We start from the raw sequence: 288,358 nt of genomic DNA on the forward strand, positions 1-288,358 counted from the left end.
TAAGTTGGAGATGGGACATGCATTCATTACTATGACCATGACAGGATGCACACAAGGATTAGGTTTCAGTGACAAATTATGCTCACTGTGTTTGATGTTGTGGTGTTTATCATATTTTTTAATACACCTATGGTCCAAATTACTTCATCCCTATCAAGCCCAGATTCAACAGATGGGGAAATAGACTCTACTCCTTGACAAGGGCAACGGTATTGTCACACTGAGTAAAAGACAGCCTATGAGGAAAAGAATACTTTCCTTCCTTTCTTCCTTCCTTCCTTCCTTCCTTCCTTCCCTCCTTTCTCCCTCCCTCCCTCCCTCTCTGCCTTTCCCTTCCTCCCTCCTTCCTCCTTGATCTTTCATTCTTGTTTGTTTTTTTGAGATAGGGTCTTTGTATGCAACCCTGGTTGTTCTGGAACTCACTATGTAGGCACCAGGCTTGCTTCAAACTTTTAGAGATTCCCCCATTGCTCGGATTATAGATTTGTGCTCACCTGGATGCTTTGCCATTTTACAAATGACTGTAATCACACTTACAGATATGAATAAAGGTAAGGAATATTCTGTTACAAACTGACAATATTATCCACTCAGGTAGAGGATCAATAAAAGAGATGATGCTTTATTCATTTGTATTTGGATTATGCACACCAATCATAAATTATTACCAGCAGAAAATTTTGATAAATAAAAAGCTATGATTGTTATACTTTTATCATCAAAAGGTTATATCAATATTCTAATAATTTAGCATGGAGAAGAACAGATAGTGGAAGGAAAATGTCTACATCTATGTACCAACATCATAGTTATGTTGAGGAAGAAAATCCAATGGAGAAATAACTTCACTGACTTCACAAAATTGCTTTGCATTGTTATGGCTCATAAGATTGTTTCCCCCAGAAACACATAGGGTTCTAATGCTGAGTTTCACTTCCAAATGTCAAAGTCACCTTTGGGAAACAAGTGTGGTTTGGTCTGCTACCTCTAGTTATAAAAAATAATCACCACTTCAGTTAGCAATGATGGATGCAAAGACATTCTTTGATCTTTGAAGAACCAGCCAGAGCAACTGTCCCAAGAACTCTAGTTTAGTAATCTGAGACGTACAGTACAAATCACACTTCTTTATGACTCAGTATGTGTAAAGAATTTGATCAGGTGTCCATTCCTACTTTAGGTAGGAGCTGATGTCATAGTATAAAAATGAATACTATTGTTGGCTCAGCTTGTTAGGTCTCAATCTCTTTCTCTTTGCAAATGTTAATACCCTTCATCTCCAACTCCACCGAAAGAACTTGGCACACACCAAATTAGCATATGCTGATCTGCAGTGTATTGTGGACTACTTTTTCACTGGACTTTATTACTGTGACTTACTTTTCTACTCTCCTTCAGTATACAGCACAGACTCCACTACCCAAGTGTTTGTCCCCCTGTGCTGTGCATCCAGGCTTCATAGGAATTTCTTCAGGAACCATCTTAAAGACCTTGCCTTTGACAATCATCTTCCCATCATACTTTTGCCCAGCTCTGCCTTCTCTGCTCAACATTTTCACAATCACATGTTGGTATTGCCCTGGTTAATGTATGTCAACCTGACACAAGCTAGTGTCACTGGAAAGGAGGGAATATCAGTTGAGAAAATCCCCCCTTAAGATCTGGCTTAGGGCATTTTCTTAATTAGTGATCCTTGGGGAAGGACACAGCCTAGTATAAGTGGGACCATCCCTGGGCTGGTGATCCTTGGGTCTACAAGAAAGCAAGCTGAGCAACTGAAAGAGAGAGAGAGAGAGAGAGAGAGAGAGAGAGAGAGAGAGAGAGAGAGAGAGCTAGTAAGCAGCACACTCCATGGCCTCTGCATCAGCTCCTGCATCCAGGGTTCCTGCCCTGTTTGCATTCCTGTCCTAGTTTCCTACAATGATAAACAGTGCTATAGAAGTATAAGCCAAATAAACCTTTTCTTCCTCAAGTTGCTTTGGTTATGGTATTTAATCACAGCATTAGAAATCCCCACTAAGACAGATATTAGAATGTCCCAAGACACAGGGACAGCTAAAGACAATGTCCTCAAATAAGAGGGCAAAAGCATCCATCTATCAAACAACTCCCACTTTTATATTTCTAGACCCTTCTAAGTAATCTTGGAAATCATGTGCATGAAGGTCATTTGATTTTATATCATCAACATAGAAAACAATTGACTGATCCACCATATTTTATTACCCAACCTTCTCAGTACAAGTTAATCACTTAAAGAAAATTAGCTACAATCTCAAGATGATGAAGACAAAAATCTCAGTACTTTACCTCTTTTAATATATATGATTTCAGGGCATTGCTTCATAGCTTTAGTGTTAGAATTAATTTATGATCTTTTCTTTAAGGTATTTATTTGGCTTTGGATTATTTTTACTACATTTCTTGTACATAATAGATTTTTAAAGTATTTTTATTTGTTTCAAATCATAGTTATTTTATTTAACTAAATAATTTTTTAGTTGAAAGCAGATTTTTCTTATAGACTATATTCTGACTGTAGGTTCTCTTTCCCCAAATCTTCCCTGATCCTTCCCACTTCTCCAACCACCCAAATCCACTGGGTATACAGACTACTCATAAGTCATTTTCAATTCATTGATGATGCTTTCAGAAATTACAAACTTTTTCTCTGTCTCAATTATCTTTGAAAAAATTATCATAATTTAGGGTGTTATTTGACAATGAGCTAAAAAGAGGTTTTATGTTCACCCCAAATCTCTTTCAGTATTTTGATTTTTTAACAATTACAAACACTGGATCATTCATCATGATTTCAGTAACTGTTTTCAATGAATTTACTTCCAGAAAATTCCCTGCCTTCAATTTTAACTCATATGCAGCAATCCCTACTTGGGGTGTTTAAAAGGATTTATCTTGTGTCCATGGTCTTATTACTTATGACCTGGAACTAAGGCTAATGTCAGACTCATCAGATAGTCTCCCTGTAACCATCATGGCGACTGGAATGTCTCTTTCTCTGTGGAATGCTAAGAGTTCCTTTAGATCAAGGCCTTTCTGCTTGTGACTCCCTTTGTCCCAAAATTCTTTCATGATATCAAGCATATAAAATAGGCATACCAAGTAAACATTGACGGACAATAACTCATAAATCTATTTTAGAATAATTCTTTGATATTTATGTAATCTTACTATTCATTAAAGGCTAAAGCGAATGTGATCCACTTAAAGTAGAAATCCTTGTTTCTTTCCACATAAGGCATTAAGTCTTGAAACCGCAGGAGGCAGAAAATCTTCAGTGTTTCAATGTTTTTCAGAGTTAATTGATATTTTGATTTTACAGTCCTGAGTGCTGAAAATACCGTGTCATATGAATATGGAGTGCAAAACAACAGAAGCTTACCATTTCGGAACTGATTGGGAATCTGTACTAATGTCAAGCCAATATTCATTTAACAATTTTTAAAACAGTTAACTTTTAAGATTAAACATTCTAAAGCAATGTAGTCTAAAGTCGAAGCTTAATATTAACACCCTGAGGAATGTCAGTAAAAAACACAAAGGTCTTTGCTTTCCATAACTGAATGACTATGTTTATCTAAGAGAAAATGATGTATGTACCGTCAGTCACTGCCATGCCTAGCACACAACAGTCTCGAGTCTGAGCTACAGGCAGCATTTATTGGCATTGGGTAGCACAAGGGTATACACTGGGCAGAGGGCACATACTGTGTGTTTAGAGCCAAGGGTAACTCTGATTTTTTTAAACCTTATTTTTAATGTTGGTTTTTAAACACTTTAACCTCCTTTTTAGCCCACCACCCACCAGAGGAAGTGGGAAAGAAAGAATACAGGGGAAGTGGACCTGTTTAGAAAGATTGCCAGAACATCTTCCATCTGTGTTGTCCGGAAATCGGCAGCATCACTTCTCGACCTTTAGGCTAAGATCAAGTGTGGAAATCGGCTGTTCAGTTCACAGGTCAGCAGGCAGCAGCAACTCACTCCACTTGCAAACACTTCACGGATACACACCAGCAGTCTAATTCAGTAGAGTGGGGAGAGCAAACAAGAATCAGCAGTGGTAGCATGACCTAGCAGAGACAGCTAAGCCTTAGCCTCCTCTTGAGTCAGCAGGAGGGATCAGCAGTTCTTGGCTGTGTCTTTCTCAGTGAAGCCAAGATCAGCGAAGATGCGAGACACAAGTGCTGTATCAGCAAGCCAAGCTAGAAATGTCTCCGTCACTCCATTGAGTCCAATTTATACCCTTCAAACATCACGTATTCTTCACGTGTCTTGCCTCAGCAGGTGCGTCCAATCAGCACTCACTATGCAAGTCTACAGAGTCTCAAAAACATTACTAGCAAAAAACACTTTCATCGCATGTCCTTTCATGTGTTTGCTTTAGCAGAACATCCTCTCTCCTGGGTCTGCTTCAGTGAAACATTCCTTCATGAGTGTGCCTTCGTCTTTAACCTATGTCTTCTTCAGGAAAACACTCTTTTACATGTCTGCCCCCACAAAACACCATCCACCACAACTGACTTTCCAAAGAACCTGCAGGGAAGTTATCTGATGCAACGCAGGCAAGTGATTCTTTGTACATTTATTTTTAAATTAATATCTAACAAACCTTTCATCCTCTCCATATTCAGCTATGACCTATATAGCACCCAAAGCCTACAATGTATGAAGCCATACTTTAAGACATAGTCAGGTTTGTTCTCTCAGTTCTTCAGACTTAAAAAAAAATTTCCCTGGGAGTCTATTAGAGATTTCTTTAGCTACTACGCACAGTGTGACCGTCTTTTTTATGCATTTCTGCCTTTGTGATTAGAAGATGCACATATGAAACAAGAGAAACAGCTAAATGCTGTCCCACAAGGACAATTCTGAACTATAGGGGCTTATAGCTATAGCTTGTGCTGTCACAGAAGGAAAAATATTCTTGGCCCAGGCCCACCTCCATGTTCCCAGAACCCTTTCCCCTCTATATAGGAGTTATTATGTCCTGTGCTTATTACCCACAGCACTATAGTAATTCTGAAAATGACAGTTATTAGTGTCTTCTTGTGTTTTGGGAATACCCTTGTTCCTGGAATCATGGCAGATACTAGCACTAGTGCCCTTCCTTTTTATCAACCTACTATCAAGAAGCCCAGTAGGCTATCAGTCTTGGGAAGGAAGAAAGGTCAGCCTTACAACTTTGCCTTACAAAGTCTTCCCAATGGCCTGGGGCTTTGAGATTATGTTGATCAAGAATGGAAAGCTAAAAACCAATAGCCAAGTAGAATAAAATTGGTACCAAAGCTAGGTCTTCAGTCAGTAAGCTTCCGGTTCCAAATGTATAACATGTCCTTTTCTGCCTCATAGATTAGTTCCTTTATCAACAATTTTCTTTTCCTTTCCAGTTATCTGGGTCCTGGTTCTATTATGCATGACCTCATTTCTTCTTATCATGGGATTCTCCAACAGCAGAGCCTGAGGCATGGATTCAAGTACCAAAGAATTACTGGGAAAGTCAATAAGGGAGTAGAGAAGTGAGTGATGATAAGGAAAGCAGCCAAGGAAGAACGTGCTATTAAAGAGGAGAGAAAGGTAACTGAGGAGAAAGCCTGGGAGATAGAGCAGGAGACATTTCTGAGAGAACATGTGTTGGGGAAGCAGATGAAAAGAAGTTCATATAGCAATTTCTTTCAGCTCTGGGTTGAGTTTAGTTCTGGGGCCCATGAATGGTCTGGCATTTGTTTGACACAAGCCTGGGCATAGCACCCTTTGGTGCTCATTTAAGATAGAATAACGTCATATCTGTTGGTGTTCATTGGTGTTTCAGTGTTCATTGGACAATGTGTTTCTTTGAATAGAAACTTGAAAAGGCATGATTGACCAGACAGCCTAGAGTGCATCTTCAAAACTTCAACTGTTGATGCTACCAATTACTATGAATTATATTCTTTACAGATAAGATAAATATAACTTTTCTAGGTATTTGGTCACACGTTCCCATTATGGAGGATGTTACTTCGAATTTCCCTACATTGTTTCTAGCTTTTATTTGATTAGATCAGCAGTGGTGGCTAAACAGAATTTCTAGGTCTGAATGAAAAATGAGGTGTCTTTGTACAACGTACAAGATTGGCGCCTCCTCTCTCTCTCTCTCTCTCTCTCTCTCTCTCTCTCTCTCTCTCTTTCTCTATCTTTCTCCTCTAAGCTCATGTTTTTAAGATTAAAAAAAGAAAAAGAAAAGCTAAAATGTTGTTCATTGGTAAAGACCTGGGTTTGATACCCAAATATAGAAAAAATAAAAGTAAATTAACAAATATATAACTGTTCAAAAACTAAAAAAAAAATTTTTTTGTCTTTCCACAATCTTCTAATTTATTAAACAACCATAAACACAAAACTGTTTTGGGGGAGATTTCAGCATGTTTTATTTAAATTTTCTTTATTGAATAAAATTTGTTTCTAAACAATATATATATATATTCTTTTAAAAATTATTTTATTTATTTACATTCCAAATATTGTCCCCTTTCTGGTCCCCCCTTCCAGAGTTCTTTACCCTATCCTCCTACCTCTTATCCTCTGAGAAGGTGCTCCCCGACCCATCCACCAACCCATCCACATCTCACCCTCCTTTCTCCTTCCCTGGAACATCAAGTCTCTGCAAGATTAGGTGCATCCGCTCCCACTGAAGCTAGGCAAGGCATTCCTCTGCTATATATGTGTGCTGGGGGCCATGGAGCCTCTCAGAGGACAGCCATGCTAGGCTCCTGTCTGCAAACACACAACAGGCATCAGTAATAGTGTCAGGGTTTGATGCCTATCCGTGGGATGGATCCCAAGTTTTGCCATTCACTGGATAGCCTTTCTTTCAATCTCTGCTTCATTTTTGCCCCTGCATTTCTTTTAGACAGGGACAATTCTGGTTCAAAATTTTTGAAGGTGAGTTGGTGACCCCATCCCTCCACTGGGAGCCATATCTATGCAGTAGGAGGTGGTCTCTTTAGGTTTCATCTCCCCACTGTTGGGCATTTCAGCTAAGGTCATCCCTATTGAGTCCTGGGAGCCTCTCACATCTCAGGTCTCTAGGATTTTCTAGAGGTCCTGCTTCCTCCCACCTCCAATAGCTGCATAAGAAAAGGCCAGAGAGCTAGGAGAAAAAAATTATTTCTAAATAATGAGAGGAAGGACACTAAAGAGATGACTCAGCAGCAAAACTCTCACTACTCTCTCAGAACTCACTTTTAATTCCCAGCACCCACTTCCAGTAGTACACAACTACCTGTAACTCCAGCTCTTGGGAATCTGATGCCCTCTTCTGGCCTATGTGAAGACCTGCATTCATGTGCCCATATACACACATACACATATACACATAACTTCTTAACTAATGGTTTGAGGTTACAATATAATCTTAATAATATAATATAACATATTAATATAATAATACAATATAAAACTTCCTCTTTCCTCTATCCAAATTCTTTATGTGCTCCCTCCTTCCTTTTCTCAAATTCATGCCTCCTTTTCTTTGTTTGCATAATGAATACAACTAGGTCGAAGGTCAAGAAAAGTCTTAATGAGATGATAAAGCAAGTTTATCTAAGAAACATCTATGAAACATTCCACCTAGATTTTATAGGTCATAAAATTAGCTCAAGAAATTTGAAAATTGAAGGTATGCACTGCAACCTCAGAGATAAATAAAATTAAATTCTAAATTAACAACAAAGGAAAATTTGGAAATCTACAAATAAGAAAAACAAAATTAATCTCTCAAATAAACAAATCAAAGAAAAATAACGCAGCAATGACACTAGGGGGAAAAGCATGACCGACTGAATATTATAAGTGAAAACAAAAATTCGGTATGCTTTCCCACGAGTTTTTCAGGAAAAAAAAAGAAGGGGAAATGTTAAGGCAAAAATAATGCCATAAAAATAGAAAACAGTAGATGATAGCAATGAAGTCAAAAGTTGGTTCCTTGAAAATATTATAAAATTGGCACACCTTTAGCCTGGGTGACAGGTAAAATCAGAAGACTTAAATTGACTAATTGACTATTACATTGACTAATAATTATTAAGGAGAGGACTTTATTTGTTAATTTTCCAAAAATAAGAATAATGGTAAAGAAAGAACAAGTTGGATAACTTAAACAATGTGAGAAAATCCCTAAAAGACACATGTAACTAAAACTGACTAGTCAAGAAATTTCAAAATCCCAACAGATTCATTACAAGTAAAGAAATATTAGTATTTAGAAACTTTTCATAATAAAAAGTTCAAAGATATACAACTCCACTAGTAAAGCTATGTTCAGAGGGATAGCTTAAATGATTATATAATTTGTGAGTAATGTGGGCTTAATTCTTCTGACACTAACTCCATCGCTCTTTCAAATATCTTCTAGAACAAAATCTGCTCTCATGTAAGAATTGGGGCTTCAAGAAAACCAGGAGGAATAATACATCTGCAAATGTTTTGTAGACTCCTTGGCCAAGGGAAGGGGAGCCCAAGTTGAGTATGATATATGATCTTTCTTCCCAATTGGAAGGAGCTTAACACAGATATAATTCTGAAAGCAGAACATGGTGTGCTCTGGTTCTTAGCTGTCACTTTCTTCCTGCTTAGAAGGGCTTATGCAACTATGAGACTCTTTCCTTCCTCCTTCTCTCTCCAGGCTTACTCTCTAGTCAGTTCACTGACATCAGTCACATTAACATTCCTCTTCTAGCAATGCTGATATTTGTACACTAAGATTCACTTTCAATTATGAGCTACAATGTCTCTACCTACTCTACTTCTCATGTCAAGAACTACAAATAGTGATCAAGAAGTGATCCGAGGTGGCATGTTAAGAGTTTGAAAGGCTTTCAGTGAAGACTCTCCCATATTCTTAGTGGTCTATGTAATATCTCAAGGATGCCTCCAGAGATATTCTATCCCAAAAAAGGCCACCATGTCACTTACAAAATCTGGCTTGGGTTGTTAACTACTCTCTAAGTTAGGCTTTCTATTGCTGCGGTGAAACACCATAGTCAAAAATCAAGTTTGGAAGGAAAGGGTTCATTCAGCTTACATTTCCAAATTGCTGTTCATCACCAAAGGGAATTAAGACAGGAATTCAAACAGGGCAGGAACCTGGAGACAGGAGCTGATGCAGAGGCCACGGAGGAGTGCTGCTTACTTGCTTGCTCCCCATAGATTGCTTGGCCTGCTTTCTTATAAAACCCAAGACCACCACCTCAGGGATGGCACCACCCACAATGGGCTGGACCTTCTCCCATTGATCTTTAATTGAGAAAACACCATATAGCTGGATCTCATGGAGGCATTTCATCACCTGAGGGTTCCTTCTCTGATGACTCTAACTTATGTCACATTAATACAGAACCATCCAGAACAACTACTATTTTATAATGATATTAAGGTGACAATTTGGCATCTAGTTTAAGACCAGGAGGCAACTTGACTTTGTAAGAGAGGCAGAAAATGCTGTGTGATGAATGTAATTCAAATGAATTTACAACTGGAGATGGAACTATCTTGTTTTTTCGAATCTGCCATGAGGCCTGTATGATTGTTCCAGAGAACGATTATATAATTATAAAGATTTTAAAGATTTAAAAAAAAACAACCACACAGAGTCTCTGTCTCCATGACCAGCTCATTCAGGACAAACCCAGGAATGTCCTCTATTCTCTCCTTTAAACCTGATTTTCTTAGAAAGAAGTTGTTTTATAATGCTAATCAATTTAATGCCATAAAACTGGTCAGTAGTATGACATCATCACCCTGGAGAGACTCTCTTTTTTTAGCTGAATCTTCCTATTCAGAAAGATACTTTGGGGTCAGCAATGTATTCCTCTGACAGCATCTGTCTCCCAGCAAGATTCTCTCTTCACTGCCCCCCTCCAAGGAACAGGAGAACTATCTGAAAAGACTCACAAGCATATTGATATCAATATCTTCATGCTACAAATAAAACCTGGTGAAGAAGGGAGGTGGCTAAAACAGGGAGTCCGGGAGACTTCATATTGCTGAGACTATCATAGAACAGCAATGCATAGGTGCTGGCTGGGCAGGTCAGAAACTCATGCAGAAAGAAAGGGTGGGAGGGAGGCTGGCTCAACACACAGTACAATATTGTGTTTTGTGTCTTCCTCATCGGAATGCAGTTTCCTGAAAACCCAAGAACTGTGTCTTCCAGTTCACTGATAAGTCCCCAGAACTTGGATATATGCCTGGTATACAAGAGGCTCAAAAAACTTGTGGGATGAATGAATTAATGAATAATGTTGGCGTAAGTAGGGTTATAAACTACATTCAGAACCAGAGTCCATGACGCCCTGGTTAACTCTTTTAAGTGCCCTGCCCTAGACATTGATAAATAGAGTAAGTAGAACATATATGAAATTAGACGTGTCATGTGTAGGTTAGGATAACCAAGTTAAGTAACTGTTTTCTCTATATCACATATCTGCATTCATTTCTCCTAAATTCTAGCTCATCCAAACGGTAAGACCCAGACCCAGGAGCTGAGGAATGCTGTCAAGTTATACTATAGGCTTGGTACTATGACCTCAGGCTCTTTGCTTGGGAATTAAAACAATTATATTGCCTCTTTAGGTTGGGGTAAGAATTAAATGAACAAGTTATATAAGTAACAGTGTCGAACATGCCATAACTCTACTTAGTTGTTTTCAATTATTGCTCTCATTTAATGAGAATAATTTTCATTTCTCAGATTCTGTCATTATTCTTAGGAAATTCAATATTTTTGTGCTACAAATTTTGACATTCTAGTTATGCCTATTGGCCATTTCTCATCATAATACTATAAAAGCATAAGTTGCATAAGCTAACCATGAAAACAAATTTATACATAGACTTTTTTTGATCTGTGGTATGGTAATATCTATTCTCCACCAACATTTTTTAGAAAGAGATACTGGCTAGATTTCACAGTTACCACAGATTTGAAGCAATGACAGGCAAAAACTCTTCTCAAGTTACTGGCAGCACAATGGAAATATTCGTGAGCTCCATTGGTGACACGGCCTCAGCCACTTCAAACATCATTGTGGTTTGATGTCAATAATTAAAGGGAAATTTAATTTTTAGTTAGAATTGGGGGGAAATGAAAGTTTTTTCCCCTGTTTAGGTTCATAAACAATTGTATGTTCAGTCCCTAAACCCAAGTTAATAACTTATGCTACAGAGCTTTAACAGTTATCAAAAATATTTTCCAAAATATATATCATATATATGTATATATATGTTTATATGTGTACAATTTGACTACAGGACAGAAATTCAGGTGCGTGCATGCACACACACACACCACAATTATATACAAAATATTCATTAGCACGCTGCCTAAAACTGCAAAAGATCCAAACAGCTCAAATATCTATCAGTAGGAATTAAAAAAAAATAATTAACTCGCACGTTATAAAACACCGGTTGATTTTTGCTCATTAACAAAGAGTGAAGATTCCAGATCATCTCTTTGTGCTGACATCAAAGACACAAAGTTACAAAGCATGTATAGTATGTTTCATCTTTGTTAAAAACACAATTATACAGAGTTACTGGTTAACAGTGGCTGTGAAGGTGACTAATTACGGCAACCTTCTACTTTCTACCCATTTTGATAAACATTTTATCTCCCACTAAGGCTGTATCTCCTATTATAAAAATATGAGAATGTTTATGGGATGAAGAGTTGAGCCTAGGCTTTCCTGGAACCTAGAAGCCAATATTTTATAGAATGTGTAGGAACCAAACATCTCTAGTGTTACTTGAATGTCTTCAGATAGTCTGAGAGAGAAAACCTCTGGGGATTTTCCCATAGCTCCTAGATAAGGATGATACCTACGGTCCCCAAGCAATAGCCCGATGGCTTTCTATTACTCAAGATTTGAGCTACCATTTAGTCTCAACATTCTGTACACACTTTTGCTCTAAGTCTGCAAACATTCCCTGTTGGTGGGCCCCACTGTCTCCACATTCTTCAGACCTGCTGATCCTTGATGCAAACCAAGGATTCAAACCAGTTCCACTCATCCATATCATGTTCCTTCTTCTCCCTGAAGTTTTCCCTCCCAGGCTTAACCCATGCAATAATTTGGTCTCTTCAAGATCAAACCCCCTTTGGGTCATCACCACCTGCATTGTTACCACGAGGAAAGGTCAAATCTCAGTACATGAGGGCCTTTGTGGGCAACAGCGGGAAAGTTCTAAGAACACTTATGTGCTTTTATAATAGAGATGTCGTTACTTCCACATCTAGTAACTTTCTGGTTTCCAGCTATGTGGTTTCCGTGCCTAGTCTGCTTCTCTTCAGCATCTGCCAAGCTGCATGTACACTTGAGTCCTTCTTTGTCCTCATTATGTCTGAATCCATTGCTCACTCACAACCAGGAGTGTGTGTCCTATCCCCTGTGGTCCCCAAGCAACCCTGATGGTTTTGTTTTACTCATATGAGCTACATACACTTTAATCTCATCGGGACCACTCCTACAACACCATCCGTGATCTTTGACTTCCTGCCTCTTAGAGATCCCTCCACTCATCTCTTAAATGACAGGGTTCCTCAGAATTCTATTTATTCTCAAAAGGCAACAGCCAATAACAGATCCAAGTCCACCATCCTAAACTCATAATTTTTGTCTTCCCAGACACTCTCTTTTCTCTAACTTCCGTTTCTTATCCCGATTCATGACACTGAGATTTTATGTTTATCTTGGCCCAAATGATGGCCCAATGATGATTAATCATCATTCTAGAAGACTCCTCACACATTATCCTTTACCCAACCTATCTTATTGAATCCATGTAAGTCACCTCCATGATTCTCTTGGATCCAGCTTACCCATTGTTTTGTAATTTGGGGTCTCATTATCTCTCAGTGGGGCTACTGCACATTTTTTACTATTGACTCCGATTAAGCTAGCTTTTATTTACAAGCATCTAAACTATCTTCCTAAAGCCCAAATTTGATTAGGAAACAACCTTTGTTAAATTTCGATTGATGATGCCAATAGCTTCAAGTATACAAGTAAAAACTCTTTGTTGATCGACTAAAGGTCCTTCATGATTTGGTTTCTGTTTTACTTTTCTGGACTTAATTATTTTGCTATTCCTGCTCTGTATTTTTCAACCTACCTTTGTGAAATAATTTACATGTCTATATACTCATGTGTGAATGAGTCTCTGTACTTGAAACACCTGGTTATCACACATATCACTACCAACATACATGTCCACAAACACGTACCTGGTATATTTAGCTGATGTGTACCCATCCTTCAAAACTGAAATACAGCAACACTTATATAGCATATAGCATTGCTTCATACTGTCCCTCCTTACCTGACTTAAACTTCCTTTGCACTACCACTCTCAATGGCAACCTGGTTAGAAGGTTCTCAGAGTCAGATGTCATATCTTATTAGACTAAATATACTAACTACTGGATACTTAAGATACATTTGTGGAATAAATAAATGAATAGACTCTAATGAAATTTACCTTATGACGGCAATACTACACCCTGCACTACACAGCCCCCAAACTAATAATCAGCTCATTTCACCCTCTTTCTTATGTATTTCCTTCATGCTACCACTAAAATATAGTCAATGTTAGATTTTCATCGCTATGACAAAATATCAGAGAAGATCAACTTAATAAGAAAAAGTTTGATGTAAAGTTTCAGCACACTGTCTTGGCCTTCTTGATTGTACCTTTGTTAGCACAGAACATCATAATGCAAGGCCCTGGCTGCTAAGTGTGCTCACCTCATGGTAATAAAGAAGCATCAGGAGTTGGGGTAGAGAAGGAGCTGGTCTTCCTATATTTCATTCTAGAACATATCTGTAATGAGAACTGAGCCTTTCAAAGCCACTTGAGATGCAAACTATGGTGAAATCTGAACTCCTCCATCATGAGTACCAGGGGATCATGATCCATTATGAAGTATTTCTGAAAGGTTAGGGTTAGGGTTAGGGTTAGGGTTAGGGTTAGGGTTAGGGTTAGGGTTATATCCTTTGTTGAAGTATTTCTGACCATGGTCCTTAGGACCTTGTGTAGTAGCCTCATCCTAGCAGATATCCTCCTCTCAAGTCTTATACTTCCCAACTGTAGCTTACAAAAAGAGAACTAATGAAATCAGTCCTATCTGGGAAACTTGGTTCTCTCCAAAAAGAAACCATTCCTTTTCCCATTTGTTCGCAACACAATGACGCCTCTGTGTGGTGCTAATTATATTTTACTCTTTTTGTATTTAATTCCCTCTTTCCTCCATTGCTCCTTAGAGCTTAGGTTAGCATTGCTAACCCTTCTCTATTTCTAGCATGATGATAGTCATTTTATTATAGTATTAAATAAAAGCCTGTTGAATTAAATTACTCAGCTGCTAAATTCCACCTCATTTAAAATGTGGAGCTTATTAAAGCACAACTGTGCTCAAATTCAATGTAATGGTCTACCAGTGGATTCTAAGTACTGAAACATCTAGGAAAAAATAAAGGAAACTGTTACAAAACGTGTATAAGACAAAGAGTCGATATCTAAACTATGGAATGTTCACCAACGAGTAAATATCCCCAAACAAATCTGGCTAAAAACTTAGCAGATGGTTCTAAATAGACGCTGAAGAAGATATGCAAATGGACAGTGGCTCTACTATCACAGAAATTAAAACTGCACATGAAAATCATGATGAGAAATCACTTCCTAACAGAATAGCTATTACTCTATACCAGAAGATGTGGGGAAAAGGCATCTCCATGGACCACTAAGAGGCACGTAAAGTAGTGCGGTTACTTTGGTAGGTGGACAATGATAGAAATGTATCTCAAAAACTAGAAGAAAAAAATTACCATCTGCTCCAGGAATCCTACTTGGTATGTATCTAAAGGAATTGCAATCAGAGTGGTAGGCAGCTACTATATGTCTCTACCTTTCCTCACAACAGTGTAGACATTGGAGCAACCCGCGTGACTGCTGATGAGAGAAAATGCGATATGCACAAGTAAGTGCAAAGTACTCAGCCTTGAAGAGGAAGGAAATGGTCATCTGGGAGGTTTGTTTGTACTGCTTGCAACTCCATCGAAATCTGGAAGAAGATTTGATGGGCAGAAGAAGATTATTTAAGACTGGCCCTGAAGAGAACGATAGAGCCTTTTCTGTCTCATATCTCCATCTTCAGGAAGGTCCAGGGATACAGATGGCCTCTATAGGACACATGCACATGCGTGACATGAGACAATGCATGGGAAATCCTTGTTTGAAAGTCTTCATCATACACAAGCACATTTCCTTCCTCTTCTCTGGCAAAAGCCACACAATAGATTTTGCTTTCCTGCAATTAGTTAACCAGAACCTGAGGAAGGACCTTTCTTTGCCAGACAAAAAAAAGAACAATAATGGGAAGCAAAGGGCAGTCTCAAGTGAGTCACTGTTGTGGTTCCTGGAACTAGAGCCAGTGTAGTGGTTCTGAACCTTTCTAATGCTGTGACCCTTTAATACAGTTCCTTATGTCATGGTAACCCTCAATCATATAATTATTCTCATTGCTACTTTAGAGCCATAATTTTGCTATTGTAATCAATAATAATACAAATATCCATGTTTTCTGATGGTCTTAGGTGACCCCTGTGATAGAGTCCTTCTGCCCACAAGTTGAGAACTGGCTTCTCCCTTTGGGCTTTTAGGGAAGGTTGTACAACAGGGTGGAAGTGTAGAATAGAGCGAATCTCATATTTCAGGAACAGGGAATATTAGATGTCAGGATCCCAAATTTTCCTTCAAGGGCACACCACCTATGACTGAAGGATCTCTCAAAGCCTTCCCCAATACAGCACCACCCTGGAGACTAACCTATTCATTACCACAAAAATTCCTCTACTAATGCTTCAGGTTTGTCAATGAGACCATGGCAGGCTAGTGGTATAGAAAATGACAAATCTCCTCTTCGTGAACTCAGAGTCAATGGAATAATGTAGTACTCAGAAGAGAAGATGAAGCAGATAGTCCTGGTTATCTTAGAGCAGCCTTGAGTGTTCCTGTGAAAGGGTGCTTCTCCCAGTCTACCCTGTATCTTTCCATCCCTATGGGGAAATCCCAAGGCTCTCTTACACCACTGACCAGAGAAACACAGTGAATGTGATAGGACTGGGTGGTTCCCTCTGATTGTGTCAGAAACCCAAGTATCTCTTCAAGAATTACTCAGCATGTGATCTCCAGAGTAAATAAATGGATTTGGTCAAAGATGAGAATGATGCCCATGAATGCAAGTGAAGATGAAAGATGAGGAGGAATGAAGTCCACTGGTCCAGGGAGGGAAGCGAGATGGGGTGCAGGGAAATCCCATCCCTGATCCTGGGTAAGGCTCTTTCTTTTCTGTTCTGTTCTTTTTCACTGCAGTATCAGCTTGGATCAACTGAGCATAGTGAGCACTATTTGTAAGTTTGGGTTTCTATTAGACCTTGGGAAGAGTTATGAACAAAATGTCACAAACTCCTGGAGTGGCCCATTATTACACAGGAAAGCCATGAGGAAACAACAGGAAATTTAGTTACCAAAGATCAGTTATAATCAAGTGATTCAGAATTCACGCTTTGAGTAACCAGGAGGAAGAGATCCAGTAGTCAAAATACTCAAGAAGGCTCTTCTAGAGAATCTTCAGACTAAACTCGCTTTAGAAAAATAAATTATTTCAACAGGAAAATTATGGGACTCAACATACCAGGAGCTTGGAGAACTAAACTAAAATGTCATTTCACCTGAGTAAGGTAGGCTTCTACATGTAGAGAGCTCAGTGAACTATCTTAATGCAAATGGATCCAATTAATGATGAAGATAGAGGCTACAACACAGCATAAGAAAGTTTTGAGAATATGCATGCAGGCATTGGCTTGATATGGGTGCTGGAGTCAGAATAGCATTAGGTAAGGATTGTGAACTGAGGGTGGCCCAGCAGAGAGAGTGCCGTTGAAAGTACATGGACCAGACATCTTCACAGGGAACCAGATGGAGCTAAGTCATGATGTTCAGAGCCCAGGTCTACATGGAATGAAGACCCAGATGTGCAGCAGAATCTACATGGGTTTATGAGGGCTCCCACACAAATGGAAGCTCTATACAGGATGATCTCAGTGTGATACATCAGGGCAAATTGGGGCTACACTTGAGAAATAGAACTAGGGAACACTGGAGTCTTTGAGCAAATGAGGGTTTATGTAGTGACAGTTTTGGAGTTTTGTTTTTAAAAAACAACACAGAACTATTATGGGAATATGTTTTCATTTTAATCCCATGCGTGGGATATGGGACTGCTTGAGATTGTCCACAGCAGCTGACTATGATTTGCCTCGTGCTCTAACAGGGACATGATTTCCGTCAGTGGCAGATAATTTCTGTGACTGTGTGACATTTGGAATTCTGGGGACTTTTCAGAGGGTATATAATTTCAAGGGCCCAGAGAAGTGGGGTGGGTGGGTGGTTTTTGGTTGGTTGATGTTGGTTGATGTTTGTCACAGAGTGTTAAATAGTGATGTGCAAAGAAGAAAGAAGATAGAGAAGATCAAACTTTACCCCAAGGAACTCAATGGCCCTAATCAGCAGGAAGTAGTCTAATAACATTACCCCCTCTCTAACCCTTAACTTTATTCAAGGATCTCTTTCCTTTACCCTCTCTCCTTTTATCCCTCCTATCTAGTGTTAGAGAGTTGAAAAAATAGAAGAAAGGGTGTGAAGAAGGGCAAAAGAAAGAAGAACCCACAAAGTAGCCAAAGTCCGACTACAGGTTTGAGATCCAGGATGTAGCCAAGCACAGGACAGTAGTCTACAGGGATGCTGCAGTGGTTCTCTTAGGAACTAAGGGGAGGCAACATGATATTGGTTATGAGCAGGAAGGTAATCAAAAGTGTGTTCAGAACATTTGGTGAGGACAAAAATTAGAATGAAACAATGATGTTAGGTTGCAGTTGGGTGTACTGACATGAAAACGTGGGCTATAATATGGAAAGACAAAGAAATTTCTATGATAGAAGCATGTGCAAGTGTGTGTGCATTCATAATGAGCACATAGACATGTGTCTCTCCCTCATTCCCTCCATTGAGAGGTCCTGGGACAAATGACATTACAAGAATAATAATCATATCCAGTTCTTACACTGCTTTGAAACATTATCCTCTAGAGAGGCCCAAGACCCCTTAGAAACAGCTGACTCTAGTGCTGGAATATACAAATCACAAAATATTCTTGGCACATCTTATACCACAAAACAAGAAAGTGCTCAAAACTGATAACATTGAAAAGTATACAGTCAGACAGAGGGATTTCAAATACCTACATTTCAGACAATTATAAATCCTAAGAGAATAGAGTTCCCACAGGATGGCTTAGCAGATAAAAACACTTGCCCCTCCTGAGCAGGAGATAACAAGTACCATGTGGTAGAGAGAACTGATACCTGAAGGTTGTCCTCTGGCTGTCACATGCACACTGTGACACATGCACACTGTGTACTTGTACATGTATGAACATGCATGCACACACACACACACAAATAAATAAAAAGTCCAGTAAAGATTAAAAATAAAAACAAAAGAATAATGACAATGGTGCATTTTGATTTATTGAATTAAACAGAAATTAACAAATTAGGTTGATATAAGTAAATAGATAAATATAAAATATAAATAGAGAGATAAATATAAAATATAAATTTCATCCCAGAATGGCTTAGTTACACAGTTTCAAAGAATTTTCCTATAGAGTAAATGTGAATTACAAAGTGGGAAAATAGTAAATAGTAAGGTTATAGTGGACAAGCCTGGATGATACACAGGCTCACTTCAGTTCATTAGAAGAAGCAAATCCGGTTTGGGGATTTAGCTCAGTGGTAGAGCGCTTGCCTAGCATGCGCAAGGTCCTGGGTTCGGTCCCCAGCTCCGAAAAAAAAAAAAAAAAGAAAAAGAGAAAAAAAAAAGAAGAAGCAAATCCTCTAAACTACCAAGATCAGGAAAGTCAAAGAAAGGCTAAAAATGGAGGGAGCTAATTGATAAAATTCAACATGCATTATAAAACATGTATCCTTCCTGTAATGGTGTCTGTTTTACAGCCAGTTCCTCCTCTGAGGTATATGTGTACTTTCATCTTGCAGAGAAGCAGAGGTGATATGTTCTGTACTTCAGAGGACCCCCTTAAGTCCAGGAATCAAACAACTCAAAGGCTTCAGGAAGTCCCTAAAACTGACCAGAATCACTAGCCACCTGTCTTCTCAAGCACATATAAATAGTAAATACTGCTGAGAGATGCTCTCAGACATACTAAGCTACCTAGAAAACTGTCAAAGCAACTAAGCTGTCTAGAAGAGACAGGTTTCAACCAGTCCAGCTGCCTGCAGCTGCAAGTACAGTCCAGGTTTTCAGGTTTTATCAGCTGTCCACTCGTGCTGGAGTAGGCTTTAGTGATGCAGCTGTCGTTGAGTCATTTCTGCTCCTGTAAGTGACCCCTCACCCATATTCCTGTAGATGATCCTACTAAAACTCATTGGTTCACCAAGAAGAGTTTAGGTCTGCCAATAGTTCCTTATTATAAATAGATGTTTGTTCATAGCTCCGCAGAAATTGGTTGGGTAAACACACACACACACACACACACACACACACACACACACACACACACACGGCCCTGGCTGTCCTAGAACTCGTAAGGTAGACCACCCTGGCCTTGCATAAAAAGAGAACCACTTCTGCCTCTGGAAGGTGGGGATTAAAGGCATGGGCTTTCATGCCCATTCGTCATATTTTCTTGATTGCTAATTGATCTTGGGAGGACGAGTCCACTGCCTACTATGGGTGGGATTATACCTAGGCTGTATACTAAGCTGTATAAGCAATGAAGATGAATATGAGCCTGGAAGTGAGCAGCTAAGCAGCATTCTTCTAAGATCTGCACTTTAGATTCCGTCCATGGACTTATCCTGGCTTCCCCCTCAGAACGGAGTGTAGTATGAAATGCAAGCCTCAAACGAAACCAACAGAAACCAAAGTGGGATGCAGCTGTTTCAATTGTAGGGAACCCTTACAAAGGCTGGTAAAAGTATTTAAAATAATTTTGCCTCAGGTTAATTTTTTAGAGCAGTAAAATTTCTGTTTTTAAAAAAATAAAATAGTTTTAACTATAATAGTAGCCTTCTTTAGCTTGGGTATTTCAAATTTAAAATTAGAAATCCACACACTAGCTTGGCACCAGGACTCAGTCCTTAGTCCTCTTCTGGTTTCCTACACTAAATTTTTCAAAATGTGGCTTGCAGACATTAGCGTGCTCTGATGTCAGCTTAGAAAGTTGCAACCAGTAAATCAACTTGAAAGTGTCAGTGCATTACATTTGTGCACTCAGATTTTTGTTTCTTGAACATTTTTAATCAGAAGGTAGAGGCATCACCTTGTCCGGTGACAGAAATGTCTTTCTGTTGTCCAAAAGCTTTGAAAACATTGCGCTAAGGGACTTCGCTCCATGTTACACAGTAGCTTGGCACTGCTTTGTGGGGCACTTGACTGCCTGCCAGACTCCAGATCCAGCTCTATCCAGCTTCTGAGTTGATACACAAATTTGGATTCTCATCGTGTTCCTCAAACGAATCAGAGCAAGTCTGAACACCTGGCGCTCCCACACACCTGCCCCACCTGCTCCTCTCTCCGCCTTAGACACCGCGACTATGTGCCTCTCCTTCCCTGGGACAAAAATTCTATAGTCACCGTTCACATCTTTGTCACTGTCGTGCCCCACATTCATTGAGCCACCAGTTTCATCTGTTCAAACTGATATACGGGGCAAGGGTCAGACAATTTCTACTGTAGCTTGATACATCTATTGCTGTAACAGCCTCCTCCTGCCTCTGCATTACATAATTTGCCTTGAGCAAATTATCAGAGACTGTCTCCCCTCTATTTTAAACCCTTTAATGGTTTCCTAATGTCATGTAAGTAAACCCAAACACACTCTGTTCTTATCCCAAGCACTCAAATGATTAGTCCATCATTACACCCAGAGCCCTATTTAAAGGCCACCTTATAGTAAGCCCTCTCATTCAGAGTCTCTCATGACTACCCAGTACTTTCCCTGCCACCCCTTCCCTTGGAGATTACACAGCAGCAGGCAGAACTAACTGCTTTGCAGACCTGGGGTGACCACAATATCAAGGAGTCATTGTCTTTTCAGGAGTGCTGCTCATTCTGACAGACTCCTCGAGCCCATTGAATACAGTCAGTAGTCTTTTCGGGAGCCCTTCCTCAGGGAGGCTCTTCTCAGCATTTCGTTTTCACTATGCCACCCTTCCAGAGATGCCAGTTCTCCATCCACACAGCTATTCTACCTACCACACACGCCAGACATAGGCTGGAGCTCACGGACGGCTCAGGCATTATTTTTTTTAAATCCTAAGAGGAATCACAGCACCTGGCACAGAGGAGCACATTCTCAGAGAGCTGTTCCTGATGAGGCATGAAAAAATGGAGAAAGGAAGGCTTGCTTATCTGACTCTCCCATCAGACCATCCATTTTTTAACCTCATTTAATGAATTTCATTTCTGACTTCCCAATATCACCTCAGGGCCCGCCATACAATGTGAACTCAAATGTTTACTCAATAAAGGAACAAGGATAAGAAAAGCAAGTCAGGGGCTGGAGAGATGGCTCAGTGGTTAAGAGCACTGACTGCTCTTCCAGAGGTCATGAGTTCAAATCCCAGCAACCACATGGTGGCTCACAACCATCTGTAAAGAGACCCGATGCCCCCTTCTGGTGTATCAGAAGACAGCTACAATGTACTTATATATAATAAATAAATAAATAAATCTTTAGAAAGCAAGTCAGAAATAGAAGCAGAAGGGTGATCTTTATGATACCTTATTTGCTCCCAAAAGCTGTGAAATTGTGATGTTTCTGTAAGAGAACAGGGAGCTGAAATGGTTAAAGTAATTTACCAAAGGTCATTCCAGTGGTCTCGGTCTCTATGAAAAAGGGTTGGAGAGGGAAGACAGACAGGAACATGGGCTAAAGGATTCTGCACTCTCACTAATAGAGAAAGCAGTGCTCAACAAAATCAGGTGACATGGGTGATTTGTGTCAGCTGGGCTGACTCTAGAGCATGTATTCAGATTAGAAACGAAGTCAAAAAAATTACAAAAAAAGTTACACTAGATGAAGTTTTGTTCCCTAAGAAGCTATTTAACGAAATAGATGATGAAGTCACCATGGGAGAGGGTGGGAGAAAGAAGTGTACATGGGCTAAGAGAAACAAAGAGGTAGGAAGCTGGAAGAGGCTGGACTCCAGGAGGGACAAATCAAGGATCTGAGCTGAAAGAGCTTCTTCAACAAGACCAGGAAATGTTCAACAGCTTTGAAACAGTCTGAACGTTATCAAAAGCAAACCCATAGGGCCTTTCTGCAAAGTCAGGATCTTTGGTTGCTAAGCTATTTAATGTAAAATCCAGAAGTAGTGCAGAAGATCAGTGTGTGGGTGTTCCAAACCACAGAGTCCAGGGGATTACCAGAGGTGAGGACAGGAACCTGTCCAGGATTTGAAAGTTTTATCAGAGGTGGCCAGGAGCAACATTGAGGGGTAGGAGGGGTAGAAAGCTAGAATACACTTCACACTAGGTGTCTAGAGTGACTCACTGTGATGTCGAAGGAGCTTGTTAGAAAATCAGTAGGAAACCGAGAGACTGTACAGGGAGCAGCTTCATGATCCCATGGCTTTGCCTTGAAGGAAGGAAAAGGTGCAGAAGACAGGAAAGAGGTTGGGAGAGACACCCTGAGCAAACACTCCAAAGCAGGAATTACCATGCAAGTGAACGCGTGTGAGCATGCGTGCATGCACACGAGGGCTAAAGAGGATCACCAGGAGTCTTTAGGCTTGCCTTGGCTTACGCTCTGTTTTTCACTTCCATGCCTATGTATGCTCACATGTTGTATGTGCATATGCGTGCAGATATGCATTTGTGTGGAGGTCGGAGGAAGAATGTGGGATATCCTGCTCCATTGCTCTCGGCCTTATTCCCTTGAGGCAGTCTCAAGCTGAACCTAGAGCTTGCCTTTTATGCTCAACTAGCAAACCAGGTATCAGTAATGAGTCTCCTGTCACCATCCACTAGAACTAGAACACTGAAATTAATTTCAAAGGTTATGCCTGGCTTTACAAACAAAACACAAACAAGAAACTCAAACAACCACCACCACCCCCAATAACAAAAACAAGACTGATGGGTGCTGGAGATCCAGAATCAGTTACTTACAATTGTAGAGGTTTTCTTAGCCACTGAGAAACCCCCACAGCCCCGTTATTCAGAGTTGTATAAGGAAATTAAATGAGACAGGATTGGAGACATACCTCTCACAGATCACAGCATCACTGTAAGACTAGATAGATGGAGGGGATCAAGGAGATGGTTCAGTCAGTAAAGGACTTTCCATGGTGCATGAGGATTCATTTGTACCCTCAGCACCCACATAAAAATCTGTGTGAGACAGTCCATACCTAGAGGTAGAGACAGGAGGATCCCTTCAGCTTCAGTGAGAGAGACCCTGTCTTAAAATGTAAGATGGAAATTAGTTGAAGAAGTCACCTGATAGCAAACACTGGCTTCTTCATGCATGCATATGTATAGTGCATTCAGATGTGTAAAATTATATATGCCCCCCAACACACATAAGGAAAAAGCCTTACTAGATGAAATCCTACAGAACTTCCAGTTGCCCATGAGACCAGTGAATTTATATGAATTGATAAAAAGTAGTGTGTATGGAACCACAAACCACAACACATCATTTTCTGTTATGAAACTATGATCAGGGTAAAGATGTTGATTATTAAAACCTTTCTGTAAAAATGCAAAGCCTCCCTCCACCTCCTCTCCGTTTTTCTTTCCTCTTCCCCAATCCATTTTTCTTCCTTCCTCCCTCTCTTCCTCCCTCCCTTCCTCTCTCCTTTCCTATTTCCTCTCTCCTTCCCTCCTCTCCCTCCCTCCCTTCCTCCCTCCCTCCTTCTCTTCCTTCCTTCCTCCCTCCTTACGAAACATGAGCTGTATGCTGAGCGCATTCTAAATGAATGTAAATGACATGATTTGTATTTTCAGGGATCTTCAGGGTAAAAAGCAAGAGAGAATTAGGGTATGGGGGTATGGGATGGGGTGGGGCAGGCTGCTGTGATCACCTTCAGTGAACTTGGTTTGGTCCTAGCCTTTTTTCAAGCAAGAATTAGTCCTGCTCTTTGTTTTAATCTTTCAGCTCCACCTCTTGAGTGTCCTAGACAACTTCCCACTTCACAAGCAAACAAATGGAGAAGGACCAAATAGCATGGTCTGTAAAAGCCAAGAGAATCAGCGATGCCTACAGCGAGTGGCCATAACTCACTGGTCAGCTTCCTCAGCACCGCCTGGGTCCATCTCCTCGGCACTGCCTCTGTCTCCTGGGCACTGCCTCGGTCTCCTACTGACACTCCGTCTCCACTTCCAGCTACTCTTACCCATCTTTCAATTAGAGCCCAGATTTCCCTGTCAGGGAAATCCAAGGTACTAAATTGGGGAATTGTTTTTATAACATCAGTAAGACTGGGGCAGCCAGACTGTTTCTCTTTTACAAATTAACTCATCCATCAAAGATTGATTTGTTTAAATGAAAAGCTCTTTTCACATGCCCCGAGTTTATTTATTTATTTGTTTGTTTATTCTTTCATTCACATTACAACTCAACCATAGCCACCCACTCCCACTCCCTTTCCTTGCCTGGCCCCTCCCCAAATCTCACCTCTCCTTCTCTTCTGAGAAGGGGGAGACTCCCCACTGGGTACCAACTTAGCCTGGCAAAAGCCCTGGATTTTATATAATTTTCTTAACTATTTTTTATTATTTGAGATTATAATTTAATTACATCATTTACCTCTTCCCTCTCCTTCCTCCTGACCCTCACATATACATGTATAAGCACATACATGTATACACACAGAAACATACATATGTATTCCTAAGCACATAACTACAGTTTGCTTAATCTCTATAACATTACTTACATGTACATTTTCAGGGCCCATCATTTGGTATTTAATAATGAGTTGGTGGTTTCTTCCCTGAGGAAGACCATTTCTTCTGCTCTATTTTATAAGAATTCTAGAAAATATCAGAGAAAAGAGCCTATAGAATGATCTTTAAAAATGTTATCAGCGAGAGAGGCAGACAAGCCTGGGAAACCAGAAGAGACTGCTCTCTGCACACACATCTCGGACGCCAGAGGAAAAAGCCAAAGACCATCTGGAACCCTGGTGCACTGAAGCTCCCGGAAACGGCGGCACAGGTCTTCCTGGTTGCTGCCGCTGCAGAGAGCCCGTGGGCAGCACCCCACGAGCGAACTTGAGCCTCGGGACCACAGGTAAGACCAACTTTTCTGCTGCAAGAAAGCTGCCTGGTGAACTCAAGACACAGGCCCACAGGAACAGCTGAAGACCTGTAGAGAGGAAAAACTACACGCCCGAAAGCAGAACACTCTGTCCCCATAACTGACTGAAAGAGAAGAAAACAGGTCTACAGCACTCCTGACACACAGGCTTATAGGACAGTCTAGCCACTCTCAGAAATAGCAGAACAAAGTAACACTAGAGATAATCTGATGGCGGGAGGCAAGCGCAGGAACCCAAGCAACAGAAACCAAGACTACATGGCATCATCGGAGCCCAATTCTCCCACCAGAACAAACATGGAATATCCAAACACACCAGAAAAGCAAGATCTAGTTTCAAAATCATTTTTGATCATGATGCTGGAGGACTTCAAGAAAGACGTGAAGAACTCCCTTAGAGAACAAGTAGAAGCCTACAGAGAGGAATCGCAAAAATGCCTGAAAGAATTCCAGGAAAACATAAATAAACAAGTAGAAGCCCATAGAGAGGAGACACAAAATCCCTGAAAGAATTCCAGGAAAACATAAATAAACAAGTAGAAGCCCATAGAGAGGAGACACAAAAATCCCTGAAAGAATTCCAGGAAAACACAATCAAACAGTTGAAGGAATTAAAAATGGAAATAGAAGCAATCAAGAAAGAACACATGGAAACAACCCTGGATATAGAAAACCAAAAGAAGAGACAAAGAGCTGTAGATACAAGCTTCACCAACAGAATACAAGAGATGGAAGAGAGAATCTCAGGAGCAGAAGATTCCATAGAAATCATTGACTCAACTGTCAAAGATAATGTAAAGCAGAAAAAGGTACTGGTCCAAAACATACAGGAAATCCAGGACTCAATGAGAAGATCAAACCTAAGGATAATAGGTATAGAAGAGAGGGAAGACTCCCAGCTCAAAGGACCAGTAAATATCTTCAACAAAATCATAGAAGAAAACTTCCCTAACCTAAAAAAAGAGATACCCATAGACATACAAGAAGCCTACAGAACTCCAAATAGATTGGACCAGAAAAGAAACACCTCCCGTCACATAATTGTCAAAACACCAAATGCACAAAATAAAGAAAGAATATTAAAAGCAGTAAGGGAAAAAGGTCAAGTAACATATAAAGGCAGACATATCAGAATCACACCAGACTTCTCGCCAGAAACTATGAAGGCCAGAAGATCCTGGACTGATGTCATACAGACCCTAAGAGAACACAAATGCCAGCCCATGTTACTGTATCCAGCAAAACTCTCAATTAACATTGATGGAGAAACCAAGATATTCCATGACAAAACCAAATTTACACAATATCTTTCTACAAATCCAGCACTACAAAGGATAATAAATGGTAAAGCCCAACATAAGGAGGCAAGCTATACCCTAGAAAAAGCAAGAAACTAATCGTCCTGGCAACAAAACAAAGAGAATGAAAGCACACAAACATAACCTCACATCCAAATATGAATATAACGGGAAGCAATAATCACTATTCCTTAATATCTCTCAATATCAATGGCCTCAACTCCCCAATAAAAAGACATAGATTAACAAACTGGATACGCAACGAGGACCCTGCATTCTGCTGCCTACAGGAAACACGCCTCAGAGACAAAGACAGACACTACCTCAGAGTGAAAGGCTGGAAAACAACTTTCCAAGCAAATGGTCAGAAGAAGCAAGCTGGAGTAGCCATTCTAATATCAAATAAAATCAATTTCCAACTAAAAGTCATCAAAAAAGACAAGGAAGGACACTTCATATTCATCAAAGGAAAAATCCACCAAGATGAACTCTCAATCCTAAATATCTATGCCCCAAATACAAGGGCACCTACATACGTAAAAGAAACCTTACTAAAGCTCAAAACACACATTGCACCTCACACAATAATAGTGGCAGATTTCAACACCCCACTCTCATCAATGGACAGATCATGGAAACAGAAATTAAACAGTGATGTCGACAGACTAAGAGAAGTCATGAGCCAAATGGACTTAACGGATATTTATAGAACATTCTATCCTAAAGCAAAAGGATATACCTTCTTCTCAGCTCCTCATGGTACTTTCTCCAAAATTGACCATATAATTGGTCAAAAAACGGGCCTCAACAGGTACAGAAAGATAGAAATAATCCCATGCGTGCTATCGGACCACCACGGCCTAAAACTGGTCTTCAATAACAATAAGGGAAGAATGCCCACATATACGTGGAAATTGAACAATGCTCTACTCAATGATAACCTGGTCAAGGGAGAAATAAAGAAAGAAATTAAAAACTTTTTAGAATTTAATGAAAATGAAGGTACAACATACCCAAACTTATGGGACACAATGAAAGCTGTGCTAAGAGGAAAACTCATAGCGCTGAGTGCCTGCAGAAAGAAACAGGAAAGAGCATATGTCAGCAGCTTGACAGCACACCTAAAAGCTCTAGAACAAAAAGAAGCAAATACACCCAGGAGGAGTAGAAGACAGGAAATAATCAAACTCAGAGCTGAAATCAACCAAGTAGAAACAAAAAGGACCATAGAAAGAATCAACAGAACCAAAAGTTGGTTCTTTGAGAAAATCAAAAAGATAGATAAACCCTTAGCCAGACTAATGAGAGGACACAGAGAGTGCGTCCAAATTAACAAAATCAGAAATGAAAAGGGAGAGATAACTACAGATTCAGAGGAAATTCAAAAAATCATCAGATCTTACTATAAAAACCTATATTCAACAAAACTTGAAAATCTTCAGGAAATGGATAATTTCCTAGACAGATACCAGGTATCGAAGTTAAATCAGAAACAGATAAACCAGTTAAACAACCCCATAACTCCTAAGGAAATAGAAGCAGTCATTAAAGGTCTCCCAACCAAAAAGAGCCCAGGTCCAGACGGGTTTAGTGCAGAATTCTATCAAACCTTCATAGAAGACCTCATACCAATATTGTCCAAACTATTCCACAAAATTGAAACAGATGGATCACTACCGAATTCCTTCTACAAAGCCACAATTACTCTTATACCTAAACCACACAAAGACCCAACAAAGAAAGAGAACTTCAGACCAATTTCCCTTATAAATATTGACGCAAAAATACTCAATAAAATTCTGGCAAACCGAATTCAAGAGTACATCAAAACAATCATCCACCATGATCAAGTAGGCTTCATCCCAGGCATGCAGGGGTGGTTTAATATACGGAAAACCATCAATGTGATCCATTATATAAACAAACTGAAAGAACAGAACCACATGATCATTTCATTAGATGCTGAGAAAGCATTTGACAAAATTCAACACCCCTTCATGATAAAAGTCCTGGAAAGAATAGGAATTCAAGGCCCATACCTAAACATAGTAAAAGCCATATACAGCAAACCAGTTGCTAACATTAAACTAAATGGAGAGAAACTTGAAGCAATCCCACTAAAATCAGGGACTAGACAAGGCTGCCCACTCTCTCCCTACTTATTCAATATAGTTCTTGAAGTTCTAGCCAGAGCAATCAGACAACAAAAGGAGATCAAAGGGATACAGATCGGAAAAGAAGAGGTCAAAATATCACTATTTGCAGATGATATGATAGTATATTTAAGTGATCCCAAAAGTTCCACCAGAGAACTACTAAAGCTGATAAACAACTTCAGCAAAGTGGCTGGGTATAAAATTAACTCAAATAAATCAGTTGCCTTCCTCTATACAAAAGAGAAACAAGCCGAGAAAGAAATTAGGGAAACGACACCCTTCATAATAGACCCAAATAATATAAAGTACCTCGGTGTGACTTTAACCAAGCAAGTAAAAGATCTGTACAATAAGAACTTCAAGACACTGAGGAAAGAAATTGAAGAAGACCTCAGAAGATGGAAAGATCTCCCATGCTCATGGATTGGCAGGATTAATATAGTAAAAATGGCCATTTTACCAAAAGCAATCTACAGATTCAATGCAATCCCCATCAAAATACCAATCCAATTCTTCAAAGAGTTAGACAGAACAATTTGCAAATTCATCTGGAATAACAAAAAACCCAGGATAGCTAAAGCTATCCTCAACAATAAAAGGACTTCAGGGGGAATCACTATCCCTGAACTCAAGCAGTATTACACAGCAATAGTTTTTATCACTATTACACAGCAATAGTATTTATCACTGCATGGTATTGGTACAGAGACAGACAGATAGACCAATGGAATAGAATTGAAGACCCAGAAATGAACCCACACACCTATGGTCACTTGATTTTTGACAAAGGAGCCAAAACCATCCAATGGAAAAAAGATAGCATTTTCAGTAAATGGTGCTGGTTCAACTGGAGGTCAACATGTAGAAGAATACAGATCGATCCATGCTTATCACCCTGTACAAAGCTTAAGTCCAAGTGGATCAAGGACCTCCACATCAAACCAGACACACTCAAACTAATAGAAGAAAAACTAGGGAAGCATCTGGAACACATGGGCACTGGAAAAAATTTCCTGAACAAAACACCAATGGCTTACGCTCTAAGATCAAGAATCGACAAACGGGACCTCATAAAACTGCAAAGCTTCTGTAAGGTAAAGGACACTGTGGTTAGGACAAAACGGCAACCAACAGATTGGGAAAAGATCTTTACCAATCCTACAACAGATAGAGGCCTTATATCCAAAATATACAAAGAACTCAAGAAGTTAGACCGCAGGGAAACAAATAACCCTATTTAAAAATGGGGTTCAGAGCTAAACAAAGAATTCACAGCTGAGGAATGCCGAATGGCTGAGAAACACCTAAAGAAATGTTCAACATCTTTAGTCATAAGGGAAATGCAAATCAAAACAACCCTGAGATTTCACCTCACACCAGTGCGATTGGCTAAGATCAAAAACTCAGGTGACAGCAGATGCTGGCGAGGATGTGGAGAAAGAGGAACACTCCTCCATTGTTGGTGGGATTGCAGACTGGTAAAACCATTCTGGAAATCAGTCTGGAGGTTCCTCAGAAAATTGGACATTGAACTGCCTGAGGATCCAGCTATACCTCTCTTGGGCATATACCCAAAAGATGCCTCAACATATAAAAGAGACACGTGCTCCACTATGTTCATCGCAGCCTTATTTATAATAGCCAGAAAATGGAAAGAACCCAGATGCCCTTCAACAGAGGAATGGATACAGAAAATGTGGTACATCTACACAATGGAATATTACTCAGCTATCAAAAACAACGAGTTTATGAAATTCGTAGGCAAATGGTTGGAACTGGAAAATATCATCCTGAGTGAGCTAACCCAATCACAGAAAGACATACATGGTATGCACTCATTGATAAGTGGCTATTAGCCCAAATGCTTGAATTACCCTAGATCCCTAGAACAAACGAAACTCAAGACGGATGATCAAAATGTGAATGCTTCACTCCTTCTTTAAATGAGGAAAAAGAATACCCTTGGCAGGGAAGGGAGAGGCAAAGATTAAAACAGAGACTGAAGGAACACCCATTCAGAGCCTGCCCCACATGTGGCCCATACATATACAGCCACCCAATTAGACAAGATGGATGAAGCAAAGAAGTGCAGACCGACAGGAGCCGGATGTAGATCGCTCCTGAGAGACACAGCCAGAATACAGCAAATACAGAGGCGAATGCCAGCAGCAAACCACTGAACTGAGAATAGGTCCCCCGTTGAAGGAATCAGAGAAAGAACTGGAAGAGCTTGAAGGGGCTCGAGACCCCAAAAGTACAACAATGTCAAGCAACCAGAGCTTCCAGGGACTAAGCCACTACCTAAAGACTATACATGGACTGACCCTGGGCTCTGACCCCATAGGTAGCAATGAATATCCTAGTAAGAGCACCAGTGGAAGGGGAAGCCCTGGGTCCTGCTAAGACTGAACCCCCAGTGAACTAGACTATGGGGGGGAGGGCGGCAATGGGGGAGGGTTGGGAGGGGAACACCCATAAGGAAGGGGATGGGGGAGGGGGATGTTTGCCCGGAAACCGGGAAAGGGAATAACACTTGAAATGTATATAAGAAATACTCAAGTTAATAAAAAAAAAGATATACAATACTTAGAAATATTTTAAAAAAATGTTATCGGCTACAAAAATTAAAGTCCATTCAAATGATTAAAGAAATAAAAATGAAATAGGATTTGCTATCAAGCACAGCCAGGGCTTCCTTCCCCAGGTGCAGCATGAGCACCTCATGGAGAGCATCACCCGGTCTTGCACATTGGGGTACACAGGGCGTGTTCAAGACCTGCTTTCCTAGGGCTATTTAACAGATAGGACTTTGTGGGAAGGACATAGATATTCTGTGTTTACAAATGGGTTCAGAATCCAATTAATCATTAGGAAAACAGAGAAAAAGAGAGAGACAAATGCTTTCCATGGGATTCTGAGTCCTGGGTATTTCCCAGATGGGCTTGAAGCAACTCCAAAGACTGACAAACAAGTTCTGTTTTCTAGGCCCATCTAGAGTGTCAACATTGTACAGATGTCACTTAAGATGTCACTTTTTACATTCTTTAAAAAAAAAACTATACGTTTTAACGTGTGTGTGTGTGTGTGTGTGTGTGTGTGTGTGTGTGTGTGTAAAATGTTTCTGACTCTTGGCATTTAATAGACAATTTCATATCATTGTATTTAATTTGAGTTGTACCTACTTTGTACCTTTTACTTGATATTGCTGTCTATCATTATTTTCAATTATTTAATGTTACTATCACTTAAAATGTCTATATACCTATAATTATGAAGTATCATGCCAATACAATTGTTCTTAGTCAGATTTGACAAATGTTAATTATTACTGCATAGAACCAAGATTCTCAACTCTTTCAAAACATTCTCAGGAATAAAGTGCACTTCCACTTGTTACCACCATGGCAACTGTCTCAGCATCCTCCAGGCCAGTGGCTGAAGGGAAGAGGGAATTCTCACACTGCACATACAGCTTGTATTAGTTCTCCTCACCACTGTCCACTTGCACACCTATGTCCTAAACCTTGTGAGTCAGACACAGTTCAAATCCCCCAAAAAGTTTTAAAAATCATACACTGAAACACACACGAGTAAACTGTAAGGCTAAACAAGAGGTCAAATGATGTCATGGGTAAGCATTTTCTTTTCAAGAAGAGCATAGGGCACCTGCCTTTAATTCCAGCACATGGGGGTGGTGATGGGAACAGGCACATCTCTGAGTCCAAGGCCAGCCTGGACTAGTGAGTTCCAGGACAGCCAGGGCTACATCGTGAGACCTGGTTTTGAACAAACAATGACTTTTTTTTGTTGTTGGTTCTAATATTCCCCACAAGAAAAGTAACCTCTGCTTGGAGAGTTTGGAGTAAGTTTGGAGAAGACACAGACTTTGCTTTTTCCTTTCCCCTGAGGACCCCAGCATATCTTGCAGGAGACACCTTCAAAGTCTAAAGCAGAGAACAGAGCCCTGCCCCCATGCATGGGCTCTCCGCTACTGCGAGAGTGCCAGCTTGCCCTCTCCTCATAGTGTCCCAAAGTAGGCATCCTCATCTGACTGTAGATTTGCTCCTCCATCTATCTCTACACTCCAAGCTGTCAGACTCACCCGGACACCTTCCCCGCCTAGCGGAACACTCTCCAGATTTATCTCATGGTGTTTCCACTGTGTCTGTTAGTGTCTTAATGTAGGTGTCATGTCTTATGTAGGCCTTACCTGACCTTGGTATCTAAAACAGATCCCTCTGCTCTCTACCCTCCCGGCATAACTCCTGCCTCTGTGACACTTCCTAGAAATGTTTGATTTGTCCTTTCTCTACCTCATTATCCCTACTACACTTAATTTCCCTGACAACAGAACTGATGGAATCTACTCCTGCTCTTTAAGAATATAACAGGTTCTGGGGTTGGGGATTTGGCTCAGTGGTAGAGCGCTTGCCTAGCAAGCGCAAGGCCCTGGGTTCGGTCCCCAGCTCCGAAAAAAAAAAAAAAAAAGAATATAACAGGTTCTAGATTAGGGTTAGTGCTGGGATATATTAATAAAGGGGGAAATTTTTCATAAGTAATATATCGAACTGAAGTCTTATGTGTCAGAGTGGTTTATCAGCTGCCTTGGGTTTAGTATGACTAGAAAAAAGCAAAAAAATATCTATGAAATAAACCAGGAAACAAGGCTTTTAGGCTTCCCTGTTGCTGTCACAGGGCAAAGACAATGAATATTGACTGCTGGGAGCTTTGGGATTTACCGAGTCATTTACATATTTCAAAAAGTATGAGAAAGAATAAGAGAAGAGGGAGGGAGAAGAGAAGGAAAGAAGAAGAAATGGAGGGAGAACGCAGAAGGGAAGCTATCGGTTAACCATGCTCTGCTTAAATGCATTTTGTGCATATACCTCTTACTATTATAGTTCACCCTGGTGAACTGTAGCATGATCAACTATCCTCAAAACCCAAAGCAATTTGTGCCTCACAGTTACATATTTTGGGGAGTCTAAGAGCCTGGCCTGGTACATCTGCCACACACTAATGAAATATGGAGCATATTTCATTTCCAACTGGAAGTTTAACAGGTTGGAGAGGCCAAGATGGACTCTAGCAGATGTCATGGCTACGAAGTCACTTCTAAGCCTTTCTTCCTCTCCTCTTCCAGAAGGTAGCTGGCCTTCTCATATGAAAGAAAGCTCAGAGTTCCATCCCAAGGGAGAATCTTCTTCGTCACCTGAGAGCTAGGTGTAAAGCTGGCACACCATTGCTCCCCAAGTCATGTTATTGGCCAACAGAGCTGTGGCTCAGAACCAGTTTCAAAATGAGGAGAAATAGACAGTGTCTCTTGATTGGAAAACTGGCAAAGAATATACAGTTATTTTCAATCTGCCACAATAAAAAACCCTACGACAAAAGATACTGGCATCTTTGGTTTTCAATTTTTCAATACCCATTAGTGTGTATGCATGTGTATACATGTGCATGTATGTGGTAGGGCACACACATCATAGCAGTTAGAAGACAATGTGCTGGGCTCAGTTCTCTCGTTTCAACACCTGGTCTGAGTTGTCAATCTTGGTGTTTTTAATTGACACCTTCGGCCACTGGGGTATCTCACTGACCTCACCTCCAGTTTTCAGATATAGCCTTTGAAGACTAGGCTAGTACAGTTGTATGAGTCTCTGCCTATATTATTCTACACTGGTCAAGGGGATTGTAACTGTGCTTTAGACTAAGACGGCAGATAAACGTTGAGTAACAGTTATGTACTACACCACACACACACACACACACACACACACACACACACACACACACACACTTTTATTGTAAGTAATTCCCTATGGATAAAATGAAATTTAGTTTCACGAGATCCAATTATTGGTTGTGGGGCCTGGGAGAAATCATATTACCTTACTGAATCTCTTTAACTATGAAATAAAAATAATATTAGGTAAAAAATTATTCCTTCCATATCTATGTATCTGTAATTCAGACTCTTATTAATGCTTTTGTGTTGCCATTCATATTTTCTATGAGATGAGTTTTCCTGGTTCTGATTCCACAGAGTAGTCTTGTCATCTGCTCCAGGTTGGAGCACAACCATCATCACAGAAGGAAGAGTCTTCTGGTTCCTTTCTATAGCACACACACACATATACCACACACACACACACACACACACACACACAAACATGCAAACACACACTCACATACAAACACAATACACTCATACACAAACACACATTCCTACACATACATACAAACACACACTCACATACAAACACAATACACTCATACACAAACACACATTCATACACATACATACAAACACACACTCACATACAAACATACATATAATTGACATACACTCACATATGAACACACATTCATACACACACACGCTTATATACAAACACACACGCTTATATACAAACACACACACAATGCACACAATGCATGCACACACATACCTCTACACACACAATTCATACAATACACACACACACACACACACACACACACACACACTGCTGTAATACAATGGCACTAAAGGTAAATTTCTTGAGAATGCATGGGATGCACAGCCTTCTCGTCATCTCGGAGAATGATTCTGTACAAACTACTCTGCATTTCTTGCTTTGCCTCTTAGGAGACAGCGTTGGAGAAACAAACTAGACCATCAGAGATAAATGGGGTCAAACTTTCATTTTCCAAGCTAGTCACCACAACAAATGCATACTCTTGCCCTGGGCTTTGAAGAGCTCCCTTCACTTCCTCTGTTACTGGCTAAGAGCAGGTTTGGGTATGACACACCTTCTCTCTCGCTCACAGCTGTGGACGTATAGGGTACAAAGAGAGAAAGTAAGACTCACGAAGCCATGACTCATTTTTGCATCCTTCAGGTTTTGATCAAATGCCAAGAGATGGCAAGAGATAAATGAGTCTTGGGGCATATGGAAACCAGTAACATTATGGGTGATAATTCAAGTTTCATTATTAATTTGCTTCTTCTCAAAACTATAAATAAATTTTAGTATAGCAAGTAAAGGATGCAGTCCTGAGAATTCCTGGGAATAAGTAGACATTTCTTTCCCATCAGTGTTTGTTGCAGACACTAGTGATTTACTGACACACGTGTCATGTTGGCAGAAAGGAAACAACTATTCACCACAAAACCTTGAGTCTCAGGTCACCATGGCAAAGGGATACTATTTACCTAAGAAAATATAAAAGGAGGGTTCTCTTTTAAGATATGCTTAATTTTCTTCCCTTCAACAACAGAAAGAAGAAAACATTGCATAAATAAAATGTACTAAATTTCCCTGGGACATAGCTAGAATACCAACCCAAGCATGACCTTCTCCTGCTTCAACCTCTCAAGCACCCACCAGGGTTAGAGGTGCACCCGACTCTGGCCCCATTTCGTGATACCAGAGATCAATCAAACCCAAGGCTTTGTGCATGCTGGGCAGGAACTTTACCCACTGAACTACATCAGCTTCCCCCTTTTTAAACAGATCAAACCATTGTTCAAAGATAAAAGAGTGGCCCAAGGTAACACATCCAATAACAGCCATTCACAAGTCAACCAATCTCCTTCGTCTCACCAAGGAACCATTTCTAGCACCCATCATGCCCCTGACAGTGATGCTCTTATAACCTTATAATTTCTATTCCTCTGGACCATGATGGACAAAATTGAAGATAAAAAAGCAGTAGTCCTTTATTTACATAGCGTTCGAGATATATTATCTACTTAATGAGGTCTATGAAATCAATACGTAAAAATGAATTACCTTGAACAAAAAATATGACTTAACAACATGTGAACGAAACCCAAACAAAATTTGCAAGAATAGCACCAAATGGTAAAGTAATCTCTTTGTGGTTCTTGGGTAAATTTTGCCTCCACAAAAAAACGAACTATGGGTACTAAGACTATTTAATTATATCCTCCTCTCTGACACCAGAGTGACAGGTATGCTCTTACAAAGCCTGTATTTGTTTCTGAAATCAGAAGATATAATGTGGAAATTCCTTTTGTATTGCCTCCTGGGTAGTCAGTCAGCTGTGGCAGATGGAGATCTTTTTGTTATTGAAATATAATTGAAGTTATAGTTCAACCCCATTGAAACATAACTCATAAAACATAACTCACATACAATATAACTGAGTCACTCGAAGTGTATAATTTAGTGGCTTGCCATTTTGTCAACACATTTTAGAATATCTCCCAACTCTAAGAAACCTCAGATCCTCTTATCCCAGGTACCAAATCCGTCTGGCCTGTTCGCCAACCTCTGGCCACCACTCATCTGCCTTGTCTCTGTAGACCAGGATTTTTCACACAATATTTAGTTCTTTGTGTCTAACATTGCTGTAGTAACAGCACTGAGAGCTGTGATTTTAGGATTCATCCAGGCTGGCTGCTGAGATGAGTCAGTGGGCAAAGCATCTGCCACAAGTCTGACCCCCTGAGCCCCAGGACACACACCTGACCCCCTGAGCCCCAGGACACACACGGTAGAAGGAGAGAACTGCCTCCTATGAGTTGTCCTCTGACCTCCCCTTGAATGCTTGGTACACATGTATACACACACATACACACACTTACACTCCACCTAAATAAAATGCAGTGTTTAAAAGGATTCATCTATGCTATTACATATATCAGTACCTAATTCTCTTGTATAGAAAATTATAACAGAATATATATTTATATTATTATATTCATACATTTATTAGTTTATGCATATTTGAGTTGATTTGGGCTCTTATCAGTCATGCTAATATAAATATTCATGAATATGGTTTTGTATCTATAAATGTAGCTGCTGGCTCATTAACAAATAGAATTCATGTGTAAATAAGGGAGTTTGTACAAAATTTGTTACAAAGTAAGAGGGCTGGGGTACAGTAATTGAAAGAGTATCAGTCTATTAGATACCACTGCCAGGCCTAAGGGAGGGACATGACCATCTTTCTTGAACCAGCAAGCCCAGAGACAATGCTTATCATTTTCCTGTAATAGACAACCTTGCTGGAGAGAGCAGTCTCTATTCTAGAAAGGTATATTTGACCCCCTTGTACATGAGCATACCACTTCCTTTTCATACATGTCTTCTTGCATACATTGAATCTATGTTTAATGTTTAGAGGAACTATAAAACACAACACACAACACACACACACACACACACACACACACACTGCACACATTCCTGTTAGACTTCCTCACACAGTTCTCCAAGAGATTTGAATGATCTGGGTAATATTAGAATCTTACTATCTAAAGTTAATCACTACAACAAATAGATTGTGTCTGAAGTCACAGTTATGAAGCAGTAGAGATATGATTTATGAGCTAAACTTCATACTATACTAAACTGCCATTCGGATTCCAAGTAGACTCAGTGCTTTCATTTCCTATAGAAAATCTAGAAATTGGCCATATTTTTATCCTGAAATTGTAATGAGATATATAGTGTATATATCTTTGCTTTCAAATGTAATCTGGCCATATGTTTGACTTCGTTGCATTTGATAGTTGCGTATCATATACTTGGCGTAGAGTTACTGCTTGTCTGTCACTATGAGAGGTATCACACAATGGACTGATGTATGACACAGTTTCCAGGAACTCACTGTGGTGCTCAGTGGGGACTTTCTACGCCACAGTGTTGAGCTACACCTCCCCTGTTCTCATCGCCTGTCGTCTTGAAGATGAATCTGCAAATGTGTTACTGAGGTAGCTAGTTCTGGCAAGATTGTGGTATAGTGGACCTGAGGATGCCAGACCAGATTCTCACTGAACTGTCCCACCAAAAAGTACCTGTTGGTGACAAGCATTCTCTTTATATCTCTATTTTCAGAGAAAAAGCTCAAAAACCTTGTGAGATTATTTTCCAGGTCGTATGAGTCCATCAAGGCTGCTGCTGCTTAAAGCTTGACAACAGAACTGCAAAGTCAGGGACTTTCCCTCATGTCGCACCAGTGTCTTAACTGTCAAACGCCAGAGCACACCTTACACCTAAGCTCTTGAGCTGAACCATCTCACTTTTTAAAATAAAATCTTTATGGATAAATAATATTAATAGAATACAATGTATGCATTTATGCAAGTTGATGGTTTTTAGTATACCATAGTCGTAAGAGTATGAAGTTAGCACCTGGCACCATCATGAGAGCCAGGAATCTGAAGCCACACAGGTTGTGAGCCTCGGGGAAGAACTGCTGCTTCTTTCTTGCTAAGTGGACATGGTATCAAACGGGCCTCTGAATTCGTCTCTTTATGCCCATAGGCCAGTGTGTCCCTCAGCTCTTATCACAGAAGTCGCTTCTTGCAATAGATAAAAGTCAACACAGGAACCACAAGTTGTCATTAGAGAATGTTCACCCTTAAATCTTACAACACATTTTTAAAATTTCATACATGTATAAAATGTGATCCTGTCTCCTATGCCATTATCCTCTTATCTCTTTCCCGTTCCCAATGAGCCTCTTCTTATGCTACTCAGTCCACATTCTATTTTTGGTTTTGTTTTGCTTTGGTTTCGGTAAGTTCTGTGTGGTAGCCAAGCCACTGTGTGTTCATAATTGTGGTGGCCATGACATATCCAGAAGACAGTGCTTTCCCAAACACTCCTCCTCTCCTCTCAGTCATACAGTCTTTGCACACTCTCTTTGACAATGTTTCATTCCTTAAGCCTTGGACAGGATGGCAGACATGTCACATTTAGACTTGAGCACTTAACAGTCACTCCTTCTCACCCCTTGGCTGCTTAAGAGCCTCTGTATTTACCTCAGCCCACTGTAAAAAGAAGCTTCTCTGGCAGTGGCTGAGTGCAGTATTAGTTTATGGCCATAAACATTAATATGTGGGAGGCACTTTGATGGCATCTCTACTTAATTAACATCAGAAGGAGATTCCCTTAAGTGTTCTGACCACCCTATCCTTGAGACCTTGGTTACAGACAGACAGATTTGACAATTGTAAACTCTTCACAGGGAGTTCAGCTCTCTCTCCTTCGGTTCAGCCATGCTAAACTCAGAGGCCTGGTGTTGGAATGTTCTGTTTTCTTAGAGTCTGTATTTGTCCATGGAGCAGCCATTAATCACAACACCAAATTAATAACCAAAGCTGTTTATATGTCTTCGGCAAATTAGCTTTGAAAAACACACCATAGAAATCATATTCCAAAGCAACAATCCTGAGTCCACATTCCCAGCTATATCCTATGTCTAACTCTCTCATACAGAACCAATATCCTGTCTTTAAACTACCAGGACCAGGAAACGAACAACTAGAGACCACCAGTCCTAAGACCAACCCTTCCAAAGGTAGTCAGGACTGATCTATCGACCCTGATCTACTACTATACAGATTCCTCAGAAAATGCCATGAAGATCCCTGGTCTATGTTTTCTTGTTGTATCTAATTCTACCTGATGACTGGCTTAGGTGTCATATGGTCCTTGTGGTGAATTATGTCTCCCATTACAGGAAAACTGAGTGCCAATAACTTTTTATTTTTGATGGCATCGGTCCCTTTATGTTGACACTAACCAGCCATCTTTATAGACTGAGACTTAGATGCAACTGAGATTTGACTTTATAAGATGAAGAATATTTGATGACCCACATAGGACTTTTGGTAGATGATAAGTATTTGCTTTGCCAAACAACTGAAACTTTGGGGGGTGGGTATACATTGTTATTGTAACTTAGTTGAACCTCACTTTTGGGCATTTTTGTTTGTTGTTGTTTTGTCTGTTTGTTTAGTGGTTAGAGGAGGGAAGGCATGGAAATCATGCAGTGTCCACGATACAGAATAGTACTCAAAAGTTAGTAATTACTGGGCAGTTGCCTTGTGAGGATGAGCTTTGTCCCTTGAACCTATGTAAGAATGCCAATTGCAGGGACACACACTTGTAGGTTGTGCTAGCAGTGGGGTAGAGACTCCTTGTTACTCCCTGCTTAGAAAGACTAGCCTACTTGGTGACCTGCAGGCCCATAAGACTCTGTCTCAAAGAAAGAGGACAGTGATCCTAAGGATGACACCTGAGGCTGTCTCCCAGCATTTACACCCTCACACATATACATACACATGTCCATATAAAATAGGAATTATTATGATGATTGAGATCTAACAGCATCTAAAAACAACCTTTGTAAATAAAGCAAATGCAAGCTTCCCATTTACTATCCCATCAAGTAAAAAGAGTAAACAAATCTTTTTCCCCCACTGAGAATGAAGAATATGATCAAGATAATCTGGCTTAAAACAAAGTTTGTGACATACAGAAATGAACTTTGGCAGTGTGCTCAGAGCCACAGGGAGTTGTTGAACTCTGGAAAAGCTAGAGGAGAGGCTGAAAAGAGCCTCTTGTCAGGAAGGGCACTCTGCAGCAGTCAGACAGAAAATGTCCGTGAGTTAACAAGGGAGACCATAGCAAGAGACAAGCACAAATGCTTTAAATTACAGTTAGTGATTTGGTATGTATTTTCCCCCATAGGACAATCTATGCAGCCAGGAGTTAGCAGAATGTATTCAGTAAGAAGTTAATAATGCACAACAGGCCACTTAGTTTGTGTAACTCTTCACAACTTAAACCCCCAGCATTCACAAACATCCCAACAAGAGCTGTGTGAAACACTCAAGGAAGCCTTGGGCCAGTGACGGAGAAAAGTAGCAACCTGAACGCATAACCACAGTTCTGTTTTGCACAAGTGTCTGTAACTGTGTCTGAGATCTGTGGCCCTCCATGTTGAATCCGACCAACAGCAAGCGGGGGAACGAGATTCAAGAAAGAATCATGAAGTGTGCAACCCCCTGGGGCTGATTCTTTCTCAGGGTGGTGCCTATGAGGAGAAAGGGAAACACTTCTTCAAGCCAGAGAAGCCCAAGGCTCTCTTTTCCTTATGCTTCCTTGAGGAGTAAACATGGTCTTGCCAATCATATGTTTATTCTTAGAGGTGAGCCCCAGTTCGCAGACCCTCCTCATTATCAAATATTATATTTACCATTAGTTTTCTGATTATAATTGGACTTCCTTCCCCATTTGCTTTTCCTATGTGAATGGGAAGAACTAAGCAAAACAATCTTTCAAAACTCTAGGCCATAAGACCTTGCATTATTAACTTAATATGTTGACTCTTCACAAAATTAGCTGATTATGAACATGATTTTTAAGAGAAAACATCACGAATCTATGTCAAAACTATGAGGATGTCGATAACCCCCGGGGGGTGCTTTGCACAGGGATGACCACATCTCAGAAACACCACTGTGTTTTTCTGCTCAAACCACATGACAAGGCTGGATGATGACAACAGTGTTAAGCGTTCAGTGCATTCCAAAACGCAGTTATTCACCATTAAGTAACTCTTATGAATCACATAATCCACACATCGTACATAAGAAAAGAGAGAAACACAATCATTAAGTGACTTTACTGATGCCTGATGTGACAGAAACATGATTTAAACCCACACAACGAGGCATCAGTAACAGCTTTCATGACTGCTGTGCTAACCTGTTTCCACCTTGTCTCTCAAGGAAGGTAAAAATTCCAGAATTTTCCACAAACTCTGTGTGTGTGTGTGTGTGTGTGTGTGTGTGTGTGTGTGTGTGTGTGTAGTTCAGAAGCATTAACAGATCTCAAATGCCAAGTACCAGAGTATTTTATATAACCAGTAAATAAATAAACAAACAAATAAAAGATGCCTATGTTTCAGTTTGTGACATCTCTCTCCTGTGTGGCTGAATATGCTGCCTGGGGCTTATGGACTAAACTATGGCTATGCTGGGCCCTCACAGACATTCTGCAGCTTGTACATCCTCAGATTTGCTTCTTCTGGTTCTAAGAATAGACTGACACAGAAGCCAAAACTGAATGGGCCTAGGAAAGAGTCAGACACAAAGTTTACTCTTGGCTGGTGTTGAAGCAAGGAGAAAATGGATGAACTCCACATGGCTTAGGAGAGAGGCTATAGCTAAAACCATAGAAAGTCACAGAATACAGATGTGCTTTGCGTTGTCTGGATTTCTCTGGGTCTAGCAAGAATGTGAGAATGTTCTGTATTGCTAACTAATGCATTACAATTACTCACAAACACAGCAAGAACAGCATCATTTCACAAAAAGGAGAACTGGCCAGCCATGGAATGTATGTCTATATATCTATGCCTATGAAAAAGGTAGGGTGGCCCTGGGGACAGTACTGGACAGTACTTCAAGGTATTTTCTGTGCCCTTTGTATACTTCTATGTATATGACTAGGAGTGTCCAGTGTATCATTATAGTGTCATTAAACTGGTGGTTTTCCATTCTTTCTGTGTACATTTATGATATACAAAACATTTCCATAAAGTATAAGGCAGCCGTATTCCCAGTATCAGCACAAAACAAAGAAGACATCTTGCTAGTGCATTAAAGACATATTAGCAAGATACTCAATGCACATGACTGCTTCAGGGAGAGAAAACAGCTTATTTAAAAAAAGAAAGGAAGGAAGGAAGAAAGAAAGACAGACAGACAGGAAGAAAGAGAAAGAAAGAAAGAAAGAAAGAAAGGAAGAAAGAAAGAAAGAAAGAAAGAAAGAAAGAAAGAAAGAAAGAAAGACAGACAGACAGGAAGAAAGAGAAAGAAAGAAAGAAAGAAAGAAAGAAAGAAAGAAAGAAAGAAAAAGAGAGAGAGAGAGAAAGAAAGGAAGGAAGGAAGAAGGGAAGATCCCCTGAAACCTTCTATAATCTGAACTGAGCCTGAGTGTTGAATAACCTCAACCATGACTACCATCTCAGAACTACATTTCTGGCATGTCAGCCCTGGTTCTTAGCAGTACTCAAGAAGGCATGCTCAAACAAGCAATGACCAGTAATGGCGATGACCCACTTCTTTCTATGTGTGCTGAGAAGTAAAATAATCAACTTTACTATTAAACCAGCTCCACATTATTTTTAATTGTTTGCCACCTGTGTATTTTTTTTCTCTTCCCTATCCTACCCATTTATCTGCTGTCTAACTAGAAGACATGTAAGACCACTTCCCAGGAATCAGACAGGCATGGCTTGCAAATGATTACCCAACTAGATACTTAAGCCAGATGTGGTAGCTCACACCTGTACTCCCAGCACTCAGGGGCTCACACCTGTAATCCCAGCACTCAGAGACTCACACCTGTACTCCCAGCACTCAGGAGCTCACACCTGTAATCCCAGCACTCAGAGATTCACACCTGTACTCCCAGCACTCAGGAGCTCACACCTGTACTCCCAGCACTCAGGGGCTCACACCTGTAATCCCAGCACTCAGAGACTCACACGTGTAATCCCAGCACCAATGGGCTCACACCTGTAATCCTAGCACTCAGGGGCTCACACCTGTACTCCCAGGACCCAGGGGCTCACACCTGTACTCCCAGCACTCATGGGCTCACACCTGTACTCCCAGGACCCAGGGGCTCACACCTGTACTCCCAGCACTCATGGGCTCACACCTGTACTCCCAGCACTCATGGGCTCACACCTGTACTCCCAGCACTCAGGGGCTCACACCTGTACTCCCAGCACTCATGGGCTCACACCTGTAATCCCAGCACTCAGGGGCTCACACCTGTACTCCCAGCACTCATGGGCTCACACCTGTACTCCCAGCACTCAGGGGCACAGACTAAGAGGGTCTAGAGTTTGAGACCAGCCTAGCTGACATAGTGAGACTCTGTAAAAATAAAATCTAGAGTTTACTAATTTATCTATAACTGATGATATATACAATAATATAGATAGGATAATATACAATCTCAAACAGCTCCTGCATGTTTGCGAAACAATCCACTAAGAGTCTACTAAACAGAAGATCCATACCTAGCTGAGCTTAAATGTTGATTGACTTACTGACATTTCTGTTTTCCTCCAAAATAAAAGTCTCAATCTCCCTCCCCAAGGCTTGCACCTCTGAATCCTCACCATTCACTCCCTGCATCTCTTCCTTGAGATGTCCATGTCCTCCTAATTTTCAAAATGTTGAGCTAATAATTCCTAAGTCGTCATGACTTGTTCTACCCTGTAAGCTAGTACTGTGGTTTTCTTGGCAGATAGACCCAGATTTCTTTCAGTCATCCATCTAAAATGTATAGGGCCCATAAGAACCTCTAAAATATGAAATATTGTATCTCAGCACCTCAGATTCAAAGATGTCAAGTCAAAGTTGTCTCCCTTATCCATTCCTCCCTTTGTACCCCCCTCCCGCATACACACTTCAAAATCACACCCTTACTTCCTACTGTGCTTTCTTGAAAATTGTCTACCTTTCTATGGGTATTCTCACACCTAATCATGGTACCTGCTAATGTTCCCTCAGGAGGGTCTACTAGATAAAATCAGCTTTTCCTGTTTTCCTCACTCATCCGATACTCTGGTCTGACATCTTTCCACCTGTGAGTGATTTACTCCTGCCAGCCTCAATGATTCCATTTGCTTCCTATGTCAGCTCCCCTTCCCCGTGCTGTGTCACACCCCTTCTGCTACTACGGAAATGCCATCTCTCTATCTAACCTCTCTCTGACTAGGAATGGCCTCATGTCCACCAGCCCCTCACAGAAGTTTCTAATGAGCTGGGCTCCAGTCTGAGCCTCCACTACTCTGCTCAGAAGCCTAAATTATCCTCATCTCCGTTTCTTCACTCCCCTCCATATTCACCCAATTTTCCTAATTAGACTCCATTTCTTCCTACTAGTCCAAACCCAGTGAACCCCTCTTCTCTCTCTCTCTCTCTCTCTCTTTCTCTCTCTCTCCCTCTCCCTCTCCCTCTCCCTCTCCCTCTCCCTCTCCCTCCCCCTCTCCCTCTCCCTCTCCCTCTCCCTCTCCCTTTCTCTCTTTTGGAAGCCAGTTTGAGCTAAATTCTTAGCACTTCACATAGCACGAGGATTCTGAGCCTCCAATGTGTCAAATTCTATATAACAAAATCTTATTAAACATCTGTTATGCCTTAAGTCAGGAACGAGCTGTGTAATAGAAAATAGATAGGAACCTTCCTCTGAAGGAAGACTTGTCTATTAGATAAGAGATACACGGGTTGGGGATTTAGTTCAGTGGTAGAACTCATGCCTAGCAAGCACAAGGCCCTGGGTTCGGTCCTCAGCTCCGGGAGAGAGAGAGAGAGAGAGAGAGAGAGAGAGAGAGAGAGAGAGAGAGAGAGAGAGAGAGAGATAGGCATCTCACTCTACTAATAGGAGGCCCCACGAGGCAGATATAAGCATAGTTCTATGAATGTGGTAAAAGAAAACAGTCATTTCAATTAGAAACTCAAAGAAACCTTACAAAAGATATCATTTGATGAAAACATTTAGAGGTAGGTTAAAAAAACTCCAGGAGGAAGGACATTTGGAAGAGAATTTGAGACAAAGGGCATTTATCGAGATAAGTAAAGCCAGAGACAAAACCAAGAGGATTGGTGAGTGTCTGAGAATCATTAGGCAATGCTGTAAATCAAGAAGAGTTGATAAGAGATGAGGCAAGGAGTGAGAAGAGGACATCAGCCAAGCAAGGAGGATTTGGGAAATCATGCTATAAACTTCACACTCTAAACTAGAGTGACTAAAGTGTTTTAGTGAAAAATGTTAAATGATTCACTTTTGCTCTAAATAAAATATTTTCTCTATTGTGTAGAAAACATGCTTCAGAGACTCAAGTCAGGAGAAAGAAGGCAATGGTAAACAATGTTCCAAGCCAGAAAGAGAAGGGCAGACCTCTGGTCGGGGGAAGAACTCCAAAAACATTTAAAAAAATCACTAAAGCCCAAACCAGTGAGCCTTCCTGAGGGTCAGACAAACAATTCTGCATGGTCCTTCTATCTCTGGTCTGGGCAGCTAGATAGGGGTGCTAGCAGTGGTGATCTATACCACGGTGGAACCTTGACTGCATATGTAATCTTGACTTCCACATATCCCACAGAGACCTCAAATTGGACAAAAATGAAAACTTTCTTCTTGCTATGCTCTGCTCATAGCCTCCTGTGTTCACCAACAGTCTGTTAACAATATTAGTGATGCAGAGATAAAGACTTTGAGGGACAAGGATAGAAGACTCTTGGGATATACCAGTAGCTAACAGACAGAGAAAATGGGAAGATTCATAAAAGCTGGAAATGAATGGCTGAAGAAGTATGAGAGTGCCAGCATGGTGCTCAGTGGGTAGCGGTGTTTGCATCCAAGCTGAGTTCGATCCCTGGAACCCACATGGTGGAAGATGGCAGGAGAGTGGTACCTCCTCAGGGAAGAGTACTCGAATTGATTGCCTGGTGCCAGATGGCCAACTCTAAAAACGCATATAGATAATATTATACAAGCTGGACAGATTATTTTTAGGAGTGTGTGTGTGTGTGAGTGTGTGTGTGTACATATATACATACATACATGCACTTAATGAAAAAGAGGCCATGAATTTGAAGAAGATCAGAGAGGGTTACATAGGAGGGAGAGGAAAGGGAAGGAAGAAATAAAAATTAAAGTTTAATCTCAAAAGCCGAACAAACAAAAGAAACGGACTCCTGAGAATTGCTCTCTGACTTCCACATGAACGCTGTGGCACATGCCCTTCCCCCTCCCACCAAACACACGTGCGTATTAAAGAATAATAAGGGGTTGGGGATTTAGCTCAGTGGTAGAGCACTTGCCTAGCAAGTGCAAGGCCCTGGGTTCGGTCCCCAGCTCCGAAAAAAAGAAAAGAAAAAAAAAGAATAATAAATGTCACAACATTTGTTAAGTAAGAAGGGTGCCAGGAGAGATTACAGTCAGCAATGTAAAGACGGAGAAAGACTGAGAAAGCCGCCCACCCACCACTCAGTGGTGTGAAATTCACCAATGACCTTTAGAAAGTGAGGCTGAACCCCGCGCTGTGATGGGCTGAATACCAAGTGAATCGCAATCATGACACATAACTTAGCCTAAGAGAGGATTTTGATTGGGTTGAGGCAAGGTCGACCCACGGGAAACCCAATTCAAACCGAAGGCCTAAAGAGTGTGGACGCACACAGTAAATCCACACAGTGGACTCTTAATGAAATCCAATTCCTAATCAAATAAAAACCAAGTCGCTACAAAGATACCAAGACCAGGGTGTCTCTCTTACAGAAAGACCAGAAGAAAAAGTCTCATGCATGCCTCTGGGAGAAGACCGACGGCATTTTCAACAGAAATATTAAAACGAGTATATGAATCTGTTCCTGGAAGCCAGAAGCACAAGGGACCATTTCCCCTCTTTCCGGGGTCCCCTGGAATCTGTGAAGACCTTCCCTTAGGGATCTCATATTTTTGCTTCTGATTTAGCTGAGAGCCACTTTTGCGAGGTGTCATTGCGCCACCACGTGGCCACTCTCAGAAGTAGCAATTTCCCCTAGTACAGTGGTTCTCATTTCTAACTCTCCGCGACCCCTCAATACAGTTCCTCTTGTTGTGGTGACCCCAACCATAAAATTATTTTCGTTGCTATTTCACAACTTTAATTTTGCTACTGTTATGAATTGTAATGTAAGTATCTGTGTTTTCCGATGGTCTTAGATGACCCCTGTGAATGGGTCATTCGATGCCCGAGACACACTTGTGCACCCACGAGTTAGAAGCTGGCTACTGTGTTTATTTACAGAATTCTGAGGCTGAGATTTTAGATACCTACCTGCAGTGAGAACAGAGAAGCCTTGCTTAGCTTTTCAAATTTTTATTTTACCCCTATGGATAATGTACGCACCCCTAAGTGACCGCCTATAACATAAAAACACATACAAAACCTAACAGTTTTATGTTTTTATTAGGTTTGTTCTTTGATGATTTCATGCACGTGTTTGATGCATTCCGAAATCTTTACTTCTGTAATGTCCCTCATCTCCCTTCAAATACTGTGAATCCTTGCCCCTTATAACAATTCCCCCACTTTTTGTGATTCGTTCATTTTCACCAGGGCCAACTATGCCACCTATGAAACACCCGGTGTTCTCACTGAAACCCATTGTAGCATCTACCTCTGTCTGAAGTTCAGTATGTTAACTGAATGCAGAAAGAGACAAAGCTTTGGTCTCAACTTAAAATCTTTAGCTAAAATCATTCTGTTGTGAGAGGGACATGATGTTTTGTTTTAATATGATTATGACAAAATAAGAAGTTTACACGTATGCAAGCTCAAATGCAATGGCAAAACAGCCAAACACCATAGAGTGTGCTGAGTGGTTGATGTGAGACCCCAGGCAGCACCACCAATCAAACCCCTCACATCCGAGCCCTCCATAGCACGGATAACCTCGGCTGTTTGACACACTGAGTGAAAATTAAAACTTTTTTATTTTTAGAAAATCAACATTTTAATTCCTTTACCATTTGCTTTTCTCCTTTGATTGTTTTGTTGTTTTCTTTTCTTTCTGAAAAATAAGAGATGTAATTAAAAGAAAATGTATGGATTTCTTGCGGTGGGAGAGAGATGAAATCACTGAAAATTACCACAAGACGCAACCTTGGTGTGTCTTAATGCTTTGATACTTTCAATTCTTTTAAATATTTTACTAAAATATCAAACAGGTATACGAAGGTATGTACACATGTACACATGTACCTATGTATGTACATATGTATGTTTGTATGTATGTATGCATGCATGCATGCTTGTGTGTATATCATTAGTTAAATGTTCTGGATGTCTTCAGAGCATGACAAAGCCACAGCACCTCTGACTCATTGCAGAGATGTGCATCTCGGCAGTTAATAGTTGCTGGAGGAGGGAATATCATTGACACATTGCCCATGCTCCAGTAAACAACCTCCCATTCATGCAGGGGCACGAACCCCTAATTTCAGTAGACAACATACAAAACTCACATGTTTGATGTGAAGGTCTCATCGGGAGGGGAGATAGGAGAGTGGGATGAGGGATGAAAATATCTAAAGTTCATATAATAGAGAGTGTTAAATAATGATCCTCCTTCACAGGCAATACTCAGGTAGTTAACTTCCACTCTGAAGCCTATGGCTGTCTCAGATTGTGTAGTTAGAATCCCTACTCCAATGCATTGTCCAAGTGTTTCATGGGATACAGCTTCTTCTTCTTCTTCTTTTTTTTTTTTTTTTTTTCCGGAGCTGGGGACCGAACCCAGGGCCTTGCGTTTGCTAGGCAAGCGCTCTACCACTGAGCTAAATCCCCAACCCCTGGGATACAGCTTAATTCTTTTAAAACTACATCCATGTTATCCCACCAGGGCTGAGTCAAATAGCACTTGGAAATCTTTTTACTTACCCCTCTCTTTTGAATACACCAGACATATGTGTCCATGTTTTTATAGGGGTCGGGGGAGCTGAAGATATTTTATGAAAAAGAGTACAAAGAGAAAATTATCTAATATCCAACCTCTGAAATACGAACAGATACGCTGAAAAATATTATTGTATTGTTTGGAAAGACAGTCTTGCAAACTCTATTATATCCATATCAAGGTTCTCATTGTCAGAGATAGAAACACAGAGGCCAGGGCCATAAGGGCAAACAGCCAGTTAGGCTTTCTGCTCCGAGATCACCAGTAGATATGATCCTGGAGGTTAAAGGAATATCCATTCTCCTGATGTTTACAAAGGGGAAAATGTTGGGGCAGCAGGAGAGCAATACTGTTACTGTGTGGGTTCCGGTTACCAGTACTCCAGGCTTCCATCCACAGTAGAGGAGATACGTAGAGAGGAACACACGATACAGCACAGCCTGCCTGTTGCCTACGCCCTACTGAGCTCTCTGCAAAATACTCAGATCCAAACTGTGTGTGGCCCACACAATTAGGACACTGAGTACGGAGAGAATATCTCCAATTCTGCTTCTAAAGCAACCGCCCCTTCCCCTGGAATATCAGGGAGGAGTCTAAATCTGACAGACCACCCACTGATTTCACATTAGCAATAACATCACTTCAGAGGCTGGGGTAGACTTGTAGACAAATGGATTAACTGGAGAAAATGGTGGAGACCCCAGAGATTATGGCCAGTGAAAGCCGTATGAACAGATTCTGAGCAAGTCAGAGCAGGGTACCAGTTACCCTTCAACTTGCTTTGCAGCCAGGCGAACAGCAGCCAGAAAAACACAAACATGCTTCCAGACAGTATGGAACCCAAAGTCCCTCACTCAAACTTGCTTATCAAGAAGTATCAATGTTATATAAAGTAGAAACATAGAAGCAGAAAGAAGTCCTCAGAGAACATTAATCTAGCTTTATTTCCTAGAGAGACATGGCGTTGTTTAAAGTGACAGATTAAACGATCAGGTATAACTCACTTACACCAGGTTGAAAATGTCATTCTCCCCACCTGCCCCCAATCAACAGATGAGTCTCCTGGAAAAATATCAAGAAGGTCCTAGAGAAAAAAGATCTGACTTCTTCAGAGGGTCCAGGATGAGGTGGCAAATTTCAGACGTTCATATCTTTCACGCCTTAAAACTGTGCCTTCAATAACAAATCCTCAGAATGGTGGAACAGAAGACAAAAAAATAAATAAATAAAAGAGTCAAGGTAGCTTAATGCAGGAGCCTGAGCAAGATAGATAACCCCTAAGTAACTGGACAGCTGAGAGAACCGAATCTCGCTTGGACAGTGGACACATCTGAGAATTAACTCAACACCACAGAATCTTTAACACGCTCAGGATCATTGCCTGGAGCCCCTGGAGGTGCCAGGGTCTCTGAATTAAGGGTGAGGGGACTATCTAAAATAAGGGCTGAGTGAACAGCTTCAGGGGAAGTTTGGAATCCCTGAACTCTGTCTTCCTCACAATTCACTCCCCTCCCTGACATGTAATGTGTTCTCTGAAGAGGATAGCACAAATCTCTCTGGATCCCAAAGCACGACTACCGGCGCTGCGAGCTGATGGAGCAATGAGGAAGGATGGTACTTCATGAATGCTGAAGATGTCAGAATCTTGCTGTCACTCCCAGGCAGGAAGCGGGAGTCTAACTAAGCAGGCTGACCTGAAGCACTGAGATGTCAGAAATAGGTTTAGAGATGGTTTATCTAAGACTGTTGACTCAACTGAGCCAGCCTCTTTTGTTATACTGTGTTTGTTTGTTTGTTCGTTTTTGAGATAGGATATTGCTTTGAGCCTAGGCTGACCTGGAGTTCATTATGCAGTCCAAACCGCCCTCAAACTTCTTGTGAGCCTCCTGCTTCAGCTAGGATTACAGTCATGAGTCACTGTGCACAGCTCCGAGCCAGCCTTTTAACTTGAGTGCAGACTACATTGTTGAGCCAGTTATAGCCCTTACTGTCATCGGCTCATTCTAATTTTGTGCTGAGTGATGTTTCTAGGGTCTCCTCCATCCCTTCAGCTTAGACTAGCTGAGGAAGTTCCTTCAGACCAAAAGCTCTCTCTTTGCCTAACTCCTAAAAGCTACAGAGAGATGATACTAAGAGGAAATTGAGGACACAGAGCAGGTACTCATTCAGTCTCATTGGCCAGCTACTCAGAGCCTGGCCCGAAAGGGAGTCTCGCCAGGTACCCCAACTATGGGAACTCCTGTTTCTCAGCTTCTGTCTCTCTTGCCCACTGAATTCTCTCAGGGAATTCGTAAACTCTTAGGAAAATGAGTTCTTGACTGTAGCCTAGAGACAAGTTAGGCTTGACATCTGTGAAGATCTTGTGACTGGGACAATGACACGCTTTGCACATACTACAGTATCCATGCGCATCACTCGGATTCCAAAAGCAAAGACACAAACTGCTTTAGAAATTTACACACACAGCATGAGTGATAAAAACAAAGATGTTAAAAACAACCAGGATATCCCCATCACTGTGGTACATGGAGCTGTAAACAGCACTGAGGACAGGGACACACTAGGCAAGAGAAAGGTAGAGAGGTCACCTTCCTGGGCCTGTCTGAATCTGCATATCATCAGAAAAACAGAGGTCTCCGTGCTGAATGAACCTAGCTCTGCCCTCTAAGGGCTCACCAGGTACCCATCCCGCTTCCTGAAGAGAATGGGAATTTTTTTGTAAGTACACAGGAAACATCCCTTGAAAACCCCCAGCAGAATTAGGTGATGACAGTGGCAAAGGCATCAAGATCTGGGCTCAGTCTGAAAACCCTATAGCTGTCACCATAAGGTATTTCAGAATGCTCGAGTGTGCTGCCCTTAATCATAAAATCAGTATTGTGATGGACATACATTTATTCAACCAGTGATCTTCATGGAGCAAGCATCTATTCCGTGCCAGATCATTGACTGGCATTTGGGAAGCAATGATTAAATCTTTTTAAAGTTCTTGCCTCTGTGGACTTTATAATCCAAAAGGGATGAGAGAAAGAAACAAAACATATAGACACATACGCAGTAAATCTATACAAAAGATAAACTCTATGAAGAAAAAGGGCCTGGGCTGTTGGGAGTATGGTGACTGCTGCTTTCAATTTTAGACCATGCCATTGTCATAAGCTTCACTGAGAAGAAATGGTTGAGCAAGGCTTGATGGGCTGGAGAAGGACAGGACACCAGGTGACACGACACTCCTCTCACTAGGCACCAGCTGTGACTGAGTTTAACGGCAACTCTGACTTTAAGCTCTGTTCTCAGACACGAGGACGGTGAATGCCGTGGGTCACAGTGTAGACACAGGCATCGACTCGGTGGGCGTATGTTGGCTTTTGACCATGCCTTGCTGAGCAAGCCTGTCCCAGAGAGCATTTAAATGAGACACAATGCCCATGTGAGCAGAATACAAAAAGACAGAGCAGCACCTCTCCCTAGATTTTTTTTTTTTTCAAATCAAGTCTTTATCCTGGACAACCTGTCCTAGAATGTGTTCTTTAGCATGGTAGGCCTAAAGCATGTCACAAAACGAAAGGGAAGCTGGTGTTCGCCATTGCATGTTAGAGGACTTAGCCTGCAGTATCCCACACACGGTGCTAGCATGTGCAACACTCAACAGTACATAGGTGTTTTAAGTGACTAGCAGAGGAAAAATAATGTAAAAAAGTAAATAAATAAAACTGTAGGCATCCTTGTTCCAGTTAACTGTAACCTCATGGTTACAGGTCACAAGACCATTTGCTACCTGACATCATGGGGTGTAGGGAGCCTGAATCAGTGAGGAGACAGGCCACCACTCTATTAAAGATCCCTCCCGATTCTAACCAAAACACGAGCTAACATCTAAGATCAAAGAAAATGCAAATGGGAAATGGCCTCACGCAAAGAAGTGTTGGAAGAAAGACAGGGAGACCCTGGGACCCATAAAAACAAAACTGAGGTGTTTTACCCTGTGCCTTAGTGTCACAGGGTAGCAGGCAGAAACTGAAACCAACAAGTCTTTATGCTAATGCATTCTTCTGGGGCCCAAAGGTCCTGTAAGAATCTCAATCATTTCAAATAAGAGGTCTCTCACCATGAATCTGGGACAAAACGAGTCTGCCTGGCTGTTTGAAGCATCAGGCAGGTCGAGGGTCTCACATCGCAAAATAAATACCGAAAAGACAGGGAAGAAGAAACCCAACAGCCTGGCACCTCCACACACCAATCCTGGAGTCTGTGAAGCCTCTACTTTCTGCTTGACTGACAGCAAAGACGCAGCCAGCTCCAATACATCGAAAAATGGGGGAAGTGACACCAGGTGACATTCTCCACTCAAGAAATGAGTAATAGTGTCAAAGGGGGGCGCAGTCTGCTACCCCTGCAGACTTTAGCATGACACTTCCCCCATAGAGACAGTGAGCCAGCAACAAGTAACAAATGCCACCCGAAACCAAATCTGTTACAGTCTGGTCCCCACTCAACCGAAACTTGGGAGGGAGGAGGCCAGTCAAGAACGCAAAAGTCACACGGCATCTGAGCCCTCTAGTACTCCACACCAGCACCACATCAAGTAACCCCAGGTGCCAACCTCTAAGATAACCTTTGCAAAATGCTTAACCTCGTTTAAATGAACGCCCGTGGTAGCCACAACCACTTTAATTAACAGGAAAGCACTAGAAACCAAAGGGAATGGGGTAGAGGAGATGAACACTACGGACATAGGAACGCAGACGGACTCTGCTCTCTCCTAATGAACTCGTGAATAGTGGGAACTATGGAGCAGATATGTCACTCAAGGAAGCGTGTCTTACCTGAGAAGAGCCCAACAAGGAACAGTCATGGCCGCCGTTACTGCAGTATTTCCATTGCTGCTCTTGATTGATCTGGTCACATGTGTTTTCAGTATGGACACCTCACCCAAACAGAGGGCCCTGTGGGCTGTAGAGTAGGAGTCACTATTTACAATTCTTGCCAGATCAGAGATGTTTTAGCCCAGACTGTATCATAATATGGGGTAATGGGGCATCCTCATTGGATGCCTTCCTTCCTTTACCACCATAGCCTCTTCCCAGCTCCCAAATCCCTTTATTGTACAAAGAAAGAGACATGAATGTCAGCAGGAGAGACAGAGATTCTATTTTCATATTTTATTACCAGGAGTACTTATGTATTAATCAACATATTAAGTAACCTTCTGGAGTAGGTAAGATGGGTAACAAGTCATTTAAAAACTTTTTTTCATAATATTTGTGGAGCATGTGAGAAGAAACAGAATCCAAGAATGGACTTTAAGAAGTCTTTTCTTAAAAGTGGTGGTGATGGTGCCTTTAACCCCAGCACTCAGGAAGCAGAGACAGGCAGATCTCTTTGAATTTGAGGCCAGCGTGGTCTACAGAGTGAGTTCCATGACTGTAGGACTGTTAGGGTTACACAGAGAAACCTGTCTGGAAAAACAAACAAATGAAAAACCTAGACAAAGAAGGAGAAAGAGAAGGATGAAGATGATGAGGATGAGGGGGCAGAGGAGAAGGAGGAGTAGGAGGAGAGGAAGAGGAAAAGGAAAAGGAAGAGGAAGAAGATGACCCTCCCCCAGTATACATTATCCCCAGGTGTTATATGTCAATCTATAGATTATGTACCATTTTCTCACAGGATACTTTCTCCCACAAGTACCCAGCTGCACAGGACAGGTAGAAGAAAGGTAACAGGTCCATGCTACAGAACACAGAAAGAAAACACTCACATCCTTAGGTGAGACAGAGATCACAGAGGAACTGTAACAGGGGTCAAGACCGGGTATCCTCAGACTCCTCCCTTGGTTAGTTCTGTCATACTCTGACAACTAAGCAAAGAAACTTTTAATGTCTCTTCAGCTGTCCAAGAGTCAAAGGACCACATTCTCTATCAGCCACTGCAGCTCCTTGTCTAACAGTTTTCCTTCAATTACAGAATTTAACCTCTACCCTAAACCATCGCCTCAAAGCCCAGCACTCTCGCCCCCTTGACTCTTCTGTTGCTCCTGATTGACGAATTTCCTGTCCTGACTCCGTTTTCTACACTCATTTGTTTTCACTCACTCAACCTCAGCCTTCGTGTTGTCCCCTTCATGGAATTACCTGTATTTTTCTGAAGTTCTTCCTGACATCTTTTCTCCCACCCCTTATCCCTTCCTAACCTTTCTTCTCTTCCAGAGTGTCACTTTTTTATTCTTCTAAGTTGTGTTGTCTTTCTGTCTTTGAATCAAATAAGGTTTAACTTCTAAATTCTTACACGGAATAGCCATAGTGCACAGTCTCAGATTTTGTTCCACATTCTTCTGAAGCATGCTTATTTTTACAGACAGCATTTCCTCTTTTTTGTAAGCCTCTTTCCTCCACCTGCAAACTTTTTTCATTCCAGGAAAGGATATACTGTGTAGCCTCTTGGAGGGACGGCGCTCACAAAATGTTCAACGTGTCCTTCCCTTATGGTCTCCTGGCTCAGAGGGCATCTCTTTGGAAAACATGGTTCACTTTCATTTTATACCACTCTTATTCTGACATTATTTAGTAGCTATATAATGGTTTATTATTTCTAAATAATGTCTACATTTTAATATGCATAAAATCTTACAGATAGTTTTGTATGTATTGGCCTCAGTGCCTTAAAATTTAAGGGGACAAATAAAAGATAGAGATCAATAATAGTCTTCTGTCTAATAATTGCTCTTTAAATGACAATAAAAGTTAACAGAACATTGACACTTTTACATTGATCCTGGAGGAAGCTATGGAGTCTATATTGGATCCAGGAAAGACACAGCACTTTGAAAAAATTCATGCTACAACTTGGATACTGTCTGAATCAGTATTCATGAGCTGGAAACTCGATTCCCAGTCTAACAGTGATAGAACGTCGCCCTTTAAGAGATAGAGCCTATTGAAAGTGATTAGAGCGTTATAAAGACTCAAGAGAGAAGGCAAGGCCACTCTGTGCTTGACACTCTTCCACGTGATGCTGTTTCCTTCCTCTCCTCTGACACGCATTGTAGCCAAGGGAACCCTCATCAAAGCCGTAATAGGTGTGTCTACCTTATATTGAACTTTCAACCTCCAAAACCATGAGCTAAATAGACTCTTTCCATTGACAAGTACCCTTCTCCGGGCATTGTGTTATAGTCACAACAAACAGAATAGTACAATACAGAATGAAATCATCCCCATGTTTATTTCAAAGCAAATAGAACATAATGGTTGTCTCTTGAGAACAGATGTCTAATTTATAAAAATTGAACACAGATTCGTGAGTTTTGACATATAGTATTAATTAAGATACACTATATATTGTATATATGACTGACACATGAGTAATGTCTTTTCATAAGAAATAAAAATACAGCACACAAAGGCTAAGCTGTGTTTTTCTTTTCCATTTTGGACAGCTCTGTACTTAACCATGCATGGTCTCTACTTACTGAAGCCCTTGTCCTCTTACCCTTCCTTTGACTGACTATTCCTTGAACAAAGAGTCTGTATCACTTAGGAGAAAACAGAAGAACTGAAATGTATTAGGTATTCACTGTGCTGTAGGCATTCTCCTATCTGCTCAACCATTTTACACTCTGCTGTCTTTAATTTTAGGAATGAGGAACTTGAGCTACCCGTCTCAAATTTAAATATTGTACTTTCGATCATATCTCCAGAACAGAAAATGGGAGAACTGAAAATCTCAGGAGACTGACTTTGGTGACCTGGTTTTCCCTTCTGCACAGGACCAACTCCAATACTAAATATTTAATGGTTATTTGTAGAGTACGTCCTAGTTAACTCAGCTACTGTGATAGGCATGGTGGTCACTGTAATCCTAGCACACAGGGCTACTATGATGGGGTGTCTGTTGGAAGCTTGAGGTCCACTCGGAATACAGAGAGTAGCACAGTTGTGCTGTGTTCTCTGTACCTTCTGCCTCATCCTGACCTTGATGAGCATGAGGGCCAGCCACACCAGTATACTCAGCTTTTGAAAACTCACCAATCTTGTGATTTGAATGCTTTAAAATATCTAACAAACCGTTCTACAAGTTTTCTTCCTATAATGAAAATAGAGAAACTATATTTAGATACTTCAGTTTCCAACTTCGTACTTATCGCTGTATAAAGTGCAGGCATTTATCACAAGCCTTAAAACTTAAAACTGTAGAAGACTCTCAGCAAGTAATCTCAGTTAACTGATCAGAGATGCAAAGTCTTTACAGGGATATTTGAGGTAATATTATTTTTAGTATTAAGTTGGAAATAACATAGCTGCCCTAGATTAAAATATATCCTTTTTTACAAAGTTTATAAAAATAAAAATTATATATAAATATAATTATATATAAATATATTTATGGAATATTGTACATCTAAATATTATAAACATGAAAAATTAGTCTTTATACATTACAAAGAATATGATCAACATATGACAGATCTTTTATTAAAAATATACTCATATATATGTATAAAATGTACCTATATATGTAACTGAAAATATGGCATGTAATATACAGGAGAAAGTGAAATTATAAGTTGCCTTAACTTTTGTTTTTACATTATTGTACATTTTCTACCTCAGACTTGGTTTTTTTGGCAGAAATCTTGGTCTTAGACATTGAGCACAATACTCCTCTTCTCAATAAACTTACTTTATAGTCCTCACACTATGTGGCTACTACAGTCAGAAAGGCATCATCAAAGGCTATGAAAAGGCAGAAAACAAACCTTAGCACAGTGGTATTCCAGGTGGTGGTAACCTTTTACACAATAGGTCTTATTTCACTTCCGGGAACGCTTATGATCTAAGTTTTCTTCTACGAATGGGGGCGGGGTGGAGCTTTGAAGTATTTGGGGAAAAGGAACCTTCCAGAACAATAGTATTGGAAGCAACAATTTTTTTTCTCCCCACAAAAGCAATATGTAGTAGAGAGAGATGCTGAAATCAACCTTCCCAGATCTGTGGAAGCTAACTGAAGTCTTTCAGGGACTTTAGGGTTTTGTTGTTCCCAAGAGTCAGGCCATCTAGTTTTGTGGCATTTGAATGTTCCATGTTCTCACTCCCCTCTTCTAATCCCTGTAATAACTCAAAATCCCACAATTTCGAAACCAGCAATGCTGTGAGATCAGCAATCTAACTTTCATAGAAGGGAACAGAGTAACTTTGGAACATCCCCAAAATCTTCATCCCTGGGGAGTGGGAGTGGGACTACTTCTAACGCCTCATGTTTGCAGGCTTTAGGCTTCCAGGAGTTGAGTGTTGCTTAAGGCTGGCAGTAAATGAACATAGCTCACATCTGTCACCTCAGCTTTAAGGTGTAAAGAATAACTAAGCTGGCTTCACATCGGAAATAGAAGCAGTCTTGTAATCTGCTGCCCCAGGATGGGCAGCTGGACCATCTTCACAGGCATGTAAATCTTTGCCAGTCACATGGCATGGGCTTGAACCGCACTATACTCTGCTGCCACTGTCCTAAACTGGGTGTCCTTAACTTTCATTTTGCCCTGCATCCAACAACTGAAATAATCAGTGGGCATCCAGAACAAGATGGGGTGTGCCCATAGGCACTGTAGAGGTAACCACATTAAAAAGCCAGGCGTGGTTGGTCATGTGAACTTGTGATCCCAGCAGTGGAGATGGGGCAGATCCCTGATGCTCACTGGAGGACCAATCTAGTCAATGTCAGGCAGGGAGCTCCGGATTCCATGAGAGACTCTGCCTCAAAAATAAGATTTCTGATGTCAACCTCTGTTCTTTGTGTATACCACAACACACAGACATACTGACACACACACACCCACACACACACCCACACCCACACCCACACACACACACACACACAGAGAGAGAGAGAGAGAGAGAGAGAGAGAGAGAGAGAGAGAGAGAGAGGAGGATGTACATATGTCAGCTTTCTTCTTCTGCCTTCCAAGCTCCTGGATTTTGCAGCACATTTCTATGGTTTGGGGCTTCTTGCTCTTGTTATTGCTCTGGATAGAGGCTAACCAGATAGAAACTGAGGAAAGCTAAGGAGGGTGTATACCCCCAAATACATAAGTAACTAACTAGTTTGTGGTCATGAATTTGAAAGATACAAGGTTTTAAGCTTCTCTTTTTGTACACCACAATTTTCTTTACCCATCCATATACTGAAGAACACTGTGACTTGGTTATGAATAGTCCCATGATAAGCATGTGTGTGCAGGTAACTCTGTACTATACAGTCTTATTGATTACTTCAGGTAATCACAATCAAGGTAAAAATATCTGAATCACGTGGTAGTTCTACTTGATCTTTTAAAGAACTTCCATACAGATCTCAGTGTGACTACACCAATTCCTAGCATCAGTGCATACAGATCTCACCATTCCACATCCTTAACAGCATTTGTATTGATGATGGCCATTCTGACTGGGATGAGACAGAAACTCAATGTAGTTGCCACTTGCATTTCTTTGATAGCTAAAAATGTTGAAATTCTTTCATTCATTTATTGGCCATTTGTACTTTTTTTGAGCATATTTTTTTAAAGGGTGGAAAGGGTCAATTGTGTAAGGTATGAGGACAGAAAAAAGAATTTATTCCATGCCAGACACTGCATGAAGCATTATTTGCTTTTTATTCCTCAGAATGAATTATGAAGTAAATGTCACTGTGATCCCAATTTGCAAATGTCACAGTTAAATAGCTTGTCCCTGAGAGCACATTAAGCAACACAGCTAGATAGATTTAATGTCCAACTTAACAGCAAGGTCCACGTGTTTACTTTGCTGGGTTCTCATTCTGAGTGCACAGCCTTTTTATGGGGAACAATTACTGAGTACAGACTTTTTGTCATTTCATCTTTTAACTCATTTAATGCATCTGATACTCTAAGATAAATGTGTTTAACATTTCTAACATAGACAAGCAAACACTTCCCAGTCCCCCGCTAGTTAATGGTCAAAACCAGGTTTAGGAACATCCTTCCTTGATCCAGATCTCAATATAACTATCACTGTGTACTCTCACAAGGTAGAGAAAATTACCTAGTAGATTATAACCTAAGATCCCTTCTGAACATAAATAGATATGGAAAAATCACCAGGTTCTTTTTTAAAATAGTCCTTGCACAAAATTAACTAAGGAATATCATGTTCTGGCATCAAACTGTCCCTATGTCATTTCCCAAGATGCACCACTTAGAAACTGATAACCAGCAAATCTCCCCAACCTAGTCATCACAGCCTATCTCCCCCTTGACCCTCAAAATTCCCCTGCCATCCCATGAAAACATACTGTAAAGATCTTTCCTTATCTATCCATCGATATGGGTCTCTTGGCAACCATCCTTCAGTGTCGAGTAATATGATACACTGAACAGACAGCATCCATTCCACACAGGATGACAAAGGTTTTTATACCACCATGATTCACTGTCCTTCTTCAGAACTCACCAGTTCATCTAGAACAAGAGCCATTCATTCAATAAGAGCCATAATTAGGAGAGCCAGAGGCTAGTAGGAGGACATCTAGAAGAACAGGATGCCTTCGAGCTTCCTATACTTTCTCTGTCTATCATCCCCACCCAATCCATTCCTCAGGGGGTACTTTCCTCAGGAGAAACCAGTTATTCATTCTCTCTCTCTCTTTCTCTCCCCATCCCCAAGAGCAGCCTTGCTATAGGAAACCACACACTCGTCTAGATGTAGAAATGACTTTGATATGTGGTCTAGAAACATACCAGTGAAACACAAGGTTGGGTCACAATCTCAGACATGCTACTGGATTATTTCACGGGCATTTTTGTGAAATTTAGACAGGGGAGTTTCCTTGCTGTGGTATAGAAGAAAAGGAAGAATGCAAAGGGGGCAGTATTTGTGGCATCATTCCACTCTATCTGATGAATGGAACAATATTTTTTAAAATATGTCACTCAATTATAGTAACAGCTCTGGTCCCCACCATTGCTTGAGTTACTAGTATGTAGTACTCAGGGTTACCATTGTTATACTTTTCCAACAAAACACCTAAACCATGCCCATAGAGTATCAACAGGAATCTAAATTAGTACAAGCTCACATTGTGTCTGTTAATTTCTTTTTTTTTTTTTTTGGTTCTTTTTTTTTTTTTTTTTTCGGAGCTGGGGACCGAACCCAGGGCCTTGCGCTTCCTAGGTAAGTGCTCTACCACTGAGCTAAATCCCCAGCCCCAGTGTCTGTTAATTTCTTAAGTGAACTTATAGCTTCTCTCACCTAAACTATTATCCCTTTTAGGAAAGCAACTCCTTCAAAATTCTGCTGCAATAAATCTAATGATTTCATAATTCTGAACATATTATATGAATCTAGCATCAAAGATTACCTAGAAAAATCAAGGTAAAAACAATATGCCTTGAAAGGAAACGAGTTTTTCTTTACAATTTTGAGAATATAAGTATTTGTTTTATTCTGCCATCCTGAAACAAAACAGTGTATGTATGTGGAGAGGGCTGTATGAAGAGATTTGAACATCAGGTTCATCAAATAAGACAAGAATTTGCACAAGAGTAGTAAGTGTAAGTATAAACTAAGCTATTGATACACCTGGAAGGGAGATACTGGTTCCTCAGGGGTGCACCTTGCATTTTGAGCACCTGAGGTAGCTCAGAGTAGATCATATCTATTACACCTACCCCCTCTAAATAAATAAAATACATTATTATAGCTACACACAATTTTACACTTCCAGGTCTTTTTATACCCTTTATTAAATTAGAATGAATTTCAATAAGAGTCTCAAAATTAATATTATCAAAGTAATAAACATGACACTCAAAAATTAATTCATTTTTCAATTATCAAAAAAACCTCAGATTGTTTCTAATATGTTCCTCTATGACCATCCACTTCAGTGATGGCCATTCCTTTAGTCAGTCCAAAGACAACAATACCCTGAGTGTGAATTTCCATTTACAGTCTTCCAGACACAAGCGTTGTGTCATTCACATATCAGACTCTAATAATGTTAGCTTACTTCACTGAATCTCCACAGGTTTGAATCAATACATCTTGGTTTTTTTCATTAATCATATTCATGATTTCACTTTATATCCAAGGCTGGACTCAAACTCCCAGTAATCTTCCTGCCTCAGCTCCCCAAATGCCAGAATTACAGATGTAAGCCACACTGCTCAAATTTCAGTCAAATGATCAACTGTCATTCACAATAACTTCTAACTTATCATTTCCATCCTAGAATATGGAAATTTTATTTTCTCACTTTATGTTTCAGTAAGTGTTTTACTTATTGTTTTCTACTTGATTAAACCAATCTGAATCAGAGCAGTGTTGTATTATTCAACCACAATTTAGGATTTATCTGATTTTTGTGTTATTTATGATTTTTATCCTCTTACCCCACCAAAAAAGAAGTGTATTGATTTTGTTTTGAAGTGGTATTATCACATCGTTGTGTTGATTTCCATCTCTTGAGGATCTTTGATGGTATTTTTCTTTAGTTGTTGCTACACACAAATTACATACATGTGCATTTGTAAACACATACATACTACCTACTCTGTTCTTATACTGTTATATTTCAAAAAATTTTAAAAATTAAAAGAGACAATGTATGTCCTTACTTGCAGTACCTGGGAGCAGCTATGGTCAGGATGTCAGACACTCAGGTCCTTCCTAAAGGTGAGACCCCAAAGTGTCTACAAAGGAGTCGAACTACATTCACTGGGAAACAAGTGGAGACACTGAAGCTTTTCTTTGACCAGAACCCATACCCAAGCAGTGATCTCAGAAAGAAATTAGCATCACAAATGAAGATAGACCCCATAGCAATACAGATTTGGTTCAAGAACTAACGAGCAAAATGCAAGAAAGTCAAACATGACAGTCAAAAGGAACAAGGGCAGCAGCAGTCACCTCAAGTCCAAGAGCAACACCAAAAGCCGCCTCAAGTCCAAGAGCAACAACAGAAGTCACCTCAAGTCCAAGAGCAACAACAGAAGCCACCTCAAGACCAAGAGCAACAACAGAAGCCACCTCAAGACCAAGAGCAACAACAGAAGTCACCTCAAGACCAACTTCAGCAGTTATTTCAACTCCAACACCAGCAATCACCTCAAGTCCAGCAGCAACACCAGCGGTTACTTCAAGTCCCACTTAAGCAGGCATTTCAAGTCCAACTTCAGCAGCTATGTCAATCCCAATACTGGCACTCACCTGAACTCCAACACCAGCAGTTACCTCAAGTCCAATACCATCAGTCACCTCACCTACAACACCAGCAGACACCTCATCTACAACACCAACAGTCACCTCAACTACAACACCAGCAGTCACCCCGACTACAACACCAGCAGTCACCTCAACTACAACACCAGCAGTCACCTCAACTACACCAGCAGTCACCTCAGCTACAACACCAGCAGTCACCCCAACTACAACAACGCCAGCAGTCACCTCAACTACAACGCCAGCAGTCACCCCAACTACAACGCCAGCAGTCACCCCAACTACAACGCCAGCAGTCACCCCAACTACAACGCCAGCAGTCACCCCAACTACAACGCCAGCAGTCACCCCAACTACAACACCAGCAGTCACCCCAACTACAACGCCAACAGTCACCTCAACTACAACGCCAGCAGTCACCTCAACTACAATGCCAGCAGTCACCCCAACTACAACGCCAGCAGTCACCCAACTACAACGCCAGCAGTCACCCCAACTACAATGCCAGCAGTCACCTCAACTACAATGCCAGCAGTCACCCCAACTACAACGCCAGCAGTCACCCCAACTACAATGCCAGCAGTCACCTCAACTACAATGCCAGCAGTCACCTCAACTACAACGCCAGCAGTCACCTCAACTACAACGCCAGCAGTCACCTCAACTACAACGCCAGCAGTCACCCCACCTACAACACCAGCAGTCACCCCAACTACAACACCAGCAGTCACCCCAACTACAACACCAGCAGTCACCCCAACTACAACGCCAGCAGTCACCCCAACTACAACACCAGCAGGCACCTCAACTACAACACCAGCAGTCACCTCAACTTCAATACCATAAATCACCTCAACTCCAAAACCAGCAGTCATTTCATGCCAAAGTCAATCCCAGTCCATCCCAGAGTGAGACGAATATACCATCAGGGTCTCTTACCAGCAGCTTTCCTGTGGTCCAAATTTATACCAACCAGGAGATACCCTCATTCCAACTCAGCTTGTGCCCTGATCTTAAGGACTCCAAATATCCCCCTGGTGGCCATAAAATCGTCCATTTTGGTTGTTGCCAGGACCCTGCCATATACTGGCTCCAACCTATCTTCAAGTCTCCAAACCAACTCTCTGGCTTCCCATTCACTCGTATTGCCTCACCTACACAAAGGAAAAACAAGCTAAAAACGTTAATGACAAATCATCGAGTATATTCTTAAATTTATTCTTTTTTATTATTTATTTCATGTATATGAGTATACTGTAACTGTCTTCAGACACACTAGAGGAGGGCATCGGATCCCATTACAGATGGTTGTGACCACCATGTGGTTGCTGGGAATTGAACACAGGACCTCTGGAAGAGCAGTCGGGGCTCTTAACCACTGAGCCATCGCTCCAGTCCCAAATTCAATTCCTCTTGCCAACACCTCCAGAATGTTCAGATTATTGTGTTGTTCCAAAACACACATATTCCTTTGTTGTTTTCAATAGTGCTGGATGTTGGACCTAGAATGTCTTGAATGCTATGGGTGATTGACAGTTAATCAACAAAGCAGGACTCACAGAAACACAAGCGAGCAACCTGAACACCCAAGGCTGAGGCAGGAGTCACAGTGTGGTCTTTTAGAAAAAAGAAGGCCAGGATATATGTTTTGGTAGAAGCATGATATGGTGAGGTGGGGGGGGTGCCTCTTCAGGTAGATAAAGTTAAGTACATTACCTATTCCAAAGAGTGAAATTCCTCTCCTGTTCCCTGGGATTGGGACTCCCCTCACCTCACTCCAACCACCAAGACCTAAGGGTTTCAAATGTACACCTAAGAAAAAAATTTTCCTCTCAAACATACTTTACTTTATCTCTACTGTGTGTGTGTGTGTGTGTGTGTGTGTGTGTGTGTGTGTGTGTGTGTGTGTTTCAGCATCTTGCCAAGTCCAAGCGTTTGCTCAAAATCTATATCCAGGGCTCCTGTTGACTCTCACAGACACAGATGCTCGTACTGGACCTGCTCCTACCTACAGATGGCTCCATAGACTCTGGACAGCAAGGAAATAGCCAACTCTCCTAAGACTGGCCCAACATCCTCATTCCCATTCTCTTAGGTTTCCCAGACATATCACCCCAAAGTCAGCAGGAAGTAGCTAAAGATCATGACAACCCTATTCCTGCTCCACCATCACCTCTTTCTAGTTTGTACTATTTTTAATTAAACCAAAACGGACGAATGTTAGCATTCCTTCTAGGCTCCAACCCACAGTTACCTGACAATAACCAGGAATGCCTGGCTTACTATAAAAGGGGTTGTTTGCCTCCTCCTCTCTCTCTTACATTCTCTGCCCCTTTTCCCCTGACCCTTTCTCCCTCTCTATCCTTCCTCTGCACCCACCCATTCCTGTGTTCCTGGTTGGCCTCTCTCTTTTCTCTCTCTCTCTCTCTCTCTCTCTCTCTCTCTCTCTCTCTCTCTCTCTCTCTGCCTGCCTGCCTGCCTGCCTGCCTTTCTCTGTCTCTACTCCTTCCCAACTCCCCTTTCAATGCCCTAAGTAAACTATATTCTATACTAAATCCATCGTTATATGGCTGGTACCCCAGGGGGAAGGGATGCCTCAGGATGGATACTCAGAGGTATCTCACCTACCATACCTAGCTCTATCAAACCTACCCTTAGCTCCTTTTTTTTTTTTTTAATAAAACAACACGCAGGCTAGCCTGGGCTACGTAGTGAGGACTGTGTCAAAAAACAAAATGAGGTGCTGGAGAGATGACTCAGCAGTTAAAAGCATTTGCTACCTATTTAAGAACTTGGTTGGGATATAACAAAGACACATGCTCCACTATGTTCATAGCAGCCTTGTTTATAATAGCCAGAAGCTGGAAAGAACCCAGATGCCCTTCAACAGAGGAATGGATACAGAAAATGTGGTACATCTACACAATGGAATATTACTCAGCTATCAAAAACAATGACTTCATAGGCAAAATGGATGGAACTGGAAAATATCATCCTGAGTGAGGTAACCCAATCACAGAAAAACAAACATGGTATGCACTCATTGATAAGTGGATATTAACCCAAATGCTTGAATTGCCCTAGATACACGGAACACATGAAACTCAAGAGGGATGACCAAAATGTGAATGCTTCACTCCTTCTTTAAAAGGGGAACAAAAATACTTTTGGCAGGGATTAGGGAGGCAAAGATTAAAACAGACACAGAAGGAACACCCATTCAGAGCCTACCCCATATGTGGCCCATACATATACAGCCACCCAATTAGACAAGATGGATGAAGCAAAGAAGTGCAGGCTGACAGGAACTGGATATAGATCTCTCCTGAGAGACACAGTCAGAATACAGAAAATACAGAGGCGAATGCCACCAGCAAACCACTGAACTGAGAATGGGACCCCGTTGAAGGAATCAGAGAAAGGACTGGAAGATTTTGAAGGGGCTTGAGACCCCATATGAACAACAATGCCAACCAACCAGAGCTTCCAGGGACTAAGCCACTACCCAAAGACTATACATGGACTGACCCTGGGCTCCAACCTCATAGGTAGCAATGAATAGCCTAGTAAGAGCACCAGTGGAAGGGGAAGCCCTTGGTCCTGCCAAGACTGAACCCCAGTGAACGTGGTTGTTGGGGGAAGGGTGGTAATGGGGGGAGGATGGGGAGGAGAACACCCATATAGAAGGAGAGGGAGAGGGGTTAGGGGGCTGTTTGCCTGGAAACTGAGAAAGGGAATAACAATCGAAATGTAAATAAGAAATACTCAAGTTAATAAAGATTAAAAAAAAAGAGAGAGACAATGTAAAGATTATATATTTTTTAAAGTTACTCACAATCAAACACCAAATCAAGTTCTCAGGTAAAGGTAATCTATTTGGGAAGCTGTCTCGGTCCATGAGAAATTTAAAGAACAGATAAGAAGTCAGGGAAGCTAAATCAACACACATGTGATTAAGTGTGTTCAACTGAACCAAACTCTTCCCAGACCTTCTGGGAACCTATGTTGGACATAAATGAAGACTTTTCCTCTTGGCTCTTCATAAATACTTTTCTGATAGCTCCTGCCAGCTTTGATGAAAAATAAGACCAGTGTCACTGAGACACTGTAGGAAGACTATCTGTGTCCCCAGGATACAAAATAAATTTCAGCACTCACAGGAAAAGGTAGCCAGCAAAATATGTCAAAAGAAAAGCAAAGACTATACATGGACTGACCCTGGGCTCCAACTGCATAGGTAGCAATGAATAGCCTAGTAAGGGCACCAGTGGAAGGGGAAGTCCCTGGTACTGCCAAGACTGAACCCCCAGTGAATGGGATTGTTGGGGGAAGGGTGGTAGTGGTTGGAGGATGGGGAGGGGAACACCCGTACAGAAGGGGATGGGGAGGGGTTAGAGGGATGTTGACCTTGAAACCGGGAAAGGGAATAACAATTGAAAGGTAAATAAGAAATATCCAACTTAATAAAGATGGAGAAAAAAAGAGAAGAAAAAAAAAGAAAAGTAAAGGTTTATCAAGAAGACAAGTAGTTCCCAACTTCTGGGTTACAAACCCTTTAGGGTTTCAAATCAGATATTTACATTACAATTCATAACAGTGGCAAAATTACAGTTACAAAGTAGCTGTAAAAAGTAGTGATTTTATGGTTGGGAGTCACTACAACATTGTATTAAAGGGCCACAGCATTAGGAAAGTTGAGAACCAATAAAGTAGGCAAACAATATTGCTTTCCCATAATTAATTAGAAAATGGTAGCAAAGAAAGTAATCAAATGCCTTCTGGTTTCTGCCTGCACTAAGAACTGAAAGCCAGTCACTAGGAGTACTGATAGACCTGAGAGCAGAGGTAAGAACAACTCTTCTGCTCCAAGAGACCCTCCTGGAGAGCACAACAGAACACACAAACCCAGGAACAGCTCTCTGGTCCCAGAACCATCTGAAAGAAAACCCATCTACAGGAGTGCTGACACACAGGTTTATAGGAGGGTCAAGACACAGAGACAGCAAGACAAGCTAACACCAGAGACAACCTGATGGTGAGAGGCAAGTGCAGGAACCTAAGCAACAGAAACCAAGACTACTTGGCATCATCGGAGCCCAGTTCTCCCACCAAAAACATACTGGATATCCAAACATACCAGAAAAGTAAAATTTGGATTTAAAATCACATCTCATAATGATGATAGAGGACTTTAAGAAAGACATAAATAACTCCCTTAAAAAAATACAGGACAGCACAGGTGAACAAGTAGAAGCCCTTAAAGAAGAAACATAAAAATCCCTTAAAGAATTACAAGAAAACAAAACCAAACAAGTGAACAAAACCATCCAGGATTTACACATGGAAATAGAAACAATAAAGAAAGCACGAAGGGACTCTGGAGTTAGAAAACCTAGGAAAGAGATCAAGAGTCATAGACTCAAACATCACCAACAGAATACAAGAGCTAGAAGAGAAAATCTCAGGGACAGAGATATCATAGAAAACATTGACACAACCATCAAAGATAATGTAAAATACAAAAAGCTCCTAACCCAAAACATACAGGAAATCCAGGACACAATGAGAAGATCAAACCTAAGGATAATAGGTACAGAAGAGAACAAAGACTCCCAACCTAAAGGGCCAGTAAATATCTTCAACAAAATTATAGAAGAAAACTTCCCTAACCTAAAGAAAGAGATGCCCATAAACACACAAGAAGCCTACAGATTGAACTAGAAAAGAAATTCCTCCCATCATATAATAGTTAAAACACCAAATGCAGAAAAGAAAGAAAGAATATTAAAAGCAGTAAGGGGAAAATGTCAAGTAACATAATGGCAGAGCTATCAAAATTACACGAAACTTTTCACCAGACTGTGAAAGACAGAGGATCCTTGGTAGATGTCATACAGACTCAAGAAGAACACAAATACCACCCCAGGGTACTATATCCAGCAAAGCTCTCAATTAACATGGAGGAGAAACCAAGATATTCCATGAGAAAACCAAATTAACACAATATCTTTCTACAAATCCAGCCCTACAAAGGATAAGAGATGGAAAACTCCAAAACAAGGAGGGAAATTACACCCAAGAAAGTAATCTACTTGCAACAAAACCAAAAGAAGAGAGCCACACAAACAAAATTCCACCTCTAACAACAAAAGTAACAGGAAACAACAATCACTATTCCTTAGTATCTCTTAACATGAATGGGCTCAATTCCCTAATAAAAAGACATAAACTAACAGATTGGATATGTAAAGAGGACCCAGCATTTTGCTGCACACAGGAAACACACCTCAGTGATAAAGACAGACACTACCTCAGAGTAAAAGGCTGAAAAACAATTTTCCAAGCAAACGGTCCCAAGAAACAAGCTGGAGTAGCCATTCTAATATCGAATAAAATTGACTTTCAACCAAAAGTTATCAAAAAAGATAAGGAAGGAAACTTCATATTCATCAAAGGAAAATTCACTAAAATAAGCTCTAAATCCTGAATATCTATACTCCAAATGCTAGGGCACCTACATTGATAAAAGAAACCTTACTAATGATCAAAGCACACATTGCACCTCACACAATAATAATAGGAGATTTGAACACCCCACTCTCATTAATGGACAGATCATGGGAACAGAAACTAAACAGAGACATAGAGAAAATAACAGAAGTTATGAATCAAAGGGATTTAACAGATATTTATACATCATTTAATCCTAAAACAAAAGAATATACCTTCTTCTCAGCACCTCATGTTACCTTCTCCAAAATTTAACATATAATCTGTCATAAAACAGGCCTCAACAAATACAAGAAGATTGAAATAATCCCATGGATCTTATCAGATCACCACAGACTAAGAATGGTCTTCCAAAACAACAAAAACAACAGAAAGCCCACATATACATGGAAGTTGAACAACCCTCTACTCAATGATAACTTGGTCAAGGAAGAAATAAATAAACTTCTTTGTTGTATATTGCTTTTACTATGTTGAGATATGGGCCTTGAATTCCTGATCTTTCCAAGACTTTTAACATGAAGGTGTGAAATTAAAGACATGTTAGAATTTAATGAAAATGAAGGCAGGCACAACATACCCAAACTTATGGGACACAGTGAAGACAGTGCTAAGAGGAAAACTCATAGCTCTGAGTGCCTCCAAAAAGAAACTGGAGAGAACATGAATCAGCAGCTTCACAGCACACCTAAAAGCTCTTGAACAAAAAGAAGCAAATACATCCGAGAGGAATAGAAGGCAGGAAATAATCAAATTCAAGGCTGAAATCAACCAAGTGGAAACAAAAAGAACTATACAAAGAATAAACAAAACTGGGAGCTGGTTCTTGGAGAAAATCAACAAGATAGATAAATCCTTAGCCAGACTAATCAGAGGACACAGAGAATATATCCAAATTAACAAAATCAGAAATGAAAAGGGAGAGATTACAACAGAAAATGTCAGGAAATTCAAAAGATCACAAGATCCTACTATAAAAGCCTATATTCAAAAAAAACTGGAAAATCTGGATGAAATGGACAATTTTCTAGACAAATATCAGATATCAAAGTAAAATCAGGACCAGATAAGCCATCTAAACAGTCCCATAACTCCTAAAGAAATAGAAGCAGTCATTAAAAGTCTCCCAACCAAAAAAGCCCAGGACCAGATGGGTTTAGTGCAGAATTCTATCAGACCTTCACAGAAGACGTAATACCAATACTGTCCAAACTATTCCCCAAAATGGAAACAGAAGGAGCACTACCGAATTCCTCCACAATTACACTTACATCTAAACCACACAAAGACCCAACAAAGAAAGAAAACTTCAGGGGTTGGGGATTTAGCTCAGTGGTAGAGCGCTTACCTAGGAAGCGCAAGGCCCTGGGTTCGGTCCCCAGCTCCGGAAAAAAAAGAACCAAAAATAATCAAACTCAGAGCTGAAATCAACCAAGTAGAAACAAAAAGGACCATAGAAAGAATCAACAGAACCAAAAGTTGGTTCTTTGAGAAAATCAACAAGATAGATAAACCCTTAGCCAGACTAACGAGAGGACACAGAGAGTGTGTCCAAATTAACAAAATCAGAAATGAAAAGGGAGACATAACTACAGATTCGGAGGAAATTCAAAAAATCATCAGATCTTACTATAAAAACCTATATTCAAGAAAATTTGAAAATCTTCAGGAAATGGGCAATTTCCTAGACAGATACCAGGTATCGAAGTTAAATCAGGAACAGATAAACCAGTTAAACAACCCCATAACTCCTAAGGAAATAGAAGCAGTCATTAAAGGTCTCCCAACCAAAAAGAGCCCAGGTCCAGACGGGTTTAGTGCAGAATTCTATCAAACCTTCATAGAAGACCTCATACCAATATTATCCAAACTATTCCACAAAATTGAAACAGATGGAGCCCTACCGAATTCCTTCTATGAAGCCACAATTACTCTTATACCTAAACCACACAAAGACACAACAAAGAAAGAGAACTTCAGACCAATTTCCCTTATGAATATCGACGCAAAAATACTCAATAAAATTCTGGCAAACCGAATTCAAGAGCACATCAAAACAATCATCCACCATGATCAAGTAGGCTTCATCCCAGGCATGCAGGGATGGTTTAATATACGGAAAACCATCAACGTGATCCATTATATAAACAAACTGAAAGAACAGAACCACATGATCATTTCATTAGATGCTGAGAAAGCATTTGACAAAATTCAACACCCCTTCATGATAAAAGTCCTGGAAAGAATAGGAATTCAAGGCCCATACCTAAACATAGTAAAAGCCATATACAGCAAACCAGTTGCTAACATTAAACTAAATGGAGAGAAACTTGAAGCAATCCCACTAAAATCAGGGACTAGACAAGGCTGCCCACTCTCTCCCTACTTATTCAATATAGTTCTTGAAGTTCTAGCCAGAGCAATCAGACAACAAAAGGAGCTCAAGGGGATACAGATCGGAAAAGAAGAGGTCAAAATATCACTATTTGCAGATGACATGATAGTATATTTAAGTGATCCCAAAAGTTCCACCAGAGAACTACTAAAGCTGATAAACAACTTCAGCAAAGTGGCTGGGTATAAAATTAACTCAAATAAATCAGTTGCCTTCCTCTATACAAAAGAGAAACAAGCCGAGAAAGAAATTAGGGAAACGACACCCTTCATAATAGACCCAAATAATATAAAGTACCTCGGTGTGACTTTAACCAAGCAAGTAAAAGATCTGTACAATAAGAACTTCAAGACACTGAGGAAAGAAATTGAAGACCTCAGAAGATGGAAAGATCTCCCATGCTCATGGATTGGCAGGATTAATATAGTAAAAATGGCCATTTTACCAAAAGCAATCTACAGATTCAATGCAATCCCCATCAAAATACCAATCCAATTCTTCAAAGAGTTAGACAGAACAATTTGCAAATTCATCTGGAATAACAAAAAACCCAGGATAGCTAAAGCTATCCTCAACAATAAAAGGACTTCAGGGGGAATCACTATCCCTGAACTCAAGCAGTATTACAGAGCAATAGTGATAAAAACTGCATGGTATTGGTACAGAGACAGACAGATAGACTAATGGAATAGAATTGAAGACCCAGAAATGAACCCACACACCTATGGTCACTTGATTTTTGACAAAGGAGCCAAAACCATCCAATGGAAAAAAGATAGCATTTTCAGCAAATGGTGCTGGTTCAACTGGAGGGCAACATGTAGAAGAATGCAGATCGATCCATCCTTATCACCCTGTACAAAGCTTAAGTCCAAGTGGATCAAGGACCTCCACATCAAACCAGACACACTCAAACTAATAGAAGAAAAACTAGGGAAGCATCTGGAACACATGGGCACTGGAAAAAATTTCCTGAACAAAACACCAATGGCTTATGCTCTAAGATCAAGAATCGACAAATGGGATCTCATAAAACTGCAAAGCTTCTGTAAGGCAAAGGACACTGTGGTTAGGACAAAACGGCAACCAACAGATTGGGAAAAGATCTTTACCAATCCTACAACAGATAGAGGCCTTATATCCAAAATATACAAAGAACTCAAGAAGTTAGACCGCAGGGAAACAAATAACCCTATTAAAAAATGGGGTTCAGAGCTAAACAAAGAATTCACAGCTGAGGAATGCCGAATGGCTGAGAAACACCTAAAGAAATGTTCAACATCTTTAGTCATAAGGGAAATGCAAATCAAAACAACCCTGAGATTTCACCTCACACCAGTGCGATTGGCTAAGATCAAAAACTCAGGTGACAGCAGATGCGGGCGAGGATGTGGAGAAAGAGGAACACTCCTCCATTGTTGGTGGGATTGCAGACTGGTAAAACCATTCTGGAAATCAGTCTGGAGGTTCCTCAGAAAATTGGACATTGAACTGCCTGAGGATCCAGCTATACCTCTCTTGGGCATATACCCAAAAGATGCCTCAACATATAAAAGAGACACGTGCTCCACTATGTTCATCGCAGCCTTATTTATAATAGCCAGAAAATGGAAAGAACCCAGATGCCCTTCAACAGAGGAATGGATACAGAAAATGTGGTACATCTACACAATGGAATATTACTCAGCTATCAAAAACAACGAGTTTATGAAATTCGTAGGCAAATGGTTGGAACTGGAAAATATCATCCTGAGTGAGCTAACCCAATCACAGAAAGACATACATGGTATGCACTCATTGATAAGTGGCTATTAGCCCAAATGCTTGAATTACCCTAGATCCCTAGAACAAACGAAACTCAAGACGGATGATCAAAATGTGAATGCTTCACTCCTTCTTTAAATGAGGAAAAAGAATACCCTTGGCAGGGAAGGGAGAGGCAAAGATTAAAACAGAGACTGAAGGAACACCCATTCAGAGCCTGCCCCACATGTGGCCCATACATATACAGCCACCCAATTAGACAAGATGGATGAAGCAAAGAAGTGCAGACCGACAGGAGCCGGATGTAGATCGCTCCTGAGAGACACAGCCAGAATACAGCAAATATAGAGGCGAATGCCAGCAGCAAACCACTGAACTGAGAATAGGTCCCCTATTGAAGGAATCAGAGAAAGAACTGGAAGAGCTTGAAGGGGCTCGAGACCCCAAAAGTACAACAATGCCAAGCAACCAGAGCTTCCAGGGACTAAGCCACTACCTAAAGACTATACATGGACTGACCCTGGACTCTGACCCCATAGGTAGCAATGAATATCCTAGTAAGAGCACCAGTGGAAGGGGAAGCCCTGGGTCCTGCTAAGACTGAACCCCCAGTGAACTAGTCTATGGGGCGAGGGCGGCAATGGGGGGAGGGTTGGGAGGGGAACACCCATAAGGAAGGGGAGGGGGGAGGGGGATGTTTGCCCGGAAACCGGGAAAGGGAATAACACTCGAAATGTATATAAGAAATACTCAAGTTAATAAAAAAAAGAAAAAGAAAAAAAAATAATATACTATATATTATATATGGTAAAAAAAAAAGAACCAAAAAAAAAAGAAAGAAAGAAAGAAAGAAAGAAAACTTCAGACCAACTCCCCTTATGAATAACGACACAAAAATACTCAATAAAATTCTCGCATACTGAATCCAAGAACACATCAAAATGACCATGCATCATGATCAAGTAGGTTTCATCCCAGATATGCAGGAATTGTTTAATATGCAGAAATCTATCAACATAATCTACTATGTGTACAAACTCAAATTAAAAAACCACATGATCATGTCATTAGATGTGGAGAAATCATTTGACAAAATTCGACATCCCTTCGTGTTAAAAGTCTTGTAAAGATAAAGAATTCAAGGCCCATACCTAAACATAGTAAAAGCAATATACAGCAAACCATTAGCATTAAACTAAATGGAGAGAAACTTGAAGCAATCCCAGTAAAACCAGGGACTAGAGAAGGCTGCCCATTCTCTCCCTACTTATTCAATATAGTACTCAAAGTCCTGGCCAGAGCAATCAGACAGCAAAAGGAGGTCAATGGGATACAAATTGGAAAGGAAGAAGTCAACATATCACTATTTGCAGATGATATGATAATATACTTAAGTGACCCTAAAAGTTCCACCAGAGAACTACTAAACCTGATAAACAACTTCAGCAAAGAAGCTGGGTATAAAATTAACTCAAACAAATAAGTAGCCTTCCTCTACTCAAAGGATAAACAGGCTGAGAAAGAAATTATGGAAATGACACCCTTCATAATAGTCACAAATAACATAAAATACCTCAGTGTGACTCTAACCAAGCAAGTGAAAGATCTGCATGACAAGAACTTCAAGTCTCTGAAGAAAGAAATTGAAGAAGATCTTAGAAGATGGAAAGACCTCCCATGCTCATGGATTGGCAGGATTAATGTAGGAAAAATGACCATTTTGCCAAAAGCAATCTACAGATTCAATGCAATCCCCATCAAAATTACAACACAATTCTTCATAGAGTTAGAAAGAGCAATTTGCAAATTCATCTGGAATAACAAAAAGTCCAGGATAATGAAAACTATCCTCAACAATAAAAGAACGTCTTGGGGAATCACCATCCTTGACCTCAAGCAGTATTACAGAGCAATAGTGATAAAAAAAAAAAACAAAACTATATGGTATTGGTGCAGAGACAGGCAGGTAGATAAATGGAATAGAATTGAAGACCCAGGAATGAACCCACACACCTATGGTCACTTGATCTTTGACAAAGGAGCCAAAACCATCTAATGGAAAAAAATATAGCATTTTCAGCAAATGGTGCTGGTTCAACTGGAGGTCAGTATGTAGAAGAATGCAAATCGACCCATGCATATCACCCTGTACAAAGCTTAAATTTAAGTGGATCAAGGACCTCCACATCAAACCAAATACACTCACACTAATAGGAAAAAAGTGGGGAAGAGCCTCGAACACATGGGCACTGGGGAAATTTTCCTGAAAAACATACCAATGGCTTATGCTCTAAGATCAAGAATCAGCAAATGGAACCTCATAGATCTGCAAAGCTTCTGTCAGGCAAAGGGCTCTGTCATTAGGACAAAACGGCAACCAACAGATTGGGAAAAGATCTTTACCAATCCTACATCAGATAGAGGGCTAATATCCAAAATATACAAAGAACTCAAGAAGTTAGACTCCAAAGAGCCAATAACTCTATTAAAAATGGGATACAGAGCTAAACAAAGAATTCTCAGTTGAGGAATATTGAATGGCTGATAAGTACCTAAAAAATGTTCAACATCCTTAGTCATCAGGGAAATGCAAATCAAAACAATCCTGAGATTCCACCTCACACCAGTCAATGGCTAAGATTAAAAACTCAGGTAACAACAGAGGCTGGCAAAGATGTGGAGAAAGAGGAACACTCCTCCATTGTTGGTGGGATTTCAAGCTGGTACAACCACTCTGTTAATCCATCTGGAGGTTCCTCAGAAAATTGGACATTCTATTACCTGAGGACCCAGCTATACCTCTCCTGGGAATATACCCAAAAGATGCCCCAACATATAACAAAGACACTTGCTCCATTATGTTCATAGCAGCTTTATTTATAGTAGCCAGAAGCTGGAAAAGAACCCAAATGCCCTTCAACAGAGGAATGAATACCAAAAATGTGGTATATTTATACAATGGAATATTACTCAGCTATCAAAAACAATGAGTTCATGAAATTCATAGGCAAATGGATGGAACTAGAAAATATCATCCTGAGTTAGGTAACCCAATCACATCGAAAAATCACATGGTATGCACTCACTGATAAGTGGATATTAGGCCAAAAGCTCGAATTACCCAAGATACAATCCACAGACCACATGAAACTCAAGAAGGACGACCAAAGTATGGATACTTCAGTCCTTCTTAAAAAGGGGAACAAAAATATTCATAGGAAAGGATATGGAGACAAAGTTTGGAACAGAGACTGAAGGAATGGCCATTCAGAGCCTGCCTCACCTGGGGATACAGCATATATATATATATATATATATATATATATATATATATACACACACAGCCACCAAAACAAGACAATATTAATGAAGCCAAGAAGCACATGCTGACAGGGGCCTGGTATAGCTGTCTCCTGAGAGGCTCAGCCAGAGCATGACAAATACAGAGGTGAATGCTAGCAGCAAACCACTGGACTGAGAACAGGGTCCCCATTGGAGGAATTAGAGAAAGGATTGAAAGAGCTGAAAGGGTTTGCAACTCCATAAGAACAACAGTACGAACCAACCAGAGCTCCCAGGGACTAAACCACTACCCAAAGAGTACACATGGACAGACCCATGGCTCCAGCTGCATATGTAGCAGAAGATGGCCTTGTTGGCCACCAATGGGAGGAGAAGCCCTTGGTCCTGCCAAGGCTAGAAACCCCAGGGTAGGGGAATGTCAGGGCGAGGAGGCAGGAAGGGAGCAGATGTTTGGGGAGGGGAAACCCCCTTATAGAAGAAGAGGAGGGGGCTTGTGGATGGAAAACCAGAAAAGGGAATAACATTTGAAATGTAAATAAAAAATATCCAATTTTTTTTAAAAAAGGAAAGTAATCAGACATTAGGAGGTCATCAATAGCCTTGGGTTTCACATATATTTAAAGTATTTTGACACTCCTGACTTCTGCTTAAGCAGCACAAGAGAAGTGACCATGAATCTGCTCTGTGTTTCAGATTTTGTAACTGCTTACCTGAGTTGCAGCCTGCCGGCTATGCTATTTTTTACCAGTATTATGTATTGTCTTCATAACAAATCCATGGGACAAGAATTATAGTCCCAATTTTCAGTAAAATGGAAGCTCAGAAAACTTAAATGATTCATGGAGAATCACTCAACCAAAGGACCAAGCTAGAACCATAGGGAGGTCAGCTGTCAGAAGGCTCACTGGTGTCACAGTGACCTGTCAATCAAGTCAAACCTCCTGCTGGGACATATAAGGCGGAAGCTGAAAGTGGGCAAAGTGATATTCCCTGCTCTTTTTGTGCTCATGGAGAGACACACCTCAGAGGGACAGATAGGTCACCATAGGCATGGGCTTCATTTCATTTCTGATGAAAAGGGGCCCACAAGCTGGGAATAAACACATTCTGGGTTCCAAGTTGGAGGGGAAATCTACCTTTAAGGTTCCTCCCAGACCCTGTAAACAGATTACAGTGTAAAGGTGAGAACTAACCCAAAGTCCCCAGCCTGAGCCTCATGGCAGCAAAGTTCCCAGATAAGTGTGAGAAAGCGTGATGTGAAGCAATGGGGTTTGGGAAGGAGCTGAGATGCACTCACTGATGCACTCACTGATAAGTGGCTATTAGCCCAAATGCTCGAACTACCCTAGATGCACAGAACACATGAAACTCAAGACGGATGATCAAAATGTGAATGCTTCACTCCTTCTTTAAAAGGGGAACAAGAACACCCTTGGGAGGGGATAGGGAGGCAAAGTTTGGAACAGAGACTGAAGGAACACCCATTCAGAGCCACATGTGGCCCATATATATACAGCCACCAAACTAGATAAGATGGATGAAGCAAAGAAGTGCAGACGGACAGGAACCGGATGTAGATCTCTCCTGAGAGACACAGTCAGAATACAGCAAATACATAGGCGAACGCCAGCAGCAAACCACTGAACTGAGAATGGGATCCCCATTGAAGGAATCAGAGAAAGGACTGAAAGAGCTTGAAGGGGCTTGAGACCCCATAGGAACAACAATGCCAACCAACCAGAGCTTCCAGGGACTAAGCCAACTACCTAAAGACTATACATGGACTGACCCTGGACTCCAACTGCATATGTAGCAATAAATAGCCTAGTAAGGGCACCAGTGGAAGGGGAAGCCCTTGGTCCTGCCAAGACTGAACCCCCAGTGAATGGGATTGTTGGGAGGAGGGCAGTAATGGAAGGAGGGTGGGGAGGGGAACACCCATATAGAAGGGGAGGAGGAGGAGTTAGGGGGATGTTGACAAGGAAACCGGGAAAGGGAATAACAATTGAAATGTAAATAAGAAATACCCAATTTAATAAAGACAGAGGGGAAAAAAAAGAAACTATGATGTATTATAAATGTGCCCCAAGTGGGGTTGGGGAAGGCAGTTTTCCCCTGGAGGCCTTCTAGTTAAAAAAAATCACTCTAACTGCCTATGGTCGTGCCTGAAAAAATCATACAAAGCCCTCTGATCAGGACTTGGACTCCACTGAGACTTCTTTCATTTGGAGTTTTGAAGTGCGAACATAATTTTGTTCCCTCATCTTTGGGCCTGGGAATTTCATTTCTACATGCAGGAGGAAAGGTCTCTTTAGGTGGGAAATTTAAGCAGATTACTGCTCAAGTTGTCATGGAACCTTTAAAATAGGAGAGGAAGGAAAAATAACAGAAATGATTTTTTTTTAGTTTAGATAAATAGTAACAGTATTTACTAGATTAAAATATATGTAACAGGCAACCACTCTTGAAATTTTAGTGATAGCGCCTGGTATTTATATAGCAATCATTGAGGTACCTGTACCAATTCTTAAGTAAAAAAGTTGTTCTTAATCAACAAGAATCTTATGAGCCTGAAATAGAATTGAATTCATCTGGAATCCATCATTCCATTCTCATGGGTACACATGGCCTTAGACGTGACCATCAAAGAGCCAGCTCTAAGAATCATTCCCCAAATATTCCAATTTTTAAGAATTAATTACAGATGAAAAACATTTTCCTGACCATTGTTAATGATAGGCAACATCATTGGATCTTAATGATTTGTTGGGGTAGTAATAGATAGATAGAAACATCACAAAATTACACGGAAGTGTACGAGATATTGATAATCCCAACCTGAAGTAAAGTTTTATGTTCTTCTTATCAGATTATTTCTATCCTTTAAAGTCTACGGTGGTGTCTCATCTTCTCTGATTTCTCTCCTCACAGATTATAGTCAGTCCTTCGTCCCTTCTACCAAACAATCACAGCCTCAGGACTTCCCAACAGGAGGGGGCCTCTAGGAAGACCATATTTCAGTGAGGCCTACTGATATGCATACATAAACTGAAGGGTTTGATTGCATGTTGGAAGCTAGTGTGTACACATGTTCCTCGGAAATGGCCAGTTAAGGCATCCTTCTGATTTCCCAGAGACATTTTTTTCATCTTATTAAAAGGAAATGAAGGAGGCAAGGGGGAAAATATAACAAATCTGTCAGATCCGTCTATATTATGAAGTCTGTCTCTATCTCTGTCTCTCTGTCCCTCTCACTTTTCCTCCTCCCTCTCTCCCTCATGCACATTTTGTGTGTGGGGGGGGTGTACTGCAGAGAAATGAGGAATAACCATTATAAGATGGCCACTAAGAGACATCACGGCATCAATAATGCTGAAGTTTCTATCTGGATTTGTTCTCTGTCCGTACAAACAGTGAAGAAGAATCTTGTGACAGAAATTAAACATGTGATAATGAAGAAACAGGACGAAAATAGTTTACACAGTCCAAGTCAACTCTCAAGGGGAAAACAAAAAAAATGTACCTTTCAAAACCTTGTCTAAATCTCAGCTTAGCTTGCAGATAAAAGTACATAGCCATCAGGTGTGTGAGACACCCTCCTACGGACTACTAGATCTTACATTAAGGCAGTTTCTGCCAAGAAATGTTTCTGATGCCTATCTGCTGGGTGTACAATCCAGATCATAGAAACATATATTTGTGAAGCTTACCATTTGGCAGTAGTCAGGAGCTGTGTAGTCTGTTGTTGCTGGGTTTGGACACAATCATCTGGATGCTACTACTGTCTTCTACTCTTCATAGGCAAAGAGCAGGCTCCCTGATTCTCCTCTGCACCACCAAGGCCGTCTCTGCTCCCTTTCCACCGCTGCCATCTTGCTTCTCTGTCTTTACTGTTCATTTCCTTATAGCCTCCTCCGCTCCCCAGAGCAGTGTTTACACTCTTCCCTCTGCAGATGCACTAAAGGTACAAAAGACATCTGACACAGCATCCTAGGAGTCTTCCCCTCCATTGCCTGGTAACAAACAAAATATAAACAATGTGGTCACGTTTCATTCTAGAGAAACTAGGTCACTTGTGATTTCCAGAAAGATACATGCACACTATTCCTCCCCCTGAAGAGCCGAAGAGACTTCAACTCAGAATGTTAGAAAGGAAGCAGACATATAAAGATAACCTAACCTAAATATAAGAGCTAGTATGTTTAATCTGGGCCTCTAAACAGAAGTCTGAACTTTAGTAGAGAATATCTGGGATTTGAATTAGGAAATAGCAAAGGCTTTGAGTCGTTAGAACTGTTACATACTAGAGATCATTTGACCTTGCTGCTTCATGTTTTCAACAAAAGAAATGGAGTTCCATAGACTAAGGTTACTCAGGGTCATCTCACTAGTTTGGGGTGGTTTGATTGTGTTCTTCTGTTCTTTGTTGCTCTCGTTTTTGTGAATTGCATAGCTTCTGCACAGAAGAAAACAAAACTGTAGCTACCAAGCAACTAGAAGCTGTGTTAAGAGACTCTCCCCTAATTTATCCCGAACAACCAGACTTCATTTCTGACTTAGTGTGAGTCTGGACAGTCTTTATTCCCCACACCAGAAAGCCCTCCTTTCTAGTGCTCTTTGGCTCCCTGCTCAATCCTTTAGCTCAACACATGGTGTCCATTATCTCCTGTTCTCTGTTTTCAATTTCTTATCTCCATTCACTCCACAAGACATCTAGAAACGAGCTGAGTGTAATCCTCACCTCCATCCAAGTTTATAGAAATCCTCAAGGAGGACACAGAGGTAGCTGATGATGTGGGGTATTTGTTTGTTTTTGTTTTGTGTTTGTTTCTGTTTTATAATTGCTCTGTTTGTGATGCAAGGAGTTGAGACCCTTTATAACAAGGACCCTAACTAACTTCTAGTCCAAGATTGATTGTCAGTAACTTTGACGGCAGAGCCAGTGCAATGCAGTCATACAGAGGTTTGAGTTCTGCACCCTTGACATTACCCTGAAATGAAACCATCCAGGCTGAGATAGTCCTAGAAGAATCCAAGAATCTCCACACATAGCCATCTCTTCAAGGGCAGTTGAGGCCAGGCCAGCTGTCTCCTCGATTCAGGAGTCACCATACCTCATGTTTTTGGAAGCCCTACTTGCTTCCTGCTATGGAAAGATCTTGATGATTTCTCTTCAGTCCACCTCACTGCCATGGCTCTGTATCCCCCATCCCCCGAGTCTGCACCTCAGGACCTCTTCTTATCTCAGTCACCTCCTAAGCATGTGTCCCTTTGAATATCCCCAAATTTACATTCCATCCAGCCATTCTTCACACACAGACTTTCATTTCTCTGTATCTCTCATGCAGTTATTTCCCATTCTGCCTTCTCTTAATCCTAACCTGCCATGGCCAATCCAGTGGATCTGTCTACTTCCTCCCAGTTAATCCTCCTTGCTGTCACTCCCTTCTTTATGTGACATTCTAAGTATTAAAAGCATGGCATACCTTTCCTAGGCAACCTTCTTTATCCCCAGTGGATTAGACCATATCAGATATTTTGCTTGTAGTCCAGGATCCCCCATTAAACTTTGGTCTGTGAGGCCCTTTGATTATTGAAGATTCTATAACCACAAGTGCTTCAGCAACTCCACAAGTGAACTGTTTCTTGGTAGACTTTTCTCCTGAAAGGCAGTGTGACTTTGGTGTCACTTTGAGAGTAGGCCACTTTCTCCCGAGTCAAGAGCTTCCCTGTTTTAAAAACCTAAGCAGAAGAACCAAAAATAAAGTGTTTTGTGGCTATCTTCCACTACTGGGGATATTCTAAGAAAATATAGACTCCATGGCAGAAATATCACAAGCTTGAGGCCAATGTAGTCTCCATAGTAAATTCTAAACTAGCCAGTGCTATATAGTGAGACTATTTAAAAATGTGTGCCTGTTAATTATCTGATGTCTAGCTTATGATAATTTCTATTATCCAGGTTACTTTTCAGGGAACCAAAGATACATTATATTGACAACACTGACTCTTGATTTAGCATGCAGATGTTCAATGGGTAACTGAAGTGAGATTAAATTGTTCAGCATTTCTGCTTTCATACTTTGTGTCTCCTTGACTTTCAGAACCTTTAGAGACCAGATTATTACATAGGCTTTTTTTTTCATTTAAACATGTTGATAATTTAAAAATTTGAATTTTTTCCCAGAGCTGTAGCATGGTCAAACTGGCTGGGTCTCATCTTCTCATCTGCTTTCTCTTCTTCCCCAAGAAAGAAAAAAAACACTCAACTGGGCAGGAAACACCAAACCATAAAAGGGTTGGTGACACTTGAGTTTCAGGAAGATCTCAACGTACTCCAAGAAAAGGTCAGCCAAGTTCTCCCCCTGTTCACGCTGGCCTCTCCCTTGCTCTTCTCTCACTATTCCTGAGAGTCTTTAACAACTTGGAGCCAACACCCTGATTTGCCAACAATTTTCCTCTTCTCCATCCTTTGGCATTTGAGTGAGTGTACACTCTTGACACTCATTGTTCAGTTTTAGTTTCATTAGCTTCATGACACCAAAAGGAAAAAGAGTCCAATTTAGGGGCTTCTCCTACCAAAGGAAACTATCAAACCATCCATAAAACTCTTTGGCCTCCAAATCCTACAGACATTGTTACTAAGCAATTGGACTGATTTATTGGGTATGTATTATTAGCTAAATGCCTGGTATCAATCTAAGTGCTTTGGATACAGCATTGAATTAGACAAATCCTCATTTTTACAAAGACAAGATAATGCTTGAAGGGTGGACCCTAATCCAGTACTGCTGGTGTCTTTATAAGAAGAGAAAATGTAGACTCAATTACAGAGTGTAGACAGTAGAGGGAAGACAGTAAGAAGATTGGGAAAAGTTATTGGTGCCCACTTCAAGGAGAAACATCAGAGACAATCTAAGCTGGCCAACACATTAATATCCAACTTTTAACTCCAAAACTACGAAAAAATTAATTTCTGTTAATAATCCTGTCTGTAGTACTTTGTTGTGTCACCCCTGGAAAACAAATAAAAACTCTTTTTCTTTTATGTTTTAAAGAAAAGAAAATTATATAGAAAGTAAAAGTGAAAAGAAAAAAAGATGAGGCATGAACAAGTGATAACCAGGAAAGGGAGCAGCCCACCATGTTCTAGACATGTTCTCCACGTGTAGGAAGAATGAAGGGAGGTAAAGGAGACAGAAGATGAAGTTGTAAAAGGGGTATTCCAAAGACTTCCTAGTTAAAGACAGAGAGTTGGACTTTCTGTCAGTGTCTCCACCTCAGTACTATTAACACTTTTTATCAAATAATTCTTTGATGTAAAGGGCTGCCCTGTGTATTGCAGGGCTTTAGTAGCCTCCACGAACTCTACCTAGGAGACACCAACAGAGGCCTGGATCTTCCTCACTGTAGCAACATTTCTGATACCTGAACACAGATCAGCTTCTGCTTTGGAATTAATGCCATGGATGAAACAGAGAACCACTGAATCAGTAATCAGGCAATCACATGGTTCCAGTCATGTTCTCTGAATAAATGTTATATTTATTGAAGTGAATTTGGTTAGAGGAGAACAGAGGGAGAAGTGGCAAAATCTAGGCAAGTTTCCCAAAAGAAAAAAGAAGATAGGTTCAAGAAATACAGGTACAAGTCTTAGTAGGACATATGATACGTAAGGTCAGGGAGGGGAGAGTCAGGGGTATCCTTTAGTTAGTGTTTTAAATACCCAATGAATGGTACTGGGAAGAAGAATCAGGTCTGGAGGATGTCACAGCATCATTTGTTCTTTTCTAAACATAGAATTGTCTTTTTAAAAAACTACTTGCCCTTATAGAAGAGATGTCAGTAAGAGATGCATATGCAAATTCATGGCCCTAAAGAAACATTAGAACCAGGGACAAAAACTTGAGTATCATCTGTAGATATCACTTAAAGCCACAGAATCAGATCATATCATCTAAAGATAGCAATAAAAGAGTAACAGTAATTTTCTTCATCTGTTTCTTTGAGGAATTAGCAGTGCATAGTCTTTGGCCAATTTTTCTTATTTGGATTTTTTTCCAATTTTTGTCATGCAGAGGATAACTTTAATACTATGAATACTAGGAGTCTAGCTAATAGAAAAAACAAACCATTTTTCCTGTCTGAATTCTGCACTTTATAGCATGCCTTTAAAAAAAATCTTGTACTCTCAAACTATAGGACTACACATAATCCCACAAGAATGGGCCCAATCACCATCTCCAATCCTCAAGATTGAAACTCTCAGTAAATCTAGAGTAACCCATATTACTGAGGAATCACTAGACTAATGGAGGCTCAACCACATCATGGAATTACTGAGGTACTTATTTAAATATTTGGCATGGACCTGAAGCCAGACTGGTTTCCCTAAGTCAAGAGCAGGGACATTAAGTCTGCCAAGATCATGAGAATTCCTGCCTAGCTGGCTGCCCTATATGTTCACCAAAAGGAGAACAAGAAGAACTGGGACCTCTATACATCAGTCCCTTTAACTTTCAGCAAACTTTGTACAAAAAAAGAGGAGAGTATACACCCCGTGTCTATTTAACAGTCAGCACAGGAGGAAAACCCCTGAGGTTTGGTCATATTACTTTGATTCTTTGCAGTGTTGTGGATCAAACCACTGCCCTCTTACACACTAGACAAGCACCCTTTCACTGAATTCCAACCCCTCGTTTCTGCTTTTAATGTCTACCTTGCCTTCTAGGAAGAGGACCCATCCCAGAGAATAACAAACTCTTAAGCATAGATTAACTAGTCCTCCCTTAGTAGGAAATATGTATGAAGTGGGAAGAAACAAGAGAATGTCCCTTGGGTGCTTCCCAGAAAGGATGGAAGGAAAGATGGGGCTTCCCTTTCATGTGAATGAGGGAGAAATGAGATTTCCCATCAGAATCCACATGAATTTTCCATTATTAATTTCAGAAACCATCACACTTTCATGCGTGTTACTAATAAGCAACACGAATCTTCACTTCATTTTTCAGCAGGACTGGTGCTCCATGATAGGCTGAGGGCGATGGATTTTGGAAAGGTTTAAAGCATCTTGAGATGGACATTTCTCTGAACTAAGTGAAGCGGGCTATTTAAAAGGCACTTCCACCTATGACGCATGTCCTTAGAATTTAATCGAGTTAGACTGATTGGACCTGTTTTGTTCATTGACAACTGTATTCAGAGTAACAACAAACCATCAAAAGCCATCTGGTCTACCACTTTGCACTGTGAGAAGGAGCTGAGTATTCAGAGATAAGGTTCTGTCTCCATCTTTAAGAAGTAGCCAGGGAAGTGTCTTCAGAGGATTGTGACAGATGGCATGAGTATTCTTTAAAATATTCTGGCCCCTCTCCTTTCTTGGATATCCCTCCATTCAGGGGTTCATATGTCATGCAACGCATCAGCTCTAGCCAGTGGCTTGCTTTAGACTACTTCATTGGAAACATAACTGACATCAGTCACTTACACATAGAAGCTTTAAGAGACAACATGCAGTCAACTAGGCTCAGTTTTCCTTACTCGTGCTCCAAGTAGAAGCTACATCGTCGCCCTAGATTCCTCAATGTAGACCTGGAGCACAACATCATCTGAGCCACAATGGGCATATGTACCTTGAATAAAAACTCTTACTAGAGTTGAATTCACTTTTAGTGTGGGTGTCATTTGTTATCAAAGCATAACTTAGCTAAAGGGATTGATACAGGTGTTATTCCACATGCCAGCCTCTTTAACAATGAGGATGTAGTAAACATGAACTTTGATACATATAAAAGATCTACTTGGAACTTACAAGGCCTTATGAAGGGATGGAAAATTGCCTTGAGTAATAAGTGTATCTGTTTAGGAAATTTAGACTATGTCTAATAGTAGCTGAATCCCATCTATCTATCTATCTATCTATCTATCTATCTATCTATCTATCTATCTATCTATCTATAGATATCTTCACTATCACCCCCAGATGCAAGGAAGGCTAGAGAATGAAACCTTCCTTAACGAGAAGGAAAGGAAAATGGTCTTACCAGCAATACTTTATCTTCCACAGATATACTTTTATAGGAAAAAGGGTATAAAAGACAAGGCTTGAAAAGCATAGTACAGCCACTAAGGCGGTAATGGGCACAGGTATAAACAGGAGTAGGAAGTCCAGTCTTTGAGGGAGATAAGTTAGAATGCAACCAGATCACAACCTTGTTAAGCTATTGCCACAGGATGTGCTGTGCGTGGGAACCCAGAAACCTAAAGAGCTTTCTGTTAGAGATAGTGGGACCAAACACAAGCCAAAAAAAAAAAAAAAATCCTGCAGAAAACAGGAGCTCATGATAACGGAGGGCACTACTGCTGTAAGCAACAAATGAACCCTGCTGGGAAGATGTTCAGGCCGGATCTCCAGGCATGCATGCATGTGGTGGTGTGAGGAAGTGAACTCCAGTGGTTTCTATATTTAACACTGGAGAAAGGTTGTGTCCTTCTCTGTGACACATAAACTCTGGAATTCTTGGGGAATTTAAGTGAAAAGCTTCAAAAGAAACCACGCAGCTGCTCCAGCAAAGGAATTAAGGAGAAAAAAAAACATGCCCCAATTTTGAACAACAAATGGGGTTGAACATTTCATTCTGGTTTTGTAAAAGGGAATATAGAAAAGATGAGAGAGAGAGAGAGAGAGAGAGAGAGAGAGAGAGAGAGAGAGAGAGAGAGAATGCAAAAACTCTGATGTAGAAAAGTCAGTAGTATACTTTTACTAATTTTATTTTTTGATTAAAATTTATTTTTAATCACTAAAACCAAATCTTGCAGCAATACAAGATGGTTTAACTGGCCCCAGGGCACGGCAAACTGAATAAATGAGTAGTTTAGCGTGAGCTGAATCCATTTTAAAACTTCAGAGTCTTGAAAACAGAGCAAGAATTTTGTTCAAAATGTTAAGAAACAAGAGGGTCTAGAGGATACCCTTCCAGAACACATTTTAAAGTTCTTGTGTGACTGTGGGTGTCTTATCAAAGCTCTTATGTAAACAGGATCTATATGTGAGAACACTTTCAGAGGTTGAATGTGGAACTTCGTTACAAATGGAGGAAAAGGGGGGCACCCAGCCAAGCAGTCACACGTGACTGAAACTCATGTTCTAAAGCCCGTTGGGCTCACAACCTTCCCCACTTGCTCAGCCCACTCAAACACAAAACCAAATGAGGTGCTTCTCACCTGTGAGTTGCCCCTACGCAAACCCCAAGTCATATCTGATCTAATCTGAGAAGGCCTTTTACACAGAGAATACACTGGCTCAAACACACCTCCTTCATGAGAAAGATGGCATCTCTGACCCAAAGCATGATTTTCCCTTGGGAACACTAAGATTATTCTCTTTTAGTAAAAAGAGAAGCATCAAGGACTTGTTAAGAAACCCAACTGCTACTTTATCTGTCTATCAAATTAAGTGACCCAAGGGCTGTCATTATTACAGGGGTCTACCTGTAACTCTAGCACTCTGGCTCAAGAGGAATGGTAACCATGGTATCTTTGATCAACTCGACAGCTGAACTGGACTAACATGAGCTACAGAGGCCATAAGACTAACTCTCCCTGCCCCCCTTTTTTATTGGATATTTTTTATTTACATTTCAAATGTTATTCCCTTTCCCATTTCCCAGCCATAAGCCCCCTATCCTATCCCTCCTCCCCCTTCTTCTATAAGGGTATTCCCCTCCCCGGACACCCCCCTCCCCACCCTGACATTCCCCTACACTGGGGGGTCCAGCCTTGCCAGGACCAAGGGCTTCCCCTTCCATTGGTGCCCAACAAGGCCATCCTCTGCTACATATGCAGCTGGAACCATAGGTCTGTCCCTGTGTAGTCTTTGGGTAGTGGTTTAGTCCCTGAGAGCTCTGGTTGGTTGGTGTTGTTGTTCTTATGGGGTTGCAAACCCCTTCAGCTCCTTCAAACCTTTCTCTGATTCCTCCAGGCCCGCTCTCAATTCAGTGGTTTGCTGCTAGCATTCGCCTCTCTTTTTCTAGCATTCCAGGGCCTCCTGCTCTGCTGAATGGATGAGGACCTGTTTAACTAGGATCTCTAGCCTCAGAGTTGTTGCTTATCCCACACAGACATTAAGAGAACCACCTAAGTGTAAGGCCCTGATTCCACCACACAAGTAGCTCCCATGGCAGCTGCAAGGCCCTCAACTGTAATGACTGTTGCTCTTCCATCCCTGGTGTTACAAATTTTTTGTTCTAGGTTTATCCTAAAGAAAGATTAGTATTTTAATATACAGTGGGGGTTTTTTGTTTTTTTGGTTTTTTTTTTGTTTTGTTTTAGGAGAAAACTCTTAATTAAGTTCATTGGGAATTTCTCTTATTCAACTGTTAGACCAAGAAGATAATCCAATTACATTTTTACTATTTATATGCAATTTAAGCCTGGGAAAATGAAATTATCTTAAATACCTTTCATGCGTCTTCCTTTATCCATCCAACTTCTAAAGATATAGGAAATCTTAAGGTATATATTTCCCCCAAACTTTGTTATGACTCATTAGAGTGATGCTGTAATTTGATCAGTCTAAAAGTGACCCACCTGATGATTGAGTGGGCATCTAAGTCACCATAATTCTACCTCAGTGATGCTCCTTGCTAATACCCGACAATATGGCCCCTCCTATTTTCTTTTATTATATTCCTGTGTTTGAACTCTGTTCAGGAATATTAATCCTACATCTGTCTCCAATTAGTCCCAGCCACCCTAATGCAAACAGCACTCCTGGCCCCTCCTAGTATAGCAGATTTTCTAAAATTCTATGCAAATTAAACTCCCAGGCATTGTCTTCCTACACTCCGTGCCAGCCCTGGGAATGAAGACTTGAAGACACTGCTACAGTCTTGGCCCTGTATTTATCAAGTCCACAAACCACTGAGCGTCATGGTGTTGGAATGCTGTAAATTACTGCACCGGGTGCTGACAGTTCTTAGAAAAGCATATTAGCTGGGAAAAACAAAGAATTCCCCAGCTTGCATCAGGGGCAGCACTTGGCAAAGACTTCAGTGGACTCAGTGAGGCAGAGAGACAACCTGAGCTTGAAGGAAAGGGAAAATGGTGTTTCCCTTGGTTATTTGGTTTTCCCTTCTGACAAGTTGCCAGAATCATTGCTTTTAAGGATAAACCGCCAAAGCAACCTGTGTAGCTCCTTAGTCAGCAACAAATTAACTGCAAAGTAAAATTTTGCAGGAAAAAGAAAAAGTTGAAATATCCAGCATGCAACTAAAGAACCTAGATTAATAAACTATAATGGAATATCAACAGGGCAATGATAGATTAGGGTAATTATATAGTAAAGTTTTAAAGTAATTTAGTTCCCCTGATGCCAAAGGATTCTTCATTACAGATAAAAATACTCCTAAGTACTTCAGAAATTTCCCAAGGTTGGAACCTAGGAGAGATCCACACTTTTTGTTATCTATGCAAAATTTAAGCTTGATAAATAACACTGACTGTGGGATGTGACCTTAAAACCTTTCATATATCTTCCTGTGTCCTTCAGTACAGGAGGTCTTGTGAAACAGGTATATTTAGGAGGCTGCAGCTATGCACAGACTTAAAGAATTAATCACACTTGGTTTTTATATTATTGTTGTTTTGATTTTATTGCAAATATCCAAAGATGCCATCATTTCCTGAGCTGGTGGCACAGGGCACAAGAGGAGTTGTTGAGAGGAGAAAAGGCTGCACTCTCGGAAGCTGACCAGACACATTGGATTTCTCAAGCTTATGGAACACCCCAGGAATGACGGTCTCTGCAATCACCCAGTCATTCTCCCACCCTACTCAAGAGTCTTCAGATGTAGGCTTATGGATTGTCATTGTAGGGTCTCATTTCCTTCACAGCTGAGCTTCCCCAAGCTACAATTCTTCTACTTCTTCACCACAAATTTCTTCCACTTAATACAGAACATCCTACCTCCTATGTAAGATAAAGGTCATAGTTAAAACCAAAGAGTTTCACAAAAACAATAACCTCCTTGCTCCCCACTTCTCTCTACCGTACAACCTCGTCACAGGGGAAACAACTGCAAGAGGGAATCTTGGTTTGAATAGAAATTGATTAAAGTGCTTTTTTTTCCAGTTTCAACACTACATTTTCTAAACTCTTAGTTTCCAGTGACCTTTTGAAAAAAAAATCAAATGCAGAAATTGCAACCATTGAAAAGAAAAAAAAAATCTAACATTGAACAATTTGCTAATCCTTATTTTCTGTTTTTGTTTTTTGATAAGTTGAGACTGAAATTCCAAGGAGTGAAAGCCTCCACATTTGCCATCATAACTCACCAGGGATAATGCCACCTTTAAAATGCCAAAGCAACTGTGACCCAGAAACTTCTCCCAAGAATGCTATTCCATACTTAGAAACCTACTAAAGAAAGTTCAGGAAATGTTTGCAGTTATAGACATAATTATCTACACTGGAAATACACAAGAAGACTTTCCAATGATTGAACATGCATTTATATATATATATATGTACAAATATATACACAAATATGTGTATAATCATGTATCTGTCTCTGACACACACGCACGCACACACGCACCCATGCACACATCACATGTTGCTACCTGGATACATACCCCTAAACACTTCAGACTTGTGAAATGAAATAAAAAGAGACAAATCACAACTCCAATTGAGTTAGCTCTTTCCCACAGGTCGGGACAATGGTGCTCCCCTCTCCTCCATGAGTAGTCCCAATCTCTGTGACTCCTTCACTGTCAGATTTGGGGCCTGTGCTCCTCTTCCAACACTGCCTTTTCCACACTGAATGCCAACCCTTCTGTTGTTCCCCAAAACACCACTAGCTTTATGCTGTTGCACCTACTGAAGTGCCAATGGAAGTTTATAAGGGAGCTAGAGAGACAGTCCAGGGAAGAGTGTTTGCTGCTCTTTCAGAAGACCCAAGTTCAGATCCCAGCAGCTCTGAACAGCATCTCACAACCTCCTAGAACACTAGCTGCAAGGAACCTGACGCCCTCTTCTGCCCTTCGTGGTGGTCACCCATACACATATGGAACACACACACAGACACACACACACACACACACACACACACACACACACACACACACACACTTAAATAAAAAATAAAGTGAGTCTTATTTGGAAAGGAAAGTTCAAGAGGGATTTTGGCAAAGCCAATAGACTCCTGGAAGTATTAGTCGCTGTTGTCCTCAAGTTCACTCCCCATCTTCACCACACAGAACACCCCCATGTGCTCCAGGTCTCCCCTGCTGCCTCCTGAGCACCCTGCACTGGTACCCCCTTTCACTTTCCAGTGCTCTCCTTTGGGCTCTCCATGTGCATGGAGTTTTATCACTTTACCACACAGAAGCAGTCACTTCTCTCCACGTGTTCCACTTTCTGAGCAAAAGAACTCATTACGGTGATTTTTTTTCTAAATAAAACGAGCTTGTTTCACGTGAATTTATACCATGCTTAGGGAGGAGAAAATAGAAATGACTGTAGTAGGTTTTTGCTTAATGTTCTTTTTTAACTGCAGAGACAGAGACACAGAGAGAGACACAGAGAGACAGAGAGGATAAACACATTGAGTGTTCTGGAAGAACACTGCCTACTGACATGCTTTCACACTCTTGATCTCAATCAACATTCTCCTCTCAGCAGCGTGATTCAAAATCACAAGCCAATACTTCCCTGCTTGAAAATTTTCAGAGGCTTCAGTAAAGCCAAACACCTTCCCCAGACACTGCACACTCTGGCCCTGACCTTTCTCAGTGACCTCACTCCTACCCCTCTAAAATACAGATCTGTACCCTTTATGGAGATAACTTCCTCTTATGGATTAACCCGTTGTCCCAACCTTACTTATTGCTGTCTGTCAAAACGGGTTGCCCTTCTACTACATCCGTTTGCTTTCTGACATTCTAGAAACGTTATTTTAAAAGAATGTGTGCTTCTCTTTTCAGTGCGTAAACAGACCTAATCTAACACCCATGACCTTTGTAGCATGGATCTTGTGTTCTGCCTCCATTATGGACCTCAATTCCCTTGAACTGATCCTTAATTTTCACTTTTGTGTTGTTTCTAGTGAATTACTTCTTGCCTCAAGCTTTGTCATAGCTTGCTTACATCCTCTTTGAGAGAACGTTGAATATTTTCAAATATTGAAGTACAAAGTAAATAGTTAAATTCTATGTCAAACACAGTTTTCACTGGGCCATGTATGTATGACTGTAAAGCAGGAAGTAAGCTGACAGGAAGAAAGAAGGAAGGGAAAGAAGTTTTCTGTTCTGGGAGCCTGTGTCTCATGGTCAGGCTCTCCTATTAATAAAGCTCCCACAGTCACCAGCCTTCTTCCCCATCCCCAGCCCACTCCCACCACACTGAACCATTGTCTTCACTGTCTCACAGCAACCCTGTGGCCATTACCCTGAACTTGTTTAGCTGGGATCTTTCTCTCTTTGTCAGAGCTTGGGGCCCAGGTCTGAGCAGTGACCATGGGGGTACCACACGAAAATGAATCCCATAGACCAGTGGCTTGCATTCTGACTGCCTAACTTGACCACGTATGGTCTGTAGTGTTGAATTCATGTTAGGTATATAGACCTATCCTAAGTAGACAGCCAGTCTTATGAGAGGATTTCTGTTATTGACTTCCTTTGACTCTTACACATGTCACAATAAAGGGAACATTGTAATTCATCGCTGGGTGCACCCTAATATTACGAATTCCTGATTTTAGTGCCTCTGTAGCTATTCAACAGAAGTATAAAAAATAGCAAACATTAAAGGGAAAAGGGAAGCTTCTGGTCTAATACACTCTCACTTACGTCTGTAGGAAAGGGTCACTAGGAGACGTGAAAAGACACATGGTACTGAGCACAGGACACTTAAGAGAGAAGAAAACAGGGGTGTAGGGGGAGAAGGTTATTGCTCCCAGAGGGAGATAGTTAACCTCAAAGAAGGAAAATTAGAAATCCAAGAAGAGCAAAGGCCTTTGGCTGTAAATGGAGAGAGGGTGGAAAGAAAAGAAGAAAATAGCATTTGCTGTTCACCAGAGCCAGACAATGTGATGAATGCTTTACGTATCCCAAGATGCTAACAGATCCCCCAACTGTCCATGAACTATAGAACTGAGAACTGAGTCCCAGTCTACCCAGCCAGGAAGCCTCAAGTCATAAATAAATAAGAAAACTCAGATAGTGATATGAATGGAAGGAAAATGTCTCGTGATGAAAGGACATTTAAAGAAAGGAGGGAGAGACAAGACAAGAAAGATTATCAGGCTGAATGATTAGAAGCAGCGAACCTGTGTGGGGCTACAAGGACGGAGAGAGCTTAAGACACTAAACAATCCTGCAGCAGACATGCTAACCACATTTTTAAGGCCTGATCATTCTTTCCTAGTCTAAGAAACAATTAACTTTGCATTCACGTAATTAAGAGAAAATGTTTGTGTATTTTGCTATAGGGTCTCATTGAGTCTCTCTGGCTAGCCTGCAAGAGTAGGCCAGCCTCAAACTCAGAGGTTTGCCTGCTTCTGCCTCTTCAGTGCTGAGACTAGCAAGGTATGCTCACAGGCCTGAGAACTTAATTTTAAGTTCCCTTGATTTGTTCGTATACTGGTTCATAACGGGATATTCTCAGGAAGGAAGAAACCACATGTAAAACACATTTCGTTTTAAAAGAATGATCCATCCGAGGGATGAAGAAGCAAGCCCTAGACAGGAAGGAAATATGTACGAAAGCAAAAATATAATAAAAGAATCACATTCAAAAATACATTACCACCCCGCACCAAAAGCTTCAACAATAAAAAAAAAGTCAGATTTTCAAGGGGGCAAAATATCTGAACAGATACTCTCCCAAAGGAAATAAACAGATGAAAACTACATGAAAAGATGTCGATTATGACATCACTGGAGAATTACAAGTTACAATGAGCTAACACTGCATACTAATTGCATAGGAAACACCCAGTACATAGAAACATCAAAAGCTGACAGACACACGAAACAATTGTAAACTTTATTCTTAGCTTGTGAAAATGAAGAGAAAAAAAAACCACTACAGACATTTTGGAAGACAGTTTGATATCTTTGAATAAACTCCAAATAGTCATATACTATAACCCAGCAATGGCACTCGTGGGCCATTATCCAAATACACTGAAAACTTATGGGAAAGAGGGAAAAGAGAGGAAGGGAGGAAAGGAGGGAAGGAGGGAGGGAGGGAAGGTAAAAGGCTAAAAGGCAAAAGCAAACAGCCTCATCTTCAGAACGTTGCTATGTTCCTAAGACCCAGAACAGACTGTGGACAACTAAACTTGTCTTGCCACAGCTCCTATGCCACTCAGGGCCCAGTCTCTCCCTCTCCGCTAGGGAAATCCCTTTCGCATAGCTTTACTAGTCTAGAATTTACTGGCTGCCGAGGTCTTGTTAGGCATCCATCACCTCTGAATTCTTGATGTCTGTTTTGAAATAAGCAAGTGTGAAGAAATGTAATAATGGAAGGAGGTCAATCACCTAGGTCTGACCTCCTCGAGGCGCGCACACAGGTGCACGTGTGCGCACACACACACACACACACACACACACACACACACACACACACATTAAAAAAAAACAAGCAAGAAAATAAATTTAAATTAAAACTTAATTCATATCTATTTTCACCAAATAAATTTTCTCTAGGGACACGTAACAGGGTGTTTATAACTTCCAGTTTGGGGAATTAATTTTCAAATTTTAGTCTAGCAAGATGGTTCAGTGGGTAAAGGCATTGTTGTCACATCTGACCACCTGACTTTGATGCCTGGGACCCACAGAGTAAAGGGGAGAAATAATTCTATTAAACTATCCTCCACTCCATACCTGATAGGCATACACATAAGCACACACACACGCACACACACACACTCAAACATGTTCACACACATGCACACACATACACATAAACATGCGCACACACACACACACACACACGTAATAAAAATTAAAAGTTCCACTTTAATTAACTAAGTAAAATCTATGGGAACACATGAAGTTCAATAAGAAATCAATTAACACAAATACACTTTATGGTTAATCGTTAGTTATGCATGTTCCCCTTTAATTTCTATTCCTTTGATATCTTTAGCAGTTGACACTATAAAGCAAATCAATGCTCCCTCTTTTTTCAGATTATCCATCAGAGCCCCCATAATCACACACATGAACACAAATAGGAATAGGTAGCCAGGGAGAATGGATTTAATCAGCATTGGTTCCCTAAAGGTTTTATTGTGTCAGTTGACTCTTTTTTGTCTTTCCAAAAGTGAGATTTCTCCAAAACTTAATCATTGGCTCTGTTCAGTTATATGCTAATGAGTAAGCATTTACAACAAGTGAATTTGAGAAGAAGAAACTACCATGTGGGTATATGAGAAGCTGGGGTGGTATAGGTCCTTCTGGTATAGCATGACACATAGCATCAGTGGGGGCCACCCCACCATACCTTTTTAATACTCCATTAAGCATTCTGAAAATCTCACAGGACTCTGAGCCCAATTCCGCCTGGTCCTGTGAGAGAAGTGACTTTACTGGCATCACACAGCCCGAAAAGGGCAGCTTCCGTGTGGGAGTACAGGGAGCTAACAAGAGTGATTAGAGTCTTGGGGAGCTGAGTAGCCGAAGCTGTGGTTTAACTACCAATTCAGATCTGAGTTGTTGCCCCCACTGAGAAAGAGAAACGTCATGGTTGTTTGGTGGAGACTGGGTCTCAAGAACTCCCACCAGCACCTCAGACCACCAAAGAGGAAACAGCATGGTCATTTTCATAGTGGCCATGTTCCAGAGACAGAGCCGGTTTCTCTATTACTGTCTGGTTCTCTGTGCTTACATCCCCCCCTGCGACCCCCGCCGCCGCACGCCAAAATCTCGTTAACCATCAACAGGCTCGACTCCATGACATCTGTCATCATTTCTTGGCTGAGGGGGGTGGGGGGAGTGTGGACATGGAAACTTTGATTTACAGGTCTAAGTGAGCAAGCCCCCTGTCAAACTCTTAAAAAAAAAATTCTCCAAGTCCAGGTCTGATTTTAGTCACTTAGGAAGCCTCCCTTAGCCACTACGGTACCCTCCTGCTTTGCACTGCGGCTGAATCTTGTGGTGCTCCTTATCGCTATGAAATTATGTCCTTCACACAAACACTGTTTAAGTTACGTCCTTCATGCAACATACATGCTGTATTCACGTCAGATTCAAGGAACATGTCGGTTCCTTGATTAGGACCGAGCTCAGTGTTCTTAGGAATACGAAAGAAATATCAGAAGGAGAGACTTGATGGGGAGGGGCTGTGAAAAGAGGGACGCAAAAGGCAATTTTTCCTTATGTTCCATTAATTCCGAAAGACAAGCCATTCGATGCACGTGTGCTCGCAGTCACTGGAAAGAACCAAAACCACACTGAAAAGGTGCAGTGGGTCAACTTACACCTCTACCGAAGATCAGCGCTATGACTCCCATCAAGGGACCCGAGAGGGGCTCAACAAGCCCCGCCCCTCCCCGAGGAGCTCTGAGGAGTCAAGGGTTACTGGGAAAGGAAGAGTCCTAGTCCTCAGTGGCGTAGCCCTGCTAAGTTGCCCTTGGTTGAATAAATAACTGCCCACCTATGCTCAGGCCAGCATCCCTAATTGAACGTAGTGGGACACCAAAAAGACAATTAAGAGGAAAAAAAGTAGGAAATGAAGGGAGAAGGGAACTTACTGGTTAGAGGAAGATTACATGGTAAGGGGGATGGGGGACAAAGAAGATAATGGAAAGGAAATTAATAAATAGGATCAAAGTAATATATGTGTGTGCATACATATATTTATCTGAAATTGTAAAAGAATAAACAACTTTTTTTTAAAAACCACACCATTATGTAATATTCTCCTCAAGAGAAAAGGTCAGGCTGACCAACTTAAAGCCCTAAATGGCCAAAGTTCTACATATCTGTCCTGAGAATAGACAAGAGCTTAAACCCTGTGAGTCTTACCTACTCAATAAATACTTAGCAAAACTACGTGGGAATGCCTTAAGGTGACAATATAATTCGCAGAAGTCCGTGCCCATTCTTGTAGGATGACTAAGGGACCAGTCTTAGAGCCAGCTGGCCCAGGATGGCTAGGGGACCAGTCTTAGAGCCAGGTGGCCCAGGATGGCTAGGGGACCAGTCTTAGAGCCAGCTGGCCCAGGATGGCTAGGGGACCAGTCTTAGAGCCAGGTGGCCCAGGATGGCTAGGGGACCAGTCTTAGAGCCAGCTGGCCCAGGATGGCTAAGGGACCAGTCTTAGAGCCAGCTGGCCCAGGATGGCTAGGGGACCAGTCTTAGAGCCAGCTGGCCCAGGATGGCTAGGGGACCAGTCTTAGAACCAGCTGGCCCAGGATGGCTAAGGGACCAGTCTTAGAGCCAGCTGGCCCAGGCATGATTGGCTGCTCACGCTCATTCACAGAAAAATAAATCAAATCAATAGCAGATAAACTTCTGGCTTTAGAAATACTGATAAGGAGACTGTAGAAGATGGATCTAAAAGTTAGATGGATCTAAAAGTTACCTTACTGTACAAAGAGACTCACACCGGCTCTTGACACAAACTCTTGAACATAAAATTCAGAAGTCCAGACCCCTAGTTTTGTGTCAGCCTCAAATACACGACTTCAACCAAGTCAGCTTTGGGGACTTTCCTTTTCTGCTTAGGAGGGCCCTGGCTCCTGATGTGCCTCAACAGATAACATGATCAACTTTTCAGTAGTTTCAACTCCACAGGTCTCTTTAGCATTGGTTCTCTGTGCCTGACCAAAGAGAAAAGTTGTGTATATGAATAAATGAAGTTGTGGTACAGTAAGTTCAGGGCTTAATTTTCTGAGTTAGTAACAGCTTATTCACCCTGTGTACATGTGTGTATGTGTGCGTGTGCACATATACATGCATGTGAAAGACAGAAGACGACCTCAGATCTCAGGATTTGGTCACATTTTTGAGGCTCTCCCTGGCCCGGAGCTTGCCATGCAAGCTAAGCTAGCTATGGAGCAAGTCGTAGATGTCTGCCCCTATCTACCTCCCCAGGGCTGGGATCGCGAGCATAAGCTACCGCAGCCAAGATTTTACATGGTTTTATAGGACTCAAACTCAGGCATTCTTAACCTCTGAACTATCTCTCCATCTCCAGCCCTCATCCATATTTTGCGGTCCTTGCAAATGATGCAATGTAAACATTGTAATGTAGATAATGTAATGTAGATATTGTGATGTAGATAATGTAATGTAGGTAATGTAATGTAGGTAATGTAATGTAGATAATGTAAATAATCTTCAAGATCCACTTCACCATCACTGAAGTCACAAATATTCAACAGTTATTATGCACTAATGACACACACACATATCCATGAATATTTTGAATATATTTCAATATAACAGGTTCCTTTGTAATCCCACACTTTGCTCTATATAGGACACTGTTCTGAGAAAAGGTTTGTGAGCTTCATCCCATTGCTGACAGCTCCTGGTCAGTTTGACATAGTTTTTGTTTGTTTGTTTGATATTTTTCTTTTTCCTCTTTTTTTAAATTGGATAGTTCTTATTTACATTTCAAATGTTATTCCCTTTCCCAGTTTCCTGTCCATAAGCCCCCTATCTCCTCCCCTCCCTTTCTATAAGGGTGTTCCCCTCCCCATCCACCTCCTCCTTACTCCCCCCAACATTCTCCTACACTGGGGGTCCAACCTTGGCAGGACCAAGGGCTTCCCCTTCCACTGGTGCTCTTACTAGGCTATTCATTGCTACCTATGCAGTTGGAGCCCAGGGTCAGTCCACGTATAGTCTTTGGGTAGTGGCTTAGTCCCTGGAAGCTCTGGCTGGTTGGCATTGTTTCCACATAGTTTTAGTGACTAGATTTTTCTCGAAATTTTTCTAGCCATCTGGCCACTTCTCACAGCTACTCCAGACTCTCCCCAGCAAGTCCCTTGTCCATACCCTTGTAATCTAGAGTTTGTGCCAATCCTGGCAACCAAAGCTCCCACCTAAAAGAACAGATAGATACCAGGTGCTTATACAATGTGAGTTTAACGCTTTGTAGAAAGAGGCTTACCGAACTAGCACCGGCTGGATCTCATACGTCTCAGCTGTTTCCCATGTCTCTCTGCTGAATCTAGTGTGCTCTAACATAAGCTACTGTGTAGTTCCTAGGAACTTCCAATGACGGCCCAGGTACCTGAGAGTAGTGGGGACTTCTCCTTTGTGAGGTAGGAGCAAGTTTTATACCCTTATAAAATGCAGAAGCCTTGAATAACGGCGTGATTATTTACTGTATCTCCCTCCCCCACTGGGCGGCTCTGTCATTCTCTTCCCTGACGCCATGACTTCGCAAGGCGTAGGCGGCAAAGATGGGGAGTCAGAGTCAGGTGGGTTTAACTATTAAAAAGAGAAGAACGACAGTCTGCCCAATGTGGTCCTGCCATGACTCAGACGCCAGGGAGCAAAGTTACACTGAAATTCTAGAACAGACATGCAAATGGGCTTCCTCTCGAGTGCCCAGCATCCTGGGCACTGCGGTGGGAGTCGCTGGCCAAGATGTAGAACGAGATCTCAACATGAAGTGCCACAGTGAACTGACAGTGCTCATCAAGGCTACAGAAGTGACAACGCAGGTCACGATGTGTCACTTAGATGCTTGAGAAAGGGAGGAAAACATCGCAGCTGCCAAAGGAGGTGACGCCTACGTCTTTCCATGGGGAAAAAAATGGAAGGGGACCAGGAAAGAGAGCTAGAGCCCGAGAAACGCCTTCTATTTACTGGCTGGCTCTTCCCAAGCTCCATTTTTACACTCAGTGGGTCTCCAAGATTTCTCCGGTTCTGGCCAAATGGCTTGGTACCATGAGCTTTCTAATAGGCGTGAGACTTAAAAACATAATCCAGCACCCATATAGTGACTCACAACTGCCTTTCATTTCAGTTCCAAGGTCTCTGGTAGCCTTTTCTAGCCTCTGCGGACATGAGACCATAAACGGTAAACAGACTTACATGTAGGCAAAATACTCATACACATAAAATACAAACTAATATGTGGGAATGCATCTGAATAGGAAATAATGACCTCAACAACTGGAATTGTGTTTAAAACACAGTGTAACCTATCAGATAGGACTACACATTTTCCATTGTGAGACTATTGACTAGCTATCTTAAAAGATAAAAAGTAAATAATTTTTTTCTCTCAAAACATGTCTAGAAAGGTTAAAATTGAGAGGTTTTTTTTTCCCCAAGTGCATTCTTTTCTGAAGACTTTTGTACTTTTCTTACTGGTTTGGAAAGAAATTATGCCACATAAGAACAATTTTGTTTTTATTCGGGGTTTCTTTTGAGTGTATTAAGAACTGTGTGTAAAATGTTTTGTGGTTTCTGATTAATGAACCAGCCTCATAACTTTTCTGTAAAAAAAAACAAAAACAAAAAAACCCATAATGACAACAAACGACCCACTTGGAAACGTCCTTGTCATGCCTAGCTGATCAAATGAAACCCTGAGTCCATTTCCACCCTGCATCAACACATCACTCACAACGATGGGCAAAAAGATCCCAACAGTTCGCCTTAAAAAAAAAATTACACGAGACCCAGACACTAGCGACTGCTATAATAGCAAGCACTCTGGCACCGGTGGCCTCTGCCACTTTGTCTTTCTAGTCATTGCGCCCTTTTGAGCAAGGGTCACTCTTACTCCTAAGAGGAAAGTTGATCTGACTCACTTTCAGAAACTGAAGGCGTACTGTGTCCACAAGAGCCGGGACGCTCACTGTAAAACCACAAAAACCACATCAGAATTCTTCAGCTGCTCAGGAAGGAAAAGAGTCAGTGGGCCGAAAAAACTCATCCAGATTTCTCCACACTTCGCCCTCAGGAGGACTCACGGGCTTCTTTGCTAAGAGAACGGGAGCAAAGAACCCATTTCGCCAGCCAGTGTAGGCAGGGCCTCTGGTTTCTTCCTCCCAAGGCTCCTTCAGGAAGCACACAGCTTCGGTTTTATTGTCTCTTCTTCCCCAAATATCCATCCCACAGCTAAATGCATGTTGCTCGCTTAGTCTGTGCTAACTGGTATGTGGGGATTGAGAGTGGAACTTTGCTCTGGATCGGGTCCTTTCAGGATTCCAATAGGATGTTTTAATAATTTTATTCTATAATTGTGTGGAGAACAATCCCAGGCTGATGCTTTCATTGGTGAAGTAGTAGTAGTCATTTATATTAACAGAAAGAATGATGGATGCCCCTTGACTGTCCACCCACTTCCCGCACCCTTCCCTTCCAAGACTCAGGGTGTGAAGTGTGAATCTTGTGATTTCACAGTTTTCTGCTGCCACCTGGTGATAATTTACAACCAAACACCACTAAGCAGCGGCGCTCAACCTTCCTAATGCTGTGACCCCTCAAAGGGGTCATGACCCACAGGTTGAGAGCTAGAGTTTCATGGACTGAATTTTTGCCATCCTCAGGCTGATACATAGGGAATCACTCAAGATGGCAGATCCATGATTACTCTATAAGTATCCAGAACCACAAGAGGAAGCCTGGTGCCAAGATGACAGGATAATCCTCACTTCTCTTCTCTCTCCTGTCTGCTTAGCCCAGCTTTTCCATAGCTGGCTCCACAGAGACAGTAGAAGGATCAAACAGAAAGTGTCTGGATGTCTAGAAGAACGATGGCAAACTCACTGAGGTCGGAGCAGCTGGAAGTCACATTCTGTCCCTGTTATTCTGTCTACAGTTAGTCTTAAGAAGTGAACCCAAGAGGGGCTGGGGATTTAGCTCAGTGGTAGAGCGCTTGCCTAGGAAGCGCAAGGCCCTGGGTTCGGTCCCCAGCTCTGGAAAAAAAAGAACCAAAAAAAAAAAAGAAGTGAACCCAAGGTAGGTGTGGTAGTGGACAACTATAATCCCAACCCTCTGGAGGCTGACCAAAGGATTGTGAGCAAGCCTACACTACATCTCAAGACTCTATGTAGGAAGAAAACAAAAGAGTACAATGTCAAAGAAATGTGAGGCCAGTGACATAGCAACATGGGTAGAAGCCACCAAGTCTAATTAAACTATTTGATCCCTCAAATCCTTACAGTGTAAAGACAGAACTGACTTCTCCAAGTTTCAAATACACACCAGGGTACAACACACATGCTCACACATGCGTGCGCATGCACGCGCGCGCACCCACCCACCCACACACACACACACCCCAATAAATAGATAAATAAATTTAATTTTAAAAACCTTTAAAGATGTAGCGGGTTACTTTCTACTTATATTAGGAAATATATTTAATATATAATCTTCCAAATGGCTCTGTGAATGTGTGCATATTATAATTAGGTAAGTATTTAATTATGCATATTATTTATGGGATGAAAGGTAATGTTTTGATCCATGTAAGTATTGTAGAAAGACTCGGTTAAGCGGATGGCCGTATCTATCACCTTGCAGGATGGCTCTCACCTACTCTCCAATCTTCTGCTTCTCTCAACCCTGCTGCTTGCTACAGAGTCTAGATATGTAAAACTGGTCCTCCAGCACATTTGAAACTCACAGTACATCCCTACTGTGTTCACTGAGCAGCATGACAGGCTACGAAAACTAGAGCTTTACAGTCTTTGACTAACCTTTTCCCTCCCCAAGATAACGTATGTGTCTTTCCTCATTTCACAAATGAGAGGAAAAACAGAGGGGAAGAAAAGCTAAACCCTGTGTCCATGTCCAGAGGCACCACTGATAGAGAGGAGGGATGAACCTCAGGAGACACCGTCCCTGTGGGACTTTGTTCTACTGACTCTCCTTGCTACCTAAGCAATGAACCAGAGAAAGAAAGGAGCGAATCCTCCCACTGACTACAAGCCTGAATGCTGGGCCTCTATGCAGTGCCACCCTTCCACATACCCTAGCTCCACCAGAGCAAGTGCCCAACTTCTGTGACCTCACAGAACACCCTCTTCTTTAATCTGGATAGATATAAGAAGGCATCAGGAAGCAAAATGCAAATCTGAACCCCTTCTGGTCGAACAGATTAAACAATTAATGAGTATTAGAATCAGAGTGGAGGTACATAAGGAAAATAGTCATCAGTCATCGTCAGAAATAAAAGTCACAGATTGCTTTCTGGAATGTAGACTGAGTGGCAGACAAAGAGCCCACTACAACCTCAGACGCTTTGACTGGTTCATTCGCTGCTTGTTTGCCTCTATCTATCTATCTATCTATCTATCTATCTATCTATCTATCTATCTACCATCTACCTATCTTATATCTATCTACCATCTATCATATAACTACCATCTATCATCTACATATCTACTATCTATCATCTATCTATCATCTATTTATTTGGTGTATGTATGTGTGTATGTGACACACACAGAGAGAGAGGAGAGAGAGAGAGAGAGAGAGAGAGAGAGAGAGAGAGAGAGAGAGAGAGAGAGAGAGAGAATGTGCCTGAGTCCAGATCCCTTGGTACTAGAGTTATAAGCAGTTGTAAACCCCTTGTCATAGTGGCTGGGAACCAAACCAGGACCTCTGGGAAAGCAACAAAGAACATGGAATCATCTCTCCAACCTTCATTCATCACTTTGTAATACCTATGCTTAAAACGTCAGGGAGACTGGAAAGTGCAGCACAGGGCTCCGGGCTTCCGACTCGTCGTACCGGAAGTTACCTGAGATGTACAGACCCTTGGTCTGGGAAGAGCTTGTTTGAGAGGCCATGATAATCTAACTTTCTCATTTTTGCCTTTTGCTTGCTTGCTCTTCACAGTAGGCTGGCGTATAAAGAAAATTTTGTATACTTTACTAACTAAAGTCTGTATCTTTGGCTTCTCTTAAAAAATGGGGAAAAGGTCCTGTTGGGCCTGTGTCCTCCTCACCCGATAACACACTGAGCTCATACAGGCCCTCCAAAAAGGCAGTCCCTTGGAAGATGCTCACCCATGGCAATCTCTTAGTCCTCCTTTCCGAAGTCCAGAACGCTTTGAGACTGTCTTTAGTGGACAGACTACAACAGCATTGCTACACTCTGATTTAAGTATGGTGGCCTTTCTATTCTTGTTATACTTGTCTTGGGAGCTGTTGAAACTCATAGGCTTCCTCTCATTTATCTTTAGATTCAGTCACCCTCCTCATTCCCAGGTCAATAGACCCTTAATAAAGCGTCTTGCCTGGAGTAGGTTATCCAAAACCGCCGCCTTTATTTTAGAAGGGTTCTGAATGGCCACTGGCTTCTACTGCCATCTATTGGCCGAACTTAGAATTACGCCTAGAGCTCATTCTAAACCTACTCATTCTTGCCTTTTTTTTTTTTTAATACCTTCCTGTATTTTAAGTTCTCGTTTATTATTATTTTATTCAATTGTTCACTTACTCACTAACAAAGCTCAGTGTATTTTAGGAGCAGACACCCAAGAACAGCATGACAGTGTTGGATAGGATGGAAGAAGTTGGCAGTAAATGAACAAAACAAGGACTCGGGTGGTAATGGGACAATTCTATAACTTGACTGTGGCGGTAATTCTATAACTATGCATCTTTCCAACATTCATAACAGCATATGCATGGAGGAAATTTTAATGTATGCAAAGATAAATGTGAGTGGAGATCAAGCATAACTACATTTACTGAGGTTTCCAATTATTAGAAACTACTTGGAGGGACTTGGACATTATCAAATAAAATAACCTTGGTTGAATACATGGCCTCTACAGTCCATCTCAGCTCTGAAATTATCTTGTGATATATTTGTTATAAAGGCCCCATGTGGAAAGACATATCAAACTCATCGATGGTTTATTTCATCTTTACCAATGACAACGAGACACGTCACCACTTTGGATAGAGTAAATACAGTAGTGTTGTTAGCAGAGATGTGTATTCATTGTACAGAGAAGAACCTGTATAATTACACGCCAATGGAATCAGAGACATGCTCCCACATGCTTAGTTACTGCTGTAGAATTTTTCCAAAGCTTATTTGAGGAATCCCTTCTTGTAGCTGAACAAAGTTTACAAAGGATATCAACATGTCCTTCTAACAAAGCATCAAAGTGATCCCAAAACTACTACATATTTGGAGGATCTTAAAATAGAATAAATCACAATGCATGTGTAGCTTTCACATAATCTTAACAAGCTTCTATCAGAATCCAGTATGAAAAAGTAAGTGTGCACTGGATACTTTTAGTCATAAATCATTTATCATTACTGTGTTTATTCAAGGGCAAGAGGTGCCCCCATGTGTAAAGCACTTGCTACACAGGTCTGAGTAGCAGAGTTGACATGTCCAGAAATCATATACGTTTGGAGGTCACCTATAATCCCAACACATGGGAGATAGAGACAGGGGTTTCCTTAGGGCAAGGGACCAGTTAAATCTGCAAGATTTGGCCACCTCTGGGTTCTGCAAGAGACTTTACCTCAGTAAATAAAAAAGAGACAGAATAAAGAAGACACAGACATCAACTTTGTGTCTTCAAAGATACATGCTTGAATGAACATGCAAGCACACGTACATACCACATGTCTTACTTATGGTTTCTGCTGCTGTGAAGAGACACCATGACCAAGGTAACTCTTATAAAAGACAACATTTAATTGGAGCTGGCTTTCGGGTTCAGAGGTTCAGTTCATTATCATCAAGGAGGGAGTGTGGCAGCATCCAGGCAGGAGTGGCTCAGGAGGAGCTGAGAGTTCTACATTTTGATCCGAAGGCTGCCAGGAAAAGACTGTCTCCCAAGCACAGAGAGAGAGGGTCTCCAAGCCCACCCCGACAGTGACAGGTTTCCTCTAACACAGGAGGAATAACCTTAAGGCCATACATCCTAAAAGTGTCATTCCCTGGGCCAAGCATATTCAAACCACCACACTAATACACATAGTTGAATCACTAAATACCCCAAGACCCCAAAGGACAATGTTCCCACTAAGGATGTGGTGTATGGCTAACAAAGAATATTCATCTCAGCTAAAGGATGTCTGGGTCTAGCAGGGCTGGTGGAAAGGTTACTTCTGCTGGCCTTTCTTTTGACCCAGAAATGAAGGTGACAAACTAAAGGTGAAGAGGTATAAACCTTTGCCAGACCAGAACTGATATAGAAAAAATTTATTAAAAGAAAACATAAGGAGAGACAGAGATTTGGAGAGAGGAACAAAGACAGAGAGAGACAGATAGAAATAGAAACAGAGACGGGGAGAGAGAAATAGAGATAGAGAAACAGAGACATCCTCTGAGACGGAATCAGTCCTTCTGTAATGGTTAAGAGCTTCTTGTGCCATTTCTGCAATAAATAAGCAGGAATCTCGCTACCTCGTTACAGAGTAAACGTTACTACATCAGCCACCTTTCTTCAGTCAGGCCTTTGAAGGTAAGGGCTGTGGATCGTTAGTAATGAAGCTCTATGTTTGTATATGGCATCACAAGTCACTTAGGTCAGTGTCCATGTCAGGGGCTAATTCTTAAAGATTGGGGATTCCTGCTTTTATTTGGGGCCTTTTTGTCTTTACAGTTCCATAACCCATTAGGAACACATGTCTTCGATGTGTCATTCGGAACTCCACAGAGTGGATTTGTAAGGCTTGTTTTGTTTCACTCTCAGTTCATATGTGGTCACTTTCAGACAAGTCTGGGAAGAAAATGCAGGTGCAGGCCACAGACTTGGAAGTCCCAATCCTGATTACAAAAGAGGAGAGGGGGGCCAAGGAGACCACACTGGGACATGGAGCACAGACAGCCTGGGAATCTTCTGCCTGTGGCTTCTTTTCACCTATCCCATAGATCCCCTCTGTGTACCTGAATTCCCCAAGATGGAGAATTGAAACAAAAATGTCTCCTCTGCTTCTCAGGGCCTCTGACGTTCTCCCTGACATGAAATCACACCAGTCAGCAAACCTCGCTGTTATCATGTATGAAAAACAGATTAAAACTGCTCCAAATCTCTAGTTTCAATACTTTTGAATTATCAGTTGGCTTCACACCTCTACCAGGTGAATGACATCAGAACAGCAATTAATGCTAGACCAAAGGGCCTGTGGAACACCCATCTTCCCTGGAATCACCCACTTAGAAAGCAAAGAAGTGTTGTCTCCAAAGTCAGAGCTGCCTTACTCCTGACATTCACATGGCGGAAGTGCTCAGATTTGTCTGTTTTCCTTGACGGACAGAGATGCTACGAGTAAATATCATTTCCAAGTCAGTGGAGGTTTTAATACATTGGTGATGGTTTCTGTCAACATAGTAGGATCTGCTTCCTAAACAGGAGGTTTCCTTTTGAGGATCTTTATGATGGTCCCTACTCCAGGACTGGGGATGTTGTGGATTAGTTCTAATGCTACTTGTGTTAACTCAGCTCCCAAAATTTCATGGGAACCTGTACGTCTGCATGTAAGATGTTGAGGGTCCCTGCCACCTCCCCCCCCCAGTTGGCTTTGATTGGTAAATAAAGTTACCAGCGATCAATAGCTGGGCAGGGAGACAGAGGTGGGACGTTTAGGTTCCTGGGCAAGGAACACAGGAGAGAGAGGAGAATCACCATTGCTGGGGAAGGAATAAGATGCAGGCTTGAGAGCTACAGAAGACAGAATACCAGTCATGTAAGGGCTGGGGAAGAGCATGCCCTCCAATTAGGTCTTGGGTAGCAAGGATGGAATACAGATTTTAGAAAGTAATATCTCAGGAATATCAGAGGGGAGGCTTTAGCAATGTGGAAGTTTGGGAGTGGCACAGCCATTGCACTGCTTAAGGCATATTAAAATAGAAGTGTGTGTGTGTGTGTGTGTGTGTGTGTGTGTGTGTGTGTGTGTGTCTTTCATTTGAGAATCCAGATCATTGGGGTGACTAGCGAGGAACTCTTGCAGCTGCTGCCAGGGAGGTAGAAAAAGGATTATTCAACTACAGCACCATGGGGAGCTTGGCTACTTGCCAATCACATCTCCCAGCTCAATAATCTGTGCCCTCCACCTCTTCTCCCCTCAGATTATCAGACCCACAACACGGTGTGTCACGGTATGACTGACTTTTACGAAATTTCCAACCCCAGGAATCAAATCTGGTTTTCTCAACCAGCTTCCCAAGTGTCCTGAAATTCAACCATTGTCTGTTAGTACAGGTTTCTCTCCAATTCCTCCAACTCTGAGTCTCCATTCCTGATGCAGGATCTCAACATGTGAAACTGTTACAGCATCCTTTAAAGACTGATGCCAAGGCTGAACCCAAGTAATGCCTACAGTTGCCACTAGGTAGCATTAGTGAACCAGAGGTGCACAGAAAAGGGATGGGTGGGTGAGTAGACAGTTGACAGGGGAGACAATGGATCGATGGATGGATGGATGTGTATGGTGGATGGATGGATAGATGGATGGATGGATGGATGGATGGATGGATGGATGGATGGATGGATGGATGAAGGATGGATAGACAGACAGATAGAAGGATAGGATAGATGGATAGATGAATAGACATTGATTGCATATCTAGCACCACCAACTTGGTGGGGCAGGCAGAGGATTGCTCCCTGGGATTCTGAATCATAAGGCATCCATACATATCCTCCTTATTAAACTAAGAAAAATAAGAAAGACATCAAATTATAAGGCATCGAACATGGGAGATGAAATCACCCACACAAGTCCCTAGTCTATGCTTTTCTGCCACATTTACCTCAGCTTATGCCTCACTCCAGCTCTGCTGTGTTCATGTAAGTCACCCCGGACATCTACATATTGTGCACCACTTATTTCTTTGCGATGCAAAAGAACCCAGGCTCAGCTCAACTTCCCCACAAATAGATCTACCATTGAAATCCAAATCTGCCTGACTTCAAAACCCTGGCAATTAAATGACCTATTTTATGTAAAGCTTCCTGGGCAGCTGGAAAAGCAAAGAGCCACTTTATCTCAAAAAGGACACTTCAGCTTCCGTTTCATCCAAAGTTCTTTTCTGGTGAGCAGGAAGAAAAGACTTGATTTGATCACCCAGCAATCCAGCACAGGGCTCCAGCTAGGATCTGGTTCTGTAGGTGTGGCTGAGGCATTGCAGGTGAAAGGTTAAGAGAAGGTAGGTGCTGAGTCCTGTGTCTTCAGGACACAGAGATACTGTTTATCTAATCAGGCTCGCTGCTAAGCCCCTTATGCTGACCCCTCAGGCATGGGTGATGGTCACTGACGACATCATCCCCCACCCCACCCCTGGCCCTTTTCCTGGAATCCTACATTTGCTTTTGAGGAAGTGCCTTTCCTAAACCCTTAACAAGGTGGTCTTTGGGACTTTACCTCCACCCTCAGATCTAGGAGCTGGACGAGCCCTGGGAGTTGGATTCACAGCAAAATCAGCACCTGAGACACAAAGATGAGCTTGCTGAGGGCTTCTTCGAGGGAACGCACGTACTGTTTTATGCTTTGCTGTGTCAAAACACCTGACAAGGACAGCCTAAGGAAGGGAGGTTTGCTTAGCTCATAGTTTGAGCATCCATGGAAGAGAAGCCAGGCAGTGGTAATAGGAGGCAGCTGGCAATATCATATTTACAGGAAGCAGACAAAAGTGAATGTTTGTGCTTAGTTCCTGTTCCATTTAATATTCAGTCCCAGACCCCAGTCCAGGGGAATGGGGGCGGGGAGTCAAACATTTAGAGATCTTACCATCTCAGCTAACCCAAACGAGATACTTCCTCATAGACATGCCCAGAGGTTTGCCGCCTGAGTCATTCTAGATCCTACTGAAGTGACAATATTAGTCATCACAAGGTACTTCTCCTTCCTACCGAAAGGAAAAGTCCCCTACTTGAAAAGATATATAGCTCAGGACCACTGTCACTGCTCTGGGGCCAGGCAACCCCATGACAGAGTCAAAACAAGGATGGCATAGCCAGAGAAAATCAAACAAAACAAAACTGGAGGCCTTGGAGATTCTGGATCAGACACAGCCTGAAACTCACTCAGTGTAGTTCGAAATTCCACCAACTTCTCCTTTAAGATGAATGGAGTTCAAGTTTCCATGCCTGAGAGCCAAAGGTATCAGCATGAAAAACTTCAGTGCTTAGAAAACATTTTAAGTCAGACCAATTGCAAAAATGTCCCAGAGAAATCTGGCCCCAAAGTGGTTTTTTCTGTTGTTGCTGCTGTTGTTTTTGTTTGTTTTCCAGTAGGGCCACCTCCCAAGTTCTGGGATGTACAGGCATGCACCAGCATGGCCAGGTTCAAACCTAAACTCTAAACCACAAACGATTGCTTTCATATCTTTCAAAAAAGGGAAGCTTCTTGTTTCCTCCGGCTTTTGCTAGTTGATGTTTGGCCTCTTTCCCCTGGGACTTCTCCTGCTTTCTATGGATACTCCCTTAAGCACCCTTCTCCACAGATCCACGGAGCTGCCAAATGGTACTCTAATGGTTTGGGCTCATGAGAATAAACTGTTCTATTGGTCTTCAGATATGAACTATTAGGAGAATTCAAAACCCAGCATCCAGTCAGGTGGCCTCAGTGTTTGCCTGCTGTACTTAGCAGCAGTCTTTCCTGGAACCCTGCTGACATCACAGAAAATACTGTCTAGTCACTGACTTTGCCCAGCATGGCAGTCAAAGCAAACAGTGTGGCAATGTCCTTGTAATGACACCGTTTACAGCATGCTTGCCAAGAGAGTGAGGAAGTGATCACCCAGGGACCACAGCATTATCAAAGCGCCTGCTCAAAGCACCGGCTCGGTGCCATCGGTGCCAATTCAGAACCACTCCCTCTCCTCTCAAAGTCCACATGGAAAAGGCCCAAACAGATCCACCACCCTCCACCATCCCCAAGTTGCTCTCTGCTCCCGTTACTCAGCCAAATCCATAGAACATGTATGTCTTCAGGTGGAACTGCAGATGCGATCTAATAAGAGAGAAAGGGAGGGATGATGGGAAAGAAGAAGAATGGAGCAGAAATAGAGTTGGGAAGAGTCATCAAAATATCCACCAATTAAAACCACAAAAAAAAAAGTGTCTTCTCACGAAGTAAGATGAGCATAGGGAAGAAATCACTTCTTGGACACTGAAGTGCAGCATCTCGGGTTCAAGCTTGTTATTCAAGCTCTTTTTTTTTTTTTTTATCACCCTGACCTTTTGTCTTTCTTCCAAACCGCCTCCACTCTGTGGGCCCCTAATGTGGCAGCCCCTTATGTGGCCTCCGCAGCTAGTGGAATTTGAAAGGTATACCCCAATAGCTGGGCTAGTGGAATTTGAAAGGTATACCCCAACAGCTGGGCTTTTGATGTGGGCTGCTCGCTCGGCTTTCTTACCTGCTTTTCAAGCCAGTCTCAGCTATGTTTTTTTTTTTTTTTTTCTTCATCAGACCGATTTTCTGTTTGTTCTTTAGGTCTCCCAGGAGAAGGGCAAAACATGATAAGTCTCTGCTGCCTTCTTCCATCACGTGACAGAAAAATCTCAGACGGAGAGGAGGCGGGAGGATAAGATAGAGGCGTCAGTGGAGGAAGACCGGAGATAATGCTCCAAGTGCCACGCCACAGATCGTGCCCACAGAGGAAGAAAAAAACCCTCTGGACTTCAGCTATGGCTCTGAGGGTAAAGTCCAGAGGTCTTTTCAGGAATTTAATCCGCAGATTAATGACATTCTTTGCAAAGTGGCTTTTGCATGAAGTCCCACCCCTAGCTGAGGAGCTACTGGCTGCTGGGGAAGATGTGGCCCTGCAGTGCAATCCAGTAGATAGTCCGCGAACATGCGGGCAGAGTGCACGGATTGTTGCTGCTGTTTCTAATAAAGTCTATGAAGTTGGGAGGAGGAAACGATGAGGCAGATGGAGGAGGTGGAGAGAAGTGGTAGGCCTGATCGGAATTCATTTTATGCATATATAAAATTCTCAAACGTTAAGAACTTTATTATTTGGACTATGGGCAGGTCAGAACATCTGAACAATAGTTTTCATGACAACCATCAGAACGGCCCCACTTGTATCTGCCAGGAGACCTTCTCTACTGTCCTTGTCTCACATCTGTCCGGAGCCCCCCTCCTCTGAGGTGTCACTGGTTATATTTGATGCTCAGGTATCAGGGAACCAAGGAACAAAACTTAGGCCAACCATTTGTCTACCACAGCTCGCTCCTTTTAGCCAACGTGGGAAGATTTCCACAAATACAAGATTAAACATCCTCAGGCAGAATCTCAAGGTTTGGAATAGGAATCTAAAGGTGAACTAATCAAACGTCTCTTGACAGAATTGCTTCTGCAGCATAAATTTTCAGTGCTGTCAACAGAATCCATTGCCTTCCTTCCAAGGCAAAATGTTCTGTATATAAAGAATTGGTCAAAAATATTTCTTGGGCTAGAAAGATGCCCAGCAGTTAAAGGCCCTTCTGCTCTTCCAGGGGACCCAGTTTTGATTGCCCACACCCACGTGGCAGATCAGAGCTGTCTGTCACTCCAGTCCCAGGTGATCTGGTGGCCTCTTTTGGCAGGCACCAGGCATACACACGATACACAGTCATGCACTGCAGGCAAAACACACATATACATAAAATAATTTTTCTAAACTAAAACATATTTCCCTCTTATACTTAAGATAAATCTGAGGGTCTGTAACTTATATCTCAGGGCCTTCGATTGACTCCTGGGACCATGTGGATGCAAAACCAGATCCTCATTTGGAAGCGATGCTGTGCTGTGAAGCCCACCATGGACCAGAAGGCTGGCAGACAGGGAGACAACCTCGTCCTTAGCACTGCAGTCTGATCTGAAAAAGCACGGAAGGTCATTGGGGTAATAGATGAAAAGACGTTGTCAATCTGAAGTAGGCGATTCTAATCATAATCTTTTCTTTAAATCACAATGGTCCCAAGAGAACCAGGAAAGCCGTGAGGGCCTGTGTTTCATGCTCTCCAGCCATCTTTGAACTTCTGTCAGTGAACGTACTTTCATCTAGAGAATCCATAGAAGACGGTTGCAGATGGAAAAATCTAGCCCTGGGTCATTTCAATCGCTCACTTTGTAGGTAAAAAGACCAAAGAGAAATGCTACAACTGTCACTCTTTTTTTCTTTTTCTTTTTCTTTTTTCTTTTTTTTTTTTTTTTTGGCTTCAAACAAACAGCAAAACCGGAGTTATCTTTTTAAACCCCCCCCCTTTTTTTTTATTAGAAGGAGATTGATCTTTAACATTTTCTCTTTGAATTTTGTACATTTATCTGGTGCCATTCCTACCCTAGTTTCATTTTCTGTTAATGCAATAAAATGACCAAGAATAACTCAGAATAGGAAAGCATTTATTTCAGCTTATGCTTCATAGTCCAATGCTGAGGGAAGACAGGGCGGCAGTAACTTTAGGCAAGAATCTGGAGGCAGAACTGAAGCAGACAGTGTGAAGGAAGGAATATTTGCTCCCCATGGCTTGCTCAGCCTGTTTTCCTATACCAGCCAAGACCCACAACAACGGGCTGAGCCCTCCCACACCCAACGGCAATCAGGAAAATACTTACATAGATTTGCATACCGGCCAATCTGAAGGAGACACATCCTCAATTCAAGATCTATTTTTGGGGATAACTCCATCTTGTGTCAATTTGACCAGTACAATCTCCATCTCACTTTGCTTAATTTATGTCGGGAAGATTTGGTTGTGGTCTGGCTAGAGAGAGAACTGGGTAGAGAGAGATCCTTTCAATGTTGTATGGTAATTTCTGAGGTGTAAAGAAATATGGGGACTAAAATCTACAAGGACACGTGCCCTGGATAATTTCTACAGGAGACAAGGCTGCCTTCGGCCAAGTGGCATAGAGTAGCCTCACTGCTGAGAGCAAAACAAAAGAAATACAGCAGAGGCCATTCTTTTGAAATCCAGTATGCTATTGGAGGGAACCTGTCATTATAGTCCGGTTTTGCCTAGAGAATAACATTCATATGTTTCATTATATAGATTTCTACATCTGAAACCCTTTGTCTGACAATGACTGGCAAAAATAATAACACAAAGGTTTGATGCCTTCTTTCACATTCATTCATTCATTCAATTTGATTTCACTCTGTAGTCCAGAATTGCCTGGATGTAGTCCAGGATGACCTCTAACTCGTGATTCTCCTGCCTCAGTTTTCAAAGTGTTGGGATTACAGATCTGTGTTTCTATGCCTATCCCTTATTTTTATAGAAGCTGAGGAGGAGAACACAAAGGCCTGGGAGTTAACTGTTCTGCTCACTGTGTCTGCTAACATAGGCTAACATAAACATTATCTGACATTTAGCATGCTCTTAAAACTCCCAATTCTCATACAGTTGGGTATGTGTGGGTCTGGGGGTTTGTTTTCTTTCTTGCACATGGAAAGGACATTAGGTACACTTTGTCTTAGCTGGAGTTTTTCTTCTCATAAGGTGCAGTAGTTAATTCAACTTCCCAAGTTAATTCAAATGCACAACATCAAGTCCCACGGGAGTGATAGATATTTAGAGAGAGAAGCCAGAAATCTTCATTTAGAACAATTACCTTAGGTAGTTCTCAGTCCATGCTTTCACATATATGGTTCTAGAAGTCCACACAGCTCCCTACAATCAATGTGAATAGAAAATCCTGTAGAATGAAGAGTAACAGTGTCTCATCATCACAAAGGAACGGCTCCTTGCACCCTTCCTTCCTTCCTTCCACTCTTTGTCTCTCAAGTATGTTTCTCTCACCTCAGCACCCTTTCTGCCTTCCTCTTCCCCTCCTTTTGTTTTCACCTATGATCATGAAAAGGGTAAACGAGGGTAGAAGAGAAGGACTGAGTTTGTCTCATCTTACTTAGCACCAGGTAATTCTTTGATGATTTTCTTTTTACAGATGATGCAAAAACCCAATTATACAGATCCTTGACCTTTTTTCCTTTAGCGTTGCTTAAAGTATTGAAATCTCCATCATGAGTTAGATTGGAGGTGTAAAAAAAGAAAGAAAAGAAAAGTCAAGCTGGTGAGTTTCCCTTATTCTTTGTCAGCAGCTCAGAGAAAGCTTTACTGGCGAAGTAAAGCTAGAAATCATGAACCCCAAGGACAAATCCATTCCCTTCTTTTCGCTTATTCAAGTATCAACACCTGTACTTTGGGTGAAGATATGGAAAAAAATGGGTGTTGTTGCTATTAAGGAATTGTTCCAGGGACTAGAGGGATGGCTCAGCAGGTAAGATCACTTGCTGTCCAAGCATGCGAGTCAGAGTTCAAAATCCCAGCATCCACACAAAAGCTAGATGTGGCCATGCATATACCTGTAACCCCAACAGTGTGGAAGGCAGAGGCAGGAGGATGGCTGGGGCCGGTGCAGCTGGCAGCCTGCTCCAGGTTCAGTGACTCTGTCTCAAGGGAGTAAGACAGAAGGTGACAGAGAAGTACACGTGATCTCCCCTGGCCTTGGCATTCATGCTTAAGGATAAATGCCCACACACACATGAGCTCTTATACAAACACAGAGAACTTCGTGAGAAACAATTAAAAAGCAAGAAAAGAGAAAAAGCAGTTGATAACTAACATGAATTCCCATGTCAAAGGACCCTCGTTTCCTGTCATCTAAGGCCAATCAATCTCTATTCCTAACAAAGTCTTTTTATCAATGGCCCACGTCAGCACCTGGCCAAGGTCTAAAACAGGTTCAGCTGAATGTTTTTCTACTCAAAGATGGTGCAGAAGCAACAGTTGGCAGGTATTATTCTTCGAGCTTTGAGGTGGTTCTTTTAGGCTTTGGTCATAGCATTATAATCAAATACCTTCTCAAAATGCAGTGTGAGCATCACTTTAATGAACCTCAGCTCCCAAAGAACCACATGACCATGACATACCATTCTGCACACTGTTCGCTACACTACAATGGAGCACTTTAGTGCTGCTAAACTGGATTGACTCCTACAAGCTTTTAACAGAAATAAAGATGGACTGCCTTGCACACTTTCTCACATATATATATATATATATATGTGTGTGTGTGTGTGTGTGTGTGTGTGTGTGTGTGTGTATCCCTCCTTTCGTCCTTCCATTTTTATAGACCCCCCCTCTACCAACTAACAAGAACCTTTTGTATCTTTTTAATTAATTAATTAATTAATTAATTAATTAATTAATTAATTAAGTGTTCCTTGGGTTGTTTGGTTAAAGCTGCCCAGTAAAATCTGTGCTGTGGTCCTGGTGGTATTAACAGCATCATCTCAATTTGACTGTAAAATTCTCCCTTCCCCACAGTCTCTGTTATATTTTTACCTCCTGAAAGTCATGGCTTTTAAATACTTTTAAAAATAGGAAAGGTGAGAATTTTGAGAAAAAAATATCATTTTATGCAGTATCAAAGCTTTCTGTCTGGAAAGGAAATCAAAGGATCTCCCCTTCCACACACAGCTGCTACAAGTTTCTGAGTTGATAGCGTTCAAAAACACTCTAGTCCTAATCAACCTCAAGCAAGTAGCTTTTGCACCAGATCTTACAAGCCATGCCCACCCCAAGGTTCCACCAAGCTTGACAGACATAACTAGCCCCCATGACACCCAGATGATTCAGTCCTCCCGAGCATTAATTAACAGTTATGCAAATATTTCTGAGAGACAGAAGGACTTTGCCTTTTAAGGAGTTACTAATGACGCCAACAACTGGTGTTTAAAAATAAGTGTGATTGCTAACCACCCTCTGCCTTCTTCCTCCCACAGCCAATCTCAATTTCCATTTCTCCATTATCCTTGCTCGCTCACCTAATGGAACCTCCAGAGACTTCCAGATTTTCAAAGAAAATTGAAGAGTCAGAAGAGCACAGGAAGGAACTGGAAATTCTGAGGGATAGTACCAAACCAGGAAGGAGGCTGCTGGGGTCTTCACCCTCAGAAAGTGCCCACTGTCTCCTCCCAGCAAGCCTTGATTTAGGCTGGAATTGCAAGGAAGTAAAGAGTTTTTGTAGTTCCCAATGAGAACGAGGAGATCTCAATGCTGTAACTTCAACTCTGCCCTTGACCTTCTGGAAGAGCTGTGGGATGTTTTACTTAGCAGTTTCCTAAGTGCTAGATAAGTTCCTGCAAGGAACTCTGACCTTTGGGAGTTAAAGCTACACCCACAGTCAACATGAAGCAAAGCTTACAGAACCAAAGGAACGAGAGTAGAAAAGGTTTTCTGGTGGGGCTGGAGAGATGTTTACTGCTCTTGCAGAGGACCCGAATTTGGTTCCCAGCACCCATGAGAAGGCTTACAATTGTCTATAACTCTAGTTCCAGGGAATCTGACACCCTCTTCTGGCCTCTTTGAGTACCTGCACTCACATGTACATGTACACACACAGACACAGACAGATACACATGCACACATGCAGGGAAGGAAGGAGAGTGGGGGAGATAGAGGGAGAGAGAGAGGGAAGGAGAGAGGGAAGGAGGAGAGAGAGAGAGAGAGAGAGAGAGAGAGAGAGAGAGAGAGAGATTTTTTAAAAGAAAGGCTCTATGAATGAAAGCTGGGGACATAACTCAGTTGGTAGTGTTTGCCATGCAAGCACGAGTTTGATCCCCAGGATTGTATAGGAAAGAGTCAAGTGCTTGCACTTGTAATCCAAGTAATGGAGAGGCAAGAAGAAATAGATCTCTGGGCTCTCTAGACAGCTAGCCTAACCTAATTGGTGAGCTTGTGGCCAGTGGAGATCCCCTTACTCTAAAAAACCAAGACAGACAGCTCCAGAGGAATGGTACCTGAGATCATTCTCTGGCCTCCCCACATGTGTGCATACACCCAAACACATATGAGCACACACTCAGACACACATACACACACATGCATATATACTCAGATACACATGTACACAGACACACATGCACACACTCACATACACATTCACATATGCTCAGACACACTCAGACACACTCAGAAACACATGCACACACTCAAACACACATGCACACACATGCATACACAGCCAGAAATGCATACAAACTTGCACACTCAAACAGACACATGTTCACATACATGCACACACAAAAAATGAAAAGCTTTCTACATACAAAATAGCAAAAGGATGAGGGAAAGAGAAGAGGGGAGAAAACAAAACACAGCAAAAGAAAATGCTTGAGTCTTAGAATCATAATTTCTACAGAAAAAAAGAAAGAAAGAAAATTCAAGAGGAAAAAATTGGCAGATGACTCTTAGAAATCATGACAGTAAAATTGGGACCATTAGCTCATTCCTCAGAGAGACAGTTAAAAACTATGTATGAAACCTCAAAATGGAAACTGTTTTATGACTATATTAAACCTGAACAGGTTTCGGTCCTTTTTAAAACTACTGTTAAGTGTACATCTACCCTGCAACTTGGAAGCTCCACTTTTAGATATTTGCCCAAGAATGAAAGCCTATGTTCACAAGTACTTATACACAAGCATTCATAACAACCTTCCCATGATAACAAAATCCAGGAACAATCCAAGTGTCAAGAACATAGAATTGAGGAGAGATTGTTTTGATGTATTCATACACAAGAAGGAAAAGGAATGGATTTCAGGTGTGGAGATCAACATGAGACATGTGATCAACATGTGTGACCAACATGTTAGCAAGAGAAGACAAGCCCAGGCCAAAGTGACATACACTGTCCTAAGTCAGTCCAGGGTGACTTGCCTGAATAACTAGCTGGAGACCCGAGTGAGGGAACTTTATGAGAGTGATGGGAAAACTCACTTCTTGGGATCAAAGCTTTCTTCTAAACATGTAAAATCTTCCTCCTTTATTGTAGGTAAATTACAGAAGAAGAGACAGACAGATAGACAAAGAAGAAATAATACTAGAAATAGGCTTTGTTGGCCAACAGAGAAAGACCAGAAGGGCATGAACAAATTGATAGCAAACATTATTGATATGGGCATGGTATGATAGAATAAGGACATGGGGGAATAAGGAAGACTCTTTTTAGTACACTAGAAGGCCTTTCTTAGAAGATGGGCTGAGAACAAAAGGTGAGAGAAACAAGCACACAAGTGAGGAGCTGCACTCCAAGAAACAGGAGCGACATATGCAGTCATAGGGTGGTTCCCTTGGGGCTGTGAGTGTCAGGAAAGCTGACGTGTGATAAGGTTGGGGAGGCAGGCAAGATGGGAGGACACAGAGCAACCTGGCCAATGGGGTCCAGAGGATGCTCTGGAATAAATAAAACCTTGGAAAAAAGGAACATAATACATCGGAGCAGTAAGATTTCATTGGTGTCTTAAGGAGAGCATCTGGATGCTGGAGAAAAATAGACTGTAGGGGCCCAAGTATTTTGTGACATGGTTTCTCTCTTAATATATATTAACCTATATAAGATTGGACTTAATTTTTCAACAGTGTATATCAATTTTACTCTACCATGTCAATCTTACAGTCTTGAGTGGCGAAGCAAGGGTACTTCTCTACTCATTGAAATGGGTGGGGCTTTCACTGGCCATTTAATTTTATTCCTTAACTGGAGGAGAGGATAACTGAGAGACTTGGATAGTAACAAAATACAGCCTTTACTGTTGAAATTTAAAATACTTCTAAAGGGGCTTTCAAAAGAGTAGGGGTAAAAAAGGAATCATTTTCACACCCTGGCCCACAGCTCCATGCTCCCAAACCGTAAGAGAGAGAGCTGATCGCCCAGACGTGTGGGCAATCCTGAGACTGCAGGGCAGGAGAGACTGCCACTTCTGCCCACCTTTGCCCACATGCCTGGTCCAAGAAGAAACTGGATAGGGCCTCTGGGCACAGGAAGAAAGGGGCAGTCAAGCTACAGGAGCTCTGTAGTCCAGATTGTGCCCGCATCTGAATGGACCCCGTCAAACAGCTCCCTGCACCCAAATTCCATGGGAGGGAGAGCTAGACCTTCAGAAGGGCAGACATACCTGGGAAACCAGAGGAAATTACACTCTGCCCACATTTCTGACTCTAGAGGAAAATGCCTAGCACGATCTGGGCCCCCTGCGCACAGGGACCTAGGAGAAGTAGGGGCAGGCCCTTCTGATTCCCGCCCACAAGGACAGCTGAAATCCAGTGGACAGGAAAGACTTCAAGCCTGAAAACAGAACACTCTGTTCCCATAACTGGCTGAAAGAAAACAGGAAAAAGGTCTACAGCACTCCTGACACACAGTCCTATAGGACGGTCAAGCCACTGTCAGAAATAGCAAAACAAGGTAACACCAGAGACAACCTGATGGTGAGAGGCAAGCCCAGGAAACCAAGCAACAGAAACCAAAACTACATGGCATCATCAGAGCCCAATTCTCCTACCAAAGCAAACACTGAATATCCAAACACACCAGAAAAGCAAGATCTAGATTTTAAATCACATTTGATCATGATGATGGAGGACTTTAAGAAAGACATACAGAACTCCCTTAGAGAAATGCAGGAAAACACAAGTAAACAAGTAGAAGCCCTTAGAGAGGAAACACAAAAATCCCTGAAAGAATTACAGGAAAACATAATCAAACAGGTAAAAGAATTGAAAATGGAAATAGAAGCAATAAAGAAGACGCGCGGATCCCGGCCCACAGCAGCTCTCTGCTCCCAGACCCCATGAGAGAGAGACCCAACCGCCTGGTCAGGTGGGCACTCCTGAGGCTGCAGATCGGAAGAGACCACCAACACTGCTCACCCCTGCCCACATCCCTGGCCCAAGAGGAAACTGTATAAGGCCTCTGGGTTCCCGTGGGGGAGGGCCCAGGAGCGGCAGGACCCCTGCCTGAGACACCGCCTGAACCTGAAGGAAACAGACCAGATAAACAGTTCTCTGCACCCAAATCCCGTGGGAAGGAGAGCTGAACCTTCAGAGAGGCAGACAAGCCTGGGAAACCAGAAGAGACTGCTCCCTGCACACACATCTCAGACGCCAGAGGAAAAAGCCAAAGACCATCTGGAACCCTGGTGCACTGAAGCTCCCGGAAACGGCGGCACAGGTCTTCCTGGTTGCTGCCGCTGCAGAGAGCCCGTGGGCAGCACCCCACGAGCGAACTTGAGCCTCGGGACCACAGGTAAGACCAAATTTTCTGCTGCAAGAAAGCTGCCTGGTGAACTCAAGACACAGGTCCACAGGAACAGCTGAAGACCTGTAGAGGGGAAAAACTACACGCCCGAAAGCAGAACACTCTGTCCCCATAACTGACTGAAAGAGAGGAAAACAGGTCTACAGCACTCCTGACACACAGGCTTATAGGACAGTCTAGCCACTGTCAGAAATAGCAGAACAAAGTAACACTAGAGATAATCTGATGGCAAGAGGCAAACGCAGGAACCCAAGCAACAGAAACCAAGACTACATGGCACCATCGGAGCCCAATTCTCCCATCAAAACAAACATGGAATATCCAAACACACCAGAAAAGCAAGATCTAGTTTCAAAATCATTTTTGATCATGATGCTGGAGGACTTCAAGAAAGACGTGAAGAACTCCCTTAGAGAACAAGTAGAAGCCTACAGAGAGGAATCGCAAAAATTCCTGAAAGAATTCCAGGAAAACATAAATAAACAAGTAGAAGCCCATAGAGAGAGGACACAACAATCCCTGAAAGAATTCCAGGAAAACATAAATAAACAAGTAGAAGCCCATAGAGAGAGGACACAACAATCCCTGAAAGAATTCCAGGAAAACATAAATAAACAAGTAGAAGCACATAGAGAGGAGACACAAAAATCCCTGAAAGAATTCCAGGAAAACATAAATAAACAAGTAGAAGCCCATAAAGAGGAGACACAAAAATCCCTGAAAGAATTCCAGGAAAACACAATCAAACAGTTGAAGGAATTAAAAATGGAAATAGAAGCAATCAAGAAAGAACACATGGAAACAACCCTGGATATAGAAAACCAAAAGAAGAGACAAGGAGCTGTAGATACAAGCTTCACCAACAGAATACAAGAGATGGAAGAGAGAATCTCAGGAGCAGAAGATTCCATAGAAATCATTGACTCAACTGTCAAAGATAATGTAAAGCGGAAAAAGCTACTAGTCCAAAACATACAGGAAATCCAGGACTCAATGAGAAGATCAAACCTAAGGATAATAGGTATAGAAGAGAGTGAAGACTCCCAGCTCAAAGGACCAGTAAATATCTTCAACAAAATCATAGAAGAAAACTTCCCTAACCTAAAAAAAGAGATACCCATAGGCATACAAGAAGCCTACAGAACTCCAAATAGATTGGACCAGAAAAGAAACACCTCCCGTCACATAATTGTCAAAACACCAAACACACAAAATAAAGAAAGAATATTAAAAGCAGTAAGGGAAAAAGGTCAAGTAACATATAAAGGCAGACCTATCAGAATCACACCAGACTTCTTGCCAGAAACTATGAAGGCCAGAAGATCCTGGACTGATGTCATACAGACCCTAAGAGAACACAAATGCCAGCCCAGGTTACTGTATCCAGCAAAACTCTCAATTAACATTGATGGAGAAACCAAGATATTCCATGACAAAACCAAATTTACACAATATCTTTCTACAAATCCAGCACTACAAAGGATAATAAATGGTAAAGCCCAACATAAGGAGGCAAGCTATACCCTAGAAGAAGCAAGAAACTAATCGTCTTGGCAACAAAACAAAGAGAATGAAAGCACACAAACATAACCTCACATCCAAATATGAATATAACGGGAAGCAATAATCACTATTCCTTAATATCTCTCAATATCAATGGCCTCAACTCCCCAATAAAAAGACATAGATTAACAAACTGGATACGCAACGAGGACCCTGCATTCTGCTGCCTACAGGAAACACACCTCAGAGACAAAGACAGACACTACCTCAGAGGGAAAGGCTGGAAAACAACTTTCCAAGCAAATGGTCAGAAGAAGCAAGCTGGAGTAGCCATTCTAATATCAAATAAAATCAATTTCCAACTAAAAGTCATCAAAAAAGATAAGGAAGGACACTTCATATTCATCAAAGGAAAAATCCACCAAGATGAACTCTCAATCCTAAATATCTATGCCCCAAATACAAGGGCACCTACATACGTAAAAGAAACCTTACTAAAGCTCAAAACACACATTGCACCTCACACAATAATAGTGGGAGATTTCAACACCCCACTCTCATCAATGGACAGATCATGGAAACAGAAATTAAACAGTGATGTCAACAGACTAAGAGAAGTCATGAGCCAAATGGACTTAACGGATATTTATAGAACATTCTATACTAAAGCAAAAGGATATACCTTCTTCTCAGCTCCTCATGGTACTTTCTCCAAAATTGACCATATAATTGGTCAAAAAACGGGCCTCAACAGGTACAGAAAGATAGAAATAATCCCATGCGTGCTATCGGACCACCACGGCCTAAAACTGGTCTTCAATAACAATAAGGGAAGAATGCCCACATATACGTGGAAATTGAACAATGCTCTACTCAATGATAACCTGGTCAAGGAAGAAATAAAGAAAGAAATTAAAAACTTTTTAGAATTTAATGAAAATGAAGGTACAACATACCCAAACTTATGGGACACAATGAAAGCTGTGCTAAGAGGAAAACTCATAGCGCTGAGTGCCTGCAGAAAGAAACAGGAGAGAGCATATGTCAGCAGCTTGACAGCACACCTAAAAGCTCTAGAACAAAAAGAAGCCAATACACCCAGGAGGAGTAGAAGGCAGGAAATAATCAAACTCAGAGCTGAAATCAACCAAGTAGAAACAAAAAGGACCATAGAAAGAATCAACAGAACCAAAAGTTGGTTCTTTGAGAAAATCAACAAGATAGATAAACCCTTAGGCAGACTAACGAGAGGACACAGAGAATGCGTCCAAATTAACAAAATCAGAAATGAAAAGGGAGACATAACTACAGATTCAGAGGAAATTCAAAAAATCATCAGATCTTACTATAAAAACCTATATTCAACAAAACTTGAAAATCTTCAGGAAATGGACAATTCCCTAGACAGATACCAGGTATCGAAGTTAAATCAGGAACAGATAAACCAGTTAAACAACCCCATAACTCCTAAGGAAATAGAAGCAGTCATTAAAGGTCTCCCAACCAAAAAGAGCCCAGGTCCAGACGGGTTTAGTGCAGAATTCTATCAAACCTTCATAGAAGACCTCATACCAATATTATGCAAACTATTCCACAAAATTGAAACAGATGGAGCACTACCGAATTCCTTCTACGAAGCCACAATTACTCTTATACCTAAACCACACAAAGACACAACAAAGAAAGAGAACTTCAGACCAATTTCCCTTATGAATATCGACGCAAAAATACTCAATAAAATTCTGGCAAACCAAATTCAAGAGCACATCAAAACAATCATCCACCATGATCAAGTAGGCTTCATCCCAGGCATGCAGGGATGGTTTAATATACGGAAAACCATCAACGTGATCCATTATATAAACAAACTGAAAGAACAGAACCACATGATCATTTCATTAGATGCTGAGAAAGCATTTGACACAATTCAACACCCCTTCATGATAAAAGTCCTGAAAAGAATAGGAATTCAAGGCCCATACCTAAACATAGTAAAAGCCATATACAACAAACCAGTTGCTAACATTAAACTAAATGGAGAGAAACTTGAAGCAATCCCACTAAAATCAGGGACTAGACAAGGCTGCCCACTCTCTCCCTACTTATTCAATATAGTTCTTGAAGTTCTAGCCAGAGCAATCAGACAACAAAAGGAGATCAAGGGGATACAGATCGGAAAAGAAGAGGTCAAAATATCACTATTTGCAGATGATATGATAGTATATTTAAGTGATCCCAAAAGTTCCACCAGAGAACTACTAAAGCTGATAAACAACTTCAGCAAAGTGGCTGGGTATAAAATTAACTCAAATAAATCAGTTGCCTTCCTCTATACAAAAGAGAAACAAGCCGAGAAAGAAATTAGGGAAACGACACCCTTCATAATAGACCCAAATAATATAAAGTACCTCGGTGTGACTTTAACCAAGCAAGTAAAAGATCTGTACAATAAGAACTTCAAGACACTGAGGAAAGAAATTGAAGAAGACCTCAGAAGATGGAAAGATCTCCCATGCTCATGGATTGGCAGGATTAATATAGTAAAAATGGCCATTTTACCAAAAGCAATCTACAGATTCAATGCAATCCCCATCAAAATACCAATCCAATTCTTCAAAGAGTTAGACAGAACAATTTGCAAATTCATCTGGAATAACAAAAAACCCTGGATAGCTAAAGCTATCCTCAACAATAAAAGGACTTCAGGGGGAATCACTATCCCTGAACTCAAGCAGTATTACAGAGCAATAGTGATAAAAACTGCATGGTATTGGTACAGAGACAGACAGATAGACCAATGGAATAGAATTGAAGACCCAGAAATGAACCCACACACCTATGGTCACTTGATTTTTGACAAAGGAGCCAAAACCATCCAATGGAAAAAAGATAGCATTTTCAGCAAATGGTGCTGGTTCAACTGGAGGGCAACATGTAGAAGAATGCAGATCGATCCATCCTTATCACCCAGTACAAAGCTTAAGTCCAAGTGGATCAAGGACCTCCACATCAAACCAGACACACTCAAACTAATAGAAGGAAAACTAGGGAAGCATCTGGAACACATGGGCACTGGAAAAAATTTCCTGAACAAAACACCAATGGCTTATGCTCTAAGATCAAGAATCGACAAATGGGATCTCATAAAACTGCAAAGCTTCTGTAAGGCAAAGGACACTGTGGTTAGGACAAAACGGCAACCAACAGATTGGGAAAAGATCTTTACCAATCCTACAACAGATAGAGGCCTTATATCCAAAATATACAAAGAACTCAAGAAGTTAGACCACAGGGAAACAAATAACCCTATTAAAAAATGGGGTTCAGAGCTAAACAAAGAATTCACAGCTGAGGAATGCCGAATGGCTGAGAAACACCTAAAGAAATGTTCAACATCTTTAGTCATAAGGGAAATGCAAATCAAAACAACCCTGAGATTTCACCTCACACCAGTGAGAATGGCTAAGATCAAAAACTCAGGTGACAGCAGATGCTGGCGAGGATGTGGAGAAAGAGGAACACTCCTCCATTGTTGGTGGGATTGCAGACTGGTAAAACCATTCTGGAAATCAGTCTGGAGGTTCCTCAGAAAATTGGACATTGAACTGCCTGAGGATCCAGCTATACCTCTCTTGGGCATATACCCAAAAGATGCCTCAACATATAAAAGAGACACGTGCTCCACTATGTTCATTGCAGCCTTATTTATAATAGCCAGAAAATGGAAAGAACCCAGATGCCCTTCAACAGAGGAATGGATACAGAAAATGTGGTACATCTACACAATGGAATGTTACTCAGCTATCAAAAACAACGACTTTATGAAATTCGTAGGCAAATGGTTGGAACTGGAAAATATCATCCTGAGTGAGCTAACCCAATCACAGAAAGACATACATGGTATGCACTCATTGATAAGTGGCTATTAGCCCAAATGCTTGAATTACCCTAGATCCCTAGAACAAACGAAACTCAAGACGGATGATCAAATGTGAATGCTTCACTCCTTCTTTAAATGAGGAAAAAGAATACCCTTGGCAGGGAAGGGAGAGGCAAAGATTAAAACAGAGACTGAAGGAACACCCATTCAGAGCCTGCCCCACATGTGGCCCATACATATAGAGCCACCCAATTAGACAAGATGGATGAAGCAAAGAAGTGCAGGCCGACAGGAGCCGGATGTAGATCTCTCCTGAGAGACACAGCCAGAGTATGGCAAATACATAGGCTAATGCCAGCAGCAAACCACTGAACTGAGAACGGGACCCCTGTTGAAGGAATCAGAGAAAGGACTGGAAGAGCTTGAAGGGGCTTGAGACCCCATAAGAACAACAATGCCAAGCAACCAGAGCTTCCAGGACTAAGCCACTACCCAAAGACTATACATGGACTGACCCTGGGCTCCAACCTCATAGGAAGCAATGAATAGCCTAGTAAGAGCACCAGTGGAAGGGAAGCCCTTGGTCCTGCCAAGACTTAACCCCCAGTGAACATGATTGTTGCGGGGAGGGCGGTAATGGGAGGAGGATGGGGAGGGGAACACCATATAGAAGGGGACGGGGAGGGGTTAGGGGGATGTTGGCCTGGAAACCGGGAAAAGGAATAATATTTGAAATGTAAATAAGAAATACCCAATTTAATAAAGATGGGTGGGGGAAGGAATCATTCTCATGGCCTGGCCCCTGCACTGGTTCACCCAGAATCAGGGGAAGGGGGAGGAGAGGCTGGATGGACAGGAGGACAAGGTACAGACCCACAGCCAGAACACCTGCAGAGGCGTTTCACAACTATCTTAAGCAGAAAACAGTAAGGTAAGCAAAGAAAGAAAAGCCCTTTCTCAGCTGCCCTCCCCCACACCTCACAAAGGGGAGGCAGCCCAGTTTATAGGGCTCACCTGGAAAACACCCATCATGATCTAAGCTGAAGGGGGCCCAGACAGAGATCTACCCTGTGCTCCAAAGACAGCAAACCTCACGTTGGTCTGACTGTGCCCTCATAGGAACAATGGATGAATCCCACCCCCATGGGGTTGCCTGATTAAACAAAAAGTAAAAGTTGACAAATAAGGGGAAACAATGACTGGGCTCAGAAGTCTTCTATCTGCAGTGGAAATCAGTGCTCAGCAGACCTGAGGTGGGGAAGCCCCACACAAGGGGAGAGATCAAAAGAAAAGTCTCCAGCTGTTCAGCATGCTCTGGCCTGTCAGCTGAAGCAGGTATCCTCTCACTTAGAAACCATAGCTGAGCAAGGGAATGCCCACCTCCCACTCAGGGGGAAGGGTTTTACTTGTTAAGAAACAGAGGATTCCCACCAGTCCTTACAGCACTTACTTGTTTAAGAACAATGATGAAAATGAAGAAACAGCATTGAGGTCGAATGGAGCAGAGAAAGAACCAGGTAGTGCAGAGACTGAATAGAGCCACGGTGGAGCCGAGTCCCACACCTCTGCTAAGAAATTGCTCTTCTCCAAATTCGCTAAGCCAGGGCCTTGTTCATTTCGTTTTGTTCTTGCCCAGACATTCTCAATCCAGTTGAATGAGGGTCCAATATCAGCCACTGACTTTACCTCTAAAGTTGTCGTCTTCTCTCTGTGCCTCCTCTTGTCTCACATATGCATAGATACCTTTTAGTTTAAATATTTCATCAAAGGGGACAATCTGAAGCTTTGTTATTGATTCCCACAGAATAGAGAAAATAGAAAAAGAAAATTTGTCTCTTAAGCCACAAGACTCAGATACAGCATTTAAATAGAGACCTAGAATAGATTAAGGCAGAAATAAACGCTGGACACCCATTGTGCACGATCAACAGTAATCATCACACTGTTTCAAAATGGAAGATACAAATTTTATTTTTGTTTGTTTGCTTGCTTTTCTGAGACACAACAGAATGTCCTGTTCCTCACTGTCCAGTCTCGTCCATTTCATGTTATTTCCCTCCATGGAAGTCACACTGTCTTCTAATTCTAGGACACAAAAGACAGGCAGGCACTTCAGCACAGGGCCTTTCATTGGTCCTAGAATTCAGCTTTACCCAGAAGGGAACTAGAACAACAACACAACAGAAAGGCACACAGATTCTTCACATGTGGCTGTAGGTGTGTCACTTGGCATGATTAAGCAACATGGTTGAGCTGGACATGGTGGCACTCTCCTGTAACCCAAATTTTATAAAGGCCAAGACAGGTAAAACATGACTTAGAGGCTAGCCTGGGCAGATTAAAAAATCGTGCCTTAAAAAAGTAAATCGGCCTGTCATGGACCTCAGTGGTAGAGCATTGGACCAGCATGTGGGAGGCCTAGGGTTTGATCCTCAGTACCTCAAAATTAACCACCAACCAACCAATCAACCAATCACACATGTCCTCTTAGGGAAAATTATTTTGTTCATATTCTCTATTAAATATATTGAATTCCTAATAGTCACCACATACAGAGCCCAAGTCAATGGTCTGGATTATTTCCTCCTTGAAAAGTAGAAACAGCCACCAACCATGTGAAAGTATTTCAGGACTCTAGGGAACAGCCTTTGTTTATGGAGCACATGGTTTGAAATTTAATTAGATATTCTACATTGAGGGGACAGAGTCTAGGATTTTGTTTTGTCTTGTAGTCTTTCTCTTTCGGTTCCAGACTGGACGAAAAGTGCAATATAATAGATGACTGGGTGGGGAAAGAAATCTATCAACATAAATAGAACATAAATAAAACACATTCTTTAAAAAATGTCTTTGGCTGGGGTTGGGGATTTAGCTCAGTGGTAGAGTGCTTGCCTAGCAAGCGCAAGGCTCTGGGTTCGGTCCCCAGCTCCGAAAAAAGGAAAAAAAAATGTCTTTGGACACAGTAGGGCAGCTGCACATATGAACTCACAGTAATTGTGACAGCATGGACAAGACCTGTGCAAGCCCAGGCTAGACCAAATCACATCCTAAAGCAAGGAGATGGACATAAAGTGTCTCACCCTCTAGCTATGGGGTTATTGACAAGTTTTAGCTGCTGAGAGAGAGAATATTAACTAGGATGTAGCATGTGACAGCTCAACCATGCTCCAGTGGACGGCTACGCATCCAAGAATATTTGGACAGAACAAATTGGCTGTGGTAGGGGGTGGAGACATAAAGTTGGGTGAGTATGGAGCAGGGTGTGGACCTGGGAAAAATTGGGGGAGGAATAGTGAATGCAATCAAAAAACTGTACAAAATTCTCAAGAGAATTAATAAATATATGCAATTTTTTAATTGACAAAATTCACATTAAGTTACTGTGTAGAATTTGGTGTCTTTTTTTTTTTTATTAACTTGAGTATTTCTTATTTACATTTCGAATGTTATTCCCTTTCCCGGTTTCCGGGCAAACATCCCCCTAACCTCACCCCTCCCCTTCTTTATGGGTGTTCCCCTCCCCACCCTCCCCCCATTGCCGCCCTCCCCCCAACAATCACGTTCACTGGGGGTTCAGTCTTAGCAGGACCAAGGGCTTCCCCTTCCACTGGTGATCTTACTAGGATAGAATTTGGTGTCTTAAACACACATTCACTACAGAATGGCCAAATCAACCATGTTTTCTACCCAACACCTAATAAGAGGTGATGGCTTGTCTATTTGACTTCTCCAACAATCTTTGGTGCCTTCCTACTTTTGCATAATCTCTCCTAACTATTGTAAAATGACAGCAGGACACGTTGACATGAATCATCCCTCATCCCACCCCTGTTTACCACATTGGTCTAAGACTTCTCAACTCATCACCTTTGGTCATTATGAAAATTGTTTACACCCCTACCAAAGCCCACCCTTAAACAGGACCACAGCCCAGAAGCATCACATCTCAAGGGGGTCTCACATGAAAGCTGTCACAGACTCCTTTTATTAAAGGAGAGTTTATCTTCCATTATAAAGAGAGCTCTGAAAGGCAGACTGAGATGGGAGCTCGAGACCTTCGGGATGATTTTGATAAGTGACCGTCCCTTGTTTGGGGTGAACAGTGCCTGTTAGCCTGTAGTGATGTCTTGGATGAGAACCTACAGTATACTTGGAAGGGTCACTAAGTTGAGTGCTAGGAGTACCGTGGCGACATGGGGAAGTGGCTCACCATGACCATATTTTTCTGCTTTGGATACACACACGCATATACGCCCTTGACCTATGAATAGCGTGAGTGATTCTGAGGTGGGAAATCCACCAAGTTCCTCTCGTTTCCTCTCCTTATGCAAAGTTCAAAGACTACAGAAATTGAAAGAGGGTGCATGCATCTTAATGTGTGGAAGCATTTATGCATTTGACTCACCTACAAAATATTTCTTTCTGCTAGATCCAGGTTAAACCAGGAAGACAGGGCTAATGTCTGAGGAACAATCTCTTAAAATTACAGTAGTCTGCCAACCCTTTGGCCCATCTATCTGAACAGTACTACATTCCATCACTTTTCTGCACATGACGGGCGTGTTTTCCATGTAAGAACAATATAGGGTCAAAGGGATGAGGGTATCTAGTGTTAAAACAATTCTTGTTTTTATTTTCCTTATTGACCCAATATTAAAGGTTCTTTGAGTTAAAAAGTCACATTATTGACCAAAATGAGATTTCAAAATGTTTTCTAAGCTTCTCTGTCTATAAAATACTTGATCATCTCTGAAGACAGAAGGGCCCGTCTATTTGTTCTTTCATGATCCAAGAGCATTACAGTTCTTGGGTCTTTGTTAAAATATCTCTGCCAAGTCCATCATTTCCCTCCCTCTTTCTAGGGAATCTTCAACCACACCCCCAATCCAGAAAGAAAGTACCACCTTATACCACAGGGAATCCCACTCAGAGCTGATTGAGATGATGTGTCACTTAGCAAGGCCAGTGTTGCCTTGATTCTAAATAGGATGTGGTTTGCCCAAGGTCACAGTGCTAATCAGAGCTTACCCTTGATGGTCCCCGTATCAGCGCCTATCTTTAAACTGTTTAGTGAATAGATTCACTTCCTATTATAGTAACCCACTACAAAGAGCAAATAATCCAAGAATACAGATACAGAGGAAGCAACTATTTAATCCAGTTGAAATCCTGGGTGTATAAAAGACAATAGTAGTTGGCCATCAATTCCAAATAAATCTGAGGAAGGGCAAGGTTCTAAAAGAGTTGAAGGGACTGTATTATGTTGTCTCTTAGATTTTCGTATTCAAAATTGGATCCTCAACAAACAGGATCAATTTCACCTGGGTAATTACTATAAATGCAGAGTCTTAGGCCCCATCAATGGCCTTCTGAGTCTCAAGATGCTTTCCAGTGACATCCCCAGGCGAAATGTCTGAGGTTCATTGCCTTGGAACACCTTACTGAATGAAAGCTCACTGCGATCACATACATTTTAGACAAGGAATATTGGATGAGCGAAAAAACAATAAAAAAGCCCTTTAGGCTTCCTTTTTACTAAAGACTCAGGATGTGATATAATGAGTGATAATAGGAAATGCGATTTGAAAAATTCTAGGTTAATAGTTCAAATCACTTAAAAATTCAGAAGTACAACTCTGGCCTGAAAGAAATACATAGTCCCTTGCTAAATACCTTGTAAAAGTAAACACATTCAAAGGGCAGCATTGAAAATTAGCTAGATGTGTGTCCTATATTGGGTGCCTACTGCTGCGATGAGATACCAGGGCCAACAACAGCATGAAGAGGAAAGGGTTCATGTGGCTTCCACGTCCACGCTGTAATCAATAGTAGGGAAAGTCAGGACAGGAGCTCAAGCAAGGCAAACCTGGAGGCAGGTGCTGATGCAGACGCCATAGAGAGCTCATGCTTACTGGCTTACTCCTCATGGCTTACTCTGCCTCACTTTTATAGCACCAAGGTCCACCAACCCAGGGACAGCACCACCCACAATGGGCTAGACCCTGCCCTGTCAATCAACAATTAAGATAATGCCCTATAGCTGGATCTTTATGGAGGCATTTTCTCAATCAAGGTACCCTCTAAGAGGACTCTAGCTTGTGTCAAGTTGACATAAAACTAGCATGCGCAGTTTCTAACATCAGACCTTCTGGCTTCTAAACTTGTCATTATTGTGCTAGCTGTGTTTCCTGGTCCAGTTTCCTTTCTTGTGTTTTGGTTTCCTCTTCTAGGCGGCAGGAAAAATAATAACAGAACTGACAGAATAAGATTTTTCTGAAGACTAAATAAGGCAATACTTAAGAAAAGGAAATAATGCCAAACAAACAGTAAACATTCAATGTCAACTGGAATAACATTTTAGTAGCAGGATACAAGTGACAGACAACACTTGAGTGAAATATGACAAACCTACCTAGATAAGCTGGCCAACACAGACCTTCAAAAAGAGAGGGCTTTACACAGATGCCTACAGAACAGGAGTCCCAGGACATTTGTAGGGTGAATGGGAACTGAAGCCAAGTGACGATCACGCAAGCCCACGAATTGGTGAATATTTCGCACATTCGCAATCAATGGGAAGCCACTGAATTCTTTTAGACAAGGAAACGGATTGAACAGAGATGTTTGTTGGGGCTCCCAGTGAAAAGGAGTCTGGAGAAAGTCCCTGAGATTTGTAAGGATGAATCCACCATCAAAATTATCATTTGAATAGTCTGACTTGAAGGGAGGCATGGATTGCCCTAGTGGAACAACGCTCTCTGTCTTCCTACCCTGCAGTCTGTGCCTAAGAACCTCCCCATTCAGCTCTGCTAAAAGTGGCAGCACAGGCCAGCTTCCTGCACTGGTGTCTGCGCTCCCATAGTTTGTCTGAGCTCACAGAACTCCTGCTATCCAACTCTGTCATGGACAGCCTCCGTGTACTTTGCTCCTCCTCCTCCTCAATTCTTTTGAGGCTGAACCTACTTTTGCCAGCTCTGTAGCCCAAGAACTATCAAAAGCGCAGCTCGTGGCATGTACTCAGTCCATGTTATCTCGACTGGCAGAGCCAACGTTTGTTCTTAGGACAACATTCTTAGAGTTTCTAACTCCATTTGCACATGGCAGTGAGTGCCCCTGAGGCTTACTTCTGATCTTCCTTCAAGAAATTCTTTCTTTCAGTAACAGTCCTCAGAAAAAGAAAGGGAGGGAGGAAAGGAGAGAGAAAGGAAGGATTTTACTAACCAAAGGTGTTGGGTGTTTACTTATCTAATAGCGTTTACAGTTAATTGTTTGTTTGTTTGTTTTACTGTAGCCCAAGCTTATTACCATAGAAACCACAGAAGATTCATATCCAGCACCAGTGTTATGGGGTTATTTTGTTATGAGTTCCCATGGCTCTTTGTAGTTCTTTTCACCTTACTCAGAGAGAGGAAACTGCCGCACAGGAAGAGCTGGTCACACAGTGAGTCAGTGATCTGACAGGCTTCCTGTGAGTGATGTGGGTACATTAGAGGCAGCCATACCCACCCCTGACGTCATCGGCACCTTTCCACACTTGGCCTCTGCAAAAGAAGCCTGCAAGGGTTCAAGCTTCACTTTGTCACCGTCTTGTCAGCTGATCCTGTGTTGTAGGTTAACTCAGGCAGCAACTTTCTGAGAAAAAGTGGAGACAAAAGTGTCACATGAAAATTTTTAATAAAAGCGAGCATCATTGGAAGTTATTGAACAAAAATTATAACGATGCATGCTTTAAAAACAAAACCTTCCCATACCACAAATACCACGAAATGCAGATTCGGAGCAGTGAGGAATTCCAAAGCTTCTTTCCCTGCTCAGTGACTGCATTCTAGACTTCTTTTCTCTCTTCATTTCCTGCCTATGTTGTCTATTCTTATCTCCCATTTCCCGACCTCAGACCTCAGAATCACTGCCTACTCTGAAGTGCTCATTCTCCATCTACACCCTCCTACTGAAATGACCCCCAGGTCTGTGTCCCCTAGTCACATGGCTTCTACTCCACCCTCAGGCAGCTGCCCTCTCTTCAGCCCCAGACATTCATCACCACACTTTCCTTCTCAGGATTCTGTCTGTCCTTTGCATGAAAGTGGCCTTACTGTCACAACTCTCCAGCTGCATACGCCAATCTCTCCTTTCATTGACTTTAGCCCATCATCTTGCCAGATCTGGTATAATCCAAGGTTCAGTCTTCAGCCTCCTGCTTTTTCCATCCCTTCCCCCCCCCCCACCATCTTCTCTCAAAGCTGCAAATAGCCAGGTAAACTGTGACTATGTGTTAATCATTTTACTCATTTACATTTCAAATGATATCCACCTTCCCAGTTACCCCTCCACAACCTCCCATCCTCTGTCCCCTCTTCCTCCCCCCTTTGACTCTATGAGGGTGCTTCTCTACCCATGCACCCACTCCTGCCTCACCCCTCTAGCATCCTGGTACACTGGGCCATCAAGCCTCCCTCCCCTTGCACTGATGTCAAATAAGGCCACCCTCTGCTACATATGTATCCGGAGCCTGGCTTCCTTCCTGTGTACTCTTTGCTTGGTGCTTTAGTCCCTGGAAGCTCTGGGTGGTTCAGTGAGTTGATATTGTTCTTCTTATGGGGTTGCAATCCCCTTCAGCTTCTTCAGTCCTTCCTAACTCTTCTCTTGGGGTCCCCAAGCTCAGTCCAATGGTTGTCTGTGAGTATCTGCATCTGTATTAGTCAGATGCTGGTAGAGCCCCTCAGGGAACATACATGTCAGGCTCCTGTTAGCAAGTGCTTCTTGGCATCAGCCATAGTGTAGGGGTTTGGTGCCTGCAAATGGGATGGATCCTTATATGGGGCAGTCTCTGATGGCCTTTCCTTTAGTCTCTGCTCCAGTTTTTGTCCCTGTCTTTCCTTTGGACAGGAACATTTCCGGATTAAAATTTTTGAGATGTGTGGGAGGCTCCATCCTCAATTGGGGGCCATGCTTATCTACTGGAGGTGGTCTCTACTTGTATCTCCCCTTTGTTGGGTATTTCAGCTAAAGTCATCACGATTGGCTCCTGGGAGCCTCTCACTTCCCTGAAGTCTGGGACTTTCCAGTGGCTGCCCCCAGATCCCCCATCCCCCACTGCTACATGGTTCTATTCAACTCACCATCTGCCAGTGCTTTCAGTATAAATCTAACAGCTAACATAAGTATCCAGTCACCACAAATGTGGGGTCAAGTTTGCTTTTCTTTTCACATTAGCAGAGAGCTTCTGAAGTGCCAAGTTGACACAGAACAAGGCATGCATCCTGCACGTTGGCCTCATGCTTAGGAGAGGTATAGTAATTCAGTTCATTTTTTAAGCCCATGAAGAATAACCAAGAGATAATAATGAAGCCTTTCATGTTGTGGTCTCATAGTCTGCTTCCACAACCGTGACTCTACCAGAATAGAGCACATTGAAGGAAACTTAAAATGAACGGTGCTTGAATAAAGAAGTTGAAAGTTCTAAGATCTTTACAAAGAAACAAAAATTTAGCAAGCTGACTAATCTAGAACTCCAACTTCATTCATTCCCACAACCAAACATCTGGAAAGTCCCCATTAGCTCGAGTTGCAAAATGTTGCTCAGACCTCACAGGTGAAATGTCAGCCACCCATACCTGCATCCTGCATGTGACCCTCTGAAAACCCTACCCTCCAGAACATCTAATGATTTTCACTCTGAATTGGTAAAGATTGACATTTATATGTTTTAAAAGATAAAGCAAATGTAAGTGAATAATTTTCCCTGAAAGCACCAGATTCCCACCACTGATACCAGAAGACATAATTTCATAGTCATAGTCGTAGTCATAAGTCCAGGTCCTTACCATCCATTGAAAGGCACAGTGGGGGGCTGGGGATTTAGCTCAGTGGTAGAGCGCTTACCTAGGAAGCGCAAGGCCCTGGGTTCGGTCCCCAGCTCCGGAAAAAAAAGAACCACAAAGAAAAAAAAAAAGAAAGGCACAGTGGCCAGTAGCATAAAAAGCTACACCCGGTCCTTGGGAGGGCTTCATTTGGAGAACATTGCCAGGTGGGAGGAGGGGAGCAGTATGTGGTGCCAATGTCATCATTATATTGATGAGGTTAAGGTTTGTTCATTTCTTTGCCTTTTCAGATGCAAAAGCCTCTGGTGAGCTGGGACATTTTGTAGGCTGGTCCATCACGGTGTTCCCCTTCCTGATCAGCTCACCCTGTGAGCTGCTCGACGCAGTGTTGCAGCAATGGCTGGTGGGCATGCTGTAGTTAGGAGGTACATAGAAACCGTGTGCTAAATTACTACAGGTTTCTCTTCCCCCATGGCCTAAGCAATTGCCTTCCTCCCCTACCCATTATCACCTCCATTCTTGGCCCCTCATATCTCTTACCTAAAAATCTCCCAGTAGACTTAGCCACACCACATACTTTGTAACTTTTTTCTTTAAATAAGATTCACTCGATGTCTTTCTCAATTCCACACATTTTGAAAAGACACATTTTCTTTTTTTTTTTTTATTAACTTGAGTATTTCTTATATACATTTCGAGTGTTATTCCCTTTCCCGGTTTCCGGGCAAACATCCCCCTAATCCCTCCCCCTCCCCTTCTTTATGGGTGTTCCCCTCCCCATCCTCCCCCCAATGCCGCCCTTCCCCCAACAATCTAGTTCACTGGGGGTTCAGTCTTAGCAGGACCAAGGGCTTCCCCTTCCACTGGTGATCTTAACTAGAATATTCATTGCTACCTATGAGGTCAGAGTCCAGGGTCAGTCCATGTATAGTCCTTAGGTAGTGGCTTAGTCCCTGGAAGCTCTGGTTGCTTGGCATTGTTGTACATATGGCGTCTCGAGCCCCTTCAAGCTCTTCCAGTTGAAAAGACACATTTTCAATGAGCCAGGAAAGAGGGCACTATTCTAGAGTTTGAAATAACAACTGTTTGCACTTTTGACCACAGAACAGAGAAGTTAATGGGAGATGGTGACAGAACTAGCCAGGATAGAGACGGATTGGGGCGTTACTACTGATAGCCGGGGGCTTCTGGAAAATACCTGGAACACAGACTCACAGCTCTTTTGGCACTGCAAAGTGAGTCTAGAAGGAAAGGGCTGGAGGTGCCTGACTGCTTTCTCCACCCCCCATCCCCCCATCCCCCCCATCCCCCTCTAAAGCCTCTGAACCTGGTGAGCACAGTAGAGCAGTCAAGGAAGAGCAGAGGGATGAAAACCTTGAACCTGAAGGCAAAGAGGTAAGAAATAATTGCCCCTGCTAAGTCCCTTCCTGCTGGGACCAGCACAGCAAATGTTTAATCACACATTTTTAACCTCAGCAAACTGAAAGTCAGAGCTCCTGAGGAAACAGATCTAGATGGTTTGAGGTCAAGGATACAGAAGGCATACTCAGGAAAACATGACAATCTAAGGGTTTAAGTATAGAATATGTTGACTAGGAGGCTCCTGTAAAGTGACCTATATAAAGCTATAATTTTTATGGGATTCCTGAATGAGCGTGTCTCTGCTTCAATGTGATAGTTTTGTTATATATATATATATATATATATATATATATATATATATATATATATATATATATAATTTTGTTATTTTTTTTAATGAATGAATGAATGAATGAATGAATGAATGAATGAATGAAAACCTAGCCACTAAGATAAAGGTTACCAACTGAACTGTTGTTATTTAAACCTTCTGGGAAAATCAGTTATCTCTAACAGAGTAACACTGTGTCTATCAACCACTCCAGGACAGGCCTCCTGTTCAAGAGTAGTTGACCAACAGATAATGGACTCCGCAGGGTTTTTGTGTGTGTGTGTGTGTGTGTGTGTGTGTGTGTGTGTGTGTGTGTGTGTGTGCTCGCGCTCATGCATTTGTTTTTATTTGATTACAATTTTTTGCTTTGGTTTGCATTTTTCTTGGGTTGGATATTTTGATAGCTTGGTTTTGTTGTTATATTGGGTTTTTGTTTGATTCTGAGAAAAAAAGTTGTGTGCATAGGGATGGGAAGAGAATCTGGAAGGACTTGGGGGAGGGGAAGACTAGCATCAAAATAAATTTAAACTTGTTTTAGATGATAAAAATAAAACTACAAAAAACTTAATAAAAATGTTAAGAACCAAACAAACTCTATATGAACACTTCCCACAAAGGGGAGAAAACATAAATAAATGCCGAGCCATTATGTCACGATGTCCTTGAAAGAAAGATAGTGCAAAAGACATAGATTCCGCCCTCCCCCCCCCCCAGTGTGTTGCAGTAGACAGCCCGAGTCAGTGGTTTAAGGAGGTCAAAGGAGCAGGAAGACCAGATATCAGTATCAAGGGAAGGGGGGACTAAGTCCCTGCTGTGTCAAAGATGCAAAGATGCTGCTGCTGTGTTCAGTTTTGTGCTCTGAAAAGCTCGTCCGTTCCCTCCACCACACTGTACAGTGCAGATCTTAAAGGCATTATGGGGCCAAGAAAACAGCAAGAATTCTATATTAGAAAAAACATAGTTATAAAATAAGGTGACTCTAAGAATGAGTGGCAAGGAGCTAAGGAAGGCAAAAGAGATGTGTTTTTAAAACGTAAACATTTCTACATGGAAAAAATTAACAGATAGATGACACGCTGGAAGGAAATATCTGTAACACATATAACAGATGTTACGCACTCTATTAACATGCAAAGAGTAGTCATGTACCACTGTAGAAAACACAATGGCCTAATTTTTTTTTTGGCGTAATTTTTTTAAAGATCAAATTACATTGGCTAATTCACCAGAGAAACCAAAAATAAAAATCCAAACTTCTGAAATATTTGTGAAATGTAAATTCTAATTCCAATTTTACCTGGCAGTTTCAATTTCTTCCTTTTCACTAACAATAAAATAGAATAGTGAGGAAACACTCTCAAGTGGTGGGCATGACAGTATGAACTGACACAACATTTAAATACTAATTTAGTAAACATATTAGAAGTTGTACTAGACAGAATGTCCTTAGCCCTTTTGATTCTTTCTTTCAAAGGGAAAGACTAGCAGAAATATTAGTACATAAACACAATCACTGCAACACAATTTGAAAGAACAAAACTTTGAGAACAACCTAAGTAACATTAGGGAAATGACAGATGGTGTGAAGACCTGTGTAGTCTTTAAGAGGAAGAAAGCTTTGTTTGCATAGAGATGATATATATATATATATATATATATATATATATATATATATTAGAGAGAGAGAGAGAGAGAGAGAGAGAGAGAGTATATATACACCAGAAGAAGGCATCGGATCCCATGACAGATGGTTGTGAGCCACCATGTGGTTGCTGGGACTTGAACTCAGGACCTCTGGAAGAGCAGTCAGTGCTCTTAACCACTGAGCCATCTCTCCAGCTTGAGAAGAGATATTGTCATTGTTTTTTACTGGGGCACTTAATCTTAGCACCAGAATATAAACAGTTATAGATCTAATTGGATAAACAGACATATAGAAAAATAAGTCTAGGAAATAATTGTGGTAAGTGCTATAAAGGAAACAGAGAAAAGGTAGGCGTAATCCTTGATTCATTTCTTTCCAACACCTAATCATCAGACATGAAAGCCCTGACATCATCTGTGCACCAACATTTTCCATTTCTCTTCCACTCTGCTTTGATGACTCTTTTCCTGAAGCTTCCCTTAGTCCTATCAATATGTTGAAGCTCCTCACCTCACTTCCAGAGCCCTGTCCAACTGTATCCCTGCTTACTTCTCCAGCATCCACCTCTTGTCATCCCCAGGAATCCAGCAACATCATTCTTTACTCTAGTCACCTTACGCACAGAGCACACTCCTGTTTTAGATCCATCATCTAGTGATTTTCAGTTAGAAGAAAGGAGAAAGACATCTCCAGTGGGGAGTCTGGAAATTGGGACAGATGTTTGATGTCCCAATGACAAGACAGAATTACTGCTACTTAAACCTTAGGGATGCTCCCCAAGGCATTTTGCCATGTGCTGCACAGTGCCCCCACCATAATGCATTGTTTGATTCAAAATGCCAAAAACAGATCCAAAACAGCCTGTTTCTGCTCTCTAGGATGATCACTACCTAGTGATTGGATTGCTATTTTTTTTTTCGGAGCTGGGGACCGAACCCAGGGCCTTGCGCTTCCTAGGCAAGCGCTCTACCACTGAGCTAAATCCTCAACCCCCTGCTATTTTATTTTTTTATATCATAATTTTGTTACTGTGATAGTGCTGGGGAGGGAACTCAGCAACTTCTGCAAGTTTTCTCCCCCTCAGCTACATCTTCATCCCCGAATTGTTCTTTTAAATGATTCTCTCTTTATCCTAACCACTAGCATATACTGACTGTATAAAAGGCTTTCGTGAAGGCATTTCAATGCATCCATGTAATAATTCATTTTGACTGTGCTCACACACAGGCTTATCACTCTTTCTTCCTCAGAGAGTCTTTTCTCTAATGTCATTATCTAGTCTCTTTTTAGCTTATTTTCTATTTTAATTCTCAAAATAGAATCTATCAATAACAATTTCTGAGATTATGGGCTTATTTTCTTGTTTAGTCTTCTTTACTCATTTTTGGAACCCCACTTAAGGACAAGTTCCATAAGAATGAACGAGAATTTGTGGGTGTACTTAGTGATAAGAATGCTTGCCTAGCAAGTGCACAGGGCTGGGTTTGCTCCCCAGGATCCAAGATACAAATTAACAAAAGAATAATCAACAGTATGTTTGCCATCCCAAACTCCAAGCAATGCTTGACTCTTAGCATGTACTTAACCCATGGTTGTCAAATAACTGGATACTGGCCACAAGGCAAACTGATATGTGGCTAACAGTCTTCAGATCTGACAAGCCTCATCTTGAGTTCTTACTGATACACCATGGTCACTGAGAAGTTGCCACTTCTCAGCTTTCTCACAAGCTGGAGTCAATAATGTTTGGCTAAGGGGGTTGTTATGGGTATGACCTGACCTAAATATAGGCACTTTCTGTAACCCTTACTTGAAGGGAAACAATGTAATCTTACTATGTCCATACATCATGATCTGAGGGTAATTATAAGTCTGGTGGTAAATGTTATACCACGTTTAAATTAAAAGTTGGTATATTTAACCATTCAGTGAACCATAAACAAACTTGGCCGTAAGGCAGAAATGGCATCCCTAGTGAAATGTGGAGCGATCATGGGCTCACCTTGACTCCTGGATACATTCTCTGCTAGAAACAGAAGCAATCTTCATGTCATTGGACAGGTTGGAAAAGCTGGCTGGCCACCGTAGTCAGCAACAACAGGGCCCAAGAGCACAACTCTCAAGGAAGCTTTAGCAGAATCAACCCTTGCTGGTTTCTTCTTTTCATCACTCTGTCCAGACCTCAGCAGAAGTCTTCTGAATTTCTTAGAAACCAGAATACAGCCACCTAAATGATGCAAAGAGGATGCTGAGGTTAAGATCATCCTTCCATTCGACCTCACACATTAGAGTTCTGTTTAACACCTGTGTCTCTTTCTCACCATCTAAAGGACGTTGTCTCTTCTCAGTGATTTTAAGGTCACTTCAGTCTAGACTTTAATCACTTGGGTGAAGATCTAGCATCCTATTCATTTACTTGAGGACAGAGATAGTCTCTTTATAGCTCCATGAACCTCCTTCCATGGACCTCCTCTTTCAATGATAGGCAACATTTAGAAGATTCCCTTCCCAAAAATGTGTACACATTTTCTTCTACAGATTGGAAGTGGAGCAAGAAGACAGTTGGGTTGAAGCAGAATGGCGTATAAGCTCTAGAACAAATGAACCCCAAAGATCTATCCATGCCCATAGAAGCCTTGGAAACCCCCACAAGTGGCTGTTGTCTCATTGGCGATGTTTCTTGCCTTGCATGCCTTACATACTTGAACACTTTAAAAGTTGATAGCATCGAGGGTGTCTCTTACCAAAACTTCACATAGTCTTTGAAGTGGTTCACCCACAGAAAGTGGGGCTGCATCATGAGAATGAAGAAGTTCTAGTCCCTCTATGACAGACTGTACTGGAAACAGGGGGATCCCCTATGCAGTTCTCATCTCCTAAAGTGATCCCAGGTTTAATGAAGAGGGCAGCTACCATCAAGGATAGCACTAAGCATAAATGTCCTGTTACAGAAATTAAATATTTAAATGTCATCTCTTAAAATTGTATTTCAGGATGACAAGACCCAGTCATCAGGATAGCTAATCATATCTGTAGGAAGAGGAATACAACTGTAGGCTATTATGTTAAGCAAAATAAACCAGACTCAGAAAGTCAAATAGACAACTATAATGTTTTATTTCAGGTTGAGAACATAGACTTAAATATATGTACATACTTATGAACAGAAAACAGAAGGAGATGAGGAAATCAGCAGGAAAGGAGAGAGAGAAACATGAGGTAGTAACTGGAAATTAATATAAGCAAGTACATGATATTAATTACAAATATGTTATGAGTCCCATTATTTGTGTGCTAATTAAAATATGGCTAATCATAGTAGACTTTGTATATAGTGAACACATCTGACACAAGCCAGTTGCTCGTATATGTATAATGACATACTTAAAAATAAAAACAAGTTATAAAATGATTTTAAAAACTATGGTTAATATAAAATAGTATTCTTTTACTTTTGCACCTCAGAAGATTATTTTTTCCATTTCTTTTTTTTTTCTTTTATTGAATAGTTTTTTATTTACATTTCAAATTATAGCAGGTAGTTTTTACAGTTGATGAGGTTTTTCTATATGGGTCTACTGAAAATATTAAAAAGCAAGAAATCTTAATTTTCTCTGTGCATGTGTATATAAATGCATGATGCATGTGTGTGTGCATGTGCATGCGTATAGGTGATATGTATATAAGCATATTTGTCACAGCACAGGTATAGAGGTCAGAAGACAACTTTGTGGAGTCAGTTTTCTCTTCCCACCTTTACACACTCTCTGGGGAATTGGCCTCAGGTCACTAGATTTGCAAGTGCCTTTGCCTGTCAAACCATCTCACCTGACCAGGAATTTATCTAGCCATGATGATCAGGAAACTTATTGAGAAATACACCAGCTCCCCTGTTCTTCCTCCAGCAGTCTGTCTAAGTCATGAAGTATTTCTTTTCATGGCATCAACAGCATTTCTATAGAGGACTAAGAAAAGGAATTTCACAATGTTCATGGGACTTACTTAAAGTCACACACACAGTTAAGCAAGTAGCAGTGGCTGAACTCACCCAGGCCTTCTCACCCTGACTTCAATCTCTTTCTTACCTCAAGTCAACTGAGTCACCAGAGACAGCAGAGTGGTGGCTCTGGGAGTTCAGATGGTTGCAGAGGTTACATAGCTCTCAGGAAGAAGCTAGAGAAAATCTATGGACACCCCTGGGACCCTGTCATCTCTAGGTACAGGGTGACTCTAACTTGGGACCCTGTCATCTCTATGTACAGGGTGACTCTAACTCTGTTCTCTATTGCTAATGAAGGGCTTGTGAGGGCTGGGAAGTCCGTGGGCATAACCTGGGTGTAGCCGTGGGTAGGACAGAGTGATGGCATTTGATAATTGTCTTTGAACTGTTCCATAACTTGGCAGGAAGTGAAAGGACAAGAACACGTGTTTTAAAAAAGCAAAACCAAAAAAACATAGTGAGCAGATTATTAGCCTAGTCCTTAATAAAATAAAATCAATCCACTCATGAGGGCTCAGTTTCATGACCTAGTCACCTCTTAATAAGCCCCGCATCCCCAAACTATCACTTCAAGGATTAAGTTTACAACACATGGATCTTTATTACACTAGAATAAAACCTAACAACTTCCCATCTGAAGGCTGTGAACTTGCAGCTTCTCTGCTCGAGGTGCTCTGCCCTAGATATCTGCATGCCTTGCTTTTCATCCTTTCAATATCCATTTTCCCATCACTCCCTGCCACCTTACCTAGCTTTTTTCATGGCGCTTATTACCACATGACATTACATATGTGTTTGCTTTCTTCTGGAGAAGAGAAACTTATGTAGCCTAGACTGACCTCAAACCTGCAATCTACCTTAGTCTGGTAAGTGTAGGAACAACAGGGGTGTACCTATATGCTTTTTATTATTTTTTTTATTGCCTGTTTTCCACTTTGCCAGTGAAATGAACTCCATCAAGGACTCTATTATTGGGCTGACAAGATGGCTCAGTGGTTAAGAGCACTGACTGCTCTTCCAGAGGTCCTGAGTTCAAATCCCAGCAACCACATGGTGGTTCACAACCATCTGTAATGAGATCTGATGCCCTCTTCTGGTGTGTCCGAACAGCTACAGTGTACTTATATAAAATAAATGAATACATCTTTAAAAAAAAAAAGGACTCTTATTTTATCCTCTAGGAAAATTTCTTTTATATGGTAGATATTTTTTTTTAAAACAAATGACACTTGCTAACTCCCAGGCAAAATGTTCCCAGTAGTGTTGCAGGGGCACTTTTGTTACAGGTGTGATGAACACCTTATCAATTGAATTTGAGACTTGCTCCCATGGAGGAAAGCCATGTTTGGTAATCTGGACAAAAATTCCCTACTAGTGGGAAATTACAGACGCTAGTAGGGGAACTCGGATATTAGGGTCTAGCTAAATGTCCGTAGCAGCAACTGTCTTGTAACTATTTATATCACAGACAAATGTTGCTCTCATCCTTAATCAGAGAGCCGTCTTTTCTTGAGTGGTATTTAATGCACAGACTCATATGTACAAAGTGCGGAGAACTTGGGATGGATGGGGGCTTGTCCCTAAACAAGACATTGATGCCGTACCCATAAGGCTCAGAGAATGTTATGAGAGAGAAACTAGAAAGAGTGTAAGGGCCAGCAGTTTGGGAGAAGGGCTCCGAAATGCTATCATCTGGTAAGACATAGTCACTTGCAATCACAGCCTCACAGCTGCACTGGGGCTGCACAGACCAGGCCTGTCAATTAAAGCCAAACACAGATAGAGGGGGCCTCATAGGGTCCTGCCCTTCACTGATGAACTATTTGCTACTGACAGACTCATGGAGAGAGGTGGTAATTGCCTTCAGTTGTGTACATACTGTTGATCCCACCATGCTCAAATAGATCAAATCTAATTGTTCACATAGATGGTCTGAGTTAAACGAAATAAGTCACAAAACCAACCCTAAAGCCCCATATCTTAGAAAGGGACTGGTGGGGGGTAAGGGAGATTAGAAAGAAATAAGAACAAGTGTAGGGCAGAAAATAATCAGCATACCTATTTTATATGCATGAAGTTATCTAAATGATTCTCAGCCAAGACATTTTTTTAAAGCCACTTGGAGAACAAATAAATGTCTTATGTTTAAATATCAGAATTTTGAGTGTCTACTCAAGGAGATATATGTGAATTTTGGAAATGGTGGGGTTTACTATACAATTTCACATGTAGCTTATACTGTGTGTATCATAAACACACACACACACACACACAAAACATTATTCTAAAACTTCAGTAAATGTTTATACACATTGTTTTAGGGATGCCTTGAAGGCAATAAATTACTATGGGAATGGAAAGTGCTCTGGGAGAGGATTCACAGCTCAAATTCTAATGACAGCCAGGAAACCCGCTACAATTGGCACTGTCCATTTATAGAGAAAGAGGGTCTCATTGACAATCTTAGAAAACATGAAGACTGGAGCTCCTACAGAATGAGAGCATGAGTTTCACATCCTTCTATGGAATTAGAAGAAAGGATGACCCCACAGCTCCAAAGAAACCTCTGACTGGGATAGGATGAGAGTTCATTGCCTTATTCTGAAGAAGCATTTTCAGAAGTGTGTAGACTGTCACAGTTCAACAGACCTGGGTGCAAAAGGGAGCATGTCAGCATTGAGATGACACTCTGCTGCTTTCTAAATGAACTTTAAGAAACAAGATGCCTGCTTAGCCACTTACATGGCTAAGTCTAACAGGTCTCCAGGTGAATTCTAAAGGCCCTTGGCACTCTCAAAGGCTGCATCACTACTAAGCTGGCCTCACTGCTGAGCCCATAAACAACGATGTGTTCTGCCTCTTATTTTCTTTCTAAATCACTCATGACCTGTGACATTGGGGAAGAAAAGGAAGAAATGTAGAAATTCTACCCAAGTAGAAACACACACGCGCGCGCGTGCACGCGCGCGCACACACACACACACACACACACACACACACACACACACACACACACACACACACATACACAGCCTCTGCACTTCTTTTGATAAAGACCACGGGATGTCTAAGCCTTAGCGCATAAAGGCAACCATCTACTTTGGTTTTAAGGGCCAGGTTTCCCCCTCTATTTCCCTCTTCTGAAGCGGCTCTGATGATGGCCACAGGAGAGCTCTTTCCTGTTAAGCTGTGGTAACTCAAAACCTACTTCAGAGAACACAAAGCCACCACTCTGAGGGGCTAAGATAAGAATGGGTGTTGTGTGCTGTTAGATGTTAGAAAACAAAACCTCAAACTGCTGAACAAGAAGTGACTTCTGTGTAGGTCTGTGTTCAAATTTGTATTTTATCATCTTTCCCTAAGAAACAATGAATGATCCCATTTTCAATGAATACAGTCAAAGGTATTTTGGTTGCAACATTATTGATGTCTTAAATTAAAGAAAAACAGCTCAAGATTTCTAAAGGTATTGTTAGTATCTCTTCACTAGAATCAATACTATATTTGATCTTCACTGAAAGGCCAAGAATCAGAATACTTCAAGTGTAGTGAGTTATTTATATAACCCCAGAGTCACCTTAGAGAGATGGATATGAGAGTAGTTTGACTGCTAGGCCAAACACACACTGTTAGGGATAACACACACCAATCCCAATGGTGTTTGATGTTGAGGTCAATATATGAGGAAAAAAAGACAAGGAGGGTTTCATCACAGTGGCTTGAAAGACAGACCTATAACCAAAGGACCAAATTCTCTCAGACATTCTCCATGAAGGAACAGCCAGAGCAGATGACAACAGGATCTGAGGAAGACCAGTAGAGGCTTTCCAACCTGAGCCTTTGGTTTGGCCTTCGGTTCATTCAGGAAACATTTACTGTCTTTTGGAGGAGACCTTGGGCTCTGTTGTCTTGGTACTGCCCCCTCTTCTTCTCCTATTCAATTCCCGGACAAATCAGATACCTGATCATATCTAGTGTTATTGATCGATCGATGTACGCTTTTTCTGTCTGTTTCCTTTTTAAACTTTTCCTCCCATTTGTTGCTTCAAACTCTCTGTAATCTATACAGAGTTCTATTAAACACGCATATTAAAGAGGCTATACTAGTATTACACACATATCAACTCTTTTCTGTACATCAGAGGTCAACCAAAGACTGCAAAGTAAGCTAAGAAAAAGGACAAAGACTCAACTTCAGCCGTTTAACTATGAAGCCCATGTCCTTTCTACTTTGTCATAGTTCTGCCCCAGGAAAATATGAGCTGCCATCAAATATACAAAGAGTTGGGTCCACTTACCATTAGTCATGATGCTGATAAACAAAACTCAGGGTAATGTGAGGTCCAGAGAAGAGATACCAACGAAGATGGGGGAATTTGTCACACGGCTCTACTCACCTGTGCAAATTCTTCTCAGAGTTCTCCAAAGCCATTATGGATGAAGAAACCACGCAGGAAAGAAACAATAAGCACATCTCACCGATTTCCAAAGCCTGTGTCCTTAATGCATCTCTATATTCTATAACATAATTTTATTTGTCTTTTCTTCATTAAGATACACAGAACATAAATACTAGTGTATTAAAGGAAAACAGCATCAGTAGCTGATAATAAAAGGGTTTTGAAGACTATTAGAGTTTATTAGCAAGAAACATTCAGATATTCTAGCATCAAATGTAACACATACGTTTCTAATATGTACTCCGTAATGTACGCGTTGTACTCATGTGACTCTTTAGAATCGCTCTACTCTCATACATAAAAACACACACAGACATCATTGCACTGGAGGTACACATGCTATGTAGAGAATGACTTGTGCCTCAAACACCCCTCTTATTTCTCTGTTAGCATCAAAGGTGGGCTCAGAAAACATCAGTTAAAAATAAAGATGATGCCAATGGGACACTGGCTTTTTTCAGTCTCTAGCTTATCCATGAAACCTAGCATCCTTTCTCACCCTTGTATAGTCATACCACAATCATGTGTCTAAAAGACGGCCTCCTGTGAGGTAGCAAGTAGACCCACCCTGGAAGGTGAGTTTAAAGGTTTTTTTTTTCTTCAATGGCTAAAATGCTCTTGGCCATTTAACATCAGACAGTTCCTTCTCTTTGCCTCTGCATTGCCACACAGCAGCCCAAAACTTTATGTTCCTCAGGAACAGTCTTCTTCCCATCTGGCTCATGATGCAGGCATTAAGGACCACTCCATGGACCTCTAGAAAATGAAGGGTAGCTGACCTGTTGGACCTTGTGGTCTTTGTGGCTCAATTGGTCTTAAGAAGACTCTCATTGAAGACAATATTCCTGGCATCCATGATAAAGAATAATAGATCATTCTAAAATGCTTTTTCCTTTAAAGCTTATATAAGCCAAAAAAGGTCTTAGATTCCTCAAAATTGATCAGAGAGAGTTGAGATATGTTGACATATAAATGGTCAGCAACGGTAAGATTAAATACTGCCCCTAGGTAGCTGCTGTGGGCCCATATCTGGCCAGTAGTGCAGTAATTCAACTTCTTCTCCTCCATTAGCACCAGATCCCCAGGATACTTAAAGTTCCTCATATAGACCTTGTGGCTTAGGGGCTGGCTGTTGCAAGACTGACCCCGGAAGTATACTTTGGAATATACGAAGTACAACCCAGCCTCATTGATCACAAGGCCGCCTTTCTTATACTTCACTCCAGAGATCAAAGCAGTTCCATATGTGTCTTCCCATTCCAGAGGGATGGACCTTGAGCGGGGGTTCCCTGTAATAAACCAGAGAGGAGCATTCAGCCAGAAATGTTCACATATCTGACACTCTAAGCTTCCAAGGCAAAACTGTGGGGCCTCCCTTAACAAAAGTTCTAACCAGAATGACAGCTGATGCGAGTGACTTAGGAGTTAAAACATGGTCCACCGCTGAGTTTCTTCAACACATTTGTCAAATTCCCCACCTCATTTTAATCATCCATGTGTTTAGGACAAATTCGGTGTGTGCCTCAAGTGAAACTCGGGGAAGATTATTAGGATAACTTCAGTACTTTGTAATAAACACTTTATGACCTAAACTAGTACCAATACTTCCGGGCTTAGGGACCCCTCCATAAAGAAAGGGATCTCTGGAGCTCTACATCTGGACAAAGTCTCATGATTATGTAGTCCATTCATTTAGTATGGATTCCTTGGCCTCTTCTTTTGGATTAATCCCCTTCCTTTGTATTCATACAGGATTAAATGGACCAACACACAGCAAGTACTCAATAAGTGTTTATAGACCCAGACTTCTCTAAAGTCTCCAAGTGATTACAAGAGCCATGCTAGACCTCTTATTGTGATATTTACCCACATTTTGGATGTTTATTTTCCTAGTGGAGGGGCTCATAGCAATTGTACTAAACCACTTTTTCACTTTATAATCTTAGGCTGAAAGCCCACAAATGCCAAGACTGTCTCCTCTTGCTCGAAATAGATCATCATTTCACCGTCTGCTGCTCCCATTGGATCTACATCACAAGTCCCCCCCCCCCCCGCGGACTTTGAAATGGTTAAAAGGAGTATATGCTTTGCATGGGCAAGATCAAATCATACACAATTCCATAGCAGTGGGTTTTGTCAGATTAGGGTCATGAGATCCAAGAGACAAAAGAACGATCTTGAGTGATAACTACAGTTGTCAGTCATACTTTCCAAGAGCTGCAATGGAAAATGAGCAGTTGGTCCACATTTTTCCAAAGGCTTCCTGTCCCCCACCCACTCCTTCCAGACACAAACCTGTTAAGTGGGCCACACTCCTTGGCTTTTTGGTTTCAGAGGGTGTGCTGGGGTTGGCTGCATAATAGAGAGATAAAAGACATGTGAAAATTATTGTGATAGAGAGACCACCTACTATCTTAATGGGACTACAAATCCCATCATTTAAATATAAGATTTTCAGAGCCTAAGATGAAATATTCTAGTACACACTCACCGAGAAAATCTAAACTGGGAGACTCACAGGAGTCTGTATTTCAAAAACTGTTTAAAAAGACAAGATAGGGGAAAGGCAGATATATGCCTAAATTGCATTGCAATAAAGCAGTGAATACACTTAGGTAGAGCTTAACTGTCACTCCATTTAGAGCTTGCCTTGACCCCTTTAGGTTAAGATTACTGCCCTAATTATGATTGGCAAAAGATCCTAGAAGCTGACTGACTATAATGATGGAGGCAATCAATGTGCACCCAGGCTGTTAATCTGGGGTTCTGTATCCCCTGATTCTGCTGACTGATACGAGTCTAGAAAACACTACTGATTCCCCTCCGGACCATCAGCCTACATCTATCCCCACATGGACTCTATTAAGACCTCCTCACAGATCATGAGGTTGTCCAGGTTGCCTTTGCCTCACTTCCCTTCCGTCATCACACCCAGTGCTTGCCCACAGCAGGAGTCCTGTGACCTGATTATGTCCTTTCTTCCCTGCCCCTGGGCCTTTGCTCATTCTGTCTGCAACACCCTCCAGATGAGATCTCAGGGTTAAATTCCCGTCAATTCTCTAATGACGATCTTCACTGCTCTTTTGTCAACTATGACCGTTCAACCTTCGAAACCAAAAATCCCTCTGTTTTTTCCTTTCTTAATACTTCTGGCTTCTCCTTACTGAGGCAATTATAAAAAACTTGTCTTTCCTTCCTTCTTGTCGAGGAAAACTGCACCTTTCTGCAATAAACACTTTATGACTAAACTAGTACTAACACTGCTAGGCTTTGAGAGCCTGGCCACCAAGTCTTTCCCTACTGGTATTTTACAATATGGTAAAGTCACAAGAGCATTTAGCCTTGTTTAGCATAGCATTAGTAAATTAAATTGATGTAATTAAAATTTATAATATTCTTAAAAATGAACACTATTTCTCTAACTTCAAATACTTCAGCTAAGGTAGAACTCTCGTACTGGGCTTCATGAATTCAGCTAACTGATACATTAAAAAATATTTATAGGAAGGTACTTGTCCACCTCAGGTTTGGAAGTAGACTATGAAACACACACTGAGTGTGAAAATAGCCCGGTCTATTTAGATCATCATAGAAACAACTGTGTCCTCTCTAGCACCTAGAACCAGCCCCCCTTGAAAAAAAGGGAGGAACAGGATAGGCAAGACTAGACCTTTTATACACCACAAACCACCTGAACAGCTAACCTGCCACACACTAACAGGAAATGAAGCTGGGAACCACACGCTGCTTATCTTTAAATTCTTCATACAATCTAGTATAATGTTACTTTCATAAAATATACTCCCATAAATATCTGCCGGAGAGGTTCTAGCAATATCCAGAAATACAAGGAAAGACTTTTCCTGCCTCAGGCTCCTTACATGTGAAATGTGGAATGTCCTCTCTGCTCCCTGACCATGCACACCTCTTCCCTCCAAGAGAAGAGGGGTCTGATTGATCCCTTGTGCATCAGCACAAACCACTCTATAAAGGACTTTCCCAGACCGCTCTACTCTGCATCCTTCTTAGTACGGATTGGAATTGTATTGTTGGTTCGTGTTTGTTCCTCTTCTCTACTGTGCTTGCTGAGAAAAGGCATCCGTCTTTCTCTCTCATCCTCAATCACCAAGACTCAGCCTCTGTCATAGGAGGCTCTCTAAAAACCTTGTAGATACATAAGATGTCCAGTTAGCTAACCACGGGGAAGGTAACAGTATAAAAAGATGGCTGCTGCGTGAGAAAAGGCACTTGCTGCCGAGTCGGAGCTCCTGAGTGTGATCCCTGGAACCCACAGGGAGAAGGAGAGAACTTATTCCCACAAGTTATACATGTGTGCTTGTGTATGTAAACACACAAGAAAAAAAATGTTTAGAAAAAGTATTTTCTTAGAAGTTTAAAAACATGCATGCATACTTTCATAATGAGTATTAAACTGAAAATGGCCTTTGATAACTTGTCTGTTTACCTAACAGTATGAAGAATATGCTATTCATGGCATTAAAAGTCTCACAAGGTGGTTTGGGTTGCTGTTCGTGATGTTCCCCTATTGATGTGCCGAAGTGTATTCAACTCATCTTCTACTCTGAGAGTTCGGTTTCTTCCAAACGGTTGTCGTTTTATCAGAAAGCGATGAACACTCCCAGCCAAAAGAACCCTTCGGTGATGCGATGACAAGGTAGACTGACAGTTCAAGACCTCGGTATGAACTTTCTTAGTGTTCTTCAGAATTCTTACAGCAATCTCCATGCATGCTGGATGAAACTTGTGCCAAACGTGGCTTTTCCTCTCTCTCTCTCTCTCTCTCTCTCTCTCTCTCTCTCTCTCTCTCATTTGATAATCTTTGGGGTTTTTTTCTTTTTATGAATTTGATTGAAGAAATAAATACTCCTTTTTTTAAATAAGCTCCTCTTAATAGTAAAGTTTCAATTTTTGACGTTCTTGTGATGGTTTATCAATTTCTGAAGATAACCACTGGGTAGGCGACCTGACTCATCTGTTCATTTGACTTCTCTTCACTAAAATGATTCCATCGAGTGGGTGAAAATGAGTGAGTGCCATCTGTTTCATAAGCCACGCTCCACTGATTTTCAAAATGATTTCATTTCAGAAATCCTGAGAAGTTTCATTTTTCTAACAAGTCATTTTCCACTGTGCCTGTGTAAACTGGGCTCTGGTCCTTAGAGACTTGAATGCAGAGCTGAAAACCAGAGCACACCATAGTGACCCCTGAAAGAGCTTATATCCCCTTCCTTCCTTCCTTCCTTCCTTCCTTCCTTCCTTCCTTCCTTCCTGTCTCTCTCTGTCTGTCTCTCTCTCTCCCTCTCTCTCTCCCTCTCCGTCTCCCTCTCCCTTCCTCCCTTTCTTTCTTCCTTCTTTCTTTCCTTCCTTCCTTTCCATTAATTAATTTATTTATTCACTTTACATCCGGGTTGCAGCCACTCCCCCATCCTCCCTCACACAGTCCCTCCTCCTACCCCTCCTCTTCTCCTTTGAGAAGCGGGAGCGACCCCCACCCCCATCCCCCCCCCCCCGATATCAATCCACTCTGGCACATCAAGTCACTCAGGATTAGGCACATCCTCTCCCACTGAGGCCAGACATGGCAGCCCAGTTAGGGGAGTGGGATCCACAGGAAGGCAACAGATTCAGGGACAGCCCCCACTCCAGTTGTTGAGGGACCCACATGAAGACCAAGCCGCACTGAGTGTGGAGCCAGCACTCCTTTTGATGGAAGGTTCGGTTTTCTTCAGTTATTAGGATAAAACTGTTGTGTTGCCCTTGCAAGAGACACCAGCTTTGCATTTGCTTCTCATTTCTCAGCCGTTATTGAAAGGTGGGAGTTTCTCTGTGCGTTGTAAAGTCTTAATAGATAGCAAGGCGTCAGGGGACTGTTCTCTTAGCCCCAGTTTCATACCAGGGAAGCTGGGCATTGAACCTAATTGGTCTAATATTGTGCATCTAGTATTTTTGCCTCTGTCCTTAGGAGTCACAGTCACCACAATGTAAGATGGGACCAAGATATCCATGGAAGGAGCCAAGGGAAAAGATCCAGGGCTGTATGTGTGCTCCTTTCCAGTCAAGTCCAAATTCTATTGAGTTACGTTCGATATTCATTCAGATACACTGATATTGAGCAGTAAACTACCTTTTCACACTGAACAAAGAGTTAAAAGTTCCTCAGGATTTTGTGCCTAGGAATCATGAGCCCAAGAATGGGACGGAATCTCAAGCATCCTCACAACTTTGTTGAGTGTTGAGTTCCTCCGGGAACTCAAAAGACAGACATAAAAGTACTTACCTATTTGCTTTTCAAAAGATGATACTCTAAGGCTGTGGTTGGTGAACTAGTGGGGGGGAAAAAAGAGTCATAGAATAAATGTGGAGTTATTTAAGCCAAGGAGGCAGAAGTCACAGCAGTCCATAGAAAGAGGACTCAAATATGTCAGACCCTGACTGAGTTAGAGTTTGGCCATGCAATTGTATCTAGAGTTATAGTAAGGCTTCTAAGTCTTTTCAAAGAGATTTATTTACACTTCTGAACAAGATTTAAAGTTTATCTTCTTCCTTGAATCACTAAATATGAAGCAATAAAAAGTTCATCAAACACCATTGACAAGTGAGAGAAGAATAATTATTTGCTTCGAATTGTCTAGAAGGTGGAAAATAACTTCCTTTGAGCAGTGGTTCTCAAGGGAACACCGCAGCTCTTTAATACAGTTCCTCATGTTGTGGTGACCCCCAGCCATAAAATGGCTCCCCCACTAAGGGGTCATGACCCACAGGTTGAGTGAGGATCACTCTCTTTGAGGGAGTGAACGCCTGCTTCTCCAACTAGAAAGAAGAGACTATAACAACTCTTTTCTAAAAGCGAGGGGATCAATAAGATCTTTGCCATTCAAAACAAAACAACAGCAAAAACCTCAAATCATTGCAAACAACACAGTGGCCCACATGGGCCATAGCAAGTCCCTACTCCCACACAGCAGAGTCCAGGAACTCAAGGGCCTATTAACCCATGTGCTAGACTTACCTCACGGAGTTCTGCCAGTTCCTTCTGTAGATGAAAGAGTTGATACATTCCTAACCCCATTCCAACCAGAGCCACCAGCACCATGAAAAATATCACCGGTAGCCACAGCTCTATGTTGTCCTTCTTCTTTAGAGGGCTTAGTGGAGGCAGCGGGGGTGGTTGGGAAGGCGGTGGTAGTGGTGATGGAGGTGGTGGTGGAGGCGGTGGTCTCCTTTGTCCTGGCCCTCTAGGCCCAGAGGATGGACAAGAAAAAACTGACCCTGGAGGAGCCCAAGGAGAAGTGGCACTGCTGTCTACCCAGTAGATCTGGGGACATGGGTAATTCACGGGCTGCTGCATGGCACCCAGCCCCAGGAAAGGGTTTCCTCCTCTCAGTCTTGTGGAGACTGAAGTGTCAAGGACAGGACTCTGATGCTGACTGCTCCAGAGAAGGTAAGTGAGTTTTCTTTATAAAGTTTCCACAGTCAAGGGAAACACCTCTCTCCAGTTCTCTTCTCTTTGCTTCTCCGTGAGACACCCACTCATTTGCATCTGAAGCTGAGAAGCCTTAAAAGAAAAAAAAAAGCTCACAGCAACCCCAGGAAGTTTCCGCCCACAAATTTCTGACGAAAACTCTTCGAAGTTCCAATTGGCATCTCTGTGCTCACTGGTAAACCAGGCTTACCTGCCTGAGGTCCCACTCAGCAAATCAGCGCTGGATACCCCTAGAGGACATTAGCTATTCCACAGCTGCAAGACCTGTGCTATGGGGTGTGTCCTGTGAGGGCTGTTGGTGCTAAGGCACTGGGAAAAGACCAAGGCGTTTGGCTAGGGAAGCGATCTCTACAATCCGAGCACAGGGAATTTAATCCTCAATTGCTGTCCTTCCCTCTACCGAGCCCCCATTTCATAGTTGAGAGGGTAAAAGTCGCCCCACCCATTCCACAGATTGGATCAGAGGTTACAAACCACCACCAGGCCCATATATCCTTGGTACCACAGGATTGCTTTCCTATCACCAATGTTTTTGGTTCCCTTAGTTGCCCTCTTTCAAAATTGAGATCGCACGCAATAAAAATGCGTACTTCTATTCTCTTTGGAAACAGAAGAGTAGGACACATCCCCTGGCCATCTCTGAACACCAGGCAGCCCTGCCCCCACTGCGCCTGCCTCCTATCCCACTTCCCCTTCCTACTCTGTAATCATTTAACTTCACAATCCCTATTCTGGTTACCAAATGAAACTTGAAGTGCCTAATTCAGAAGAGTTTGGGTAAGCGGTAAATAATTCTTTTCTATAGCAAGTGTACCTTAAGCATCGCACAGGACAGACTGAGCATTACTCAACATTTACAGCAAATTTATGCCTTTCTAAAAACTGACCACTCCCTAGGTTTGATTTCAGTCTTCTGGCCCCACATACACAGCATTTATGTATGCCTAACAACCTCTAAGAACTCAGCCTTGGTTCCCATCACTTCCCCATATAAACCATACAAATCCCAGTAAGTTCCTATACTCCACCTTTTTTTTGGGGGGGGGGCAACTCTACTCTTTAAGAGGTTTTAGTTTTTATCTTCTGCGTTGGGATGTCTGGGATGAGCACCTTACCTCTCTCGCCTATGCTGAAAAACTCCCAAAGTGTTATATCTCTGCTACCTTCATCCTGATCCGCCCCAGCTGCTAATTCTCCTGAGTCACTCTGCTGCTGGCAAGCTCAGGCTGCTCTTTCCTTTTGCCCCCGGCCAGCCAGACCTGCTTTTTCTCACCTGCGACACATTTCTCATCTTCCCCTCCTTCATTATTCCCACAGCTGCTCTCCTGGTATCAGATTAGTCTCTCCTGGCTTTTCTACCTCAGCTCCCAGCCTTATTCAGTTATCGCATCTTCAGTTATTGTCTTTCCACATCTCTTTGTCCCTCTTTTGAATCATTTTTTTTCCATAGAGGATTCGAAATATCCAACCCCTACTAGAGTCCACCAATCCCAGGGAGAGAGTCCTAGCTGAAAGAGACAAGAGAGAAACTTGTGGAAACTCGGTTGGCGTTTGGTAGTGCCGTTCTGTAAGTGGCAAGACTGAGAAAGAATAAACACCCCTGTGAACAGACTCGGGGAGCCATTGCATTGGTACTGAGACCTTGTTAATGAAAAGAAATCGCCATTCTAAGTAGAACGTAGCTCTGTAGCTGCTGAAGGCAAATGGAGTGCAAGAGCCAACAGGCTGGTGGCCTCTACTTTCTGGAACCTCAAATCGAGTCCTTGCAGCCTCCTACTCCTACGACTCCAGGGAATTAGCCTTAAAGTTGGCTCGATAGACTACAGGCCAGAGCTCCAGGGGTGACTCAGGAGCAGCAGAGGGTGACACAGAGCCAGGAAATCTGCTATTTACCTTAATGAGCCTAGGGAAGCCCTTTGAGGCAATCTGCCAAGCAGACAGACAGCTCAGACAGGAACTTCTCAAACGTGAGCAAAGACCACACAGCACATCCCAAGTTTGGGTTTGTGAATTTATGAACGAGAGCCCACTAGTTCAACTTCTCTGAGTACCTCCAGGGATGCTCAGTTGAGTCCCTTAAAACCTCTAGCAGCTAATGAAGGACCATCCTAGCCTCTGCTTTTATCTCTGCTTTGTAAAATGCTACCCACCTTTCCGATTTCTGCCAGCATTATACCTACAAAGAGAACCTCACTGTCTATGAGCTGCTTTCTCACTTGTTTCTTGTGAGTTTGAATATCAGTCATATATTTCTGGGGCAATCTACTTTCCTGTCGAGTGTATTTTTCTGTTTGCCACTTAAAAGGTGTTTACCTTCTTGTCTTAGTTAGGGTTTCATTGCTGTGAAGAGACACCATGACCAAGGCAACTCTTACTCAGCCACACATTTCACTGGGGCTGGCTTACAGTTTTAAAGGTGCAGCCCATTATCATCATGACAGGAAGCATGGCAGCGTGCAGGCAGACATGGTGCTGGAGGAGCCGAGAGTTCTACATCTTGATCTGAAGGCAGCCAGGAGGAGCATTGGGTAAAGCCTGAACATAGGAGACCTCAAAGCCCAGTAATTCACTTTCACCAACAAGGCCATACCTCCTCTAATAAAGGTCACATCGCCTAATAGTGCCATTCCCTGTGGCCAAGCATTTAAACACATGAATCTACAGGGGCCAAACCTATTCAAACCTCACACCCCCTCCATTCTGATTTTCAGGATCTTCTTATACTACACACACACACACACACACACACACACACACACACACACACACACGGTTGCCTTTAGACATTGCAATGTCTTCTCCCATACCCATACAGACTTCACGTGTGGGTTTTAAAAGATCCCGACCTCACTTTTGCTTATGAGTCTGGAGTCTCTCTTTAGGTTTCCGTTTCTATGTGTATGACAGAAGAACTGAGAGAAACCTGTTTAGAAGACAGAAAGATTGATTTTGCCCATGACATCAGGGGGTTCAGTGCATGGTTGGTGGCATGGGTGAACATCATAGGAGGGGTTTATTGTAGAGCAGAGCTGATCACCTCATGGTAGCTAACCAGCACTGGGCTTGCTTTTATAACAAAGCTCCTCCCCGCAAACCTATTAGGCATATGTAGATTAGTCAGTTCATGAGATCAGAATCTTAAGGATCTAATTACCAGGTTCCTAGAAGCCCTCTTATATTGGAGAGCATGCCTTGGATGCTTGAGCTCTAAGGAGACTTCTACAATTCAAACCAGGAGCCAGAAGGATGGCTCAGCGGTTAAGACCATGTCCTTTTTTTGCAGGGGACCTGACTTCAGTCCCAACTCATCATAGGCAGCTCACAGCTACCTACAGCTCCACAGTGCACAGTGCCCCCTTCTGGCCTCCCAGGCACAGGCAGCTGCATTCACAAGCACATGCCCACACGTAAGACACACATGCACATACATACTTAAAAATAAGAAAGAGAAGTTTCGGAAGTGCACACCTTGTACTATGTATGAACTGATTTCCTCAAGCCCATCCCTCCCTCGTTTCTTCTACTGAACCACTGTGGCATAGTTACCATGGTTCCACTGATGACATCTTATACCTCTCATTTTTGTTTGATCTATCCGTCCATCTTTCCTGGTAAGAAAATTATGCAGCCACACCTTCCTCTCTGTGTCAGGAACCTCAGAGGCAGGAAAATCCCAACTCAGACTCCCCTTAAAAATCAGTCCCAGATCCTGCTAAGACTGAACCCCCAGTGAACTAGACTGTTGAGGGGAGGGCGGCAATGGGGGGAGGGTTGGGAGGGGAACACCCATAAGGAAGGGGAGGGGGGAGGGGAATGTTTGCCCGGAAACCGGGAAAGGAAATAACACTCGAAATGTATATAAGAAATACTCAAGTTAATAAAAAAAATAAAAGTTTAATGACCTAAAAAAAAATTATGCAGCCCTCATCATGGCATTATAGATGTGGATTTCTTTCCCCTTTATAGAGACAGAGTGTCTCTATGTACCCAAGCTGACTCCCAACTCAGTATATACCCAGGCTGGCCTCCTACTTGTAGCAATCCCCCTACCCCCTTTTCTTAAATTCTGGAATAACAGATGCTCACCATCATGTCCAGCAACTTTAGAGATGTCTTGACTGTTTTGACAGTCCGTTAGGCAAAATCTTTCTCTTTGCTCTGAAAAAAAAAAAAAACCCTATTTGCGTATTTTTAATCTCCCACATGTGTTAGCAGAGAAAACACTCATGTTTGAAAAACATCCCACAGACTAGTAACTACAATTGAAACAACCTGAGAGAAGTGCTGGACAAGGAAGTGTATCATTGTCATTGTTAAGAATGACGTATTAACATATTAACATATTCTCTTCATAGGTGAGCCAGGGAAATGAGGGAATCCTGGTGACAGAAACAGGACGCATTCAAGCCAAGGGCATTGTTTCCCAACGACTTGCACTCTTTCTTTCTGTTACTGTTTGCTATCCCTCTTTACTTCCACCGACGTGATCCAATTGGTTCAGGAAAATCTACTAGTCAGAAAACACTGTTTACTGCAACTTAGTAGGTGAATGTCTAGACCTTGCCTTACTTTAAATTGGATAGGTTCACTCCTCAAAAGAAAGAGGGTGTGGTAAGTGTAACGTGTTTCTTATCACACCAGACTGAAGAGGGCTGTGGTCGGGCCGTGATGACAGTAGTGATGGGTAGAAATTATTCTTCAACCCTTGATAACACATGCGACAGTATTGTTGTTTTCTCAGAACTATTTGCTTTCTTCCTTCTGCAGCTCATGGATATCAGTCAGGGCTGGTCGGGGAAATGAAAGTTACTCAAACTATGAGGAGCAATGGAAGACTTAATATAATGAAAGGCTAAGTGTTTTGCTTTGTTTTGTTTTGTTTTTAAGGTTATGAAGGCCAACTTTTAAAACGTTTAAGGGATACAACCAAAACTTCCAGCTCCTAACAGCATTGAGTCTGGTGATGGTTAGGGGGCCCCAAGAATGTAGAAAAACACCCACAGTGGCCTCTGCTATATTTAGCTGTCCTCTAGGAGCTACTGTCAAGGGCAGCAGCTTCTCCTTCCCACCTTCTAACCCTCACTCAGTTGTCACTTCCCAGTGAACTCTACTTAGTATCCTACTTGTAATGGAGAATGGGAATGATGGTTGTCATCTCTGGCCCTACTCTCCTGGAGGCAGGGGTGGGGGTGGGGGGAGTGGAAGGGTGGAGATGCTCCTGAGTATTAACAAATTGTATGTTGTGCTTTGTATCTACTTAATTCGCCATCACTGAATTCATAAGTAGATCCTTGGCTGATTGGTGAAAGCAAGAGAGTCCCAGGTCAGGAACAGGACATCAGCCAGGAATGCTATGTACTCTACGTGCCCAGATGTTAGGAGTTGCTTGGTAGCTCTCCTGTGGAAGCCTGAAGACACTGACTTTTCCTTCCTTTCACTAAGTTGGTTCATATGATTCTATGCTACTTTGTAATTTTAATATCTTTTCGCGGCACCATTTCAATATCAGTGGCTTCTCATTGACCTTAGGGTAAAATATGAACTCTATATTTATTTGAACTTCTTTACTTCCACAGCCCTGAGGTATCTAGGCTTCAGTCACACCATAAGTTCACAGTTGAGCCAAAATGATAGCCCAGAGAGGGCCTAATGTGAGAATGATCATAAGAATATTTAAAACTAGCTCATAAGCAGTGTTTTCAAGTGCCTCTCAAGGGTGAAGGGTCTAGTACCTATAGAGGAAGTGAGGCGGGGTATGAGGCACACCTCATAAGTATCTAGTAAGACTGGAAATATGTGCGTCTCGTGGGCACGTATTTTTGAGACAGTGTGTCATGTACTCCAGACTGGCCTCAAACTCACTGCATATGTAGTCAACAGTAACTCTGAACTCCCAGTTCCTACACATCCACCTCCCAGGTGTTGGGATGGCATACCTGTGCTCTATTACCTATTTTGAGGCACCTTTCTATGGGACTGTTTTTGATGTTTGAACTTCTACATTAGAAAAAAAGAAAAACACATGTCACGATGGGTTTGTGGGAAGTATACTCACCAGAGGCTGACTTAAATGTCAAGGTCGTTGCATCTGGCACCCACTGTTTCCTCTGAGTACTTTGCAGATATTGTGTAGGGCATGCAGCTGGATGCTTCAAGAGCTTCCCAACCTTAAGGTAATCTCATGAGAAATCACTTGTAAGCACGCAATTTTTCTGTCACAGGTTTACTTGCTGTCTGTCACAGACCTTGGAAAAATAGGGAAATTAGAGCCTGCTTTAGTAGTTGGTTATTTTATGAATAAGATCCCTCCCAGGAGCCAAATTTGAAAATTATTGCCACTGCTTCTGTTTTGGATAAAACATAGACTTGGTGACTTAAACAATAGAAACACATTTCCTCCCAGTTTGGTAGACCAGAAGTCCAAAGTCAGAGTACTATAGTAGGTGGGTTCTACCTGCCGAGTTTTCTCTTCTTGCCTTGCCCCTTATTTCACAAAGACAGTCACTGGGCTTCAGAAACATAAGAGGGTTCCCCCAAGATTCCAAGATCCCACAGGCAGAAAGGGAAAAAATCAGCAAGAAAACCTGGCCTGTCTCCTAGTGCTTTTCCACAAAATCAGAAATGTCTGTAAATGAAAACACCCAGCAGCTGGTCTCTGCTCAAGTTCAGCCACGTATGTGTTCAGCATCTAGGATACCTAAGACACCATGAACGCTGCAAGGGCAGGCAGGACAGCCCCGGGGTCTTAAGGAACTGGGAGTGCCTCTAATGTCATCCTCCCTCTCTCTCCACTTCTCCTGACCATTTATGGTTTTCATGAGCAAATATGAATGCAGTGTTCTTTTGGACTAGATTGAGAGGAAAAGTGGAAAGAAAGAGGCATTTATTCAGTGCCTACCACACACCAAGTTTTCTAGGAACAATATCAAGCAACTTTATTTGATTCTCGAAGGGACTTCTCAGGTAAGTATAATGATCCCCACTTGGCAAATGATTCAGGGAAGTTAAAGAACCCATGAGATGGTTGGACTTGAATATGAATTCAGGGCTTTGTAGTAGACCTCATTACACCCATTGACTTCATCTTCTTCTCATGCCTGTCTTCTCGTCCCTGCAGCGTCTCACATCCTCTCAGGGTGCCTTCGAAAGTAAAGCTCCCCAAGTGTTGCTTACTTTTTTTACTGTTAGTAAACACCTGACCAGAAGCAACCTAAGAGAAGGATTTCGGTTTTGTTTGTTTGGGGCTTAAAGTCAGATACAGTCCATCCTGGCAGAGGTGACAGTAGTTGGTCACATTACATTTGTGGTCAGAAAAACACAGAATAGACAAGAAAGTTGAGCAAGGTTATGAAAGCTGTGCCCCACAGTGAACCACCTCCTCCAGTACATTCTACTTCAAAGGCCCCACGGTCTCACACTCCACCCCCCAAGTAACTGGAACTCCCTTCTCCTTTCTAAATTCAAGCATCTTCCTGGGGAATGTTTCAAGGTGTGGGATTTTAGAATCTGTCATCTCTTACAGATGGTTCACAGGAAATCCTCACCAAGGGCTTCCTGAGATCAATTCTTAGCCCTTGGCTGAGGTCAAACAACTTACCACTTACTGTTGGGTTGTGCAAACTCTACGAATAGAGCTATATAACCAGACCGCAAAGGCAGCTCCACTAGACTGAGTTACTTGAGGGCTTGGAGAAATACAGCTTCTGACACTGGGTCTCCACTGTCGTAATCATCAAAGAATGGCACACAGAGAATGAGTTCCTCTGAGTAGTCCCTGTCTCACACATGCCAAGGACCAGAGATGTTGTGGTTCAACAAGGTTCCGGGCACAGAACTGTACAAAAGGTCTCTGAGATTCCTGCTGTCTCCAAAGACTATGGTTCCATGTTGAGGTAGAGGATAAGTAAAGGGTGAGATGATGAAGTGGATGAAAGGAAAAGAGGATCAAGGAGGACAAAAGATGAGGCACTGAAGAAAGAGACATTGATTGTGGAGATTGAAAGGTAACTGAAAAGGAGAAAATGTCAGGTGTGCGACTTAGTTGTGAATGTGGCTGTATGACACCATTTCAACTAGAGGAGCAATGCCAACATGAATAATACATCTCTGGCTTTCTAGGATACAGATGGCCTTGCTCTTTTTGCCTTTTCTTGCCTTTTTCTATACTGTATTTGTTCTCACATATAACTCTGGTAAAAAAAAAAATCTGGGAAAGGGATTGAGAGCATTACTAGAGAAGGAAACTATTCTGATGTCTATTAGGAACAAACTCCTCTGACCCTGGCCATTCAAATTGTCAACCCAAGCATAACAGAACAAGGGGTTCTGGATGTGGAGGCTGAAGGCCTTAATTGTTCTCTGAGAAATTTTAGCCAACTCATGGTGATTAAATTGACCAGGAAATATTTGAAGCAGGAAATGATTTTGAGAAACCTGAAGTTTTTGTAGTTAAGAGAGTTGGAGACACCCCACCCCCGACCCCAAGGAAAAGGAACACTGGTCTTGGGTCACTAAGGATGGAGATAGACAGAAAATACAAGGAACAAGACAGAGGAAGAAATAACTGGATCTACTGGTCAGTGAGCAATGGTGAGAGCCCCACAAGAGGAGATCTCTAAAATAGAAAGTTAGATCCATAACTAACTTTATTATTGGGGGAAACTGGAAGATACTTGTATAATTGAAAATATGGAAGGATGGTTAGAAGAGTTTAGACCCCACGAGGGGGCCGTCAGATTAGTGAACTGACTTTTCTGGAAGGATTGGAATATACTGATCTGACCCCCTGGCATCGCCTGCCTAAAGAAACTAGGGTACAAGTTCTAAGACATAGAATTCAGGGTAGTGAAGGAGTCCTGGGGAAGGTGCAAGAGGAATTAATATTAATATGGAAAAGAGTTTGAAAGGCACTGTAGAAGTAGATATTTGGATGAGCTCAACAAACTAGAGGAAGAGCCTCTACAATTTTAGGCGAGCTGATCTGCTAGCACTGTTTGTTTTCATGCTAATGCTGTAACTGCACGTTTATGACCAGGTGACCTGTGATTTGGAGGTCTTTCCAAGGGTAAAAAGTTAAAATATAACTTGCTTTTTCAGGCACTGAATTGTGACTTTATGTGTGCGCCATGCTTTCTGGTGACATAGTCACATGGGGTTTTCAGGAAAAATAATGGGTTTGAGGAAAATAATGAAAGGGCTTTTGATCATGTATTGTTGTATAACAAGGAAGTGTGTATATGATACAAGACTGAGGTGAACTCAGGAGAGAAAACCTGAAATCCGTCTCTGAGCAAAGCTCAGCACAAGTTGCCCACCAACTTCCACCTACACCCTTGCCAGTGGAGACTCTGATTTTATGCAGGTCTAATCCTCCCATTCTCCAGACCCTCAAAATGACAGGCTGGTCTTCAGCAAGAAAATAGTTGGAGAATGGGCATCCCCATCGCCTTCCCCGAAATAGGTGCTCACGGGGCCTGATCAGATTCCTGGGTCTCTCTAGGCCATGGCATAAAGTCACAGCAGTGAAGTTGGTGTCTATGAGAGGCTGCTACTGCACACCAGTCCTAAAGAGATATAATGCCTTCCCCACCCAAACAGGAGCCAAAGTTCAAGGAAAATAAGCTACACTTGACACAGCCAAGCCCCATAGGAACACCCCAAGATTCCTTCCTAGTCTCTTTCTATGTGTCATACCCTAACCAACCCTAAGTTAGCCATCCAGAAGCACGAGCCCTCAAAAGACAAAACGATGAGATAACATAACTTCCCCCATGGATGCGGTGGAGGCTGGCTTGCTATACTTTATCACTAGCACTGGAAACCCATCTACCTTGTCACTACAAAGGTGAACCTTGCAACTCACCATACACACCAAGTCTATCCTCCCGATTAGAATCCTTTTTAACACACACTGAGCCACCTGAATTGATTCTCAGGACAATTGACAGTTGGGTGATAGGGCAGGACCAGAGTCGCCGGCCATCCCATGCCCCGTCTAATGCCTATTCAGGGAAAGAGGATCCCACAGGACGACTACCTTTGTCATCCATCCTGGTCCGACTTCACACTTGGGTGCTTACCAAGTATCCACTGATGCCTCCAGGCATGGTTACAAGGTTTATTCAAGTGCTAGCTCTTGAGGGCCATCCTTCACATTCGACTCTCATGTTAAATTTTGAGACTAACCCAGTGCGGCACATTCTGCAAATGCCCTGCTCAGCAGGAGAGGGGTGGGTGGCTCCAAAAGGTGCAGTAACTTTTTCAAAGTTATGTAGGCGACTATCTAATGGCAGTGGCTGGACTCAAACCCAGGCTGGTGAGATGGCTAAGTGGTTAGAGGTCCTTGATGCAAAACCCGAGGGTCTCATTTCAATCCCTGGGACCCATATGGCGAAGGCAGAGAACAAACTCCCTCAAGCTGTCCTCTGACCTCCGCATGAACACCATGGCACATGTGCCCCCCCCCAGCCCCTCCCTCCACCCATATACATATAATATACACAAAATAAAATACTTTTTTAAAAAATTATTTAATTCCTGGTGTCTTGGTTTGCTTGCTGTTGCTTCAATAAGCACAATTATCAAAAACAACATTGGAAAGAAAGAACTTAATACATCTTACCAGTTACGAGTCCATTGCAGATTGCCAGGGAAGGAGCGCAGGGCAGGAACTTAGAACTGGGGACTTGAAGTGGAGACCTTGGAGGAGTGCTTCTTACGAGCTTGTTCCATGGTCTGCACAGACTGATTTCTTATGAAACCTACGGCCTCCTGCCCTGGGATGGCATCAACCACAGTTGGCTGGGCCCTCCTGCCACATCCATCACTAGTCAAGAAAATGCCCTCCAGACCAATCCGATGGGTACATTTTCTCAACTGAGGTTCCCTCTTATCGTATGACCCTCACTTGTGTCAAATTGACAGAAAAACAAAACGCAAGACAGGATGGTTGGCTCCGGTACCCATAACACTGCCACCCAGCAGAATCCTGTTTCCCTATTTCTATGGAGCCTTGTAGACCTGTTCTTTCCTGAGACAGGGCCCATCTTACTTCTTCAGTCTTCCAAATGCTGGTCCTCTGCCCCAGAGCCAAGTCTCTACCACCTAATGCCTGAGTTTGCTGATGCAAGCCCTAGGAAATACCACAGTCTCAAGGTACCTCCCCGCTGTCTTCTGTGGCCGTATGGAGGTCAGCCTGCTGGACTTTTCAGAAACCCACAGGCATTAACACTGCAGAGGTGAATGTTTGCAACTTACTGCCTACATGTAGTCCATCTTCCCTGATTGGAAACTTGAAACATACACCGAACCACCAGAATTTATTCATAAGGTGAATGCCAGCAGGATGAGCCAGATAAATAACTTCATCAAAGATAAATAACTCTTGAATCCAACAATGCATTTCCCCCTTTGGCCTCGAATTTCTCACATATCGAACGTATTTGATCATAAAAACGAGGAGATCTTGGCCCCAGAGCCCATCACTCCTTTGACGTATCTCTATTAAGGGGATTCAGCAGAAGGAGCAACTGGGCTGACGTTTCCTTTTCCTCTGAATCAGCTCCGTCACGGTGCTGCACATCCTACATCCTGCAACACTGCTCCACTCACACCCCTCTCCTCTCTTCTCCCCTTTTCCCTCTCACCCTCCCATCCCTGCTGATCTCTCCCCTCCCCCATTTGCACACATCTTGTGGCCTGCCTTGCTTCGAAAACTCCTAACCAACTCCTAACACAGAAGGACTGGAGAACAGGAGGCAGAAAATAAAATGTGTAAGGAACAAGTTTCACTTCCCCCAACTCGTTCAGATAGTTTTATTTGGGTTCCATCTCCACAGAGTGAAACAGGGGCACCAGGAGGTTTGTGGGTGACTGAGGAAGTGGTCAAAGAAGTGGCAGCAAGCATTTCCTTTCACAGAAGGCTTTGGGGGCAGAAGGTGAGTGACATGGCGTCTCCATGAGAAATCTCTTCTGCAGCATACATTTTCTTTCCACTTCACAGAATTCAGTCATGTTGCTATTCCTTCTTTCCTTCTTTCCTTCTTTCCTTCTTCCCTTCCTTCCTTCCTTCTCTCCTTCCTTCCTTCCCTCACTCACTCATTTGCTACAAGAATATAATGCATTATTGTGCTAAGACTAGGACCTGCTTCTAGACCTCAACAGTAAGATCAGCCACTGTAACTTTTTCATTGTCCAGGTGATGATCTGAAATGAAACAACCATCCCAAACTGTACCTAGCACTATAGTATCTTATTGTCCCCAACAGTGAAATGTCTCAGTGAAACAGGAATATATCTAACATTAAACTAATTTGGGATTTGTGTCTCTGTGCGCAGATCTCTCCTTTACTTCCTGTCCTCCAAAATTCTAGAGTTCAAGGGATATTGGCTCATTTTTGGTGAGTAGTTGTCTGGGTTACTGTTCTATTATTGTGAAGAAGTACCATGACCAAGGCAACTCTTCTAAGGAGAGCATTTATCTGAGGGCTTGCTACAGTTTCAGTGGCTGAGTCCATTAGCATCATGGCAGGGTACATGACAACATTCACGGCAGACATGGTGCTGGAGAGGTAGCTGAGAGCTAGCTACATCCTAATCTATATGCAGAGAAAGGAGAGAGAGAGAGAGAGAGAGAGAGAGAGAGAGAGAGAGAGAGAGAGAGAAACTCTAAAGACTCTAAGATTGGCATGTCTTTTGAAACCTCAGTGCCCAGTAACATGCTTCCTCCAACAAGACCACACCTCCTAATCCTTTCAAATAGTGCCACTCCCTGGTTACTAAGCATTCAAATCTATGGCCCATGGGGCCATTCTCATCCAAATCCCCACAGCAGTGCCACCTCACAGAGTCAGCAGACACTGATGGTTAACAGTGCCTCAGGAACCAAGTGTGGTCTTCACTGGACCACAACATGCTAGGGATATATATCTCTTGCAGGAAGCAAGGGTTGTCTGCCACTGGGAGGCTCATACTCAGCTCTCCGAGCCAACCAAACATGTTTTCCTTCTACATTTGTTACCGAATCCTTGTAGCGCTGAACTTCCCTGCCTATGAACATAGGGGAGGCAAGAAGCCTTGCAATCCAGATGAGTAGTGTGTTTGGGGATCATCAATGACAATGACAAATTATTTAGAAAAGAAATGGACTGTACTGGAAAGAGAGTGGAGAGTTCAAAATGATCTATAGACGAGCAAACTGAAACTCGGGACAGAAAGTGGATTACTCAGACAAATCCAGGTGAAGAGCCACAGAGAAGAATTCAAACCTCCAATCTCCCAACACATACTGCCCACAGGAGTTCCAAGAACCTTGCCTGGCTGGAGACAGGCCTCAAACCACATGCAATTTTTCTTCTGTTCTGAAAATACAGGAAATAATTTTGTTCTAATAAACTTTAGAAACTTACATGCTTTCCCGAGTTAACAAGTAGAGATTATACTTCTTAATTCTCTAGATGGAAAAAGAATTGAATGGCTTGTCCTGTTGGTGACATGTCCCAACAGGAACACGCCCATCTTTTATTAACCTGCCTCTATACGACAGAGGGAAGGTAAGACCTAAACTTTAAGAACACAGCTCTTAAAGAGCAGATGAAGAGAGATGAATGTTCCCAGAGAAACACTATTGAACTCTCAGTTGGGATTTTTATTGAGTGGTTGAATATGTTCATTATAATATGAATTTGTCCTATAACCACAACCCCATCTTTGGTAACAACAGTCCAATTTTCTTTTCTTGTGATCTAGTTACTAATGACCCAAGATGAACTCCATCTTACTCCAGTCACAAGCACAGGACCCATTGTGATCGAATCATCAGGAACACTAATAATGACAAGGAACATACAATGGTTCATTATGGCACTATTTTGGTACCTAGAGTGAGGGTAGCCTAGAAAACAAGATCTTTTGTTTCTGGGCTTGTTGATAATACAGATGCAAAAACTTGGAATGCTTCTTCTAAGCCCTTCTGTGGGAGAGTCTGAAGAGTGTAGAGAGATGAACAGAGAGAGACTCATGCATCTCTTTGGGGTATCAGATTCCAATTTGAGAAATCTATTCCTCAATCTTATAAATTGTGGAAGTCATAATATTTTCTATTTGTTTTTCATTACAAGCCAATTTCAATGGACTTCCTGTGATTTTTGAAATAAAAAAAGAACGGGATGCCTGAACAGATTTCAGCAAAAGGGCAGGTGACAGGATCTCTGGTAAGTTCCTCAGAAAGTTGGCTCCCCTAAAATAGGGTGGTTGGTCCTAAACAGGAGACACCAGTCACACAGCAGAGCTCCACAGGAGAGGGCTCATCTCCACTGCTACCTAGTCCTACACCCACTTACCATTCCACTGAGTTTTAGTGTACAAGTATGAAACTTCTAGGGAGGCTTTGCTTCTTGACTCCTGCAATGCTTCCTGGGTCCCTAGAATACAGCTTTTAATTTGAGGCACTTCCGTAGGCCTGGAATTGTAGTTCATCATCAGTTATACTTTACCAGGGAAACCTAGGTCTCCTCCATTTGTGAGGACAAGGCTGATCTGAAGGCCCTTCTTGCCCTGTGGCTGCCTCCCTCCAGTGATCACCTATCCACAAGCATGAGTAGATATTTTAACACTGTATGCCATTTCCTGGGTGATTTGTGCTAACCATTTAGTCCATCCTATCCAACCATGGCTGAGGATGAGTGCTACATACATACATACATACATACATACATACATACATACGTATGTACATACGTACATACAGATGGATGAGCCTCTGCAAAGCTAGGATGTTCACTTAGTCGTCTCACTAACTACTCCTGAGCCCCATGGATCACTATGGCAATATTGATGGAAAGCAAAATAGCCAATCCTTAAGGAGTTTATTCACAAAACCATTACTGAAGTCTTATCTGAAAGTCCTTGATCATAAAATAGTTACAAAGTTCATAGGCAGTTAATGGGCATCACACCGTGTGCTCCATGCTAGAAATATACAGGAGCTGCTTCACTTTCTCTTCCCTTCCCAGCATATGACAAACAGGGGACATCAGTCCCCAAGGAGACAAGCAGGTGGCCACAAGAGGCTGAGTCCCATGGTTCTATCATTGACCATTGAGTGCTTCTAAGATGTGCTCTACATCAGCCACTACAGGAGGCAGGGACAAATCCTTGGATTTGGGTCCTCCAGAGCATCAAAGCTGGGAAGTACCCATGTGGCAGAAACTATTCTAAGACTAAGCTTACAGTGAAAAAAATCACTCTAAGAAAGCACCAGGCTAGTAAGCTTAGAGAGAAAGAGCATATTGGAACTGAAGCCTGGAGAAATGGACAAAGTGGGGAGCTAAAGAAGCACTCCATGGATGGGTTCACAGGTGAGACGGTGCTTTTAAAACATCACAATCTCAGCAGGTGTGGTGGCTCATGTCTTTAATCCTAGCACATGGGAGGAAAGTGATCTCTGTGAGTGTGAGGCCAGCCTAGCCTATGTAGCAAGTTTCAGGACAGCTAGGATCACATCGACACACTCTGATTCCAAAACAGAAAATCATCTCTAATTGGTTAAACAACAACAACAAAACCTTTGACTCAATACATTGAAGAGACCATAGGAAGAAAAAACCTGAACAGACATTGTAAATCTGGTAAGTGGTATTTGAGTGTCCCTACTGGCCTGGCTTGGGTTACTCACTTGACTCTCCTGTGCTGCCTGCAACCCTTCTCTTCTAAGGAAAGGTACATAAAGACACCTTTTGGCCATTAATTCTTTCCCAGCCACCCTTTCAGGCCACAGACTTCCCAAGCAGCTAAGCAATTGTGGCCTGAGGCAGCTGCTGCCCCAGAACAGAATTCAACCAACCCTGGCCACTTGCTTTTAGAGGGGCTCAAAGCAGCTTAAAAGTCAAGGTTTCCAGAGGTGAGAGAGATCAAAGGCCTATCTGCCCACAGCGCTCTGTGGTCTAGTTCAAAGGCACAAGCGTTCCAGCATACAGTGGAACATGTGCGTACTCCACAGAACAACAGAAATTCAGCTTCATCTTGTTCCATCAAGCGGCAACACACAAGGCCACAGAGCCTCAGCCTCTAGTCTTCCTGAAAACCCAGCTAGGCTCCAGGCATCTCAGACTGTTAGGGAGGTTTAACTTGTGGACGGACGTACAGGCAGCCAGAGTCAGACCAAGACACAGTGCGCAGGCAGACACTGAACAAAGATAGAGCTGTACCGGGAGACGTTTTCACACTTTCCTGCTGTGGTAAAAATGCATCCTGTTTGTCTAAGTTGATAAGTATAAGTGCACGTAATGAAATCCTGATGTGTAGATATAATGGTCACATGCTTAACATGTTTGTATGCATGGTATACAGATGAACATGCGTCTGATACCTCACAACCAAGTGATAGTTCTGTAGGCTCCAATGACATAGTGCAAATAAGACAAGATCTCACTCTCATGAAGAACCTTCCCTAAGGTGAAAGGCATCCACAATGACTGTCAAGTTGGTTTTCCAAATCACCAAATGTACAGTGTTGAAGCAACAGAAGAACTTTTCTTTAGGGAGAAACGAGAAACGAAAGAAGAAAACGATTCAGCAGAGTTTCTCTCCCAGTAGCTCCCTTCCTAATCATCTTTAGAAAGACGTCCTTCCAATCAAAGACAACAGAAAAGGAAATGCAGATGCCTTCAACTTACTCTCCCTTAAATAGAATGTAAGCATTAAGTTTAAGTTAAATCCACGGCGTATGTGAAGGGACAGACGCTTGGAAGCAAAAAGAGGCATCACCAGTTCTGCACTGGCAAGACAGAGGCTGAAGACAGAACACATTTCAGCGGATGGGACGGTCAAGCTACAGTGCAAAGGAAGAGTAGGAGGCAGTTAGGCCTTGGGGGAAAAGAGGGTCATTCAAGGTAGACAAAGTGTGACAGCTCAAAGGACTGTGCTGCTATTCCCCACACTGAAACCCTCCTATCCTTAATCTCTCCATGGTATTTGGTGTCCTCTAACATTGTTTGTTTGCTGTCTCTCTAAGTAGAATCTAAGCTCTATGAAGGCAGAGACTGTTTTACTCTACGCTGTATCCACACACCTAAAACATTGCTTGTCACGTAGGAGGAATGCGTAATCCCTTGCAGAATGGGTACTCATGAAGGGTGCGGGAACCCGAGGGAGCGGGTGCGGGAACCCGAGGGAGCGGGTGAGGGAACCCGAGGGAGCGGGTGAGGTAGCTGCCATGGGTCACCAGGGCCTTGTGTGCTGTGTTGAGTTCCGTGTGCTTTGGTCACAGAAAGCAGTGTTTACAAGCTGGCAACCCATGGATGAGTCATGGGGGTGTCTTGCTTGACCAATATAGTATTTCCAAACTAGAATATTTTCTATAAAAACCTAGATTTATGAAGTTCCCTTAACCTTAAAATTTCAGAGGATGTAGTGTTATGGATCTGGTGGCCTTGAAGGTAAAGTCCTGGGATGAGATGCCAGTGTCTCATGAATATAGTCTGTGCTCTCCGGGTCACCATAGCCTGCCCTCTTCTGGATCGTCTTGCTTCAGGCTGCCCTATACATACATTACTTTGCCTTTCCTGGTGGACGAAGAGAGCTTGCAACTTCAGGCCTGGATTTAGAATGTGAGGTTGAAAATCCCATCCTAATTCCGAGCCTCTGAAATGGTCTCCTGATGCTCCATGCCTCCGGTGAGTATTTATGGGCTCTAAAGGGTACCTGACAAGGCTGCAAGGCAAGCCTAAGACCAGCCTGAGACTCCAACCACTACAGCAGAGTCTGACTATGCCATGACCTCCATGCTGTGAGGAGGCCCAATCTAACAATGAAGAGACCACGAGAGGAAAGTGAGATGACCTGGCAGTCCCAGGATGCCAGCAGTGTGGGGCCAATTATTAGCTTCCAAAAGAGGAATCTAGCTGATTACTATACACACGGATATGTGAGAACTCTTTTTTTTTTCTTCTTTTTCTCAGAGCTGGGGACCGAACCCAGGGCCTTGTGCTTGCTAGGCAAGTGCTCTACCATTGAACTAAATCCCCAACCCCAAAAAGGTTTTTTGTTTTTTTTAAAGATTTATTTATTTATTATATAGAGGGCATCAGATCCCATTACAGATGGTTGTGAGCCACCATGTGGTTGCTGGGATTTGAACTCAGGACCTTGAGAAGAGCAGTCAGTGCTCTTAACCACTGAGCCATCTCTCCAGCCCCATGTGAGAACTCTTAAGAGAACTACTCAACTATGCCCATTTGACTTACAGAACCATGATAAAGAATAAGGTGCTGTAAACACCTGCATTTTGTGTGCCCTGTTACCTGGTAATGTGCCTCTGCTCACATTACCGCTCATTATCTGTATGCCTCTGCGCACATCTTTTCATATAAATAAGGATCAATCATAATAGCACTGACTACAGGATTAAGATTCATATTAGATCATAAATGGAAGCCAGACCAAGGAGGATCAATAAATCATAAATGCTCCACGATTACCACTCTTTTATGTGATTCTCTTTATTGTGGTTGTTGAAGCCTATCTAGTGGGCAGCATATCTAAATCCAGGATTCGGGGGGTTGGAGGGCAGAGGATAAAGACAGAAGATTTAGCAAGATTAGTTTCAAGAAAAGGGTTCTTCATATGATGTATATATTTCTATATCTCAAAGTCAGGTTCCAGGCAAGTGGCTACCCAATCCATTGGGTGGCCCTACAAATCATAATTTAGTAACCTATAATTTAAACTATGTATGGAACACTGATTGACATAACATGTAGTGCTCTCTACAGACGTAAAGGGAAATGACAAATGCAGAGTTTCGGCCCAAGATGGGGAAACAATAATGGCGGAAGTGAGCATGAAGAGAGGGAGCCAGGCTGAAGTTGTAAGTAGGTAAGCTGAGGAAGGCTCTCCCTGTTAAACAAAGAGGAGAGGTGTCTGAGTAGAAAGCATCAGTTGTACACACTGAGAAGCCAAGATACGAAAGGTTGTGTCTTATATCGTTTTTATATATATATATATATATATATATATATATATATATATATATATGTTATCATTCACACAGTAAGTATGTCTCTCCCTAGCAACTCACTAAAGCAGAAGTCATTATACATTAACCTTACTCATTTTTATTGTCGTCTTATGAAACCGTCTCACTGTATAGTCAAGGCTGGCCTGGATCTTATTATGGTAATCTAACTTAGCATCAAACTCCTGAGCCTCTGGCCTCCACCTCTCCGTGCTGAGAGATATAACCCTGTTGGGCATTGATTCACTTTCTTATCCTATTGTGCTAATACTTCTTAGAAATAGTGTTGGGACAAGGCAAGGCAGTATATTAATAAGCTTAAATCAGACTAAGTGAGAAACAAGCAGAGCAGATGCGGGACACCCCCCCCAAACACACACACACACACACACACACACACACACACACACACACACACACACACACACCATTAACCCAACAACTGCTTCTCACTCCCTCTGGCCCTGACTGTGCTATCAAGACTCTATTCTTCCTTTCAGCTTACCTTCAAAGTTGGCCTTTTCATATCCTTCTAATCTACATTTAGGATTTACCAGCCAAGAAAAAAAGTAAACGGGGGGGGGGGAGTGGGGGGAGGAAGAAGCCCCCCTCCCCCTACATCTAAGTTGGCCAAAGACAATGGAAAAACACACTTGAAACCTGAAAATTTTCAGGCTTTGTTTAAATGCTTGTTCTCTTTAACACGAACACCTAAGACAATGTTCATGCTTCTCAACCCAAAACTTTCATGTCTCTCTATTTAAATGTTTATTTTCTCCCTAGCATTCGTGATTTATGTCGAAAAATTTTCCAAATTTCCTCTGAGGTTTAAAAGTCATCCAATCTATTCCCACAGGTCAAATCAACTAATCCTTAATTAACCAGTTTTTTTTTTCACAGATAAACTATTCCTGCCTATCCCAGATACATAATTAACATGATATTTTCTTCTTCAACCATCCAAAGCAGAGTTTTAAAGGGTACCTTCCATGACTAAAGTCCCCAATCACCCTTGCATTTCTAGGATCATAACAGACCACGATGTGCTCCCCAGCAAACCATCACAGGCTTAACCCACACTACCCATCCTATGCAGACATCCTCCTGCTGGGGTTCTGCTCCTCTGTTGTGGTTGCCCTACAGGTTTTTCTACAATGCTGCTCCCACAGATGCAGCTGACACAGAACACCATCTCCTTGGACCTGCCTGGGACAACAAAGCTGTCCTCCTCCAGACACCTCGTCTGATTGATGACTCCTGAGACACAGATGACAGCTGAGACCCACAGACTTGGGACCTTAACTTGGGGAAAGTTACATGATAGTAAGGAAAACATGATGTCTAGCTAGATTAATCTAGTGTTGTTTAAAATCAATGTTAATACCTTCAAACTGTACAACCCATGGAACAATTACTTGGTTTAATGATCCTTTGTCCTCCCAACCCCCACCCTCATCTCTTGTTACCACTCTAGCTTAGTGGCACTAACCCTCCACCCTATTTAGTTTTTTCTTTTGAATTCAATCTCACCCAAAATTTTCACAACAAATGACCCGTTTTGTTTAAAAAAGTAAAAGGGGGAATTGTGGAGTGGCGGGCAGTAAAAGGTACCCTGATTCCTGGTGGAGACAGGTTGAATCCCCGGGGGGACCCTAAAAGGGACGGCAGGCATATTCCAAGCCTCCCAGATCAGGGTGTCACTAACCACGGCCCCCCACAAGTCACATAGAGCAATGTCCCAAGCCCCTCTTCCACAGGTGAGGACAGGACCACAGGTCACGTAGGCTCAAGATAGATCAGTCGCAGAGGACAATGTCCCAAACCCCTCCTCCACAGGTGAGGATGTGACCACAGGTCACGTAGGCTCAAGACAGATTAGTCACAGAGACAGTACCATGCCCTCGAATATGTAGATGAGGTCTGACACATCCAAAAAACAGTATTTTAGGGTTGTGTTCAGAACTAAAGGTTTGCAGGAATTATTCCATCATGTGAGAGCTTCTGTCATAAGAGCTATAACACCACCACTTGGGGAAGAGATCTACTCTTCCCCAAACCACCACCAGAAGCTCCCCTGAAGCCCTTGCTGGCTAGTCAGTCTCCTGTTGGCTCAGCTCAGCAACCGAAGCGGCAGGCAGTGGCTCAAAGGAGAAGGACCGCAGCTGGGAGCAGCGAAAACTGTTCCCCCTCCCTGCCTGAGTTCTCTCCAACCCACGCAGCTAGCAGGGTGAGAGATTGCGAGAAGGGCACCAGGCGCGTGAGCCCTACAACAAAACCTCACTGGCTTACCACAGTAATTGTGTAGTTTTGTTCCTAAAAAGTCTACAGTAGGTAAACTACAGGGTCTTCATTAGAGGACCCTGAGCAGCAGATGCCCTACCATTTAAATTGCTAGTCACTGCAGAGAGGAGAAAAGGTGATTTGCTTTGAAATGCTTCTACAAATCCAGAAGGTATCCTTTCTCCTCATGATTCACTAGCTAGAACAAGGTAAGGGCAAGTGCATGTGTGAGCAACCTATGTGTCTAGAATTAAAATAAAATGCGTGTTGATAAATATTTAACATGTGCCACATATTGATGGACTTCGCAAGTAGACAATAACTGATCAGTAAAGACATAGATAGGTAAGTAGGTAGGGGGGTGGATGGGTGGAAGAAGAAACAGGGATTTAGAAATAGCAATAACTTCCCATTCAACTAACCACATCTCCCAAACATTTGAAAATGAAACTGCCATGGTATACTGAGCATGTACAGATAATTTCCCTTTGTGTTATCCCTAGACAACACAGCATTTACATTGTACTGATGCCACAAGCGACTGTATGAGGTGACTGAAAGCATAGGCTACCTGCGAACAATATGCCATTTTATGAGTGTTAAGATGTAAGGGGCCTCGGAACCAATTCTGTATGCATTCATTTCAGAAAGCCTCCTGCTGTACAGTACTTATCAATGTAGAGCTCTCAGCGCTGGGCTGCGTCATTCATTTAATGACTTTAAGTATCTCCCATCTTCTTCAAGGATGAGAGGTATGGTATGAGTCCCTTTCCTCTGGCTAGTAATTAGAGCCTTCTCACAGTCTGTTTGCTTTTCCAGGCCATGGGCTATGAAGGAAGGACCTGGCCACAGTACCATCTGTCTGCTCACTCGTGACTCATCACATGAGGATACAGTTCAGGTTATCCTTCAATAATTGTTCCAAAGAAAGCGACCGATAGAGAGAAGTGATTTCTTTGTAGGAAATGCTTAATGAAATGTTAAAAACAGGAGCAAGTCACTGATAGAAGGTTTAAACCAACATTATATACACATGGAAATAAAACAAGTGTCCAGTGACCTCTAGATAGGAATCTTGAGCTTCTGCGTAAACTGTAACTGGTCATTGCAGATATCTATGGTCAAAAGTTTAAGAAACCAAAGTTCACATTCCAGGAAGCAGCTGGAGGCTGTCGTAAGGCCTGCCTTCTGTCCTGACGTTCCAGTTCCACTTTCAAAAGCTCTTTCAATAGAATTCTTATCTCAATTTTTTTTCTTGTTCTTTTCACCGCTTTTCTCAAAGGATAGCCCTGAAGTGCATGGGACTGTATGGACCTGCACCGTACCCATCTTTCCTGTGGACAAACGTGCCCAGATGTTTCATGCACTGAGCCAGCCTCTTGAATATACGCCAGAGGAAACCTCATACCACCACTTTACTAAACCAGCGCTCTTTCCTAACTGCATTCTAAATGCTTTGTACACAAAGACAAACACAGCGTTTATGCCTCATCAAAGAAGTTTCTCTTTGCTGCAGAGACCATGACAGAAAATCACACTGGTCCAATACAGAGAACAACTGATCCTGGGACCCAAGCTCAGAGAGTATCACAGAAGAGGGGCCAGAATGCTTATCAGAGCCAGCAGACCAGTCTGCTGTGAGATCACATGTGTTAGAAATGACAGGGGAGCCATACCCAGGTTACCTCAACACTATGGCTGTTATCACCAGGGGGAGAGGTCACAGGACCCCACCCTTAGTCAAAGAACTCTATCAAGTAATGATAGCCTAGAGGAGAATTAGTTGTGTTCATGGATGAATTCCCTGACTGACTGTCCAATTCCAAAAGGTCAGCCTTTAAATCACATACATATAAGCAACATTAAACAGGTTTAACAGTTTATATTTATATATTTATATACATATATGTAACAACAACAAAGAAAAAGATGCCATAAATTTGAAAGGAAATGGGGGTATACAGTATATTTCTGAGTTTGGAACAAAGGGGAGGGGGAAATTATTGTATTTTAATTTTACAAAGTAAAAATAGTTTTTTAAAGTTCCAACATCCAAAAAATTAATACATTTTTAAAAAGTTCCTGAGACTCCAGGAAGACTCTTAAACATGAATCCTTATAGTATCAAAAAGAATACTTTGTATTCTCAAGGTACAATAGCACAAAGGACAGAGTTCCAACCCTAAAGAGGATAAACACACACACACACACACACGCGCGCGCGCGCGCACACACACACACACACACACACACAAAGAGGAAAGTTTGCTATTGATAGCATTCTCAGATTTTTGTATCCAAAATAAACATTTTTTTTCTGAAGACAAAAATGCCAATTCCTCATAAGAGCTTCTGGCAGGGGGGTTATGGACAGTTTAATTGGGCGCTCTCCAATTAACGCTGCCCGAAAGAACAGGGGAAGGCTAGATGCAGTGTGTTGTTAAGTTTGGCTGTTAACTGGATCTAGAATGAACTAAAAGGAAAGCCACCAGGGATTCTGTGATTCTTCATTTCTTGATTAGATTATTTGAAGTAGAAAGGCCCACCCTAAATGTGAATGACACCTTCCAGTGACAAATCAGATAGAAGAGAAATGGAAGCTTGCTTTTTGTCTTCCTGCTTTCTCTCATTTTGGCGAGTTCATCTATTCTGTTACTGCCACTGCTGCATTTCTTCCCAGCAACTTTCCAGAAATCCTCCAAGGTTTTAGGACGATATTTGGACTACTGACATGTCCCACCTCATGGACTATGCAACTATGGGTTCTTGGTCTCTCCAGCGTTAAGTCAGCCATTGTTGGACTACCAGACAGTATCTGGTAAAGCAATCTAATAAATCACACTTTAAAATATAGCTACTCTATTGGTTCTCTTCCCCCAGGAAGCCTAATACAGCAGTACTAAATCCTTGGAGCTGGACAGGAATAAGCTAACGGGCAAGATATGTGTCACCAGTATCTTCTAGAAATAAAGATGATAAAAATCTAGCTTGAGCTTCCTCCCAAAACCCAACAATGTGCATGATAGCCTTCATGTGCATCTTTAAATGCATGCCAGATCCAGAAGCCTGTCTTACCATGGCATCAAGTTAGAACTTTGTTTTCTTCACCCTGCCTTCCCATTCCACTCTACAGATGTCTGTAACTCAACCAACAAAGGGAGAAAAGGAGAACCAATGGTCAAGAGATACTGTGAGCCCCGGCACCCAGGTTCTAACCCATCTCAGCCCTGGCAAGGGAAGAGAATAGCTCAATAAAATGGAATTTACCTTTTATCTAGGACTGGATGCTCTACATGGTAGTTTTGAGACTGTTTTTATAGCTTATAGTACCCATAACAACAGAGTTCTGACCATACATAATACAAAAATGTAGGCAGAATTAGTCCCACTAAGAGGCTGATGACTGCATTTCTAGTTCTCCTTGTTAAACGCACTACTTAAATGTATAATTTCACAAGAAATGGCAGACAAGACATTTTCTACAGGTCCATGCTCCCCTCTGGATCACTCAGAAAAGTCACTTTACCAATTCTCCTAGAAAACTCCAAAGCATCCTTTCATGGAAGTTAGGGTTTACTTCTTTAACATTTATGAAGGTAAGTGGTTTCTGACAGATAGCACTAGTGCAGCATTTTCCCAAGGTATCTATAAAACTACAAATATAAAGACTATGCGTACATGTATGTATATGTACATATATATAATTCACACATGTATAGTTTATATATATGGGGGACATTTATATCTAAACCACATAATATACACGTGTGTATATTTCCCAAAAAAGCTATAAAATGACAAATATAAAAACTATGTATGTATAGTTTATATATAAATTATAAAAATATACATATATACATATTTTATACATATGTACACATATATAGTTTATAAAAGAATTATGAATATAAAAATTATATAGTTTATACATGTGTATATAGTTTATATAAAAACTATTATAAATATATACATAGTTTATATATGTAAACTAGAAACATAAAAACTATATGTATATATTATAGTTTTATAGATATTTGGGGAAATCCTAGACACATACACACACACACACACACACACACACACACACACACAGGAGGGGATGTAAGATGGGACCTTATTGCCATCTAGGTGGGTAAAAACCATGAAACAAGATTATGTAAGGAAAAGACAAAGATTAAAATGTACCCTGTAATTCATGTATTACATGTCCAAGGACTCAGACAGAATACTAGTCAGGAGATAGAAGAGGCATCTTTGTCCTTGTCGTCTGCTTTTTGAAAATTTTTTCAAGTACATTTCTATATGTATTACATAGGGCCTGTCCCAGGAGGTAAGTGGACATGAAGTACACAAGATACTGCACTCTGTAATATATAGCCCGTACAATTAATAGAGATGGAAGCAGAGAAAGGAAGCCTGCAGTAATTCCTGAATAATGAAATTAAAAACAATTACATGTTTCATCGGTTCACAGTCATCAGTTAATATAGGCAGTAAAATAAAGGCATGGCTAGCCGAGGGAAAATGGTAGGCAAGAATAGTGGCTAAAGGCCTGAGAGCTAAACTAAGCCACACTCTTATGAGAAACACATGGTAAATAGTGAAGCCAAACACAATGCAAACAGCCACAGGGACCAGTTCTGGACACACCTTCTCTTGCGCGGTGGAAGTAAGAAATGTGCCTACAACCCACAGAGAAGGAAAAAGCGCTTTAAAATGCAGGTGCAAATTCTGTCCAGGCAAATACTGCCCAGAGCACCAGCACCTTAGTCAACTGTGCCATCGGTACAGCTTGGAAGCTTTCTATGCAAATAGGAAGACAGAGGACGGGAAGAGTTCAAGAGCCTGTAGCAGACAGCTAAAAGTCTACCACAGTCCCTCCCGCTGAATAGAACGCAGTAAGGTAAATTGTTCAAAATGCTTAAATCAAACCTTTCCCTTTTGCCCCTACTATTTAAAATTACGGTAAAAGGTATTAGGGAGAGAAACAGAAGGCTCCTCCCCACCAAGTCTACTTAGTCTGAGGTAATGTCACTGATTTCAGTATTGAAGAATACAAGTGACATTTCATCCCACATTTGAGGTGTTCCAACAGGTGTGCTTTGTTTGCCTGAGTTTTTGAAACTGTGTGTTCCAGATAGTCTAAGACAGCAGACAAAGGCCAGCAGGCTCTCTCAGACATTACATAAGTGTCGCTGAGTTCATGTGTTAACTTTCACATTTGATTTGTTATGAAAAAAATATAGCTTACCCTGGCCAACTAATTCAGAGCCAACACATAATAACAGATTCAAAAGCCAAGTTGATTCCTCAAATAATGTTGGGGATTTGGTACTGAATAATGTATTGTTAAGGAATTCATTTCACAAGACAGAGCGCAGAAAAGGTGCTAGTTTGTTGTTCAAAATATTTTAATAAAATCTACTATGTATTCCAAACTAAGAAAAAACTTTCAGCAAAGCAATTACTATGAAGATGTTTATTGTTTTGCTTTTTGATAGGGTCTTTATATAGTCCAGACTCACCTCAAACTCACAGCAATTCTCAGCCTACCAACTGCTATGATTCTATCATGAGCCACTCTGGCCAATTCAGAATATCCATCTAGTACTAATCGCTATTATTAATTATGGCCATTGTACAATTTCTAACTTATATAAAGTAATGCCCACTAGCACTGCTTAGCACCGTTTGGCAAGTCCCAGTAAACTTGAAATAAAGGTAGAAGGAATATGAAATGGATAAATGTGATATGGGTAAATTTCCTGGAAAAGAATCAACTGAGAAAATGGAATCCCGTAAGGTAAAATGAAGAAATGTTTAAATAAAACATGCCTTTTACCATACTATCAGAAAGTTATTAGAAAATATATTAGAAGTACCCCATTCATAATAGCAACAATATATAAAAGAATGAGAATTGCAAATTACAGCAATCCAAAGAGAATTAGTTTCAAAAAGACTTGAACACTTCAAACACACAAACTTTTCTCTACATATTGATTTTTACATTTAATTAAAACAAAAATTCAAAGGGAAGTCTTAGGAATTTGACAAAATTAATTTCCTAATATAAATATATTCATTTAGATCTACAGACTATCATAAACATTTTTAGTTATAATTATACACCAGTCATTAAGACAGTGAGCACAGAATACATTTTGGGTCAGACAGGCTTGAGAGGTGGTTCAGCAGTTAAGAGCACTTGCAGCTGTCAGAGGACCCAGGTTTGGTTCCCAGCTCTCACACTGCATAGCTTATAACTACCTGTAACTGCAGCACCATAGGACCCAATGCCTCTTCTGGCTTTTGCATATACTCTCATACTATGCCACGCACACACAAACACACACACACACACACACACACACACACACACACACACACACACACAAAGTAAATCTTAAAATCAAAACAAAACCTAATAGACCCTATTCCGCGTAAGAGAATGATCAAAACAAAACAGAAACCTGGGTGGAATTTTCTGTGCAAAGAACCACTTGATACCTGAGCCACACCACACCACACTGGTTGTGTCCAGCTCTGGCTACTAAAGAAGTACAATCATGGATACCATGAAAGCTAAAGAAATGTGGTCTTGGCTGAGTAAACCCAAGCTGTAGAGAAAGGTGGTTATAAATACTAGCTAAGACCATATGACCAGTTCTAGAAATGAGGCTTAAAATTGACAAGTGCTTCTGGTGTATTTTGCTAACAACATGTTGCAATAGATATGTGTTCTGTCCTCAATTTATCATGGGAAGTAACATCAATTAGAATTTCAATGGTTATCATTTAAGATACTAAAATAATTCAAGGGACACTGCCACTTAGTCTAAATTTATAATGCATTTGTGGTTTTATGATAGTGTTATCATGTTAAGTGTAATTATGACTTGGTTAAATATGTCAATGCCTGCAACTGTACATGGAGTAAATAGTTCTATCATATTTAGGTATAATAAATGACCTAGTTATTGTTTTTATTTGGAAATCGATAACCATGACAAAAAGAGGTGACAAGGGGTTTACTTATGATAGCTATTCTTGGTTGTCAACGTGACTACAACCGGAATTAGCCAAAACTCACAAATGGAGGAGCACATGTGTTAGGGATTTTTTGTTTAATTTCAAGTGGGAAGATCCATTTCTAATCTGGATCTTTGAGGTGGGAAGACGTCTTTAAACTAGATCATTTGGGCTGGGAAAACCTACCTCCAATTTGGGCCATGCCTTCTGCTGAAAACCTGTTAGGACATGGAAGAAAAAGGCTTTTGCTCTTTGCCTGTTTGCTTTTCTCACTAGCAAGTCCATTCCTTCACTGGCATTTGGGCCTACTTCTTCAGGACGCCAGTGTATACTGAAGAGCAGCTAAGATATCCAGCTTTGTGGATTGAAGAACTGCTAGACAGCTGGAGAGATGGCTCAGTGATTAAGAGCACTGACTGCTCTTCCAGAGGTCCTGAGTTCAATTCCCAGCAACCACATGGTGGCTCACAACCATCTGTAATGGAATCTGACGCCCTCTCCTGGTATGTCTTAAGATGACAACAGTGTACTTACATATAAGTACAGTGTACTTACATTTAAAAAAGAAAAAAAAAACAAATAAACGAAGAACTGCTAGATTCTTGAACCTTCTATTCATTGTTAGCCATTCTATTCATTCTAGCCATTGTTAGATTAGCTGGCCTTCAGACTGTAAGTCATTCTAAGAAACCCCAAAATACAGAGAGAGATTCATTTAATAAGTTCTGGTACTCTAGAGAACCCTAATAGTCATGTAAGGATGTAAGGTAAATATCTTTATTCTCGGAAAATACATGAATTTATTTAAGGTGGCAGGGTCATGATGTCCTAACATGTTCATCTACCAAATGTGTTATATATACACATACTCCTATATACCTATAATATATACTACATATATATGTACGTATGTATATGTATGCAGACAGATGTGTAAACGTATATAAACTAAAAATATTAACAACTGGTAAATACATGTAATGGTGCACGAGTGTTCAACTTTTCTATAATTCTGAATCTCTCCAATTACCAGGTGAATAAAAGCATTTTTTTATGTCTGTGTTCAAATTGGACACGTGTATTAAACTAAAAATGTCAACGTAAGGCTCAAGCACAGTAACTTGAAATCCAGAATGAAAAGCCGAGGCTGCTGCGGTAAAGATAGGGTGGACAGTGAAAGGTGTAAGGGTGGGGTTTGTGTGTAAGGGAGGGAGAAAACGTGTGTACAAGCTTTGTAAAAGCTAATTCCTCAAGTCATACGCACATGTAAACCTCCATAGATACATTAAGAATCCAAAGAACTGGGCTGAAGAGATGGCTCAGCGGTTAAGAGCACCCGACTGCTCTTCCAGAGGTCCTGAGTTCAATTCCCAGCAACCACATGGTGGCTCACAACCATCTGTAAAGAGATCCGATGCCCTCCTTCTGGTGTGTCTGAAGACAGCTACAGCATACTTATATGTAATAAATGAATAAAAAATTAAAAAAAAAAAGAATCCAAAGAACTGACTTTGCTTGAGTTGAGAAAGTTTTATATCATTCTAGTTTAATATTTTACTTAACACTATAAATAAAATAAGGTTGGCTGCCATGGAATGTTGAAAATCTTTTATTTATATACAGGTTTGAGTATGTCTTACCTGAAACACTTGGGGAAAGTGTTTGAAGACTTTTTGAATTTGTTAATAGTATTTGTTGGTTAGGCATCCTTATTTCCAAAATCTAAAATCCAAAAGTGCTTATCCTCTAAAAAGCAAAATCCTCTAAAAACTGAGCAATAATTAAAAAAACAGGATTTTACAGTCCTCAGATTTTGCTTGTTGTTTTTTAAAAACACAAATTGGCAAGAATCTTCACTCATTAAAGGTTTGAGTTTTTTGTTTTTTAGGTTTTTTTTCCTCTTACATGATGTTATAATCTGGAGGAGAAATAAAACTCGGACTAAAGCTGTAATTCTCTAGGTAGATATGCACTTTACTAAGCATCAGAGCTGTGTGTGGAGAGTGACTATGAGTGAGTGCAGTGCTCTGGTCAAAGAGTAGACTGTGGGTGCCTGAAATGGGAGCAAGGCTGCTGCGTTTAGCCTGAAAGGTGCCAAAAAAAAAAAAAAAACAAACCAAACCGAACCGAACGGAACACCCTAACCTAGGATCAGGAGTTAGTAATACATGTTTTGCTACCTTTAAAGGACAGAAGAGCCAATAATTAATAAAGACAAGTGTTCAGATTTATTTGGAAATTCACAGTTTCTAATGGTACTACAGCTCTGTAGTTACATATTTAAAACCCTCTTTTCACAACACATAGTGACTTCCCACTCTGGCTCTGCTGGCATCTGGACTTCAAGGGCCTGCTGTACCATCAGGCCCTATTGCTCTGAATGGCTAATTGTGCAGACTGGAAGGGGTAAAATTCATTTCCTAAAACGTACTGTTCACCTAAAGCAGCAACTTAAAGAAAAAGGCCTTAAATAAATCACATTACAAACAACACCAAAAAAGGTATTAGACAAATTTAAAAACAATTATTAACAAAAGTGCTCAATAAGTTATAACTTAAATTTTACAACACAAAATGGTCAATTCTCTCAAAAACACATTTCACTTTCACTCATCCCTGTACAATCCACACATCAAGAACTCAATTTACTCAGACAGACACTGCCAATTACTTAAGGGGGGGGGTGGGGGGACAAAAAGTAAATGAAGACAAACGCTGACAACCACATACACACATATCTGCACATTGTAGCCAACAAAAGCAAACACAAAGGAATCATAATCCTACTAGACTTCACCAATTAGACTGAATCAGGCCTGACGTGCTCACTGGCTGGCTGTGACTATGTACAAAGGCAGTGAGTGACTGGACCATGAAAACATGGTCTTGATGATGTGAAAATTTGGAGGATTAGTGTTTACTGTGAACATTTAGAATGCAATGTAAAGAAATCATCACAAATACTTAAGTGTGTTTAAAGGTGAATTTATAATAAATTTGTTTCAAATACCTGTCATTTTCAAGAAAATATCTTACCATTTTACTGAGTTAAAAACTCAGGGAAAAAAGCATAACCCAATCCAACTAAATTAAATAAGACCCAGGGTGAACTCATCACCTTTTATCTGAAAGGCCGTTAGAAACTTCAGCAAGTGTTTATTCCAGTGAGACTACTGAGCGATTCTAAGTTGGAAGTCTTTAGGATCTTTATGCAAATGACCCACGTTGCTGGGCTTCTGGCATGGACCACCTTAAAGCTTTGTAGTGTTGCAGCTTCAAAAACCTAATAAAGTTACAAAACAAATCAACTGACAGAAAAAGTTCTCCCTCCTCTTCCAGTGGCATTATAAATAGACAAAAGGCACATAAATATGGGAAGGTGCAAGAAACGGGAACCAAGCTGAAGGGAGAGGTTTAGGCTTTCATTCCTATCCACCCAAGGAACTGGGCTTCCAAATTACTTTTGTCCCAGTAATTCTCTGTGAAAACACATCTTTATAAAATGTCTATCATCATCCTCATAGGAAGAGATCAGCCTCGTAAAACTGCAGTTCATCAGCAAGATTGACGCAATCCTGTCTACTTTTTTAAAAGGCAAAATAAAAAAAACATAATTTCTGAATACTTTCCCCAATATTTTATCCCTCCCCCTGAACCCTTCAAATACCACAGGCTGTTCTTCAAAGAACAACAAAAAGTCCTCAGTATAAATGTTCAGCTCCTTTTAGATATGTCCCGAGACTGCTGTAACCCCAAATGCTCCCACGGTGATCTCCTTGTTTCCTTTGATTATGTCATGCAGGCTCGGCAATGACCCCGACTTAGTCTGTATAAGAGCTTTTATTAACTTTCCTTGGTCTTGGACTTTAGATCGCCTTCGTTTTAAAGCCCTCTTCTCAGTTTTTGTCTTTTGGGTCTGTCCATTGCACAGACTTGTACAAGCGGAAATGCCACAAAAATAGGACTCTTCTGACTGTGATGAAGTTTCTGAGCTTCCCTCAGACGGAGGGCCCTTGTAAGAAGAGTGATAAACTTCTCCCATACTAGAAAAATCTCTCTGGTTCGTAAAGGGCTTTCTTCCTTTTATATCTCCATTGGCTATAGGGTGCAATGGATCTGCAGGCTTTATTGTCTCAATTTTTTCAGTTTTGTACTTGCAACGTTTCTTCTATAACAGAAATAAAAGCACAGAAATTACTCCTCCTTATTAAGGATTTAAGATGAGAAGTAAAACAAGTATTTCTCTCTCTCTCTCTCTCTCTCTCTCTCTCTCTCTCTCTCTCTCTCTCTCACACACACACACACACACACAAGTGCATACGTGCACACACTTCTGTAAATAGTATGGCTGACATCCCCCTTTGCAAATGCTACTCAACTCAAAGTTTCAATACCTTACAGCAACTTGTGCATACAGTTAGGAAGAGACAGCTAATATCTGAATACCTCTGTGTCAGATGCTATACTGGTTGCTTTTATATTTGTTAACCCTGAGAGGTTTGCCCTTGGCTCCTACATGAAAAAAAAAATTTAGAGATTTGGCTCCCTGTCTAAATTACAAAATAGCAAATATTGAAGTTAGGATTAAAGCCAATGCTATTTTGCACTAATCTGAAATCCTCTTACTACAGACAATTATTGCTAATCAAAATAAGTATTATAAAAATAAATATTATATAATTTGAGGTAAGAAAATCAGACTATAGCCAAGGGGGAAAAACTCTAGGAAGGTACAAAGCAGTGCTTACTATCTAATGGGACACCTAAGTACAGCCTCTGTCTGTGTCCTCATGTTTTGTTTTTTGTTTTGTTTTTTTTTTTTCTTTTTTTTTTTTTTTTTGGAGCTGGGGACCAAACCCAGGGCCTTGCGCTTGCTAGGCAAGCGCTCTACCACTGAGCTAAGTCCCCAACCCCTTGTCCTCATGTTTTAAACAGAGATATCATCGCTGTTTGGTTGTAAAGAGGATTATATGAACAATACTCACACTGTCCCTGGCATGCATGAGAAGAATGACTATCATCCAAGGATCAGCACATTTTTTTTTTCTTTAAAGGGTTGAATAATATTTAAAGCTTTGCAGCCTTGTGAGTGTCTCTTTAATGAATTCTTGGTTTTATTCTGTAATCCTTTAAAAATAGGAATATACTTCTTGGCTATTTCGTACAAAATAGACCACACTTTGATGACTCCTCTAAACATTTATTTATACCTTATCACCACTGAAAATGAACATATGGGAACTGGGAATACAATTCAGCTAGTAAAGTGCTTGTAGCCCCAGGTTTGACCCTGAGTACCGCATAAAACTGGACGGGGGATGTCTGCCTGCAACACCTGTACTCAGAAGGTTCAAACAGAGGCTCAAAGTCATTTCCAGGATGCAGCAAGTTTAGGCATCCTGGCATACATAAGATTTTATCTTGAACAGGGGCAGGGGGTAGGGAGAAGAAAATCAAAACTCTGGTTGGGTAGGATGGCTCCCGTCTATTATCCCAGCCCTCCAAAGACTGAAGCAGGAGGACCAAAGAGTTTGATACCAGTCAGGGCTGCATACTGTAGTCCAGGCAAGCCTAACCTTGTCTCTAAATAACAAAAAGCAGGGCCAGCAAGATGGCTTAGCAGGAAAGGACACTTAGTGCTAAGTACTCACAGGGTAGAGTAGTAACTCCTACAAGTTACCTTTTCTCCACTCACACACTAAATAAATAAAAACATCAACTACTCAAAACAACTAAAAAGAAAAATAAAAAATTAAAATAAAATGTCAAGGAATACGCATTAATGGTTCAGTATTTGTTTTTCATTTACTACCACACAGCTTACAATAGACTTGGGAAAGAAAAAGAATATTACCTTTTTCTCTGGAGAGAACTTGAGGGGTTCTACGATGTACAAATCATTCGGGTCTACTATAAGTAAAGAAAAGGGGTGTAAAATGAAAAGTGGATTATGCTATGACTAAATACCCAAAACAATATTAGTGATTATTACTGAAAGGACGCCAGGTATCAGGATAACTATCATTTCTACACTGAAAATTAGTAAGCCAGATGGTGGGCTCTGAATTTGAGTTTGGTTCAAGTTATTTAAAGATTGGTCATCAACCCTGAAGACAACCAACATTCACAAGTGCACTTCACTTTACATTTTGATGAACAATTATCAATTGAAGGGTCATTCTCTGGGACCAGACTCATTCCCCACCTGAGGAGAGGAATGGCATTACTGGGCAAACCAACACCAAGTCTACACGCAGTCCTGCAGAAGGAATCAGACAGGAGCACTCATGATGTTAGAATCACACACGCCAATGAGAAGAACATAAAGTGACATTTATAGCTCTAATTAACACTATTAACTCTAAAGTACAGAAATAGTTTGAACATGGTACATGTGACCACAAACTCACGAAAAAATATTCTGATGTGACCAGGAAATCAGATCTATAGATTCACAGTGAGTTTTAAAAATTCTTTTACTCAAAAGCACATTTATTTGGAGATCCTACCTTTCCCTCCAATGACAAGAACAGATCTCTTAAAAAGAGCTATTGAACTTCAGCCCTATGCGACTTGTACTATGACAGACTAATTTATCATAAAATAATATACCCAATCAATTACAGCTTGCATTATTACTCTGATCTCAAACATGGGCAATAAAGACACTATATTTAAGTGTGTTGAAATATTAAAAAGCTGGAAAATATCTCGATATACAAAATAAGACTTAAACATCTCCTAGGGACAAAAATTATGCTAAGTAAATTTAAAACTCAATGGATAAATTTAAGAACAGATTAGATATACCTTTAGACTATGTGGCTTAGGAAAAAAACAAGCACTGAAAATAAGGAAGCGAAAGCGGATTGGATTAATAGCATGCACTGCTTCCTCGAGGCCTGAGTTTGTTCCTGGCACTTGTGCTGGCAGCTCAGATTGGAGCTCCAGGGATGAGCTGGCTTCCAAAGGCACTTGCATGTACATTCTCATAGCCACACATATGTGATTTTAAAAGAAAAAGACAAACTTTAAAAGACAAAGAGGATACATGAAGATGTATAATAAATTTATGAAATTTGAGATTTAAGAAATTGAAGAATCTAGATAGGTAATAAACTGTCAGCTACAACTTTCCATTACTTAAAAGACATCTATCTAGAGATCTACAAGAGCCCAACAAATCTAACACAAGATTAAAGAAAAATAAAAATAGTAGTTCAAGGGGCTGGTAGGGTAACACACACCTCTAATGCCAGCAAAGGCAGGTGGATCTCTGAGAACCATGAGACCAGCCTGATCTGACCTACACAGTTGACACAGTCAGTTTCAGAACCAACAGGGCTACAGAGAGAGATCTTGTCTCCAAAAAAAAAAAAAAAAAAGCAATTCAGAGGTTTAGAGATATAATGACATATGAAAGATCTTAGGAAAAAAGATTTAAGACATACCAAATATGTGCAGGCAAATTTAAAAAGAAAAAATATATATATACATATATATATATATTACATACAAGCAACACCTTGTGTTAGAATTAAGCAGAAAAACTAAAATTGAGGTAAAACAACATAAAAATGAATATAAAGAAAACATGTAAATTAAACAGGATAAGCAGGGCTAGAGAGATGGCTCAGTGGTTAAGAGCACTGACTGTTCTTCCAAAGGTCCTGAGTTCAATTCCCAGCAACCACAAGGTGGCTCACAACCATCTGAAATGAGATCTGATACCCCCTTCTGGGGTGTCTGAAGACAGCTACAGTGTACTCATATAAAATAAATAAATCTTAAAAAACAAAACAAAACAGGATAAGCAAAGGCTTTATCTCTGGACATCACAAAAACTTCCTAGATAGGACATAGAAAATACAGATAACGAAACAAAATAGTGAAAACACTATGTGCAGAAAGGAAGAAAAGCTATGTAAATCATGCATTATATTTACTTTTATATGCTAGTATATGTATATTTATATGCTAGTATATGTGTACTTATATGTACGCGTTTACCCATTTATGTACTTGTATAAATATACAAACATGTACATCTATATATGTGTACACACACACAAACACGATTGGAGAAATGCAAATCAAAGTCACAGTAGGCTATCCCACAGACATTAGAATAGCTATCATTAGTAGGAAAAACAAAATCTAACCTGCATTCGGCTATGGAAACAATGCAACACTGTTGCTAAGCTTGTAAAGCAGTACAGTAACTTGGAAAATATGGAGATGGCTCAAAGAAAAACAATACTGTCACATAACCTAGCTATCCCTTTTCAGTTATATATGCAGAAGGACGGACAGTAGGACTGTCAGAGGTGTTTGTACACCCAGGCTCACAGCTATATTACTTAAAACAGCATAGAAGAGACTCGACTTAAATTTCATCAAAAGCTGAACAGAAGGCTGATTGGGAAAATCACCTGCTACCAAGGCTGACTGTGTTTGATTCCTAGGACCCACAAAGTCCATGGCAGAAGGAGAGAAGTGACTCCCAAAGTTGTCTCCTCCCCTCCATGTGCAGCTATTCACACACACACACTATTTTTTTTAATGGAAAAAGAAAATGTGCATTATATGCACAAAACAGACTCAACTTTAAAAAGGAAATCTATTGCACACTATAACATGAATGAACCCTGAAGATGTATAAAATAAAAGATGCACGGAAAGACAAAGACTGCATAATTCCATAGATACAGATTATTTAAAAGTTAAATTCAAAGAAAAAAATACAATAATATTCAGGAGGTGTTAGAGTGGAGAATGAGAGATTTATAGACAATAGACATAGTTTTCAGATTTTCAAGATGAAAATATTCTGAAGATCTGTTTCATAACAATATGAACTTGTTTAACATTACTTAATTGAATTTCATACTAAAAACATGGCTAAAATGATAAAATTTTAAGTTGTTGCTTAAAAAAAGAATCTGACATGGTTCCTTCCTTCTAAGAACTGAAAATAGCAACAAAGTGGGAAAATTTAAGGTAGACAAGAAATCTACTCCAAGAAGAGCTTTAATTTTGAAAGGAAGGAAAGAAGGAAGGAAGGAAGGAAAGAAGGAAGGAAGGAAGGAAGGAAGGAAGGAAGGAGGGAGGGAGAGAATGACAGAATCAGGACTGAAGCCACTTCCTTCTACTTACTGTCCTCCCCTATTGTCCTCAGCTTTCTTTAAAAGCAAGGTCAAGTCAAGATCACATCATTGTCTAAAACAGAAGCAGTTCTATTATCAGGGGGGAGAGTGTATTCTATTTGTCTTTAAAGAGTTAGAGGAAAAATAAAATATATTAGTTCACTTAATTTAAAATAAGAGTAGAATTGATAAAAACAAGAATAATCTCAACATATCTCACAACTATATGAATATACCTCAAAGAAGAAATGCATACACACCAATCAGAATGACTACAAGGCCCAAATTACTAACTGTTTACTAGGATGTATAACACCTGACAAAGCCTGAGGGAAGCACAAAGCTGATGGAGGTGATTCACAGAACACTGTGTGTTGGTGTTCACTGAGGGTGCCACACATGCTATGCTATGACCCAGCATGCCCACTTCCACTTCTATTGGCTGATGCATGCATATCTTAAAGACATGTGGTAGCTGGAATGAAAGCAGTCCGCAGGTAAACATGTTAATGTGCAGCATCTGCACAGTGGAATACTGTACTAGAATTAGAGTAAAAGGCATGGTGACTCACACTAAGTGGATGTGAAAATACGGCCTACACTAGGAGAGGAAAGCACACAGCACAGTTTTTGACGTGCTAGACTGCATTCTACTTTTTAATTAGGACGTGGGTTACCCAGGCATATTGAGTTTGTAAAAATCCTCTAAGTTTAGTAAAGGCATATGGAGTGAAAGCTTACACTAGTGAAACTCAGGAAAGACTATTTGAAGGACATAATAACAGAAACATTTGGCTTAATTACTAAAATCCTAAAGAAAGGGAAAATAGCTAGTAATTTAGAAAGCACCCTTAAATGAAATATATAATTATCTTATTGCTGCTATAAGAATAAATTTTTAAGTTTCTTAATAAACACTAATTACAAAGGAACTAAAATAGGAAAATAGTCACTCAGTATACATCTATTTATCCAAATGTTAACATGTCTTGACTGGAACCCAATTACAAACTCTGGGACTATGAAAGTGCCTCGAAAGTCCTAAACTAGAGATAAAAAAGGGTCCTACCTGCACAAGAAGAGGAGGCAGAAAAGCACAGGATGCTATGAGAGCACATTGAGCATTCAGGTTTTCCATAGCTGTTGAACTTTCTCAAACATCCCTTTCTAAAAAGAAATACTTCTAAACAGGAGCATGTGCAAACAGAACTACTCATTGCTACTCAACACTAAGTCCCCCTCCCCACCCTCTGGGCTTTCACAGGAACAAAGAGTTTTAAAGCATGAAAACGATAAAGTGGCTTTGACTAGCACAAACACAAAGATAACTGGTTCATTTTTCAGTTGCAGATGAAACACAGCATGTATATTACACTTATTCCAGAAGCAGTTTATACACGTAGATCATACATAAAAATCTACCTTCTTTGCCAGTAAACTGCAAAGACTTGGATCTGATGAGGGGAAATGAGGTTCTTCTTTTCAAATTCATGTCATCATAGGAGGAAAAACACCTAATATATTAAGAAAACAACATTGCACGTGAGTATATGGGATCTGACTTACTGTGTAACCTATTTAGATGGATGACTTGAGACCTGCATAACATGTGGAACAAGCCTAAATTAGCACAATTATTGCTAATATAAAACAAATCTTCTCTAAAAATCTAATCTTACAATGTTACTTCTCTTCCACCTTTGAATGCCACATTTGAACATCTTTCTCAACCAAATAATTCAAAGGTTTGATGCATTTATTATCAGTTTCTCTTGATTCAATAGCACTATCACCATGTATGGTTACCATCTTGCTACAAGGATGTTTTTAATATTTTGGCTTCATGTCCCTTTATTTGCTCAGCATTTCTTTGAGAAAAACAAAACAAAATAAAAAAACAGTGGTGAAAAAAGAAGAAAATTGTGTAATGTTAACCTTACCTTTTAGGGCTTGGGTACTGATTACTTTTAGGAAGTTTTGAAGTGTAATCTCCATCAAATTGAGAAGTATTTCGACAACGTTGCATACAGAGCATCAGTCCCAAGACCACACATAGAACCAAAGACATGACAAGGTAACTCTGACGATCTGAAACCTGAAAAGATAAACATAATTTTAACCATAACCTACTTTAAAGAGTAGACAGTGGAACCTAAAATTCAAACAAGTAATTTTAAACAGACAAGGTGCTCTGAAACCCTAAGGGCAGAGCATGCTGCTTGAAAACAAACTATAGACACTTGTTTTTTTTCTGTTTTCTCCCCCATCTAATTCTTCCTTGAAATATAACTGTAATACAGTAAGCGTAGTTAAGCCTTAGACTTAAGCTCCCCACCTACCATTCTGCTGCTATGCACTCTCCTCCTTAGGGATAAGTATGCTAACACAGACTTCCTCACTGTACACAACTGAACTTCTTACCACTCAGTCTCAAATTCAACCTCACGTACCCGATATTTCATTAAGGCTTATTTTTCTACCTCTTTAAATATATACTTAATTCAATTAACCTCCTACTGTTTTCTACTTCTAAAGTCTTAGTTAACTTCACCCAAGTTACTGCAACTGCCTCCCTCCTCCCTTCTTGTTTCTGCTCTTGTCCTTGAACAGACAATTCTCAGCAAGGTAGCAAAAGGAATTTTTCAACATATTAAACATTGTTGAAATGATCCAGATTTCTTTGCTTAGTAATTTCCAATGATTTTCAATGTCCAGAATAAAACTCAAACTAAATTCCTTTTCCAAAAGAATTAACATAATACCTGCCTTATAGCAAGACCAAATCATGAAAACCATGCTTTACAAAACTCAACAACACAGTTCCCAAACAATAAAATAATGCATTTTGGTGTTTTAAAAAAGTTCTATGTAAGTAACAGTTCTGTTTGGTTTAAGCTTTGAGCTATCAAGTTCATATTTATAAGCTTGCCCTTCTGACAACCTTCCTAGGAGCACTGTCTTTCCAGATAATTGAACAATTACCTCCCGTTTTAATTCTGCTACAGTTGCTGACAAGTTTGAAACAATCTGTGTCATGTTGGTCAGTTGTGCCTGCAGCAAGTGGATGGCTTCAGTTTGCCGCTGATCCTAGAACAAAAGATAATTCTTCTTTATATTCCATCTGCACATTAAATTATAAATTTAAGTAAAATGTGTCATTTGGAAAAACCACTAAGGTCTTTCAAAATGTCTTTTTACAAAGACTGTAATGGGGAAATATACAACCTTGATGAAAAGTTTTTTAAAAAATCAGAAAATATATAAGAATCTGAGGGTAACGCAAATCAAAACAGCCCTGAGATTCCACCTCACACCAGTCAGAACGGCTAAGATCAAAAACTCAGGGGACAGCAAATCCTGGCGAGGATGTGGAGAAAGAGGAACACTCCTCCATTGTTGGTGGGATTGCAGACTGGTACAACCACTCTGGAAATCAGTCTGGAGGTTCCTCAGAAAATTGGACATTACACTACCTGAGGATCCAGCTATACCTCTCTTGGGCATATACCCAAAAGATGCTCCAACATACAACAAAGACACATGCTCCACTATGTTCATAGCAGCCTTATTTATAATAGCCAGAAGCTGGAAAGAACCCAGATGCCCTTCAACAGAGGAATGGATACAGAAAATGTGGTACATCTACACAATGGAGTATTACTCAGCTATCAAAAACAATGACTTCATGAAATTCATAGGCAAATGGAATGAACTAGAAAATATCATCCTGAGTGAGGTAACCCAATCACAGAAAAACACACATGGTATGCACTCATTGATAAGTGGATATTAGCCCAAAAGCTCAAATTACCCAAGATACAATCCACAGACCACATGAAGCTCAAGAAGAAGGAAGACCAAAATGTGGATGCTTCACTCCTTCTTAAAAGGGGGAACAAAAATATTCATAGGAGAGGATATGGAGGCAAAGTTTGGAGCAGAGACTGAAGGAATAGCCATTCAGAGTCTGCCCCACATGTGGCCCATATATATACAGCCACCAAAACTAGATAAGATTGATGAAGCTAAGAAGTGCATGCTGACAGGAACCGGATATAGATGTTTCCTTAGAGACACAGCCAGATTATGTCAAATACAGAGGCGAATGCTAGCAGCAAACCACTGAACTGAGAATGGGACCTCCTTTGGGGGAATTAGAGGAAGGATTGAGAGCTGAAGGAGCTTGCAATGATGGGGAGGTGAACACCCTTATAGAAGAGGGGGAGGGGGCTTATGGACAGGAAGCTGGGGAAGGGAATAACATTTGAATTGTAAATAAAGAAATAACCAATTAAAAAAAAATCTGGGATTGTGCTAAATCCTCCCCTCAAAAGGAACTATTCTGCCACTTCCTGCCAGGATGTTAATAGAAGCTAATGAACTGCTTTTAAATTTAGTACTAAACTATTGTATCACCTGATATATACATGATGCTTCTCTGACCAAGTGTTTTCAAAGCAAGCAGACAACAGAAAAACATGCTGAAACTTTTCTGAAGTTAGTTTCTGGTATAAGGTATTTTAATATAAAAAATTATAATCTTTCCTTTCATAGCAAAATACAATGGAATGCAGGAAGTCATACCCATGTCATCTAATGGATGCTACATTACTACCAATGAAAAGAAGGCTACCAAAGCCACTTCATTGCGTATTAGGCAAATGGTACTAAAATTTGAGTCTACTAATAAATCAAAGGAAGAAAGAAAAAGGAAGAAATCCGAGAACTTGAAAACTCTAACTTAAGACCTGATAGAAACTGCATAACACTTTATTATTCTAGCTCTAAGATCAAAAAAGAACTGAGTGTAAGGGAAGAAGGGTATATAAAACTAACAATGGGGTTTATTACTGAAAACTGTTAGTTCTAATATAGTTTACCTTTTAAAAATACTAAGTTAATGATTTATTAAATCACTTCTTTTGAAAGCCAACTCATAAACAACACTAATCTGCCTGTGACAGTTAAAAACAACTAAAGAAAATCTTAAACTGGTTGACACTCTTAATGCATTTGTCAAAATTACAAGAACATGAAAAGTACGTATATAGGTCTTTGAGACATCAGATTCAGATACTATATATAAAGCAGAGAGAAAATAAAGGTGATATCAGTTTAAAGCTCAAAATATTTTTTGATTATAATAGAACACACATCATATTTAAAAGTGTAATACTGGAATTTTTTTTCGTTAAGACTAAGGAGTGAACTTATTACTAGCCATATTGTTATCATCTGGACAAGCAATAAATAAACAGAAAAAGATGGAATGATCAAAGAGAAGTAAAGATGTTCTTTCTATAATCAACAAGAGTATACTACAGAGAAAACCCACAAAACATTTTGCAGTTTTATCAAGTTGTAGAAAGGTTGTATACACACAATGCAATATTCAATGTTTAAATATTTTTCTAGATATGACATCAATAGCTAGATAACTTCCCAAGCATTGACATCATATCCAAGTTCCATCATTAGCTATCAGAGAAAAATGGAAATGAGCATTACTTTTGCTACTAATATTTTACAAAATCAACAAATATTACCATCAAGAGTAACATGTAAATCAGATGAGCCATTATGCAGAATAGCATTAAATTACTCTAAAAGTTAAAACAGGCTTTTCATATCACCCAGCAATTTTAATACTGGGTATGTAGTCAAAGGAGATAAAACAATATCCAGTATTTATGGCAGAATTATTCACAATAGATAATAAATTATGTCATCAATTCCTATGCCTTTCAGTGAAGGAATGGACAAGAACCAAAAAACGGTGGTACATTTACGCAATGGATACTATTCTGCCATTTAAAAAAAAAAAAAAGAATAAAATGTTGCTGCTTGGAGCAATGTGGACCAATATGAAGGCTATTACTTCAAGTGAAATGAACACACACAGACACGGACCATATATTCTCAGCCATTTGCAAAAAAACTATTAAGTCAATCTATGAAGGACAGCAAGGTGAAAAGATGGAAAGAAGTTCAACAAGAGGCACCACAGTAGCGTACAACAACGTTATCTTCTACTTCTCTAGTACAGTGGAAAACTACTGGTTAAAACTCTTCCGTTGCTAGTGGGATTGCAAACTGGAAATTAATCTGGCAGTTGCTCAGAAAATTGGAAACAGTTCTACCTGAAGACCTAGCTATACCACTCCTGGGAATATACCCAAAAGATGCCCCACCTGCCACAAGGACACATGCTCCACTATGTTCACAGCAGCCTTATTCATAATAGCCAGAAGCTGGAAAAAAAGTCCAGATGTCCCTCAACTGAGTAATGTGTAAAGAAAATGTGGTTCATTTACACAGTGGCATACTATTCAGCTATTAAGAATGAGGACGTCGGGGGGGGGGGGGGGGGGTTGGGGATTTACCTCAGTGGTAGAGCGCTTGCCTAGGAAGCGCAAGGCCCTGGGTTCGGTCCCCAGCTCCGAAAAAAAGAACCAAAAAAAAAAAAAAAAAAAAAGAATGAGGACGTCGGGGTTGCAGAGATGGCTCAGTGGTTAAGAGCACTGACTGCTCTTCCGGAGATCCTGAGTTCAATTCCCAGCAACCACATAGTGGCTCATAACCATCTGTTATGGGATCTGATGCCCTCTTCTGGTATGTCTGAAGACAGCTACAGTGTACTCATACACATAAAATAAATAAATTTTAAAAAAAAGAATGAGGATGTTATAAATTTTGCAGGCAAATGGATGGAACTAGAAAATATCATCCTGAGTAAAGTAACCTAGACCCAAAAGGATATGCATGGTATATATTCACAGATAAGTGGATTATTAGTCAAAAAGCACAGAAAACCTAGGATAAAACCCACAGACCATAAGAAGTGTAACAAGTAAAAAGGCCCAAGAGAGGATGCTTCAATCCCAATAGAACGGGAAAGAAAATAATCACGGAAGCAAAGGAAGGGACCTGGGTGGGACAGGAGGGAGGGAAGGGAAAAGGGGGCAGGATCAGGTATGGGGGAGGAGGGCAGAAGAGAAGCCCAGAGGGTCAGGAGAATGAATGGAAATATGCAGCCTAGGGGGGTAGGAGGTGGGAACCCTCTAGAAAGTACCAGAGACCAGGAGGTGAGAGACTCTCAGGACTCAAATGGGGATGATCTTAGCCAAAATGCCCAACAATGGGGAGAGGGAACTTGAAGAGGTCACCTCCAGTAGATAGACAGGGCCTCAAGTGGAGGGATGAAGTTACTAAGTCAAAATGTCTGACCTGGAACTGTTCCTGTTTAAAAGAACTGCAGGAACAAAACTGGAGAAGAGACTAAAGACAGGAGCCTAGCATGGCTGTCCTCTGAGAGCCCCAACCAGCAGCTGACTGAGACAGATGTGGATACTTATACCCAACCATTAGACTGAAGTCGGAAGCCCCTATGGTTGAATTAGGGGAAGGACTGAAGAAAGTGAAGAGAAGGGTGACAGCATAAGAAGACTAACAGTCTCAACTAACCTGGAACCCTGGGAGACCAGAGACCGAGCCAGCAACCAGGCAGCTTACATGAGCTGACTTGAGGCCCCAGCACATATATACGAGAGGACTGCCTGGTCTGGCCTCAGAGGGAGAAAAATGTACCTAATCCACAAAAGAGAGGGGAGGCCTTGTTGGGGAAAATGAAGGGAGGTAAGAGGGAGGGGGAGTTAGGATGGGGAACTGTGGAAGGGGGACTGGAAGGGGAGTAAAGACTGGAATAGAAATAAATAAATAAATTTTTAAAAAAAAAATCCAGTAACATCAAAAAAGTGTCCAAACAGAGGTCCCATAAGGGAAGGATTATCAGGCTGATAGAGGCATTAATATTTAAGTAGGAAGATACAGGTTGGCATAAAAGGGACACCAGGGAAACGAGAAGCTGGTTAGGCTGTTAAAACACTAGGAAATACATAGGCTAGCACTCTACAAATCTGATGAGAAAACTAGAGAAAACTACCAATAATTACATAAAAAATAGTAACTGCAGACATACTTCTGTGAGTAACTACAGAGAGAAGAAATAATTGTATTCCACAAAAGAATACGTGTGTACTCATGCATAAAAATACTTATATAGTTACCATAAAGTAAATATTAAATATTCACACAAAACAAACCACCATCTATTTTAAATGTATGAAATGGGTATACTTGATATTGGAGAAGCTACATTTCAGCACTATCTAAAAAATATGTAAAATATCCTTAAAATTACATTATCTAAGTAATAAGTGTCATTAAAAAAGAATTTTGTTGTAGTCTTCGCTGATTAACAAAATCAGAAATAAGAAAAAATAAAATTGATTTTTATTATCATCTAAAAAATGTATGATATACTTGAAATCAGAGTATAGTATTAATTACAATATATCCCACAAAGATGAGTATCATGTAGCAGTGTGAAAAGTACATGGACAATAAAGAAGAAACCAACCTGCTCTTCTGCTATCCGTGAAGTATTCTGAAGCTTAACTATTGTTTTATTGAAAGCCTTTTGCATTTCTTCCATTTGTTTTCGGTACCTACAAAGTAAGAATTGCTTTCAATCCACTTTCTCATTCATTACATACTGGAAAAATAATTCTGATTTTGAAATTAAAAAATCTGCTTTTTCTTAAAATGACCTACCTATTCAGGACTGAGCAATAGGGCAACACATACAAAAGGTATAACCAACAGATCCTGAACATCAAGAAAAATGAAGCTGGACATGCTAGCACAGGCCTATAGTCCCAGGTAAGATGCTGACAAGGAGATCACATAAGTACAAGAGTTCATAGCTAATCACAGCAACATGGTAAGAACATAAACATTATAAAGGAGAAAACAAGGCACAGAAAATTCATTACCCCAGTGATAATTGCATGACACTAAGTATTTACAAAAACAGAAAAGATAATTCTGGGAAGCTTTGAACATCGTTTAAATGGTTTTCCCTCATTTTCTAGTTAAAACTGTTTCTTACATCATCACAATGTCTTTACAGATCATACTCAGCTGCTAAACTTATTGTGCAAAATGGGTTGTGCTTACCTTTGACTAAGCTCCTCCAGATAACGACCACTGAGAGACATGTTAACTTCTAAGGCTTTAATACGATTATTAAGTCTCATAAATACTGACTCCTTCTGATTTGATCCATGTACAAGGTTTCCATTACCATATCCCAGATCTGTAGAATTTTGTAGTTCAGCATAGAAATCTGTAGCTGTCCTCTGTAACCCTCTTAAAAGGGCATCGTCTGGAGACTGCTCATCCTCTTTCACTTCAGGCAATGAAGGATCTGTAACGGGCGTCACTACGTGCTTTAGTGTATCAGCTAAACTAGGTTTGGTTTCCATGCCTTCACTCTCAGGCACAGCGGCTGTGTTTATAGGGGGTGGTGCTACTGTTTCAGGGAACTTGGTTTCAGGGAACTTGGTGACCACGTGTGTGGAGACTATGTCTTCTTTCACAGTACCGTCCATTACCTCGTTAACTTTACTTGTTTCATAAATAACAGAGAGCTTCGCAACAGAACTAAAGCTCTCAGGCTTTTTTTCTGTTTCGTCATCAAACTCGACAGAACTCTCTTGGGGCATGACTTGCGATGGTTTATGTCCTCCCTCAGATTTAACAGACTCAGATCCTTCTACTGTAGACAGTGAATCCATTTCTGGAGTAACGTCTAAGGGAAGGGACTGAGAAAGAGTTTGAGGGTAGCTTGGTTCAAGTTCAACTGTATCCACTGTGTGATTCCTCACATGAGCCTGGTGCACACTACTTAAATCATCCAGAGCCACAGTCTCCAATTCTCTTTCCATGTCCTCCTTATCCACATCTCCACTGGGAGGCTGCAGTACTGAAACTTCTACTGAGTCTACAGGAGGGAGTAACGATGGCTGAGGTGACACATCTTTTCCTTTACTCACAGTTCTGCTGTGTTGTCGATAAAGAGCGATTCTAACTGAGCACCATTTATATAAGTACTCCGAAAAACTAGAAATACAACAAATTGAAGTCAGTTCACTACAAAGTATTTGTGTCTCAGACTCAAACCAGGATGAGGACTCATCCTCCTGTTCGCCGCTGCCCAGAAGGGTCACTGTAGATGGGCTTGCTTCCTCCTCTTCCTCCTGAACCAGCTGTACAATCGGACTCTCCTTTGGAGGATCTGAGGTTGGTGGTTCTGTATCATGTGTATGGACTTCCTTGATTATATATCTAGAAATATATATACGTGATTACATATCGCTTAAGGTAGAAATCTAATGTTAAAGTAAGCTTAAGGAAAATGTATTAAGCACAACATAAAGATCGGGATTATGGAAGAAACGCAGAGTATAAAGCTGTACACAAATATGTTTGATCAGTTTTCCCCATAAGAGAACACTTTTCTGTTTTATATAGAGTACGTAAGTCTGAAATAGCAGCACAAAGTCCACTTACCAAGTAACCAACCAAATAACTCAAACCACTGTATTTTACATCAAATCTGTGAATACATCTCTTCCCTGTACGTACATTGTACCATTGTTTCCATAACATTTACTAACTCATTACAAGTCTTACCACGACTCTCTCAGATTAGAAATTAAAGATGCCCAAGAGCTACAACTAGAACCCCGGATTCCTGGTATCTGCAGAAGACAGCTGGAGTTCTAAAGGATCTTTCTGTAGATGCTGTGAGGATGGCAGACTACCTACTTAACATCATCTGAGCTAGTTTTCTTATTAAGCGACAAATGCCTGACTACTTTAATATGAGTAACAAATTTGAATTATCTTTATATGCAAAATTTCCTATTTAAAAAATTACTACCAAAAAATGTTTCCGAGTCAAGCCATTTGCCACAACGACAAAAGCAAAGTCAAAGAGCATCGAAGTGGATTTTCCTTTTTGCTGAAAACAAAATAAAAACCAATTAAGTTATGCTTCTTTAACAGAAAGCTAACTATAGCCACAGAGATCCATTTAGAACCTAATTATCTTTCTTAAATATTCAAATGGCATGTCAACAACTAGTTACAGAACAAACTGTGATAGTAAAAAGGAGTAATGTCTGAAGAACGAAAAGAGAAAATAAACATCTGGTGAATATGAAGTTACATACTGTTGTACATACTCTAGTCTGTTATGGTTAAAATACCCTTAGGAAAAGAAAGTGACTACTTTTTATAAATCTATTACTAATTTTGAATATGGAGTCCTGCATTTTTGTTACCTTACCAAATGACTGCTATATAATCATTTTAAAAACTTAAATAAATAAACTTTAAGTAAAAGTTACTCAATGATTTTTGCCAATGTGATGTAATGTGCCTGTAAATCCAGAACTTGGGAGAAAGAGACAGGAGGATCACAAGTTTAGGGCCAGGCTAGCCTACATAGGGAGATTCTGTATCAAAGGAGTCCTTTTTCAAAATATTCACATTTGCATGTGTACATGTCTGTGTGTGTAAATAAAACTAGCTTGCTTAGTTTGTTTAAAAAAAAAAAACCCTATGTTAACTGAAGAAGCAGCCTAGTTATTAAATCAAGAATAGTAATTACACACCCAGATAATTAGAAACACTAAGAATGTCTTTATCACTATACATATTTTAAGTCCTTTTAAGAATCAGTAACATATATGCTATATTTCTCACTCCAACCACCCAATAAATATCTTCCTAGTCACTTTCAGTCCTGCCTTTTTTTTTTTTTTTTTTTTTTTGGTTCTTTTTTTCGGAGCTGGGGACCGAACCCAGGGCCTTGCGCTTCCTAGGTAAGCGCTCTACCACTGAGCTAAATCCCCAGCCCCCCTAGTCACTTTCAGAATATAAACATCCCACTTTACTTTTGAAAGCACAAAATTACTTTTTAATTAGTATGCTAACTGGAAATTACAGATTAAAGCATACTTACTACAATTGTGATTTCCTACTACTATAAAATAGTTCAAATTCAAATATCCTCTCTATTAGAATTCTTCTGAGAAAAGAGATTTTTAAAATTTTACACAATAACCATAACCCATAAGTCAAATCACTGGAGTTTATTGTCTACCATAGATAACATGTATCTATGATGTAAATATCTTTGTTAAGAAAACACCTACAAAATGAACATATTTTATATTACCTACATATATAACACTGCCCAAAGTTACCAAAAACAATGAAGATATTGTATGTTATTTTACTTATATACACAACAATGCCCAATGTGTGCCAATACAAAAAATCCATACAAATCAGTTTGAGAAAGGGAACAAGTTTGTTTGCTGTGTGACAAACACAATTCAAGAAACAGTGCACTAGGTATTCTGGGTACCCTCTGTGGCTTTCTAGGGATTTCATATATACATATGCAATGCTTTCAAACCTGAATTCAATAAGAATCCTTTGAAATCTGTCCTCAGCCTAGAGTAATCATCTTTAGTAAGGAAGTATTTTTCTTAAGATTCAATGTGTGAAAGTAATGTACTATACTAAACAACAAATGTGTGGTCTGGAATAGTGTTTTTAATACACATATACACAAAAGAAAAGAAGCAACTGAGAAGTGTCCTAAACAGCTGCCTGCCCTATAATCTGGGCTCTCTTATAAATGACTACATATGCACGGCGAGCTCTTTTCTTTTTATTTCTAATACACTCTGTTCTGTTTTAATAGGAATCTATTGTTGCAGCATAACTTACTCAGGCGATGGAACAGGAGTTGAAACACCAGTTGATTCAGGCATTTTAGGTTCAGTTGTGGCAGTGGCATTCTCAGATATACTTTTATTTCCTATTTTAAGAAAGATGCCCACATTGAGTTCAATGTTTAAAAACTGCACCATAAAATATTTTACTGTAACAAATAAAGAGCTTTTAGTCTCCCAGGGCAGAAGGAAAAGGTCAAATACATTTGCCAGTGAGGAGGTTTTTTGTTTAAATCTAAGTTCTCTTAGGAAGACATGACTGCACAACTATAAAGAATGAACATTATTCCTTATTTGATATTATAAATTTTGTATACTATTACATGATTAATATGCTTCTAGACCAAAAAGTTATCAGAAAATTAGGAATTAAAATGAGTAACTTTGAAGCTTATACTTGGCTTAGTGGTTTTCACGAAATAAAAGGCATCATTTGTTACTCTTTAATAATTGATATTTGCCACTCTCTAAAGAAAAGAAAATGGCCTAATATATTGACATATTTGCTACACAAAAGGAAGGCTAAGATAAAGTACCTCTAGGACTTCAAATTCTCAATAAAGAGATGAGGGTAAGGAATCATTACTCTCATGGCTAGGAAGAATCAAATATCAATTCAACTGGACAAGGCAGCAGTCGGCTCCCACCCAGATACTAACAAGACTAAGACAACTTCATGAGACCCTGACTGAAAATAAAAAAGAGCACTTGAATAGCACATATAATATGCTGGGTTAAATCAATTCTACCAGGGCAGGAGAGGCATCTGGAGGGGCAGGGATCAATTCATGAAATTTATGTAGATGGATATCTTTCATTTAAAAAAAAGTGTGAACTCAATAAACAATAGCTAATTCAAGATTGCTAAGTTCTTTTTAATGGTCTCTTTATTTCTAAACGAAAACTGTATTTTGTTAGCTTATTACTTCCTTTTTCTAACTTATAGTATCCATGAAGTACCAGCTATTTTAAAGACCCATAAAATGATTAGATACCTTCTGTCAAGTCTTCAGTTTTTGCTCCCAGAATATTAGCAGCAATATTCACCATATTTAGAATGGCATCTAAAACAAAATTCAATCAGAAAACAATACCAATATACCTAAAGAGTCTCATTAAAATCTTAGGATAACTTTTAAAAGGCCCATAAAGGTCTTTTAGCTATTTTCTTTTGACTAGATAACTTTTATTTCCTATCAAATCTAATACAGGATATAAATTTTAGCCAGAAGTTGAAATTCTAAGGTTCAGAGGGAATTCTGAATAGTTCTTTTCCTTTTTTAAAATAAAACTTCCTTCTACCTTTTACTAAATACTGTCTTTAACACATTACAAATTCAATTATAGTTCAACATGAGGACCAAAATTCACATTTCACATTTCAAATTTTTCTTTAAGAAGATTCTATAGTTTAAAACAAAAAAAAAATCAACTTATATAGACAAAGTAATGTTCTAAATGAGTGGTTATAGATAAAAATAAAACGGGAGATTAGTATACAAAGAAAAGTAGAAAAATTCTATTATTAATTTTATAGTATTATATGATAATACAATATCTATCAGTCACATAAATTGGTAATACACATAATTAAATTTCCCTGATAATGTCTAAAACTAATTAGGCAATACTAACTAGTATACTGTGAGTTATATAACCCCTAATATCTTTTTGTGGATAAGAGATTTTTTAAAAGCCAAAGTCAAAACTGAGGTTAATAGGTAGAACAATTTGCAGCTGCTTGGTGGTTGTGAGTTTTTTGTTTATTTTTGATTTTTTGGTTTTTCCCCACAGTGGAGACATTTAGCTAACATATAAAGGTACAAGCCTCCATTTCTATCTAAAGACATCTATGAATACATAAGAATCACAGAATGGCAAAAAGCCATGAGAAACTGGAGATGGGAGTTGAGGGGGTCTTCTAGTAATGTACTATAATTTCGGAGAATGGGCAGAGGCTGTACTGTAAGCCTCCCTCCCAGGTTACCCCTGTCTTAGTCTCCAGATAAAAGTGTCTCACAGATTTTGCATGATGCTTTCAATGAAAAACAAAGGTGTGAAATGCAGAGCTCTGAGGGAAGGCACATCAAGAAGGCTGAGCCACTCAGATGGTCACACAGACCCAGTTCTGGAAACGTGTATAGGGTGGGGACATTTCTGACTGTTTTAAAGGACACCCAGGCACAGTAATTTTGAAATGCACATAACTGTGGCTTTATCTGAATATAATAATTTCAGTACTTTGTTAATAGTCATCAAAACAGCACAAAAGCTTCCATTTTCAAACATCTTGCCCTTAGATGTGACAATCTGGTGAACAGAGAACTACAGCCTGGATTTTTCCTCAGGCTGAGATGTTTTGCCTGAGGTAATGACAGGAACAGTAATGGCCATCACTTCACAAACCTACAAGTCAGGAATGGAAACTGCCTCTTTATAAGCCTACTCTGAATGGCGCCCTATTGGACGTGGTCTTCTGCTTACACTACTATCTAAATAAAGTTCAGTCAAAGCTGCCTGCTTTTCAAAAATCAAAAACTTTACTCTACAGTTATATCCTCATGTATTCAAAGTAAACTTGTAATTCAGATTTCCAATTTAAGTCATCATTATTCAATTAACCAAAACCTATGTTTTGTATAAAGAACTTGTCTTTTGTGTTATTTGGAACTTAATTTTATTACTAACTCCACAGTAAGAAGATACAATATTCTATACCTTATAAACCTATTTGTCATCATTTAAGGTGATGGTTTGGTAACAATAACAAAATTTGGAAGATTTCTACCTTCTCAGTTCATCTAATTAAAAGAATCAATTTCCTTATGTTCATAGAACATTTTTTTTCTTTGTGGTCTTTTGAGACAAAGCAACTTTGTCAACAGCCTAGTCTGACTGTTCTACGTTCACGGCCAAATGTGGGGCAGTTCATCATCATAGGCACTGAAATCCCTTTAAAATGGGTAAGTAGTAATGCCAAACACAACTGCACACTGGAGCAAATTTCCCCTCATTTCTCTGAGTGGAGAAAGTTACTCATCTCCCATTATTCCTTCAGTAATCAAAGACTGCTGGGGACCAAACACCTTTATGTCACGGTTGCGTTTTCAGTACATCAATGGCACCTTTGGCTACAGAAAACAGACGTCGTCTGCGATGCAGAGATGGAGTTTTTGTCTGTTTCAATACCAGGAAAAGCCAACCAAAATACCCCCTTCTGTGTGCTCTCAGCTCCCTCTGGATAATCCTTTCTACTTTCTATTTGTAGGACCACAACTATATATATTTTTTTTTTCTAAAAGTATGTTGACTTAAAAACTGCATTTTGTCTTAAACATGTATCTAAGAGAAAAGACAAACTTAAACAAATATCAAAGTTGACAGTCATTTGATAAATCCAAGTGGAGAAGTGGTAGGCAGGGTACCTACTGACTAAAAGGATGTAAGTGTTCTAGTTCAAGAATGTAAGCAGAAGTCAGAAGACCGAACAGGCATGCACACATACTGCTGTAAGACAGCTGTATCTCTGTGGTAATAGTTAAATTACATAGGAACAAGCCTATCTAGGTATAGAGCGGGTATGTATTCTGGTGATGCATACTTCCTGTAAATACTAACTAGAGGTTAAGCTACAAAATTCTAGAAAAACTGCCCTAAAAAGCTACATAACTCTAACATCTAACATGAAAGCCAAAATGCACCATGCTATACTTTTTGAGCACTAACAGTTTCCACAAGTAGAAAACTGTAAATATGACCTCATATGATAGATCCTAAGTCAAAATTCAGGTACATTAAAAATATTGTATAAAATTATCTTCAAGCATGTAAAGTCAGTAAGTAAAAAATTAAATTAAATCAAAAATATCTTCGAGCTATGTGTATAAATTATACAAGAGAATTCCGTGTTTAAATTTATATCCCATCCTCAAGATGTTTCATTATGCACATGCAAATATTCTGAAACACAAACTGTCAAATATTTCTGGCTCCAAGAATATCAATTAAGAGATACTAAATACATTCCCAATAGAAAAAGGGAAAAGAAGTTTTTGTTAAGATTAAAATGACAGAACTCTGTTCTGTGGAGACTGTGCATGCAGTTTTAAAGAGGGTAAAGTTTGTGTTGGTGCACACCTGTAACAACACTTAGGAAGCAGAGGCGAGAAGGTGACAAGTCTGAAGCTACCTGGCCTACCCAGATGTTTCAAACATCTAAAAAGGGGAACCTAACAGTGCAGTAACAGAGGGCACGCCTAGCATGCAAAAAGTCCCAGATCTGCTTTCCAGTACCAAAATGCTGGGTTCCAATCAAGCCCACTCTCGATCTCAGTCTGAACTGCTGGACTGGGACATCCTACGTCAGACCCTGATTGTTTAAATTGACTGTGCACATGCATGCGGTGCTTACACTACTAGTTATCCTATCTTAGACGGTGGAGCCAAGTCAGGTTCAAAAGCAACCACCAATTTTTCAGAAGACTATATAGGTCAGATCAGTAAACTTCATGATTGCAAAGTAATACTTTCTTCTCACCACCTCTTGTTTTGAAACCTTAAGAGGTAAATGAATAAATAAGTAAATAAATGGAAAAACATGTATCATAAAAAAGAGGTATATGTCATTCAAAAGCTCTTTTCTATACTAGAGATCAAGTAACATCTCCCTGTCCCTATCAGTTCACTTTGCAAATTCTTTCAATACGCAAAACACTCAAAGGTAAATGAATTGCCCATCAAGACCCATAAAAGAAGAAAAGAAGAAAAACGTTAGCAAGAAAGACATTTCTCAAGGAGAAACACAAAAAATAGTTGGACAAAAGTAATCGTCTTTGTATAATTATATTATAAAACAGAATGTGATCAGAGAAAAGACTACAAGTAGGGAAATGTCTTACCCTGACATACAATTATGCTTTAATGCAATCTATAAACTAATTCCATAGGAAGAAAAGGTAAAATGCAAAATATTAATAGGATTTTCCCTTATCTAAATCTGTGGTAAGAAACTACCTCCCTTTTGTGTCCTTTCCTTTCTGGTACTATCAGAAGCTAAAGATATTTTAGTTTGGATCTAATTCCATGTATAAAAAGAAAAGAAAAAGGTGTTTCCTTAGAACTAGCTCAACATCATTAAGAATGATTACTATACAACGTATAAAAATATATACTTAAAATAATAGCAAACTCCAAATATATACACACAGTCTCCAGATATATACACACAGTCCCGGGTTTTCACCACAGCACTATTTTTATACCAGCAATAAAAATAACATCAGGTCCTAATTGAAAGCAGTTGTTCAAATTTAAAAAGCCAAAAATTAGCATCAGGGGCTTGGGCTGTAGCTGAGTGCTATGGTGCTTTCTTAACATATGGAAAGAAACAAAATCAATGACTATCAATGAAATATAACGAACTAATAAGAAGAGGACATTACATAACGGGTTCCCCTCTAGCAGCTATTTTTAACACTCTTTTTCTCATCCCTAGCAGATTGCTAAAACTTATAATTCTCCATGGAGAAGAGATGGATAAAAGAGACGATATCCATGGTGATAGTTTATATACACACACTTGTATGACCTCTAGTTAATTCAGTTATTAATCTCTAAATACAAAGAAAACACATAGTTAAGTTTTATATTAACAGAAAAGTAATGTTCCAGCTGGAAAGTACGTTTCTAGAATTCTCTTTAGCCAGCCTACCCCTATATTCATACTAGTTTGGAAGAACAACAAACTAAGCCACCAAGGAGGTATCTTAGTCACTTTTTCATTGACAACAGTATATTATACTGGCACTGTTATTGGTGCACTCTGGAAACAGCTTTGGTATTTTACTGTTAAATAGAAAACTAGGCATATGCACAGATTACCAAGTCTTCATGCACAACAAATTTACTCATTTGATGCTTCCTTAGTTTTTCCCCAAGAAATTCATAGGCCCATCTTTACTGCAAAGAGATTATACTGGACAAATCTGAGTCCATCCCATGCTCACAATTGCCTCCTTTTTACCTACTGCATTCCACTCCCACATGAGTCCCTTTCAAAGCTGATACAGGTCAATATCGGGAGTATAAGCATCCTAGACTAAACTACAACAAATGGCCTGTCAGACAGAGAGCGAGAAAAACCGAGACTTTAGCGGTATGAATAGGAAACCCCCACATACTCACTTGTAGCAGAACCAAGAAGATTCTTTGAAGATTTATCCTCCACAGTATTATAATCCAGGGGATAGTCTGTTTTAAGAGAAGAAGAAAAAATTTGATGAAAATTATTTCCAATAATAACATTTAAGTTTCCGCAGTCAGTCAATTGACATATAAAACATTATTCAGTAAATATTAACTATAAATCTAAAACATTTACATAAAGAAGTTCGGAAGCCTTACAAGTGCAAATCAAGGACAAAATTATCAATGCTAACCAAAAATATTCAACTATATATTTCCCCAAACTTTAGCAAATATTATTTATTTTTTCTACCCAAAATACAAAAACAAAACAAAACAAAAACAAACAAAACCTTCAATTGTTAAAGTTATGGTTTATACCATTTTGATCAAATAAAGAAGCCAGAATAAAACTTTTCCCCCTCCCCTCTGCCTCAAAGGAGCTTCTAAAAGACTCAGGTCTTTGTGCTTGCTCCAAGGCCCAAGGCAAATCAATAGAATCAATATTTTCTTTTCTTGTTTCAGTACCTTCTGAACAACAGGTTCTTGGGCCCAGAATTGGGATATACTTATAATTTATAGAACTAGTATTACAAAAGAAGGGTTCCAGCTACAAAGAACTCACAGACAGGTTTGGGAAACAATTTAAGTTACAAAGCACTCACACTAGAAAATAAATTTTAAAAAAAGGTTAAGTCGTGTCTGACTCATCATTACTATTAAGATTATCAAAGAAAGAACAATTCTGATAATTGCCTGTTTAAAATCACTTACCATAGTCCTCATCAAATAGTTCCTGACGCTCTGATTGATACTGGGAGTCAGCAATTTCCTCATATTCTTCCACCATACTAGTACCGAAAACCCTAGTAACAATTTCAATACAGGTTTTCATTAAAATGCAAGTTACTAAGGCTCATCTCTTCAGATGAAGCAATACAGAAGCAAAAATGTCACATTAATCAGGGTAATGTTTTATGGACCACTAGGCACTTCAAAATAATATTTCTTACATTTATTCATTTACTACTTCCATAAATATAATTAACTTAAAGCATTTAGAAATATAATAACCAATTTCCTATCAATCTGTGCTTCATGTATTATCAACACAATAAAACAGAAAGTAAGCTAACAAGAACAAATAAAAGGTCTATGTTTCAGACTATCTTGACATTTTTTCAAAACACACTCAAATTGGAGGCTTAATACTACATATTTTCTACAACATTAACTTCATATAAGAAAAAATTATCTCTTCACTTTAAAAATATTAAGGTTTTCTATATCATTGGTGAAATAAACAGCAGGAAATATTTCATTTCATATTACCTTATTAGGCTTAAAGGACAGAAGTGCTCTGATCCAAAATGAGACAACAGCTCCACCTGAAAAACAAAAGTCCATGACCCGGAGGCCGGCGGGCACCTGGAAGGCTTACACACTCAGTCTTCTCAGTACAGCATTTCTAAAAACAATCATTTTCCCCAAAATCAATACTTATAAAGCTTTGGGACTTGTTTTTATCTTTGTAAATAATATGCCATGGTCTGTTATTCAATATTGCAAAAGAGAAGGTTGCTAACCTTTATGTACTTGATGAACATCTGAAGCAGGAGAAAGGAAAAGAAAAAGGAATCAGTTGCAAAGTCTGGATCACATGCCATAAGTAACAAGTATCTGCAACCCACATGTATGAAGTGTAGAAGCAACACATTGTGACAGATAAGATTGTAGTACTCCTAATTCTTTGTAGAGCCAAAAGCTATAATTTGCACTTTTTACCATAACAACTGAAAAGCACACTCTAAATACATGCAATAGATTAGCTGTAAGCTAATAAAGTAGAATGATCTTTAATGCATTGTTAATACTTCCCATGTTAGATAGAAAAAGATGGTTCCTAGAAACCATGTCTTATGTTAAATATTACAGCCATGTAAAGTGTATGTATCTACAGTTAAATGTATATATTAATAAACAAACTAATTTATTAAGTTTTTCTGTGGTTTTAAAATATTGTACCCAATGTATTTCAGGGAAGGTATAAATTCTGGCATTCTACTGTTTCATATATAACTAATACAACTGAAAGATGCTTTACTTACAAAATGCAAGTTTTAAAAAGTAATTTGTATATTTGTATTACTTTAGGTGAGCAAATACTCAGGTAAGAATTTGTGCGCATATGTAGCATCCGTTACTACAAGCAAATGGCTTTTAGACATGTCTATAGTATAGATGGTTTTTCCAAATAAAGCAGTTTTACATGGCAAGTTTTACACCAAGAATATCAACTTCAATTCAATATAGAATCCAGCACTTTGATATTGAAATTAGGAATACTACAAGTTTACCCATTTGTAGAAATTAATTTAATTCATGCTTTTAAAGAGAGAGTAAAAAAACCCAGAAGACAAAATCAAGTAGCTATAAGTTCTCACAACTTAAAGAAAGCACAGGGGCTGGAGAGGTGGCTCAGCGGTTAGGAGCACTGACTGCTCTTCCAGAGGTCCTGAGTTCAATTCCCAGCAACCACATGGTGGCTCACAACTATCTGTAATGAGGTCTGGCGCCCTCTTCTGGTGTGTCTGAAGGCAGCGACAGAAACTCACATAAAGTCAATAAATGCTACTTAAAAAAAAAAAAATAAAGAAAGCACAGAAATTAGAAGTTCTGCAATTCCAAAAGGTCTTGTTATTAACAGCATGGTACTTTAAGATCTGTCCAGTATTTTCTAGCAAAGAAAAAGGGGTTCAGGAAAGAGGCACAGACACTTCCATGTATTATTTCAGGTCAGCTCGAGTTGGTGAAGTAAGCAATGGGAATATTTAAAGTGTCTAAAGTTTTATCTGAAACTGCTAAGTGGGCAGTTTCTTTAATTATAAAAAGGAAGAGCCATGAGTAAATGGATATTAAAGCTGAATCAATTATCTAGGAATAAGATTTTAACTAATTAAAAAAAAAATCAGACCTCCTTAAAAGATTCCAATGGTGGCAAGGTTTTAAGTTTCAAAACAGAACACACTAGTTGGGTGACAGTTTACAGGTCTACAGTCTGCTGAGCATGGGGCTGCATGACTCTAGTTCACACACAAGGGCAGCAGTGCCTGGTGAGTTAAGCCAGGGTAGGCTCCGTGAATCTCTGCCTCAAAAGCAAGACTTGTAACTTGGGGTTTACTAAAGCCAAAAAAAAAAAAAAGAAGTTTGGTCTAGAATACCAAGAATACAAAAATGTCAGAATACCAGTTGTCTATAAAATAAAACAGCCTCTTAGTTTCTCTGTTTCCTAAGTGAGCAGGGTGAATAACTAGAATATTTTCATGACAGAGCATAGTCCTATGTGTATAAAGATTACCTTCACATATTTTGCATACATCTGTTCATCCAGGGGGAAACTTTGGACAGTCCGCTCATCTCTACCATGGAAAGTACCCAGCTTAATCCATTTATTTGTGGGATATCTAGAAAATGTAAAAATAAATTATCATGTAGAGTTTTTCTTCTCATTTAAATGACAGGCCCTTGATTCCACTTCACTGGGGAAGAGTTATTTGAAGAATCACATTAACAAGACAAGACAAGGAAAGCAAAAAGCAGGAGCAAGGCAACTTGAGGGTTTGGGAACAAAAGTAACCTTAAGATACCAGTAGAAAGACGAAGAGACTGTCACACACAAGCAGTGACGAGGAATGTGATGACCAAATGCACAAATTCAGTACTAGTAAAAAGCAGGTTAGAAAACAAATTGCCATATTTAAATAGACATCTTCCACAGCTAATTCCTTTAAAAGGAAATCTAGGATTCACACTCCAAACCTGCCATTGTTTATAACATCAAAAGAGCCCAAATTAATGAGTTATCTTTTCCTTGTCTTTAAAAAATATGCGTGCTTTAATTTTCCGAGCCAGATATTACCATCTGACATGTACAATATTAGGGGGAATAATCTGGAAAAAAAAGGTGAGTATCAAAATAGTACATGGAATTCTCAACACATTTTGAGAACTGGTTTCAAAAGCCATACAGATACAAAGATGACTCTGAGGAGGAGGAAGGCCCCTGAAAGACCACTGGAACTGCCATCGATTGACAGCAGCACAGAGGAGTCACAGAATCCTCTAGGGCACACACACTGATATACAAATAAACACCTCCACTGCAGGATAAAATTGAATTATAATTAAAATTGCTACACTTTAGGACAAAATATTCTCACGATATAAGAAATAAAAAGATACTCATTTTAGTAGAATAAAAAATTTACAGGAAAGGCTGAAAAGAATATATTAAAATGCTAAGAATGGTAAATTTAGGGTTGCCAAGAACAGAATATAGGTCTCTTTCTGACTTAAGATTTTCACTTCTTCCATAATCATGCAAGTAAAAAAGATTTTTAAAACACTTTACGAAAAACATACATTGCGATAGAAAATGAAGCTCTTATATATGTGTGTACATTTTCAATACATTTAATAATCCACAGGTTATCACAAACTAGTATTAAAAGTAAAACGATAGAAGACAACAGATTGGCATGTGAGCTTAATTTTTACTCCGAAATTCTATTATGGACTTTATAGAAAACAGTTTAAAAATTTACCTGTCACTGATAGAAACCAGAAAGTCTTTGGGAGTAGAAGAAAATAATTCATAATTTGCAATATCAAACTGTTTCACTTGAATTGGCTCACAAAGCTCAATAACAAACCTTCGAGAAGAAAATAAGACAATTATTTACATAAGCAATGAAAGCTTCATAGTAAACATCCGTATAAACCGACACCCACAAGCTACTGACAGGTACAAAGGAGGAGTGTTTGTAATCTAATGTGTCCACTGATAGAACGCCTACACCTTGTTCAGGACAGGCATTATCTAGTGAGAAGGAGAGAACATTGATATTTGCTCCTATGATATTCTTTTCTTAATGAAATGATTTTTACTGAAAACATTCTGTGATGTTATATACCGACAAGAATCTTTATCCATAGCTACTATGAAAATATCTCTTAAAATTATCTGAAGACAACAACTATCCCAAATACTACCCCAAATGTCCACCTCTGCATTAAAATTTTGCAAAGGCTACTAAGAAAAAGCAAAAATGTCAATTTATATATTCAGCTAAAAGTATTAAAAATTCTCTTTCCAGATAATGAAGCAACTAATGTTCATTAAGATTAAGGCCCATGTTTCAATTCCTAACACTTAAAGACAAAAACAGATAGATAGATAGATAGATAGATAGATAGATAGATAGATAGATAGATAGATAGAAAGATAGATAGAGATAGATAGATAGATAGAAAGATAGATAGATAGATAGATAGATAGATAGATAGATAGATAGATAGATAGATTAGATTAGTTATGTGCAAGCCCTACTTAAGATGTCGTCACATTATGATCACTTAGGCAAAAAATATAATAACAGTATGTTTCCACAGACACAAAACTGCACAAAGCATCACATTTATGAAAAAAGAAACTCATGAATAACATTCAATTTTTTCATCAAATGTAATTTAATTTTCACTGATTCATTCGTTCATTTAGTGTGTATATATATGTGGCATCTTAAGACTACATGCAGGAGAGTTAGGTCTCCCCTTTCACCATGTTGGCCCCTGAGTCTGAACTCATGTTACTGTGCCTGACAAGTGCTTTCTTGACATGCTGAGTGATATTGCCAGAGTGGAATGAAATCAAAGATATTAAAATTAACTGTGTAATTTTGGAGAAAAGTAAAACTAAGTTCCAGGAGATGGTTAAAACAACAACAACAATCAGGCTTCAGAGAAAGGTGAAGAAAAGAGCTAAGTAACATTTATCAAATTCTCACTCTGGCTCAGATACTTTATTAGACAATTACATCTGTCCTCATACCAAACTGCAAAGAATATTATCTCTACAGAATCAATCACTGAACAGATACTAATTGAGTATTTCACATTTTTTCTTCTTTTAATAACAGAACCTCCCAGGCTGTAGCTAGAATATGGCTTTCTATCACAGACATTTTAGATAATGGGTTGTAACCACAACTGTCAAGTATAACTTTCAGGTTAACACCAGTTCCAGGGGATCTAATGCCTCTTCTGCCTTACTTACAACACCTAGCACATAATGTGGTACAAAGATGTACATGCAGGCAAAACACCCCTAAGACATCAAAAACTTAAAAATAACAATAAAGGTGCAAAGTTAGCACCATCTTTAAAATACATGAGCTGAAAATGTCATTCTTTTATTCAACAAGTTTCAAGGATGAATCACCATGCTGATGAAAAGATAAAATGTGATAGGGAGAATTAGAAATTTTTGAAGTGGGGTTGGGGATTTAGCTCAGTGGTAGAGCGCTTGCCTAGGAAGCGCAAGGCCCTGGGTTCGATCCCCAGCTCCAAAAAAAAAAAAAAAAAAAAAAAAAGAACAGAAATTTTTGAAGTATTATTTTATAGGAACACTATGTAGAATTTCCACACAGGGAAGCCCCTTGGCTTCAAAATTATTAGCAATAAAAAATACAAGGAGGTAGCTATCTATATATATGCATTATATATACATATATACATATATAAATATATATAAATAAGTCAAATGCATCTTCATATACGACAGCTTGAAAGAGGTGCTTACAAGAGTAATAAAAAACTGCTGAGGAATACATTTCAGAAAAGATACATGGAAAAAAGTTAACTATGTTAAACAATAAGAATGAACCTTATTTTACTGGTAATAAAATTCAGTATCTGTCATTTAAAGATTTAACACAATCTCAAATAAAATCTCCATATGGAAGTCAGGAATGCAACAAGAAACGTCTAAAAATAATAGTAATCAATCATAGGCACACACACACACACCAAAAAATAAAAAAATCAATGTACAAAAAAGTCCTAATATACAAAATTTTGCCCTACTAGACATGAAGATCTGTAAGACTAAATTGTGACACTGATACAAATAATGATAAACTGACCAATGAGGAGCAGCATTGTAACAAAAGTGCATGAGAGGAAAATTTGTACTAAAAAGTTTTAAGTTAAGAAACAGGGTGAATTACTGAATAAAAAATTACCCCAACAAGAGAACCAGTAAGTGGGGAATGAATTCTTCCTACACATGGAATTTCTTCTACAATGTAAGAAAAAAATTCCAGAGATGCCAAAATCAAGTTGAAAGTTCTATTAAAAGACACCATAAAGGGGTTGGGGGATGGCTGAGTTGGTAAAGTGCTTGTAACACAAACATGTATATATGCCTACATGTACGCATGGGCACTACTGTTTGCTGGTTCCCAGTGTCCAGAGGGGAGTTACAGATGTTTGTGAGCTGTCAAGTAGGTGCTTGAAAACAACCCTGGGTCTTCTGAAAATATAATAAACAATCCTAACCTCTGAGCTAGCTCTCCAGCTCCCTCAACTGGCTTTTAAACATGAACTTTTGAACAATAAAACAATGTAATAAACGTATTAATTCTCCCATAAACTGTTATGTCTATAGTAGTCATTAATCAAAGACTGAAAAAGCAGTGAAGCCAAAATAACAGAGTATTTCTTAGATGTCTTTCTCTTCTACATTCCTAATTACTGAATAGTCATTTTTACCTGTTTAAATCTCTTTCAGATATATTCCTCTCTTCTGCACCCAAACTGCAATTATTTAGCTCAAGGTCATGAGTTCAGACTGAAACTATGACAATAGTCTTCCATCTCATTTCTCTGCTTCGACTGCATTTTCCTGTAGAAGTCGTTCTTTGAAGACAAGCTTTCTTGAAATGCTAATGAAATAATGCCACTTCTGTATAAATGCTAACCTACCTGCCCTTTGGGGGGGGGGGTGCAGCGAACTTTATTGATGGTATTCAAGAGAGAAGGGAAGGGTCCCTAGGCCCCTCCTGTTATTATGGGGGTCTTTAAAACAGAACTGTAAAACTGGAGAATGCTCAGAGACAAAGTGCTTACCAGGCAAGTTTTAGGACAATTATTTAGATTCCCAGCACCAACGTAAAATCTGAGTGAGTGCAACAGCTGCCAGTAATCCCAGAAAATACTTGGAGCCAGCCGGCTAACTAGACTAGTGGGATCGGCAAACTCTGGGTTCAAGTAGAGACTGATCAAAGAAGACACACCTCCATCCACACAAACAAACATGTACTCCCATATACAAGCACATTGTGCAAGTGTGTGTGCCTGAGAGACAGAGACAGAGATGCATGCACACTGTCATGTTGAGTACATACAGTACCAAAGAGTCTGACTGTAGCCACATAGCTCGATTAATGCTCCAGCCTCATCATTACACTATTCTACTTGGACCTTCTTGTCACAATTAAATTGCTTCTACACAGTCATCCAGAAGATAGGTCCTATTAAAACATGGTGACCCAATAATCTACTACCTCCTGTATGTCCTTTAAGATTCAGTCCAGAAATCACCTAAGAATTTCTCCTTCATATCTAGCTCTTTGAGACAACCTAGTCTTCTGACCAAACCTGTCACTGTTAGCACTTCTATCTCCTTAAAAGAAAAGGCATCTTGTTCTTAATTTGGGAGTAATATCAATATTGATCAATCATAAATGCTTATTAAATTACACAAATATTTCAACCTTATCCCAATAAAGATGTTCACGTATAAAATATGCTTTGTAAAATTTTAATTACTTACCATATTTTAGTGCTGCAAGGATTCAGCATATAAAGATCCATATTTTCTATAAGAATAGCAGATGTGCTCTATTTCAAGAGGCAAAGAAAATAAAGAAAAGCAGCTTAAAAATACTTCAATTCTAAAATTTTGTGGAATTCCTGTACTTTTGACTTATAAAATGAAGCTAAGATAGAATACTTGTGGAGAAAAAATAAATGGTTAAAATTTACCAGTTAAGGCTATAATAGCATTAAATTAGCCTTATATCAACTTGCCCTTTTAAAAATTATAATGCCATTATAAAGGAGAATAATTTTTCATGAGCTATTTTTAAAGCTGCATACAGAATATTAAATTATTTTTAAAGGTGTAATGTTATCAACTAATATAACAAAAAATTTATACTATAAAATATTTAAAAGCATAATCTTATATTAATATGTTAAAAACAATTCATATTGTAATAGTTACTGTCACACCAATGTCTGCTTTTAATAAAATCACTAGTTTCTTAAATTTTCTTTTAAAAAAAGAAAACATATACTTTAAGTACCTTGGCTTCCGGATTAGCTGCCAAAATTTTGGCACCGCATTCTACAGAGGCATAATTATTTCTATTTTTCTGGACCTTTTTGGTGGCATGTGGACCTCCATTAGAAGATGGGTGCAACGACTGACCTGTAGACAGACCTTATTGTAAACACACACATGATGATTACGATTGAAGTACACCCTCGGCCCACAACGACTGACCTGTAGACAGACCTTACTGTAAACACACACGATGATTACGACTGAAGTACACCCTCACTCGGCCTACTGCAACACAATCATCTCAAAACTAACATGCTACTTTCCAGAAAGGAACAGGTTTTAATTCCTAAAAATATAGCTTTAAAATACATGAGAAACCCAAGCCAGACCTGGTGGCACATGCTCATAATCCAGCATTTGAGAGGCCATGCAAGGAGGGTTGCCATGAGTTTGAAGCTAGTCTGTATTCACAGCTAGCTCAAGCCAGCCAAAGTTACGTAGAGAGATTCTATCTCACAACTAACAAACTAGAAATTCAAACTGCTTTGACATATCTGGAATAAAAATTCCCAGTTCCTGAATTATGTCTAATAAAAGAACATAAAGATTTCCCATGAGAATACAGCCTTATTGGCTTTATGTTTTCTTCTACTTCTACGCCCAACATCAAGAATTCTTATCTCAGAATTATTATGAAAAAGGTTTAAAGCTTTCTGACTGAACTTTCTATGTCCCCACAGAAGTTTTCTCCCCACAGATTGGGAGTGATATTATTACTCTTATTATTTTACTATCATTAGATAATTGCTAACAACTGTGCACCAACAGTAAATGGCAGTATAATCAGCAGCAATGTGGTAATTCTATGATGAAGTTTTTAGAAATGTTATTTTATAATTAGAAAGAGAAAACATTTATTTAAACCACCTGCTCAAATAAAAAAAATTAAACTTCTGGTCTCCATTTGCCCCCAGAGTTAAGGCTGGGTCATAGCTCTCTATAACCAAATCCCGCCTGGAGAGAGCTGGATTCCCAGGAGTGCTGTCACTCCTAAGATCACAGGTGAGACCACCACTTTTGCTCCAATAACTGGACCCACCAGGAGCCCAAGGGCACAGGAACCATGGAGCGGTCTGGGACAGGATCCTTCTGGTCTCTGCCCCTGAGCTAAGGCTGCACCACAGCTCTCCATACCCAAGCACCCCCTGGAGAGAACTGGTGTCCCAGGAATGTTGTCTCACCTATAATCACAGCTCTCTGTACTCTATTACCTTCCAGAGAGAGGTGGTCTCCCAGGAATGCTGAAAAACCCAAGATCACAGGTGCACAGGAGGGACAAGTTCCAGTCAGAGACTGCCAGACCAACTAACACCAGAGACAACCAGATGTTAAGAGGCAAGTGCAAAAACATAAGCAACAGAAAATGAGGCTACTTGGCATCATCAGAATCCAGTTCTCCCACCACAGCAAGTCCCAGAAATTCCAACACATCAGGAAAGCAAGATTTGGATTTAAATCACACCTCATGATGATGTTAGATGACTTTAAGAAGGACAAATAAATACTGAAGAATGCAGGTAAACAAGGATTAACACAAAAATCCCTTAGAGAATTACAGGAAAACATGACCAAATAGGTGAAGGAATTGAACAAAACCATCCAGGATCTAAAATTGAAAACAGAAATAAAGAAATCACAAAGGGAACCAACCCTGGAGATATAAAACCTAGAAAAGCGATCAGGAGTTACAGATGCAAGCATCACCAACAGAATACAAAAGATGGAAGAGAGAATCTCAAGGGCAGAAGATACCATAGAAAACATTGTCACAACTGTCAAAGAAAATGCAAAATGCACAAAGATTCTAATCCAAAACATCTGGGAAAACCAAGACACAATGAGAAGATCAAACTAAGGATAATAGGTATAGAAGAGAGTGAAGACTCCCAACTTAAGGGGCCACTAAATATATTCAACAAAATTATAGAAGAAAACTTCCTTAACCTTAAGAAAGATATGCCCATAAACATACAAGAAGCCTACAGAACTCCAAATAGATTAGACCAGAAAAGATAATCTAGATAATCCATCACATACAAAACACCAAATGCACAAAACAAAGAAAGAATATTAAGAGCAGTAAGGGGAAAAGGTCAAGTGACATATAAAGGCAGACCTATCAGAATTACACCAGACTTCTCACCAGAGACTATGAAAGCCAGAAGATCCTGGGCAGATGTCATACAGACCCTAAGAGAACGCAAATGTCAGTCCAGGCTACTATACCCAGCAAAATTCTCAATTAACATAGATGGAGAAACCAAGATATTCCATGACTAAAACAAATGTGCACAATATCTTTCAACAAATCAAGCCTTACAAAGGATAATAGATGAAAAACGCCAACACAAAAAGGGAAACTATACCCTAGAAAAAGCAAGAAAGTAATTCTTCTTTCAACAAACCCAAAAGAAGATAGCCACATAAACATAATTCCACCTCTAACAACAAAAATAACAGAAAGCAACAGTCACTTTTCCCTAATATCTCTAACATTCAATGAGCTCAATTTCCCAATAAAAATGCATAGACAAACAGACTGGCTACACAAACACGACCCAGCATTTTACTGCATACAGAAAACACACCTGAGTGACAAAGACAGACACCACCTCAGAGTAAAAGGATGAAAAAAAAAAAAAAATCCTCCAAGCAAATGGTCCCAAGAAACAAACTCGAGTAGCTATTCTAATATTGAATAAAATCAACTTCCAACCAAAATTATCAAAAAAGGAGAGAAAGGACACTCCAAATTAGTCAAAGAAAAAAAATCTACCAAGATGAACTCTCAATTATGAACATGTGCTCCAAATACAAGGGTACCCACATTCATAGAAGAAACCTTACTAAAGCTCAAAGCACACACTGCACCTCACACAGTAATAGTGGAAGACTTCAACACCCCACTCTCTTCAATGTACAGATCAGGGAAACAGAACCTAAACAGAGAAACAAGGAAAGTAACAAAAATTATGAACCAAATGGATTTAACAGATATCTACAGAACATTTCATCCTAAAACGAAAGAATATACCTTTTTCTTAGCACCTCATGGTACCTTCTAAATTAACCATATAATCCGTAACAAAACAGGCCTCAACAGATAGAAGATGATAGAAATAATTCCACGCATCCTATCAGATTACCATGGACTAAGGCTGGTCTTCAATAACAACAGAAAGTTCACATACAAATGGAAGCTAAACAATGCTCTACTCAATGATAACTTGGTCAAGGAAGAAATAAAGAAATAAATTAAAGACTTCTTGGAATTTAATGAAAATGAAGGAGCGGAGTTGAGGATTTAGCTCAGTGGTAAAGCAAGTGCAAGGCCCTGGTTTCGGTCCCCAGCTCCGAAAAAAAGAAAAGAAAAAGAGAAAAAAAAAGAAAATGAAGGAACATACCCAAACTTATGGGACACAATGAAAGCAGTGCTAAGAGAAAAACTCATAGCTCTGAGTGCCTCCAAAAAGAAACAGGAGAGCACATATGTCAGCAGCTTGACAGCACACCTAAAAGCTCTAGAACAAAAAGAAGCAAATATACCCAAGAGGAGTAGAAGGCAGGAAATAATCAAACTCAGGGCTGAAATCAACCACGTAGAAACAAAAAAGAGCTATACAAAGAATCAACGAAACCAGGAGCTGGTTCTTTGAGAAAATCAACAAGATAGATAAACCCTTAGCCATACTAACCAGAGGGCACAGAGTATCCAAATTAACATCAGAAATAAAAAGGGAGACTAACAACACAAATGGAGGAAACACAAAAAATCATCAGATCCTACTACAAAAGTCTATACTCAACAAAACTGGAAAATCTGGAGGACATGGACAATTTTCTAGACAGATACCAGGTACCAAAGTTAAGTCAGAATCAGATAAACCATCTAAACAGACCAATAACGCCTAAAGAAATAGAAGTAGTCATCAAAAGTTTCCCAACCAAAAAGAAGCCCAGGACCAGATGGGTTTAGTGCAGAATTCTATCAGACCTTTAAAGAAGACCTACTATTAATACTCATCAAACTATTTCACAAAATAGAAAGAAACAGAAGGAATCCTACCCAATTCGTTCTGTGAAGCCACAATTACTCTTACACCTAAACCACACAAAGAACCAACAAAGAGAGAATATCAGACAAATTTCCCTTATAAATATTGATGCAAAAATACTCAATTAAAATTATTGCAAACTGAATCCAAGAACACATCAAAATGGAAATCTACCATGATCAGTAGGCTTCATCCCAGGGATGCGGGGATGATTCAATATATGGAAAGCCATCAACGTAATCTACTATATAAACAAACTCAAAGGGAAAAACAAAAAACCACATGATCATCTCATTAGATGCTGAGAAAGCATTTGACAAAATTCAACACCCTTTCATGGTAAAAGTCTTAGAAAGATCAGGAATTCAAGGCCCATACATAAACATAGTAAAAGCAGGGCTAGAGAGATGGCTCAGCAGTTAAGAGCACTGACTGCTCTTCCAGAGGTCCTGAGTTCAATTCCCAGCAACCACATGGTGGCTCACAACCATCTGTGATAATGGGATCTGATGCCCTTTTCTGGTGTGTCTGAAGACATCTATAGTACACTCATATACATAAAATAAATTTTAAAAAATAGTAAAAAGCAATATTCAGCAAACCAGTAGCCATTATCAAACTTAATGAAGGGAAACTTAAAGCAATTCCCACTAAAATCAGGGACTAGACAAGGCTGCCCTTTCTCTTCCTATCTATTCAATATAGTACTTGAAGTCCTGAGCAACTGGACAACAAAAGGATGTCAAAGGGATACAAATTGGAAAGGAAGAAATCAAAATATCACTATTTGCAGATGTATGATAGTATACTTAAGTGACCCCAAAATTCCACCAGAGAACTCCTAAACCTGACAAACAACTTTAGCAAAGTGGCTGGATATAAAATTAACTTAAATAAATCAGTAGTCTTTCTCCACTCAAAGGCTAAACAGGCTGTGAAAGAAATTAGGAAAACAACACCCTTCACAATAGTCACAAATAATATAAAATACCTCAGTGTGACTCTAACCAAGGAAGTGAAAGATCTGTATGACAAGAACTTCAAGTCTCTGAAGAAAGAAATTGAAGAAAATCTCAGAAGATGGAAAGACCTCCCATGCTCATGGATTGGCAGAATTAATATAAAAGTGGCCATCTTGTCAAAAGCAATCTAATGATTCAATGTAATCCCCATCAAAATTCAACTCTATTTTCCACAAAGTTAAAAAGAGCAATTTGTAAATTCATTTGGAATACCAAAAGACCCAGGATAGCAAAAACTATTCTCAACAATAAAAGAACTTCTCAGGGAATCACCATCCCTGACCTCAAGCTGTATTACTGAGCAATAGTGATACAAACTGTAATGGTATGGTGCAGAGACAGGCAAATAGATCAATGGAATAGAACTGAAGACCCAGAAATGAACCCACACACCTATGGTCACTTGACCTTTGACAAAGGAAATAAAACCATCCAGTGGAAAAACAACAGCATTTTCAACAAAGGGTGCTGGTTCAATTGTAGATCAGCATGTAGAAGAATGCAGATCAATCCATGCTTATTACCCTGTACAAAGCACAAGTTCAAGTGGATCAAGGACCTCTACTTAAAACCAGATACACCCAAATTAATACAAGAGAAAGTGGGGAGGAGCCTGGAACACATAGGCACAGGGAAAAATGTCCTGAACAGAAGACCAATGGCTCATGCTCTAAGATCAAGAATTGACAAATGGGACCTCATAAAACTGCAAAGCTTCTGTAAGGCAAAGGACACTGTCATTAAGACAAAATGGCAATCAACAGATTGGGAAAAGATCTTTACCAACCCTACATCCAATAGAGGACTAATATCCAAAATATCCAAAGAACTCAAGAAGAGAGCCAAATAACCCTCTTAAAAAATGGGCTACAGAGCTAAACAAATCGAATCAGTCTGGAAATCACTCTGGCAATTCCTCAGAAAAATTGGACATACTGCTACCTGAGAACCCATCTATACCACTCCTGGGCATACACCCAAAAGATGCCCCAACATATAACAAGGACACATGCTCCACTATGTTCATAGCAGCCTTATTTATAATAGCCAGAAGCTGGAAAGAACCAGATGCTCTTTACACAATGGAATTGTAATGGTACATTTACACAATGGAATACTACTCAGCTATTAAAATCAATGACTACATGAAATTCTTAGGCAAATGGATAGAACTAGAAAGTATCATCCTGAGTGAGGTAACCCAGTCACAAAAGAACATACATGGTATGCATTCACTGATAAATGGATATTAGCCCAAAAGCTAGAGTACCCAAGATACAATTCACAGACCATATGAAACTCAAGAAGAAGGAAGACCAAAGTGTAGATGCTTCAGTCCTTCTTAGAAAGGAGCAACAAAATACTCAAGTGAGATAGAGGGTGGGAAGTTCTTGGGAGGAAGAGAAGGGGGGAAGAGGGGGAAAAAAGGGGGTCAGGATCAGGTATAGGAGGAGGGGGGATGATATACAGAGGACCAGGAAATTGAACAGAGGTGTGTACCATGGGGAATGGATAACTTGGGGTAGCCACCAGCAAGTCCCAGATGCCAGGAAAGCAAGAGACTCCCAGGACCCAGTGGTTAAGAGATAGCTGAAATGCCCAACGAACAGGAGGGAGAACCTGTATAGACCATATCCAGAGGTTAGGCAAGGCCCCTGGTTGGGGGATGGGGCCTCCCACTCATCACCACATTTTTAACCCAGAATTGCTCCGGTCTAAAGAAATACAGAGACGGGGTTGGGGATTTAGCTCAGCGGTAGAGCACTTGCCTAGCAAGCGCAAGGCCCTGGGTTCAGTCCCCAGCTCCGAAAAAAAAAGAAAAAAGAAAAAAAAGAAATACAGAAACAAAGTGTGGGGCAGAGACTGAAGGAAAGGCCATCCAGAGACTGCCCCACCTGGGGATCCACCCCATATACACCATATACAGACACCAAACCTAGACACTACTGCAGACGCCTAGAAGTGCTTGCTGACAGGAGCCTGATATAACAGTCTCCTGAAGAGGCTCTGCCAGAGCCTGACAAATACAGAGGCAGATGCTCACAGTCAACCATTAGAATGAGTACAGAGACCCCAATACAGGAGAGTTAGAGAAAGGACTGAAGGAGCTGAAGAGGTTTGCAACCCATAGGAAGAAAAACAGTATCAACCAACCATACCCCCCCAGAGCTTCCAGGGACTAAACCACCAACCAAAGAGTACACATGGCTCAAGCTGCATATGTAACCGAGTATGGCCTTGTCAGGCATCAATGGGAGGAAAGGCCCTTGGTCCTGTGAAGGCTCAATTCCCCAGTGTAGGGGAATGCCAGGGTAGGGAGGCAGGAGTCAGTGAGTGGGTGGGGGAGCACCCTCATAGAAGCAGGGGGAAGGGAGAAGGAGATATTGGTTTTCTGGAAAGAAAACTGGGAAAGGGGATAGCATTTGAAATGTAAATAAGTAAAATATCCAATAAAAAAAATTTTGGGGGGTTGGGGATTTAGCTCAGTGGTAGAGCGCTTGCCTAGCAAGCGCAAGGCCCTGGGTTTGGTCCCCAGCTCCGAAAAATAGAAAAGAAAAAAAAATGTTTTTAAATTCCAATGCTTTCTTACTTTTTTCTTTCTCTACTTCCATAACTTTCTTCTTCCACTCATCAAATGTGGGTATATCTTCTGGGTCTTTGGGACTTGTAACAGATGTAGGGTCAGTTTCTCGTGGTTTTGTATAATCAGAGCTCTGAAAGAAATGTACCCCCCCAAAATAATTAATAATGAAGCTGAGCACAAATGCTTCTTTAACAATAAATAAAAGTTTAATTTTATAATGAATACTATTTAAAATGAAATATTGATTTACTTAAAAATTCAAATTCACGTAAAAGAACTGAAACTTTAAGCACCAAAAAATTATGTTAATAATATAAATATAACTTATTTTAAAACAAAACAGAATGCTATATCCTAATCAAATTCATTACTCAGCAGAGTATACTTATAGTACAACCTCCCTTAAATCTAAGTCATACTTACTTATCAAAATAGTAATTTTAGATTAGCATATTGTTTTCCAAAATCGTTAACAAGTATCATATGCATAAAAATTTTAAAGTAGATTTTTTTTTTCTTTTCTTTTCTTCAGAGCTGGGGACCGAACCCAGGCCTTGTGCTTGCTAGGCAAGCGCTCTACCACTGAGCTAAATCCCCAACCCCTAAAGTAGATGTTTAAAATGTTATTTTAAAAGCCCAAGACTTAATGCTTTAAAAGAATATAGAAATTGTGTTACGTGCTAGTAAAAGGATTTATTTTTTTAAAAAAATAGATATATGGAATGCACTTTTAAAACCTTGGTGCACTGGTTCTGTAGATTTAAAAATAAAATGAAGATTATAGGCTGGATGAAACAAGCCTCGAGAATGAAGTACTTAAAATGCATTTAAATAGCAAACAAATGAATGTAAAGAATAACTGAAAATAAGCAGTGAAAGGAGTAGAAGCAATAAATTCAACAAAAAGAAAATGCAATCATAAAATAATCATGAGAAGGTATGGAGAGCAGAGGTGCAAATAATATCAGTTTGTGGAGATTATAGTGTGACAGTTGGGCAAAGTGTTACATATCTAATGCATTATGGGGAATCTATCAGATTGCTGAAGGAGTGTTAAAATACAGTATTAGCAAGATCTACAGACCCACTAATTCCACACCATGTGCAATGTCAATAGACATGTGCATAACTGCACAGTGCAGTGCTACTTCTAATACAGGGAAATCAGAAACTTGACTATTCCTCAAATGAATAATTGTAGGAGAATAACTATCAACATTAACAGACCAATCTCTTACATAAAAACCTAAATAAATGCATGAATGTTATTACAGACTGTTTCAAAGTAAGTCACCAAATGCATGACAGCATTGTCTGAAGAGAAGCTATAACTGCTACACTATGTTTTTTCTTAAGCAGAGTAATTTACTTACTTATTCATTTCATCGTTCAACAATTTATATATTATAAAACAAAACAAAAACTTAATATGTTTATTAATAAAGCCTGTTTAAAGAACTAAGTCTGGTAAATAATTTAGTGATTATAAAAGTTCACTTGGTTGAGATAATAAAGACCCCACTCCCAAAAGAAAATAACATATAACTCTAAGATCCAGGTAACAAAGTTTCTCTCACCAATTTAGAAATCCAAACAAAACCATAAAACCAATTTGTAATGCACTGTGTACAAGCACTGTGTGTATCTTCATGCCAAGGTCCTGCAAATTGTCTGAATAATGCATGCTTCAATCTCCTTGTATTAGAGAGCAAAGTGCTTACATGAACTTAACTGGGCAGAATTATCCTGAACTGGACACTCATGTGTTATTTCTGACTACCTTTTAGGGATACTAATTTGCTCAGGAAGTAATTATATACTTAATTAAAATGTCATTCTTCTACCTATTAGCACAGGCAGTTGGCTAATAGTTGAGAAGCAGTAAATGTAAAAGAGAGCCAACTATCAAGCTTCGATTCGTACCTGAGACTACAAGGGCTCCAAAGGAGACATGTTCTAGTGTTTGCCTACTTTTCCTTACAGGTGTGATATCTGACAACTGAACTTTAACAACTCTCGATCAGGTTCCACTGGAATTAAAATGAGTTCTTTAAAATACCAGACTATCACTTCTCGGCCTTTTGGCTAAGATCAAGTGTAAAATACCAGACTACAAAACACTGAGTTTCTATGGTCTAGGAAGCCCACAGACACACACAGTTAGTCCTATGAGTAGAACAAAGCTCTGTAACATAAGTTAGGAAGTTTAAGTGAAAATTCACTAAAAAGAATGGAACATCCCAAACTAAAAGGAATAAATAAGAAGGTGTGCTTGGCATTTTAAATTACTCTTTCATTTGATTTATTTTGCTTTCACGTTGATGAAAACATCTCACTAGTTCTTTCTTACCAGAGGGGTCCTAACAACCCCTCAGGAGATGTGTTTACTGGGCTCTTCTAGGCAGTTAAAGTAGACTTCAGAGAGAGTAAAGACAACTGCTTCACTATAATAAACTCCATCTTTATTGTAAGAATAGTTTCAAGACAGTGGTTTAGCATCCAGTTGTACCTTGCAGTAAGTAACAAAACCAAAAATGTGCTCTTAAAATATTCTAGCTGAGTAGCATATATTTGCTCTCACTGAATTAAATGCTATTCTTCAACTTAATGGCTGTGGTATATCTAGAGATCGAAAACACCGCCTAAGCAGAATTTTACTTATATTGCCCCAAAAAGCTGAAGGTGGGCAGAAAGTCATATAATTATATATAAAACCCAAGAGAATCCATTCCGGAACACCTTTATACATAAATACTAGACAGAACATCATGAAGTAACTACTTGCTATATACAGAAGCAGAATTCATCAGTTTTATGACTAATACCCCTAATTTTATAAAATATGTTTAGCAATTTTCTTCAAGATTGCACTCCTAAAGTACATTACATAAAAGAGTACTAGCCAGCCAAGCTCACACACTAACCTCATTTTTTAAAGTATCTGAAGCATTCAATGCAGACTTTGGATCACCGCCATCTTGTTCACTCACTGAAACTTTTGATTCAAACTCTGATTTTGTTACTTTTTCTTTGCCATGTGAAGACGACACGTTCTCTATATGTTGGCCAACAAGGCTATTTAAAAGCAAAAGATATATTAAACATATTTTAGCTGGAGAGGAAGCTTTTACACAATTGTTATGATTACCACACACAAGGAACAACTAAACAGAAGCACAAAGAGATAAAATTCCAGTAATAAAAGTAAAATGAAGTTTGTACCAAACATCTTTTTAAAAAATTACACCGCAGTTATTGTAGAATCATATCACTAATCAGATGTGCTAGTGCAGGTCTCTAATCCCAGCATTTGGAAGGCTGAGGCAGGAGAATCCTGAGATAGAAGCAAGCCTGGGTTACCCAAAAAGTTCTAGGTTAGCCTAGGCGGTCTACACAAAAAGACACTGTCATGATAAAAAAGCAGAAAGAGCCACAGCTAAGGGAACTACTCAGACCCACCTCTCCGGTGCACTGACGAAAGCAGGCTGCTCCACGGAAGCATCTGCGTCCGCAGCCTCCCCAGCATCACAGTCAGCTTCAGGCTGCTCTGTGTCACCTGGCTTGGCTACAGATAAAGTACCAGAGTTTTCTATTTCACTAAATGAGGAAAGAAAAAATGATAATCCAATGATTTAATAGACTTAATATACATTTAAATTCTAATGATGTTGAAACATAACTTAAGCCCAAGAAAGAATAATAAAAATTTACAGAATGTTTTAAGAATTATTTTTAAATAGGGCACAATGGCACATGCTTTTAATCCCAATACCTAAGAGGCCAAACAGCAGGACTGAGAGGTCACAGACAGCCTGGGATATTTACTTTAAATCTGAACAACCAACTGTTGACTGATCTATGGGTGTCCCTTCACCTAACACACTATAGAACTTTATAACAAAATATTAAATGAATATTTGGCCAGCTAAAAATAAAAACTTTTTTTCTAAGTATATCTTCTCTAAACATTCGATTTCTGCTGCTATTGAATCTAATACTGTTGAAATCAGCAAAATCTACCAGTTATTTCAAGCTATCTCAGTGAAGCTTTACTGTACTTTTACTATTATAAGTGTGCCAATATTTCAGTATTTCCCTTCCCTTATAATTTACCAATCAGTAATTTTTAATTTAATTTAATTTTTTACTTATTCACTTTATATCCCACTCACTGCCCTCTCCCATTCACTCCCTCCAACAACCTTTCTCCCTTCCTCCTTCCCTTCTCCTCTGAGCGGTGGGGGTTCCCTTGGGTATCCTCCCCCCACCTTGGAACTTCAAGTCTCTGCAAAGTGAGGTACTTCTCCTCTCTTGCTGAGGCCAGACAAGGCAGCCCTGCTACTAGAACATATCCCGTGTACAGGTAACAGCTTTTAGCATAGCCCCTGCTCCAGTTTTTCAGGATTTTTTAAAAAATTTTTTCCAATCAATAATTTTTAATAAGATGAGAGAATAAGAGCATACTGTTCAGATAAATAGTATCTTAATTAGTTTCTGAAATACTATCTAGACTCTTCTTAGCATATTTTCTGTTCCCTTTTCCATAACTGAGCAACATTCCCAAATGAAACCATCTTTGTGCAAACTCTATCAGCCCAGTTCCTTATATTCTTGAAGAATACAGATATTTAATACCTGACTCTATTGCAGTAAAAAGATTTTTAGAAGTGGCAATAAAGTAGCACTTATTCTTACTCTGAACCAAACACTCTTTTACGTGCTTACTATTATTGATTCTCTCAATAAGTAAATACTTAATGAGTATTAAGTGAGGGTGTTTGACTTTTCTCTCGGCATTACAAATGAACTCAGAAGCACAGAACTGATTTGCTAAACTAAAGATGACTTAAGCTTAAGTATTTCAAATGTTATTAAATTAGAAAAAGACAGCTAGTCACACAAACACATGACTATTACTGGAATGCTGGCAACACCTGATGGAAATAAACTGACATTTGATTTTTGAGTAACTACACAGATTTTTTTAAATGTACAATTTCTCTTAAGTAGGACCTATGCAATGCGGAGACTCAGTAGAATCAATTCTATTCATCTACTGAGCTGAATGAATAAGCTCACTATTAAGATTATATTCAACATACACAAGTAAGACATTGATACAATAAATTATGACTGTTATCTAGCCCAAATATCAGATGTGAATATCTTAAGGCGTTTTATTAAAAAATGTTTCTAATTTGCTGTGTTTGCTTTTTCCCCCACTCTTCCCCCTTCATAATGACTTACTCAAGCTTTGAGATTGGAGTCGTTTCTGAGGTAGATGAACTGGAACTATTTTCGATGTTTTCACTGCCTACAACTACACTGGAAGACTCTTCATGCGAATCAACTGTAGGGAGTGCTTCAACCACAGGTAGACTTAACTTCGCTGTTTCCATATTCTGTTTTTTAAAGGGTTATATTAAATGTTAAGATTAATAAGTTACTTTTGAAAGCTGAAAAATGACTATATGATGTTCATAATCTAAGGGCATTTTGTCCAATGGTAAAGTGCTTAATACGCATAGACTGCAATCCTGGGTTTAATTCTCCAGAGCTAAAGATAATTACTTAAAACAAATACTTTTACACGCACACACACACACACAAACACAAACACAAAAACACACACACACACACACACACACACACAAAATCCTTTCTTTCAACATTACTACCCTTAGAATTTTATTTCATATTCTAATACAGAACCTGCACATTTTTCATAAATTAGCAGACACGGCTGTATTAGATTCTACAAGTAATTCCATTTCTATTTAATACTGTGCTACTAGTAACTATGGAATCCTATGTAAATATATAAAATGGTATGATACAGTTCTTTTATCCCTAAAGTGTTTATGGAAAACTGTGTATCAACAAATAAGAATATAAGATATGCACAAGTATTACAACACAATAAAGAATTTGCTTTTCTTTCGGTCTTAAATGTTCTAGATCATTCACCCCTCAGAAATCGACTGAACAGCTACTCAGATCTGAAAACCTTTATCAGCTCCAGCCATGCTGGAATTTGCCTGCTCCCTTCCTTTGTGCTTCCACTGTTCCATACTCAGTGTCATCACAGCACCCATGGTAGTCAACTGGTATTCTCTGTCTTCCCATTGTTTTCGATTACAATAAAAATGTATTAAATAAGGAGAATGTTCTCTTGATTCTAATAGTCCCAGTATTTAGCACATAATGCACTTAAAAGTATAACAAAGAATAACAAGTAAGAAAAATTCACACCAAGTTCAAGGAAAGAAAAACTATGAACTACTACGGACTGGATGAGATAGGCTTTGAAAATTAGGTGAGCCAGTTTGGGAGCAAAAAGAAGACACAAGACAATGTCAACAGTATTCAAAATGTGATCATTTGGAGAACTAGTAGAAGTAAAATTTTTACAAATAACAGTGGTTTGTTTTTAAAGGTAGAAATCTTTAGGAAAGGACATTATCAAATACTGTATTATTTCACACATATTCAAAGTTTTAAAAAGTGGTATTTTACATTCCTGTTAAACTCAGTCCTTAAACTTCAACATGTATTTTGTACTTAACAGTAAATCTTACCAATCACTCACATTTCGAAAGCTCCATAGGCAAAGGACCTAATGACTACTATGCTATTAACACAGGAATAAGAGATGCTACACAATTTCAAAACATTTGCAATAAAAGCTTCTAGACCAGTGGTTCTCAATCTTCCTAATGCTGCAAACCTTTAATATAGTTCTTCATGTTTTGGTGATCCCCAACCATAAAGTTATTTTGCTACTACTTTATAACTGTAATTCTGCTACTGTTAAGAATCATAACAAATATCCGATATGCAACCCCTGTGGGGATCAAACCCAAGGCTGAGAGCCACTATTCTCGACTTCAATTACAGGAGCTTCAGGATAGTCCTGTAATTAGAAAGGCAACAGACAGCAGTCTTTTAGTCTGCACCTAAATCTTTGGCAAATATTTTCCAAATCTAATAAAATGAAACTCCCTCATTCTGAGATGAACATTTTTTAAATAATTATTTATTTTATGTATATGAGTATATTGTAGTTGTCTTCAAACACACCAGAAGAGGGCACTGGATCCTATTATAGACAGTTGTGAGACACCAACTGGTTGGGGGGAAGAGCAGTCAGTGATCTCAACCACTGAGCTATCTCTCTAGTCCCAAGATGAACATTTTTAATCTATAAAATGTTTTGTTTTTTCTTAATCTTTCTGTCTCCATATCAAATATCCCTAGTTCTTTCAACCTCTTAGGTTAAATGGTTTCCAGATGTATCAGCATTCTACTAGGTTTATAGTATTTATTCACTATTTTAGTAACTGCCATATTTCAGGTGCATAAAATAGAAAACAATACTTAGAATGGAGAAAAAGGGCAAACTATTTTAATGTATTCTTTATATCCTATGTAACTTTAAATACTGATTTCAAAATGCTCTATGTGCTACATACAACTACTTCTGATGCAATATAAGCAGATCAGAAAAAAGATATGGTACCTAAAAATCAGAAAATATATATTTTGATGAGTCAAAAAATAGAACTTAGGAAGAAATATTTGCACTCAAGTTTGACCTTTTAGAAAATAGCCATATTATTAAATCTTTACTTTTTCATCTTCATAAAATCTGTACTACTATTAACATGCAAATAATTTTACATTCCATTGTATGGTACTTTACAGTGAAGAAAATATAATAACAAATAACATGTTGACTAAACAAAGGCATCCAATACTGTGCCAAAAAAAAAAAGAAAAAGAGACCATAAGGTATACTATTAAAAGCAAAAGCAGTATATAGCTTACTTGTTCATCCACAGTGTAGTCATCTTTTAATTTATTTTCTTCTGGAGATATAGTTAAATATGAATTTGATTTTTCTGATACTTTAGCATTACTAGGTTCTTCTCTTTCATTCTACATGGTGACAAAGAAATGACTGGTAAAATTATTTTATATAAATAAGTAAATAAGTAAATAAATAAGTGTAGTTATCAAAACTATCTCCTTCTTTGCTATAAACCAGTCTTTAATACATCTGCTTCTCAACCTCATTTACATGTTTATTTTCTACCTCCTTCCATCCCTCTCCTTGTCAACATACTTAAAATATAAAAACCTCATCTGATAGCTTAATGAGCACATCCTATATTAAGTATTATGTACCAGACACCGAGTGAAGACTTCCGTAATTGCTTGGAATATATATGGTTTTGTTTCATTTATCTTTTGACACACACACAGGTTTATTTTCTAAACCTGTGTCTTCAAATGTGTTTCCTAAAATATACATATCATAAAAGCAAAGTTCACAATCACCTTTTTTTTAACCTGAGCTTATCTACCACATACAAAATATTGAAATGTTTGCTGAAAGAATTTTCCCCCACTTAATGTTTACTTATAATGTTTTTGTAACATTTGGTATGTAAATATCTCATCAAGGAAGAAGTTAGAGATAAGTTTTACTGATTGTGGATAAAAGCATTACATTTTATGGTTTTGTTTTTTAACAATATAATTGGATTCTTTTTTTTAAAGATTTATTTATTTGTTTGTTGGTTTAATAGATTTGAGTACACTGCAGCTGTCTTTAGACACACCAGAAGAGGGCATCAGATCTCATTACAGATGGTTGTGAGCCACCGTGTGGTTGCTGGGAACTGAACTCAAGACCTCTGGAAGAGCAGTCAGTGCTCTTAACCACTGAGCCATCTCTCCAGTCCCCTTATATTTTCTTTTTAAAGAAATATTTAAACAAATTATCAAAAATTTGTATCTTCCATCCCAGATATAAATTCTATACAACTCAAAAATTAAACAATCCAGTCCAAATATTATATCTCAAACCTCCAAATATGTAAATAAGAGTCTGTCATGATGCACAAGCGCACACAGCTGAGGAACAACATGAAAATCTCATGAAGGGAAAAGTACATTCTGCTGTATCTGTATAATAAAGGTCATGTGCATATATATACATATACTATTTTAATAACTGCCATATTAAATGAATATATGTGATATATATGTATGTATGTATGTATATGTATATCTCCTTGGAGAAGAAAATCACTTTGTGAAACATTTTTATGTTATTATAACAGAAATCAAAATATTAATCCTATTTAAAAGTGTACCTATACCTACAAGAAAACATTTGAACACTCACAAGAAGCAGTAAACATGGCTCCTTTGGGGATGGGAAAAGTATATATAAAGAAAACTGATTTATAATCAGCCAAGTTACTTCTGTAATTTAAAATACAGAAAGTTGGAGACAGACAAATAGAAATCAGTATTTACCTTTAGCATTTCAAGTAGTAAAATTATGATTTTAAAATGATCAGGTGTTTTATGTCTACTCACTGTACTTAATTATATCCAAGGAACTACAAAGCCTCCAACAGCAAACTCTCCATGCAACACTCATTGCTAATTGCTTTTAATTTGTAAGAGCAGATTTCATTGCAGCAATAAAGGAGCAAGAATATACATCACACTTAGCATATAGTATGTTACCAAAATTAGAAATAACAAGCAACAAAAATATACAAACATCTCTGAGCTACCTTAATATCAGAATTACCTCTGTAGCCCTCATAACAATAGAAAAGAAATCTCCACGTATTTGTAGCCTAGTATTTCTCAAGTTACCTTCATTCTAAATTAAGACAGTCTTAGAAAGCAGGCTGTCAATCCATTTAAGGTACCTTTTTCTGGAACTGTATGTCTTCACTTCCTACTGCACAATTATCATCTTGAGAATAGTATGATGTTGAAGCTGAAGAACTCTCTTTACAGCATACATGCCAACTTGGAAGCCTGCAGACACCCACCACCAGCAACAATGAACAGAAGGAAAATTAAGTAAAGATCCTTTTTATGGACTACAGCCTCAGGCAGTAAAATACAAGCTCTTATCCTATTATGCTCGAGAACACCTTAGAGTATTGCTATCTTAGGAGGGCAAAAGGTGAATAATCATTCTACTACTATCAATGCCAAGTAATACATAAATTTCTGGAGGGTGCAACAAAAACAACAGAAGCAGTATGTCATAATTATCACAGAAAGTACAGAAAGTTGTCAGAGTTAGCCTCCTGAGAAAGTGTCCAGATGTCAAAGACATTTACAAATATTTAGAGATCATTCTAAAACCTGCCTAAACTATTTCAAGGCATGGAAGCCAAGTTTGTAAACTCTTCTGACTCTGTTTCAGGACACTGGAAGTCAGAAGTGACAAACTCTCCAAGCACAAACACTCCAGGCTGATAGTACTCAAAACAGAAAGTAACTTTTCTAGCCCAAAAACCGCTCTGCATATTTAACAAAGATTTGTATACATATATGTATGTATATATACACACACAAATATATGTGAGCTACATTAATGTCACAATTACTTCAGTAGTTCTTCATAATATAACAAAACAGAAATACCCACAAGGTTGTAGCCTAGTATTTCTCAAGTGTCTCTCATTCTAAATCAACAGTCTTAGAAAGCAGGCTGTCATGACTGGTTTAGATATAAATCTATTTTATTTGCAACACATACCTAGAAAATCATTACCACACCTACTGAAAGACATTTGGATACATTACATAGCTGTAAAGATTCTTCAAATGAATAAAACACATCCAACACACATACACACACACACACACACACACACACACACACACACACACACACACAATGTGGGACATATGCTATATAGTCATAAAAGTCTTTGTTGTTGTTGTTGTTTTGAGACAGGATTTCTCTATCAATGTAGCCCTGGCTGTCCTGGAACTCACTTTGTAAACCAGGCTGGCCTCAATCTCACATATATTCAACTGCCTCTGCTTCTTTAATGCTGGGATTAAAGTCGTGTGTCACTCACTTTAAAAATCACTATGTTTCTTTAAAAATAACCCATGTAGTTATCAAACAAGATCAGCATCACTTGTCTACTCTAAGTAGTATCACATATTATGAGGATTAAAGACAAAAAAGATTCCCACAACAGGAAAAAGTGCAGAGAGTAGATGATCATAGACTACTCAGTCCTAAATGGGATGTTTCCAGAGCTCAGGGAACCCTATTGGAAGAGGAGTTGGAGGATTCTAAAGGCCAGAAGAGGGGAAGAACACCAAGGAAACAAGGCCTTCTAAACACCAGCAGGACTGAAGCACATGTGAACTCAACAGACTGTGGTAGTACGTACTGGGCCTACATGGATCTAAGCCAGCCAAGATGAGGGTCCCAGCACTGACAGGGGAAGTGAACACAAGCCCCCCCTCCCCCATCCCTAACCCAGAGGGTATCTCTGATTGATAAGTGCTCGTAAAGGAAAATTTGTTTTCCCTAATGGAGTCTCAATAATTACACAAACGACTTTTAAGGACAGACTCTATGCCCAGCAGTATAGAGTCAACACAAAATTAACTCAATGGCATTTTTGGAGGTTCTTTGTCTCATAAGGCTTTGCCTGGGCATTATTAGTTCCTTACAGGTCTTCTGCATATATGTTACAGTTTACGGTGTTATGTTTTCCTGGGATTTCTCTTGCCCACTCAGTGTTAGTCTCTGTGTGTACTTCTTGTGCGTCCTCTTTGACTCTTCTGTTAATTTGCTTCATCATATTCTGGTTTGCCTATTTTTTATTTTATCTTTTTTATTTTTTAGAAGTATGATTGATTTCTAATGAGAAAGAGAAAAAAGGTGTGGATTAGGGTGGGGGAAGTTGGGAAGGAGAAGAGGAAGTGGAAAACATACTTAGAAATATTGTGTGAAAAAATCTATTTTCAATTTAAAAAGATATCAAAGTAGAAAAGTTAAACAGTAAATTTATGTTTCAAATGAGTTTATCTGTATTAAAGATTTACGTAAGTGTAAAATACAAAGATTCACTTTATATAAGTTAGATATAAAAATTGCACTCCTAAACTGGGCGTGGTGGCACATGCCTTTTTAATCCCAGCATTCAGGAGGCAGGCAGATCTTTGTGAATTAGAGGCTAGCCTGATCTATAAAGCAAGTCCAGGACAGCCAGGGGCTCTGCTGTACAGAGACTATGTCTCAAAAAACAAAACAAAACAAAACCAACAATTACATTCCTGGTTTAAAAATGTTATATAACTCCTTATTTGCAATAAATAAACGATCCAAACAATATGAAAACTATTAAGTCAAACTATTTGAGATTGCTAATATTAGTCAATCACTTTGCTTGAAAAAAAAAAGTCACTTCAATACAATTCAAAATGCTGACTTAAGGAAGACTTGAAAATCACCTTTTGATTTTTTAAAAAATAAAAGTAGAGCTGAGCAGTGATGGCACAGACCTTTGATCTAGCATTTGAGAGACTGAGTTAGGCATCTCTCTGTGAGTTTTAGGCCAGCCTGGTCTACATAGTGAGTTCCAGGACGGCCATGGCTACAGAGAAGCCCATCCAGAAAAACGAAAATGAATGAATAAATGAATGAATGAATGAATGAATGAATGAAAGAAAGAAAGGAAGAAAATGCAGGGAGAAAGGGAGAAAGGCAGGCAGGAAAGAAGGAAGGCAGGAAGGAAGAAAAAAGGAAAGGAGGAAAGGAAGAAGGAAGGAAGGAAGGGAGGGAGGGAGGGAGGGAGGGAAGGAGGGAGGGAGGGAAGGGAGGGGAAGGGAAGGGAGGCTGAGATAGTAAAGATGGTCCTAATGCATACAGGACCAAATAAGTCTTTATGAAGCTACAATAACAGCAATACTGAGATAGGAGGGTCAGAAAGGACAGCTAGAAACAAGGGCAACGGGACAACCAGTCTAGATGAAGGTTATCAAAAGTCTATGGGCCTGAAAAAAGGTGAAATTTATAACATAATTGACCAGTCTTTGAAAGTCTGAAATATATGTAACTGAAAAATTTTTGTACTTAAAGAAAAAATAGTAAAAGTAAGTCAGTATTTCTGGGAAAACCATAGAGAAAAGGAAACAAATTGTACAACATGAATTGGCTGTAAATACCATTAGCCAAAGCAATATAAAAACTAAATGTTAATCTAAACCAAGCTATGGCATGAGTGTATTAGCAGCATGTAAAGGAATCTAATCATCTACAGTAAGGAGAACAGTAATTAATACACTAAGGAAATTATCTCAGCAGTAAATAATTCTTCTGATACCAGTAACATATATGTACACATTTCTTAACCTTACGGTTTGGAGCTCTTAAAGCTGCTTTGTTTCTGCTTGGTCTCTTAGTAGGTAAGAGCACAATGTGTCCCTTCTCTCAGTCTCACTGAGAAAACCCTACTGATTGCTGATAATCAAAGTTCTCGATTTAGTGGTTCAGATCATTACTAGTCACTCGGTCTTGGATATTCTCAGCCACCATACTCCACATAACAAGTTCTATTCAATGACTGACCACTAAAAACTAGCCAATAATTCCAATGAGCCATCATTAGGAAGCACGGAGCAATGCAGACAATGTTTTGTATCTTAATCTACCATTAGTAATTTTGCCGATAAAAATCTGTCCTTAAAGCTGCTGGAAATAATCATATACTAATCATACTTAAAACAGTCTATGTTAAAAAATTGTGTAAGTTGTATTTATCCTAAAAACCTCAAATCACGGTGATTTTTCTATAGCAATTTTCAGTTCAAAATACAAATAAAGTTCCCACATAAATTAGTGTAAGCTAACCATATAGTCTGGGTAAAACAGAAATCCACATATTGAACTATGAAAAGTTAAGCCTCAAAAGTAGGTTAGGGACTAAGCCTTCAAATTTTTATCCTTAGGCAAGCAGGATCACCTAAAAGAGTTTCATTAAGGAACCAACAAAAATCAAAAGTGTAGGGCTGGAGAGATGGCTCAGTGGTTAAGAGTACATACTACCTTTCAAGACTACTTGGGTTCAGTTCCCTGCAAATGAGTCAGGCAGCTTACAACAGCCAGCCTCTAAATCCAGGGCATCCAAAGTTCTCTGCTGGTCTCCATACGCACCTGCATGTGGATACCCACACATCCACACAGAGGCATGCAGACATATACGAATTGTAAGATAGTAAATCTCTTTAAAAGTTAAAAAGTATAAGGCTACTTAGTCATTAACTTTATTATAAATATTCTTTTTTCTTCCAGGCTGCCAAACAACCATGCAAGAATGCATGCTTGCCACTTCCCAACATCTTCTATTTAACTACAAGAACTAAGCAACACTTTCCTCTAAAAACAGTATTTCTGTTTTCAAAAAGTTCAACCCCTCTCATTGTTGACAGTTTTCCATCTTTGTTCCCAGTTCCTCCTTTCTACTCTTTTACTGGGTCTCATGTAGCTAAGATCGCCCTCTAGGTAGCAGAGACTGCCCTTGAATTCCTGATTCTCCCTCCTCTGGCCAAGTGCTGGGATTACAGGAATGCAGTAGCATACCAGGCCTTCAAAGCTTTCTTTCTTTGTCATCTTTCTTGATTCCTAATTATCTGCAGAAATTCAGTGCTCTGTTTCAAAAGTCAAAATTCTCCTTCAAAAATTATTCCCTGTGAAGAAAGTTCTAGTCTTTTTATCTCTCAAGCCCACATTTTTAAGTCCTATATAATCTATACAACGCTGGGCTTAGATATTCCATCCTCCGCCAACCATAAGATCATTCGTCTTTCAAATTTTTATAACTTCCATTTTTTGTACACTATTAACACAAAAATAATATACAAGGATTTATGGTCTCATCTGCAGTATGTTCTAAAAAAGTAGCTTTTTTCCTTGTTTGACAAAATCCTACAAAAAATGCAACACCCAGCACAGGGGACCTGCTGGACCTGTGGCTGAGATGAGTAAAGAAAGCAGTGCTGACAAGAGTAGGCCGGAGACAAACTGAACAGCTCTTCTGAGCCCTAGCTTATGCTAGACCTTTGCACTACAGGCCAACTTCACAGCCTATTATTATAAAATCAGATCATTCATTCCATAAAATTTGTGCTTAATGCTCTTACTTTCTCCATTTCTAAAACCACATTCTTAACTGTGGCAAATCCAGTTACTCTGTTTCCAAGTATTTGTCTCTGTAAGTCTGCCTCTCTTCTTAGAAACACATCTAGTACAACAATGTCAACATAACCATCTCAAAACAACTTTCACTGCTGGCTATTTATCATCTAGCTCTTTGGCTTCACTTATAAAATTCACCATAATCTCGTATCTGCTACTTTTTCTTAAGTTTAACTGCTTATTACACTGCTATCCATTCATTATTAATTCCCTCCTCCTCTTTCCTCTTGACATAAGTGCCATCTGCTCCCTGCAGGCAGAGAGACACACACAGACACAGCCGTCCTTCACGTTACAGCAACAGTGCATCTTCTTTCAGCTCAGTAGCACCTGTCCCCCAGAGTGTATGGCTGGCACACACATTTCAAGCCTTCCCAACAACTCCAGGCCGATTCTCTCCATTAATAAGTAGTATGAAACTCAGTTTTTTGAATGACTCATTAGCATTTTAATCATATTTCTAGAATGTTGGCAGTATAAAAATAGTTGACTTCTTCTAATCCAGTAAACTAAATTGAATATAAAAAAAAAACCATAAATATAGTGTCGAGGTAGGAATCCTTGAAAAGTGTACTTCAGGTTGTTAACTCCTGCTGTTAAATCCTCCCTTGGCTAACCCAGGTCCCACCATTTCCAAATAAGAACTCTAACCCAAGGACATCAACCAGCATACAAGCAGAACCATGATTAAAAGAACACGAGCTCAAAAACTACCTAAGTTCTGGATCCATCCCTGTGAGAAAACTTGGCAAAGATGCTTAGTGTCTGTGTCTTCCTTCGTCTTTAAATGTAGGCGTCCATATTAAAGGGGTGTATATGTCACAGGAGATAATGATCATAAAATGACTACTGAGCCCTTTCTAACAGATAATCTATCTGTATTATGACAAGGAACTTGCACACAAGGCTCAAGTCCCACACTTACTCTGTATCCCTCTCTGTACCAAATGCATTGTGGGTAGCCAATAAGATTAGAAGTAACTTTATAAAAAAAATTTTTTTTGTAGATTATTATAAACCCTTTAGCCTTTTCTATTTTATTCAATAAGCTGCCAAAGTATCCAGAGTGAATGAATCAAAACATATATAATAGCACTTAAATATATTATGAGCTTAGTACCTAAGAACCATGCCAACACTATAAAAGACTGAATACTTTTATATACATTAAATACTTTTATATAAAATACAAAAATCACTTAACTAATAATTCATTATAAAAATAAAGTTCTGAAGCCAAGGGGTAGTGGCCCATGCCTTTAATCTAAGCACTTGGAAGGCAGAAGCAGGAGGATCTCTGAGTTCAAGGCCAGCCTGGCCTATAGATAGAGTAACTAGGACATCCAGGGTTACACAAAGAAACCCAGTCTTGAAACAAAAACTGTTCTGAATCTGGGGTGTAGATCGTAGTAGAATACTTGGCTAGCATTTGGGAAGCCCTAGGTTCCATATCCAACACCTTAAAAAGGAAGGAAGACAAGTCCTTCAAAAGCAAACGAGCCTTAAAAAAATTTAAAAAGCACTCAATTTATGAAATAAGTATATCCCAAGAGATTATGCTTTTATACTGCAATACTCAAAAGCAGTTTACCATTCCCTTGTGACATATGAAATTATAACTTTGTAAAAAGACTTTATAATATTATATGGTCTTGAAAACAAAACAGGTAATGCAGGTAAAAGTTGTGTTTTCTGCTCTATATATTATATATCTGGCACTAAAGTAAAACTGAAATACATAAATATTGTTTCAAGTAGGGTGTTTTATTTATTTTCATATATGCACAAACTATTAAACAAGGGTGTATATAGCATTCATACATATAATGTTCATAGCTGTAAATGATTTGAGAGACAAAAGTAATTAAATACTTTTTAAAGTTTCTTTTCATTAGAAGTGCAAAGTTAACTATATATTTGATTTATTTCTCTGCTCAGATTGAAAAGTAGAATAATTTACTAGTCATAAACAACAAAAGTATGAGATAATAGTGCTCAAAGAGAGTTATCTGTTAATATCTTAAATTTTTTTTTATTTTCTGCCAAGTCTATTTTTACTTATATTCTAAAACATCTTCAAATGTATTAAACATTAAAGGGCAACATGAGCCACATCTACAGTTCCAAAAATAATTCAAAGAATATTATAAAGAATCATCTGCCTTTTGGTGTGTGGACACAGACACCACAGATTTTCATAAAGACAAGTCACCTTCTGTCAAGGATCTCTTCACACTAAAGCAACCTAGTTCACCCAGCTTTATCTGACGCTAGCACTGTTCATAAAGACTCTATACTCCTTCTAGGCACCAGATTCTATCCTTCGAATAAAAATCTTAGCAAATCTGAATTTTTTCCAGTCTTTTCATATTAAGTTCCAACAACAACAAAAATCATCAAATGATGTGGAAAGCATGATTAACTCATTTATTTTGAATATCATTTTATTCAAAAAACAGACTCAGAATTTCTAAAAGTCTCTACAGGAGACACACACACACACACACACACACACACACACACACACACACACATTTTATTTTCCAGGTAAAAGACAGAATAGGAATTTTCAACTTTTCCATAATTAAAAAGAAAGCAGTTTTTTATATATATAGTTTGCTTCTTGTTTTTCTGCTCATATATTAATTAGCAAAAGAAGCTGGGAAAACCATTAGAGGAAAAAACAAAGAATACAGAAATAAAATAACAACCCAAGAAGGGAAAAATCTCTTCCATCTATAATAACTAGACTAAGGCCAAAAAAGGTCGTCACCTTGATTTATACAGCTCCCAATGCTTTCCTACTGTACCTCCACTATGACCCTCCGCCTCCAGGATCTGTCAGGCAATCCATTCTATCTTTGATAGTAATCTAATTAAAATATCGATATGGCCTGCCCCTTTCGTTATTTAACCCATTTCACTTGCTCATCTTCTACCCTGCTAAAATCAGAGTATACCTAGGCAATAATCAATTCTCTTCAAAACCCTATCCTGGGGTTGGGGATTTAGCTCAGTGGTAGAGCGCTTGCCTAGGAAGCGCAAGGCCCTGGGTTCGATCCCCAGCTCCGAAAAAAAGAACCAAAAAAAAAAAAAAAAAACCCTATCCTTTTCAACTCTTCTCCACCCTACTAAACACTCCAGATAACTCCACAAAAATGTTCCCTCCACCTGTAACACAGGTCTCCCAACCTTCACTATTCACCTAGAAACCATTAATAGATGAGAACTAATGTTCACAGAAATAACTAACCCAAAGGCATATGATTGATGAATGGAGGACAGGAAAGACTCTAAAATACAATTTCTTCATTAAATGCACCTAAGGTCCTTTTAATACCTTTATTGTATGTCAAATTTGTCAGAGTTATTTAACTTCAAGTCTTTCTCATTAGTCTAAATATTAGCTGCTCTAAGCTCATCCTTTGAGTCACAGAAAGAAATCTGTTACTATTTTTTAAAAATTAGTCTTTATTAAGATTAATGTAAGGACTGATTGTTCTTAAGGGTTAGCTGAAGACATGTCAAAATTTGCAAGAACTAAAGCCAGAGATATGCAAAGGAAGAACAAAGTTCTCAAACAGTGGGTTTACCTCCAGCATATCACGATTCGCTGTGGTTTACACATGTCCAGCTAAGGAGAAGATGGAGGGATCATTTTGTTTTAACTAAACAAACTCTTACTACATGTATTTTTAAAAAAAAATAGCTAACAAAGATAATATTACAAACACAAGCCGGTAACAAATAGCAAGGCTAAGACGAGTAATCATCTTAAACCACTCATCTACATTTGATATAAAATAATCTATTCAATTATACAGCTCTCACTAAAAATTAATACTTTAATGAAAACAAATGGTACTATTAACAAAGTTTCCTTCTTAAACAACTAACTTATGTTAGTTGTCATGTGATGTCATATTGGTACATGTAGATAACTTACAAATAATTAGACACATTTTTTAAAAAAAAGTCCCATGTTTTTTAAGATTTATTTATTTTATGTATGTAAATACACTGTGGTTCTCTTCAGACACATCAGAAGAGGGAATCGGATCCCATTACAGATGGTTGTTAACCACACATGTGGTTGCTGGGATTTGAACTCAGGACCTCTGGAAGAACAGTGATCTTAACCCCTGATCCATCTCCAGCCCAATTAGACACATTTTAAAGGCACATGCACCAAGTTTTACTATTAGGGAACACACTCAGAACAGCTATTCACAGGCATGGATCACATCATCTACTTCAATGTGATTATCAATTCCTCTCTGCCAATGATTGAGGGAGTTCTGCACCTTCAGCTTCTGAATAGTGTACTTTATATCATAAGACTTTCAAGACCTCAGCAAATTAAGAGTTTTGAGACATGGAGACTGACCAAGGATAAACCCACTATAATAAGCCCTTTAAGGAGAAAGAGAAAGGCAACAGAATCCATGCAACACCTAGAAGCTAAAAAGTCAAAGAAACAGAGTCTTCCCCTCAGGGACTCCAGAATGAAGCAGCCATGCTACCTTAATACTCTGGCCCAGTGAGACTGATTTTGGACTCCTGCACACACACCCTACAACTATAAAACAACTATGTGTAAGTCACTGGATGTCTGGTAATTTGTTATAGCAGCAGGAGGAATCCACAAGGGGACTTCTTAGAATAGTTTCAATACTAAAAACAAGAGAGGCTATGTACTTGAGTTTTTGAGAGTCACAATATTCAATACACAGAAAACATAAGAATAACACCTTTGAATATTTTTTATAATGAAAGACATAGATAGCATGCTTACTGTTTTGCAAAGCGTCTGTTATCTCATTTGCTTCTAAATAACTTTGATATGAATGGATTAATTTTATCATACTGAGGTTCTAAGAACTAAAGTTCAAAGCAGTTATATAACATGTCCAAGTAGAGGGACCTAGTAAGTGATGATACTGTATCTGTCCAGTAACACAGGCCTTATTTAACCTGTAGTCAAAGGACCACTGTAGTGAGGAGCCTGTATTACAAGCTGCTTGAGTTCAAATCTAAACTCCAGAATGCAGTGGCTGCTTAACCTTAGCCATGTTACTCGGTTAAAAGCATAATTTTAGCCTATTTACTCATCTGTAAAACACAGAATGCAATTAATAATACCTACCTAAGAGGGCCTTGCTGACAAAGATACTAAAACATACACATGCTACATGCATGGCACAGATGACAATAAATATTGGCTACCATTGCTGTTCTATGATACAATCACACCTAGAATACACTGTACTTCTTTTTTTTTTTTTTTCTTTTTTTCGGAGCTGGGGACCGAACCCAGGGCCTTGCGCTTGCTAGGCGAGCGCTGTACCACTGAGCTAAATCCCCAACCCCTACACTGTACTTCTTAACCAAGAATTGTGATTAGCAGTGTTCAAAAGAAAAAAAAAAAAGCAACCAGAATGAATGAGATGAATAGGATGCATTTTGCTTTTCTGTTAAGGTTAATCTAAATAACACTAGGCAGGAAAGACAAAAGCACAAAGGCTTTATCACAATCTATCAACTATAAGACAGTATAAGCTCAAACTAAACTGCAGTAATATTAATAGGGTAAGGGGGTAAACCCTAGAAACTAATTATAATATGAACATAGAACACTCAATCTACAAAACAGAGTGGGAAGCAGAATCTGGAGATAATTTCTGAATGAGGGAAGAAAAGAAAAGGCCAGTAAGGGAAGCTCACCAACTCTAAGAAATTGCTGTCTAATCCTACACTAGTTTCAGGCACCCATTTCTGTTAAGAAGTATTTAAAGGATTCAGAATGACAAGAGACCAAGCATTTTGTTCTCCAAAATACAGTCCTTCCAGTCAGATTTTCTCAGACAAGTGTTTTCTTTCGTCCATATTGATGTATTATTCTATGTGAACAACTCTACAATTTGAGCACCTCTGGATCCCATTACACCCCCATAAAAATTATTATTGGCCCTTTGAAGATATAAGCTAAGTAAGAAAGTTTGTTTAGATTTTAATATAAGCAAAATTACTTTGACGAAAAAGCCATCGTTTCAGTCACCAAATGTCAAGGCTTTTGGGGAATTCCTCCAGAAAGAATGGCTTTTCCAAGTACACCTTTTGCAATCCTTTGGCTCGAAAGCTATCTCTGCTCCTCAAAAACCAGAGATGTGCTTAAAATTAACTTGAACTCCATAAAATTTCAGCGAAAAGGACTGAGCAGGTCGCAAAGTAGTTTACTTTCCAATACCAAAGGACATGTCAAAAACTATGGTTGACACTCCATCTGTGATAACCCTCTCCACCAAGCTAACCAGAAAAGAGATTCATAAGGGATCCCCCCCCACGAGTATCAAGAACAGCAGCCCCAAAAGTACTATTAGTCAAGATTGTGCAAGAACTGACCAGAAGAACAACTGTTTATACATTACTCTTACCCTCATGACGACTCACGTTTTCAAAATCACAGGTCTGAAACACATCACACCTGACTCGCCCATGCCCTTACCTCATAACGAAAGCAAATGGGCTGACAGTAAAACTGAGTAACTCACTCACCAGCTTTCTGAAACTACCCACACTGCCCCAACTGCGGTGATGGAGTACCTGAGTACAAAGGCAGAAAGTGACCCCCAATATTCCCTTCTCTCCCTGCTGCACTCCGCAAATTCCAAAACACACCTCGCAAACCTCACGAGGAAGAGCTGGGTGGCCGCTGTGTCCCTTGCTTAGGGGCAAGAGCACCAATAACCCAAGAAACCGAGATGATTTGGGGGTGTGACCCGACCTACTCCCTCTTTCATCCCCACGGAAAGTCCCCAGAAGCCTGCCCCCTACTCACCAGACTAGAGAGCAGAGAGAGAGGCAGGAGACCAGGGCCAAGGCCCGCCGGTACTTCTTCATCTTCTCCTCCTTCTTCCCCCTGCCAGGAGGCGGCACATCCTCCCCGTAGCAGCCACTGCCGAGGCCAAGATGGAGGAGCCCGAGCAGGAACGCGAGGATGGGACCGAGAGTCCGAAGGGTTGTGGGACTAGGGGAACGGCTCCGCAGCGACTCGCTTTCCAGACGGCCTCCCCGAGAGGCCCACGGCAGCGAGAACAGGGACACTTCACAGGGACGCTCCAGAGACTGCCGCTGCCGCCGCCGCCGCTGTGTCCGCCCGCTCGCCCGCGCCCGCCTCCTCCGGCCTTCGCCGCCACTGCCTCCCCATCCCCGCCCCGTCCGCCCGGGCCCTCGCTCCGTGCTGCCAGCCACCAACGGCCGCCGCGTACTCGCCTCTCAACAGCCAATCGCCGGCCGGGCCAGGGCACCTCACACTCTACTGAGTTGGATGGAAGGAGACGCGTCACCCACGTCCCTCTCGGCTCGCACTCCACCAGTCTCAGCACGGGCCACGCCCCCTCCGCTGACAAAGCTCCAAAACGCCACAACCGCCGCCCTGCCTGCGCAGGTCCCACCCACTTGCTGGCGCTGGAACAGGAAGTCCTGTAACCCTCGGCCTTCCGCCTTAAAAGGCCCGCCCCCTATCACTGGCGCGCGCTGCCTCCGCGCACGGCTCTCTGGGGCTTGTAGTCCTCCTACCCGAACCCGCCCTTTTTTTTTTTTTTTCTCCCCTTAGAACCCGCGAGTTTGGTTCTAGAATTTTATAGTTCCACTTCTCACTCCCAGACTGACTAGCTTTGTCACTTGTCATTATTACGTCCATACTTCTCCCTTGGAGCACAGTCAGGGAATGGCCTGGAATGACTGTGGGGCGGGTCAGAAGAAACCATGCTAATATAATTTAAAAGTCGGTTTACCGGAGGCAGTGGATCGGGCTTACTGAGGCAGGTGCTGATTGGAAGACAGAAAGAGGCGTGTCAAGATTTCCTCTCATATGATTGGCTGGGACTGGAGAGACTGGGCTTTTCTTTTGCCTAATTGAGAATTCCTACCTGCGGGCCAGATTCCTGAGATAGATTTTTAGCGTTCTTTTACGTTCTTTTAATTTCGGGCTGTGGGTTTGCTGCTGCGAAGCAGAAAGGATACTGCGGACTCTTCCCGCCAAAAGCAGGGAAAGCGACCTCCTACACACACTTGCTGTGGACTAGGGGAAAAAAGTGGTGTTCACAACATGGAAACCCCAAATCTGTAAAAAGCTGAAGCCCAGAATCCTAACTTAGGGGAGTGTTGGTGTGAAACCTCAGAATGCTTTGTGGCTACTGTCAGACAGATCTTCAAGTAGCTTACTGATCCTGAAAGACGGCAGTTGGAGGAAGAGACAAGATATTTGGCCTCAGAGGCTTCCTTCCTCTGGTCTCTAGTGGCAGACACTAACACTACAGAAAGTAGTTTACTGATGTATATTTTACTGACAAAAAAAAAAAAAAAATGCAACTCAAGTGTGCTGTTCTTGCTGCCTTTTCCTACTGTGAGACTGGAAACTACTTTCTCAAGTTGTTCAAAGGAGGGCTTGCTGGGGTGTGTGTGTGCGCGCGCACAGTGTTTTCCTGAAGAACCTAAGTTGTTACATTCCTGAGAAACAAAGTAACCTACGGAGTAATTCTTTTGAAGAATACAATCAAATGTTAGGAATTCTACAAAAGATGCTAATGTTATCCTCAGAAGAATTCGCCCTAAACTTTTATCTTCAATTAAATAGTTAACAATTAAAACCATCTGAGGCCATTTTTCAGTTGTGTGACCATAATAAACTTTTGTCTACTTCCCACTGCAGACCAGCATTTACCTGAAGAACATAACCAAATATTTATGTTTAGGTTTGAGATGTAGCGCACCTTGAACTCCACTTTCTCCCTGCCTTAACCTCTGGAGTACTGACATATGCCATCCCAGACATGTGCCATCACCTGTTCCTTGTTTTCTTAATCAAGGGAGAAATACTAGTCAGGATAGGGAACTGGTATGCCTCTGCTAATCCTCAAAAGATTGCTGCCAAGGAAGATTGCTTACTGTGCACAGGAATTTCGAGCTTTGGAAAATGTCAGTTTTACTGTCCTACCTTCTGTCTCATCCCAAGAGAGCAAGTCAGCCCATTTAAAAAAAAAAAATTCTATTTGGCACATAGTAATTATGTATATTTATGGGAAACACCATGATATTTCAATACAACTATAGGATGTATGATGATCATGTGGGGTAATTAACATTCCTATCACCTAAACGATATATCATTTCTTTGTGTGGAGTACATTTAAAATCCTTTGTACTTGAAAAAAATGCAAGTGTTTGAAAAAGGCCAGTGCTAGAGAAATAGTTTGGCAGTTGAGTAGTTAATGCTCATCCAGAGGACCAAGGTTCAGTTGGCAGCACCTACCTGAGGATCACAACCATCTGTAACTACAGTTCCAAGGAACCCTATACCTCATCGACTGCTACAAAATCTACATACACACATATGTTCAGGCAAAAGACTCATACACTTGAAATAAATCATTGTTTTAAATAAAGATCAATGAATTGATGTTAGCTATAGTTGCCCTAAAGTGCCCTAAATAGAGGTAGTTCCTATTAGGTCTCAACCCCAGGACAAAAGGCTAACTGAGGTACCTTTTAACATATCAAAGCAGACATGGCTGCCAGGTTCTCCCAGCATCCCTCAGAACCTACCTGTGACAGGGTTCTTCTGGCTGGCAAACCCCACCCCCTAGGTGATAGATATGTTAGTTATCCCAGGGACTGGACTGCTATTCCTTCATTTTGCGCCCTTCCCTGTATAATCCAGCCATTTTGACTAGCTGGCCCTTTTGGTCTGATCTTTACTGTCCTGGCCTCTTGATCTCCGGCTCTTCCCCTCCACTTTCCTCACGTGGCCCCTGCTCAGGTTCATGTTTACTCTGGACTCGCCAGACGCCCCTGCCTCTGGCTAGGTCTCCCTTTTATCTACAATAAACCTTTTCCTCCACCATGCCTAGGAGCAGCCATGCCCTTCCCTTTTCTGTTTTCTTACTCAGCTCCTCTCATTCATCTCAACCCCATACCCATTAACCCTTCTTTCTCCTTCTTCCCACCCTTAACTACTGAGATCTGTAAACACTATTCTGTCCTTGTCTTTGACTTTCATATATAAGTGAGAATACATGGTATTTGTATTTTTATGTCTGATTTTACACAGCATTCTCCAATTCCGTCTGTTTTACAGCTGATGACAAGATTTCATTCTTTTTTATGGCTGAATGTGTAAATATAATGCATTTTTCTTTATTTAGCAATGGATCTCTAGGGTGCCTCCATATTTTGGCTATTGTGCAATTCCTCCTGACATTTACACAGGCAGCAGCAGGATTGTTGAATTGTTTGGTAGTTTTGTTTTTTGTTTTTTGTTTGTTTGTTTGTTTTGTTTTGTTTGTCTCGTGTAACTCCTCCTACCTTGGAAGACTGTAGACCTATATTGGTCCATGAGGAATAATTGGAGTAGAGACTTGGGCTGGGGTTGGGGGTACCCCTGTGAGTACATCAGGTAATAATGGCCCCACCAGGACCAGCTTCAGAGAAACAGATCCACTCACTTGGGGGTGATGCCAGGCTTATATACTTTTGGGGTTGGGGTGGGGTGGGAACATCTAGGATGGGCAAAGGTCATTGGATAAAGGCTAAAGGTACCAAGATGTCTCATTAACATAGAGAGGCATTCCAGCAATCTCAGGTGCTAGCTGAATTGGTTCTTATTGGGAGAAAGGAAGTGAACCTGTATTCTTAACCAAGGCCGAGTGATATTCCACAGGTAGTGGTATGTGAAGGGTTAAGGTTAGAGAAGGGATAGCTTTGGGAGTAAAAGGGAGTCCTCCATTTTAAGCCGAGTCCAGAAGGCTTCCCAGACAATGGTAGACCTCGACCTTAATTAGCAGGACTTTCCCATAGTTTTGGTTTGGTTTGGTTTTTAAAGAAAACTTCATACTGTTTTCCATGTACCCTAGTTAGAGTTTCTATGGCTGTGATTAAAAAAAAAAAAAAAAAAAGCATCAACACAGGAATCTGCAGGCAGGAACTGAGACAAGTACTGCTTACTGGCTTTCTCCCTATAGCTTCCCCAGCCTAATTGTTGTTCTCGATGTATTTATTTGGTTATTTTGTATATATGACTGTTTCCCCTGCATGTATGTCTGTGTACCAACGTATATGTACCTGGTACCCAGGGAGGTGGTGAGCTGCTATCTGGATGTTAGAAATGGAACCCAAGTTCTTTGCAAGAATGACAAATACTCTCAACCACTGAGCCAATCCATCAGTTTATCAGCCACGCTTTCTTATACAATTCAGGGCCAGGATTAGCACATACCCCATTCAATGAGCTGAGAACTCCCTCCTCGGTCATTAAAGAAACGCCCTACAGACTTCCCTACCCGCATCCGATGGAGGTGTTCTCTTCATTGAGCTTCCTCTTCGCAGAGAACTCTAGCTTATGTCAAGCTGACGAAAAACAGACAAACAAACAAAAAACAGAACAATTGATTCCTTGACAATATGACAAACAAACACATTACTAGTCAACTGTAACTTTTCTTATTTTATCTTCAAGATCTCATTTTAAGACCATTATAACAATATAAAACATTGCAACTTTAAATGGTCCCTCAGTCTGTCTCCGTTTATGTACTTACTAAGAGTATGGAACTGTATTAACTTAGATTTCCATGAAGAGCATAGAAGAGTTCCCATTTTTCTCTACCTTAGTCAGATTTTTTTTTTGGGGGGGGGGATGCGTCTTTTTTATAGTAGTCATTCTAACTGGGGTAAGATTGCACAGTGTTGTTTTCTTAATCTGTGTTTCCCTAAGAACTTGTTGTGATGGTAATTTTTCATATAGTTATTATATATCTTCATATGAGAAATGTCTATTAGGTCTTCATCTATCTTTTAATTGGATTATCATTTGTTTGTTTGTTTTTGGAAGAGAACCTGCTACAACAAAAATTTCTCAATTCCATAAAATCTCGACCTTCTAACCACACACCTACACACAGTAACTGATGTTCCCTGAAGGTATTTGGGTTATTCTGGAAGTTACAAAGGGACATCATGCACAATGAACAAAAGCTCAGCCATTCCTAAAAGGTTAACTACACAGAAACTATGTAGGGGTCAGGCCCCAACTCTGATAAAGATCAGAAAGTCTTTACTGCTGGTAAGAAAGAACAAGCCGGTCTCAGAACGGCAGCCAACACCTTCTGGCCATCTCTTTCTGTCTTTTAACTCCCATATAAAAGGTACCTAAGAAACTCAAGAAGAGAATTCTTTGTCTAATTTAAAGGTGGTTTTTGATTGGCAGACTTTGATGTACTTTGATTTACCTGAAATCATATCGGCTTCTTTCATCGTTAACAAAAGGTTGAGAGAGTATGAGTAAGCGCAACTGGATTTACTGTCTGTCCCCACCTCACTTTTTCCTTGTGTACCTTTTTTTATTTAGCTACTCTTTTTTTTTCTATTAAAAACTGAAATTACTTTGCAATTCTATCTCAGTATCATGTATAATCTGTATTTGGGGAGGAAGAGGTAGAATTAGAAGGGAATAAGACACACAATTCTATGTCTAGCTAGCGGGGAATCGTTCCATTTTTTTTCCATGAGGTGGGGGAATGCTGTCTCGTAGAGTCCTGTTTCTATTTCAAATAACAGAAACACTCCTAGCTTGAAAAAAATAATCTTGCCATCGTGGTGCATGTCTATGAATTCTAAAACTCAGGAAACTGAGACAGGAGGATTATGAGTATAACCACATAACAACATCCTACCTCAAATTTATACTTCTGTTTTACGATCCCGAGCTTATACTTCTATCCCAAGTTTAACATGGGAGTGTTTTCTTAGATGTCTCGGTTTAGGAAATCCATAGTGGAAGTAGCCAGAGGAAATGTGGTGGGATGGGGAAGGAGAAATCAATACCTAACTTCTAAGGAACTATGGATCCTTACATGGATGCAAAAGTCAGAAGTTCCAGGTCATCTGCACTAATTTTGTGCTTCTCTAACAGGATACTTTATGCTTAATTTTTTTTACTTAAATTGAAGATATTTGTTTGTTGGGGGTTGGTCTTGTGCACTGTGTACTCAGATGCTGATTTGTGTACTCAGACATCTATATACAGTCTGGAAGATTGCATGGTCAAGCATCTCTGGCTTCAATTATGTAAAAAATATTTTCCATCATCTCTGATTGGTCGGTAAAGAGTTGATTCAGCCTATGACTAGATAGAGGAAATAGGAAGTCTGGACTTCCAATCCCAGCTAGGGGGTTCCAGGGACAAAGAGAAGGACCATGAGGAAAAGAGGTAAAGAGACCATGTGAAGAGACGGTGAGGCAGGGGGTCCAGGAGGAGTCATGAAGAGCACCAAATGATATGCCATGAGGTCACAATGAGAGAGCAGACACGAGGACACACATGGACCAGAGTGACAGGGTAAAACTCAGATTGAAGATAAAGGGCCATTATGGCTGGGAAATAGCTTAAAGGTGCCCAGTCATGGTGTTTAAAGCTTACTAATAAATTTAATAGGTCTTTGTGGCAATTATTTGGAAGCTAGAATGGGATAGGGATATCATTCTAAAATTACTGTCTACCTTTGATTTTTTACAGATTTCTAGGCTGAGAAGTCTAAGATCAATCCTCTATGGAGGATCCAAGATTAATTGAAGTCTCTAGGGAGAATCCAAGAGCAATTGAGGACTCTAGGGGGTATCAGGATCAGTAAGGACTCAAGGATCAGTCCATGACTCTAGGGAGGATCCAAGGAGGTCTTTCTTGCTGTGTGGTAGCCTGGTAGGGAACAAAGGAGGGAGAGAGACAAACAGAAGCAGGACGAGGAATTGGAGAGGCCACGAAGTAAAGAGGACATGAAGAGGGAGGAGAGAGAGAGAGAGAGAGAGAGAGAGAGAGAGAGAGAGAGGCTTTTATCGTTGGCCTTAATGACATGAAACCACTCACGAGTCCTTCTGACAATCAGTGTTTTTGTTTGTTTGTTTAGATTAGTTTGGTTGTGGAAGCACAGTATTGGCTCTAAGGCTCTGGTGGAAACATCTAGCAACAGCTTTGAAGGCTAAGATTAGAAGTAAGAGGAAGAAAGTACCAAGTGCTAATAACATATTGGAGGGCCTGTTATGTCTTTCCTGTACAACACTGTCAGGTAATAGCTTCCTAAAATACTATCTCCATCCTGCCCTTGTTTTGATTTAAAAAAAAAAAAACCTCACATAGACCTTAAACACTTCTCTAAGAGAAGTATTCAAAGCCTTCTTTGATTCAGCATATCTGATGGTTCAAAACTTATCTACCTTCTGTTTTCTTTCTTTCATGACTCAATTTCTCACCAAAGTAAACTGCTTTCTGTGCCCTGACATACTTGGCCCTTGCAAGACCATTTAATCTCAGGTTCATTTGTTTGTGTTCTAACTTCACAAACAGTGCATTGATTTATGAGAGCATGCATTTTATAACACAATAACTTTTTAACAATGGCACAAGAAGACATTTTTGCTTAACTATTTCATTGCTCTAAATTATTATAATCTTCTGTTCCTGAAATTCTCATAAATAGTAAGATATTACTAATTCCTAGAGGCTCCCCAACTATCTCTTTCATTACTAATGACCACGTGAGGTTTTATTTGTATAATATTACTTGTGTCTGACTTGATTGTTCTAAGTCCCAGTTACTCTTGTATAACATGGAAAAGTAAGTTGTTTAAAAAATATTTATTGATCTTTCCTTATGTAAAATGAACTGAGACAGCTACTCATCGTGAGGGAGTCTTAACATATTTCTGGACAATGATGTGAAATCTCAAAAAGTTTATGAAGACATTATGAAGCTTGACAGAGAAGTCAGTTAAGGAATATAATTATCAAAATATGAGTTCATAATATACTAATTATGCTTTTGAACTAATTATCATCTACATTCATATAGTTAAAATGAAACTGTAAATTTTAATAAGAATTTAGTGAAAGTGAAAGTGTAATTGTGTTTTCATCCAAGTTTTTAGACTAGCAAATGATGTTTACATGTCTCAAATTAAGAAGCTTTTCAATAGAGCAACAGGTTAGGTCACAATTCATTAGAGGGTCAAGAGGTCGATTTTGAGGGAGAACAGCAGCAGGCTTAGTAGCTCATGTCACAACATGCCCTGCCAAAGTTGAGGCACCAGGATCGCCCGAGAGTCTGAGGCCTCCTGAGCTCCATAAAGAATTCTGGACAGCTGGGATTACAGAATGAGACTCTCATAACAGAAAACAAATTTTAAAAAGAAAATATAGTCATGTTAAAAAATATATTAGAGTATTTCTCAGTAGTGGGGATGATTTTTTTTTCTTGGCACTCTTATTTCAGTCATGTGTGTACATGTGTGTGTTCTGTTATATATTCATGAAATTGGGTTGCAGTCTATGAATGTGTCTAAATATGGGTTGCACTCGAAATAACTTGAAAGGAGGAGAACTGGGGTGTGTACAACATGTTAAATAAAGGCCAATGACATCGATAGTGGGTACCACAGGATGAAGGGGGAAGTGAAGTCATTCTTTTAATTTGAGGGGAAAGTAGATATGTGTTTTAGATAGTTCTTAGAAGACAATGTAAGACTGAAGATACAGGGAGTCAGTAACACGCTTGCCTTCAAACATGGGGATGAATATGGCCCCCAGAACCCATGTTGTAAAGTAAGTAGCTGTAAGGCATGGACTGTCAGCCAGCACTGAAAAAGTAGAGATGTGTTACCAGGGGTCACTGGCTAGTCAGCCTGGCCTACTTGCTTTCAGATCAGTGAGAAGTTCTATTGTTTGGGGGTTTTTTGTTTTGTTTTATTTTGTTTTAAAATGGCAACTAATGGAACCTAATTAAGCACATCCAACGTTGTTCTTTGGCCTCCGTACACACAGACACACAGACACACACAATTGTTGGGGGAGAGAGGATTTTCAAAGAGACACAGTGTCTTAGACACTGGGGACAGTGAGCCCTTGAACCTACTAAAAAGTAACTTTAATAATCTAAATCACATGACTTCTAATTCCAGTTCCCCTGATACTTATTTGATATTTTATGTCTGGAAAAATTGTGGTGGTGAACTGTAATTAACTATTTGTCATGCACCTTGTATAAAACACTTTATTTAGGTCATGGGAAGATTTTAAAGATGTCATCTTCTAGTAGACTAGACAAGAACATTTAAAAAAAATACAGCAGTTAGGAAGAAATCAAAGTAAGTTAAAGAGAATTAAGCTTGGAAAGAGAGCTTGGCTCCAGCTACATGTGTAGCAGAGGATGGCCTTATCAGTGGGAGGGGAGGCCCTGGGTCCTGTGGAGGCTTGACGCCCCAGCCTAGGAGGAAGCTAGAATGGTGAGGCGGGAGTGGCTGAGTGGGTGGAGGAGCACCCCCATAGAGGCAGAGGGGAGCGGGGATGGGATGAGGGGGTTTGTGAAGGGGAAACTGGGAAGGGGGTATCATTTAAAATGTAAATGAATAAAATGATTAATAAAAAAGAAAAACAGAATGCCTTCATTGAACCTTTTTAATTTACGTAATTATAATTACCTTTACCCACAAGCCCCATAAAACTACAGGAGATGGGTTTTGCTTTTTAATCCATGATGTTTCAAGACTGGAAGATCAGGTGAAGGGACCATAAGTATAAAACCTCGAAGCAGGAAGATAACTAGGGTATGGAGATTCCCTAAAATGCCTATCTGCTGCTCTGGGAAGCCTGCTTCACTCCATTAATTATCCTGACATAATTAACAACAGTGCCAACCTTTACTTCCAGATATGCTCTGGCTTGCGCAATAAGTAATATAATCATCTTCAACACAGCAGACATACGAAAGCAGAACTCCAAGTTAGCAACATTAGATAACAAAATCTGAGCCAATATGTGGCATGAAATCTTCACAAAGCCAGTTCAGGAAATAGCAGGATTAAAAATAGCACCTGGGAGATTAAAGGGTGTGTGTGTGTGTGTGTGTGTGTGTGTGTGTGTGTGTGTGTGTGTGTGTGTGTGATTAGTAGATCTCCTCATCTTAGTGACTCTGTGGGGGCTGGGGGATGGCTGAGCAGGTTAAGGTGCTTGCTCTGCAAGCCTGAGGACCTGAATTTAAAGCCCATATAAAGTTGTCCTCTGGCCTCTAAATGTTTATCATGTTCATGGAGATGACTACCCTCTTTCATCAGTAGTCAGACTCATGGTCTATGTTGGAAACTGAGTCTTATCTGGGAAAGATTGATCATTGCAAGAAGAGAATGAGAGAGAGAGAGAGAGAGAGAGAGAGAGAGAGAGAGAGAGAGAGAGAGATGTCAAGGGGAAGTCATAGTCAAATCTCACACATTTACTCAAAGTGATATCCAGTGAGCATTTTCAGTGATTTTTGGGTTCACAAAGGCTGTCCCTTCCAAAGCAAATGTAAGCACTAAGTACTACTGACACTCTTGGAGGAGCCCAGCTGACTAGACTTGCAGACCAGCTGAGCTGTCAACAAGAGACTCAGACTGTAGAACTGCCTGGGCAGGACGTTCTCCAACTGTGGAGCTCCCTGACAACTCTCCACTTCTCTCCAAGCTTTTAGGTTTCATGGTGGGTGGGCTTTTGATGACACCATTGTCATTAGGTCATTTCTGCTCCTTAACTCCTCACTGATACCCCTCTGTAGTAACTCCCAAAAAACCCCATTGTCTAACCATGTTGGACTCTGGCGATCTCCTTTCTTACTGGTATTGAGCTTTTCTGTGGTGAATAGATCTTTGCTCACTTCCTGTCAATGGAATCGTGGCAACACACTACTCCTGAAAAAGAGATTCTCCTACAATGAAACAAGCAGACCTATTCACCTTCTATTGACCCATCTACAAATACTATCATCTTGAAGAATTAGGATTTCGAAATCTAAACATGGGGTGGGAAACAAAACATTCAGATCTCTGAGGCAGCTATTTAGAAAACAGACATACTCTCAAAGACAGCTGTACGCGAAAGGTCGGTCTGTGCAAAGCAGCGACATAGTCATCACGATGTAAACGCCAAAAATGCGTCAAAAGTGAGAGATATTTATATCAAGAAAGCAGGGACTGGAGGAGAGTGTAGGTCATACTGGACTTCCTAGTCCATGAGGGGAAAAGAAAAACCTTGGCCTCCACTGAAGTGCCTACAATTCAAACCATAAAAACAAGAAATAATAAGTATGCTGTCCAAGACGTGGAGTAAATGCCGGAGAATTATTGGCTATAAGAGATAAAGGCAGTTGAACAGGGAGAAATAGGGGGAGGTTATGAAACTTAATTTTATAATCCAATGGAAAAGATTTGTTTCTTGTATGTGTATATAACTGAATTTCATATGTATATATATATACATGTATATGTGTGTATATATACACATGTATATGTATATATATATATATGATATGAAGTAAATGAAAAACATTTCCCTAAGTATTCTTTTATATTTTAGGAAATTCTCACTGCTATGTGCACTTTCAAAACTTTAAAAATGTGACTTTTGCTGCTTGCCCTTCGATTGTCTTCCTAACGCATGAGTATTTAGCTGGCAATTGAGGAAAACTGGCTTGCTCGGCTTTAGTCATTTAGTCATTATCACAGTTTGAGGCCTGAGGTGCGAACATCATTACATGGATCGAGTCATTTCATCTCATCTTTTTTCACGGGAAGATAATGCGGTACTAAAGCATGCCCCTCCGTAAATCGTCCCCACGTCTGTGTGAGAGGATATTCAAGGCCGACTGCTATTGAGCTACTTTGCAATTTCCCTCCACCGTACAGCCATCATTTACTCACACATAAATGACTCAAGCAACTTAGCTGGATACACTGGGTAGGTCTGTTCCGTAGGAAAGCGCTACGTTAATTATCCCTCATCACTGAATAATTGACAAAGACTAACAGTGCCGCTCCCAAGCAAGGTTAGCGGCTGTTGATAATACAGCGTTTCTGTAGGATGCATTCGCAAGCCAGCTCAATGGCCACTGTCTCCAGAAGCTCTTCTTTTCTGACAGAGCTCTCCTTCTCAGTCCCTCTACTTTGGGGGCTTCCACGCCATGAATCATCATTACATTCTTACACTCTGATCAATGGATCCTCAGCTAGAAAGGCAGGGATTGTATAGCCACTCCTATATCCCCGACAGTGCTTTGAGTTATCCCTGACATAAAGGGACATTCAACCAAGCCGATGATAAGCAAGGAGCAGGTCAATAATATCGATCTAGGAAGCGGCATGTTTCTGTGTCTTTATCATCATCATCATCATCATCATCATCATCATCAGATTTTTTAAAATTTACGTTTCAAATGTTATCCCCTTTCCTGCTTTCTGGTCCATAAGCCCCCTATCCGATCCCCTTCCCCCTTCTTCTATGAGGGTGTTCCCCCACCCACCCATACCTTCCTGCCTCCCTGCCCTGACATTCCCCTACACTCACTAGGGGATAGAGCTTTGGCAAAACCAAGGGCTTCTCCTCCCATTGGTGCCCACCAAGGCCATCCTCTGCTGCATATGCAGCTAGGGCCATGGGTCTGTCCATGTGTAGTCTTTGGGTAGTGGTTTAGTTCCTGGGAGCTCTGGTTGGTTGACATTGTTCTTACGGGGCTGCAAGCCCCTTCAGCTCCTTCAATCCTTTCTCTAATTCCTCCAACAGGGGTCCCGTTCTCAGTTCAGTGGTTTGCTGCTAGCATTGACCTCTGTATTTGACATGCTCTGGCTGTGTCTCTCAGGAGAGATCCAAAGCTGGTTCCTGTCAGCCTGCACTTCTTAGCTTCATCCATCTTATCTAGTTTGGTGGCTGTATATATGTGGGCCACCTGTGGGGCAGGCTCTGAATGGGCGTTCCTTCAGTCTCTGCTCTAAACTTTGCCTCCATATCTCCTCCTAAGAATATTGTTCTCCCTTTTAAGAAGGAGTGAAGCATCCGCACTTTGGTCATCCTTCTTCTTGAGCTTCATGTGGTCTGTGGATTTGTTTCTGCGTCTTAAGCATGTGCTATACAGCAGTTGAACTTAAAGTGAACTAAAAATGAAAAGCACAGCTAAGTAATATGATCTCCGTTAGATCGTTTGTAAGCTGGAACAGTAAAACCAAACTTCTCAGAAACGTTTAGCTCATCTGATGATTGCCAGCGCTTAGTTTCATCTCCAATAATCCTGGAAAGCAGATTATATTCCAAGAAGTTTTCAAGTTCCAGGTACTCAGGAGATGGTGGCAGGAAGATGGCCATAAGTTCAAGGTCAGCCTCAGCCACATCGTGAGTTCCAGACCAGTGCAAGCCACAGTGTGAGACTTGGTGCAAAGACAAAGCACTGAAGGAAAAAAGTATAAAAACAAGAATGAGACTTAATAACACTAAACAGAACTTAATAGTTTAATTAGCATACGCAGTACTATGTTTCACTGTGACACTTCCAAGCGAATGTGCATTTTAAATTTTTAAATGTAAAAATGTGTATTTTACCACATCTTTCCACATGATGTTCTTCAGGGGGATCTGATACACTCTTCTGGTTTCTGGGAGACCCCCCCCCCCATTCATGGAGCATGTATGCACACAGACACATATATGTACACGGAATTAAAAGAAGTCTTTACATTCTGACTAGAAAGGGAGCTATTATGAAGGGGAGAAGAGTTCTGGGGAAGTGGAAGTGGGGTGCACATGGAGTTACAGTTGGTCGCGCCTGCCTCCAGCCATGCGGGTGCTGCGAACCACACTCAGGTCCTCTGGAGAAGCAACGAATGTTCTCGGCCATCTCTCCAACCACCCCTCTGCTTGGAATGTAACTATTAGCCCTCATCTGTCTTTTAGATCATGTTGGCTAATTTTAAACCTTGGGTGTGTTTTTAATTTCACCACTTTCTGGGTCTACTTATACACTGAGAAATTAAATATGCTCTATGTATTCATGTAACTGTAATTCACTGGCTCTGCTTTTAAGTCAATTGCAGCTGCTGGAAATATTTTCCTAAATGTGCAGGGTATTTTACACTTTCTAAATTATACTTCTCTCAGGAAGGGGTGGGTGGTTGGGTGGGGGAAAGTGGCTAACACTTGAAATGTAAATAAAAATATCTAATAAAAAATAAATAAATTATACTTCTCTGCAATGTTGCCAACGTGGCATGGATTGTGAAAGGTACACAAAGCATCTTTTGTCTTTCATTTTTCCACATGGTGTTCTTTGTATTTTCACCTCCCTATGATCACAGAGCAACTGTTCCAGAACTTTCTTCCCCAGCTCCTTGATGTGTGATTCTTACAAGAGGAAATAAAATAATTCTATCGCACTTCATTCAAGGTGTGGCTTAAGAAACCTGGTTATAAACATATTTATACTCTAGTTATAGTTAATGTTTAAGCTCTGCCACCATCATGAATGCGGATGTTTGTATTTCCACGCCGATGTGAAAAAGGAGGACATAGTGTGTGTCACTGTGGGGATTACGTCATCCGGTATAACGGTGACAATACATTGTTTACATTATGGTTTAAGTTTCACATAATTGTATATTAGATGGTACTGTCTTGTAATATTTATACCATCTAGCTATTGTATTGAGTCTCTTCCCCATCAAGTAAAGTCCTAGGCCAGAAGCTCAGTTTCTGGTTTACCTATGCTTCTCATGGGTGCGTGACAGATGTAAACGGCATGGTACTGAGTGTAAATAAATTACAATGTAAGCAAGAAGCCCAGAGTAATGAATGGTGCGGACACAGCCTTTCTTTGTGTGATTGCCCGGATTGTCTTCAGTGCATGCAGAAACAAGCAGCACTGCTTCCGTTTCTGACTTAGCAGAGGACAACGGGAGACATCATCAGGAAGATAGTCCCACTACGCACCTCTCCCTATCGTCTTATGTCTCTTCTTTCTCTGCTCTTTTTTTTCCTAAACTCCCTCTGTGAACCCTGGCCTGTGTTTCTACCCTTGTGTATGCAAAAACTTTTTATCTGTACTTATAATACATAACCTAGAATCTATGCTTTAGTGAGGCAGAGCCTCCCGGCAGAGCTTCCTGAAGGTGGTCAAAATGTTAATAAAATAAACAGTGAGCCCTGGGCTATAAACTGACCTATTTAAAAAATAGAAGTGGGGCTTCTCTTTAGTAGGAAAGCTATTTATGCCATACATGGTATCGCTGCACCTTGGCGCCTTTCCGGGTACAGGAAACAGTTCCGGAACTGTGGCCCACCAGACACCTACACAATCAAATACACCTGCACACATACAATCTGCAAATGGTATTTGTTGAAAGACAGGCAATCAAGGAAGCAAGAAGGAAGAAGGGAGAAATGAACAGAGGGAAGGAAGGAAGGCTTAACCTCCAATACCTCCTGGGTTTATTTCAAAGTCCTATCATCTAAAAACCACAAGTTATCAGGCGTGATAAGTGTAATGTGTGTCTGGCCAGAAATATATAAAAAGATGTATAAATATTTTTGTTATATTAATATATCATAAATAAATATGTGTAAATATGTAAAAAAATAAGTATAACTATCCTTAGGGTTTGATCTGGAAAAGGTATTAAAAGGCCTACTTTTTTGTGATCCCAAATATGTCTATTAGGGAAGAAAAATTAGATACTCACATCTGTTTTTCAGACACACATTTTATTTATAGGCTGTGTCATTGCTCTGCTGTGAGACCATATATGTACATGACAAGAAAACGGAGGCTAAATAAAAACTGAGTACATTTGGGGTTTGGTTTGGCATCTGAAGGAAGTGGGGCTGGCTTGAGTGGGTTGGAGATCAGAACATACATTCAGGGTAAGCTACTCTGATTACCGTTTTGGCCAGAAGTATGTAAATGGAGGGGAAAACAGCATCATTTATGGGGTTAAATGCATGTTAGTAGACACTGTGGTTTAGGCCCTTGAGGGTTAATGTTGTTGAAAATAGTAGAGACTTTTACAAGATGGGGCCTCCAGGGAAGCAGTTCTGGTGATCTTGGCCTTCCTGTTCCTTTTTCTTTGCAGTTGTCTGAAGGTGAGCAACAGGCTACACCATGACTTTCTCGCTGCAGTGTCCTGCCTTACCACAGACCCATAAGCAATAGGGCCTGCCTGACATGGACTGAAACATCTGAGACAAAAGAAACCTTTCCTCTTTTGCCTTGATTGTCTCAGGTATTTTGCTACAACAATTAAATGCTGAAGAACACTTTAGTCAGTCAGTCAGTCAGTCTCTCTCTCTCTCTCTCTCTCTCTCTCTCTCTCTGTGTGTGTGTGTGTGTGTGTGTGTGTGTGTGTGTGTGTGTGTGTGTAAGGGGGTGGCCTCTTCTAAAACACAGTATTTCATAACTGCTGAGGTGAAATTTGAGGTCTTGGTGAGTTTCTAAGCTCAGTTAATCGCTGAAAGATGAGGGACAAATAGAACACGTGACAATCACCACGCGAAGGAGCAATGGAAAACGACTTTTCAGAAGTAAGGCATCATTCCCAGATGGTGACATCTTATTTCCATCAGTTTTCTCTAATGATTTTCTCTGCGTTTGTCGCCCTTTCTCAAGACCCTTTCTGCCATCCGCATCATCTGCTTTCTGCTTCTTGACCAAGACACATACACAAACAGGCTATTCTTCCAAGCCTAGAGAATTTTATCTTCTGTATCATATCTGTTTTCACAGTGGAGGTTTACTCTTGTCTTTCCCTTGTCCCGGTGTGCATATGCTACAGAGCTCAAAAGGGAAAGGAGGGGTGCAGGAAGCTGAACTCTAAAAAGGGCTGAGGAAGAGGAAGGCATACAATTGAGTCTTCCCCCTCTTTTGTTAAAAATAGATACTTTTCTCACATAATATATTTCCTTACAGTTTCCCCTCCTTCTACTACTCCCAGTTCCTTCCAACTCCTCCTCCCCTTCAGATCCACCTCCTCTGTCTTTCCTACAGTCTCAATGGCTAGGTGCATTTCCCTGACAGAGACAGCATACATGTGCATAGTTACTTGAGAAGGACACACCAGTCAAAACATGGGGACAAAACCCTATTTACTAAAGGAAAAGAAAGAAAATTGATTTACCTTGAGCTATGTGTTCGAGAAAAAATTGCCCCATATGCCAGAGGGTTGTAGAGAGCATGGCTGAAAAAAAATCACTTGGGATTATTTTACAAAAGGTCCCCCAAACCCTGTTATCCTCTATCTATATCACCACCCCTACTAATTCTGCTCTCCTTGTCCCGGGATGACACCCCTGTGCTCTAGCAAGGAACCAATCCAGATTCTCAGCCTTAATCCTGCAAAATATACCTAATGTTACCTCCCGATGTCTGATGTATGGAGCATTTTAGAGAAGAGCCATGTTACCTGTCAGTTGAGCACTTGGCTTTGCAGAAGAAATTAATCATCGGAAAACCCGTAGGGAACCTCCTAGGGGGATCATCAGAATGCTCAGATGTTGTTTCTTAGTATTTTTGCAACACCAGAAATCTGTTGAGATGAAAGGATACAGAGAGAGGGAAGGGGGAGACATGGGCAGTAAAGACAAAGGAAGAGGGAGCTGTGAAAATGTATGTGCCATGCCTTGAGCTTGGCGTTTAACAGGGACCCAGGAGCCATTTCTTTATATAGATACATGTACTCAGATGAATGGTCCTTGAAGAACAGCAGAAGAAGCCTAACGAACAATGGGAGAGCCACCTAATTTTTCTGTCGCTGTGGATTTGGCAGGAGGCAATCAATGGACAGCTTTGTGTGAACTTTTATCTATTTTTATTTATTTATGCATTTACTTATTTTTATTTAAAGAAGGGTGTCTAGGGAGGAGTTGGGAGAGGAAAATTATAATTGGAATATATCATATGAAAAAATCTATTTTTCAATCAGAAAAAAAAACCTGAATGAGAAAGAAACTAAACTGTGACAAGAATAATTAACAGATAGAAACCCTGCAAGACATCCTAGGAAATAAAGTGTGGTCTCAGGCCTTCCTGTTACTGAAGACACATGGTCAGAAAGCAACATCTCTCTTCTTCCTTTGCATCAAAACTGACTGGGCATCGTAGGGGTAGAGAGAAGTGCTCCTTCTGCAGCTCGCTTGCTGTGGTCTACGTGTGCTTGTTTGAATATATCTATACGTTATCCAGGGCTGCAGAACACAATCTGCTACTGAGTGTCACTGTCCTAAAAATAAGTGGAAGGTCAGGCAGCCAACCTTATGGTCACTTATCAGTGACTTAAGTGATGGACTCCAGACAATGATGTCCCTGGGAAGGAACTATACAGAAGAGACATTAGCTTTATTATTAAAGCAATGTGTTCAGATATAGTTGATTTTTTTCTCCTTCACAACCCCTATTTATTTCGAATTTGGGATATAATTCTCATAATTTCTACCCTGTTTCAAAGAACTTTGTGTTTGCCAAAAGGATATTTCACGTGAAGTTAACAAATGGCTCTTGGTTTCAACCAGCTTTGCAAAGGAATGCTTATCTCTAGGTCCCACATGGCTGCATGACCCTCTGATGTCACTGGTGTGAGTGCTTCTTCCAAGATAAATCTGCTTTCAGACACATGCCACGTGCCTCCAGTGAGTAAACAGTCCCAAGGGCTGCGAGCTCAGCTGCCCCGTACACCCTGAGATTAGAACTAGTGTATTTTACTGTTCATGTTTTTCTGCAATGCAGCGAGCTTACTTACACATACATACATGCAATCACATTAATATTTTTAAATGACAGACTAGAATTTCCAGAACCAGGGCTGGCTACTCATTACTTCTGTGACCTTGGGGAAAGTGTTTGAATTCCCTAAGTCTGTAAAATGAGACTAGTGAGACAGCTATGGAGTTGAGGTAAGAATCAAGGGAGGGAATAGCAGTATCTAGCAAACAGCATGGTACAGATCAGGCCAATGAATGAAGGGTTCACTCTAAATTCCTGGGGAGGAAGAGAACACAGGTGCTTGGAAAATAAACAAACATGGGACCAGTTTTGCAGATAACTCTCATCAAGGCTAGTGCCTAGTATGCTATGCCCATCACTCTATGCTGTACCCATCACTCTATGCTGTGCCCATCACTCTATGCCATATCCATCACTCTATGCTGTACCCATCACTCTATGCTGTGCCCATCACTCTGGAGTCCAGTAGTTAAGTTTCCACTTAGGTGTTTTTCTCAATCAGAAATCCACTTAGTACCTTAGGCTAAGATATATATATATATATATATATATATATATATATATATATATATACACACACACACATATATATAATAAAATGTATGCTATTCTTTAAATTTCCTTCCTTCCATCTATACACATAGCCAAAGCCCGTCTGTGAGGAAACCCGTAACTCTGCTTTACATCCAAGCATTCAGTAATTACGCTTTCAAACTCCAGTAACTAAGAGGAAACGTGCTTACGTTATGTGAGCTGTGTGACCACTCTTCTTGTCTGCTTTCGCTTTGTCACTTTTGAGACATAGTCTCTCGCCTGCTACCTCAGCCTCCCTCCTACACTTTGGGTTTCCAGACGTCGTCCACCACACTCCCTTTACAGTATTTAAAGCTCAGAGTTACAGAGCAGAAGCAAGAGGTCTTTATTTGTTAACGTATACGTACGATGTCTATATTCTTCCTGCGGCTACAGAGGAAGCCGATCCTTTGTTTAACGAGGCATGGAAGGAGAAATGATAGAGTGGAGGTTTGTGTCAGCCATTTCCTCCACTTCTGCTCACTCATTATGACACTGCAGGAGGAGCCCTCATTGAGATCACCATGAAGAATCCAGATGAAGACAGGCTGGTGGCAAGCAGAGACTTGCTGGCCCAAGGTGAATTTGCTGAGTTTTCCCTATTGCCTTATAGGAGAAGAGGGAATGTGGCTCTTAAACATATAGTCAGAACTGCCTGGGCGGTTCCTTCAGGGTATAATCAGCAATGAACTTGCAATCAGATGCTTCTGTTTACAGAGAAGCCAAACTGGAAACCAGTAACAATTATATCTGGATCCTGTTTTTAATATAGAACATTTAATATAGAGCATTTAACATAGAACCATTTGGGCTCAAAGTTGAAAAACAATCTGAGGCTATTATCAGTTCTAACTCAAAGTCTCTTTGAGGTAATATTCTTAAAAAAAAAAAGAAGAAAAGTATATTTTGTGTGCGTCTGTGTATGAAGGCATACAATGATGTGCATCTGAAGCTGGGGACAATTTAATGGAGTCGGTTTTCTGTTTCCACCTTGTGGGTTCCAAAGATTGGACTAAGATCATCGGGTTTAGTGGTAAGTGCCTTTACCCCACGGGGCAATCTCACAGCCTATGTATTAACTTTCTAACATCTCCACATTTCACTTTCCACATTTGAAAAACAAGTAACTACGTTTATGTGTGTAGTCGTTAAGTATTTGGTTCACCACTTTCCCCAAGACTAACCGCTCCAAACGTGGGGATCTGCTGCATGTCCCCTTTTGTCTGAGTCAGCTCAAGTTCATATTCTGACCCTCAAGTAAAAAGAGTTCCCAGTTAAATAACTACTCATAGATGATTGCTTCCTCATCAGAAGAGAGCATGATTTGGTTTTTGTCTATAATAGGGGCAGTCTGTTTTCCCTTCTTAGATCAGTCTCTATGGAATAACCAGAAATGACAAGTGTGTGTTGCTGACTCCACCTGACAGGATAAGTTGAGGAGAACACGGAGCATTTGTTAATAACTGACTTCCTTTTCACACAATATTATGTCCTAACCATCAACTCCAGTGACACCTTCTTCCTCCTTTTGCATTACAAGTTAACTTACTGTGGCAGCAACGGAAACCCTTTCCGGTCCTTGGGAAATTCGATCTCACCAATCAGACATTTCCATCAAACCAGAACTGATCTTCTCAGATCTTCAACCTCCTTTGCCTCCACTGTTTTCTCAACCACTCATGTGTATCCTCTTATCATCTTTATCTTAAGAGAAAAGAAACTGCCTCTAACAGCATTCTCCTTATGAAATAAAGATAAACTTATTTTTTCTGTTGCCCAGATAAGCCTCTTCCAAAAGAATAAATAATCTAGTGATTTGTTGAATAGATCCCACTCTGAATAGGATCCTTATCAATTCTAGTCATGTAAGTTAATTTTTGTAAATTACTGGCTAGTGTGGATTGAAATTCACAAATCTGTAAATTAATGATTGTTATTACAAAGATACTTATTAAATATAAAGTTGTTATTATTGTACATACTTAATGGGGTGCCTATAAAATGATATGCATGTCAGTGTTTAGTGGAATATTAGACAAACAACTAACCTCAATAAATACCCTCAACCATCACTGCTACTATCAATACCCTCAGCCACCATTACTACTATATAGCTCTACCTTCCCCTTTGACTGCTCTTTTCTTTAGCATGCTACCCCAGATCTCTTTTTACTCCATTCTTCCTAGATCACCAAGTCTCCTCAGTTATTCAAGTGCAATCTTCAGCATTTAGTCTCATAATTCAGCATCAACTCTGAGAACCTTACTCTTCCTTTGGCTTTCCTCCTCCTCCTCCTCCTCCTCCTCCTCCTCTTCCTCCTCTTCTTCCTCTTCCTCCTCTTCCTCCTCCTCCTCCTCCTTCTTCCTCTCTCTCTCTCTCTCTCTCTCTCTCTCTCTCAGTTGTTCTCTCTCTCTCATCTAACTCTGTTCTGTCTATTCCTCTAGGGCACTTGGGTTCTCTCCTTCAGTGGAGAGTAAGGTCTGAAAGCAGTTGTCCAGTTGTCCAGAACCCAGGTATGCATACAAGTTTGGGGTAGGGAAAGTTTGGACCACAGCACCCTCAACAAGGAAGCCAACTTTTTTTTTCAAGGCTCAAAGACACGTGGAATAAAAGGCTAACAGGGTTGATCCATTTAACAGTCAATATTATTAGACAAAATTATAGTTAGGCATTATAAAAGAAGGTTCACATTTGATAATTCCCTGACCAAAACCTGATATGCGTCCCAATGCTAGCTTCTTGCGAGCTTTTCTTGAGATCACAGTCAGTCTAGTAGCTGGTTCTTTTCTTCCATTATTTAGACTCCAGGGATTGGACTTAGGTTGCTGGGGCTTGGTGCCTGTACCACATAATCAGAGATTGTAGGCATAACGTTATGGTGCACTGTGTAAAGATTATCCTTGTATTATTTACATGCTGATTTCTGTGCCCCTCCGCCATGTCTAGCTGCAATCTGGACATGGCATTGTATTGCTTATTGTAAGAATCTCCTGTTTCAATGTTGTGTAAACATTGCTCCTCAAGTCTTCTCTTCCCCCCCCCCCGCCCCCCGAGCTGGGGACCGAACCCAGGGCCTTGCGCTTCCTAGGCAAGCGCTCTACCACTGAGCTAAATCCCCAACCCTTAAGTCTTCTCTGATTGTAAAGATTTCCTGATCAGTAAAGAGCTGATCAGCCAATGACTGAGCAGAAAAAAAGAATAAGGCTGGACTTCCAATCACAGCAAGAAAAGGGAAAAGAGAGAGAAAGAGAGGATTTGCCATGAGGAGGAGTCCAGAAGATACCACGAGACCAGGCATGGAGCACAGAGAGAGCCATATCAATACTAAAATGCAATATCTGGAGGATTTTGACTGGGAGGTAGCCAAATTAGTTTAGAGGATTAGAAGAGATCAACAACCGCTCAGTTATTGTGCCACCAAGCTTATTAAATACATCTAATAATCTGTCTCATTTATTTGGGAGCTAGCTGGGATAAAGAAAAAAACTGTCACTTTTAAAACTGCATTAAGATAAAATGAACAGATCCTGGCTGAAAAAGAGAACTACACCACACTAGAGGTAGGCAGTTTTTGTACCAAAGTGAGTTTATATTGTAGTTTTTAGTTTCTACAATGACCCATCAGGCCTCTTTGACTATAAACTACCCTGTGATTCCATATTAATCTGTTTTCATTTTTTTCTAGTTCTCACTACACTCTTATTTTTATTGATATCCCGCTGTAATCTTGATTGTTCACACCTTGCTTGACTTAACTTTTGCTTTTTTTCAAATTCAGAGACCTCTTCTTATTGCCAGATCCTTAGTAACCCCACAACCAGTCATCTGGCAGGTTAAGAAGCTGCACTTCATGTCACCCTGTGAGGTAAGTGCATTAAATACAACATAGTTCAACAAAAAACCCGGAGCTTAAAAGATCAAGAGAATTCTGCAAGGTGTTTCTGGTAGCGGCTGAAAAAAGAATTAGCAGTCAGGGTTCCTGGTTCATATTCTGTTGTGGATATTTGGAGTTGCCACAATCAGTGTTCTTAGAGTACGACTCTCTTTAGGTGTATATGAGCACATATATAGGAACTCTCTCGCATATTATCCATCTTCAGCACAGAAATGAACCACCAGGGTACCAGCTCCACCACTCAGCGAGCAATCTTCCCAGTAAATAGGTAGCTTACCTGACAGTATTCACTCTCCACCTCAGCAACTGATGCATAATTTCCCTGAAATTTAGAGCAGAGTTAGCTTATTAGCATAAAAACCTTTGTGCCTGAACCCCACGCCAGCAACTGGACTCTACAAGCAGGCACCTACTGTGGTTAGACCGATTCTGATTTAGAATCCCCATTTTAAAACTATAGACTTCTCAGGTGGACACTGACCCTCGTTGGTAGATACGTCTTATGTATCTAGTCTTAGTTCCCCTAAAGTCTGTCTAGTCCATCTGCAGATTCAGTGAACGCTGAGCAAAGGGCAACATTTCAGTCCTCTACAGACACCTGCTTCCCACAGATCCACCTGTCAGCTATTTTAGTCACCTCCAGCCAAGTTCTACTATTGCCTGTCATTCCAGACCCCACAAAGAAGACTACGGCAATGTAATGCAGAAAAGCTGAGAGAGCCAATGTCAGACTTGGCGCGTTTGGGGTTAGAACACGAAGAAGGGTAAGTCTGCTACAGACGATGGCACAGGCACATGTAGGCCCAGTTCGGATAAGGAAACGTAGAGAAAGCATCGGATGATGCAGGGAAGGGCCTACTGAAAGAGGACAGAAAGGGCAGGCGCTGTGGCAGCTGGAGAGACCTGTGAGATTTTTAGTATGTGCTTTCTGCCCTGGAAGAGTGTGACAATTCTAGTTGTCACATTCCTTCAGCTTTGCAAAGGGGTGGGGGTGACATTTTTATGAGTTGGGTTAAGCTCTATTTGTACCTGACGTATACAGAAGTTGGTATTGAAAATGAGACTCTGGCCCCAGCCACCGTGGGAAATGCAAATTTCATGCAAATCAACACAAGCGTGTTTCTTTTTTCATAAGAGAACTTTCCCCCAGGAGCAAAAGGAAGCATCTTTTATTTGACTGCTCACAAAAGAAGCATAGAGAAGAACCTAGGTCTTCGTAGTCTGCTCCGTGCAGCTGAGGCTGTCCCCAGGAAGGTGAGGAGAACTCTAAGGAGCTGGCTGGTTATAGTGTGGATTGTGCCTTTCTGGGCCTATAGCCCAGGGATGGGTTAATAACTTCTCCTTGGCCTTATCTTTGCCATCAAAAGCAGCCTGTTCTTTCCTTCCACCTCCACAGAGAAACTGTTTCCAGCTTGTCCTGAGTCCAGAGCTGCTTTCTAAGCAAACCCTGCCTGGCAAGGAAGTTCACACGAATGATTTGTTTAATTTGTAAACAGATCAACCTATTTGTCTAAACAGACCCCAGTGGAATATTAAACTACTGTTAAGACCTTAGTGGGAGCTCCTAGGAGTAAAAACAATATGTCTATTTTTTCCAATAGGTGCTTGACCTGGTTTTGAACAGCTATTCTTTGAAGTGTAGTAATTTAGCCCAATCTAATCATGTCTGCTATGGTCTCGGGCAAGTTACAGGATATTCGCTTGCTGGCATCTTGGAATTGTCTTTCCATTTCAGGTCTAATCGAGTCCCCAAATAGACATCAGAGCCAACAAAGATGCATTGAGAGTCTCATGACTAAGTGTGGCAATTCATTACCATCTCTTAAAAATAATTTTATTATTTTTAGGTATATGTATGTGAGCCATGCATGTGTCTGATGCCTCATGGAATTCATAAGTGGATGACCCCCTGGAACTGGAGTTATAGATGGTTATGGGATACCATGCGGATGGTGGCAGTGGAACTCAAGGTATCTACAAGAGTAACCATTGCTCTTAACCCTTGAGCCACCTCTCCATTTCCACTTATTTATTTCTTATCCCCAAGCACAATGTTGTGTACCTATTAACCAATACATTCCAGGCACCGAGCTGGACTCTGAAATACAGAAATGAAAGGTGTTATCTCTGTCTTTGAGCTACTCATACAGCATAACTGGAGGGAAGAAAAGTTCTATGACATGTCACCAAGAATCACAGACTTAAAGTCAGATCTGAATTCTAATTTTGAACCTGACTTTTATTCATTATAAGCATATACAAATCCTTTCTAAGCTTCCTTTATCACATATATAAAGTGGAAATTATAGCACCCCTTTACAATGTTGATATGAGAACTAATGTTCCAAGTATCATACTTGGAATGTGGTAAGAGTTCATCATCACTGTCCTCACTGTCCCTCACTGTGGTGGGGGAGAGGGAGTGATGACATCACAATATCACATGCAGCATCTGAGGATGGAGTTCGGTCTTATAAGGACACTGTGTGATCGTGACGAGGAAGAAAACTTAAGATAGGAGATTGATACCCAGATGAGACCAGAAGGGTTGAGAGCAGGAATGGCAAAGACATTTCAGAAAGATGCAATAACAGCATGTACAAGAGAAATAATGAGACTGCTGAGGGCACATGATGAAGATATGGCATGTCTGGATCTTGGGATGAATGTATGGAAGAGTTAGGAGAACAAGAAAGGAAGGGGAGGGTGTGCCATTATCTTTGCAGTGCCACAGAGCCTGCATAGCTGTGTCCCTGCCATGTCCTCCCTGGTTAAGTAACCAGGTGGTCCACAGCCCTTGGGGACTATCTCCATCAGTTTTCCATTCCTTCTCATACTGCTGTAGGTATGAGGGAAAACACGATTCCGATGGGCTTTTTCAGCATTTTCCCTGAGAAAGTTACCTAGCATCTACTAGCAGACAAGGCTCCAGAGAGGATCCCATGAGACAGAAAAAGGTTCTTAGGTTTAGTAGAAGCCGAAGGAAGAAAGACACTAGGTTTTAGTAGTCATATATACATTACTAGCCATTATACTGTAGGTTATATTCCTATGACCAGTGTCTCTTTAATAGTCTTGACCTAGCTATAGCTTGAAGAGAAGCATTGAACTTACTGCTGTGTTTTATAGTTCCCTGAACTCAAAGTTTCTAGGTACTAATCAAACATGGTTTGTTTTTTTTTTCCTGTTAACAGTGAGAAACGAGTCCAGAGCCTATGCTTTTTTTGTGATAGATTATGATGATATGTGGTATTAAACATGGACAGTTTTGTTCAGAGGTGGTTAGGAATACCATAGCCAGTCATGACATCACACAGTTTGTTGACTTAATGTGAATGATCTGGACACAAAGAATGTCTTCATCCAGTCAACTAGAGGAAAATTAGTTTTGCCAAGGGCGAAGGTGTGGATTATGACCATCTTAGCTGTTCCTTAAGGAATCAGCCCTTGGTCTGCCATTCAACACTGTTCTGGCATGTCAGGAGAAACCAGAACAGAGTCTTGAAGCTACCCTTAGGCTAAGTACAGAGGTAGGAGGTTCCATCTGCCCAAAACAGACAGAACTAAAGGCAATAGCTAGAAACTAAGGGGTCTTGTAAGATGTTCAGTTACCCTTACCAGATTCAAACAAATGAACAAACGTGTGTGTGTGTGTGTGTGTGTGTGTGTGTGTGTGTGTGTGTGTGTGCGCGCGCACGCACGCACATGAGGATTATGGAGTACAACTTCGAAAACCTAACTCTCCTTCCAACTTTACCTGGGTTCTGATGGATAAATACAGGTTGTCAAGCTTGCAGAGCAAGCAACTATAGTCACTGAGCCATCTTGCCCAGCTATCTTCGACAGACTTGATAGTCAGTGTCTTAGATTAGTGTAACTCAAAGTCACAAGGCTTCCATAGGTAATGAATCTGTATTAGAATAGATATCCATTGTAATATGTAGGTATCATTTGGTTGTCTTCGTTGTTAAACAGTTCTTAAGAATTAAACTTGAGGGCTGGAGGGGTGGCTCAGTGGTTGAGAGTGCCGACTGCTCTTCCAGAGGTCCTGAGTTCAATTCCCAGCAACCACATGGTGGCTCACAACCATCTGTGGTGGGGTCCGATGCCCTCCTCTGGTGTGTCTGAGGACAGCGACAGTGTACTCATATACATAAAATGAATAAATTTTAAAAAAAAGAATTAAACTTGATTTAATTTTAGGCATCATGAGAAACACTCAAGACACTAACAAAGAATATATAACCAGTCCATCTCCCCGAAGGATGAGATAATGATATGACTGACTCTATCACACTTGATCGCCTGCAAGAGATAAATACTTAGAGGTCAACAAGATGGCTCAATGTGTCAAAGTATCCGCCATCAACCTTGGTGATATGAAATCAGTATCTGGTGCCCCACAGATTGGAAGAAGAGAAGTGACTCCCACAGATTGTCTATTGACTGCCATTCATGAACAGTGGCACTTGAGTCACTCCTACATAGAACAATAAATTGTTTAAAGAGACAAACACCTATAGTTATACTGAATAAGAACCAGGGCCCTCTGTGCATCTTTACAAGAATAATGAACTCTAGAAGCAGCAGCCTAAATAGAGTAACTTCATTTCAGACCAAGTGCCCATCTTGGCTCGCTACAGGGAAGTAGAATTAAGAAATTTCACTGCCTTCTGCTAGGAAAAGATACTGCTGCCTCTCTGGTCCTGCCCCCAAAAATGTCTGAGATGAACAGTATATAACAAAAATATGAAGTGAGGGCCAGGAGAGGTGGCTTAGCAGTTAAAAGTACTTGCTACTCTTATAGAGGACCTCAAGTTCAATGCCCAATACCCATATGGTGGCTCACAACACTCCATAACTCCAGTTCTAGGGGGATCCAGTACCCTCTTCTGAGTTCCAAAGGCACTGCATACATATAGTGCACTTACGTATAAGTAGGCAAAATACTCATGAACATAAAAAATAAAAAATTTAAAAATCTTTAAAAAGAAATGTATGTTGAGACCCTTCAAATAAATGAACCACCACCAAACACACGCATATTCTGTGTAAGTATATGATTTTGACATTATTACTTGATAAACTTATTATAGAAAAATCATGCTTGGAGAATCTTGCTGGTCATTTTGACATTAATTTCTGGCCAACATCTTCTTCCTTAATTTCTCTCTATACTAATATTAGTTAATCTAGAGATCCAACAACACATGGAACGTCTATTTCACTATAAGACCAGAGTACCCTGACCTTTGATTCTATGATTATGTCACAGCCCTGGAATGTTCTTCCTCTTTCTCTTCCTCCACTTTTTCTATTCTTAAAGAGGTAGATGACTTTTATCTTCCCTTTTTCAGCAAACATCATCAACAAATGACTGTTGAAGACCTACATCTAGGAGAACCAGCAGTCCCAATTAACCTGGACCCCCGAGATCTCTGAGACACTGGATCACCAACCAGGCAGCATACACCTCCAACACATATACAGCAGAGGACTCCCGGGTCTGGGTTCAGTCAGAGAAGATGCACCTAACCCTCAAGAGACTGGAAGTTTAGAGGTCTGATGGGGTGGATGGAGTGAGGACATCTTTGTAGAGACTGGGTGGGGGGAGGTATGGGAATATATATATATATATATATATATATTCCACATATATATATAATCTATTCAGACACTGCCAGGATATGGGCATTGGAGAGATTACTGGTCATGCTTTTAAGAAGGATAATTAAATCACTAACCTTTTGATGGTGACCTACAAGCACATTTTAAAATATAATCTGCTGTCTACATATAATTGTGTCAATGATCAAACGTATGCACATATAAAAGTTTCATATTATAATATTACATATGATGTGCTTCTGTATGAATGTCTTCTGGTATCTTCTCTTTCATTTTAAATGATGCAGCATGTGACTCCCTGCTGTCAATTCACAGTCATGTAACATGTCTTGGCTTACGGTTTGGAAAACATCAGTCTTGCTAAAATGAGTAATTACACGACACTGTTAAAAGTACATCCTGGACTTTCTATTGTTCATCTCGGTATCTATGAGACCCACATTACCTAGTTGGTGAAAGGCTTTGTGGTGGTAGAAACCATGATCCGTGTGCCTCTTAGTATTCTTTCTCTACTCCTCATTCCTGGTGTAGTATCATGCATAGAAAATATAATTAGTAGATTACTGTTGATGATAACCATTTTTCGCTGTCATTGAATATGTTAATTGAAGGCTCTGAGAAGTTGGTCTTAGGGTTAGTGTGCTTTGGGAGATTTACTGGAGTCAAAGCCAGTGAGAGATAAAGAGGACGGAACATAGGAGAAGGGAGAGAGTGTGTGCAGACTATGACTGCAGGCTTAACAACCGAGAAAGGGCAGAGGCAGAGAAAGAGAAAGAAGTGAGATAGATCTTTGAACTGGAACACAGTTATGGTAAAGCCCCAGTCTAACTGATAGGCTGCTCTCAAGCCAGACCCTTATGCGGCAAGTCTGTCAGCTTACTAGGAACGCATCTGCCTTAATCGTCTCTGCGTGGCTCATCAGTGGCTGGGAACTGCGCATGCGAGTGGACCCCGAGTAGCAGCACAGTTAAAGTCTCTGCAGAGGTCTCGGTGGTGCCTGTTCAGGTCTGCCACAGCCTGCAGTGCTGTTCTCCCAGGCTAGGTTTCCTTGTAAGGTTAGAGCAAGTGGTTTAAAAATAAATAACAAGACGTGGATGCACCACGTTCCTGCCTGACCTTGCTCTGGTCCCCCTGCCCCCTCCCTCTTGGGCTGTAGAATCAAGTCTTCTTTGTCTTTTCTGCCCCAAGAGAAGTTTTAGGATACTGTTATCCCAGTTAGTGTCCCATGTGGATGAGATAAGGGTGAATGTTCTAGAAAACAGGTAAAGGGTGACCCATGAAAAAAGCTGCTGACACCAGTGAGTGTCCGTGGAGAGTACTGTAGCTTCAATGGTAAATGCCCCACAGAGGCCTGTATGTTAAAGGTCTGGTCTCCAGAGTGGTAGTGGCCTTGAGGTCACTGAGGAATGTGCCTCTGGGCAGGATAAAGGACTCCTGACACTTCCACACTTCCACTTTTGCTTCCTAGCAAAGAGATGAGTAGTTTTGCTCTGCTGTGTGTTCTAGGCCATGCTATAATGCTTCACTGGAGAGCCAGAAGCAATGGGGGCCAAACAACTACAGAACCACCAAGACAGCAATTCACATCTGCTATAGTAATGAAAAGCCGATTAAAATAAGAGTTTGAATCGCAACACCCAGAAACTTACAATAAGCCATTCCCTATTAGCGACTCAGTTCTTTTCTTCCCCTCCCCCACACTGAAATTCACTGAAGCCCACAAGGTAAATGTTGACACTTACAAGGAGCCTCAACTCATTCTTTAACCCAAATGCCGTAATCAATAAAAACAAAACAAAACAAAACAAAACAAAAGAACTTTCTTTTTTTTAATAGTCTGTGAAGTTAATGAAATAAACTGGGATCAAATTTATTCCTTGTGCTCTTTTTGTCTAACTTCTGAGCAGCAGAACTGCCCATTGGGTCACTGCCAGAACCCTGTGGTGGGCGCTCAGGTAGGAAAGGAAGCATCCCAACCTACTGGTAACCACATCTCTTAATGAGATCACCGTAACTGTGCTTAGTGATTCATAACTTCAGAGAGCTGTGGCTGCTTGTTAGTTAGAGGGTTCCTTTGTCTTTTGCAGCTGGATGGTTCACAGCCCTATCTGGTTCAAAACTAGTTCTTTTCACCATTCATGAGGAACCGTTCAAAGGACTGTCGGCCAGGTCGATAACTACATTCTGTTTGTTCCATGTTTTCCTTAGCAGGTGGCCAAAGCCTTACTCAAGTGCTCTATTAGGAACTCTCCCAGCAGGCATTTGAAAGGTGAGCCAAATACGTCTGTTCAGCTGCTGTGGAGGAAGATGTCTGTGTCCACCAGCTGTCTGTGGCCCTGACAGAACACACTGAGCAATACCTGCTTTAACACAGAATCTCTGGGCCTAAAGTGAGGTAGGATGCCATGGCAGAAGCATATAATGAGGCCAGGGCCTGTGGTGGTTTGAATATGCTTGTCCCAGGGAGTGACACTGTTAGGAGGTGCGACTTTATTGGAGTAGGTGTGGCCTTGTTGGAAAAAGTGTGAGTGGGCTTTGAGACCCTCCTCCTAGCTTCCTGGAGACAGTCTGCTTCCGGCTTCCTTTGGATGAATATGTAGAACGCTCAGCTCCTCCAGTGCCTGGACATTGCCATGTGTCCTGCCATGGTGATAATGGACTGAACCTCTGAACCTATAAGCCAAGCTCAATTAGATGTTGTCCTTTTTTTTTTTTTTTTTTTTTTTTTGGTTCTTTTTTTCGGAGCTGGGGACTGAACCCAGGGCCTTGCGCTTCCTAGGCAAGCGCTCTACCACTGAGCTAAATCCCCAACCCCGATGTTGTCCTTTTTAAGAGTCACCTTGGTCATGGGTATCTCTTCATAGTAATGGAAACCTTAAAACAGAGCTCTCATCTCTGACACTGCTGTGTTGGGGACCAAGCCTTCAAAACATAACCTGTAGGAATCACTTAAGGTATCAAAACAACAGTGTTACAAAACAACAACAACCACAACAACTCAATCACTCAATGTTGTGCCTGTGTTGAGACTGTTCCTCTCTCTCTGCACTTCCCTAAACGCAGCAGTCCCTGGCTGCACTGTGTTCAGCCTCAGAAACATGGGCTTTGCCTCGGACCATTTTGAAACTGTCAGCCTGAAAGAGAACCCACATTTCAAGTTGATTTTGACAGAGAATGACTCATACTCTCTTGCCACCTCAGTTCAAGAGTCAGAATTGAAAGGCGGCATGCCACAGGCATCGCTGCTCTTGTAATAGCGTGCTTTTGTGGACCTTAGACCTCAGAAGAAAAGCTGATCTCTGGGATGGAGGTAGAGCTCAGACAGAGTAGAAAGATTATCTAAAATACGTCTCCCCCACCTACTTTTTTTCCCCTTGAGAGTAGACAAGACCCTGTTTCACAGTAACTCGGGACATCTGTAAGGATCTGTTTTAGTGAAACACAACTAAATCTCACAACTAAAAATCACCTAAGATTTGCAGAAAATAAAATGGCTTAGCATTAGTATGGTAAAGGGCTCTATTCTATGTGTTCTCTCTCCTAAAGTTAACTTTCCAATTAGTAGCCATTAACTTCCCCCTAAATTGCTTCAGGGTTCCATTAGACCATTTCCATATTATACAGATGGATTCTCTAACAGTTTGCTTCAAACACTTGACTTGTGCTCTTTGTAATCATATTATTCTGTGGGGAATTTGTCTCGGTCTGGTTCCATGATTTAGGGACACTCCCTCGCACTTCTGTGGTCTCTCCTCCTACTTGCTTGCCTTTGCTATCCCGATGGCAGGCAGCGTGGTTTGAGTTTTGCCTCAGGGTCTATGGTTTTCTTATTCAGTAAGAAGGCATATTTTGCTTAGTGATGGTCAGGCTCTGCGCTCTGTGTTTCTAGATTCTTGGCATCTTGCTCAAGAATTAAAGGCACATTTGGATTTCAAAGTAGCAGGAAAACCTTATTCAGGGTGAACTAATAGTACAGATTAGCTAGATTGACAGTAAGCCATGTGAGTGAAGGTACTTCGATTATAGTTTGGGATTTTCTTTGATGGGGTTTGAGAGAAGGTGGAATTTGGTTGCAAGAGGTGAGGTATAGTGCTGATGGCTCATTGACTTGATTGGCAGATTGTTACATGATTTTTTAATGTGCATCTTCCTTTCCATAATGCATGCCATTGCAACCACACAAATGCCCAATTATGCATAGGGATAGTAAGGTGAATAGGAATTTCCCCTAAAAGTTTACCATGAGAACATAGTTTGCCTTACTGTGCATAATTTCAATGATTAAGAGCAGTGATCCAGAGGATCTGAGTTTGATTCCAACAACCACATGGTGGCTGTAACCTAGAACACCCCATGTCATTGTTTGGCCTTTGAGGGCACTGTTCACAAGTAATACGCAGACACGCATTCAGGCAAAAAACCCACACACATAAAGTAAAAATAAATAAATCTCAAAAAACTAACCAACCAAACAAAACGTAAAACCACAGTTAAGGCTGATTGGCTTTCTTCCTCCCCTACTTTGACATAAACACAGTATGATTGAATAGAATCTAAGTTTGATGGCCTTTAAGGGGAGGAGGGCCTTATTCCATTGTTTAGAATAAGGCATGCATGTAGCCGATACAGGTGGGGGTTCTGTGTTGCTAACAGGTAATGAGATACATTGTTTCAAATGTGGTATGTGCACATTGTACAGGTAGATAAGGGGGTCAGGCCTCATTAAGAGGGATGCTTGCATAGCCCAAAGCAAGCGGCGGTCCTTAGGGTTATAAACTATTCCCTATGCTTGTGTCCCTCATATTGAAGCTATATACAAATATTTCTGTGACTGGAGTTTTATATTTCTCTACCACAATTAGAGGAAACCTCTAGTGATCTCCTGGAAGTACAATTAAAGATCCTTTGAATTTACTTTCTGTCAAGGACAGATACAAGTGCTCCTGCACCACAGAGCCTCAAGATATTGGTAGAGCCTTTGGGGGGTGGGTATTATCTTCACTGACATTCCTTTCAGCAACTAGGAAATTTCCTTAGAACAAAACCTACATACTTGCAAAGGTGGATTAATTTTTGCCCTTATGGACATGGGAAAGCCTTGGTTTTCTGAGATACTAAGTCACCGACAGAGAACACAGATTTGGCATCTAGGTTTTTTTGTATGCTGATTAACTCCCCCTGAAATACACTGAAAGCATAGCTCAAAGGCCAAAGGAGCTACTTTTAAAAATGATCAAATGGATCATAGAAGTGTATCTACGGAAGTGCGTTGGGCAGTGGCAAAGGGCGAGGCCCCCAAAGCTCACCCACTGGGGAGGTGAGGTAGCCACAGTGTTTGAAAACATAAGGATATTTATAAAGGAGATACAATCTCTTTATGACAAGCGAGGGGAAAGGTCGAGCCATGGATGGGAGTAGGAACCAGATAAATAGCTTCCTTCGGCACATTGCTATTACTATAGTGTTCGCTCTTCAGTAAGCAACATGCACATTCCGGAGGACTATAAGAAGTGTTACTGGTGTTAATACTGCGCATACCTATCACATACCTCACACCAGGCAAGATCCATTTGCCTGTGTTAATTGCCTTAATTCCCATAAGCTATTTGCATCTCATTAAAGATGGATATAAGGCAGTACAGGCACTGAGAAAGTCAGAGACTACGTTTTTCCAAGGGATCAAATGCTCTCTCTCAAGTGTTGGAGCCGGTTGATATTCACAATGGGCTGGGCTGGTTGATGTCCACACATATCCAGGGAAAAGAGAGAGTGGCAGCCAGGAGAAATTGATCAGCAGCACGTGGTAATCCTTCATCCCATGACCAGACACTTCGCACCACTGACTCAGCCAAACACTGCCACATCGCTCTTCTAGGTGGAGTTTGGCACCTACTGCTTTCCCATCCATCAGGTGACGATGACACAGGCAGTCCTTTGCAAGGGAACATCCAGAGGGACAGGTAGCAAAGTCCAGTCTCCCAGCACTGTTACGCTAACCCAGACGGAGGCTGAGGGCTCGGGACTGAACAGAGACTTGGTTATTAATAACAACAACACAGGAAGAGAAAGAAAAAGAGAAAGGAAGGAAGGAAGGAAGGAAGGAAGGAAGGAAGGAAGGAAGGAAGGAAGGAAGGAAGGAAGGCAGAGAGACAGAGAGACAGAATGGGAGGGAGATAGGGTAAAGGCACCAGGAGGAGTTGGTAGTGGAGGATAGAAGGCTCAACATGCCATATATAAGTGCATGCATTTCAGAGAGGAAATCAAGGCCTCATTCTGTGACTTCGGAGCCTCACTGGTCCTGGGCTTGACTCAGGCTCTGACTGCCTTCCTTCTCAAGAGGAAATGGGCACCAAACATGACCTTGTGGCTTCAGGGAGGGATATTTCATCTTCTGGCTGACATTTCATCTGTGGAGGCTGGGTAGGCAGGTATAACCTGCCCCACCCTTTCCTGGCACGCAATCAGAGGCTAC

At 40.5% G+C, this 288,358-nt stretch overlaps 2 protein-coding genes and 3 long non-coding RNA genes across 23 annotated transcripts; 2 read left to right on the forward strand and 3 right to left on the reverse strand.

The window, feature by feature from the left end:
* Positions 1–353: 353 nt before the first annotated feature.
* LOC134481581 (uncharacterized) lies at positions 354–82,415 on the reverse strand. Its single transcript, XR_010057264.1, has 3 exons — positions 82,116–82,415; positions 55,029–55,155; positions 354–4,039 (listed from the first exon to the last, which is right to left on the reverse strand). It is a non-coding gene; the product is annotated as an uncharacterized LOC134481581 (long non-coding RNA).
* Positions 82,416–113,082: 30,667 nt separating this feature from the next.
* LOC102553985 (uncharacterized) lies at positions 113,083–119,349 on the forward strand. Of its 7 annotated transcripts, none has more exons than XR_005492580.2 (5): positions 113,083–114,640; positions 115,044–115,199; positions 115,289–115,440; positions 117,255–117,380; positions 119,095–119,349. It is a non-coding gene; the product is annotated as an uncharacterized LOC102553985 (long non-coding RNA). The 7 variants fall into 7 exon arrangements; XR_005492579.2 differs by having other exon boundaries at positions 114,359–114,496; XR_010057267.1 differs by lacking the exon at positions 115,289–115,440 and having other exon boundaries at positions 113,085–114,640; positions 115,044–115,208.
* A 23,889-nt stretch (positions 119,350–143,238) lies between these two features.
* Faslg (Fas ligand) lies at positions 143,239–168,396 on the reverse strand. 2 transcript variants are annotated; one of them, XM_017598675.3, is made up of 6 exons: positions 163,975–168,396; positions 162,006–162,077; positions 157,446–157,991; positions 156,714–156,759; positions 152,711–152,767; positions 143,239–151,704 (listed from the first exon to the last, which is right to left on the reverse strand). In XM_017598675.3, exons 3-6 carry the CDS (start codon positions 157,782–157,784, stop codon positions 151,310–151,312), a joined length of 837 nt encoding a protein of 278 aa, XP_017454164.1. In that variant the 5' UTR covers positions 157,785–157,991; positions 162,006–162,077; positions 163,975–168,396; the 3' UTR covers positions 143,239–151,309.
* Positions 168,397–188,448: 20,052 nt separating this feature from the next.
* On the reverse strand, positions 188,449–253,528 carry Suco (SUN domain containing ossification factor). Of its 12 annotated transcripts, none has more exons than XR_010056924.1 (25): positions 253,018–253,150; positions 240,871–240,982; positions 238,964–239,074; positions 236,384–236,538; positions 234,596–234,733; positions 234,061–234,211; positions 231,143–231,266; positions 223,435–223,571; positions 222,900–222,967; positions 218,830–218,937; positions 217,584–217,689; positions 215,812–215,832; positions 215,558–215,613; positions 215,000–215,091; positions 214,226–214,291; positions 209,038–209,106; positions 208,038–208,128; positions 204,408–205,577; positions 203,809–203,896; positions 198,372–198,476; positions 197,330–197,484; positions 196,812–196,903; positions 192,098–192,150; positions 191,229–191,370; positions 190,279–190,411 (listed from the first exon to the last, which is right to left on the reverse strand). XR_010056924.1 is itself a non-coding variant. In XM_006250164.5 (24 exons), exons 1-24 carry the CDS (start codon positions 253,077–253,079, stop codon positions 189,968–189,970), a joined length of 3,765 nt encoding a protein of 1,254 aa, XP_006250226.3. In that variant the 5' UTR covers positions 253,080–253,150; the 3' UTR covers positions 188,449–189,967.
* A 15,034-nt stretch (positions 253,529–268,562) lies between these two features.
* LOC134481576 (uncharacterized) lies at positions 268,563–269,330 on the forward strand. The gene is made up of 2 exons (XR_010057253.1): positions 268,563–268,938; positions 269,148–269,330. It is a non-coding gene; the product is annotated as an uncharacterized LOC134481576 (long non-coding RNA).
* Positions 269,331–288,358: the final 19,028 nt, after the last annotated feature.

The sequence above is a fragment of the Rattus norvegicus genome, chromosome 13 (assembly GCF_036323735.1).
Source record: "Rattus norvegicus strain BN/NHsdMcwi chromosome 13, GRCr8, whole genome shotgun sequence".
In the NCBI taxonomy this organism is placed as follows: domain Eukaryota; kingdom Metazoa; phylum Chordata; class Mammalia; order Rodentia; family Muridae; genus Rattus; species Rattus norvegicus.

What these genes read in the sequence shown, in the direction of transcription:
- Suco (XM_008769657.4), bottom strand. Translation starts at nt 253,079, where the DNA reads ATGAAGAAGTACCGGCGGGCCTTGGCCCTGGTCTCCTGCCTCTCTCTC. An exon ending in TCTCTCTGCTCTCTAGTCTG is followed by an intron (nt 240,983 to 253,017) that starts GTGAGTAGGGGG and finishes GGGTGTCTGCAG; the next exon opens with GCTTCCAAGTTGGCATGTAT. An exon ending in TAGCAGAATTAAAACGGGAG is followed by an intron (nt 197,485 to 198,371) that starts GTAATTGTTCAA and finishes TTATCTTTTCAG; the next exon opens with GTTTCAGATCGTCAGAGTTA.
- Faslg (XM_017598675.3), bottom strand. Translation starts at nt 157,784, where the DNA reads ATGCAGCAGCCCGTGAATTACCCATGTCCCCAGATCTACTGGGTAGAC. An exon ending in ATCTTTTGAAAAGCAAATAG is followed by an intron (nt 152,768 to 156,713) that starts GTAAGTACTTTT and finishes TCTATTATGCAG; the next exon opens with CCAACCCCAGCACACCCTCT. An exon ending in GAGTGTGGCCCACTTAACAG is followed by an intron (nt 151,705 to 152,710) that starts GTTTGTGTCTGG and finishes GGTTTATTACAG; the next exon opens with GGAACCCCCGCTCAAGGTCC.